This window comes from Chiloscyllium plagiosum, unplaced genomic scaffold, assembly GCF_037043375.1.
Source record: "Chiloscyllium plagiosum isolate Xiang-an unplaced genomic scaffold, Cpla_swu_hap1 HiC_scaffold_1, whole genome shotgun sequence".
NCBI lineage: Eukaryota > Metazoa > Chordata > Chondrichthyes > Orectolobiformes > Hemiscylliidae > Chiloscyllium > Chiloscyllium plagiosum.
The window spans coordinates 50,060,624-50,348,981 of record NW_028270139.1 but is presented as its reverse complement, the minus strand read 5'-3'; the positions used below and the strand labels follow the sequence as shown (position 1 = coordinate 50,348,981).

General features: G+C 41.7%; 1 long non-coding RNA gene across 3 annotated transcripts; it reads right to left on the bottom strand.

Annotated features, from left to right (window-relative positions):
• Positions 1 to 82,431: 82,431 nt before the first annotated feature.
• LOC148152115 (uncharacterized) lies at positions 82,432 to 227,526 on the bottom strand. Of its 3 annotated transcripts, none has more exons than XR_015757904.1 (4): positions 227,492 to 227,526; positions 121,493 to 121,547; positions 110,847 to 110,965; positions 82,432 to 82,625 (listed from the first exon to the last, which is right to left on the bottom strand). It is a non-coding gene; the product is annotated as an uncharacterized LOC148152115 (long non-coding RNA). The 3 variants fall into 3 exon arrangements; XR_015757912.1 differs by having other exon boundaries at positions 82,432 to 82,622; XR_015757925.1 differs by lacking the exons at positions 121,493 to 121,547; positions 227,492 to 227,526 and adding an exon at positions 208,477 to 208,653.
• Positions 227,527 to 288,358: the final 60,832 nt, after the last annotated feature.

Sequence of the window (288,358 nt, the reverse complement as noted above, 5' to 3'; positions counted from 1 at the left end):
TCAATGAACTCTGAACCTGCACCCCAAGGTCTCTGTTCAGCAACACTCCTCAGGACCTTACCACTAAGATGACTCAGAGATGGACAGGACTGGCAGCTTCATGTTCCAGAGTATAGATGCTACAGGAAGAATTGAAAGTGGGGCAAGAGAGGAGGAGGAGTGGTGTTTTTGATTAAGGATAACATTACGGTTGTACTTAGGGAGGATATACCTGGGAATATACCTGCAGCACCTCACGCTTATCCAAATTAATCTCCATCTGTCACTGGTCAGCCCATTGGCCCATCTGATCAAGATCCTGTTGTACTCTGAGGTAACCTCCTTCGTTATCCACTACACCTCCAATTTGGAAAATTACTAACCAGACCTCCTATGTTCACATCCAACTCATTTATGTAAATGACGAAAAGCAGTGGACACAGCACCGGACCTTGTGGCACTCCACTGGTCACAGGCCTCCTGTCTGAAAAGCAACCCATCACTACCACCCTCTGTCTTCTACCTTTAAGCCAGTTTTGTATCCAAATGGCTAGTTCTCCCTGTATTCTGTGTGATCTAACCTTGCGAACCAGTCTACCATGAGGAACCTTGTCAAACGCCTTACTGAAGTCCATATAGGTCATGTCCACGACACTGCCCTGATCAATCCTCTTTGTTACTTTTTCAAAAATCTCAATCAAGTTTGTGAGATGTGATCTCCCACGCACAAAGCCATGTTGACCATTCCTCATCAGTCTTTACCTTTCTAAATACATGTAAATCCTGTCCCTCAGGATTCCCTCTAACAACTTGTCCACCACTGCTGTCAGGCTCACCAGTCTATAGTTCCCCGGCTTTTCCTTACCACCTTTCTTAAATAGAAGCACCATGTTAACCAATCTCCAGTCTTCCAGCACCTCACCTGTGAATATTGCTGATACAAATATCTCAGCCAGGAGCCCAGCAATCTCTTTCCTAACTTCCCACAGAGTTCTAGGATACTGATCAGGTCCCAGAGATTTATCCATCTTTATGCGTTTTAAGACATTCAGTACCTCCTCCTCTGTAATATGGACATTGTTCAAGATGGCGCTATTTATTTCCCCACATTATCCACCTTCCCTATTCTTCTCCACAGTAAACACTGAATCAAAATACTCATTTAGTATCTCCTCATCACCGGTTCCACACATAGACAGCCTTGCTAATCTTTAAGAAGCTCTATTCTCTCCCTCCTTACCCTTTTGTCAATAATATCTTTGTAGAATCCCTTTGGATTCTCCTTAACCCTTTTTGTTAAAGTTATGTCATGTCCCCTTTTTGCTCTCCTGATTTCCCTAGTAAATATACTCCTACTGTCTTTATACTCGTCTAGGAAATCACTCAATTTCTGCTGTCTACACTCGACATATGCTTCTTTCTTATTCTTGACCAAAATCTCAATTTCTCTAGTCATTCAGTGTTCTCTATACCTACCAGCCTTTTCTTTCACCCTAACAGGAACATACTGTCTCTGGACTCTCATTACCTCATTTTTGAAGGCTTCCCATTTTCCAGCTGTACCTTTACCTACGAACATCCGCTTTCAATCAACTTTTGAAAGTTCTTTCCTAATATCGTCATAATTGGCCTTCCTCCAATGTAGAACTTTTACTTTTAGATCTGGTCTATCTTTTTCATCACTATTTTAAAACTAGTAGAATTATGGTCGCTGGCCCCAAAGTGCTTCCCCACTGACATCTCAGTCACCTGCCCTGCCTTATTTCCCAAGAGTAGGTCAAGTTTTGCACCTTCTCTAGTAGGTACATCCAGATGCTGAATCCTAAAATTTTCTTGCACATACTTAACAAATTCTTCTCCATCTAAACCCTTAACATTATGGCAGTCCCAGTCTATGTTTGGTAAGTTAAAATCCCCTACCATAGCCACCCTATTATTCTTACAGACTCCTGAGATCTCCTTAAAAATTGGTTTCTAAATTTCCCCATGACTATTGGGGATTCCACAGTGCAATCCCAATACGGTAATCATCCTGTTCTTATTTCCCTGTTTCACTCAAATAACTTCCTTGGATGTATTCCCAGGTATATCCTCCCTAAGTACAACCGTAATGTTATCCTTAATCAAAAACACCACTCCTCCTCCTCTCTTGCCCCACTTTCAATTCTTCCTGTAGCATCTATACCCTGGAACATGAAGCTGCCAGTCCTGTCCATCTCTGAGTCATCTTTCTGAAATTGCCATGATATTCCTAACCATGCCTTGAGTTCATCTGCCTTCCCTGGTAGGCCTCATGCATTGAAATAAATGCAGTTTAATTTATCAGTCCTACCTCATTCTCTAATTTGTTCCTGCCTGCCCTGTCTGTATGACTTATTCTTTTTCCCAACTGTACCAGAATCTGACTGATCTCTTTCCTCACCATCTCCCTGAGTCCCACCTGCTCCCCCTTCATTCCCCCCCCCCCCACCACCACAACCCCCAACTAGTTTAAATCTTCCTGAGCAGCTCTAGCAAATCTCCCCACCAGTGCATTAGTACCCTTCCAATTCAGGTGCAATCTGTCCTTCTCATACAAGACTCTTCTACCCCAGAAGATATTCCAATGATAGTGAAGGAGGCTGGGAGTTAATCTGTTTTGACAGGCTTGCAACCATTTAAGAAGGTTGCATTTTTGAAGTAATTTTTGAATGACCATTTATTTATCTTAACAAGTTTATGAGTTTCATTAATTCTCCTGATGTTATTATAAGAATTCAGTTTATGTAGAAGTGAAAACAAGGTAAGTGGACAGGTTGGTTGAGGGGTTTGATGAAGACACATGGGATAGGAAGTAAATGTGCAGGGTGATAGTTATGTGAATATAAAATAATATAGTGGGGATATGTGAGTTACAGACTATGGGAATGGACGTAAATAAAGATGAGGGTTAGGGTTTTTTTAGAAAGGGATAATTTGAAGAATGCTTCAAAATATGTCTTTTTGCTCTTCTGGCACAGTGGTCAGGTCACTGGCCATTTGTAGTTGTCTTCGCCTCTTGGCAAGTTCAGCTTGTTCAGGAAATACAAGCATTGAGATATTCCTTTAAGGGCTCTTCCAGATGAAAAGACATGATTCTCTTTGAACTCAATAGGAAGGTCCTTCTTCAGCCATAGGATAGATCATCTGGGCAACACTTATTCACAGGTTTCTTATTCCCCCAATTAATTCTATCTACCGAAGCACTCTTCAACCAGTCAATCCCAGTTCAAAACAGCCACAGCAGGATCTGTGCAGCGGTGCATGTTCTTGTGAAAAGAAAAAGTGACTCTCAAGGGTCCCGGCAAGGAGTTAATCCTCTGCAGCAGTTTACAGAGTCTGTCTCTGCTGACAAGGTCGAAGGCCTTGAAGATAATGATGACAATGAATTTCTTTACGGAGACAATGCAGAGCAGTCTGTACTGTTTGTGGCACTTCTCCTGAAACTGCCAAAGTGAGAAGATCATGTCAGCTGTCCATCTGTCAGCTCTGAAGCTGCAGTGAGACTGAGAGTAGATGTGGAATACCAGTGTGTGTAACCCACACTGCAGTATCTATCATTTACAAGGTACCCTGCAGCATTTTGCCAGATCCTAACTTTAAAAGCGCCTCTGAAGCCCATGACTTTTGCCACACAGGACCAACAAATTGGATGCAAAGTATGATTACCACTGCAACATCCTTTTCATGTCCTACACCATTCTGGCTCATGAAAATCCTCAAAAGCCCCAAAACACCTGCAGAGGTACATTCACTAGATGGATTGCCATAGTATAAGAAGTCAATGATAGTCTTGCCTGTAATGCATTCCATTAATGAAAGAAAAAATGAATCATCGAATCATACAGTATAGATGAGGCATTTTGCCAAACATACTGCTGTTGAGTTTTTCAAAGAGCTAGTCAGCTTGTTCCTATCCCTTTCTCTATAAATGTTCCTTTCTCAATATTCATCCAGTTTCCTTTTGAAACTTACTACTAAATCTGCTTTCACAAACCTTTCACAATATGCATTGTGGATCATACCAAGAGAATACATGCAGGTAGTTCTTCTCCAACGTGATGATTATGTTCTTGTACAATGCTACACTACGGAGGAATTGCTCTTTAGAAACAGTGCTTAAAGTGTTGGCGATGGAATCGCATTGTAGTCAACACAGTTTTAAATGTTCGCACTTTATAAACAGCATCCCCAATTCGCCAATTGCATTACAGCGAATTTGTGTTAATGAAACGTGAGTATGAGCAGAACAACTGCTTTTGCTTTGTATCTTTCTCGTTTTTTTTCCCCATTATCTGAATTCCGGTCAATGTCCTTCCTGACACCAAGCTTTTTCTACTTGCTGCACAAAACCACTCATTATTATGAAACATTCCACTGATTCTTCCCTTAATTTTCTCCACTGAAAGGGGAAGAATTTCATTGTCTATAATATATCCACAAAATTGAAGTCTCCTATCCAGCAAATCTCCCATTCATGCATCAGTTGAACTATCCTAATAATTTAAATGCCTCCCTCGCGTTGTTCGAAGGCCTTTTTTGGCTTAATGTCATAGCACGTGCCTTCAATAATCCTATCAATTGGTAAAAGATATCTCATACCATCAGAACATTAATTTTTCACAGGGCTCTTGTGGAACAATTATAGTACTCCATACTCCTAACCCAGAACATTATAGCCTGTCTTGGATTTGTGTCATAATATGTCTAAGCAAGTTGATTAAAAATAGTTATCAGTCCTGAACTGTAATTTACATCTTATATAATTTTTACCTTAAAACTTTCAATTTTCACTTGCCTATAATTTGATGTAGTGCTCATCTGGGGAATACAACCCACTTTATAAAATGAACATGCTCCGCTCCCATAGCTTCCAAACCTTGTTACCAAAGGAAGAATTGAAATTATTCGGACATATGGACTGACAGGATGAGTACTGAATGGTTCACTGTGCATATTTTCAGTGGAATAAATCTTACAGTGATTCTCGACTGACCACTGTGCCCTTCCAGTCCTTGTGAAACAAGTCATATTTCATTATTTTCACATTAATGTTAACTCTTACCCATTACCCAAATGGACCTCATTTCTCAAATACCTCACAGTTCACCTTCAGCTCAAAATCTGTTTGCCACAAGTGCAGCCTGCACGGTGAATTTATCACTTTACACAATCTTTAAAACTGTAGAATTGTCATGTGTGCAGCAAAATACAGAATTATTGAGCACAGAAGAATTGTAATAAACAATCATGAGAACAATGTGCTGGAGGGATTTAATACGTAATAGAGGTAAGAGATCTATACTTCTACACAAAAGTAGAATTTGTATGGATGTCATCTCTAAATTTGGTAGAAGAAAAAGTATTGTTAATTTGAGATAGTTTTATATAACTATGGTAGTTTACAGCATCTGATCGAGCTTGACTCTACCTGATAAATTGATTGGTTTCTTTTATTATTTTAGCCTCTTATGTGACCCAACTGGTATTTGAGATTAACAATTTTAAATCACTTGTGTAGTAAATTATCAACAAAGGTCAAGTTATCTTCTGATATCTCCCCTTGTTCTGTACATTTTAGTAACAGATTTATTCTTTACTTCACTTTCTGAATTTTTACCCTGTAAAAATTGATGATGTATTCAACAGTGCTCCCCTTTCTCACCCATTAATCACATGAAGAGAGATTTATTTTGTAACAAATAAATCTGTGCATTGCAGAACCCGTCTTGCCTAATGAAAAGTAATTGCTGTTTAGGAGTTATTGTGACATTTCTGCCCCCACTTTTCAACAGTAATTCAGGGAGGGTAAAAGCTGAATTCAATAGGAGTATGTTTTATGATTGAATGCTTCTGGTACGGTGTGTCATGGGAACACAAACAGGAATTCAGGTGCAGAAGCCTTTACAGCCAATCAAAGCCTTCATGATCCTAGCAATTAATTACAATTTTCTCTTAAGGCTTCCTTATGTTAGAGATAAAACAGAAAAAGAATGATTATATATCAGTTCACTTCATTCATCAACTTAATTAATTACAAAAGTTATATACTTAATTCAATCTTTCTCTCCTTATATAATATCCTCATTGTCAGAGATCTGTTAGTCATTAATATTACTATGGAGGAAAGTGACTTGTTATGATCATTGATCAATTTGTTTAAGTAAACTGAGGTGAAGTCGCTCACAAAATATCGTTCTGAAACATTCATGTGAGCCTTTCCAGTTTTGGCTAAATGTCAGTTTCGTAGAGTTTGATGAACAGTTTCTCTTCGTGAGCACTGGTGACTTTCCTCATGCAATGCTCCAATACATGACTTATTAATTTTGAAGCCAGCATCTACAGTGCTGGCCTTGTGCAATCTTGCTGTCAGTAGGAGACAAGGTGCTTGCCAATACTGGGTCCTTCCAGTGTTCACACTGTGTTGGCTATATTTAAGCCCTAGGGGTCCAGCATTTCAAACACTGCAAGCCCTCAGCATGTTGTTGTTCCATGCCAAATGACATGGCATCACACTTTGTGCAAAGGAGCCTGGAGATCCTGATGTACTCTTCTTTGCTCTTGACTGCCGGGAAAACCATAGCACCAGACACTATTCCCGTGGTCCAAGCCTCCTGGTTCAGAGGAACCTGCAACATTGCTGCAAGAAAGTTAATAACCTTTTATGGTCTGCAAGTGTGAATTACAATGTCTTCTCATTGCTACAACACACTCACACTTCGTACCCCCCAGGAGGAAAAAAAGCACAATTTTAAAAAGTAATACTTGGGAATGAACATGCTGTTCTTCTACTTTGAATTATACAAGGTGAGTCAGTTCAGTTGAGCTCATTCACCAGTTTATTGTCTTTCTTTCCTTCTTGGATGCCACTCCACACCAAGGGTCATGGAGTATACTCTTTCAATTGCTATCGTATCATCCCTCAATAGCTCTCACCTACTCCATCCTCCCAAAATAGTATACATTCTTATCCTCTCGCTATAGACTTACTTAGGACACCTCACCACCTTTCTGCACTTGTACCTGATAGATTTAAGACAGATGTCAGAGGCAGGTTCTTTACGCAGAGAGTGGTAAGGGTGTGGAATGCCCTACCTGCTAATGTAGTCAACTCAGCCACATTAGGGGACTTAAATAATCCTTAGATAAGCACATGGATGATTTTGAGATAGTGTAGGTGGACGAGCTGAGAATAGTTCACAGGTCGGCGCAACATCGAGGGCTGATGGGCCTGTTCTGTGCTGTATTGTTCTATGTTCTATGTACACTCACGAACAGATCTTACAGCTACTTTCATCTCCACAATTCCTCTCCTTGCAAAAAACAATAACCCATAATAGATCTAGAAGGGCTAAGGCCACAAAGGGTGACTAAGTGTATCTTTCGTCAAGTCTGTTTCCTGTATCATTGTCCTGTTGAGTGCAAGGTAAAGAAGTTTGTTTATTGTTGCCCTATGGTTACTCTTACCTCTCCTACTGTTATCACAGTTACATTATTACTTATCAGAACATAAGAATTCTGAGCAGGAGTAGTAGTATCCGAGAACTCTGTGGGAAGCTAGAGAAGTGATTGCTGGGCCTCTTGCTGAGATATTTATATCATCGATAGTCACAGGTGAGGTGCCGGAAGACTGGAGGTTGGCAAACGTGGTGCCACTGTTTAAGAAGCGTGGTAAGGACAAGCCAGGGAACTATAGACCAGTGAGCCTGACATCGGTGGTGGGCAAGTTATTGGAGGGAATCCTGAGGGACAGGATGTACATGTATTTTGAAAGGCAAGGACTGATTAGGGATAGTCAACATGGCTTTGTACATGGGAAATCATGTCTCACAGGCGTGACTGAGTTTTTTGAGGAAGTAACAAAGAGGATTGATGAGGGCAGAGCGGTAGATGTGATCTATATGGACTTCAGTAAGGTGTTCGACAACGTTCCCCATGGGAGACTGATTAACAAGGTTAGATCTCACGGAATACAGGGAGAACTAGCCATTTAGATACAGAACTGGCTCAAAGGTAGAAGACACAGGGTGGTGGTGGAGCGTTGTTTTTCAGACTGGAGGCCTGTGACCAGTGGAGTACCACAAGGATCGGTGCTGGGTCCTCTACTTTTTGTCATTTACATAAATGATTTGGATGCAAGCATAAGAGGTACAGTTAGTAAGTTTGTATATGACACCAAAATTGGAGGTGTAGTGGACAACGAAGAGGGTTACCTCAGATTACAACAGGATCTGGACCAGATGGGCCAAAGGGCTGAGAAGTGGCAGATAGAGTTTAATTCAGATAAATGCGAGGTGCTGCATTTTGGGAAAGCAAATCTTAGCAGGACTTATACACTTAATGGTAAGGTCCTAGGGATGTTGCTGAACAAAGAGATCTTGGAGTGCAGATTCATAGCTCCTTGAAAGTGGAGTCGCAGGTAGATAGGATAGTGAAGAAGGCGTTTGGTATGCTTTCCTTTATTGGTCAGAGTATTGAGTACAGGGGTTGGGAGGTCATGTTGTGGCAGTACAGGACATTGGTTAGGCCACTGTTGGAATATTGTGTGCAATTCTGGTCTCCTTCCTATCGGAAAGATGTTGTGAAACTTGAAAGGGTTCAGAAAAGATTTATAAGGATGTTGCCAGGGTTGGAGGATTTGTGCTATGGGAGAGGCTGAACAGGCTGGGGCTGTTTTCCCTGGAGCGTCGGAGGCTGATGGGTGACCTTATAGAGGTTTACAAAATTATGAGGGGCGTGTATAGGGTAAATAGACAAAGTTTTTTTCTGAGGTCGGGGAGTCCAGAACTAGAGGGCATAGGTTTAGGGTGAGAGGGGAATGATATAAAAGAGACCTACAGGGCAACTTTTTCACGCAGAGGGTGGTATGTGTGTGGAATGAGCTGCCAGAGGAAGTGGTGGAGGCTGGTACAGTTGCAACATTTAAGAGCCATTTGGATGGGTATATGAATAGGAAGGGTTTGGAGGGATATGTGCTAGGTGCAGGGAGGTGGGACTACATTAGGTTGGGATATCTGGTTGGCATGAATGGGTTGGATTGAAGGGTCTGTTTCCATGCTGTACATATCTATGACTCCAGGCAATTCAACCCCTCGAGCCAGTCATCTCATCTTAACATCAAACCCACTTTCTTACTTCCTCTCCATAACCCTTCAACCTATAACAAATGAAAAAGTTGACTATCGTCTCCTTAAATTGACTCAGTTTCCCCAAGCATGCGCCACACTCTGGGCAAGTGAATCCCACAGATTCACTTGAGAGAAGTAATTCCCCCTCATGTCTGTTTTAAATCTGCTACTCCTTATCCGAAAACAATGACCTCCTGTTGCAGATTGCCCTTGTGAGAAAACATCCTTGTTGTGCCTACTTTGTCAATTCTCTTTAGCAATTTATATAATTCAATTGGATCTTCTTTCATTCTTCCAAACACCAGAGGGTATTGGCCTAAACTGTTCCAACTGTTTTCATAATACAAGTCCCTCATTTCATCAATCTAGTGAACCTCTTCTGAACTGTCTAAAATGCAATCACATTCCTCCTCAGTAAAGGGGTACAAAATTGTGCACAATACTCCAGGTGGTCTCTCTCACTTATGCCTTGCTGCAACACTTCCTTACTTTTATACTTTATTCCTTTAACAATATATGCCAACATTTGCCTTCCTTATTACCTGCTGTACCTGCATACTAGTTTTCTGTGATTCATGCATGACAACACCTACATCCTTCTACACTGAAGGACACGGTACTTTCTCTCCACTTAGGTAATGAATTGCCTTTCTATTCCTCCAAGCAAAATGAACAACCTCCTACTTATCCACTTTAAATTCCGTTTGACAAATGTTGGCCCACTCCATTATTTATTTATCACCTTCCCCAGTCCTTACTCCTCAGGGAAAACGTCCCCCTGGTATTTATTCATCACCTCCACCCCCCCCCCACCCCCCCCCCCACCCCCACCCCCCGACCTCACTCCTCAGGGGGAATGTCCCCCTCTGGTATTTATTCATCACCTCTCCCCTCCCCTCGTCCTCACTCCTCTTGGGGAGTATCCCGCTGTCATTTATTTATCACTTCCCCCAGTCCTCACTCCTCGGGGGGAATGTCCCCTGTTATTTATTTATTACCTCCCCCAGTCCTCACTCCTCTGGAGAATGTCCCCTTGCTGTTTTCTTCCCAGCGTTAGTCATCCTGACAACATTTATGCTGAGGCAGTGGTGAATGATGAGAAGAAAGATTAACATGCCAAATTAAATGGAAGGGATGAGGGAAGCTCTTGGGAAAGTTTTTGGAAGTTCGTGGTAAGACTTGTTTATTGTGTGCTTTGTGAGTTAATGAACAGCTGTCGAAAACTATTCCCCTTGTGCTTTTCAATGCATTGAATCGCTGCATGCCTAAACAATACTTCCAGGGTAAACATAGAAGACCCCTAATCGACAACAGTGGTGCAAATTGGGACCCTGAATTATTTTGTTCGGATTAATTCCCATTTGATCAGTAGAATTGATTACACTTTTAATGTCTCCTTGTAGACTTGCACATATGTTTGAAGAATACAGATGTGCTTCATCAATGATGATGATATTGATGCCTACCTCACCCACCTGACAATGCTGCTTCTCAAGTGATCACTAGTGTTTGCCTCTGAATATTTCTCAGCGGCACTAAATGCTTCTGAAGATTTAACACAGCCCAAATGCCTTTTCATTATGACCATGCACCTCTAAACTCTCTTCAGCATACTGAATGTTTCAAAAAGTCATGCTGCTTTTGTAACACATGTAAACACTTGATTAGTGCTCGATGTGGATGCTAATTCCGTCCTATCCTCTATGATTAAAGACAAATTTACAATTACAACATTTGATGTCCATTGGTGCTTGTGGCATTTTTCAAGTATTTTAGAACATGATCCAACTCTCAACTTCTTCTGTTATGGATTTATTGAGTTAAAATTCCCTTGGAGTATGACATTTTCTCTGTTAAGATGCAAATATCAGACACAGCACTTTTCCTACTCTACTGGGGACTTTTATGAATCTTGCATTCCATACCATCCTGCATGGTTATTTATTTACAAAAATCTGCTCCTCTCAAGGGCAGTACAGCAGCTGTTTGTTATGCAATTGGATCCAAATGTCCCACTAAACTGAAGACTATTAGATTTTTGATAGAATTTATATTTGCAGGTGCAAAAATTGATGCTTCCCAGTTTGGATCACACTAGCTCAGAGGTACTTTAGTTACAGAGTCTGTACACAGGTTTGGGATTTACCTAACAGATGATCACTGAGCACAGTTTCCAAGCTTATAGATGATTCAGTTCTGAAAATGCCATGCTTTCAAATATATCTATCCAGGTAAAGATTTGCCAGTACATCCCAAAATTGAACCAAACATAATTTTAAACTGCATTTATTATTACATTGCAAGATGCAACTTATGATGGAATGTGAATAAAGCTGAGGTTATTTACAGCTAAATTTCTGCAGCATTCATTCATTCCAGCTCTTTCATCTTTACTATTGCAATTTGTAGATTAAAAAGCCTTCCTTATCTAAATTCTCCACGTATTCATTCATTCTTTGATGAAAATGTTTACATGGCTGTATGAGACATCGTACATGTCACACTGCAATCATCTATAATCACTTAAGTTCCAATTGCCCATATAGCTATATCTATACTAATGTATAGAGTCAAACTCCAAAGCCACTGACTCCCAAAGCTTTATTACAGCTCTTCCCACCCCACATCTTGCAAGGATTTCATCCCAGTTCCTTGCCTACAATGCCACCTTCTAAAACAGCGCTGCTGATGGCTTCCTTCTTCCATGACCATGTTTTTCCGCCCACTGTCGTTGACAGGTTTCTCAATCCCATCCAACCTATCACTCATGCTTTCACCCTTGCCCCTTCCCATCACTCACAATGGTGTGTTTGGGTTTTCCTTGAGTTTACTTTTCATGTCACCAGCCTCCGCATTCACCATTTTAGACAATTCTAGCAGAATGCTACCATCAAACACATCTTCCCATCACTCCCCCATGTGCATTTTGCAGGGACCTTTCCCGAAGGGGCACTCTAGCCCATTCCAGGATCACCAATACCATCCCACCCCCATCCACGGCACCTTCCCATGTAACCACCAAAGGTGCAACGCCTGCCCCTTTACTTCCTCCCTGCTTACTATCCACGGGCCTCAACACAGTTTTTCCAGATGAAACAGCATTTCACCCGTAATTCCTTCAATCTTCTGTATTGTATTCGCTGCACCTAGTATCTACATTGAAGAAACTAAACATAGACTGATGACAGCTTTGCAGAACACCTCTGATCCGTGCACAAGCATGATCCTAACCTTCCCAAAGCTGGGCATTTTAACACGTGTTCATTTGTCCAGTTGAGTCCAGCTCCATTAAGACATTAAAATCCTGCAAGCTCCAGTGAATCACAGCGCAAACTGAAGGAGCAACATCTGATCTTCAAACTAGGCAGTTTATAACCTTTTGGGTTCAATATTGAGTTCAATACCTTCAAATTGTGAACCCATTCCTTCTCTTGCTTTAAGCTTTGCTTGCTACATTCTCTGTCACCCTCTCTCCCCTTCCTCTACCCTAGTGGGGCTGTCTGTTCTTTCCTGTCTGATGGTTGGACACACCATTGTTCTGTCTTTATCATATTCCGATCATTTAATCTGAGCTATCAATATCCTCTCTCCCCTAGCACTCCAACCACCCCCAACATCCCTCCACATTTCACTTCAACTCTGATGAAGAGTCATCTAGACTCCGAACATTAGCTTGCTTTCTCTCTGCGGATGCTGCCTGACCTGCTGTGATCTCCAGTGTTCTTTGTTTTCAGTAGAGATTCAAGCATCTGCAGTAACTTGCTTCTATACTAATGTTTCCCTGCATAGATGAAGTGCACTTAATGCCAGCTTTTCCATTGAGGTCGATACACCCATAGTACTGTTCAGCAATAAGTTGCAGCACCTTGATCTTGTGACAAGGAAAGAATAACAATATTGTCCCAAGTCAGGATGATATGTGGCTTGAAGTGGAAGATAGGGGTGCTCTCATACAACTGCTGCTCATGTCCTTCTTGATGGTAAGGATCATGGGTTTAGAATATGCTGTCAAAGGAGCCTTGTTTGAGTTGCTGCAGAGCACCTGATCGACAATGCACATTGTTTCAACTGTGCATCCGTGGTGAAAGGATTTTAGTGTCTTGATGGAACTGGACTCAACTGGGCAAGTGAAGAGTATTCCAACACAGTCCTGTCATATGAAGATGTGTTGTCTTGAAATATTAATTTATCATATCAATCACTGAACCTGTATCTAGACCTTGGATATTATTGGAAAGAACACTTTGTAAACCAATGGAGATTAGCTGCAAAGGCGTATCCAAAATCTATCATCACATCTCCAGATAAAAGAATTAGATCAACTGCAGGGAAAAATCTCAATGTCAACATTTTGTATAGAATGTAACTGACTGTAAACTGATATTTAGACAATCCATGATTTTTAAAAATGTTTGTACTGAACCATTACTTGGGCAAGTACTTGTGAAATAATACTCCATAGAGTTTTTATTGTTTTTGTCGCCGGGTTTAGAGGTAGGTGGTATTTGTTTTTTTTTTCTGGAGAGATATTTGAATACATTTTGACAATACCTTTTAAGTCAACTGTTGATACAAAGTTTGGGTACTGCCAAACAAAAATACATATTTTCCCAAAGTTTTTCAGCTTACGCCCATCAATATGAAAGGAAACAAATTTAGGGGAAAAAACAACACTTGTTATTCACTCATGGGATGTGGGTGTTGCTGGCTTTATTTGACTAGCCTTGAATACCTAGAAGGCAGTAATAAGACAAACACATTGCTGTGGGTTTGGACTCACATGTGGATCAGACCGGATAAGGATAGTAAATTTCCTTCATTAAAGAATATTCCATGAAAAGAACAAAATGATCTTTTACAGTGGTTATGTGGGTAACATTAGGCTGACTTTTAATTTCACTTGTCATTGAATTCAAAATTCATCATCTGCCATGGTGGGATTGTAACACATGTTCGCAGACCATTAGCCTGGGGCACCGGATTAGTAGTCCTTTGACAATACCGGTATATACTGCCTCTCCCTCCAACTCCTTCCCCTCTCACCAACCCAATTATATACTGCATGAAAGAGAAGACTGAATGAAATGACAAGTGGACTCTGACAGGTGCTGTGGTAGAGAATGCACTAATTAATGATTACTGACAGTTAATTGCAAGACATTTTTAGATTTTAAACTGGACAGGTTAAACTGATGGTAAAGACAATAGTCCTGAGGACTTCACCTAAAAATTGCTGTCACCTATTTTGTTGAGTTGAAACATTCAGAGATATACAGTTAGATTAGATTCCCTACAGTGAGGAAACAGGCTCTTTGGCCCAACAAGTCCATGCTGACCTTCCGAAGCATAACCCACCCAGACCTATTTTCCTCTGAATGATGCCCGATCACTATCGGCAATTTAGCATGGCCAATTCACCTGGCCTGCACATCTTTGGATTGTGGGAGGAAACCGGAGCACCTGGAGGCAATCCACGCAGACACAGGAAGAATGTGCAAAAGCAACACAGACAGTTGCCCGAGGCTGGAATCGAACCTGGGTCCCTGGTGCTGTGAGGCAGCAGTGCTAACCACTGAGCCACCTGCCGCCCTTGTATACATGATCTTTTCTGTCTACAAAGAACAGTGTATTAATAAATGTTACTTCTAGTACATGCAAGTGCAATGTACTGCAGACCCAAATGACAATCCAAAATTGCTTCTCGGTGTAACTCTTCACACAGTCAAGTTTATTCAGTAAATGTTGTCCAATTTCAGATCTGTATCAAATATTGAAAATGATGTAATGAGTGTAGTATTGGAGCGATGCCAGCCAGGTAGATCTCATAGAATATGAGTTCCCTGAATGGGGCTGTTAACTTGGTTCAATCAGGAAGCCCTGGCTGACAGATGTAAACAGGAGTACCAGGGGTTCTGCTCACTCCAGGAGTCAGCTCCGAGCTAGCTGGGTCAGTATCATCTACTATGCACGTGTAAGTAAAGGGTGACTTGGTGACGGGAGTCATTTCAGTGAGTTTTGAATTTAACTGTCATGCTGATCACTGAAATTTGCAAAGGAAAAGGAAATGCCAAGAAATCATTGGTTTTGATTACTGAACTTAGGGAAAATTTTGAGAATGTGAAAGAAAATCATAATTATGGAAGAATTCCAAAATAGTATTCTGACAATCCTTAAACTTATTTAGATGGGAGTCAAACATCAGTTATCTGAGACACGATAGCTGCAATAGATACACATTATATCTCACCCAGACAGTCACATGTGCCAAGTAGTTATATGGGAATCAAAAACAAAATTGGAATAGGAAATCTAAAGATTGAAAAGGTATTAGTTTAGGAACAAAAGAAAGGAGGCCAAGATAATAAAGGATAATGACCAGAACCTAAAACATGATATTAAGGAGATAGCACACTTCCATTGTAACAAGATGAACATATTAAAGTTAATTTCTAAAAGTTAAATGGGAGACCTATTGTCATAATAGGAATGTATAAGAAATCCTCAGAAAAGGACCCATCGTGAATGGAAATGGGCAGAAAAACTGTAGATTATGGAGGTTACAAACCTATTGTATTTTCTAGACTAAAAAAGAGTAACTGAGAAAACAGAGACGTTGTAGCAGGCAGAGTGCAACACGTTCCAACAGAAGGAATTGATGTAATCTTTGAGAATGGCCTGGCTGGTTCAAAAGCCTCGCCAAAGGTGATGGAGAAACCAATAGAGGTAATGGAAACTGAGGTGGAAAAGGAAGGAATCCTTTCAGGTCGCATTCGGACTGTGTAGAGACTATATCTTACGATACAACATTAGAAAGGAAAAGGATAAGTCGATCAAAGAGAAAGAGATTAAAAATTCATTGGCATTATTATGAAATTTAAGTAAAAAGAGTGAAGATAAGGAGAATAAAATTGGCAATGTTAAGAACCATATGGATGCTCAGTGTGACAAACAAGATGGGGAAATGGAGAACTGTTTAAAGCTGAAGTAGAGGAAAGAAGTGCTTTACCTTACTTTTTGTTTGATATGCAGCAAGATGCTTTCAAGTTGCTGCTGCAGAAAACATGGGAATGTGTCCAAATTTCCAATCCTTCACGTTGTTTAGCATTAAATTCACAAATAAAACAGTTGTAATTTTGACAATGCCAATCACTACCAGCTTATGATTGGGACCATTTGTTGCCACCAGTGTGTCTTAACAAGGATTTGCTCTCGTCTTAAACAAGATGTACTTTACTACAGGATAGTGATTAGGTATAAGTTGTGTTTATAATTTAAACAATTTACAAGATTTAGGAGACCTAAGGGAGACGTCTTCCCTCTGCAAGGTTCTAAGCTGCCCTGTCTTCTCCTCACTCAAATCCATATAACATCTTCAGCTTGAGTACAGATTAAAGCCAATATTGGCCCTTTCAGAACCATTAGCATTTGCTTGATTTTGTTTTATGAAGTATCTTTTATCTTGGAAGATGCAAATGCCAATTGCCCTTCTTGTTCTGTAAACACTTGCCATGCAGAATTTAGCTGACCAGCATTCAGTCTGGCCAAATTATGTTTGTATATTAAGGTTATTTCTAGTCATTCAACCTACTCTAGGATAGACCCATCTCCTGAAAGACACTTGTGCCTGAAAATCAAGGCTGGGAAAAGCCTACATCTATTTTAAACCTAATAGACGTACAACAACAGTGATGGCCACCAATGGCAGTCTGAAAATAGAAGCAGAAGATCCCAGCTTCAAATGCAAATTTGTGAACTGAAAACATGGCCCTTAACTTTTCTCTGGCTTTGCTTTCTTCCCTCTAGATTCCATCAATGGGACTCAACAGATCGGTAGCATCTGATGAATGATCATTGACCGAACTGTTGTCTCTGTTCCTCTCTCTAATGTTACTGCCTGACCTCCAGTATTTTCTGTTTTTATTTCAGATTTGATACAATTACACTCATTTGCTTTTGAAAAAGCTTTCACTGTGCCGTTCTTTGTGAGTGAATCCAAGCTTTGGTGGATGACATTGAATTATGAGATTCTTGCTTTTGATACATAACATAAAGCAAACATATATAAAATTCAGAAGAGGGTTTTTTATTAAAAAAACAGAGAATTATACCCTGCTCTAATTATACCCTCCACCACCAAACCCAATAACCTGAGGAGAACACAAGGTGTAGCAACTGGAGATACATTAGTACGAGATCAAAAGTCTTGAGTATAGCATAAATTAATGAATGCTTCAAACTGATCCAAAGGGCATGAGAGTCATGGTCCAAGGTCACTGACCCTTTACTTTACAGCTAAAAACTTTATTTTACTGAGCACATAGCAGAAAGAGAGAAAGAAAATCATCCCATAACATTTCAAACCTCAGACTTTAAAATTTGTTCTATTTTTAGATTTTGTATTTTCCTCATTCCTCATTTTCACATGACTCCCATTTTTATCCGATACCCTAGCTGATAGCAAGAGGAGACAATCTGTCCTGAAATTTAATAAATGGTATTATTTAGTAAGGTTGTTTTATCCTTCTCTCTGGACTGTACATGACACCGTCTCAGCACAGAATGTCTGATCTTAGTGATTTATCAGATAATGATTCACAGACCAAAAGCCACATTCCACATACCATGATAAGGCATTGTCACACAGTACCATAAATATTTGGTGTTTTTGATAATTATTGGCTAGTTATTGTCTATTCTGTTATGCCCAGCACTAATAGCCCTTCATCTACAATAAATCATCGTTCGGGTCAGAGGTTTTGCATATTAAGCCCCCAGTTTGTCAAACATCAGCATGAGCTTGTATCTATTGGATATGAGTAGATTGAAAATGAATAATTTATGACTTCCCAGTTTGAGTGTAGTCTATGTATTCCGGACGTCTTGGTGTGAAAATTGGCTTGTGGTGGTTCTGTGCTTCACAGTTTACTACAGAGTAAAGAAATGCAAATTTAAATTTAATGAAGGCAAAGACAAATTTTGACTTTGAGTGAGGTTAGTAAGTAATGAATATCAGAAGAAATGACTGAATCAATACCATTTGCATTACAGTATATCCCAAGTAAAATTACCAATCTATTTTATTACAAAATGTGACCTAGCACATTTATGTGGATAAATATGAATCACCAATTTTGCCCTTTCCAATCTAACAAGAAATATAGTAAAGCTGAAAAAAGTTGGTTAGATATTTTAAAATACATTGACTGACTTGTTAGTAGTTTATCAACTAGAGTTCCTAGCACACAACTTAAGAGCAAATAAGTGATAATTGGCATTTTGAATGCAGACATTTTAATATTTCACATAATTTTCCATCTATTAAACAAAGAATTGTTTGGCCAATCATTAATTTATGCTAATTTCAAGACTTTTATCTCGTACTAACTTATCTCCAGCAGCTATACCTTACAAAAGCAAATGAGTGTAATTGTGTCAAATCTGAAATAAAACAGAAAATGCCAATTATCGCTTATTTGGAGGGTATAATTCTCTGCTTTTTTAAAAAACTTACTCATCTAAATTTTATATGTGGCTGTTTTATGTTATGTTATATATCAAAATGTAGCAATATGGAAAGCAGAAGGTTAGAGTTCTTTGTAATATAAAGGTTTCCCTATTGTTAAAAGATGAGAGATGGACAATATAGGCTCTGCAGTGCCACCATTGCTGTGAGTTAGTAATTACACCGTGACAAATGCACACAAGTAGTTTTGCAACATAAACATGGATATAGCAAATTATAGTAGGAAAAGTAGATCACAAAACAGAAGCTCTTGTAGACACTGCATGGCAATATAAGAATTTTAAAATAAGTCATTGCTCAACATATGCATCATTCATAAAATATTCTTTATCACTGTAGACATGTTGGTTTAAAGTTACACACTGACATTTATATCGGTAGTCATCTTCCTCCCCTCTTCTCCGAGAATTCATTTATCACAAGAATAGGCCTCTCCTCTGAATGGGAGTGATTTCATTCCCATCTGTTTTATCATGGGCAGGCAATTATTTGCAATTGCTTCTCTTACTGCTCCCAAATAATGATCACAGGCATCCACCAAAGGTCTGCCCTTGGCTCTTGTTTCATCCACATGCTGTCCTTTGATGACATGTCTGAAAGCACAATGCCCAGGGCTAATGACACCCAATCTGACCTCAGCATCACCCCTCAGTCTCTTAGCTCCTGTACTGGCGCTATCCTATCTGACATCTTTTGTGATTTTCCATTCTAGATAAGCAGAAATTTCCTTGAATTAAATATTGGAAGAAGGTTACCTCAGATTACAATGCGATCTTGATCAGATGGGCTAATGGGCTCAGGAGTGGCAGATGGAGTTTCAATTAGATAAATGCGAGGTCCTGCATTTTGGGAAAGCAAATCTTAGCAGGACTTATACACTTAATGGTAAGGTAAGGTCCTAGGGAGTGTTGCTGAACAAAGAGACTTTGGAGTGCAGGCTCATAGCTCCTTGAGTCGCAGGTAGATAGGATAGTGAAGAAGGCATTTGGTATGCTTTCTTTTACTGGACAGAGCATTGAGTACTGGAGTTGGAAGGTCATGTTGTGGCTGTACAGGACATTGGTTAGGCCGTTTTTGGAATATTGCGTGCAATTCTGGTCTCCTTCCTATTGGAAGGATGTTGTGAAACTTGAAAGGGTTCAGAAAAGATATACAAGGATGATGTCAGGGTTGGAGGATTTGAGCTATAAGGAGAGGTTGAATAGGCTTGGGCTCATGCAGAGGGTGGTACGTGTATGGAATCGGCTGCCAGAGGAAGTGGTGGAGGCTGGTACAATTGCAACATTTAAAAGGCATCTGGATAGGTATATGAATAGGAAGGGTTTGGAGGGATATGGGCTGGGCCCTGGCAGATGGGAACGAAGGGTCTGTTTCCATGTTGTACATCTCTATGACTCTATGACTCTATCTACTCTGCCCACTCCAAGTATGGTCACAATCATTTTCCATTTCCAGTGCACATTTACAAGTTGTGTGAAGATAGGAGGCAATAATCAAGCCTCGTTTGGCAAAGTAAGTCTCAGGTTCAGTCTGATAATCATGTGGCTCCCACTGAACTCCCATGTTCCTATCTTCTTTACACTTCCTGTTAATCCCCGTCAGGCTTGTGCTTCCACATGTTCCCACATGCCTCTTTGAATGACAACTCCATCTCTTTAATCGCCCCAAGCCTTGGCTCTACAGCATCGTCATATCAACCATCATGATGCAGTGTCCCTCTGTCACTCTAAGGATGGTTTTCAACAACAATTCCCCCAACTCCCCCATCACCGATACCACTCTCCCAATTCCTCCCACTATAACTCATGTCCTCCAACTCAGTATCATCTTCCTTCCTTATATGTTGCATTGCCACCTTCACAATTACTCCCCTCCCTACATCCAAGCATGCTGCCTCCAATCACTGGAATTGACTTCTCAGCTTCCCTGTGACAGAAGTGACTTCTGATATCCCCACTTGACTTCCATTGAGATGAACCCCAGGATTGACCATAGCCCATTCCCCAGATTGTAGTGATATGGATCTTCTGACCAAGTGTCCAACTGATCATTTCCAAGCTCCTGTACTGATACCAAACGATAGCTTTAACTTATTGTTCCAGGGCCCTGTGACTAAAAGCCATCTCCCTTGGACTGACTGATCTTTGTCTGCTCTCCTTAGACTTTGAAACATGACCATTTAGTTGAAGGCCATGCAGTATGTTTGCTGCCTTGCATCTGTCACATGGGGCTGATGTGAGATTGAAGCAGCATGGCACTGTACTGCAATATGTCCATTGCTCTGACTGATGACTGCTGACAAACATTTGTTCAAGCTATGGCACCAATGTATGACCCTAGGATCTTTTGCTATAAATTCTGTGTCCAATGATCCTACTCTACTAGATACCTGATGAAGGAGTAGCAATCTGAAAGCCTTTACTTCCAAATAGACCTTGGACTATAAGCTGAGGTTGTATAATTTTTAACTTTGTCCACCCCAGTCGAACACTGGCACCTCCACATCATGACAAAAATGACAAGTTACCTGACGCTGTGTCTAAAAGAGAATTATTGTGAGCTTTTAAGCTCAGGCTGATTTAACTAAGTGCAAAGAGGCTAGGCAACAGAAAACAGAGCACAATAAGGTAGAGATACTGAAAGTATTGAAGTAAGCACAAAATGAGCAAGTGAGGAGTGCTGAGATACATCCTGGTTGGATCCAGAGATGTGCCTGTCCCTGCATGCAAATGTGTCATCAAACAGCAAGACAATGATGGGTGACAGCATGCTCTAAAATACCATGTTGAAGTGCAGAACAATGTTCTCATTGAGTTGGAGATATTCCTTGAGGATCTGATGAGGGTAGTACATTTCCATGGTGGGTTTATTCAGTGGTCATTTCCCATGAGTATTCCCTGAGATATCGATGTCTGCTGTCTAAGATGGAAGTCACAAAATGGACGTGCCAGTGTTGGACTGGGGTGAACAAAGTCAGATGTCACACAACACCAGGCTATAGACCAACAGATTTACTTCACCTGACAAAGGAGCAGCGCTCCAAAAGCTTGTGTTTTCAAATAAGTCCGTTGGACTATAACCTGGTGTCATGTGACTTCTGACTTTGTCCACCCTAGGGCCTGGGCTAGAGTGTCCAGATTACTGCTCTGATTATCCCCAGCAATTATGGCCATATAGTCTCGATCTAGAGTGGGGTAGAATGGGAATCTGCACATCAATGAGGGTGATCACTAAAGGCAGGCAAATAAGATCCCACCTCTCACTAGTGTGATTCTCATCTCACCGAATAAACCTTAGAGATACGCACTTTATTTTCTTGATGTCACACTTTCCCAATCTCGTTATATTTTCCAAAGAAGCTCGCTATTGCTTACATCGTACAGGGGCTGGCGAATTCCACCTGAATTCTGTGAGATCTCTTATGTGGTACTATATCATTGTTTTGCTTTGTTGTGCTTTTTTTCCCTTCTAATCAACCTGTTCATCAATATTATTATGCTATATATATATATAAAAGCGGTAGAACTTGAGCCCAGGCTCCTGGTCCAGGGTTGGGGCACTACAATTACACTAAAATGTTGTGAAGAGTCTAAAGGCGTTTTATTATTTCAAAGCAACAAATAGGTTTTGTCATTTTTATGTAGTCCTTATTTTGTTTTAGTTGAGAAGTACTGCATTAATCCAAAGAGCAAGTATTAGAAATTAAGTTTTTAGATAAACCATCAACAGGATTCCTGATCCAAATATAACATTGCTTTGCGGACTGATGGTGTTTATCAGTATTTGGTCATCTACTAATCACTAAATTACACCATTTATCTTTCTTAGCACAGTATTTTTCAGCACATTTTAATCATTTTTTTCAAAATGGCCCACCACAAAATAACTTTTGAAGATTAGATCTCTTGATATTTTGACTGTCTACAGAGGATCCTAAAGAACTCCAGATTGCTAAAATAACAAAAAGAAAGGGCAGTGAGAGAGACACAAAACATGATTAGTGGGTGAATGAAGGGATCAAGATACAAGTGATAAGAGCCAAGGATACTGAAGTGGAGTTAAACTGGGGCTTAAAACTGAATGGGGAGCCAAGGAGAAATTTGCTCCTTATTTAAAAGTTCTAAACATACAAAAAAAAACTTGTTTTTCTGTTGCTCTGAAGAAATTTCCTGTCTGCTTTTTAATCCTCTCTTTCAGCCACATTTCCAACCAACATAATATACCGAGCCTTTTTAGCTTGAGATTTATTACTCAAAATGTAATAATTTACAGCTGGGAAATTAAGTGTATGCTTTTAGGTTTGCTCAGCTTTTAATGGACCTTCAACTGCTCTGTCGTGCATACTAGCATTAATCTCTGATGAACAACAATGATGCTAAGTTGGTTATAAATGAAACACTTTGTTATACATTGTATAACAGTTTAAATAAGAGATAGAGTACAGAAAAGCAGAATCACTTCATTGTTTGATTAAGTGAAATTGTGGAGTTATCAATTTTGAAAACAAGGTAAGCAGAGCTATTTAAATGGTGAGAGACTGAGAAATGTTTTCTTTCAAAGGACCTGAGTGACTTTGTACTTTTACATGAATCACAGAAAGTTAACTTGAGTGCAGCAATCAACTAAGGAAGTGAATGCTGTAAGAACCTTCATCACAAAGGGACTGGAGTATAAGAGTGCAATTATACAGGGTTCTGCTCAGACGAAAGCTGGAATATTGTGAAATATTTTGGGGCAGAAACTTAAAGGGGACTGAATGTTTTGTGGCCCTGGTGGGACCTATCTCAACATCAGAGTAATGCGCTGTATCTATTACATATCTGCTGAATAGCAAGGTGAGTTTCTCATGAGGCACCAGCAAGTTACCAATTAAGTGAGTTTGTTGCTCATCAAAATCCTTATTAACACCACCACTCACTTTATTAAAATGTATTTTACTATCTTAATAAGCATGATGAACAAGATAGGAATTGAAAATTCTTGATATATAAGCCAGAGTAGGTGTCTGGTGTATTCAGCTCACTCCTGGCTGTGAATAGTCCTTATGTCTGTCAGCACCAGACAGCATCTCAGGGTCCTGCTTGTCCATGGACACTGGCATCTGACATTGCAATCCCCTTATAGCATCACAGCACTTCACCTATCCTCTTGCAGGCCGCTCCAGAATCCCAGATTTGCAGAGCAAAACACACAGTGATTGGAATTGAAAGACTGCTGAAAAGACACTTTGCAGCATGTCAAGGACCCAGCTCATGGATTTGAGCAGACTCACTTATTTGCTTTCTTAGCACTTGCTCTCCCAGCGCATCCCTGGATGCTCACAGTATCTTGGCCTTACCTTGCCGTGCTAATTATTGCAGCTTCACACCCCACAGCCTTCATTGCTGGTGTGCAGCTTGCTATCAAGCGAAAGGACATTTTGCTATATTGCATCATGTTATGTTACAATATATGAGCAGCTTACCCAGCAAACATACTGCACATGCAAATAATCTCTCAGACACACCTGTCAATCAGGGAGTCCTAGCACAGTAAGTCAAGAGTAGCCTTCCATCTCATTCCAGGGACTGGCCACAGTCAGGCATCAGTCAGGGTGATCTCAGTGAGGGGGCCGTTATGACCAGTGGCTCGAAAGTGGCCAGGCCTGGGTAAAGCTAATGTGCTCATGAGATGTTCAGGGATGAGTCAGGGGTCTGGCAAGTTCGTGTTTCTGGTTCAATCACTCATGTTATTGGGCCATGGTCAGTCCGTCAGATCCTTTCAGCGAAACTAAGGTGATAGGGATGGGGGAAGGAGTGTCAAGGCGAGCACTGTCAGCAGCTGGATTTGGGAACCTATTCTTCGGAATTGCAGTGTTGTCACATTGGATGCTGGCACGTGTGAGATTGACATAGCTTGGTGTTGTCCAGCAAGATGTCTTCACTCTCTTCACTGAGTACCATATGTTTGGCAGTAAGGAGGGAAAGGCAATTGTGAAAAGGGGGCGACTGTATTTATGAGTGGAATACAGTATAGCATGGCTGAGACGGGGATCATGGCTGATATGGGCATTTATCTGTGATCAGGAGTGCCCTGGCTTCAAAGTAGGGGAGGCATTCTATGACTGCACCTGACATGGTCACCTCATATGCCGGGGCTAGACAGAAACTGTGGCTAGGTGCAGTCTCATGTGGATGGGCTGGGTGGAGACCTGGGGCAGTGTGACTCCTACAGTGTTCATGGGAAGGGCTATCAGGAATTTGATCTGAATGTTCTGGGCCTCAATGACAAGTAAAAAAGGAGCAAAATCTGGAAACCACTGCCTGAAGTCTGCTCGTTATCACCTTCACTGTGCATGAAACTGAAAACACACAATTGGAAGGAAAATGGCTGCAACGACACCTGAAGTGGGCAGGGAAAGTGTCGTGATCTGTGAGGCCCTTTAAGAGAAAGAACATGACACATACAGGACACAAAGCTGAACATTCACTAATTTCTGGCTATCTAAATGCCTTGGCTCTCTATGAACTATACACCTTCCTGCCCTAGGCATTTCTGATCTGCTAATTCACACCAATGCAGTTTCAACATATACGCCAGTGAAAGAATCGGAATAGTGTAGGACAAAGGAGAATGGTGGGACTACACAGAAAGAGTCAAACGAACAGTAGTGCCAAAACAGTCGAATTTATAGAAACATCATACTTCACAGACACTTCAAAGTCAACCACACCACCAAAGTGCTCCCAGTAGATTTTCTTCTTGCTTTCCCTCCCAAGACATCTCTCTGGTTCTTTAGCTGGGGCGAAGGGAGCCTGCTCAGCAGTGGAGCTCATTGGCTTTGAAATTTGGTTGTGAGATCCATGGATTCAGACTTGTCAAAGGCAAGTGTGCTGTCTTAATTTAAATTTCCCACGATGCGGTAGGGGAAGGTAGGTAGAGTTGGAGAGCTTAACCGCCTCTGGAGTGTCGTGAAAGCAGGGTTCTGAGGGGCCTGAATGTGGGTCCTCCTCTGGTTGGGTACCTGCTGGAACTACCCTGTGTCCTTGTGAAGACGAGGTACCTGGACTGTGTGCAGGGTTCTGTGTCTCCCTGTTGCTGTGTCTGTGGGCCTGAGGACCAGTGGCTGGGATGATGGTGAAGTGCAGGTGGGTAGGTGTGCCTCTCCAACAGACCCTGAGGAGGCTGGGCCTGGGTCTCAATGGCAGCTATCAACCTGTCCATGCAGACAGCTAGATGGTCACATAGATTAGAGTGGAGCTGGAAAAGCACAGCCGGTCAAGCAGCATCCGAGGAGTAGGAGAATCAACATTTTGGGCATAAGCCCTTCATCAGGAATGAGGCCCACCTCCGCCTAGATGGTCATTTAACTCACTGCACTGCTTCAGCTTCTGGACAAGGCGCTCCATTGTCTCCCACACCTGGGTCTGCTCGTATTTATCTCTGTGCATGTGAACAAAGTTCCTGATTACTGAAACCACAGAGTCCTCTCCTGCCTGGAGCTGAGCAGGTGACTGGTCTTTGGCAGTCTTTTGAGTACCGGCGGCCTGGGCTATTTCTCCCTTGTACCCTGTGGATGCAGTCACGTGACATACGTGCCATTTTCTAATACTAATTATTTCCCCACTTCTCACATTTTTTGAAAATCATTCATGGATGAGAGCATTGCAGGCTAGGCTAACTTATTTTGCCCATCCCTAATTACCCAGTGGGCATCAAGAATCCACGACGTTGCTGTGGTTTTGGAGTCGTACATAAGCCAAAACAAGTAAGGGCTGCAGTTTTATTCCCTACAGTACATTAGTGAACCAGATGGGTTTTTCTGACACTTGTCAATGGATTCAAGGTCATCATTAGACTCTTAGTTCCAGACTTTTATTGAAGTCAAATTCTACCATCTGTTGTGGTAGATTCAAACACAGGCCCCTAGAACATTACCTGAGTCTCTGGATTAACAATCCAACGATAATACCAATAGACTTTTGCCTCCTGCAGAATACGTTATTCCCTCGTTCTCTGATATAGATACTTCTCCCATAATGCCTTGGTTGTGTTCCCGTGCGATGCCATGTTATAGAAAATCGTGCAATAGAAGTAACAATGCCTATGTGAACAGGGTTGGGGCAAACCACCAAAAATACCAGTAAAGATCAAAACAAAAATAGGAATTTTGCCTAACATAAACGATAGCACAGTCTAAGTAAATTTTGACCAGTTTCATCTAACTTGTTGTATGGTACTGTATCGTGCAATTCAGCAGAAACTTCAATTGATTACTCACGATTGGCATCTAAACCTCACATACCTGATGAAGGGCTTTTGCCCAGCATCGACTCTCCTGCTCCTCACATGCTGCTTGACCTGCTGTGCTTTTCCAGTGCCACACTTTTCGACTCTGATCTCCAGCATCTGCATTCGATTATCCGGAATTCAATTAACCGAACGGAATACTGCCCACCCGTGTCCTTTGGATAATCGAGGTTCCTCTGTATACCTGCTGGCTGCACAGCATTCTAGACCATCCTCTGATCCCATCCAATGGTAGCACTGCACAAGTCAGATCCCAGAATGAAACCTGCCTTCATAGATCAAAGGCTGAATCTTAATTTCTTTTGCTTAGTGTCAGCTTTGTCAGGATTTGGAGATGCCGGTGTTGGACTGGGATGTACAAAGTTAAAAATCACACAACACCAAGTTATAGTCCAACAGGTTTAATTGGAAGCACACTAGCTGATGAAGGAGCGTCACTCCGAAAGCTAGTGTGCTTCCAATTAAACCTGTTGGACTATAACCTGGTATTGTGTGATTTTTAGCTTTGTCAGGTTTTTCAACGGGTTTCACATCGTCATGCTTGGGAATGTCAATCACCTTATTTTACAAAACCCCGCCTGATTTATTACCTACCCACACTTTGGTGCCCCTCCACACATTTGTGGGATCATGTTCAAATAACGACTGGAATCGTGAGTGGTGAAAATAGCCTCTTCCAGTCAGCAATCACAACACAAGTTCGAGGCGGCAATAAAATCCCGAAATACAGTTCTTACAAGAGCCCCTTCATACACAGTTAGACTAGATTCCCTACAGTATGGAAACAGGCTCTACTGCCCAACAAGTCCACACTGACCCTCCAAAGAGTAACCCACCCAGACTCATTCCCCTTGACTAATGTACCTAACACTATGGGCAATTTATCATGGCCAATTCACCTGACCTGCACATCTTTGGACTGTGGGAGGAAACCAGAGCACCCAGAGGAAACCCACGCAGACACAGGGAGAATGTGCAAACCCCACACATACAGTCACCCAAGGCCAGAATTGAACCTGGCTCTCTGACACTGTGAGGTAAGTGCTAACCACTGAGCCACCATGCCGCCCCGTTCTAACATTTTTTGGAATTCCATTACTATGGTGTTACATTTTTTATCTATAATACACAAGGTTTGAAAGGCTTCTGTCCTGGGAGACAGGAGATGGGTTAAAATGTGCTAAATGCTGACTGCTACTTCTGATGGGATTAAGAGTGTCTGTCCGGTCTGCTTGCATAACTAAGAGGAGTTAGTCCTTTTATCTTTTAAGTTAGTAAATGTTAGTAAAAATACTAGGCCGATATGCTCTAAGTAAGTTAGAAATTGTACCTATACTTAATAAAGAATAAAAAATATTAAATTGATTACAGCAGCTGGGTGGTGAGATTTATTTACTATTTGCCGGTATGAGTTTCATTCATTCATGCTATTTTGGAAGTTTTGTTTTGTCAGTTGGTTTCTTAAAGGGATAATGGCTCCGTTAAAAGATATTTAATAGGTGCTTACTAATTGGGAAATCTATTCAGGTCCAGGCGACGGTTTCATGGAGACGTGATGGGGACGGTACTGTGCTGTATGCTCCACTTGTTCAGAGACTGTAGCAAAGGCTGAAAAGATGTGAAAATGCAGTAATGGGTTTCAAAGAGTTGGTTTTAATAAAAAGGGTTGTTTTAAACTTGGTCTACCTTATGATAGTAAAATACAATGAATGAAACTGTGTTATAGTAAATAACAGGTTAGTAAAGGGTTATGAATGAATGAACAGGAATTTGGTACTAATGAATATAGTGAACTGGTGAGTGAGTTAATAATGATAACCTAAAACACAGTATCTCACACATTCTGGCACCATCATCCCATGTGCCATTTCCAAAACAACTCACAACTTCCTGGATATCCCAGAATTGACCAACATCCATGGTGTAGCATCATCTCTAAAAACATATTGTGCACCCAGCCAAGAGCTGTCAGTCTCAGAGCTGCCCTGCATGCTTCCTGACATTGGCCCTGGACATGGCAGACAATGGAAAATTGGTGCCTCCCTTTATTGGCAGGGATGTGGAGATGCTGATGATGGGGAAGGGTAATGCCGAGACAGGGCATCCTTTTCTCCCAGGCCAACAGAGAATGCCCTTCTGCTGGAACAATGCCAAACTGGACCAGGATTACCATACAGGAAAGTGCAGTCTCAACCATCTGAAAGAAAGCACAGAATGTAAGGAGAAGATCAACGACCTTATCCACCCTGCCAGTGAAAGTGCCACCATCTTCTCATTGATAGCCCATACTCATTCTATCACTGCTACTGGACCCACCATTTCCTGCAACATCTTCCCCACTCACTCTCATCCTCGCTAACATCTCACCCTGACTAACCCCAAATCTCTCCTGCACAGCCTACTCATCCCCTTGGGACATATCCACACATGTAGCAAAAGGCACAGTATGCTACCCATCTTTCTCTCCCTCACCCACTATGTGTAGTTTCCTGACTCTGACACCCTGAGCAGCTGACTCCCCATGTCCAAGCCCCTGCTTTAGATTTTTTTGCAATTGGTTACCAAAGTGATTAGTCACTGAACAGATTAATATAAGTCTGCAGATATTCTTTAACATCTAAACATTTTTTTTAAGCAAAAAGAGAGAGAAAAAGCACTTAATACAAACAACAACGCTAAGTTTCAAACTTGCTCCTAACAGTGACCTTTTACTCTTAGCCAATTCTGCTGAGATTTCTCTCTTATCTCCACTCTTTAAGTTTTTAAAGTTACGAATTGCTCCCAGCTTCTTGTCATCAGGATGTAGAGACATTTTCATGATGCCTTTCCAAGTCCACTAGCACAAACATTTCACAATACCTCTCATGAAGCTCTGCATGAGAAAGCGTACAAGCTGACTGATCATGCAGAGTCCAGTCCTCCACACACTGCAACATCTAATGCCAGGGATGAGAATCGTGTAACAGCAAACAGGAGTTCGCTTTATATAAAAAAGATCAGCCATTCACAAATCGGGTTACAGACAAAATGTGTTTCATAAAATGCAATAAAATAAAGTAGGAGAACTACCTGTATGTTGAAAACAATGGTAATCAAATTCAACAGAGATGCAAAAAACATTGCTGTCATTCATTTTACAAAAAGTGTATGAAGTCTAAACCTCCCTATCTTGTTTCACAGAAGTGAAAATGGATCCAGTTGGAGACAAAGGAGGTATTTGACAGACCCCTGATAGGTCTGTTTATGGGGCACATAAAATAGGAAAGATGGCAATGCCTACGAACTGTCTCCAGAAGATAGTGGGCAGGTAAGGCAACAACAAGCCTACTTAGGCACATTTACCCTCCTTAAATATTACTTGTAAGCTTTTTGTTGTATAATCAGATCTGCACTGATTGGGAAATTGAGCACAGGTGGTAAGAAAGATAATCTCTGTACATCATTCAGACCACACTTTTTGTTATCTGACCATCACTTTATATGGCTCAGTTTGCTTGTTGTTGGTTAACCACAAGATGAGTTATTTGAAAATTCTTATTTATTTCTTTTCCCTTTGCGTAAATATTCGCATATGCAGTTTTCATTCAACCAGACATCTTAATTAAAATCTATGACCTCAGAAACCAAGAAAATGGATGAAAGTGAAGGTGGAAGTAAAAGAGAAATATAAATTACATTTATATATTACCCTTCACAACCTTAGCATGTCTCAAGACTCTGTAGAATGAATTAAGTGCTTTTGAAATCTACTTGTTATTGTATTGTAAGAAGTCTGACAGCCAACCTTTGTACAGCAGGGTCTCATGAGCAGCATTAAGATAAATGACAGATTTTTTTTAAGTCACCACAAGATGAGCAAGAGAGATTGTGCAGACATGATCCCATGCCAGATAAATGCACAATCTATTAGAACAGAGGCTCCCACCAAGCTCGAGGTCATTTGCTCAGTATCAGGCATGAAGGTCATTTGGCAATCAGAAAAATTAGTTAACTCATTTCATCATAACCTATTTGGAGGATAGAAATCTGTCAAAAACAAAACCCATTAATTTCTGCGTTCAAAGTTAATTAATTGCAATTGGTCAATAAATTGAAAACCAATTAACTTAAAATTTATTGTTAATTGTGCTAAACTTAATTTATTCTTTCCCTTTGAATTTTGTTCCAATCAGTTAGAAAATTATTCATCTCCCTCATACTAATCTTATTATAAGTGCGAAATTTTGTAAAATGATTTTGTTTAGAGATTGTATTTATAATACAACAAAAGATGGACGAGGGAGTATAGACATGTGATTGGCTATGAATTCTACCCAGACATCAAGCCTGGGTGGTTTGGTTACCATGGAGACTGATGGATTGGACTTGGGGGAAAGGGTTAAATTATTAATGTTTATCATAAGCCTATTTTATTTTAAATCATTTTGAATTCTATTGACTAGAAGTTGGTCCTCATCAGTTTTTTTTTTAGCTGTGGGAGGTGTGATTTGTGATGTGTCCATGTCCATTGCCGAAGGCAGAGTGTAGCTGTTATGCTCCCACCACATTTAAATTATCAAATGTGGGCTGAAAAATGATCCACCCTGCTGACTCAATGCTCACTCAGCAGTTGCCTTACAATGTGTGAGGCCAGCATATGTTCCAATTAGCCTCCGGCTCTGAAAAGAATTCTGCCCCTCTTAAAGGCAAGCTCATTGATAGAGCATAAGGTTATTGCAGATTGATATTAGCATGAACCTGAATCAGGTCAGGGAGAGGGCTACTATGTTCATAGATACAGTGTGGAAGGTTTTAGTGATCAATTTGGACAGAAAAATGGAAGCTGTGTTTCCATGGGAACTAGGAAGCCCTCAAGATAGACCCTCTGAAAAAAAGGCCAGGGAATTCAATGTCCCAGTTCATGGTAGCAGTGCCTTAAGAAGGTTAATGACATCACATGGTAGTGATAAAAGTTTGTGAATGCATCTTCACAACACATGTCAAAACAGCACCTGAGACAAAAGAAAGCCTACACCAGTGCTGCTACTCGATCTAACACATGAACTCACAGCTCACATACTAGCACATTATTATAACTTAGTGTGGAGTCTGGATTAACATGTGGTGAGTCATGAGTGAGCTGCAGCCAATCTGGGGCTGGAAGCACGGATATCTTATGCACCAGCTCACCAGAAGCTATGTCTCAAAATGATTCTGCTCTACGGGACTCTAATGAGGACTGAATAGAACAGCATACAGGAAGGCACTGTAAATAATGAGCAAATTCTTCAGCATGAACAGGCCTGCCAGTGAGGCTCCTGTCACTGTCAAATATCAGGGATGAATCTGGGTCTAACATGGCAAAAGACATTGTGTGACCATTCTTTCTAGTGTAGAAATGGTGGTCAATTCCTTGACAGTACTGCAGACACACACAACATGGTGCGATTAGCTACTGCTGTTCTAGCATCCACTGCGGCATGGTGGCACAGTGGGTAGCACTGCTGCCTCACAGCACCAGAGACCCGGGTTCAGTTCCCGCCTCAGGCGACTGACTGTGTGGAGTTTGCACATTCTCCCCGTGTCTGCGTGGGTTTCCTCCGGGTGCTCCGGTTTTCTCCCACAATCCAAAGATGTGCAGGTCAGGTGAATTGGCCATGCTAAATTGCCCATAGTGTTAGGTAAGGGGTAAATGTATGGGTGGGTTGCGTTTCGGCGGGGTAGTGTGGACTTGTTGGGCCGAAGGGCCTGTTTCCACACTGTAAGTAATCTAATCTAATCTAATAGAAGCAACAACCTCTGGGTTGCATTGCAAGGTCAGATCAAGATCACAAGATCCACATTTGCTGCCGTGCATACTTGAACTATTACCTTCATTGCAGTGAGGCACAGAGCTCAAACAGGCATATAGATTCTCAAAGCATTCAGAACCTAGTCTACTGATACGTTCCAAACATTGTAGAGGCATTGATCTGGGGAGTGCTAATAACCCAGAGCTGGAACCTGGTCAGTCCATCTCTACTGCTGTCATAGTTCTGACATCAACCCCTTTGTCCTCCCCGACTTAAGCAGCAGTTCACAAAAACAACTCCCTTGATACAGCACAAAAATAGCACCAAATTCCCATAAACTCAGCCTGGGCAGAAGTAAGTCAAAGCATTGCACCTCCAAGTTGTTTTTTGACCTTTCAAATAAAATGGAAGAGCAATGTTGCTCTTGTAGCTGATCGCATGCTTTTTGGTGAGCAATTACAAGTTAAAGGGATTTGCATAAACAACTTTGGAGAAGAAATTCAAATCTGGAGGTAGGCTGAACTGCATGGTGACAGCACCAGTTCAGAGTCTTCCAGCTGAAAATGTCCTCTCATGTGGGAACTGAATGTAGCACTCCCTATTCCACTGGCCAGTATCAACCACAAAGCAATGTTGAATGACATTACAGATTTGAATGTCCCACCCTCTATTTTTAATCATCTGAGGAGCTGTAGCTTTGGATGGCCTTCCTTTCACCCTCATGAGAATGGAGCTCATCTGTAACTGAACTATCTCCTCTTTGAAGCTGCAATCGAGGACTAAAGCCACAGTAAAGAAAAAATGTTGCTCCAATTTTTAAATTTAATTAAACTTTTCGTTGCAATGCCTACATGGTGGTCCCTTTGGGTGTATCCAATTGCTAGTGGGAGTGATCTGATTCCTGTCGGCATTGGTAATAAATATATTTGATCTTTCTATGTTTTATTTCAAATGTTTGATCCTCGCTAATCTGGTTTGAGTGGGACATGTGCCTTGTGGTAGTGCTACCCCAACGTGACCTCTATAGTATTGTGGGAGCAAACTGGTGTGTACGCTTATGACGGTCAATTCACCAATTCAATTCTCCGTTGTTTAGTGTTGAACCGAAGCCGTTGTTAAAATGAAATAGAAAGGAAATTTAGACAGATCTGTTAAACTTTTGTGCTCTAATATTCCAGCATGTAAATTTATGGTTTATGTGAGAGCTAGCTTGTTACAGCGTGAATATCTTTTGTTGATTTAACAAAATTTTTAAAAATAGATTTTTAGAGACTTAGTTTGTTTATTTGGAATGTGTGATACATGATAAGGGATTTTTTTGTTTTGGTCATTTGGCCTTGCAAGGATTTTTTAGTATAAGTTACATTGCATTCCCGATATGAACTCAGGTAAGGATTTCCAAAATTTTATATCTGCAAGTTCCAGCATATTATCTGACATTGTATGTGCAGCAACAAAAAAGTACCATTGAAATAAAAGGTAGCTTAATATGTTAATGAGCTCACGAGGAGTTAATGAGCCAGCTATTGAAACTGCTACTCGCACAGTCTGATGCAAGAGGTCGTTCGTTTTTTGATTTTTAAGTGTCGAGTCCACATTAGTCATAATCGAATAGCAGAGCAGATATAATTGGCCAAATGACATAATTCTATTCCTATATTTTATGGTTTTATAGTTGACACTTAAGAGGATGAAAGAAAATATATTCTAGTGAACACATGTGATAGGGTTATCTGATAGAAGGCCACTATTTTGGGAGATGTGGGAAGCAGCTGGCTTAATAACCAAAAACTGGACAGGGAAGGAGTCAGTCATTCAGCTTATGATTATGATGCACTTGGAGTATTGCATGTTTTGGTCTCCCTATTTGAGATATACACACCATAGAGGGAGAGCCGTGAAGGTTCATTAGACGCATACCAGAGAAGTCAGGACTATCTAGTGAGGAAAGATAGATTTGAAGTAGTCTGTATTTACAAGAGTTTAGAAGGATGGGAGGGGATCTGATTGAAATATATAAAATTCTAGTAGGCCTAGACAGACTGGATGTGAAGGAGATGTGTTTCTTTGTTGGGGATTCCAGAACCAGGGGACAAGTCTCAGGATATTCGATAGATTATTTAGGACTGAGATGAGGAAAGGTTCTTCACTTAAAAAGTATGAACCTATGGAATTCTCTCCCATAGAAAGCTTTGGAGGCTACTCACTGAATATGTACAAGAAAGATTTTAAAGGCATCAAGTGTATGGGAAGAAAGTGGAAATATTTAAAATTAGAAATAGGTTTTATTGCCACACGTATGCAAGTACAGGAGTACAGAGAAAAATGTACAATGTCACCATCCTAGGTACAAAGTACCTAGTTACAAATCTTAGGTGCTAAAATAGCTTAAGTACAAAAATTAAAAAAGAAGAAAAAAGCTAAATTTCGAGAGGATTACAGAGGATAAGCCATGGTCATATGGAATGGTGAAGCAGGGTAGAAGGACTGAGTCCCCTACTCCTACTCCTGATTTTATATCAATGTCTCCTGAGTGGTCCGAAGAAAACAAAGGTCAACTTGGTCAAAGTTCTGAGAAAGGCAGGTTACATCAATTTAAGAGCTGAAAATGTCCAGAATAATTTTCAGTCTTATGCAGTGATGAAGCTGACAAAATGTAGATAAAATGTAGGTGACATATTTTATTGTTAACTGAAGTTCAATTGAAGTAAGCTGTGAATTGCTCTAACTGTAGTTTTGTCGATTAAGCAGTTTAATGATTCACATCTGATCTCATCTCACTAAAGTGCTCGGCAGGTCCACCCTTCAAAAAATTTAAGAAACCCAAATTAGAAACATGTTCAATGAGTACAACAGTTCATTTATATATAAGGAGCTCTTGTCAGTGGTAGTATCCTTTTCTCTGAGCCAGGAGGCCTGGGTTTAAGTCTCATCTATCTCAGATGTGTATCATAGCATATTAAAGCAGGTTGATTAAAAATAACTAGTCAATCTATATAACAGAGGGTTTTATTATCGTACTTCTTGCATTCCACTTTCATATTGCTGGAATTTGGGGAATAAGATACCCAGAGCATATAAGATGCAAGTAATGTTACTGAATCTTTAAAAATATTTATATGTCAAGATTTTTTGAAGATACTTTTCACAGATCACGTGTTCTCTCTCTAATCAGTGTAGAACTTTCCAAATTTGCTTGTCAGAATGGATTCTAGTACTTGCCCTTAGTTTTAGCCTTGCTTGGTGCACAGTTTATTGTGTGGATAATAATTAAATGAGTTGTATGTAAACATCAGCCATTTTCCAAGTGAAATAATTTGTCTTATCAGAAAGCTCATAAAAAGGGTTAAGCCATTCACTGACCGTGACATTCTGATGTTGAAACAGAGCTCATAAAAGCCAACCTACATTGTAATGGTTGTACTAGTCAGATTATTGCTTATTATATATCCTGTAAGTTCATGAATGAGCCTAAGGCCACTACTTGCTTTCCTAAATTATGTCCAGTCTATTTCCAGTTAAGATGGCACAAATAACCAGGCCACAGGTGAAGCTAGCTGTGCAGTAACAACACAAGTGGTATTCTCACCAAACAGAATACTGGCATCAAGCCAAAAAGGTGTCCTACTGATCATACAAAGGAGTCATGTGGTACATGAATTTATGCTGGTGTGATGTCAGATAGGTAGGTTGTAAGCCCCAAAGTCTGGTACATTCTCTCAAAAAACACATAGCTTTGACTGTTTAGAACAGAGGAAGTACTCAAACAGCTGGTGCTTCCAAAATTCAGAACATAATATCCAAAATTAGATGTAATTCCATGATTGGCAACACTTTGTCAAGCACCTTGTTTGTGCTAAAATATACTAAGAACAATTTAAGATTATTAATCAAAGTGTGGCTCATTAAGGAATGTTAGAAGCTACATATATTCACATATAGGTCCCTGTGCTTTGCAAATAAAAAAAAACCCTTGCTTTGCAGCCATTTCAATTCAACAAAAGCTTGAGGCATAGCCAAGCCTATGAAATGTCTTGACCAATTGGTTTTGACTTGCCTAGTTTGAATTTGACCAGTACAAAATAGGAACTAACAGTTCCCTGATATATTCATCGTGACAATACCTCAACAAATCAATCCCACTTTGGAACCAATCACATCCTCTTCTAATAATGTACCTTTGTGATTTTGGCATTCTTGTAATTCTGGCCTGATGAGTGCAACATGAAAAGCTTTGATATTACGTCTCTTTTAGAATACTTGAAATAATATTCACATTACTGCATACATTTTATATTATGAAGAAAACTGACTTTTGGAGAAACAACAATGCTCAATGGAAAATATTAATTGCTTAAAGACTTAGAAATCATTAAAGCTGACAGAATACTGTGTGTGAATGCCTCTGTCATGGAATGATACCTCTATTGATTCATTTTACTGTCATTTTACAACATGGAGCTCAGATGAAAGGCAGGTCCTCATAACTTTGAGTCAAATAATCAATAATCCTGGATATTAGCACAATGACATCAGAACAAATTTATTAGCAAGAATTCTTACTTATTCATTTTTCTGAGTTGTATTTTATCAGCAATTTTTATTTAATTCATTGTATTTTAGATATTCAATTTCTTTTTATAAGTATTAGTTTCTTAAATATCCAACAAATTTCAGAAAATTCAAAATAAAACCCACTAAACTTTGATCTGCAAAGCCATATGTCTAAATCATTTGTTCTCTGTCTAGAGAGGTAGATAGAGCTGGATATATCCATTTATAATCTAAGACATTGTGGCATTATTCTTTAGACTTCTAGAATTCCCTATTTAATACTCCTGAATGCTGATATCTCCAACCCAAACGCTTAGATGTATAACATATCTTGAACACAATTGGGCTGACACTCAGATCAGATTTGTTCAAACCTGTCAAGTCATGCCTGGTCTCTTGACAGCAGAGGCCCCAGCACTTTTTAAAAAATGTTGTTTGAGTTTCCAAAGTAATCCAATGCACTCCGTTGATAATTAAATGAGTGGATGTTTCACAATATCAACTAGCATTGATACTCTCAAACTTCACCTAATCTATTATTGTCTATTTAAGATTGTCCATTGATGGTTTTTGCTGAGCAGACTTTGATGATGCCTTATTGATGCTGTATTGTGTGAGGAATTCATTGTTCAAATAGAATGTGATTTTCAACTTTCGTCAGTTTTCACTCTATTATTATATAAAAGTTTTCCAAATCAAATGGATGCAGAAATCAAAACTAAGGCCATGGGACAAACATTGACTATTCCCCACAAACAAAGTCTCATGTAATCATTTGACTGATTTGGGTTTCAATGCAGCATGAAGGAACTGAGAAAGAGAGTGACAGTGATGGTGACAGAGACAGTGACAGTGTTAAGGTGAAGTGAATGAAAGTCTTCAGCTGTCCTGCGATGATATTGGTAACAAGGATGATGGTTAACATTTTACCACTTGTCCTCTGGCACTCTGCACTGTCCATTTGTTAAACTGATGTTTTAAATTGGCAAACCACTCAGAGGTCAGGCCTCCAAAGCAGTTGAATGCAGAGTCAGGAAATACAACCAACAACACATTCTTCCCAAGTCTGAACTGTCAGACGAGGGTCCCCTCAGTCACTTCTTGTGACAGAGGATCAGTTAATCAACTCTAACAATAAAGGGCAGTGGCAACCAGAAACCTTAGAAAAACATGAGTAGGGATTTAGAGAAAGCATAGGGATTAAATGTTCATTTGAGCATGTTTTATAAAGTAAGTATGATATTTCATTTTGAATTGGTTTTGTTGTTTGAAAAATTATGAAGTTGCACAAGGTCTGATAGAGGTGGCATGCAAGTTTGTTAATGGGAGCCAAAAAAAAACAGATATTGATGTGTTGAATGATTGAAGTTGACAGAGGTCTGGGGAGATGTTGTAATGGAATTTTGCTAAGGCTATTTTAGTCTGAAGAAAATGGTCTCTCTAGGAATGTTCCTAGCAGCTGACACACGGAATCCTTCAAGCATTGATCCTCTGGTTATCAGTTCCAGCTTCCTCAGCATCCACATTCAGCTATTTAATTCTTAGTTTTGTTTTCACAATAGCAAAGTTGTGAACGGCACAGCAAGCAGCCACAATATGAAAGACAGGGTTGGTCTATTAAGGAGTTGGATTAAAGAGTTGTAAAATCTTATCCTCACCGCCTAAAGCTGTGAAACCATCCCTGCACTCTTCTCAATGGCTCAGAAACACCATAGTTAATTATACATAAAATGCATTAGTTCCCACAATAATTCTGAAAAACCTATTCGCCCCTCAATGACTCAGAAATCCTACTGTCTTCCCAATGAAACATAAATCCTCCTGTCAATGATTCAGATCCTCTATTAGTCCTCTGAACGATACAGACATTGTATAGTTCTCTTAATAACTCAAACTCATTGCACTCCCCTCTACAACCCAAAGCTCTACTGTCCACTGAATGACAAAGACCTTGGTAGCTCCCTCAAGGACCCAGACCTCTAATGCTCTCTCAAGAATCTATGCCCCTATGGCTCTGTCATGGTCCCATACCCCTATAGCTCTCTTAAGAACACTCAAAGTGATATGGACGAACATTTGGGGGAAGTGATGTGAAAGTTTGCAATAACATGAAGCTTGGATAGGTGGTTGACAGTGAGGATGCAGGCCTTAGCTTACAGGAGAACATAGATAGATTAGTCAGATGGGCAGGTCAGTGGCAGATGGAATTTAACCATGATAAGTGTGAGGTGATACACTTTGAAAGAAGTAACAAAACAAGGTAGGAAATGGATAGCAGGAAACTAGCAAGCTCAGTGGAATAGAGAGATCGAGATGCTTGTTCACACACCCTTGAAGGCAGTTAGAAGGTTTAATAGGATAGTTAAGAAGACATGTCCCCTCTCAGCCTTCCCTGTTGCAAGAAAAGAAATTATCCAGCCTCTCTTCATAGCTGAAATGCTCCATTCCAGACAATTTCCTGATGAATCTCATTTGCTCTCCTACAATGCAATCACATCTTTCCTATCGTGTTGTGACCAGAACTGCATACAATATTTCAACTGTGATCTTACCAAAGTTTGGTACAGCTCCAACATGACATTCTACTTCTATAATCTCTCCACATATAATAAATGGAGATGTCAGTGTTGTACTGAGGTGTGCAAAGTTACAAATCACACAACACCAGGTTATAGTCTAACAGGTTTATTTGGAAAGACTAGCTTTTGGAGCGCTGCTCCTTTATCAAGTGGTTAGGAAATAGGATCATGAGACACAGACGTTATAGCAAAAGATTACAATGTCACTGACGCTGAGATGACACAAAGATGATATTTTTGCTATCAATTCTGTGTCTTATGCTCCCTGCTTCACAACCACCTGATGAAGAAGCAGCGCTTCGAAAGCTAATGCTTCCAAATAAACCTGTTGCACTATAATCTGGTATTGTGTGATGTTTAACTTCATTGGTTAAGGCAGTGAGTATAAAAGTTGGCGAGTCATGGTGCAACTGTATAAGACTTTGGTCAGGCCAGTTCTGGAATATTGTGTTCAGTCCTGTTCGCCACACTACAGGAAGAACATGAAGGCTTTGAGAGGGCGCAAAAGAAGTTTACCAGGATGTTACCTGGATTTGAGTATATGAGCTATAAGGAGAGGTTGGACAAACTTGGATTGTTTTCGCTAGAGTTTTAGAGGCTGAGTGGCATGCTGATAGATTTATGTAAAATTATTGGAGGCATGGATAGGGTGAATAGTCAGAGTCTTTTTCCCAGGGTGGAAATATCAAATACTAGGGAGTATAGGTTTAAGGTGAGAGGGGGTAAGTTTAAAGGAGATGTGCAAGGCAAGTTTTTTACATGTAGCCGGTTCCTTGAACATGCCGTCAGTGGAGGTGGCAAATATGATAGCAACATGTATGAGGCATTTAGTCAAACACTGAACAGGTAGGGAATAGAGGGATACAGTCCCTGAACAGGCAAATGGAAATGGTTTATAATAACATCATAATCGGTACAGCTATCATGGGCTGAAGGGCGTGTTCCTGTGCTGGGCTGTTCTAGGGTCTAGGTTCTAATGCCATGGATTTCAATCATAAATGTATACTTTTAAAATGTAGGTAGGGAAATAGACAATTTTTATGGGAACCAAGATCTTTGGCTGAACTAAGAACCTGACTCTTACAATTTTGGCTCAACAATATGTCCCTGCCTCATTAAAACGAGTGCAGATTTTCAGCCCCAGGAGTTTGCAAGTTTCCTACTTTCAACCCATCCTGTCTTCCAAACCACTTGACAAAAGGACCAGCTGCTGATCATTCATGCCAACCTTTTGCATTTTATTGTATCATATTATTAACTTCTCTGTATTTTGTTTTGGCATGAGATGGCAACATTGATTATTTTGAAAGCATATTTATTAAGAAGAGTAACAATATTTGCATTGTTGGTTAACTTAATATTTGTATAAGCTTGTTTAGTGTATAATTAAATGTATGGTCAGGGTTTTATAAACAGCATTCACAGAAAAGCATGTGATAGTTGGGTATGTTTTAGTAAATCTGAATAACAGGGCTTCACTCAGCTTTTATCTGTGACATGCACCTTGTCCGAAGAGAAAGCTAAATGCTTAGTTCAAAAGGGCTGTGACTTTATGAATATCTGTTCAAAGTACTGTCAATCATGAATACACGAGTTGCTATTGCAAGAATTGATTGATTCCCTGAAGGTTTATCTCTTACATCTCTAACCAACCCTTGATGACATTTAGTTTGAGGGCTCGTGTGGAGAATTTCCCAGTTCATGCTCCTGGAGATCAGTCGCCAAGACTAAAGATATTCCTCCAGTAACCAAGATGAATTGTGAAGGGGAGAGTACTAATTATTTTACCTGTTACTACCCTTCCCCTCTGGCCATATTCATTTTTTATTGAATACGTTTAAACTGACACATCAACAGAGACAAATTAAATGTATGGCAGTGAGCTCATCTGGGTAACCAGTCTCTACCCTGACTGTGTGACCCGGTGCAGTTAATTGTAACTTTCATTCCAGCTTTATTTTTACTTCATCTTCTTTTTGAAAATTGTGGGAGTATTAGGGCTTTTACACAGTCTTGTGTGTGCTTTCAGACATTTTGACCAGTTTATGTCTTAAAACACTTTAGCCAAGTGCTCTTATTGGTGAGGCAGATGAAGGGACACAGAATTTAGGTTGTGGTTCAACTCAATTTTAGTAATCAAATATTCTTTATTAAAAGTGCTATGACAGAATTTCCCATATTCCCACAATTCTTACTCTTTATCGAGCTCCATCCATCTGAGAAAGGATATTACCCACAATGATCCATGTGTCTGAGCTGGGCCATTGGAATCTCCTTCCTTCCTGATGTAAGGTTGTCTCTCTTCCAAGGAGGTGGACAGTCAGGGTGGATCTTCTCATCTGTCTTCTTGGATTGCCTTATGGTCTTCTGTCACGAGTCTTGCTATGAGTCTTCATTGAGAGGGTGACCTCCACGTGCTTATGCGCTTTATACCGCAACACCTCCTCCCCCCCACTCCCTGTAATGCGACCTTCCAGAATGTTCTGTGTCCTTTGGCCAATGAGGTTGTCAGCTGGTTCAAAACATCCAATGGGGTCGTGTCAACACCCCTCTTGCTATGCCAGAAAGGTGTAAAGTGCATATTTTCAGGCACTGGCTGGAAATCAAGTTCCAGAATATCTGATCTATACCTTTCTAACATACAACCCTCGGGTTGGTTATAGCTGGCTTCCTATTAAACTTTTTGACCTATTTGATGTTGATATCTACTGTTCTCTGTAGTTGATAGCTGCTGCCTGCTGTTCAATTTTGTTTGGCTAAAATTTTCTATCAGGTCCAACTCCTCTGGCTCTGTCTCAGTTTAGAATGTCCAGCTTTGGGCTTATGGTCACTTGACCACAGGAGGAAGATCTGTCTGTACTCCGCTGGAAGGATTGGCTTAAGTATTCCATCATGCCCATTTACTCTGAGCACCGGGATAGAAATATCCAATCTCTGTGGCAACTAGAGGATGAGGTTGGGCAGACCTATGTCTATATTAAAACTGATTCTCAAATTACAAGCGCTTTATTATTTCATCATGAGAAGATGTTGCAGAAAATCCATTCCATTCTAATCAAATTTGAAAATGTCATGATGTTTCAAGGCCTTAGACATGCAGTAAGCTTGTTGTCTTTTGGTGGGATGTAATTCTATTTCTTCAGTGATGATGACTTAATGATGTACAAGTGACAAGGCAACAAATAAATCAATGGGCCACTTCTTTCTTGAATCAAATAAAATCCACATTCTTGTTTAATATCTTTTTAACTGATTCATGTAACAGATTAAAATACATCCAGTGGTAAAGGCGTCGAGGCTGCAACGTTTGCCGTGTCCATCTCGGACTTCAAGATTTCATCAATGCTAATTGGAGGGGGAGAACCCATGGGTCTTGACAGACAAATGTCATAGTCTCAGCTGCCGCAATATAAAATAGTGAACATGTGTTTGTTTTAATTCTTTTTCATGCCACAACACATTGAAGGAAAATTATCTTTCATACGACCATTCAGCATTTACATCAAATTAATGTTTATGCACAAAGGGTTCAAAATGGGAAGAGAGAGAAATGTTACAAGGTTTCAACTTTCCCTTAGATTAGAATACGTGAAACAAACTGAGTAGAAACTTTACACATTTTTAAGTCATGTTCAGAGAATAGAGTGAAGTTGGTTTGTGCTGGAGTGTGCTATTTTAATTGTTATAGCTTCAATAAATTAAATACCAACACTTTTAATAATATTTCTGGATGGGAAAATGGTTTTGTTGCATTCGCACATGACTTCCTTCTGAAATTTGCTTCTGGACACAGGTTGCAACATTTGTGCAACACTATTAAAACATTTTCCATCCTATTTTAAAAACAACCATCAACCAAACAATACGAACAATCTACGTGATTCTTCACAATTAAAAATAACTTCTGTTGATTTAAAAGCTGCAATGCCACAATTGTTTTCATTAATCTGTTTTAAAGATTATCTTGTGGGTGGCTTAATTTAAGCCAGACGTTAGCTGAATCAGCTATTCATGTTTAAAAGCACAAACACCAAGCAGAGGGCATGGAAGTGGGAGAAGGTCATTAGAATAAGGCTGACCTCAAGAGATGATTAAAGACTCAAGAATGCAGTATAAAACCAGCAAAGAATAAATCAGCAAAGATATTTGCTTAAAACAGGTTTTAATCAAATCCATTTCTGCAGCTCTGTGCTTGGTGGTTGGTTGATGGGGGTGAGTTTGCCATTTAAGCATGCATCTCAAAATCTGCAAGCAAACTTGCCTCAGTGTGAACTTTTCAGTATATTTGAGGAAGATTGGCCCAAATGCTCAAGCTTATTGTTGCTGCAAGAAAAGCTAGCTAATCGGTCCATTTTCCAGCTAATTACTTAGTTTGAAGATCACTGATAAAGTAAGACAACATGCACAAGTGTTAAACACCTCATGTTCCAATACACTGCTCCATGTTTCACCCTGCTTTGCAGGCCATCGCTAAGTTGGAGCTTTAAAACTGTGATGTATTACATGAACTGCCAAAGCAATTATTCAGTATTCCACACGTAATTCTTCCACATTTTATGACATGCAGATTCATTCAATATTTTCAAAAGATGTAATTAAGTTGGTTAGATAAGATGTTCTTTGGCAACTTATAATATTGTTTTGGAACACTCACTGAGACTATATTGCCTCGTATAAATTTCGTCAGAAATGTAAATTTGCACAATTTGAACTTGCTAACTATTTTTTGCTGCAAATAATACTGCTTTGAGAAAGAAGTTAAACACCATTTGTTCAGCTTTCTCTTTCTACTATACATTCTATTCCTGTGTATCTAATGAGAAAACAATATATTTTCTGGAAGTTGTGTGTGATTTTGATCAGAGTACTTGACTTAGAATTTGTCTTGATCCATTACTTTAACTGTTACATCTGAATCTGGGATTTTACCAGTGTTTTGGTAAGTCAATTCTGGTGAAGGAGGTTACCTCAGAGTGCAATGAGATCTTGACCAGATGGGCCAATGGGTGGAGGAGTGGCAGATGCAGTTTAATTTAGTTAAATGTGAGGTGCTTTTTTTGGAAAAGCAAATCAGAGCAGGACTTATACACTTTACGGTAAGGGCCTGGGGAGTCTTGCTGAACAAAGAGTGCAGGTTCTCAGTTCCTTGAAAATAGAGTTGCAGGTAGCTAGGATAGTGAAGAAGGCATTTGGTATGCTTTCCTTTATTGGTCAGAGCATTGAGTATAAGAGTTGGGAGGTCATCTTGCAGTAGTAGAGGACATTGGATAGGCCACTCTTGGAATATTGCTTGCAATTCTGGTCTCCTTCGTAAGGATATTGTGAAACTTGAAAGGGTTCAGAAAAGATTTACAAGAATATTGTCAGGGTTGGAGCGTTTAAGCTATAGGGAGAGGCTGAATAGGTTGGTGCTGTTTTCCCTGGAGCGTCGGAGGCTAAGGGGTGACCTTATAGAGGTTTATAAAAGCATGAGGGTTATGGATAGGGTAAATAGACAATGTCTTTTCCCTGGGGTGGGGGAGTCCAGAACTAATGGTCATAGATTTAGGATGAGAGGAGAAAGCTATAAAAGGGACCTTGGGACAACGTTTTCACACAGAGGGTGGTGTATTTGTGGAATAAGCTGCCAGAGAAAGTGCTGGAGGCTAGTACAATTTCAACATTTAAAAGGCACCTGGGTGCGTATATGAATAGGGAGAGTTTAGAGGGATATGAACCAAGTGCTGGCAAATAGGATTAGATTACGTTGGGATATCTGTTCAGCATGGACAAGTTGGACCAAAGGTTCTGTTTCCATGCTGTACACCTCTAAGACTCCATGCAGTGTCTGTTTATAGCAACTAGATAATTGAAATTACCTTTTCACTTCATGGCTCTCCGGGTGGAACCTTATAGGGGTTGGAGCAATGTGAGTTACAGCAAGATTTGTGGCAGATTCAGTCAAGAAATAAGGCCTATCTCAACATCTGGAGCATTTCACTGCAACTTTATACTTTACAGAACAGTGTGGCAAATTTCTCACTTGGCAGTGGTGAGTTGCCAACTAAGACGGTAGGGGTAAGACTTTATTAAACACCTTATTAATGGCCCAACTTGCTGAACTAATATTCAACTTTCTATCTTACACAACCTGCTGACAAGCTAGACATCAAGAAACTTGACATGGTAACCAGGGCCTCTACCCTGTGTGTTCAGTTGACTACTGGCTGCAAAGACCGACCAGCACAGAGAGCAACCATGGGCATCATCCATTGGCATCTGGCATTTGCCAAAACCTCACAGTCCTGATGAAAGGTGCTGCCTGAAATGTTGACTCTCCTGCTCCTTGGATGCTGTCTGACCTGCTGTATTTTTTCCAGCTCCACACTTTATCAACTCAAAACCTCACAATCACAGCATACCTCTCTGATCCACTTGTAGATCACTGAGGAAGCACAGACCTGCAATGCAGAGTGCAATAACAACTAGCGTTGAAAGGCTGCAGCAGAGACAGGCACCTAGCTCAGAGACTGAAGCAGGCAGTATCTCAGGGCTGCTTGCTTCCCGTCTTAGCACTTTGTCACTTAGCACCATTCCATGGCTTTTAGTGCACTGTTCTTCAGCCGAAGCCAAAGGCTCTCAGTACTGCTGAATTGATGTGCTCTTTTGCATAGGCACACGGTCATGCTGTCTATCATGCTTGTCTGTAGCCATCTGAGGGGGATGTCTTGCTGTACAGCACACCAAGACATTAATCTAACACCAACGGTATGTCTGTGCAGCAAGCACACTGCAAATGTATTAAACTGAACAGTTATGTTGGAAAGTGTGTGGGGGCTCATCTTCAGTCCAGCCAAAGGGGAGGCACCATCAGTCTGGGGGTTCTAGTCTTGTTTGTTAGGGTCAGAGTCTATACACAGTCTAAGGGCTTGGCCACATTTAGTCATCAGTATCAAGAGATCTGTCTGGCTGCAGTCCAAGGAGCAGGTTATGTTCCATCACAGACAGCCATCACCAACAATCAAGAGAGTGGCACATTGACAGTGGGGGGAGCTACAAAGACAGCAGCCACAGCTCTGGTCAGTCATGGCAATCAAAATCAGTCAAAGATCTGGAGTGAATACAATCCTGGGTGTCCATTCACCAGTTGATAAGAGGGTGCAAAAAAAGGACATTGGGGCAGCATGAGGGACCCTATTGAAAGGAGTGTAGGAAGAAAGGTTTGAAGGCGGGGGGGCAATGCAGAGGCATTTCTGAGGTTGTGAAGATTAATGGTAACTCGGGCGATTCTCAAGGTGTGTGTGGGATATGAAGAACAACATCCGAGGGTATATGAGGCTATTCGAGGAGATGTTATGAGCAGTGACCATCACTATGGCTTCCACAGGGGGAACATAGAGGAGCATCATCAGTGAAAGAGATTTGTGGAACTGGGACGTCAGTGTAAATCAAGGGGGATGTGGGGGTGGTAGTGTTGGGGGTTGAGGGGGTTTGTTGCAGCTGACAGTGTCCACTGTGAGCTGCATTCCCTGCTTTTCCCTGCATGGGCAATGCAGGTGGAAAATGGCTGGGATGATAGCCTGGGTTGGGTGGACTCATGTCACTTTGATAGACAAAAACACATAGCTGCTAGACATTGGGACATTAAGTAGGCAAATACATGAAACATAGTTTGCAAACGCCATCTACATTTCATTTGCAAAAATTTTGTTTGCAAATATGCGATGCATGCAGAGTGAATATTCTTATCCATCAAATGTTGGTTAAAGGCGGAATGTACCATGCCATTATTGCTATCTAAACTAACCTTGTCACCTCGGAGATGCAGAAATTATCAGCAGTAACTTACAAGGAGGTGAATGCTGGTCTAAAGTGCCCCATCACTTGCGGAGCTTCCAAGGGTGCTGTGCCATGAGGGTTACATCACTGCATCGTGTGTCAGATCACGAATCAATGTAGCAGGAAGTGAAATGGTTGATGTGGTTCTGGGATGGGAAAAGGTTTGGAGCACTGTGGGCACTCCCTATTGGATTGTCACTCAGGTGGCATGGCATCTTCACCGGGTTGGTGCATGTGTTATGACCAGATGATAGGTATACTGAAGTTGTACTTTTGCCAATTGGAGCAGCCTGAGTAGGGCCTTCAATATAGCCTTGACTGAGGGAGCTGCACCATCCTGGTGGGCTGTGATCTGCACATTGGAGAAGATAATCAGGCAGTGTGATAAATGTTAAGGAACTGTAAGAATGGAAACAATTGTCTGAGGAGAAGGATGGGAACACTGAGCTGGAGGCAGCTTTCCTTGTAGATGACAGAGCTTAGCTACAAGGTAGTTGGATTCTGATTTGACAGGCGGTGCCAATCAATGCAGAAAAGTAACATGTACTATTAAAGTCAAGATTCCCGCATTTGATTCACTTTGTGGGAGTGAACTGCAGCTTGTATTCATTTCCTTTGTTTTACCTTTAGCTGGATGTCAATGAAAACTCCTGTTCAGAATTGTCCAAATGCGTGCTTTGCTCTAGTGTTTCCCTTCTGGGCTCTGTCAAGGTGTGGGTCTTACACTGGGGAAGAGGAGCAGGGTCACAGAGGATATTTGGATGGGATGTGTCTGAGGGCTGGGAAAGGATGTGGTGTGGTCTGGTGGCTAAATGACGACAAGTGTGAGAGAATGAGGTTGGAGGCGAATATCAAGTATGCCGGCTTTGTGCCATTGGCAGCGTGGCTTTGTTGCCATTATGTTGTGCCATTATGCTCCTGGGTGAGGAGCAATGTTGGATTGCCAGTGCATGTCCGGGTGCAAAAATAGCATTTTAAAGATGGCAAGGGTGGAAGGGATGATCGTCTTTTAGCAGATGTCCACTCAGTGGCAACTTGTATTGGGAATGGTTCATGATAAGATGGGGATAAAATCAGACATGAAGAACACCATATAGGGGGAGTAGAAAATTAATGAGGTGCGTTGGTAAAGTACGGCAAGAAATCTCCCTGGGCCTAGAGATGCAACTCCCTCCAAAGTACTCAGTCAAGAAAGAAGTAAGGTTCAGCTTTGACCAACGTTATAAAGACCGAGCTTGACGATTTTGCCCATTTCGTTATTAATAATAAATCAATAACCAACCAGCTTATTTGATACTGAAATTGAGTGAATTGTTGTTAGTTTTTTTTTACTGGGGTCTGTACACACAGTGAAATCAGCTAAGGTCTTAATTCTGCAGTCACTAAGGTAACAGCAATAAAAAAGAAGTTAATTTCCATGGAGGTTTTCTCTACCACCATAGACGCCGTAATTTCTAGAGGAACACGATATACATGGTTTGTATATAGTTTCCATAACTCTTTGCTGAGATTATGGTGGGCAAGCAGATGTATATTTCCTACTGTCACAGCCCATCAGCACAGTACATGGCTTTATGTGTATTACTTTTCTTGAGCTCTATTAACAATACAAATAATAGCATTATAATTGCTGTGCATCTTTGAAAAGTAAAGATATATCTCTTATATTGTCACATTATTTGTGAAGAGCTGGGTACTAATTGGTATGACAGTGGACATTTGGGGAGCCACAATTTATTGCTGCACTTGAATCCACCATCAGTATGTATCCACCATCAGTCCACCAGAAAATGGAATTATTTCTTGCTGCTCTGAGCAATGTCACAAAACTGGTTCCTTTTTTCTAAAAGCTGTTCCTTTTCTCAAAAACATAAATGGGCTGGGCTCCTATTAGACTAATTGGGTACAGAGATTAAAAGGTATTGAGAGGGCCTTTGTTTATAGGTAAACAGATGAGACTTCAGGCCAAAGTGGTCATGTTTTAGAAGTGGCCCATATAATGGAAGGGGAGTGGTCAGCTCTCCATCTGAGCAGTTCAGTCCAGAACTAGTTGGGAGTTCAGCAGTGGACTGTGTGAACAGGCTCTCTCTCTTTCGGCTTTTCTAACTTCAACCTGCAAGCGTCTGTTCCATTTTTCTTACTGTGTTTTAAGGGAGTTTGCTTATTGGGACTGTTGTGTATATATGGAAACACATAATTAAGTCTAGTTTGGAGAGACTGAGTTCTGTAGGGGTTCTTTATTCTCTTCTTTGTGTTTCATTGTGTAATTTTGTGAATAAATTTTTGTCTGTTTTAAAACCTGGTAGTCAACCTCATTAACTTACTCCGGTAATTTTCACTATACACTTAACGAAACATATTGCAAAGTTATGATCTGGGATGCCTGTTTTAGAATGTTTTGAGTGGTCTGGCCTGGTCCATAACAACAAAGCTCCAAGATTTCAACACTCTAAAGGATGATTATTTCGAACGTATGAAGCAGAAGTTATAACATTAGATGACACATTTCAATGAATTAATGACAGAAGGTATTTCTGAAACATGCTATTGGCCCAAGACGAAATGATTTATACAGGAAGCTTGCAGCTTTGTTTACTATGAAGGCAGATAATTGAAAGCTCCACCCTTCCCATTTTTGGTTGCTGGGGCAAGGAATCTGTGAAGGTATTTATATTGTTTTCTAATGATCTTCAGGCACCTGAATCCATGAAGAGTGGGGAAGTAGAGGCATCAAGCACAGTAGAAAGCATATGTCAGAAGAAATTAAAAGCATCAATAAAATTGTTCTCAGCATTGCATTCCTGCTCTCCAAATAGATCAACTCTGGCTGCATTTACAAAAATATACTTTGATTGGATAGAGAGATGTGTGTTGAATGTTTTTTTTTAATTCACTCATGGGATGTGGATGTGGCTGGCTGGGCCAGAAGAAGTTGCCTTCTTGAACTGCTGCAGTCCTTGAGATGTACATGCACCCACCGTGGTTTTAGCAAAGGACTTCCAGGATTTTAACATTGCAACAGTGAGGAAACAGCTTGGAGGCGCCCCGGTGGGTGGTGATCTTTCCAAACGTCTGCTGCCATTGTCCTTCTAAATAACTGAGGTCACAGTTTGAAATGTGCTGTTGAAGGAGTCTTGGTGAGTTACTGCATTATATCTTATAGATTGAACACTATGCTGCCATTGTTTATCAGTGATGAAGGGAGTGAATATGGAAGATAGTGAAGAAGGTGTCAATCAAATGGGTTGCTTTCTGTTAGATGGTGTAGAGCTCTTGAGTGTTGTCGCAGCTGCATTCAGCCAGGCAAGTGGAGTGTTATCATCACACCCCTGAGTTGTGCCTTGTAGATGGTAAACAAGCATTTGGGAGATAGGAGGTTGCAAAAATCTTGTTCTTGCAACAAGACTGTTTGTTGGCTCTGTCCAGTTCAATTTCTGGTCAATGGTGATAGTGGAATATTCACAGCACTAATGCCATTGACTGTCAATGAGTGATGCTTAGATTTGTTCTTCTTAGATATGGTTATTACCTGGCACTTGCAAGGTGCAAATGCTACTTGCCACTAATCAGTACGAGCCTTATTGTTTTATAGATCTTGCTGCATATGGACACAGATAGTCTCTGAAGTATTGAAAAGTATGCTGAACATTGTGCAACCATAAGTAAATGTCACCACTTCTGGTCTTCTGATGGAGAGAAGATCATCAATGAAGCAGGTGAAGATTCTAAGGCCTCAGGACTACCCTGAAGAATTCCTGCAATGATATCCTGGGACTGAGATCTCCAATAACCACAACAATCTCCCTTTGTGCTAGGTATGACTCTAACAATATGGGAATTCTCCCCGATCCCCATCGACTACAATTTGCAAAGGCTGCTTGATGCTAAACTTCACCAAATATAACCTGAATAACAATGGTAATCACCTTCACCGCACCTCTGGAGTTCAACTCTTTTGTCTGTATTTGGACCAAGGGTTTAATGGGATCAGGAGCTGAGAGGTCTTGATAGAACCTAAACTGAGCATCACTGAGCATGTCATTCAGAGTAATTGCCACTTGATATCACTGTCAATTGCACCTTCTAGTTTTGTTCTGCTTTTTGAATAGAGGACATACCTTAGGAATTAGCTAGATGCCATTGTTGGAGTTATGACCAGACCTTGGGTGAGGTTCCTCGATGTGTTATGATTTCAGATGTGATAACCCAAATCATTAAGCTTCTGCTTGAGGAGAAATGAACTAAATCCTCTTGATTATTTATCTGCATTCTTGGCTGCTTGCAAAACGCTTAACTTAAAAAGGATCCCTTCCCTTGCAGATACCTTGCCTCCAGATCCAAATGAACTCATGTCTTAAAAGGAGCCAATTTATCCAGGCTTTCTTGGATTCCAAGGAGAATAGAGAGTTTATTAATTACAAAACACAGGAAGTAATAGTAATACTACACACATGCACACAGAGAAGAAATAAGATGTGAATCCAAAATGATGAAAATATGAAGGAAGGGTCTTTCTCTGAACTGTTCAGATAGGAAGATAATATAGCTGAGATCAGATGGTCTTGATAGTGTTAACATTAACAGTTGAGCAGTTGATCTTGAGACTCTTGGTTTTGTAGTTAGATTGGAATTCATTTTTCCTACTTCATTTTGAACCATCTGGCAGCACTTAGAGTGAGATGCTTGCGTGGTTTACTTGCAGTGCAGGGGTGTTTGTAGGGGGTGTTTAATGATTGTTCTCACAGCTGTGGCTCTCACAGTATTCTAGTTTACACACTAGGGCATCCAGCGAATCATACACACAGGGTTACTATCAGTTTTTATGTCCATTCCTAGAAGGTAAAACAAGTGTATTGGTTAAAGGTGACCTTCCACTGAGAAGGGAATAGCCAGCCCCCTCATTATCTTTTCTTGTTAAGTTTATTTCCTATTTGAAGTTTTCCTGATGGATTACAGGTGTGGCATTCCATTGGCTTCACACAAGACTTTGCCAGACAGCCACTCAATTTACATCTGCAGTTTTTCTTTTTCTATTAGAGTTGGGATCTGATCAGTAGTTCTGCTTATGATGATTAGCTGTTGTCAGTAATAAATGAAGGTAATTAAAGTGAGTGCAAAGGGAAGTATAATGTTGAGTAGAACAGGCAACCACACTGTCAGTAAGCTTCCATCTCCTGTGGTCAGATTGAAGTGAAAAATTGGGCATTCTATGGCAGACCAGCAAGCCCACTGAAAAAGCAGTGAGGCGTGCACAGTTTCAAGGATGATTAAACCTCATCTTTAACAAACCAGTTTCCGCATGTTTGCAGATGCTCATTACGACGAAAAAGTGAGGGCTGCAGATGCTGGAGATCAGAGACGAGAGTGTGGTGTTGGAAAAGCACAGCAGGTCAGACAGTATCCGAGGAGCAGGAGAATAAATGTTTCGAGCATAAACCCTTCATCAGATGCTCATTATTATCCGAGGTGAAGTGTACAGTCCTAGTCAAGACAGTAAAAACATTCCTCTCTAATGCATCTGCCCCATGCTCTCCTTGCTTGCTTCCTAATCAATGGTAGTGTCAAGCATCACAAACAGCAGTTTTCCACACTGTCAGTTTTGTTATTTCTCAAGGATTCTTCCTGAGCCCCTTCTCATTCTCAACCGTATATTTTTGCTACTTGTCAACATCATTTATAGAATATATGGTCACATTTTTTTTTTACTTTTGTTAACCAGCTCTTACTTTTGTAAGAACATAAGAACTCAGAGCAGTACTAGATAATTCAGCCCCTTGAGCCTGCTTCATCATTCAATGTAATCATGGCTGATCTCATCTTGTCCATAACTCCACTTTCCTGTCCACTCTCCGTAACTCTTCAAACCATTACTAATTAAAAGTTTGTCTGTCTCCTCCTTAAATTTACTCAACATCCCAGAATCCACCACTATTCTGAGGTCATGAATTCCATAGATTCACAATCCTTTGGGAGAAGTAATTCCTCTTCATCTCTGTTTTAAATCTGCTACCCCTCATCCTAAAACTATGACCTCTCATTCTCGATTCTCCCCACCACATGAGAAACATACTTGCTATGGTGTCTTTGTCAATCGCCTTTAGGATCTTATGTACCTCAATTAGATCTCCTTTCATTCTTCTAAATGCTCGAGAGTCTAGGCAGAAACTGCTCAATCTTTCTTCCTAAGACAAACCCCTCCTCTTTGGAATCAATCTGGTGAGCCTCTTCTGAATGGTCTGAAACATAATCACATCCCTCCTCAAGTAAGGAGTTCAAAACAGTACACAGTACTCCAGGTGCTCTCTCACTAAGCCTTGTACAGTTATAGCAACACTTCTCTATTTTCATACTCTATGCCGTTAACAATAAATACCAAAATTCCTTTTTCCTTCCTTATTATCTGCGGTACCTGCAGATTTACGTATGGGGACACCCAAATCCCTTGCACTGGAGGACTTTGAAATTTCCGTCCATTATGATAATAAGTTGCCTTTCTAATCCTCTGACCAAAATGGATAACTTCACATTTATCCACATTAAACTTCATTTGCCAAGATTCGGCCTACTTACCTCAACTATCCACGTCCATATTAAATTTTTTATTTCTTCCTTGCAACATACTTTTCTACCCATTTTAGTGTCATCTGTAAACTTGGCTATAGTATATTTCTATCCTTGCATCGAAGTCATTAATATAGATATGAAATATTTGGGGACTGAATCCTATGGCGCATCACTTAGATGCAGCTTGAAACCAGAAAAAAATTATCCCAACTCCCTGCTTTCTGTTGGTGAGCCAATCCTCCAAGCTACTAAAGTACCTAACCTCATGTGATTTTACCTTGTGTAAAAAACCTTTTATTAAATGTCATCTAGAAATCCAGATATACTACATCTGCAGGATCCCCATTTTTCATATTACTTGCTACAGCATCAAACAGTTCTAGCAAATTAGTCAAAGATGACTCACCCTTCATAAAGCCATACTAATTCAGATAAATTATATTTTGACTTCCAAATGCCTGATATTATTACCTTAATAATGGATGCTAACAATTTTCCAGTGATACATATTAAACTAACTGGTCTGTATTTTCCTACTTTATGTCTCCCTCCCACTTTGAATAAAGGTGTCATATTGACATTTTGCAAAACCACTGGAACCTTGCCCATATAGACAGACTTTTGGAAGATGATAACAAATGCATCCATTATCTCTGCTGCCACTTCCTTTAAGAAATGTAGGGCATCAGGTCCCGAGGACCTGTCCACCTTCAATCTCAAAAGTTTGCTCAGTACTTTCTCCCCAGTGACGATAATGTTGATAGGTTCATGTTTTCCTATAACCTTTGCATTGCCTGATACTATCAGAATGTTTTCATTGTTCTCCACCATGAAAACAAAGTATTGATTTAGTGACACCACCATTTCTGTGCTCCCCACTATTAACTCCCTTAGTCTCATACTCCAATGACTTTAGCTATTCTCTTCCCTTTTATATACTTACAGAAGCTAATGCAATCTATTTTTAACTTTTGTGACAGCTTTCTTATATAACTTATCATTCCATTAAGGTCCTAACTTTCTGGTCAATCTCCTTTTTGGTAGAAATCTCAGTCATTCTTTTCTATTCACCCACTTCATCCTCTCAGCTCCCCCCTGAATTTTCTCCTTAGATTTTTGTTTTATTGTGTTGGGTCGGTTTTAAGAGACTCCTTTCGCAACACTTTAGAGATAACAGACACAAGCCATAGACTAGCCCCAAGATTCATCATTCCCCCTTTGCATTGAAATGGAGAATGACTCTCTTCCTGAGTGATGGCAGCAGGAGAAACTTCTGCCTGATTAATGCAGCTCAAACAGAGCTTGAAGAAGATGTTAATGATCATAGAGTCCATCGAAGATCCTTGTAGCCATCAATGAATGCCAAACATGAGAAATGACTGTATCGTTAGGTCTCTGATTAAGCAATTCCAGTGCCAGAAAAAGGTCAATGACCCCCTTCATTTTCAATGGGCAAATGGCTCCAATAGGCATCAGTCTATTTGTGCAACTGTGAAGTTAGGTTTGGTGGGTCAATGTGGGTCAGGGCCACATGCCACCCGAGGACACAATTTAGCTTGAATGAGTGATGGCCCAGTATGTGTGTTGGCAATAGGCATAGACAGGTTGTCATTTGCCAATTTGTACAACCTCCACTTGCTCCTGCAGGACAGGCAGATCCATAACCAGGAGGAAGGGCAAAGACAGACAGAAGGATACCCATTCTCCACATCCACAGCCCTGCTGAACAGGAAATCCTCCAGTTTACAGGAGAATGAGATGGACGATGTTGAGAGTGTGGTACTGGAAAAACACAGCAGGTCAGGCAGCATCCGAAGAGCCGGAGAATTGATGTTTCAGGCAAAAGCTCTTCATCAGGAATGTGGGAGGCCCTGATGAAGAGCTTTTGCCCGAAACGTCAATTCTCCGGCTCCTCGGATGCTGCCTGACCTGCTGTGTTTTTCCAGCACCACACTCTTGACTCTAATCTCCAGCATCTGCAGTCCTCACTTTCACCTAATTCCAAGATAATGGCTAGACTGGAGCGGCAAGGCATCAGAATGAAAATGGATCCAACCTGGTTTTCTGGACCATACAAGGAATTGTACTCCATAAATTCTGTGGAATTTAATGCATTTTTAAAAAACATTTCCTTCCCAGGCCCTCTCAACCCAAGGGTGAGTGGTCTCTCCTAATTTCTAACTGACATCTTGCCTCCAGTAGACATGGCCAGGGAGGTTACTGCTGCACCAGTGCAGGAAACATCCAGTAAGCTGGAGCCCTCAAATATCCAGCTGCCAAAGATATCATCGACATGTAGTGTTACACTGCCTCCACCTCAACCACTGATGTCAGGGTCACACCAAGATGCAGTACTAGGAAAAATAAAACTTGCGAATTTATCAGAGTACAAGCCAGCTACAAGTGTTTTCTTGGGGATTGCTTAATAAGACACCTAACTATGCAGTCATGTCTCTTGTTTGGTATTCATTGATGGCTGCAGGCAAATGCTGGTTATTTACTCAACAAAGGGGCTGTCTATGATGTTGCATGTTTGCAATTAGTCTTTATTTTGCATTTATGAATGTGCCCATTTTGTTGTTGGCCTGTCAGTGGGAATACATGTGCTGAGAATTCATTCCATTATATATCTTGTCAGGAGTATTGTCTGAGATTACCTTCCACAAAGGCAATGAAACTGCCCTGGGAATGATTGGCTCTGGTGGACATTTGCCTACTGGTGCATCTGTTCTGCTGGGCAGGAGTCTTCAGTATTGAGTGGATAACAAATGTCAACTTCCTTGCTATTCCAGCTGGTAGAGGATGCAAGCTCAGAGATGGTACCTGTTGGGAGACTGGAGAGCTTAGTAGATGCCTGGAGCAGGCAAACCTGTCCAGACCTTGAGAAAATGTGTCTGAGTTTGTCCCTGATATGCTGTGACCTGTCATACATTAGAGGGTCATGCACGTTCATTTGCTCATCATCCCATACATCTCACCACCTCCTTCCACTTTTGACTTGTCCTTGTTATCCTTGATGCTGCCTGTAACTCTTGAACTTCTCCTATCACCCTGGATGCTGTCAATTGTGGAAGTGAGCATTCCATCACTCCCCATTGAGTTTACCCTGTCACCACTGCGATTCCTCTTCTGATTCTTGACCTTCTCCACCTCATCGATTGAGTCTCTGTTAGATTATGTGACCAACCTGCTGACAGTATTGATTTGCCCAAGATGAGATTTACTCCCCTCTTAATGAATTGAAATCCCCACTCTGAATATGAACATTCTCTTTGACAGCTGACACCCAGGGTTTTAACATAGGACCAGCATGTGGACAGTGCTGATCCTGCCCCATCAAGTCTCCCATTTTATCTTCACTGACTGCCTTTAACCTTGCCCTGACCACACGCAAGGCACCAGGCCCTTCCCATTTGACACCTCCAAGCCCTGAACCCACATGCCATTCTTCATTTAAGCCCTGTCTCAGTCCTTCATGTCCTGAGCTAAGACCATCATCCCTATGACTTCCCTCCCTATCGGTTCCAATCTTACATGGAAGTTGCCATTTTCCTGCTCCCTCTCTGGAGGTGAGAGAGCCAACTAATACAACCACTGACCTCAAACACAACTATTCAAAGGCACCCAGTGCAGGTCAACTTCGAACAAATAAGAAGCAGCGCTGTGAGATTCCCCAATGTCCCTCTGACTTCACCGAGTATCAAGTTGGCAGGGGTAGTGCCTGGCAACTGGTGAGCCAGTCAGAGACCTAACCTCTTGTGACCATTGTTATGTTCAGCAGTAGCATGGCGGAGAATGTCATTCCTGGCAGTTCCAGGATCATGGAGGACCCAGGACACAGGTTACTAATGTTGGGCGGGAACTGATTTCTCAGGTTGGCGACATGATGGGCAGATTGGTGATTAGGATGTAAGATCTGTCTGGAAATAAACCCACCTGCATTTGAATCAGACACAGCCATGTCAAACTGTGGACCTTACAAGGTCATGAACTGACCACATAAGGAACTCAACTGGCAGCCAGGCAGGAAAGTTAACCCTGGCAGACCCACAGAACTTCATCCTTGTGGAGGTGGGACTAGGGACATTGCCATCCTGTATAATTAATTACCCTTTCAGCCCCCACCACTTCCAGCAGCAAAATATTCCATGAATCTTGAAGGTAGGAATTAATTTGACAAGGTTTTAATATCATGAGTGTTCAAGCATACAAACTTGTTCCAATTACAAACTGGTCAAGGAACAGTATAAGACTTGGCCGATCACTGTTATGCTGCTGACTTAGCTTTTTATTAGATTCTCTACAGTGTGGAAACAGGCCCTTCGGCCCAACCAGTCCACACCGACCCTCCAAAGAGTAACCCACACAGACCCATTTCCTTCTAACTAACGCACCTAACCCCATGGGCAATTTAACATGGCCAATTCACCTGACCTGCACATCTTTTCTTTCTGAATCCACTGTGGTCATTTCAAACTTTAGTCTCACTCACGCGCCACATTTCCTAGCTCATAAGTCTTTCTTAAATTCTGCCTGAAGATCTATTTTCTCTTTAGAAAAGGGAGGTAATTTAAAAGTACATGGTCAGAAATCAAAATTTGATTTGAACATTCCTTCAGTCACACCATCCCAAAGGGACTGAGGAAGAAAGGCATTCTTGGGGCTTAAATCCTTGAACATTAAGATCCTGCTTCCAAGACATTTTGGCCACGTTAGTTTTCCAAGTGCTGATTCAAGACTTGGGTTAAGTTTCCGTTAAGAACAGAGTGGGCTGACTGGAGATTCGAAAGTCATAGCTCAATGACATCATCAGCCTTGTAATCTAATGCTTTTATGAAAGCAGGGGAAGGCGCCAGGACAGACCTTTAGGTTGGAGTCAGTCAGAACGCCTGGATGTTTTACTTAAGTGTTAAGATTAACGGAGCCTCTTACATCCCCGACTTCTCTGTGTGCACTGATAAAGACCAGGCTGTGTGAACCATTCTCACCTCTTCATAAAAGTTGAAGCAAAAGAAATAGCAAAACTGAACCCTTGGAATCCCAATGGAAGAAAAATGGGAAAGACCTGATCGGCAAACTTGTGTTTGAGTGGTAACAATAATAATACAATGTCCAAGCATGAATGAAAATAAAAATCACATGTCTGTGTTCCTAATTTGCCAGGCAACCAGAACATTTGAAAAATGAAACATTCTGACTTCTCTTTGTTTTGATTGGAAAATGTTCAGGCACATCAAAAATAACTGAGCCAGTGTTGAGTTGCATGAGAAAAATACGTAGTTCCCAGAAATGGCAAAAACAGCTGCGTTTGGAACAGCCTGTTAAGGGAAATGTAAAATCACATTATACCTCACTGAATTACCATAATCATAGTAAGTAAACTCATGCTGAGGTTCTATGAGAAGGAAAGCATTTACTGAGAATACTGTTCATTATAATCAAACCAGGGCTATCTACAAAACTGAAACAAGAAACACTCTTCATAGACATGTCAATTTTGAATGGATAGACGCTTCAACAACACATAAATTCATAAAAATGTAGAATTTCAATACATCAAGTTGTTTTGTTTTTGGATGATTACATAGAATTATCGAGAGATTCTGGACTAAGTTGATCATTCCTATACCTTGGCAATGACCTCTTTCGAAACGCACATTACAATAGTAACAAAGAAGATAATGCCGATCTGAATACATGCATGACTGTCAAATAAAATGAAAATTTAACTTATGCTATTTTTTTCTTTAATAAAAGGAACAACCTGTTATGGAGGATGCCAAAGTTGATATTGAAATCACAAAACTTTTCAACAAACATTGCTTCTAAGTTTACAAAATGTTTTGGAAATGAAGTACATTTTGTAAATCAGTTCTGATAAATACATTTGTTAAATATTTTCTTCTTCAGCTACTTTTATGTTTGAAGCCCTGAGGCTGAGGGCTGACCTTATGGAGGTTTATAAAATCATGAGGGGTATGGATAGGTCTTTTCCATAGGGTGGGGGAGCCCAGAACTAAAGGGCATAGATTTAGCGTGAGAGCGGAAAGATATAAAAGGGACCTAAGGGCAACGTTTTTGCACAGAGGGTGGTGCATGTATGGAATAAACTGCCAGAGGAAGTGGTGGAGACTGTTACAATTACAATATTTAAAAGGCATCTGGATGGGTATATGAATAGGAAGGGTTTGGAGGGATTATGGCCAAGAGCTGGCAAATGGGAAGGGTGTGTTTCTGTGCTGTACATCGCTATGAGGAGAAAGTGAGGACTGCAGATGCTGGAGATCAGAGTCGAGAGCCCCAAGGGGGCTGATATATAAATGGGAGGGATGTGGAGCTGTGGGGAAGATGGCTGGGATTGTGATACGTAGATGGAGGTGGAGGTGAAAGTGATAGGTTGGTTGGAAAGGAAGATGGACTGAGAGGACCGTTGGAGAGGGTGGTGCCAAGTTGGAACTTTGGGACTGGGATAAGGTAGAGGGAGGGGAAATGGGGAAACTAGTGAAATTCACATTGATCTCATGTGGTTGGAAGGTCCCAAGGCAGAAGATGAGGCATTCTTCCTCCAGGAGTCGAGTGGTTAGGGTTAGACAATGGAAGAGGCTCAGGGCCTGCATGTCCTTGGCTGAGTGGGAGGGGGAGTTAAAATGTTCCACTACAGGGCAGTGGGATTGGTTAGTGCAGGTGTCCCAGAGATGTTCTCTGAAACGATCTACAAGTTGGCGTCCTGTGTCCTCGATGTAGAGGAGACCACATCGGGTGCAATAGATACAGTCGGTGATGTGTGTGGAAGTACAGGTAAATTTCTGTCAGATATGGAAAGATCCTTTGGAGCCTTGGATGGAGGTAAGGGGGGAGGTATAGGGGTAGTTTGTGCAATTCCTGTAGTGGCAGGGGAAGGTGCCGGGAGGGGAGGGTGAGTTAGTGGAGGGCATGGACTTGACAAGGGAGTTGCAGATGGAATGATCTCTCTGAAATGCAGATAGAGGTGGGGACAGAAATATATCTCTGGTGGTGGGGTGTGTTTGGTGGAAATGGTGGACGATGATGTGAAGTATCCTGAGGCTGGTGGGGGAGAAGGTGAGGATTGTGTGTTTCTGTCCTTGTTGTGATTGGAGATTGGGACTCGAGGGCAGAGATGGGGAAGGTGGCAGAGATGCTCTAGAGGTATCATCGACCATGTGGGAGAGGAAGTTGCGATCCTCGAAGTAGGAGGCTATCCGGTATGTTCTATAATTGAATTGGTCACCCTGAGAGCAGATGCGGCGGAGGCAAAGGAATTGGGAATAAGGGAGAGTGTTTTTATAGGAGGCAAGGTGGGAGGAGAGCGCTGTGGGAGTTGGTGGGTTGTGGAAGATGTCCGTGTTGAGTTGGTCACCAGAGCTGGAGATGGAGAGGTCCAGGATGGGGAGGGAGGTGTCTGAGATCATCCAGGTGATCTTGAGGTCAGGGTGAAGTTGAAGAACTGTTCAACCTCCTCATGGGAGTACATGGTGGCGCCATCACAGTGATCAATGTAGGGAAAGAAAAGGTAGGGAATGGTGCCAGTGTAGCTGCGGAAGATGGATTATTCCATGTACTTGATGAAGAGGCAAGCATAGCTGGGGCCTATGTGGGTGCCCATAGCTACTCTTTTGATTTGGAGGAAGGGGGAGTTTGGAAGGAGAAATTGTTGAGGGTGAGGACCAGTTCAGCCAGGCGGATGAGTGGAAGGGTACTCATGAAGGCAGTGTGAAATGAAGGAACGGAGGGATTGGAGGCCTTCTTCATGACGGATAGATGTGCACAGAAACTGGATGTCCATGGTGAAGATGAGGTGTTGGGGACAAGGGAACTGAAAGTCTTGGAGGAGGTGAAGGGCATGGGTGGTGTCAGGAATGTAGGTGGGGAGTTCCTGGACTAACGGGAACAGGACAGTGTCGAGGTATGCAGAGATGAGCTCAGTGGGGCAGGAGCAGGCTGAGACAATGGGTCGACCGGGGCCGTCATGTTTGTGAATCTTGGGTAAGAGGTAGAATCGGGCAATGCGGAGTTCCCAGACTATGAGATTGGAGGCTGTGGATGGGAGATCCCCAGACATGATGAGGTTGTGCTTGGCCTGGGAGATGATGGTTTGGTGATGAGAGATGAGGTCATTCTCAAGGGGGCAGTAGGAGGAGGTGTCCGCTAGACCCCACCGCAAGAGATATATTTCTGTCCTCCCGTTTTCTGTGTTTTGGAGAGACCAGTTCCTCTGCAACTCCCTTGTCATGTCCAACCCCCCAACCCCTCCACCAATTCATTTTCCTGTGCCCACACCTCCCCCATCACCTCCGTCCAAGGCCCCAAAAGGAGCCTTCCACATCCAAGAGAAATTTACCTGTACCTCCACACACGTTGTCTACTGTATCTGTTGCACCCGATATGGTCTCCTGTACATCGGGCGAACAGAACCACAACAACGAGCACCCGAGCTACAAATCTTCGCACAAACTTTGAACAGGACACCAACTTGTGGATCATTTCAGAGAACATCTCTGGAATACCCGCACCAATCAACCCCACACTTTAACTTCCCCTCCCACTCCGCCAAGGATATGCAGGTCCTGGGCCTCCTCCATCACCAAACCTTAAATTCCCAACGCCTGGAGGAAGAATGCCTCATCTTCCGCCTTGGGACCCTCTAACCACATTGGATTAATGTGGATTTTACCAGTTTACTCATTTCCTCTCCTCCCACCTTATCCCAGTTCCAATCTTCCAACTCGGCACTGCCCTCTTGACCTGTCCATTGTCTTTCCCATCTATCTGCTCCACCCTCCTCTATGACCTATCACCATTACCCCTACCTTCATCTACATATCATAATCTCAGCTACCTTCTCCCCAGCCCCACCCCCTTCCCATTTATCCCACAAATCTCATTCCTGATGAAGGGCTTATGCCAGAAACATTGATTAGATTATATTAGATTAGATTACATTACAGTGTGGAAACAGGCCCTTCGGCCCAACAAGTCCACACCGACCCGCCAAAGCGAAACCCACCCATACCCCTACATTTACCCCTTACCTAACACTACGGGCAATTTAGCATGGCCAATTCACCTGAGCCTGCACATCTTTTGGACTGTGGGAGGAAACCGGAGCACCCGGAGGAAACCCACGCAGACACGGGGAGAACGTGCAAACTCCACACAGTCAGTCGCCTGAGGCGGGAATTGAACCCGGGTCTCAGGCGCTGTGAGGCAGCAGTGCTAACCACTGTGCCACCGTGCCGCCCACAAGTCTTCTGCTACTCAGATGCTGCCTGACTGGCTGCGTTTTTCCAGTACCACACACTTCGACTCTGTACATTTCTATAACTTTATGTTATTCTGGTATAAAATGAATGTGGGTCAGGATTTGGGATTTTTTTTGTTCGACCCAGAGGCTGGTAGGCACCTGGCACTCACTGCCTGTGAGGATGGTAGAGGCAGAAAGCCTCATAACATTTAAAAAGTATTTAGTTGTAGAATTATGATGCCAAGACATACAAGTCTTTAGGCTAAGTACTATAAAATGTGATTAGAATAATTAGGTAGTTATTTTTGACCAGCACAGACATCTGGGCCTAATGACCTTTCTGTGCTGTAGACCTCTTTTGCTTTATGAAATTTTGCAGTGAAAAAATATGATAGGTAAAGGGAGGGGTTCTACACTAGTGCCTATTGTTATTTTGCTTAGACTATGCCAAGTAAAATGGTGACATCTTAAAAAATGTCCACATTATAGAGGAGTTGGTGCTGGATGTCTCAAAATGCATAAAAGTGGACAAATCCTCAGGACCTGATCAGGTGTACCCTAGAGCTCTGTGGGAAGCTAGGGAAGTGATTGTTGGGCCCCTTGCTGAGATATTTGCATCATCGATAGTCACAGGTGAGGTGCCAGAAGACTTAAGATTGGATAACGTGGTGCCACTGCTTAAGAAGGGTGGTAAAGACAAGCCAGGGAACTATAGACCAGTGAGCCTGACGTCGGTGGTGGGCAAGTTGTTGGAGGGAATCCGGAAGGACAGGATTTACATGTATTTGGAAAGGCAAGGACTAATTAGGGATAGTCAACATGGCTTTGTCATAAGAAATCATGTCTCACGAACTTTATTGCGTTTTTGAATAAGTAACAAAAAGGATTGATGAGGGCAGAGCAGGGGACATGACCTATATGGACTTCAGTAAGGCATTTGACAAGGTTCCTCATGGTAGACTGGTTCGCAAGGTTAACTCACATGGAATACAGGGAGAACTCAGCATTTGGATACAGCACTGGCACAAAGGTAGAAGACAGAGGGTGGTGGTAGAGGGTTGTTTTTCAGACTGGAGGCCTGTGACCAGTGGAGTGCCACAAGAATCGGTGCTGGGTCCACTGCTGAATGAAACTGACCTTTCAACAAGGAAATATTAATCAAGGTCGGGTAGGTTCCTGACCTCTAACTTTTACATGAAACACCCATTGGCTGCCTCGTATCTAATTTATCCAAAGATCCATTGGCTGCCTCGTATCTAACTTATCCAAAGATTCCTTTACTATCTCCAATTAACTTAAAGAACCCTTAATAACTTAAACCACATGCTTTGCCACTTCCTGCCTTCAGCATACCACCTTGCCTGACTCCTCAGCCCTCCTCTCCAGTGATTCTCCTGCTTGCCAGTTACCTCTGCTGCTGCCTTGCATCCACTGCTTTTTCCACCCAAAGACCTGGGAGAGAGCCAGTGAGTGATGTGGAGGTAGGGGGTAGTGAGAGGGTCAGTGGGAGGGAGAGGGAGCCAGAGAAAATGTGTATGAGAAGCAGGAAGCAGGAGGTACAGAAAGAGACAGCGAATTGGAAGGGTTGGCGAGCTGGGGTGGAAGAAGCAGGAGGATTGGGAGAGGTCATAAAGTGGAAGCTTGATTTTCAGAGATTGAATATGTTTAGTGGCCATGCTGAAATGAAATGATGACCAAATATGCTAATCTGAAAACGTCCTATTAGAATATGCCTTATTTGGGGAATATGTATACAGAACAACCTCAGTTATCCGAATGTCAATTATCTGAATTTCGGATTGTCCAAACAAGATCTCAAGGTCCCATAAAAATGTTATCTGTTATCCGCAAAATCAGTTACCGAACAAAATACTCCCCGCCCATCTCGTTTGGATAATTGAGGTTGTTCTGTATTGATAATCCTCTCCTGTTATTTTCATGTGCACTGCTGAAGTACACACGAGGTGCACATTTCAAACTTCAAAATGTCACTGTTGTATTGGCTGAGTTTATGAGAATGGCCAGGTTGATCACCCTTTTCTAAAGTGAGAGGTGTAAACCACTGGCCTGTGAGTCTGACCGTAGGTTTCCAGACTAATAATAAGGATTTTGGTTGGTCCAAGTGGAAAAGGAGGTGTGAGGGCCAGGAATGTCCCATCTCCAAGGCAGTCCTGGCAAAGGTGGCTCTAACTCTCTGGAGAGGCCTCAGCAATTCTGCGGCAAGGTAAGATCTTTCAGATGCTGCTAATAAGAGAAAACTTCGGGTGCAAGCTCCTTTCTGTCGCTTGAAGATGGTGGAGAAAAACAATGTCTATGGTTGCAATAACATACCAATCAAGTTTTGATAAAAGCAAAATAGTGTAAATACTGGAAATCTGAAACAAACATAGAGAGAGCTAAAAATGTGTTGCTGGAAAAGCACAGCAGGTCAGGCAACATCAAAGGAACAGGAGAATCGACGTTTCGGACATAAGCCCTTCTTCAGGAGAGAGCTAGAGCAACTCAGCAGGTCTGGCAGCATCTGCACAGAGAGAAATAAAGTTAATGTTTTGTCTTCAATATGACCGTTCTTTGAAACAGCTCTGAAGAAGACTCATATCAGAACTGAAACATGAACTGTGTTTTCTCTCAACAGATACTTTCAGACCTGTTGGGTTTTTCCAACACTTTCTGTTTTGATTCCAGTCGAGTTTTGGTTGATTTCAAAACTGTAGCACATTATTGTTAATTTAAAGTGACACTTTGGACTTATTAATAAATGCAACCATTAAATTCATAAATAAAATTCTTGACCAAATATTCAGAGTTTTCTGTTACACACTAGAGAAATAAACTTTGCTTTTGAGCATTGATGGGAGCTCTCACAGTTTCAAATGTGAGTCATATAACCTGGGAATTCTGACCTCATAACATCAGCTTGTAATTCTCAATTCACTGAAACAATTCTGAATTGTTTTCAACTTTACGTCAAACTTTGACAGAAACGTATACTGTTTATTTCGACTGATATTACAGTATAGTAACAGGGCACATGAGGAGTACAGGTGAGAAGGATGGTCAGAAGCAAGGTAAGGGAGAAACTCCATGATAATTATTTTTCTTGAATTCACTGCCCAACCAAAATACAAGTGGCTCCTTGTTCTGGGAACAACACCTCTGGTAATGGGGTGAAGCCTAACGACTGGATTATCACTATTGTAGTGGGTACTGAGTGGCACGCACAAGGCTTGTTGAGCAAAAAAAGTACTGTACACATTTGAGAGCTATTCTGTGACTTCATGAAATGCCTGAGAATACTCGAATTTCCCATTTGGTAGGGGAACTGTTCATGTATTTTGTGATGTTCTTGAGGATTTGTTTAATATTTATCAAAGACACTAATAAATTGTATATTTGGTTTTATGTACTGTACTGATTGGTCCATCCTCACAAATTTGTGAAGTCAGGTTTTCTGTGGTTTTCCTTGATAAAATAATTTGACTTTCACATGCATGTTATACCACAAGCTAATTCTGACCACACAGCCAGATGCAGCAGATTAACACTTTATGTATTAGCAGGTACAGACAACAAGGTTTCAGATGTGGCTCTGCTCAGCTAGCATTTCAGGTTTGGATACAGAATATAGGAGCATCGTACGCCATGATGGCTCAATGGTTAGCACTGCTGCCTCAAAGCACCAGGGCCCGGGTTCAATTACAGCCTCGGGTAACTGTCTGTGTAGAGTTTGCACGTTTTCCCCGTGTCTGCGCAGGTTTTCTCCCACAGTCCAAAGATGTGCAGGTCAGATGAGTTGGCTATTCTAAATTGCCCATAGAGTTTAGGGACCTATAGGTTAGGTGCGTTAGTCAGAAGGAAATGGGTCTGGGCAGGTTACTCTTCGGAGGGTCAGTGTGGACTTGTTGGGCCAAAGGGCCTGTTTCCACACTGTAAGAAATCTAATTTAACAGCAAAGAAAGCAAGTTTGGCTAAGCAGGTGCTACTCAAGGATGTGGAAGACCAAATTTGCACATTTATCAGATATAGCTCTTCAAAGTAGTAGCCATTTGACTGTATTCTTGCCAATCAAATGTGAAAAGTGTGTACTTGCTCCCCTGAGGGAAGAACAATTATTCCAGAATGGAATGGACCTTCACAAATGAGAGAATTGCTTTGCTTATGAAGCCCTATACTTCCAGTTTTGCTGCCTGGATTCAAATGTGGATAAGCACGTATTCAATGTAATGATAGGCACTTATTCACTGTTTGCCAGTCTTCCGACTGAAAGTGGTTTTGCACATGCCAACCAAATTCCCTATGCACAACCTCAATTATAAAACCGCAGTGATGGAGAAGACTGCTTCTCTGAATTTGAGCTTCAGACATCAGCTGGGAATTTTCTCAAAGCTGCCTCCACTCTGGTGTTGTCACTTTGTAGAAATACAATAGAAGTCTTGTTTACATCTGTAAATGACTTTACAGCCGTGAAATAGAATCAACTGCAAGGAAACCAACATCATCAGATTTTCAATTTGTTGCTTGGGCTGAAAAATGGGATTGTGAATTCAAATGCAGGTAAGGAATCAGAGTTCCTACAATGGGCACATCCACAATGGTTCAATACAGACAGTTGTTTTTTTAAATGGCATTTTACTCAGAGTGTGCCATATGCTGCAGTTATCCCAGAGCAGTGTTATCTGATAGAAGTTACTGAATAGCCACAAGTGAGGCTAGTGATAGTGTTTCAGCCACACACAGTCATGTAATACTGTATTAAATACCATTCAGTAGCCAAGGAAGTGAAGCAGGCAATATAATTGCTCAAATCTGATTTTCATCTTACCATTTCTCAGACCAGGAGGCCTGGGTTCAAGTCCCACCTGCTCTAGAGGTGTGTAATAACATCCCTGAATAGGTTGATTAGAAAATAGGTTAATTTTTAAAAAATGCTTACAGGCTGAAGAACACGTATCACTTGCAAATAAGAGTAATGAACTCACACATTCAATTATTGCACTCAGTATTCATTGTTTAACATTTAAAATGCAATTAACTACATTTGAATTTCAAATGGCTACTATATTGGACAGCAAAGATTTCCAGAACTGTTACCAGTATTTATATTCTTATTTCAAAAAATATGATGGACATCACCAAATTTAAGAGGCACAGTCTGTATTGAAACCAACAATGTCATGGTCCAGATTTTTTTTATTTCAAAATATACTTTATTCATAGAAATAAATCTTTGGTACTTGTACAATTTGTCATGTCGTTCATAGATATATACATTGCATGTCTTAACATTACAAAGAACAGATTGAATTAATCGAATTTACAGTTATCCTAATTACAGTTCCCTTTATTAACCATCCAGTCTCTTATTATTTAGCTGTGGCTTCAGCATAACCCACCTACTGAGTGGGTGCCCTGTTATACGATAGCAAATGAACCTTTTTTAATCCCAGTTTATGGGGTTACCGTTGTCCATTTGACTGTCCTGTCTCTGGGGTAGCTGTCTGCATCCCCATGGTGAGCACGAACTGCTGGACGCTCGCTGGGCTGAGGTAGCTATCCAGGCTCTCACTGGGGTCATTTACCTGCTCTGGAGTCATTGAGCCAAGGCAGGAGTCCGCACCGTCCAGTTCTGTGTCTGACAATGGGACTGTCAGAGGATCACAGCTCTCCGTTGTCTGTAGCTGTGGGGCAGTGGGTACCCCCTGGTTCTCACTGGGTGGAGGGTGGACTTCGGGGGGTCCGTTGTTTCCTGGTTGGGAGGAAATGCCCTCCTCGTTATCTATGGCGCTCTGTCTCTTCTTCTGGTGGTGATGACATTCTTTGCGCCCGTCTTCCCCATCCGAAGAGCTGGCCGTCCCTCCCTCGTGCAGCTGTCTTTTCCCCCTTTGCTGGGAGACTTTGGGGGCATGGCCGAATTTTCTCTTCCTGTTTTTAACAGGTACACACTCCTCTGCCTGCTCGATTACCTCCTCCTCCATTGCTTCCATCTGCCCAGCTAGAGCTAGGATCAGCTGCTGTGTCTCTCCGCTGGTTGCCACCTCCTCCACTCCAGCCTGTTCTTCTTTCTGGGTGCCACCAGACTCCGTTTCCCTGCTGTCTGGGTGGACCTTACTGGTCTTTGAGGGTCCACGGCTCACATTGCTACCTCCAGCCATCTGTGCGTAAGTGGGGACCCCCCGTCTTGGGCAGGTCTTGTACATGTGGCCCGCCTCTCCGCACAGGTTGCAGCTCTTTGCTTTCTGACAGTCCTTAGTCAGGTGACCCTCCTGTTTGCAGTTCCTGCAGATGGTCACCTTGCAGTCCGCTGCCTCGTGTCCCGACTTCCCGCAGGTTCGGCACACTTTCGGCTGCCCTGCATATGTCAGGTAGCCTCTGCTCCCTCCAATTGCAAAGCTCGAGGATGGGTGGAGAATGTTCCCATTGCCATCGACCCTCAGAGTCACCCTGACCTGCCGCTTACTGGTCCAGATCCCAAAGGGGTCGATCACATCGGTGGCTTCTCCCTCAACTTGGACGTAGCTTCCCAGGAAGGTCAGGACATCAGCCGCTGGAACATAGGGGTTGTACATATGGATTGTAACAACTCAATTCCTCTGTGCAGGAAGCACACACAATGGGGTTGTTGACAAGATGGAAAACAGCGGCTCCCCTTCCTTCTCCTTGAAGACCTTCAGGAGCTGTTCACACTGCTTCACACTTCTGAAGGTCACATCAAAGTAGCCTGCCCCAGGGAAATCCTGCAGGCAGTATACGTCCGCTGCAGCGAACCCACAGCATCCCAGCAGTACTTTCTTAATAAACAGGATGCGTTCGACCGGTGTACGATCCTCTACCTTCTTCACAGTCACCCGGACTGTGTTTCGAACCCCCTGCCAGGGCTGCGGGCAGCTGTTGAGGCCATAGCTCTGAGGTTGGCTGGTCCCTGAATTGGCGTTAGGCCGAAGCCAGCATGAAGATCCACCAATAGCAGGTCAGCACAACCAAACGATCCTCCAACGTCCAATCATGATCCAGCGATGATCTCCACTAGCTCTGATGACTCGCAACTCGACCACTGTCCTGATAAGAACAGACACTTGATCTTAGCCAAAAGGCCGAGAAGCGATCTCTTCGAACCCGCAGCACTCCAGCAAAATGTCCTGGTCCAGATATCAGCCTAAAGTCACAATGGGAAATGATGATCCTACGTAGTTGCAAGTTGTTATTCCGATTGTTCTTTGTGAAGTGCTTTTTATGTCAAAGTTACCATAGAAATGTAAATTGTGTTGTCTGGCTGTTTTTGGCAATCTGCCTGTGCATTTGTTTTTAAAAGAGTTACCCAAATTTATTAGACATAATGGATTACTTTGCTCTATTTTTTTAGAATTCACCTTCATCAATGTTTTGTAAAATGCAAAAATCCTGATTAGGCGATGAGGATAGCATCACAAATTTTTTTATCTTTGAATTAAAATAATGAACCCACACTGTTAATTCTGGTTGAGCAGATATTCTTAATCGCATATTCTCAATAGTGATTCACCAGTGAACCAAAGACATGGAAAGCTATGTGAAAATTAGCTGCTAAATTTCCCCTCAAAACAACAAAGGTAAAATATTTCAAGATCACAGATATCAGGCAGGATTTTACAGGGGTTCTCCCACCAATAAAGGCTCATGTGAACTGACAGACTTTAAAGCGAAGGCTGTCCCTCAGGATTAATGTCCGAGGCATGGTCTTTAAAGAGGGGGAATGGTTCCAGGGATGAGAAACTTCACATTTCAAGATATATTTGTCATGATGAGAACTGGTCTCCTCAGATAGAAGAAGACAAAGTGAAGCCTGACAGAAGTTATCAAATCATGCACGGGTTTGTTAGAGTAGGTCAGAAGAAACTGTTCATGTTCATAAAAAAGATCAAGAAAAAGGTGGTTCACATTTAAAGTTATTTACAATTAAGCAAATGCAATGTGAGGAAGAAAAAATATGTTCACACAGCAAGCGGTTTGTGTCTGGAATGCTCTGCCTGGAATTGTGTCGAACACAGGTTCAATTGAGGCATTCAAGAGACCATTACAGGGAACCTCGATTATCCGAACATGATGGGCGGACACTATTTCGTTCGGATAGTCGATTATTCGGTTTTTAGATTAGATTACATTACAGTGTGGAAACAGGCCCTTCGGCCCAACAAGTCCACACCGCCCCGCCGAAGCGCAACCCACCCATACCCCCTACATTTACCCCTTACCTAACATTACGGGCAATTTAGCATGGCCAATTCACCTAACCTGCACATCTTTGGACTGTGGGAGGAAACCGGAGCACCCGGAGGAAACCCACGCAGACACGGGGAGAACGTGCAAACTCCACACAGTCAGTCGCCTGAGGCGGGAAATGAACGCGGGTCCCTGGCGCTGTGAGGCAGCAGTGCTAACCACTGTGCCACCGTGCCGCCCACATCAATTTTCCCAGTGCTTTGTCTAAACATAGTACATTACAGTGCAGTCCAGGCCCTTCGGCCCACGATGTTGCACCAACCTTTGAAACCAATCTGAAGTCCATCTAACCTACTCTATTGCATTGTCATCCATATGTTTATTTAATGATCATTTAAATGCCCCTAACGTTGGCGGGTCTTCTACCGTTGCAGGCAGGGTGTTCCACGCCACTACTACTCTCCAAGTAAAGAAACGACCTTTGACATCTGTCCTATATCTATCATCCCTCAATTTAAAGCTATATCCCATCATGCGAGACATCACCATCTGAGGAAAAAGGCTCTCACTGTCCACCCTATCTAACCCTCTATCTTATATGTCTCAATTAAGTCACCTCACCACCTTCTTCTCCTGAACAAAAACAGCCTCAAGTCCCTCAGCCTTTCCTCATAAGACCTTCCCTCCATATCAAGCAACATCCTAGTAAATCTTCTCTGAACCTTTTCCAAAGCTTCCACATCCTTCCTATAATATGGTGACCAGAACTGTATGCAACGCTCCAAGTGCAGCCGTACCAGAGTTTTGTATAGCTGCAACATGACTCTTGGCTCAGAAACGTAATCCCTCTACCAATAAAAGTCAACACACCGTATACCTTCCTAATGACTCTATCAACCTGACAACTTTCAGAGATCTATGTACATGGACACAGAGATCTCTCTGCTCATCCACACTACCAAGAATCTCACCATTAGTATCCAGTACTCTTTATTCCTGTTGCTCCTTCCAAAGTGAATCGTCTCACACCTTTCCGCATTAAACTCCATTTGCCACCTCTCAGCCCAGCTCTGCAGCTTCTCTATGTCCCTCTGTAACCAGCAACATTCTTCGGCACTATCCACAACTCCACCAACCTTAGTGTCATCTGCAAATTTACTAACCCATCCTTCTACACCCTGATCCAGGTAATTTGTAAAACTGACAAATGATAGTGGCCCCAAAAAAATCTTTGCAGTTCACCACTAGTAACTGAACTCCAGGATGAACACTTGCCATCAACCACCACCCTCTGTCTTCTTTCAACTAGCCAATTTCTGATCCAAACCATTAAATCACCCTCTATCCCATGCCTCCACATTTTGTGCAATAGCCTACGATGGGGAAGCTTATCAAACACCTTACTGAAATCCATATACGCCACATCAACCATTTACTCTCATCCACCTTTTTGGTTCCCCTTCTCAAAAAACTCAATAAGGCTTGTGAGGCATGACCTACTCTTCACAAAACAGTGTTGATTAATCATCTTATTCCTTTCTAGATGATTATAGATCCTATCTCTTGTAACCTTTTCCAACACTTTATCCCAACCGAAGTAAGGCTCACTGGTCTATAATTACCAGAGTTTTCTCGACTCCCCTTCTTGAACAAAGGGACAAAATTTGCCATCCTCCAGTCTTCTGGCACTATCCCTGTAAAAAAGGACAACATGAAGATCAAATCCAAAAGCTCGGCAATCTCCTCCCTGGCTTCCCAGAGAATTTGAGGATAAATTCCATCTGGCTTAGGGGACTTATCTATTTTCACACTTTTCGGAATTGCTAACATCCCCTCCTTATGAACCTCAATCCCAACTAGTCATGTAGCTTCTATCGCGGTATTCTCCTCGACAACATTGTCTTTTTCCAGTGCAAATACAGAAGAAAAATATTCCTGTAGCTCTTCTCCTATCTCCTTGGATTGCACGTACAACTACCCACTACTGTCCTTGATTGGCCCAACTCTTAGTCTCGTCGTTCTTTTATTCCTGAAAGTTATAGAAAGCTTTAGGGATTTCCTTGATCCTGTCCTACAATGGCTTCTCATGTTCCTTCCTGGCTCTTCTTAGCTCTCTTTTTAGGTCTTTCTTGATTAACCTGTAATTCTCAAGCAACTAACTAAGCCTTCACATCGCATCCTAGCCTAAGCCACCTTCCTCCTCTTGACAAGAGATGCAACTTCTTGAGCAAACCACTGTTCCCTCACTCAACCACTTCTTCCCTGCTTGACAGGTACACACTTATCAAGGACATGCAGTAGCTTCCTTGAATAAGCTCCACATTTCAATTGTGCCTATCCCCTGCAGTTTCCACCCCCATCCTATGCATTCTAAATCTTGCCTAATTGCATCATAATTGCCTTTCCTATAACTCTTGCCCTTTGGTATTTACCTATCCCTTTCCATCGTTAAAGTAAATGAAACCAAATTGTGGTTAGCACTGCTGACTCACAGCGCCAGGGAACCAGGTTCAACTCCCATCTCAGACAACTGCCCGTGTGGAGTCCGCACACCATCCCAGTGTCCTCGTGGGCCACCCCCCACAGTCCAAAGACACACAGGCCAGGCGAATTGGCCATGCGAAACTGCCTGTAGTGTTAGGTGCATTAGTTAGGGGAATGGGTCTGGGTGGGTCGCTCCCCGGAGGGCCGGTGCGGAGTTGCTGGGCCGAAGGGCCCGCTTCCACACTGTAGGGAATCCAAACTAATCACCAAAGTGCTCACCTACCTCCAAATCTAACACCTGGCCAGGTTTATTACCCAGTACCAAATCCAACGTGGCCTCGTCTCTCGTTGGACTGTCTACATACTGTGTCAGGAAACCCTCCTGCACACATTGGACAAAAACCAACCCATCTAAAGTACTCAAATTATAGTACTTCTAGTCAATATTTGGAAAGTTAAAGCCCCAAACCAACTACCCTGCTACTCTCGCTCCTATCCAGAATCATCTTTGCTATCCTTTCCTCTACATCTCTAGAATTTTTCAGAGGCCTATAGAAAACTCCCAACAGGGTGACCTTTCCTTTCCTGTTTCTAACCTCAGCAGATGAGTCCTCAAATGTCCTTTCTGCCACCGTAATACTGTCCTTGGCCAACAATGCCACATCTCCCCTTCTTTTACCATTTTCTCTGTTCTTACTGAAACATCTAAGTGCCAGAACCTCCAACAACCATTCCAACAACCCACCCCTCAATCTCCTCATCCAAGTCATTGATTAAAACTACAAAGAGCAGAGGCCCAAGAACAGAGCCCTACGGGACCCCACTCAACACTGACCTCCAGGAAGAATACTTTCCATCTACAACCAAACTCTGCCTTCTGTCAGCCAGCCAATTCTGAATTCAGATAGCCAAATCTCCCTGTACCCCGTACTTCATGACTTTATGAATGAGCCTACCATGGGGAACCCTATCAAATGCCCTGCTGAAGTCCATATACACCACATTCACTGCTCGACCGTCGTCGACCTGTCTTGTCACCTCCTCAAAGAACTCAATAAGATTTGTGAGGCATGACCTGCCCCTCACAAAGCCATGCTGACTGCCTTTAATCACACTATGTTTTGCCAAATAGTCATAAATCCTATCCCTCAGAATTCATTCCAAAACCTTGCTGACCACAGACGTGAGACTGACTGGTCTGTAATTGCCAGGGATTTCCCTATTACCCTTCTTGAAAAGAGGAACAACATTCGCCTCCTTCCAATCCTGCGGTACGACTCCCGTGGAGAGTGAGGAAGCAAAGATCTTCGCCAGCGGCTTATCTACATCCTTTCTCCCTTCCCGGAGCAACCTAGGATAAACCTGGTCTGGCCCTGAGGACTTGTCAATCTTAATGTTTGTCAAAATTTCCTGCACATCAACTTCATCAATCTTGATCTGTTCAAGACTGTAAACCAGCTCCTCTAAGTTTTCATTTACAACGAGGTCCCTTTCCTTGGTGAAAACCGAAGCAAAAAAACTCATTAGGGCTTCTCCTATCTGCTCAGACTCCAAGCACAAATTCCCTAGCTATCGCTGATCAGCCCTACATTCTCCCTGATCATTCTCTTATTCCTCACGTATGAGTAAAATGCCTTTGGGTTTTCCCTAATCCTTCTTGCCAAGCCTTTTTCGTGCCCCCTCCTGGCTCTCCTCAATCCAATTCTGAGCTCCTTTCTAGCAAACCTGTAATCCTCTAAAGCTGTGCTAGACCGTTGCTTCCTCCACCTTATGTAAGCTGCCTTCTTCCTTTTGACGAGAAGTTCCTCTGTTCTCATCATCCAAGGCTCCTTAATCTTACCCCTTCTTACCTGTCTCAGAGGAACAAATTTGTGCATCACTCGCAACAACTGCTCCTTAAACAGTCTCCACATGTCTGCTGTGCCCTTTCTGTGGAACAATTGCTCCCAGTCTGTACTTCCCAACTCCTGTCTGATATCGGCATAATTTCCTTTTCCCCAATTAAATATCTTCCCTCGATAACTGCTCCTTTCACTCTCTAAGGCTATGCTAAATGTGAGGCAGTTGTGATCACTTTCACCAAAGTGCTCCCCCACCGTGAGATCTGACACCTGTCCTGGCTCACTGCAGAGCACCAAATCCAAAATGGCCTCTCCTTTCGTCGGTATGTCCACACACTGAGTAAGGAAACCTTCCTGAACACACCTGACAAAAACAGCTCCATCCAAACCATTTGCCCTTAGGAGGTTCCAGTCGATACAGGTGGTAGAATTAGTACCTTAACTGGGTCTTAATAGGCTTAAGGGCAGATGGATCTTTATTGCTGGAACAGCACAGCAGGTCAGGCAGCATCCAGGGAACAGGAGATTCGACGTTTCGGGCACAGGCCCTTCTTCAGGAATGAGCAGAGAGTGTTCAGCAGGAGAAGATAAAAGGTAGGGAGGAGGGACTTGGAGGAGGGGAGTTGGAAATGTGATAGGTGGAAAGAGGTCAAGGTGAGGGTGATAGGTCGGAGTAGGATGGAGGCGGAGAGGTCAAGAAGAAGACTGCAGGTCAGGAAGGCGGTGCCGGGCTGGAGGGATCCGGCTGAGACAAGGTGGGGAGAGGGGGGATGAAGAAACTGGTGAAGTCCAAGTTCATCCTCTGCGGTTGGAGGGTTCCCAGTCGGAAGATAAGACGCTCCTCCTCCGACCGTCGGGTTGTTGTGGTTTGGCGGTGGATGAGTCCAATGACCTGCATATCCTCGGTGGAGTGGGAGGGGGAGTTGAAATGCTGTGCCACAGGTTGGTTGGGTTGGTTAGTCCGGGTGGCCCAGAGGTGCTCTCTGAATCGCTCCGTAAGTAGGCGGCCTGTCTCCCCAATATAGAGGAGGCCACACCGGCTGCAGCGGATGCAGTAGATGATGTGGGTGGAGGTGCAGGTGAATCTGTGGCGGATATGGAAGTTTCCCTTGGGGCCTTGGAGAGAAGTGAGGGGGGAGGTGTGGGCGCAAGTGTTGCACCTCCTGCGGTTGCAAGGGAAGGTGCCGGGAGTGGAGGTTGGGTCGGTGGGGGGTGTGGATCTGACAAGGGAGTCGCGGAGGGAGTGGTCTCTACGGAAAGCTGATAGGGGAGGGGAGGGAAATATATCCTTGGTGCTGGGGTCTGTTTGGAGGTGGTGGAAGTGACGGCGGATGATGCGCTGTACATGGAGATTGGTGGGGTGGTAGGTGAGGACCAGTGGGGTTCTGTCCTGGGACAGCACAGCAGGTGCTGTCTCAGGCGACCGAATCAACACGGACATCTACTACAAACCAACCGACTCCCACAGCTACCTGGACTACACCTCCTCCCATCCTGCCCCCTGTAAAAACGCCATCCCATTCTCCCAATTCCTTCGTCTCCGCCGCATCTGCTCCCAGGAGGACCAGTTCAAAATACGTACAACACAGATGGCCTCCTTCTTCAAGGACCGCAATTTCCCCCCCGACGTGGTCGACGGTGCCCTCCACCGCATCTCCTCCACTTCCCGCTCCTCCGCCCTTGAGCCCCGCCCCTCCAACCGCCAAAAAAAAAAACCAGGACAGAACCCCACTGGTCCTCACCTACCACCCCACCAATCTCCATGTACAGTGCATCACCCGCCGTCACTTCCGCCACCTCCAAACAGACCCCAGCACCAAGGATATATTTCCCTCCCCTCCCCTATCAGCTTTCCGTAGAGACCACTCCCTCCGCGACTCCCTTGTCAGATCCACACCCCCCACCGACCCAACCTCCACTCCCGGCACCTTCCCTTGCAACCGCAGGAGGTGCAACACTTGCGCCCACACCTCCCCCCTCACTTCTCTCCAAGGCTCCAAGGGAAACTTCCATATCCGCCACAGATTCACCTGCACCTCCACCCACATCATCTACTGCATCCGCTGCAGCCGGTGTGGCCTCCTCTATATTGGGGAGACAGGCCGCCTACTTACGGAGCGATTCAGAGAGCACCTCTGGGCCACCCGGACTAACCAACCCAACCAACCTGTGGCACAGCATTTCAACTCCCCCTCCCACTCCACCGAGGATATGCAGGTCATTGGACTCATCCACCGCCAAACCACAACAACCCGACGGTCGGAGGAGGAGCGTCTTATCTTCCGACTGGGAACCCTCCAACCGCAGAGGATGAACTTGGACTTCACCAGTTTCTTCATCCCCCCTCCCCCCACCTTGTCTCAGCCGGATCCCTCCAGCCCGGCACCGCCTTCCTGACCTGCAGTCTTCTTCTTGACCTCTCCGCCTCCATCCTACTCCGACCTATCACCCTCACCTTGACCTCTTTCCACCTATCACATTTCCAACTCCCCTCCTCCAAGTCCCTCCTCCCTACCTTTTATCTTCTCCTGCTGAACACTCTCTGCTCATTCCTGAAGAAGGGCCTGTGCCCGAAACGTCGAATCTCCTGTTCCCTGGATGCTGCCTGACCTGCTGTGCTGTTCCAGCAATAAAGTTTCAACTTTGATCTCCAGCATCTGCAGACCTCACTTTCTCCTTAAGGGCAGATGGGCTGATAGAGTTTTACGTTCCCATGGAATTTGGGGACAACTCAGCGGTGGGCAAGAAGCTGGTAGCTCAACTATCCATGCTACTTCATGTTGCCTGCCAAGAACAAGCTAAGTGGATGAACGCTGTTGAATTCACTCCACTTCATTAAATACAAAGCATTTTGGGGAAAATATGAAGATGTTAAAAAGAAGTTCTCTCTCTAGTCCGAGGCACAGACAGACCTTTGTGTGGCCAAGAGTGAAAAATCAGAATGGTGTGCTGCTTCCTTGGTGCCAGGATAAAGGATCTCTCAGAAAGGGTACAAAATGTTCTCACGGGGGAGAGGGGCCAGCAGGAGGTCATTGTACACATTGGAACCAATGACATAGGAAGGGAAAAGGTTGAGATTCTGAAGGGAGAGTACAGAGAGTTAGGCAGGAATTTAAAAAGGAGGTCCCTGACAGTAATAATATCCAGATTACTCCCGGTGCAATGAGCTAGTGAGGGTAGGAATAGGAGGATACAGCAGATGAATGCACGGCTGAGGAGCTGGTATATGGGAGAACAATTCACATTTTTGGAACATTGGAATCTCTTCTGGGGTAGAAGTGACCTGTACAAGAAGGATGGATTGCACCTAAATTGGAAGGGGACTAATATACTGGCAGGGGGATTTGCTAGAGCAGCTCGGGAGGATTTAAACTAGTAAGGTTTGGGAGGGGGGACTCAGGGAGATAAGCCAAACAGTCAGGGCAGGCAGGGACAAAGCAAAGAACAAGGTAGAGCTGATAAATTCAACTCCATTTATTTCAATGCAAGGGGCCTAACAGGGACGGCAGATGAACTCAGGGCATGGTTAGGAACATGGGACTGGGATAGCATAGCAATTAGAGAAACATGAAAAAACATGGCTCAGGGATGGACAGGACTGACAGCTTAACGCTCCAGGATACAAACGCTACAGAAGGATAGAATGGGAGGCAAAAGAGGAGCAGGAATGTCGTTTTTGATAAGGGATAGCATTACAGCTGTACTTAGGAAGGATATTCCCAGAAATACATCCAAGGAAGTTATTGGATGGAACTGAGAAATAAGAAAGGGATGATCACCTTATTGAGATTATATTATAGACCACCCCCCTGCAGTTAGTGGGAAATTGAGAAACAAATTTGTAAGGAGATCTCAGTTATACGTAAGAATAATAGAGTGGTTTTGGTAGGGGATTTTAACTTTTCAAACCAGAGACTGCCATAATTTTAAGAGTTTACTTGAAGAGGAATTTGTTAAGTGTGTACAAGAAAATTTTCTGATTCAGTATGTGGATGTACCTGCTAGAGAAGGTGCAAAACTTGACCTACTCTTGGGAAATAAGGCAGGGCAGGTGACTGAGGCGTCAGTGGGGGAGCACTTTGGAGCCAGTGACCATAATTCTATTAGATTTAAAATAGTGATGGAAAAAGATGGACCAGATCTAAAAGTTGAAGTTCTAAATTGGAGAAAGGCCAATTTTGACAGTATTAAGCAAGAACTTTCAAAAGCTGATTGGGGGCAGTTGTTTGGAAGAAAAGGGACGGCTTGAAAATGAGAAGCCTTCAGAAATGAGATAACGAGAGTGCAGAGACAGTATATTCCTGTCAGGGTGAAAGGAGGTATCGGGAATACTGGATGACGAAAGAAATTGAGGATTTGGTTAAGAATAAGAAGGAAGCAAATGTCAGGCATAGACAGGTTAGAAAGAATGAATCCTTGGAAGAGTATAAAGGCAGTAAGAGTATACTTAAGAGGGAAATCAGGAGGGCAAAAAGGGGACATGAGGTAGCTTTGGCAAATAGAGTTAAGGAGAATCCAAAGGGTTTTTACAAATACATTAAGGACAAAGGGACAACTAGGGAGAGAATAGGGCCCCTCAAAGACCAGAAGGAGATGGGGGAGATACTAAATGGCATTTTGCATCAGTGTTTACTATGGAAAAGGACATGGAGGATATAGAATGTAGGGAAATAAATGGTGACATCTTGAAAAATGTCCATATTACAGAGGATGAAGTGCTGGATGTCTTGAAACGCATAAAGGTGGATAAATCCTCAGGACCTGATCAGGTGCACCCTAGAACTCTGTGGGAAGCTAGGGAAGTGATTGCTGGGCCTCTTGCTGAGATATTTGTATCATCGATAGTCACAGTTGAGGTGCTAGAAGACTGGAGGTTGGCTAACGTGGTGCCACTATTTCAGAAAGGTGATAAGGAAAAGCTAGGGAACTATAAACTGGTGAGCCTGACATCGGTGATTGGCAAATTGTTGGAGGGAATCTTGAAGGACAGAATGTAGATGTATTTGGAAAGGCAAGAACTGATTAGGGATTGTCAACATGGCTTTGTCCATGGGAAATCATGACTCACAAACTTATTGAGTTTTTTGAATAAGTAACAAAGAGAATTGATACCGTCAGAGCGGTAGACATGATCTATAAGGACTTCAGTAAGGCGTTCGGCAAGGTTCCCAATGGGAGATCTCATGGAATCAAGGGAGAACTAGCCATTTGAATACAGAACTGGCTCAAAGGTAGAAGACAGAGGGTGGTGGTGGAGGGTTGTTTTTCAGACTGGAGGCCTGTGACCAGTGGAGTGCCACAAGGATTGGTGCTGGGCCCTCTACTTATCATTATTTATACAAATTATTTGGATGTGAATTTAATAGTTAGTAAGTTTGCAGATTACACCATTATTGGAGGTGTAGTGGACAGTGAAGAAGGTTACCTCAGATTACAATGGGATCTTGATCAGATGGGCCAATGGGCTGAAGAGAGGCAGATGGAGTTTAATTCAGATAAATGCGAGGTGCTGCATTTTGGGAAAGCAAATCTTAGCAGGACTTATACGCTTAATGGTAAGGCCCTGGGGAGTGTTGCTGAACAAAGAGACCTTGGAGTGCAGGTTTATAGCTCCTTGAAAGTAGAGTCACAGGTAGATAGGTTAGTGAAGAAGGCATTTGGTATGCTTTCCTTTATTGGTCAGAGTATTTAGTACAGGAGTTGGGAGGTCATGTTGCAGCTGTACAGGATGTTGGTTCGGCCACTTTTGGAATATTGCGTGCAATTCTGGTCTCCTTCCTATCAGATGGATGTTGTGATACTTGAAAGAGTTCAGAAAAGATTTACAAAGATGTTGCCAGGGCTGGAGGATTTGAGGTAGAGGGAGAGGTTGAATGAGCTGGGGCTATTTTCCCTGGAGCGTTGGAGGCTGAGGGGTGACCTTATAGAGATTTATAAAATCATGAGGGGCATGGATAGAGTAAATAGATAAGGTCTTTTTCCTGAGATGGGGGAGACCAGAACTAGAGGGCATGGGTTTAGGGTGAGAGGGGAAAGATATAAAAGGGACCTAAGGGGCAATCTTTTCACACAGAGTGTGGTGCATGTTTGGAATGGGCTGCCAGAGAAAGTGGTGGAGGCTGGTACAACTGCAACATTTAAAAGGCTTCTGGATGGGTATATGAATAGGGAGGGTTTGGAGGGAAATGGGCTGGGTGCTGGCAGGTGGGACTAGATTGGGTTGGGATATCTGGTCGGTATGAACGGGTTGGACCGAAAGGTCTGTTTCCATGCTGTACATCTCCGTGACTCTGTGACTCTAAATGCAAGTTTGTTATTTTATACACCTTTGAAGTTTTATCTTTGTTCTTGCAAGCATATTTGGTTTTATGATCTGTACAATGTTCGCTGATTTTCAAATTCCATCATTAAACCAGGATTTCCATTGCATGAAAAAATATTTATTGTCACATGTACTTTTTACAAGAAAAGTCGTGAAAAATGTTTAAGTCACCATACCACGGTGCCTATATTCATACAAAAGGCATAGATAAGAAACATTTGTTTTGAATTAAGATAAAGTCTATCTCAGTTCAATTCATGGATCCTGGGTTCTGGAAAAGACTGCCACTCTGGACTGCTGGAAAAGAAAAGCACTGATTAAAAATGGGTACTGCAAACAGTTGATGGCACAGATTAGTCAAACTTTGTGAATTTGAAGTGCAATAAATGAAATTGTATGAACTGAACAATTCATCAAAATATATTGAAAGCATTAAATTGAGGCAGGCTTGAAATGGCCCTCATCTCTTATTTACATTTACATCTGTCTGACAAGTTTCACATATTAGAGATGTAAAACATTATCTGTAATTATCGAGCTTGGGAACAATGAACTCTGACATTGAAGTCAACCTTGCAGTAACTTGTAATTCAGAGTACTGCTTTCGGCAAAGCAAGAGTAATGAAGTTGCGACTGCAGAGCAAGAGAAAAGTCTCTCTCACATCCTCTGAGGAAGTGGGTACTATCTAAAAGGATGCATTGCAAAAATCCACCTGAGATCCTTAGACAACAGCTTCTAAACTCACAACTTCTACCATCTAGATGGTCAAGGGCAGGCAGATTCCATTCTAAGCCATTCACGATCTTGTCTTGGAAATATGTATGTGTTGTTGGGTTTGTGGGCTAACATGATGCCAAGAGGTCTGAGTGGTCTAGCAGTCATTTCCAAGCCACCACACACTGGAGCACAGAGGAACTATGAAGAGCAGAGGAAAATCACCTATACCGTGTATTCAAAAGAACCCAATGAACACCGTCTATGGATTTCTCAGCAACAAACCTAAACAATCAGACAAAATGCACCCAGAAACCCTACTCACTCCCCCTTACATCAAAGACATCTCAGAAATGACTGCCAGACTACTCAGATCTCTTGGCATCATGGTAGCCTACAAACCCACAAACACACAAAAACAGCAGCTAATGAACTTAAAAGATCCTATACAGACGACAAGCAAAACAAATGTCATTTACAGAATACCTTGCAAGAATTGTAAAAAAAACACTACGTTGGACAAACAGGCAGAAAACCAGGGTACATGAATATCAACTGGCCACAAAAAAACATGACCCACTATCACTAGTATCCTTACATACAGATGAGCAAGGACACCACTTTGACTGGGACAACACAACCATCCTGGGACAACACAACCATCCTAGGACAAGCCAACAGAGACATGCACGAGAATTCCTAGAAGCATGGCATTCCAATCAGAACTCTATCAACAAACACATCGACTTGAACCCCATCTATCACCCCCTGAGAAAAACAACAGGAAATGATATCACCAACACAGGAAATGACATCAACACAGGAAACCTAAGCACATCAATAGGAAGCAGGACATAACACCAGTGCTTCACTGGAGGCTCACTAATGATGTTACCTAGTATGGTGACAAAATGTCTGAAAATGAAGCTTCCACCTCAGCGAGCAAACTTACATCCAGAACCTCAACCTGAGCTTACAAATCTTCTCAAGACTGCTATCACATGGTCTACCAGTACCTGTCTGATATAAAGGCTCTCAATTTATATGAGGAAGAGAAACACTGCACCTCATCCATGGTAAGGGCTAGGACATCAGGGAACAGAGATTTACGATATGAACTGGAAATCAGTCATAGCCACCAATTGAAAGGTGTCTTTATCTCTTACTCTCTCCTAGTTGTTACAGCAGTCATTAAACAATGAATACGTTAAGTGTAATAATATCCAGATGTTGCCCTCTCCACCACCAGACTACCAGTAGTCATGGTCCTTGTGACAGGTTTTTCTATCTGTCTTTAGGCTACCTTCTCCTGGCTGATGTTGATTGCACAGGACCCACTTCCAAGTACAGAAAATGGATTGAGCTATGAAAATAGCAGTCAACTTAATTGTGTCTTAATTGTGCTCTTCAAAATGATGAGTAAGCTTCCAACATCAACACCCAATCACCTTCTGTAACATTAAAAACTGGTGAAAATTGATGACTCATGGTCATCCCACCATATTTTTATATAATAATAAAGATAATTCTAAAATAGTAGACCACCGTGATTATTTTCTCAGTTTCTTCATTAAACCTTATTAAAATATTTCTCCCTTTCTCCTCAATCCTCCCTTTCTATCTTGAAGATGGTGACTTATAGGAGCTTTGGAACATAGGAACAGGAGTAGATCATACATTCTCTTGTCCCCACTCCACCACTGAAGATCATGGCTAATTTTCTACCTTAAACACTATTTCCATGCTATCCCATACTCCTTGACACCATTGGAATCAAGAATTGCCTCTGTCTTGAACATACTGAATGACTGGGTCTTCCATTACTCCCTGGGGTAGAGAACTCCAACGTTTCACTACACCCTCTAAATGAAGAAAATCCTCCTCATCTCAGTCCTTATCCCGAGACTATAGCCCCGACTCTAGATCCCTCCCCACCATAAACCAGAGAAAATATCCTGTCTGTATTCCTACTGTATGTCTCTTGGAGAGCTTTGTATGTTTCAATGAGATCAACTCACATTCTTCCAAGCTCCAGAAAGTACATGCCCTTTATTATCAATCTTTTCCCAGAAGATAATGGCACAATACATGTAATTGGAATGGTAAACCTCTATTGCACACAGTCTTGATGGAAAGTATATGTTTCCTTAGGTAAAGTGTCCAAAACTGTACAGAATACCCCGGATGAGGTTCTATACATCTGAAGCAAACATTTTTGCTCCTGTACTGATCCGCTTTGACAACAGCTAACATATTAAATAAAAATAAAGCATGGTACATGCTGGAGATCTGAACCACAGAAATTTCTTGAGAAATGCAACAGGTCTGGAAGCAGAATTAACATTTTGAGTCCAATGACTCTTCTTCAAAGCAATTTGGGGCGGCACAGTGGCTCAGTGGTTAGCACTGCCACTTTACAGCACCAGGGTCCCAGGTTCGAATCCAGCCTCAGGCGACTGCTAGTGTGGAGTTTGTACATTCTCCCCATGTTTGTGTGGGTTTCCTCGGAGAGCTCAGGTTCCCTCCCACAGTCCAAAGATGTGCAGGCCAGGTGAATTGGCCATGCTAAATTGCCCATTGTATTAGGTGCATTAGTAAGAGGGAAATTAGATTAGATTAGATTATTTTGGGCAGCACGGTGGCACAGTGGTTAGCACTGCTGCCTCACAGCACTAGAGACCTGGGTTCAAATCCCGCCTCAGGCGACTGACTGTGTGGAGTTTGCACATTCTCCCCGTGTCTGTGTGGGTTTCCTCCGGGTGCTCCAATTTCCTCCCACAGTCCAAAGATGTGCAGGTCAGGTGAATTGGCCATGCTAAATTGCCGTAGTGGTAGGTGAAGGGCAAGTGTAGGGGTATGGGTGCGTGGTGGATCGGTGTGGACTTGTTGGGCCGAAGGGCCTGTTTCCACACTGTAGGTAATCTAATCTAATCTAAAAAAAGATGTTGCAAGCTGTTTGCTTTCCTAATTGGCTTACTGTACTTAAATGTTAACTTTCAGTGATTTAAGAACAAGATTACTTACAGTATGGAAACAGGCCCTTCAGTCCAACAAGTCCACACCGACCCTCTGAAGAGCAACCCACCCAGACCCATTCCCCTACACCTAACACAATGGGCAATTTAGCCTGGCCAATTCACCTAACCTGCACATTTTTGGACTGTGGGAAGAAACCAGAGCACCTAGAGGAAACCCACACAGACAATGAGCAAACTCCACACAGACAGTTGCCTGAGATGGGAATTGAACCTGGGTCTCTGGCGCTGTGAGGTAGCAGTGCTAACCATCGTGCTGCCCAAGGTGACACAGATCATTTTGAACATTAACACTTTACAATCGCTCAACATTTAAGAAACCCCTTTCATCTCTGTTCTTCCACTAAAGTGGATAATCTCATGCTCACCAACATTATATATCATTTGTCATGATTTTTGCCATTCATTCAGCCTATTCAAATTCCTGTGAAGCCTTTTTGCATCTTCCTCAAACTCACATTCTCACCTAGTTTTGTGACATTTGCAAACTTAGAAATGTTATATTTAATCTCCACATCCAAAGTATTGATCTAGATTGTGAATATCTGGTGACCAAGAATAATCCTCAAAACACTTCTGGTCAGAAACTGCCAACTTGAGAATGACCCATTTATTCCTCCTCTCCATATAACTTCTGTTAACCAAACCTCAATCTATGTCAATGTATTATCTCTTATCCCACCCACTCCAATTTTATTTATGAACTTTTGGGACCTTTTAAGATGGCTTTGAAGCTTCTTTGCAGACGACCTTAAGCTAGGTGGCAGTGTGTGCTGTGAGGAGGATGCTAAGAGGCTGCAGGTGACTTGGAGAGACTGGTTGAGTGGGCACATACTTGCAAATGCAACATAATGTGAATAAATGTGAGGTTATCCACCTTGTTCGCAAAACAGAAGGTATCTGAATTGTGGCAGTTTAGGAAAAGGTGAGGTGCAACGAGACCTGGGTATCATAGTAGAATAGTTGGCATCCAGGTGCAGCAGGTGGCGAGGAAAGCTAATGGCATGCAGGCCTTCATAGCGAGAGGATTTGAGTATCAGAGTAAGGATATCTTGCTGCAGATATACAGGGCCACACCTTGAGTACTGTGTACAGTTTTGGTCTCCTACACTGAGGACGGACATTCTTGCTATTGAGGGAGTCCAGCGAAGGTTCACCAGACTGATTCCCAGCATGGCAGGCCTGACATTTGAGGATAGACTGAATCGACTGGGCTTGTAATCACTGGAATTTAGAAGAATGCCGGGGGTTCCCATAGAAACGTATAAAATCCTGATGGGACTGTACAAAGTTAAAAATCACACAACACCAGGTTATAGTCCAACAGGTTTAATTGGAAGTACACTAGCTTTCGGAGCGTTGCTCCTTCATCAGGTGGTTGTGGAGGAAACAATTGTAAGGCACAGAATATGTAGCAAAAGTTTACAGTGTGATGTAACTGAAGTTATACATTGAAAAATACCTTGATTGTTTGTTGAGTCTTTCATCTGTTCGAATACCATGATAGTTTCACTTCTTTCATGTGTAAATCACAAAACCTTTTTTTAAAAAGTTGCATTCTCAGGTTAGCTGTAACAATTGGTGATAGCTAGACAATATGTTGAAGGTGTTAGCCCCCTGTGTTCTCTGTCTATGCCATGATGTTTAGATTGATTCTAATCTAAAAAGTGAGATAACAGAGTTTTATATGAATTCAGGTAAAAGGGATCAAAGGGTATGGGGAGAGGGCGGGAATGGGAAACTGGGATTGCATATTGGGATTTCATATTGAATGGTGGTGCAGATCAATGGGCTGAATGGCCTTCTCTTGCAACTCTTTTCTGTGTTGCTAGGTTTCTATGAAAATCCAAATCTTTCACTGGTCCCCCTTATTGATTCAAAATTTCTCAAAATATAATATTCTCAAAAATCTCCAACATGATTTCCCTCCCACTTTGGCTCTGCTTTGTCAAACCACCTCTTACTCCTTCTTTTCTGATATAATAGGATTACATTTGTAGCCTCTTTGGATGTGACATGTCCACCCTGTCCTTCAGTTTTAAGGCACGTTGGTGATGGATTAGGGCACAGCCTCTCCCCTGTCCTGAAGAGATCAGAAAGTCTAAGTGCCAAAGGCTGTGTGCAGACCTTGAGAAACCTGACCCCCAACCCTGCCACATCACTGAAAAAAAAATCACACAAGAGACAAGCTCATAACTTTTATTACAAATGACTGAAACTTAGGGCAAATGTGGTGAACCTAGATAAACTCAGAACATGTGATGGGTCACATTACATTTCAAGTGATTAAACCTAATACCCTTCCTCCAAATCCAAATTAAAAATGGAATGTAGTAGCTTAAATTCCTCCACGTCAAACCTCTCACTTACTCATTTCATGCATGTGTTAATAGAAGCAGATGAAATCTGTCATTTCCCAGTTCCTGTCTTGATGTTTCAGACCAAATGTTTACTTTGTGCTGAAGACTGACCTCGATATTAAAACTTCCCATTGACCTTATCAAAATATGTTTTTTAAAAAGTAAGTTGAGGAGAATGTGTTGGAAAAATAAGCTAAAAATTAATGATGAACCTTCAACAAACAAAAGGAATGGGCCATTTACTGCATAGGGAGACCTCAGGTAAATTATGGAGATGAGGTGCCAAGTACTCAGGTGAAACCTTGGCATTCACTTCCACTTTTAATTTCTCAAAGAACTTCTATCAGCATTGACAGCTCTTCCAATTCTTGTCTAAATCATGATTATCTGCGACTGGGCAGGAGACAATTAACTGTTCTCAGTCTAACATTTGTTATCACATACTTAGTATTTCAAGCTTTGTTGGCTAACAATAAGGTGCAATATTAGCTGACTGTATTCCTCCTGAGGCTGGGGACACTGAGACCAGCTAGGATAAGCTAACAAAGCATAAAGCAACAAGAATTAAATCAGGACTGTTCTAATTTATTTGACTAGTGGTGTCTCACAGAGAATTACATTGAAACCTCAACTATTCACAATATTTATTAATGACTGAGATGACTGAATAACAAACCATATATCTTCAAACTTGCTGTTGCAACAAAGACAGGTGACGTTTCAGACAGTGTAGAAGAATACACTAAACTTCAAAGAGATATTAAATGGTTCACAAGCAAGTGACTTTCAATGCATTCAAAATTGAGGCTAGTTATTTTGAACCTATAAAGCATAGGACAGGCTAGTTTCTAAATGGTGAAAAGCTGGAAACAGTGGAGTTTCAGACAGATTTGACAAAGCAAGTATAAAGATCGTTTAAATGATATGAAAAGGTACAGACAATCAAAAAAATGGTAACAAGATGCTGATTTTTGTAACTAAAAGACTGGAATACATGAGAGTCAATGCGATGTTCCAGCTCCACAAAACCCTGTTTACACCACAGTGGAAGAACTGGGTACAGTTCTGGACACACCAAAGGAAGGGTACATTGGCCATGGAGGAAGCACACTGTGTGGTTACCAGAATGATACCTGAAATCCAAGGGTTAAATTACAAGGAGATACAACACAAATTAGGTTCATATACCTTGGAATTTCAAAGGTCAAAGGACAATTTAATTGAAGTTTACAAGATATTAAGGGGAGCTGATAAAGCAGATTAGAAGTCACAATTTCCACTGGCTGGGAAATCGAAGATGAGGGGTCATTGACTAAAAACTAGAGCCAGACCTTTCAGGAGTGAAATTGGGAAATATTTTGACAGAGAAAGGGTGGTAGAAGTTTAGATTTTTTTCTTCCAGAAATCACAAGTGGTGCTAGATCTTAAGTTTTAAATTTGAGATTGATAGACCTTTGCTACCGAAACTATCTTAGCATACAGACCTAACAGGGAAGGCAGATGAACTCAGGGCATGGTTAGCAACATGAGGCTGGGATATCATAGCAATTACAGAGATGTGGCTCAGGAATAGACAGGACTGTCAGCTTAATGTTCCAGGATACAAATGCTATAGGAAGGGCAGAAAGTGGGGGGGGGGGCAAGAGAGGAGAGGGAATAACGTTTTTGATAAGTGATAGCATTACAGCTGTACTTAGGGAGGATATTCCTGGGATTACATCAAGGGAAGTTATTTGGGTGGAATTGAGAAATAGGAAAGAGATTATCACCTTATTGGGATTGTATTATAGACCCCTAACCCCCCCCTACCCCCACCACCCATAGTCAGTGGGAAATTGAGAAACAAACTTGTAAGGAGATCTCAGCTATCTGTAAGAATAATAGGGTGATTATGGTAAGGGGTTTCAATTTTCCAAACATAGGCTGGGACTGTCATATTGTTACGGATTTAGATGGAGAGGAATTTGTTAAGTGTGTACAAGACAATTTTCTGATTCAGGAGATGGATGTACCTACTAGAGAAGGTGCCAAACTTAACCTATTCTTGGGAAATAAGGCAGGGCAGGTGACTGCGGTGTCAGTGGGAGAGCACTTTGGGGCCAGCGACCAAAATTCTATTAGTTTTAAAATAGATATGGAAAAGGATAGACTAAATCTAAAAGTTGAAGTTCTAAATTATTGGAAAGCCAATTTTGACGATATTAGTGAAGAACTTTCAAAAGTTGATTGGAGGCAGATTTGCAGAGGTAAAGGGATGGCTTGAAAATGGGAAGCCTTCAAAAATGAGATAACAAGCGTCCAGAGACAGTATGTTCTGGTTAGGGTGAAAGGAAAGGCTGATATGTGTAGGGAATATTGGATGACTAGAGAAATTGAGGGTTTGGTTAAGAATAAGAAGGAAGCACATGTCAGATATAGACAGCAGAGATCGAGTGAATCCTTAGAAGAGTATAAAGGCAGTTGGAGTTTACTTAAGAGGGAAATCAGGAGGGCAAAAAGAGGACAAGCGATAGCTTTGGCAAACAAGGTTAAGGAGAATCCAAAGGGACTTTATAAATAAATTAAGGACAAAATGGTAAATAGGGAATGAATAGGGCCCCTTGAAGATCAGCAAGGCAGCCAATGGGTGGAACTGCAGAAAATGGGAGAGATACTAAATGAGTATTTTGCATCAGTATTTACTGTGGAAAAGGACATGGAAGATATAGAACGTAGGGAAATAGCTGGTGACATCTTCCAAAATGTTCATGATACAGAGGAGCAGGTGCTGGATGTCTTAAGACACATAAAAGTGGATAACTACCCAGGACCTGATTAGATGTACACGAGAACTCTGTGTGAAGCTAGATTTGCATCATCGATAGTCACAGGTGAGATGCCAGAAGACTGGAGGTTGGCTAACGCGGTGCTACTACTTAAGAAAGGTGGTAAGGAAAAGCCAGGGAACTATAGACCAGTGAACCTGACATCGGTGATGGGTATATTGATGGAGGGAATCCTGAGGAACAGGATTTATATGTGTTTGGAAAGGCAAGGACTGATAAGGGATAGTCAACATGGTTTTGTGCGTGAGAAATCATGTGTCAAAATCTTGATTGAGTTTCTGAAGAACAAACAAAGAGGATTGATGAGGGCAGAGCAGTGGACGTCATCTATATGGACTTCAGTAAGGTATTCAACAAAGTTCCTCATGGTAGACTGGTTAGCAAGGTTATATCTCATGGAACAGACTTGAAGATAGAAGACAGAGGGTGGTGGTGAAGGGTTGCTTTTCAGACTGGAGGCCTGTGACCAGTGGTATGCCATAAGGATAAGTGCTGGATACACTATACAAATGATTTGGATGTGAGCATAAGAGGTATAGTTAGTAAGTTTTCAGATGACACCAAATTGGAGGTGTAGTGGAGAGTAATGAAGGTTACCTCAGAATACAATGAGATCTTGATTAGATGGGCCACTGGGTTGAGGAGTGGCAGATGGAGTTTAATTTAGATAAATGTGAGATGTTGCATTTTGGAAAGGCAAATCAGAGAAGGACTTATCCACTTAATAGTGTTGCTGAACAAAGAGACTTGGAGTGCAGGTTCATAGTTCCTTGAAAGTGGAGTCGCAGTTAGATAGGATAGTAAAGAAGGCATTTGGTGTGGTTTCTTTTACTGGACAGAGCATTGAGTACAGGATTTAGGAGGTCAGTTTGCGGCTTTACAGTCCATTGGTTAGACAAGTTTTGGAATACTGTGTGCAAATCTGGTCTCCCGGCTATAGGAAGGATGTTGTGAAATTTGAAAGTGTTGAGAAAAGATTTACAAGAATATTGTCAGGATTGGAGCGTTTGAGCTATAGGGAGAGGTTGAATAGGCTGGGGCTCTTTTCCCTGGAGCGTTGAAGGCTGAGGGGTGACCTTATAGTGGTTCATAATATCATGAAGGGCATGGATAAGGTAAATAGACAAGGTCTTTTCCCCAGGATAGGGAGTCCAGAACTAGAGGGGATAGGTTTAGTGTGAGACGGAAAAGATTTAAAAGGGACCTAAGGGGCAATTTTTTCATGCAGAGGGTGGTGCACGTGTGAAATGAGCTGCCAGAAAAAATGGCTGAAGCTGGTACAATTACAACATTTAAAAGGCATCTGTATGGGTGTATGAATAGGAAGAGTTTCAAGGGATATTGGCCAAGTGCTGGCAAATGGGACTAGATTAGGATAGGATATCGACGAGTTGGACCAAAGGGTCTGTTTCCGTGCTGTACATCTCTATGACTCTATGACTCTTTTTGGGGCAGAAGTGAATGTACAGAATTGGTTCACAGATCAGCCATGATCTAATTGAGTGGTGAAAGTGGCTGGAGTGCCTAAGTAACCTTTTCATGTTCCTATGATTCCATGAGAGTTAGTAAATGTTCTGCGACTGAAATAGTTAACTGAAGGAAGTAATGGTGCATATGGATATATGCGAGATATTGTATTTTATTAAAATAAACAAAAGCAGGAATTATAAAAATAAAAGCAGGGCCTTGGATGGAAAGACCTGGGGTTCGGACACACAATTCTTTGAAATTTACATGACAGATAGACAGAGTGGTTAAGAAGGCATTTAGCATGCTTGCCTTCATTGCTCAGACCTTTGATTATAAGAATTGGGACATTATGTTGAGGTTGTGCAGGACGTTAATGGGGCCTCATGTGGAGTGCTGCATGCAGTTCTGGTCACTCTGTTATAAGATGGATATTATCACGTTAGAAATGGTTCAGAAAATATTTACCTGGATATTGGCGGGAATGGAAGATTTAAGTTACAGGGAGAGGCTGAATAGGCTGGGATGGTTTTTTCCACTGGAGCATTAGAGGTTGAGGGGAGACCTTATCAAGGTTTTTAAAATCATGAGAAGTATAGATAAGGTGAATGGCAGGTGTCATTTCCATAGGGTAGGGGATTTCAAGACGAGGGGACATTTTTTAAGGTGAGTGGAAAAAATTTAAAAATGACATGAGCGGCAACTTTTTTTTTACACAGAATGTGGTCTGTGCATCGAATGAACTGCCAAAGATAAGTACATGAATAAGAAAGGTTTGGAGGGATATGAGCCAAGCACAGGCAGGTGGGACTAGTTTAGTTTGGGATTATGGTCAACAAGGACTGGTTGAACAGATGGGTCTGTTTCTGTGTGGTAAGACTCTATGACTCTAACTGATCTCAATCTTCACAGGGAGCATGTGTTGGCAAGTCAGGTCCGCCATTAGGAAGAACAAACTACTTTGTTGTGGTTTGGCTTTATTGACATATTTGTGTCAGAGGTTAATATTAAATATGTAAATAAGACAGTAAGTACACATCATCAGCAATGTAAGGTCTGTATATAGAAATGGTTCTGTGTGAAACCTTACACTATGAGCTGTCTTGTATATAGTTAGAGGAAAATGTTCACTAAAAAGTAAAATTTACCATCAGCCTGGCCTTCCACAGTTGTTATCAATCCTAATCGAGGACCAGAATCCAAAGTAGGACCCACACTGATGACAAAAGATGGTGCAAACAGTCAAACCAGCAGTAAAACCATTGATACAGACAGCAGAAAGAACACTGAGTGAAAATCCCAGTAGAGTGAAGGCAGCACAAAATGTAAATGTAAAAGCAGCAAGCAAAACGAGCACAAGGAAAGTGAACTGCAATAAAACTTAAAGAATTGAACAGCAATTAGAAAGAAAAGCATGTGGGACATGGTAAAATGAAAAGATGCAAAAGAGAAAGAATTCCCCTTATTAGTGACTGCACACAGACAAGGCCTGAATCAAGCTCCAAAGTGGCTGAACTGGTATCACAGATTCCTGAGGATGGAACAGCAATAAAATGTCGCAAGGAACAGGTCAATACCCTTCTGTATGTCATGGCTGGTATGCAGTTGACATAATGGTCAGAAGATAGATTATTGAAGAAAGACTGACATATGAAGGAGCACTATTATACAAAGGGCAATGTTCAACAGACACACTCAACTATGGGAGGAGAGTGGTGACATTTTTATTAATAATTATATTGCCTGGCATGAGAGTTGCAAAAATGTGTGATGGAGTGTCAAATGGTCAGGGATGGTCAGAGAATCAGATTAGACTTTTGAAAATGGGAGGGTTCTGTGACTGGGAACTGAAGGCAGTCAGTGGACAGTTGTATCATTACTCAGCCATTAGACATGGTTTTAATCTATCTGACAATTGCTGGGCAACTATCCAGGTCAGTAAGTTGGATCTCCTCCAAGTCTTCAACTCTCACTCAGACTCAAAGATGTGCATGGAGGAGCCCCGGGAGCTGAAAGTTTCAACATCCCTGGCAACTGCTGCAGAGTTGGTCAGTTGCGACTCTGAGGAGCGCAGATGTGTGTTATTACGGGTACATCCAGTTTGCAGCTATGCATTAACCAGAATATTTGGGCCAATATTTGAAATGAAATACATATTTTAATATAACTTGCAATTGTAAAGGTAGTGTGTCCTTCAAAGTGCCACATACTATATTCAAAGAAATTGAATTGTGTTGTGATCTGTGTAATGTCAAATTTTAATTGCTGTGGAATTGTAGAATCGTAGGCCAGTTACAGTACAAAAGAAGACCATTTGATCTGCCATGTGTGCACTAGCTCTCAGTAAAAAACACACTGAGTCCCTCACCCCACCCTTTTTGTGGCCTAACAGCAATTTTCTCTTCAGAAAATCCTTAGAAGGCCATAATTGAAACTGCCTGTAGATTCTTAGGCAGATCAGTCCAGATCCTAAGCACACTGTGTAATCTTTTTCTCTTGGTCACCATTGCTTTGATTGAGATTTCAGAACAACAGAGCCAGCCAATAGAATATTCAAAAAGAATGAAAGAACTGCTGATGCTGGAAATCAGAAATGCAAACAGAAATTGCTGGAAAACTCAGCACATCTGGCAGCATCTGTGAGGAGAAATCATTGTTAACCTTTCAGATCCAGTGTCCCTTCTTCAGAACTGAAAGAACCTAGGTAAAGGTTAGTATTTATGCAGAAGATGGAGTGCCGGGGCGTTGTCGAAGAATAAACAATATGTGGAGATACAGCCCATACAAAGAGACAAACAGTTAGACAGAAAAACGATTGGATAAAGATCAGCCTAGGAATATGAATAGCTGCTAATAGAGACCATTAGTGACTGACAATGGATCTAAAACATCAACTCTGATTGCTCTCTTCAAATGCTGCCAAACCTGTTAAATAGAACAATCAGGTTTCTAATAATACCTACCTTAATGGAAGCTTTTAAAAAGACCTCTTAGACCAGATCAACTATTACAGCATGGAGGCACTACTGCAAAGCACTACTAGGTAGAGAGAGCCTACAAACTCTGGATTAGTGATGCTGGAAGAGCACAGCAGTTCAGGCAGCATCCAAGGAGCTTCGAAATCGACGTTTCAGGGAAAAGCCCTTCATCAGGAATAAAGGCAGTGAGCCTGAAGCGTGGAGAGATAAGCTAGAGGAGGGTGGGGGTGGGGAGAAAGTAGCATAGAGTACAATGGGTGAGTGGGGGAGGGGATGAAGGTGATAGAAGAAAGTGAGGTCTGCAGATGCTGGAGATCAAAGTTGAAACTTTATTGCTGGAACAGCACAGCAGGTCAGGCAGCATCCAGGGAACAGGAGATTCGACGTTTCGGGCACAGGCCCTTCTTCAGGAATGAGCAGAGAGTGTTCAGCAGGAGAAGATAAAAGGTAGGGAGGAGGGACTTGGAGGAGGGGCGTTGGAAATGTGATAGGTGGAAAGAGGTCAAGGTGAGGGTGATAGGTCGGAGTAGGATGGAGGCGGAGAGGTCAAGAAGGTCAGGCAGGCGGTGCCGGGCTGGAGGGATTCGGCTGAGACAAGGTGGGGGGAGGGGGGATGAAGAAACTGGTGAAGTCCAAGTTCATCCCCTGTGGTTGGAGGGTTCCCAGTCGGAAGATAAGACGCTCCTCCTCCGACCGTCGGGTTGTTGTGGTTTGGCGGTGGATGAGTCCAATGACCTGCATATCCTCGGTGGAGTGGGAGGGGGAGTTGAAATGCTGTGCTACAGGGTGGTTGGGTTGGTTCGTCCGGGTGGCCCAGAGGTGCTCTCTGAATCGCTCCGCAAGTAGGCGGCCTGTCTCCCCAATATAGAGGAGGCCACACCGGCTGCAGCGGATGCAGTAGATGATGTGGGTGGAGGTGCAGGTGAATCTGTGGCGGATATGGAAGTTTCCTTTGGGGCCTTGGAGAGAAGTGAGGGGGGAGGTGTGGGCGCAAGTGTTGCACCTCCTGCGGTTGCAAGGGAAGGTGCCGGGAGTGGAGGTTGGGTCGGTGGGGGGTGTGGATCTGACAAGGGAGTCGCAGAGGGAGTGGTCTCTACGGAAAGCTGATAGGGGAGGGGAGGGAAATATATCCTTGGTGCTGGGGTCTGTTTGGAGGTGGCGGACGTGAAGGTGAAGGTGAAGGTGATAGGTCAGCTGTGGTAGCGAGTTTGTTTCAGGACATGGTTGAAGAGCTTCAGGGCAGAGGAAATGACCTGGGAGTTCCTACAAACTGTGTCAATCATTCACCATGCAAACCTAGTAAACAATGAGAGCAGTGTGGCTTCAGATATGCATCAAGAAATTGCCCAGCTTTTAATCATGTTTGTGCCATGTGGCATCAGAAGACAACACCAATGTAGGAAGAAAATGCAGAACAAGTAGTTCTATATCATGAGAAGCTACATCTGTGTACAGACAGATGCATCATTTCAATCAACCAAGAACATGTGAGAGATATCGTCAAAATAAGATCCGTGAAATGTTTGGTTCAACTACATGGTCAGATTATGGATAATCAGATCATCAATATTCAAAGTGAGCAGGTTTTCAGCATGATGAACATCAAATATGCACATTGGTACCAATAGAAGCTTTTGCTACCATCGAGGTTATTTGCCCATGGTTGCAGTGACAGCATATATTGCATGTAAAACTGGACCATTGTACAGGTGCAAACGTCCTTCTATTTTAAGGCACCCACTCAAATGTACATGCCCATATCTATTGCAAGTGATTGGTTCAACCAATCGCTACCAAACTCACTGTGTACAATGACTCAGAGATTCCATGTCTGGGATCTATTACACTCAAGAGTTACGACAATAACTCACCATGCTCAATCCAGATATTGTGTTATGGACAATAGACAATAGGTGCAGGAGTAGGCCATTTGGCCCTTCGAGCCAGAACCATCATTCATTATGATCATGACTGATCATCCACAATTAGTGTCCTGTTCCTGCCTTATCCCCATGACTCTTGATTCCACACTCTCTAAGAGCTCCATCATCTCTTTCTTGAAAGTATCCAGAATCTGGCCTCCACTGCCTTCTGGGGCAGAGCATTCCATATATCCACCACTCTCTGCGTGAAAAAGTTTCTTCTCAGCTCAGTTCTAAATGGCCTACCTCTTACTTTTAAACTGTATCCTCTGGTTCTGGACTCACCCATCAGCAGAAACATGATTCCTGCCTCCCGAATGTCCAATCCATTAATAATTTTATACGACTCAATCAGACCCCCTCTCATCCTTCTAATCCAAGTCAGTACCTTGCCCCCAATACCATGTGCCTAATTTTTCTCACTAATCTCCTATGTGGGACCTTAGCAAAGGCTTTCTGAAAGTCCATGTTCATAGTTACATCCTCAAAAAATTCAAGAAGATTAGTCAAGCACGATTTCCCCTTCGTAAATCCATGCTGACTCTGACCTATCCTGTTACAGCTATCCAAATGAGTCGTAATTTCATCTTTTATAATTGACTCCAGCATCTTTCCTACCATTGGCATCAGGTTCATTGCAGGTCCGATGACCACAGGCACATTAGTGGACAGATGTCTGAACCAGGTCACTACTCATGATATCTTCAAGGTAAGGATAAGTATGACAGACCACAAAGTGTACTATACTGGAAGAAGACCAACTAACTCTTCAATACAGTTCATCAGCCAACAATACAAAATATTGTTTGAACTGAATATGTTTATCCAAGCTTCAAACTGCAGGACCAACATAGAGTTGCAGAAAACAGTGAACAACACTCCCCAGTCGCAGGAGGGTTGGGGAAATATTCAAGAATATCCTCAAACTTTCCCTGAAAAATATTACCATTGCCACCAACTCACGGAAAACTCTTATCCAAGACTGCACAAACTGGAGAAAGAGCATCCGTGAAGGTTCTGATAATTTCAAATGTTGCTGACACAGCCTGAGTGGAGGGAGAGTCCAAACAGTGGAAGGAGTGGGTGAATCCCCAAGCCCCCATGCCTTCCCCGGCTTCAGAAAACACTAGCACGCCCAACTGTGGCAGGGTGTGCAGATTCAGCTTTGGACTGTTCACTCACCTCGGGACCCAAAAACTCCAGATTGGAGGAAGGTCATGCTCAATCTGGAAGTCCTTTCTCCAGTCATCACTCTTTTTTAAATTCATCTGTGGGATGTGGGATGTCGAACGAGGGTGTGGCTGGCTGACCAGTATTGATTGCCCATCCCTAGTTGGCCTTGAGGAGGTGATAGTGAGCTGTCGTCTTGAACCGCTGCAGTCCATTTGTTGTAAGTTGACTCCCAATGCCCTTAGGGAGGGAATTCCACAACTTTGACCCAGTGACACTGAAGGAATTGTGATATATTTCCAAGTCAGGATGGTGCATGGTTTGGAAGTGAACTTGAAGGTGGTGGTGTTCCCATTTACTTGCTGACTTTTTCCTTGTAGATGAATGTGGTTGTGGGTTTGGTAGGTGATATTTTTGGTGAATTTCTGCAGTGCATAATTGTAGCTAGAACACACAATAATGTGCTTGAAGCACAAGAAGCATTGACCAAAAGCAGGAGAGGGTGAAATATATCCATGGTCAGCATGCAACCATAGGAATACAGCAATTAAAAAAAATTTATTAGAAATGAGCTTATTGTTACTGGACCACCATTTTGAAATAGACAAGATGAATCAAACCAACTTTACTCTTTTTTTCCATCTGTGCAGATAACAAACTACCCAATTTGACTGGTGGATATAAAGATTTAAGTGCAACATCCATCTGATGTCATGTGGAATCCAATAGAATTCATCATCATTTTCCTAGAACTAACATCAGGACATAAAATGGCCTGTAATAAAGACAAATTAGATGTCAAATCAGAACAATACTACAGAGACACTGACTAAATCCTGTTGTGAGCAGAACACAACCTAAGGTGCAAAACAAACAAAACATCCCTAACCAACATTCTGAAGTTAGAAATCACACAATATCAGGTTATAGTCCAACCAGATTATGTGAAAACACTAGCTTTTGGAGTGCTGCTCCTTCATCAGGTGGTTGTGGAGTGTAAGATCATAACTTAAAGCAAAAGATTAGCATCATACAGTGATATATTGAACGAACCTGGATTGTTAAGTCTTTCATCTTTTAGAATGCAGGTTTGGTTCATTAATATGTAAATCCCAGAACTTTTAAATCACCTTCTCAAAATAACTTAAGGCTTTATAACAAAAGGTTTCATTTCAGCTCAGACAATATAATAAAGGTGTGAGGTCAGAGTCTGTCAGAGGTCGAGATCCAGTCTGACTCAAGATTGGGATACAGACAGACTCTAGGAGAAAGTGAGGGCTGCAGATGCTGGAGATCAGAGCCAATAGCATGGTGCTGGAAAAGCGCAGCAGGCCAGGCAGCATTGGAGGAGCAGGAGAATTAACAGTTCAGGTATTATGCCCAAAAAGTCGATTCTCCTGCTCCTCGGATGCTGTCTGACATGCTGTGCTTTTCCAGCACCACACTCTCGACTGATCTCACTTTCTCCAAGAGTCTGTCTGTATCCAAATCTTGAGTCAGACTGATTCTATTTTCAAAGTGGAATTTACAAAATATTACATGTATTGACTGTCTACAGATTTCTTTAGCAAAATAGAATATATTTGCAAATATAATTCTGCAAATACAAATTCAGCTCATTGACGTGTATGTGTGTGAGTGCGTGCATGAGAGGGAGAGAGAGAGCGTGAGTGTGTGCATGTGAGTGTGTGCATGTGAGCGTGAGTGCACGTGAGCGAGTGTGTTCACTTGTATGAAAGCTTGGTAAAGTGTGTGTGTGGGTGTGATGGAGTATAAGCCTGTGAGAGGGTGTTGCATGGGTGTGTGTGGGGGGTGTATGTGTATGAGTGAGAGCATGTGTATGAGAGGGAGTCTGCGTGAGTGTGTGACTATGTAAGAGTGTGTAGGTGTGAGAGTGTGTAGTGTGGTGGGGATACCTGTAGTGTGACATGAATCCAAGATCCCATTTGAGGCCATCCCCATGGGTATCAAACTTGGCTATCAGCCTCTGCTTGGCCATTCTACATTGTTGCCTGTCCCGAAGTCTGTCTTGGAGGATGGTCACCCGAAGATCTGAAGCTGAATGTCCCTGACCGCTGAAGTGTTCCGTGACTGGGAGGGAACACCCTTGTCTGTTGATTGTTGTGTCCATTTATCGGTTGTTGTAGCGTCTGTTTGGTCTCACCAAGGTACCATGCCTCAGGGCATCCTTGCCTCCATCATATGAGATAGACAACTTTAGCCGAGTCACATGAGTACCTGCCGCATATATGGTGCGTGGTATCCCCATGTATAATGGTGGTATCCGTGTCAACACTGACACGTCTTGCAGTGGTTGATATGACAGGGTTGTACGGTGTTGTAGTCGATGTTGTCCAGAAGGCTGAGCATTTTGCTGTGATCAATGATCTGTTTAACGTTTGGTGGTTGTTTGAAAGCAAGAAATGGAGGCGTAGGGAAGGTCTTGGTGAGATGCTCATCCTCCTTGATAAGATGTTGCAGGTTGTGAAGAATATGGAGTAGTTTCTTGGCTCCTGGGAAGTACTGGACAATGAAGGGTACCCAATCGGCTGCAACCCGTGTCTGTCTCCTGAGGAGGTCATTATGGTTTCTCGCTGTGGCACATTGGAACTGACAATTGATGAGTTGAGTGTTCTAATGAGGGCATCCTTGAATACCTTCAAGTGTCTGTCACGTTCCTCCACATATGAACAGATCCTATGTATGATTAGGACTTGTCTGGATGGGATGGCTGTTTTAATATGTTTCAGGAGGAAGCTGGAGAATTGTAGCATTGTGAAGTTATCTGTATGTTTGCGTAGAGTAAGGCACTGAGGTGACCAGTCTTGTTGGATTTGCATGTCTCCAAGAATGAGATAGATATTAAAGATTAGTCCATGGTAAGTCTAATGGTGGGATGAAACTCATTGATATCACTGTATGGGTTTTTCAGTGACTCCTTGCCATGGGTCCAGAGGAAGAAAATGTCATCAATATATCTGGTGTTTTGTGTTGGTTGGAGGTTCTGTGCAACAAAGAAGTCTTGTTCAAACCTCTGCATGAAAACGTTGCATACTGGGTGCAAATTTGGTCCCCTTGACTGTTCCATGTGTCTGCATAAAGAACTGGCTGTCAAAGGTGAAAACGTTGTGGTTGAGGATGAAGTGGATGAGTTGTAGAGTGGTGTTTGGAGATTGGCAGCTGTTGGTGTTGAGTACTGAGGCTGTTGCCGCGATGCCATCATTGTGGGGGATGCTGGTGTAGAGTGCGGAAACGTCCATTGTGATGAGGAATGCTCCTGGTTCAACTGGTCTGTGGGTGCTGAGTTTCTGTAAGAAATCTGTAGCGTTGCGACAGAAGCAGGGGGTTCCTGGTACAATGGGTTTCAAGCTGCCTTTGACATAGCCAGAGAGATTCTTACACAGAGTCCAATTACCTGATCTGAAGGGATGTCCTGATCTGTTAGCTTTGTGTATCTTCAGAAGGCAGAAGAAGTCCCCCATACGAGATGTATGTAGGATGAGAGTACGTAGGGAACCCTGAGGGACTGGATCAAAACTCTTGATCAATGTATTTAGTTTATGGGTATGTTCTTTGGTTGTTCATTTGTCGGTACACGTCCTTGTAGTAGTCTGTTCTATTCTGAATGATGATGGCTCCTCCTTTATCTGCTGGTTTGATGACAATGTCGTGATTGGTTTTGAGAGCAGGGATGGCATCGCGCTGTGATTGGCCGATGTTTTGCTCTACCTTGTGGGTGCGGTTTGTGAATCTGGCATTTACACATTTCCTGATGGTTTGAGCATACATGTCCAGCCCAGGACAGAGGCCTCCGGAGGGGTTCCAATCAACTCCTCCTTTGGTCTCTCCTCTACAGATCTCTCTGATGACTGTTCCGGTTTGTCGGTTGGCTCATTGGGATCATTGCTGACATCTTGGAAGAATTCCCAGAGTCTCATTCATTTAATAAATTCCTCCGTGCCTGCAACAAGACAAATGGGGTCCTATTTGGTGGTGAGCCAGAAATTGAGCCCTCAGCTGAGAACTTCAATCTGTTCCAGTTGATAAGCTGATGATCAATTTCCCCATTGTGATGACGTTTTCAACTGTGGTGCAAGGGGAGGCTTGGTTACTGCTGGTGGTGATGCTAAATTTTTCCAGTTTCTTGTTCTTGGTGTGCATTTACGTGGTGTAGTTCTGTCACCTTGTCTGCTTGGCAGCATCTTGTAACTGTACTGATGTATCCTGAGAGCAAGCTGAGAGTGTGGACTCCATCTTGATTTCAAGGTTATGTCACCTGCTATATCGCCTGGTGCACGAGATGATTGAGGAGTTTGCAAGAGGTGCGGCGGCAAAATCTCTCAGCGTAATTTGTGTTGTAGGTCGACTTGAGTGGGTTCATGATCTGTAATCCTTTTGGGATCTTTCTTGCTTTCTTGCATTTCTGCAGAAAGTTGATGTCTATTTCAATATGCGTAATCTTCTTGGAGATCCTCTCCACTGTAAGCCGACAGTTAGTGGTGTCAATTTTAGTCATATTGTGGAGGAACTGGTGTTGGAATGGGCTGGACAAAGTTAGAAATCACACAACACCAGACTATAATCCAATATGTTTACTTGGAAGCACTAGCTTTTGGAACGCTGCTCCTTCATCAGGTGGTTATTGGAGTATAAAGTTCATATAGCAGTGACTGATCGCTAAGTTCAGTACCCATGAGGATGGCCTTAAACAGGATCTTGGGTTCATGTCACATTACAGGTGACCCCACGACACGATACACTTTCTCAACACACACACACACTCTTACATACTCAAATACTCCTACAGACCCTCTCTCATCTACATGCTTCTCTCTCATACATATACACACCCATACATCCCCCACACTCACACCCTGTCACAGGCTTATATTGCGTCACACCCATGCATACACTTTACTAAGCTTTCACATACGCAAACACACACTCTTTCATGTGCACTCACAGTCACACGCACACTCTCACATGCACACACTCACTTCCTCTCTCTCTCTCTCATGCATGCAAACATACCTACAAGTCTATGGGGTGAATTTGTATTTGCAGAATTATATTTGCAGATACATTCTATTTTGTTCAAAAAATGCATAATCTGTAGGCAGTCAATGCAGGCAGTCAATCCATGTAATATTTTTAAAATTCCACCTTGGAAATAGAACCAGTCTGACTCAAGACTGGGACACAGACAGACTCTAACCTCACACCTTTAATGCATTGTCTGAGCTGAGACGTCATCTTTTGTTATAAAACCTTAAGTTATCTCAAGAATGTGACTTAAAAGAAGTTCCGGGATTTACATATTAATGAACTGAAACATTCTAAAAAGATGAAAGACTTAACAATCCAGGTTTGTTCAACATATCACTGTGACACTGTAATCTTTTGCTATAAATTCTGTGTCTTATGATCTTATTCTCCAAAGCTAGTGCTTCCAAAAGCTGGTGTGATTTCTAACTTTGTCTGTCTTAGTCCAGCACCAGCATCCCCACATCATGGAAACATTCTGAAAACATATAGCAGCCTCCAGCAATGATCATCATAGATAAGCCTGGACAGATAAGCACACCACTGATATATTTTGGAAGACTTGCATTGTGTAATGGTTTCTTCAAAGGCAAAGTTATTTTCCTTGCTAATGAGAAAATGGTTTGATTTTCAAACTGTAAATCACTAATTTAAAAAGAAAGTATGTTGAAAAATAACGTTTTAAGATGTTGTCAATCATTTCCACTGCGGTAGTCAATGTCAGACAACGTGGCATTCATTGTCTGTAATTTAACTCTTCATGTATATACTCATATTTTCAAATTAGTTACATGGTTTATTGCTTTACAAATCCTTGCCATTCAATTAGTACACTTGCATCAAACAGAAGATCACTATAATATTCTTGGTCTTGTTGTACTGCTAAAGAACACTTAAAGGGTCTGCTGAGGTATGGGAAGCAGCATATTTATTTAAGAAACAACTTCCTGTAACTTCATCTTGTCATTGGGCTGCAAGAGAGAACAAGGTCATGTGATAATGCCTCACTCCTTGTCATGCCTTCTGTGTCTCATTAGCATATCTAATTGAACCTCTTATACTACATTTAACCCCAAGTCTCTGATTCCACTCATTAATATTTCAAATTACAAAGTCAATTTAAATGCAAGCTATTATTAATGTATAACAACATGGAAAAGAATGTGGGTGGTGCTGTGGCCTAGTCATTGGGTTCATGGCCCGCAACACAGAACTTAACAAGAAGGACTGTGAAGTTGAACAATTTTTCTTTATTTTGTCATTTTACTGCCCTTAGACTCTATGTTTTGGTTTATTTTTCTGTGTTTTAAGCTGGCGCCGGAGAGTGGCAACACCATGCAAAACTTTTCACTGTGTTTTGTAACAAATTACACGTGACAATAAATAAATCAAGTCAAATCAAAAACACTTTCATTCACAATAAAGAATAGGCCGCTGCAGTCACACTGAAGTAGAAATCTCTCAGTAGATTACCATACTGTATGATGAAACACAAACGAAGCGCTGCACTTATAGGTCAAATAACTTGTGTAAAGCTATTGGTTTATGCCACTTCAAAATAGGACTTGGAAATTTGTTGATGCTAGTTAATACCCGAGATGCAGCAGCATAGAGATGATGAGTGGAGGCTGTGAATAAAGCTGCTGAAACTGGAGGAAGCAAGGTAGAGGCGAGAAGTGGTTGGGGAATAAGCAGCTAGACTGGTGAGGCCTATGCTAGGGCCACTGGGGGGAAAGGCTGCTGGGCTGAGGAATTGTTGGGCAGTTGCATGCCGAGAATCAGGGGAGGCTGCAATGGGAAAGCGTGGCTGTAATGGAGATAAAAAGGCTGCAAATGGGGAGAAAGGGAATGCAAAGTGGAGTGAGGATTTATAAAGGGAGGAGAGCAGTCACAAATGGTAGGAAGGAGCTGAAAAGTTAAATAAAGGACTGTAAGGGGAGCAAATGGCTACAAATGGAGGGAAGGGACTGCAAAGGGAGATTGAGTGGATGTAAAGTGGAGGGAGGGACTGCAAAAGGCGAAAAGGGGCTAAAAGGCAGGAGAGGATTTACAAAGGCAAGAAAGATCTGCAAACAGGAGGACAGTTTTAAAATTCTAAGAATAGAATAGTCAGCTGACTGGCAAACATGTAAACTTGAAATCATTGAAGTAATTAATTAGAGTCATAGAGTTATAGAGATGTGCAGCATGGGAACAGACCCTTCAGTCCAATGTGTCCATGCCAACAAGATATCCTAAAATAATCTCATCCCATTTGCCAGCTTTTTGCCCACATCCCTCTAAACCCCTCCTATTCATATACCCATCCAGATGCCTTTCCAATGTTATAATTGTATCAGTCTCCACCACTTCCTCCAGCAGCTCGTTCCATCTGCACCACCCTCAGTGTAAATAAGTTGCCCCTTAGGTCCTTTTTAAATCTTTTCTCTCTCACCTTAAACCTATGCCCTCTAGTATTGGATTCCCTCACCTCAGGGAAAAGACCTTGTCTACTTACCTTATCCATGCCCTTCATGATTTTACAAACCTCCATAAGGTGACCCCTCAGCTTCTGATAGTCCAGCGAAAACAGCCCCAGCCTTTTCAGCCTCTCCCTCTATTTCAAACCCTCCGACCCTGGCAACATCTTTGTTAATCTTTTCTGAACCGTTGCAAATTGCACAACATCCTTCCTGTAGGAGGGAGACCAGAACTGCACATAATATTCCAAAAGTGGCCTAACCGATGTCCTGTACAGCCGCAACATGACATCCCAACTCCCGTACTCAAATTCAATGCAAAATAATGTGGAACCTCCATCTTAAAGCCACAAAGGTTCAGGAACCAAAATATGGGGAAAATGTTGCTTTACCATTTTTATAAATGCATGCTGTTGTTTTTGATCCCTCACTCCCAATCAGCTCCCTTCTCCCAGGAAGTATCCAGTAAACATCCACCTCTCCGGCAAGCTGCCTGGGAATATGCAGCAGCTGTCTCCAGCTCACCTGTTCTCATTGACTTGAAGTCTGAGATACGTTATTGGGTGGGTCTTGAGTCTATCCATCGGATCCTGGGACCATTCCTTTGGTCTGGTCCAGCTCTGTCGGTCAGTGCTGCCCAATTTCTGCCTGCTTACATTTATGTTGCAACTTTTAACATTCTTTCGAGTCCAAGTAAGAAAAATAAAGTGATCCAAAATTCCAACATAAGTCCATTTCACATGATTTGATCTATGAATGTTTGCCAACGGACTCAAGAAATTATGTAAATATTTAAAGTGTGGATTAGCATTGAATGGAAATCCATAAATCTGCTTTCTTCAAACTTGCTGAATTATTGTAATGTCATAACTACAGGAAATGACACAATAAGGCAGGGTTTTTTTTGGCTTATTTCAAAAATCATGAAAAGGAATCTACAAAATACCTCTATCAATAACATTTATCTTGAGAATATTCATATTGTTTAACAATTTGTCATAATAAACACAGATAACTGATAATTATTTCAACGTCGTTATTTCAGTTTGTGTTAACCGAATGCCAGAGTGTTTGTGAGGTGACAAAAACATGCTCGTGACAGTGCAACACTGAAGTTCAATCATGTGCTTAACTGATGCTTTGTTTGAAGGTCTTGAGGCACGATGCTAGGGTCCCTGCCTCTGAGACTAAAACTTCAGGTACAGCTCCCACTCCAGCATTTGATAGTGAAGGAAGACACATTCATAATGCAAATGCAAAGGCTGACCATCAACTTGTCCAGCATTTCAAAATATGAGAGTGGTAGGAGTGGGAGATATTCATGGTTTTCACTGTGGTGGAAAGAAACTGGAGCCTCCACCAACACCGGCTCTGGGCTACAATAAATGTACGGGATACACATTACCACAGCACCTCAGGCAGCTTTTTTTGGGAGATGCTACTTGGTTGGAGGGCTGGAGTAAATCAGACTCAGGTTCCAACAGCGCAGAGTTCAATCCCTGACACAAAAACAGGAGTTGCTGGAAAAATCCAACAGGTCTGACAGCAGCTGTGGAGAGAAAACAGACTTACATTTTCAAGTCCAGTGACTTCTTCAGAGATACTGAAGACCCTTCAGGATCACTAGACCCAAAACGTTAACTCTGCTTTCTTTCCACAGGTGCTGGCAAACCTGCTGAGTTTTTCCAGCAATTTCTGTTTTTATTTCAGATTTCCAGCGCCCTTAGTTCTTTAGTATTATTTAGTTTAATCTCTGTTCTGACTGGAGTGAGTTTGGGGCTTTATCCTAACCATGGTGGAGATTATGACACTGTGGGCCAGACCTGCCTTTGGACTGAGGACTCAAGAAAGAGAATGTGGAGAAAGTGAGAATTGCAGATGCTAGAGATCAGAGTCAAGACAGGGGTGCTGGAAAAGCCCAGCAGGTCAGGCAGCATCCGAGGAGCAGGAGAATCAACATTTCGGGCAAGATCCCTTAATCAGGAAGGAGGCTTGTGAGCCGAGGGGGTGAAGAGATAAATGGAAAGGGGGTGGGTCTGGGTTGAAGGCAGTTCAGAGTGTGATAGGTAGTTGGAGCTGGGGGTAAAGTTGATAGATCAAGAGGAGGGTGGAGCAGAAAGGTGGGAAGGAAGACGGGCAGGTGGGACAGGTCAAGAAGGCGGTGCCAATATGGAAGGTTGGGACTGGGATAAGGTGGGAAGGGGGGGAATGAGGAAACTGGTGAAGTCCACACTGATGCCATGTGGTTGGAGGGTCCCAAGGGGAAGATGAGGCGTTCTTTCTCCAGGCATCGGGTGGTTAGGATATAGCTATGGAAGAGGCCTAGTGCCTGAAGAAGGGGAGTGCCTAACATGGACAATTTAAGTTCTAAAGGGGCAGTCTGTCTCTAAAAAGATGCATGGATGATATCTTGCCTCCTTCTGAGAGTGCAATTAAAACTTATCTTGGTCTGGTTTGGTTTCTCAAAATAGTTATTGTTGCTGTGGCTGATCAGATAAGACTTTATCTTTGAGCGTGCCGAAAGCTGTAGTATACAAAATAAACCATTTCCAGTTACTCATGCTGTAAATATTTATAGCGAAATGTGATGCGACTTTCAAAACAGTTAAATCCATAGCAGATCCTGCTCACTGAAAGAAAACAGGCCTCTTTAAAAAAAAACTCAGAAACCTTCAAAGGTTTCAGATATCACATGGCTACAAATTACTTGTGCATATAGATTAATTTATCTGCACTATTTTACTTCAAACGCAGATATGTTTTCTGTACAAACAAATTTCTTCATCAGTTTTTGACCTTAATACCAATAAATTGAAGCATTGCCTGCTTCAGGGCATGGTAGTGTACTGACTTATGATAATGGACGAAAAGCCCAGAGGTAATAAGTTCAAATCCCACTCATGGAAAATTGTGATAACTGAATTTAATAAATTTGCTGAACTTTAGAATCAGCAAAACTGACTGAATACAATTTCTTGGGAGTTACTCCTGCTCCATTCCTGCAACTTTGTATGTATTGCCGTAGAGTCTGCAGTTATAAAATGGCAGAACTGGAACAACCTAAATATAGTTTCCAGTCTTTGTAACTTAACAACTCGTCACATAAGGCTAATCGATTCTCTCAGTTCAAGGGAATGAGATTGCCTTCGAGTCCATTCCATTGGTTCACATTGTCTTCACTTTCCACCCCAACAGTATTCAAAGGATCCTCCAAACACATCTTCCCCCACCTTCATTGCCAGCATTCCACAGTTCCCGCTGTGATATTCTGGTTCACTCCTCCACTACCTTTAACCTTTTCTCATTCCCCTTTTGCATCTTCCCATGTGATTTCCCAACATATAACACCTGCTCATTCGCCTCCTCACGCCTCACTGTTCTAGGCCTCAGACGCACCTTCCAAGTGAAGCAGCATTTCACTTTTACTTCTTTCAAACTAGCCTATTGTATTCACAGTTCACAATGCAGTCCCCTTTAGATTGGCAAGATCAAATGCAGACTGGTAACCACTTTATGGAATATCTCCACTTTGTCTGAAGAAATGACACCCATCTTCCAGTTGCCTGACACTTCAATGAAACACCCTACTCTAATGCTATCATTTCTGTCCTTGGCTTGTTACAGTGTTCTGGTGAAGCATAACACAAGCTGAAGGAACCACACTTCATATTTGCTCAAATGCCTTGAAGTGTCTAGGGATCAATATTGAATTCCATAAGTTTGGAGTATGATTTCTGTATCCTCCATTTTTTCTTACATCTTATAAACACACACACACACACGCTTGTTTATGTCTTGTTGTACAGCAGGCCCATTTTTTCCTTTTTTTACACCCTCATTTACACCTTTTTATGTCTCTCTGTTCCCTAACCACCTTCAGCAATCCATTTGGTTTTGGCTCGGAGTACCCTGTCAATCTGTTCCACTTGCTCCCCTTCCTCTTCTGTCTTCAGAAACAAAAACACAAATTTCAAACCCTTCTCAGTGCTGAAGAAAAGTCAAATTGGACATGAATTGTTAACTCTGATTCTCTCTTCACAGATACTGCCAAGCCTGCTGAACAGTACTTTCTGATTTTATGGCATCGAGCCTGGCTGATGAACATTTCAGTCACAATTAATGGCTGAATTTAATATCCCTGGCAGTTCCTCCAGTGATGTTACAGAAAATTATTTCCAACTGCTCTGATGCTACCCTACGTTTTTGTTCGAAAAATTAATTGCCTGGTGTTGGGGTTTCTGTCACCTTCGGTTGAAGGGTCGTTCAAACTTCATTCCTAACAGTGTCCCTCAGAATGGTGGCCACTGCTGGTACTGCAGGCAGTCAGCTACTTGCAGCCATGAAGGATTAATTGGCCAAATACGAGCCTTAACTGGCCTCTGAATGGGAAAGTGACTCTCAAAATCCCTGTATGTGAGTCTATTGCGAGGAGTTAGATTGGGGATGGAAACTTCACCTCCCCCCAACCCCCTGCTCACTCCCCAACCTTCACACATCCCAGCCCATCACCTTCCCCTCCTGAGTCCACACTTGCCCATTCTCACCTTCTCCAGCACGGTGCCAAGGGCAGAACTAAACTCGCCACTTTTTGATTGATTTCTAACCTCCTTGGAAGAACTGGAGACGGACAATAAATGTTGCTTTTCAGAATATTTTCCACATCCTAAGAATAAGGAAAAGAAGAATTAGCCTACAAATCATTTCACAGCATCTAACATCTTGTTAGCACAGTTCTTCAATCACTGATCAAGTAAGTAGAGCCATGGTGTTTAATTCCCCAGAATGATCCACAAAAATCATTATTGAAGCTGAACAATTAACTGTGGATAAGATTTAGTGATGTGTACCAAATTTTAAATAAGCATAGGTCAGACACCTCGTGACTGGTGCTGTGGTGATACTGAGTGTCTAACAAGCTGTGTATCTTGCAAAATGGTCTAGTGCTCATGTATATGACAGCAGTTCAAAAAGATAACGTGTAATGTTGTTGGAATGGAAGCCAGCTTCCCTGACTGGTGCTCTTAGGAATAAAAAGTTTAAGAGATTTTTTTTTAATCATCATAGCTGAGAGGCCACAACAATGTTGTCATATTTAGAAGTTTTTCAGTTCCTTCCTTGATCCAGTTGCATTGTCTACATGCAGATATTTGTGAGAATCGGTGTTAAAATGCATGGAAAGTGGGGTTATATGGAACTCAAGCAGTTAACTCATTTATGTACATTTCCTCTTTGGGACATAGTATTATCACAAGTAACAAAGAATCCCTTTCTTAAAAGGAATCAAACAATAAATATAAAATTAATTCACATTTAAACAAAGCTTAGCAAATTGAATTAAAGTTTTGTTTTAGATTTAATGACGCACTCCAGTCCTTCTGGCTCAAGCATCCTGGTGCTGCACATCCAGAGACACCTGAATATAAACATTACCATGGAGAAGAGGCAGGTCAGTAGGTGTCTGGAACTGTGGATAACTATATTACCCACACTGAGCAGCAGGCTCTGTGAGGAGATAAACACTTTTAAAGAATGGAAAAGGGAGGGGTGTTTGAAACCTCTCATAATCTAATTATTTATGAAACATAGACTTATTCAGGCCAGAGATGAGCTGTCGTAGCTTGGGCAGATAGAGGATGAAGAATCTTGGCAGTTGCTCGTTGGAAAATATGGTCACAGTGAAGTTAGATGTTGAGAGAGTGGGATTCCTTCCTGTTTATGAATCTCACTGTCTAGGCTTCTTTTATTATTCCTTGATGAGATACGGATATCAGTGGCAAGGTCAGAGTTTGTGGCCCATCCTTAGTTTACCATGAACTGAGTGGTATATAAGGTCATTACAAAGGACAGTTAAGAGTCAACCATATTGCTATGGATCTGGAAAGGATGGCAGATTTACTTCTCTAAAGGGCATTAATGAACCAGTTGGGTTTTTGGACAGATGGTGACAATTCCATGACACTACTACTGAGGCCTGTAGAGAGATTTGCCCATCATCACCACCTAAACACTGACATTGGGGTCCACACTGTCAGCTGGAACCTTCCTTTTGAAAAGGTGGCTACCATCTTTGACATCCTTATCTGGTGTCATTCTCTGACGCCCATGATGTTTTGAGTGTCATCCCTATTGAAAGTCCAGTACTGATTTTACATAGAACATAGAACATTACAGCACAGTACAGGCCTTTGGCCCTCGATGTTGCGCCGACCTGTCATACCAACCTGAAGCCCATCTAACCTACACTATTCCATGTACGTCCATATGCTTGACCAATGATGACTTAAATGTACCTAAAGTTGGCAAATCTACTACCGTGGCAGGCAAAGCATTCCACACCCTTACTACTCTCTGAGTAAAGAAACTACCTCTGACATCTGCCCTATATATATCACCCCTCACTTTAAAGCTATGACCCCTTGTGCTTGCTGTCACCATACTTGGAAAAAGGGTCTCCCTGTCCACCCTATCTAACCCTCTGATTATCTTATATGTCTCTATAAAGTCACCTCTCAACCTTCTTCTCTCTAACGAAAACAGCCTCAAGTCCCTCAGCCTTTCCTCATAAGAACTTCCCTCCATACCAGGCAACATCCTAGTAAATCTCCTCTGCACCCTTTCCAAAGCTTCCACATCCTTCTTATAATGCGGTGACCAGAACTGTACACAATACTCCAAGTGCGGCTGCACCAGAGTTTTGTACAGCTGCAGCATAACCTCATGGTTCCGGAACTTGATCCCTCTATTAATAAAAGCTAAAACACTGTATGCCTTCTTAACAACCCTGTCAACCTGGGTGGCAACTTTCAAGGATCTGTGCACCTGGACACCGAGATCTCTCTGCTCATCTACACTACCGAGAATCTTACCATTAGCCCAGTACTTTGCATTTAGGTTACTCCGTCCAAAGTGAATCACCTCACACTTGTCCGCATTAAACATGTTCCCTGTTTTCACATACTTGCAGAACCAAACAGTATCAGATAATAGTCAGAGTAGAGTGGTGCGACCAACCTTGCTTTCTACTCTTGTAAACTTTAAATGAACAAAACTGGCTAGGTACTTCCCACCGGAGCACGGTAACAAAAATACGATCTAACATCAGCGGAAACTTATTCAAGTGAACAGAAACATATTCAATCAAAATCTAAAATTGCCTGCGGTCATCTTTCCTTTCTAAACTGGGTTTCCTTGGTTATTAATGGAAGAGGATGAGCTATGAATGAGACTGAACAGGGAAAGGTTCTTTTTAGCAACAAGATGTAGTTTACTGCATGATAGCAACAGGTCCATGTTACATTGGCTAGTTATATTATAATTACTTGTACCACTACAGATGTCTTTCTCCAGCTTCTAGTTAGTTTACGAAGCTGCAAATAACCTGTCATATTTATAATCTAAATATTTAAAGTCCATCCCTTGGCATGCTTATAATTACCTCTTTAACTAATTTAATTCACCTCAGTTTGGAGGGGAGTGGAAGTCATGTCATGTCCTCCACTATGACTGGTTATTATGATTGGTGCCTGGTTTGTGTTTTGAAATTAGCATGCAGCCTGGTATCAGTACTTTCAGAGCCACAACCCCTCGCCCCACCCCACCCTCACCCCACCCAGCCTCACCTGGCTCTTACTGACTTTGGATTCACTGAAACTTCAGATGCTCGTGTTTGCAAATTGAAGATTTACAGACAGCTCGATGCATCTGCACACAAAGATAGCCATCAGGATAAGGGCAATGTTAATACCTTTCTGCCCACATTGCCTTGAGATTTAATACATCGTGTTCCTGCAGATATAGTCATTTTCTAACCTTCAGATAAAGAGGAAAATGGTTTTGGTAACCTTCATAACACAGGGCTGGTTCGAGGAACAGATGTATAATCTCACATAAAGGAGGAGCAAGGACATTCTATAATATTGAATCAATGGAAGTTGCATTCATTTAGCACACTGTGATGCATAAGAACAAAGAACAATGCCCTTGAAGCGGCTGCGAGGGAGACGAGACTGTCACACACCTCCTTCTGCAATGTGCCTATGCAGAAGAAGTCTGGAGAGGAATGCGGTGGTGTTTGTCGAGGTTCGTCCCAAGCAGCGCCGTGACGCGGGACTCCGTGCTCTATAGTCTGTTCCCCGGGACGCACACCGAGACGAACATCAACTGTGCCTGGAGGATCATCAACTCGGTGAAGGACGCTCTCTGGGCGGTCCAAAACCTGTTGATCTTCCAGCTGAGGAAGTTGACCCCGACTGAGTGTTGCAGACTGGCACATTCCAAGGTCCAGCACTACCTTGGGGCGCTGAAGCTTGGGGCAACTGCCCCAAAGGCGCGGTGGGGAAAGACCACCGTGTAACATCTGCCTGCCTAAGAAGAACAGGGGGCCCACGCAGTCATTTGGGCTCCGTTAATGCCTCAGCTAAATATATGGATATATGATTGATAAATGTACAGACCTGTATATACAAATGATAAATTCTGATCTCTGTATGCAAATGTTTACGTATATATGGCATGACCAACTGTACAGACCATCAAATTATTTTATGAATAAAGTATATTTTTGAAATAAAAAAAACCAAAGAACAATGTTGCATAAGAACAGGCCCTTTACCCCTCCAAGCCTGCACCGATACAATAGCCCTTCTGCATTAAAAGTTTCTACTGATAGGATCCTTATCCCTCTATTCCCTTCCTAATCATGTATTCGTCCAAGTGCTTCTTCAATGCTGTTACTGTCTCTGCTTCCACCACCTCCTCTGGTAGCACATTCCAGGCAGTCACCAATATCTCTTGTATATTGAACCTGTGTCCCCTAGTAACTGACCTCTCCACCCTGGGAAAAAGCCTCAAACTTTCCATTCTACCTATGCCATTCACAATTTTATAAACTTATATCAGGTCATCCCTCAACCTCCTGCGTTCCAGTGAAAACAAACCCAATGTATCCAAACTTTCTTCATAGCTAAAATTCCCCATGCCAGGCAACATTTTGGTAAACCTTTTCTGTACCCTCTCCAAAGCATCCACATCCATCTGGTAGTGTGGTGACCAGAACTGGACATAATATTCCAAGTGTGGCCTAACTAACATTCTATAAACTGCAGCATAACTTATCTGTCCTTATACTCAATACCCCTTCCAATGAAGGCAGGCATGCCATAGGCGTTTTTTATTGCTTTATCTACCAACGCTGCCACCTTCAGTGATCTACATTAAAGATGAAACAGTCCTCATTGATGGTGAAGGAGAATGACAGGGTACGCTCCGCATCCTTTTATTGAAAAGGCCTTACAGGTGATATGATTCAATTATGTACACTTGGACAATAAAGTTACTGAATTTGTTTTGATATTCTGTGGGAAGAATTTTCAGCCACAATTAGAACATAGAACGTTACAGCGCAGTACACGTCCTTCAGCCCTCGTGTTGTGCCGACCTGTGAAAATAATCTGATGCCCATCTAATCTACACTGTTCCATTATTATCCATATGTATGTCCAATGCCGATTTAAATGCCCTTAATGTCGGTGAGTCTACTACTGTTGCAGACAGGCTGTTCCATGCCCCTACTACTCTCTGAGTGAAGAAACTACTAATAATTGTCCTAAATCTATCACCCCTCAATTTAAAGCTATGTCCCCTAATGCTAGTCTTCACCATCCGAGGAAAAAGGCTCTTACTGTCCACCTTATCTAACCCTCTGATTATCATATATGTCTTAATTAAGTCATCTCTCAACCTTCTTCTCTCCAATGAAAGCAGCCTCAGTTCCCTCAGCTTTTCCTTGTAAGATCTTCCTTCCATACCAGTCAACATCCTAATAAATCTTCTTTGAACCCGTTCTAAAGCTTCCACATCCTTCCTATAATGCGGTGACCAGAACTGTAGGTAATACTCCACGTGTGGCCTGACCAGTGTCTTGTATAGCTGAAGCATGACCTCGAGGTTCAATTCACCTACAATAAATGCCAACATACTATATGCCTTCTTAACAATCCTATCAACCTGTGTAGGAACTTTCAGAGATTTATGCACCAGGACAATGAGATCTCTCTGTTCATCTACACTGCCAAGAATTTTATCATTAGCCCAGTACTCTGCTGTCCTGTTATTTCTTCCGAAGTGAAATATCTCTCACTTTTTCACATTAAACTCCATTTGCCACTTCTCAGCCCAGCTCTGCATCTTATCTATGTCCTTCTGTGACCCACAACATCCTTCAGCACTATCCACAACTCTACCTACCTTAGTGTCATCCGCAAATTTAATAACCCATCCTTCTACGCCCACATCCAGATCATTTCTAAAAATGACAAACAGCAATGGCCCCAAAACAGATCCTTGCGGCACACCACTGGTAACTGAGCTCCAGGATGAACATTTCCCATCAACCACCACCTTCTGTCTTCTTTCAGCTAGCCAATTTCTGATCCAAACCACTAAATCACCTTCAATCCTGAAACTCCATATTTTGTGAAATAGCCTATCGTGTGAAATCTTATCAAATGCCATGCTAAAGTCCATATACACCACACCAACCACTTTACCTTCATCCACCTGTTTTGTCACCTTCTCGAAGAACTCAGTAAGGTTAGTGAGGCACGCCCTACCCTTCACCAAACCGTGTTGACTATCCCTAATCAAATTATTCCTTTCCAGATTATTATAAATCCTATCTCTTATAACCTTTTCCAACACCATACCCTCAACCGAAGTAAGGCTCACTGGCCTATAATTACCAAGGTAGTCCCGACTCCCCTTCTTGAACATGGAAACAACATTTGCTATCCTCCAATCTTCTGGCACTACTCCTGTTGACAATGATGACATAAAGATTGAAGCCAAAGGCTCTGCAATCTCCTCCCTGGCTGCCCAGAGAATCTGAGGAGAAATCCCATCTGGCCCAGGGGTCTTATGTATTTTCAGATCTTCCAAAATTACTCCTCTTTGTCAACCTCAATCCCATCTAATCCGTATTCTTACTAACATTGCCTTTTTCCAATGTGAATACTGATGAAAAGTATTCATTAAGCTTTTCCCCTATGTCTTCAGATTCCACACACAACTTTTCACTACTATCTTTGATTGGCCCTAATCTTACTCTAGTCATTCTTTTATTCCTGATATACCTATAGAAGGTCTTAGGGTTTTCCTTGATCCTGTTCACCAACAACTCCTCATGTCCTCTTCTGGCTCTTCTTAGCCCTCTCCTTTAGATCTTTTCTTGCTAACTTATAACTTGCAAGGCCCCTAACTGAGCCCTCACGCCTCATCTTCACATAAGCCTTCCTCTTCCTGTTGACAAGAGCTTCCACATCCTTAGTAAACTATGGCTCCCTCTCTCAACAACCCCCTCCCTGCTTGATGGGTATATACTTACCAAGGACCCACAGTAGCTGTTCCTTGAATAAGCTCCACATTCCACAGTGGAATGTGGAAATCTCTTGCAGTTTTCTCCCCCATCCTATGCATCCTAAATCTTGTCTAATCACACCATAATTGCCTTTCCTCCAGTTATACCTCTTTCCCTGCGGTATATACCTATCCCTGTCCATTGCTATTGTGAACATAACTGAATTGTGGTCAACATCGCCAACGTACTCACCTACCTCCAAATCTAACACCTGGCTGGGTTCATTAACGAGTACCAAATCCAATATGGCATTGCCTCTTGATGGCCTGTCTTCACACTCTGTCAGAAAACCTTCCTGCATACATTGAACAAAAACGGACCCATCTAATCTACTTGAAATAAAGTATTCCCAGCCAATACTTGGGAAGTTGAAGTCCCCCATAACAACTACCCTGTTACTCTCGCTCCTATTGAGAACCATCTTTGCTATCCCTGCTATCCTCTACATCCCTGGAACAATTCGGAGGCCTATAGAAAACCCAACAAGGTGACCTCTCCCTTCCTGTTTCTAATCTCAGTCCAAACTACCTCAGTGGATAAGTCCTCACGTTATCTCAGCTGATGTAGTACTACCCTTGATTAACAATGCCACACCCCACCCTTTTATCATCATCTCTGTTCTTGCTGAAATATTGAAATCTTGGAATCTGCAACAACCATTCCTGTCCCTCCTCTAGCCATATCTCTGAAATGGTCACAACATCGAAATTGCAGGTACCAACCCATGTTGCAAGTTCACCCACATTATTCCGGATGCTACTGGTACTGAAGTACACACATTTCAAACCAACACCCTGATTGCTGGTGCCCTCTTGCGACCTTGTAAACCTCTCCCTGAACTCACTACCCTCAACCTCCTGTACACTGGAACTACAATTCAGGTTCTCATCCCCCTGCTGTATTAGCTTAACCTCCCCCCCGCTCCCCGAAAGCATTAGCAAATCTCCTCCCCAGGATATTGGTACCCCTTTGTTTCAGGTGAAAACCATCCTGTTTGTAGTGCTCCCACTTTCCCCAGAAAGAGCTCCAATTATCCAAGAATCCAAAGCCATCCCTCTTGCATCATCCCTGCAGCCACGTGTTCAGCTCCACACTCTCCCTGTTCCTCACTTCACTAGCACGTGGCACAGGCAACAAACCAGAGATAACAACTCTGTTTGTTCTAGCTCTAAGCTTCTACCCTAGCTCCCTGAATGTCTGCCTTAGATCCCCATCTTCCTTCCTGCCTATGTCATTGGTGCCTATGTGGACCACAACTTGGGGCTGCTCCCCCTCCCCCTCAAGGATCCCGAAAACACGATCAGAGACATAACCTCACAGCATAGGGAACCCAGATTCAATTCCAGCCTTGGGTGACTGTCTGTATGGAGTGTACATTCTCCCTGTATCTGCGTGGGTTTCCTCTGGGTGTTCTGGTTTCCTCCCACAGTTCAAAGATGTGTAGGTCAGGTGGATTAGCCATGGGGATAGGGTGGGAGTGTTTTTGGAGGGCCTGTATGGACTGAATGGCCTGCTTCCACACTGCAGGGATTCTATTGTACCTCCTGAATTCCTCCAGCAATGTCTATTTTTATTTCCTTTGAAGAGCAAGCTTTTTGTTACAACCATTCCTGCCCAAAGTTTGATTGAAAGATACTCCCAGCATTTACAGAACAAGAAATATAACTTTCACTTGAACAGAATGGGGATTCTAATGGCCAAAAAGTTGGATCTTGTCAAGATACTTCTGAAAGTAAGAACCTCAAAATGATAGTTCCTCAGCAAAAGGGTTAAAACTGTCATAAGTAACATCCCTTTGTTTTTTTTTTACATTACATTACAGTGTGGAAACAGGCCCTTCGGCCCAACAAGTCCACACCGACCCACCGAAGCGCAACCCACCCATACCCCTACATTTACCCCTTACCTAACACTATGGGCAATTTAGCATGGCCAATTCACCTGACCTGCACATCTTTGGACTGTGGGAGGAAACCGGAGCACCCGGAGGAAACCCACGCAGACATGGGGAGAACGTGCAAACTCCACACAGTCAGTCGCCTGAGGCGGGAATTGAACCCGGATCTCCGGCGCTGTGAGGCAGCAGTGCTAACTGCTGTGCCACCGTGCCGCCCACTACACTACAATGTTTTACACAAATCATTACCTCCTTTTCCTCTCAACCATTGCCCTCCATAGTTAACAGGCTTCTGACAGTCAGCCATGCAAGCTTGGTTTCCCCAAAGATGCTTTGTGAAGCTGAAAATCTAAAGGATATCAGCTTTGTATTAACAATAATAGAACAATACTTGACACAGAATTTTATTCACATGGGTGAGTGGGGACTAAGGTTGCTTCAGACCGACTTCGAAAGGATCAAGGACCAAAATACAGTCAAAAAAATTCTTTTGAGTCAACATACATTAACTAACATTAGAATCTATTGTATCAGATTTGTACGGTGGCTCAGCCAGCTTACACAGGAAATAGCTGGCTTGTATAAGTCAGGAAGGTTTCATGTTTGTGTTGAGTTGGTTGGTCAAGGTGACAGTTAGCTTGCGACAATTAGTCTCAGCTATCTAGGTTATTGAACAGAAAACTGGCAGTAAGCGTGAAAGGATGTCGGAGGGCAAGATTGAGCTCAGCTGCGATGCATCTCCAACAATCCTTGCCCTGGTCAAATGCCCCACCAATATTCATTACCAAGGAACAGACTGAGGAATGGTACGGTTCTGGAGAGCATCTGGTGCCCACAAAACCATGCCACATCAGACAATCAATACCGTGACTGCAGAGGGGAAGCAAAGTAAACCAATACAGAAAATGTGCTATTACAGTGGGGTGCCTATGGTCCCCATTGGACATATTACTTTGTTATAAACTGTTTGTATGAAAGTGTGAGATTGCAGAAACAAAAGACCTTTGAGCTTCTGCCTTGCATAGCTCAGGTATTGTTATTAAAGATTATAAATTGTCATAGTCCTGTTAACCAACTGTTCCAGACTTCAGTAGCCCTCTCAACCAGAAAGGCTATGGTTGGAATGTGTGCTTTCAACAAAAGAGCATTCCATTCCCATAGCACCTCTCCTTACATCCTGGGGTGATTTATTGAAACATTAAAATGGTGTTTGACAGCTGTTATTTCTGTATGGAGAATGTTCCTATATATCATAAATCTTTAGCAAACATGTCACAGTTCTAGAATACAGAATTACACCAGGGTCATTACCTGTTTTCTGTCTGATTTTAGTTCATATTCTGGTAACTTCATAGTATCACTGTCAGGTTTTAATGTTTACAACTATGTAGATTTTTATGATTATGATTAATTTATAATTAAACAGACATTTTCATGAGGTTCAAATGCTGACTCAAGTCTTCACTAATATCTGTCCCCAGATGAAAGTATTTCTGCCAGGAATGACTGCTAGCATTATTAATGAATGGAACTTTAATGCACTCCTGTGACGTTAAGCTGATCATTACTTTATACTTTTAAAATTTGTAATTTAATACTGTAATTTAATACAGCAAATAGGAATGATGCATGAATATACTTTATGTTCCTTTGTTAATATGATCAATGGCAATTTTTAATCCATAATATCATACGAGACAGTCTCCTTCTTGTCTCATGTCATAAGTTGATTTTTTTTCAAACTCAAGAGTTTTCAAGATTGGTCAAGATTTAGATATTCAGTATCGGATACTGTCAGACTATATGAATGCAGCTATCTATTCGACAGAATCCTACAGCAACTGTCCACGAGTGCATTTGCTAATTTGGCTATATTTTACCTCAGCATATTTTTGGTGGTTCGGTATTTCTTCTTCTGCATCTGGTATCTGTTTTCTTGGATAAGAGAAACAATTCATTTAACAATTGTTACATTTGAAAGAAAGAATCACATTATAAAGTCCATTTCATGTCTTTGGAAAATAAATTGTCTTCAAATTGTAGTTAATGTTTTTTCTGCTTTCGACAATTTACGTAAAACAATGTTCCATAAACAGTGAAATTGGTGCTGATAAACCTGGTTTGGCAGCATGAGCTAAAGTTTGTAAGTTCTCTTAAAAATGCCTGCCTTTCCTTTAAAAAATGCCATGGAAATTTTAAATCCACATGAGCAAGCAGATGGAGAGCCAGTTTAATGTTTTGTCTGAACATTAGTGAGTAATGCAGGACTCTCAGTAATACAATGAAAAGTCTGCTAAGTCTTCAAGTTAGGAATGAGATCTGAGTCTCCAGCTTCAGAATCAGACCCTGAATGAACGAACTACTGAATGAACTGCATACGGTGTTCAATTGTTCTGTGTTTGAATTCATGAGTCTATTTAATATTGATGTTCACTGTGCTTGATCAATCCTGGGTGTGAACTCATAGAAATGTAAACATTTTGTAGAAAGAGTTTGAAGCTAGAGCTGAAGGACACAGTAGACATCCCAAAACATTGTAAGCAAACACATATATGCTGGGTGTAATATTGGCATTGGCCTGAGATATAAAGTAGACAACAAATCCAGCTGACCCCCTGCTGGTAGAACATTTGTGGGAGTTCCTCAAACTATGGTCATAACTTTGCTGAACAGGTTCCAGTGTGAAGAAACTAATGGCTTCAGTGAGGCCTAATCTAAATCAGAAGTGGAGAAATTTGCATGAGTTGTTACTTGGCCTGTTCTCCAATTATTTACCATTTAGGAAACTTCTCAATTCTCCTTGGTACTTCTCCAGGTGGCCTTTCAAAACAGGACACCATCCATTATCCCTGACATCCATCTTTTGTGAAAATTGTCTAAAGGATATTCAATTCTCAGGAAAATGGTGATATTTGGTGCGAACAAGTATTTGTAGTAGTGGCTTTTTTCCAACCAGTTTCAATGTTACTGGAAAGTTCTGTAAAAATTAAGTTTTCTTCAGAGAAGCCAGAATTGAACTTGAGTATTCCATTGAATTCCACTGTGTTTTTTTTAAATTTCCCCAACACTTTTAAGTTTCTTCCATAATTCCCTCATCTTACACACACAGGCACACGCGCACGCACACACACACAAAGAAAAACATTCTGGCTGATTGCACAATCTTTTTTCTGAGCTTTTCCTTCATGCTTTTTGTTGAAGCCAGATTGATGTAGTGGATTGCTGTGGGTTGGCTCACTCAGTTTGCCTCCCATTCTCTTCTCATTGATTCCACAGATGGCCTGCCCAGCATCACGATGTCAATCTGAGATGAATTGCATTGAATAGTTCTGTTATATCCACTTTGACTGACATTAGCAGCTTTCGTACTTTTTTTACTTGATTCACTTAATATTAAAAGTCATATTTATTTTGTAACTTCCTTTGGGAAGTGGAAAAGCAGACCCTAGTTTGCAGCAGCAGTTTAGCACAATGACATGTTCTGACTAACTGATATCAACACATTATCTTATTGGTTAGAAGTGTGACAGAGATTAATGTGAAGAATGAAAAATAAAAGGCATGTGCTGATTTACAATGTGACATCAGTGAAAAGGAAGCATCAATCATTATTATCTATTCAGGAAGCTTAACTGGGAAGAATGAGAATTATGTTTTCTTATATTTTGACCAATAGATTGCAGTGAAGGATTGTTCAATGTAATTAAACTTTTGTTTTATTCTGCCATGTTGAATTCATTGAGTTGCACAATTTGCCTGAATATTAAGCCTGACATTTTGACAAATGAACAGTGCTTAGTTCAGCCAACAAATATACATTGACCTAATGTCTCTCTGTCTCTCATGCACAAACTTGCACGCACACCAGATTTTAAGTATAACTGTTAAAGGGGTAATGTTCTAAAAATGGGTATGCTTGACAAAATACAATTTCCAGTTTGGTTTATGATAAGAAAGCACTTCTTACTCTGTGTATGCTTTTTCATAAGCTGCTTATACATTTTAACCATGGAGAATGATGCACATAGATGTTGCTAAACATAACTGCAATAAAGACACTGCAAAGAATAGCTAGTGGCCTCATGTTTTATAAATATTACACTAAATGTCACATTTATTTTGTCTGAGATACTGTCTCTATATTTTCAAATTCTAAAGTGTTAACTCCTCTTAAACACCAACATTAAAAGTCTACATGGTGTTGGAATTGGAAGTAGGCATAGGCTGAGTCAAACAAAATGCTTTAGAAAGAGAAACAGAAATAAGAGGAGCAAATATCTACAGCCAGAAAAGTTAAAGAACAAAGCCTGTCCCATCCAGATTTGGTGTCATATATTTCTCACCATTCTCCCCGTCACAACTCCCTGGGAGGTAAAACAAAAGGAGAGCAAAAAAAAATTTCTGAAGAAGTTATGTCAAACTCAAAACATTGACCTTTTTTATGTCTCCATAGGCTCTGCCAGCCTTGCTGAGTTTCTTCAGCCCTTTCCAATTTTTCAGATCTCCAGAATCCACAGTAACTTGTTTTTATGAAACTTTTTGCATCCTGTTGTTCCAATCAGAGAATGGCTGTAACCAATACATTGATTCTTCCTTGATTATCAGCACTATGCCACCTGTTCGTTTTTATCTAATTCTCCAAAATGTCAATTTTTTAAAATATTTAATCGTCAATTCCCAGTTTTGATCATACTGTAGCTAGGTCACCATAACAGCAACTAAATCACAGCCTTTTCCCTCTACCAGAACCATCAATTTGTCAATTTTGTTGTGAATGCCTCGTGAATTGTGGTGTACTCACAATTCTGCCATATTAGACAATAGACAATAGGTGCAGGAGTAGGCCATTCAGCCCTTCGAGCCAGCACCACCATTCATTATGATCATGGCCGATCATCCTCAATCAGTATCATGTTCCTGCCTTATCCCCACAACCCTTGATTCCACTATCCTTAAGAGCTCTATTCAACTCTTTCTTGAAAATATCCAGAGACTTGGCCTCCACTGCCCTCTGGGGCAGAGCATTCCATACACCCACCACTCTCTGGGTGAAGAAGTTTCTCCTCAACTCTGTTCTAAGTGGTCTACCCATTATTTTTAAACTGTGTCCTCTGGTTCGGGACTCACCCATCAGTGGAAACATGCTTCCTGCCTCCAGAGTGTCCAATCCTTTAATAATCTTATAGTTCTCAATCAGATCCCCTCTCAGCCTTCTAAACTCACGTGCTCCAATCTTTCAGCATAAGATAGTCATGCCTTTCCGGGAATTGACCTTGTGAACCTACGCTGCACTCCCTCAATAGTCAGAATGTCTTTCCTCAAATTTTGAGACCAAAACTGTGCACAATATTCCAGGTGCGGTCTCACCAGGGCCCTATACAGCTGCAGAAGGACCTCTTTGCTTCTATACTCAATTCCTCTTGTTATGAAGGCCAGCATGCTATTAGCTTTCTTCACTGCCTGCTGTACCTGCATGCTTGCTTTCATTGACTGATGTACAAGAACACCTAGATCTCGTTGTACTGCCCCTTTACCTAACTTGACTCCATTTAGGTAGTAATCTGCCTTCCTGTTCTTGCCACCAAAGTGGACAACCACACATTTATCCACATTAACCTGCCATGCATCCGTCCACTCATCTAGCCTGTCCAGGTCACCCTGTATTCTCCTAACATCCTCCTCACATTTCACCCTGCCACCCAGCTTTGTGTCATCAGCAAATTTGCTAATATTACTTTTAATACCTTCATCTATATCATTAATGTACATTATAAAAAGCTGCGGTCCCAGCACTGATCCTTGCAGCACACTACTGGTCACCGCCTGCCATTCCAAAAGGGAGCCGTTTATCACTACTCTTTGTTTCCTGTTAGCCAACCAATTTTCAATCCATGTCAGTATTTTGCCCCTAATACCATGTGCCCTAATTTTGTGGGACTTTATCAAAGGCTTTCTGAAAGTCCAGGTATACGACATCCACTGGATCTCCCTTGTCCATCTTCAGAGTTACATCCTCGAAAAATTCCAGAAGATTAGTCAAGCATGATTTCCCCTTCATAAATCCATGCTGACTCTGATCTATCCTGTTATTGCTATCCAGATGTGTCGTAATTTCATCTTTTATTATTGACTCTGCCATTTTTCCCACCACTGAGGTCAGACTAACTGGTCTATAATTCTCTGTTTTCTCTCTTCCTCCTTTCTTAAAAAGTGGGACAACATTAGCCACCCTTCAATCCGCAGGAACTGATCCTGAATGCAGACCATCAGGCCCCAGGGACTTATCAGCCTTCAGCTCTCCAACACCATTTCCTGCCTAATATAAATTCCCTTCAGTTCAGCCACTATTACATCTGGGAGATTGCTCGTGTCTTCCCCAGTGAAGATAGATCTAAAGTACAATTCAATTCTTCTGCCATTTCTTTGTTCCCTGTAATAAATTCACCCGTTTCTGTCTTCAAGGGCTCAATTTTAGTCTTAACCATTTTTTTTCTTTTCACATACCTAAAAAAGCCTTTACTATCCTCCTTTATATTTTTGGCCAGTTTACCTTTGTACCTTATTTTTTCTCTGCGTATTACCTTTTTAGTTATTCTCTGTTGTTCTTTAAAAGCTTCCCAGTCCTCCGATTTCCCACTCATCTTTGCTATGCTATACCTTTTCCCTTTTGTCTTTATATGGTTCTTAATTCCCTCATCAGCCATGGCCACCCCGGCCTCCCCTTAGAATCTTTCTTCCTTTTTGGAATGAACTGATCCTGCATCTTCTGCATTATACCCGGAAATACATGCCATTGTTGTTCCACTGCCATCCCTGCTCGGGTATTGCACCATTGAACTTTGGCCATCTCCTCCCTCACAACTCCATAGTTCCCCTTATTCAACTGAAATATTGTCACTTCCGATTCTACCCTCTCCCTTTCAAACTGCAGATTAAAGATTATTATATTTTGGTCACTACTTCCTAATGGCTCCTTTACTTCGAGGTCCCTGATCAAATCCGGTTCATTGCACAACACCAGATCCAGAATTGCCTTCTCCATGGTAGGGTCCAGCACAAGCTGTTCTAAGAATCCATCTCAGAGGCACTCCACAAACTCTCTTTCTTGGGGTCCAGTACCAACCTGATTCTCCCAGTCTACCTGCATGTTGAAATCCCCCATAACAACTGTAGTAATATCTTTGCGACAGGCCTTATTCAGCTCCTTATTCAACTTACACATTACTTCCTGGCTTCCTGGCTACTGTTTGTGGGCCTGTAGATAACTCCCATTAGGTCTTCCTACCCTTAGAATTTCTCAGCTCTATCCATACTGACTCTACATTCCCTGATTCTAGGTCCTCCCACGCAAGAGACTGAATATCATTCCTTGCCACAGGGCCACCCCACCCCCTCTGCCAGTCAGTCTGTCCTTATGATAGCAGTATTACGATACAATATCAACATTGTTCTGTAATTTGATGCTGGTTTATTATAGGATATGTTTCTGCTGCTTTCAATTTTCACTTAGGTTTCTACACTCAGCTTTGATTTTATTCCCGTAATATTCCTCTTAGGTTGCCACCACTGTGACAAACTGGTTTATACTCTCTCCAACAGCACTAGGAAATCTTCCCATGAAGGTATTAGCCCCAAAGCTGCTAGGGTACAATCTGTCCTCCTTATTCAGGCCTTGGTTGCCCCAGAAACAGTCCCAGGCCCCAAATATCAAAAACCCTTCTCCTGTCATATTTCCCAGCCACAATCTCTCTACAAGTCTGTTCTGTGATAACGCGATAGTAGCATCCTCGTGTGAACTCTAGTGATAGAAAATTGTGCAATAGAAATAATGAGGCCTATGGGAAAAACAGGGTTAGGGCAAACCACCAAAAGTATCAGTAAAAATCAAAACAAAAATGGTAGTTAGCTTAACACAAGTGATAGCACAGTCTAAGTATATTTTCAAATCATATAGTTTAATGAAATAATGCAATAAGTTTAACACTTGAAGGGGTTTCTGAGTTTGCTTAGTTACAGTATTGTATTAAGGCAGGGGCTGAGGTTCATCGTCACATCATCATCACTTTCAGATGCAGTTCTGGGTGCAGATTTATGATGAAAGAAAATATTTAGTCCAGAAGTGGATAATCTTAGAACTGTAGGTTCTGAGTGGCATTCGCTTCCAGTATCAACCTGTCCCATCCAAACTGAAGGTTTGATCTAAGGTGTAGCCTGCTTCCTCAATCAATGTTTTCACTACAGGTGGAAATGACAGTGCATGTTCCGCGTCTACACTGGCAGCTTCACCACATAACTTCACATTATGAAGAGCGCAGCGGTTCTTAAATCCATCAAACCAGCCACTACTAACACTGGCAGGTGCTTCTGCAGGATTTTCAGCTTTTTTCCTTGGGCCCTCATAAATAGATAAAGCTATTTTATCTATAAAGCACAGTGGTTAGCACTGCTGCCTCACAGCGCCAGAGACCTGGGTTCAATTCCCGCCACAGGTGACTGTGTGGAGTTTGCACATTCTCCCCGTGTCTGCGTGGGTTTCCTCCGGGTGCTCCGGTTTCCTCCCACAGCCCAAAGATGTGCAGGTCAGGTGAATTGGCCATGCTAAATTGCCCGTAGTGTTAGGTATAGGGGTAAATGTAGGGGTATGGGTGGGTTGCGCTTCGGCGGGGCGGTGTGGACTTGTTGGGCCGAAGGGCCTGTTTCCACACTGTAAGTAATCTAATCTAATCTTTCTGTTTTATGGTGAGAAAAGGGGTCCCAGATCGCTTTTTCGATTGATCTTCTATCCACACACTTAGAAGCTGCTCCATCTCTTCAAGGTCCTTTCATCGTTCTCTCACAGAATTGCATAATAGCCAACAAGAGCTCATGTTTTCAAAAACCGTTCCCTAATTCAACAATCGCATTACAGCCAAATTGCATTGATGAAACATGTGCTGCAGGGAACTCACTGTGCAACATGTGGTGCTTGGTACAATCTGGAGATTACTACTTTAGAGGTCTGACTTTTCCAACTCCTAAATTCAACTTTCAGGCCTCATTCCTCTTTCTACTGAGGTCATTGCTTCCAATGTGAATCACCACCTCTATTTCATCATGTTCCCCAAAATAATGTTCTGCTGCTGCACTGTGGCAGCGTGGCCCTGGCACTAGGGAAGAAATATACCATCCTGAATTCTCATCTACATCCACAGAAATGCCTGTCTCCCTCCTTAACAATTGAATAACCCTTTTACTGTTGCCTTCCCCTCTTCTTATCCACTGCCCATACAGCGCAGCCATTTGTGATGCCCCAGGCTTGGCTCTCGCCACATTCCTCTGAAGAATCATTGACATCACCAGTACTAAAATTGGAAACCTGTTCATGAGTGACTCAGGGCATTATCCACATCCTCTCTGTTCCAGGTATATTTCCTTACAGATCCACAGTCTGCTCTGTCACCCAGGTAAGTCAATGTGCCAATGTTCACAAACATAGATGCTTTACACTTTCCAGTAAATTATTTGCATTTAGTTTCCAAAAAGGGGTGTGATTATAAGCAATTGATAGTTTGCAGTCACTAATGTACTGTGAGAGGACAGTTCTTTATGGAATTTCCTGCTGTACCTGTTGTGATGTGTGCTTCCATGTGTGAACTAAAATGTGCAAGAACTAGCAGGGACTGCATTTTGGCCTTTAACAGGTCAAATGCTGTTTGCTGTGTAATCGTCCTTTTACATTGTTTACCTCTGCACAGAAGCTTGAGGATGCTCCACCCTATCTGAGCACTGAGGAACGAATTTGTGATGTAAGTTGGTAGTACTGAGCAACGGTTCCACCCTTTTTATTTAAGATGATGTTGGAAGCACATGAATAGTTTTGACATTGTTGTGTGTAGAGGTTCCTTCAGCTGCTGTCACTCCATGCCCTGGAAATCAATCTCAGATCCCATGAATGTTCATTTGTTCTTGTTGAGTATCAAATTGTGTTGTGCAACTCAAGTGAGCTCAGCTGATTATTACTGAGCATGCTCTGCTTTATTCCTTTCATGAAAACAACATTGTCAAGTAGGTTGGGCATGCCTTTAGTTTCTGACAAGACTGACATAATGATTTTCTGGACTGCAGTAGGTACTGAACTTAGTCCATAGGGGATTCTGCTGAATGGAAACACACATTCATGAGTAATAAAAAGCTGTAAGTTATCGACTGTGCTCTGCAAGAGATATCTGAAAATAGCTCTATTACATATCGAGCATTGTGAGGATGGTGGAGTTATGACTTAAAGCAGACAGTCCTTGGATTGTAGGAAGTGGATACTGTTCTGGAATGATTATTTTGTTGACCGCCTTCAGGTCACATGTCAATTAGGCCACTACCTTTTGCATCATGAAATGACTGGGCTTTATTTCAATCATGATGAGTTTATTAATTTAATGATACTACCTTCTTCTAGTTGTTTCAGCTCCTCTGACACTTCAGCATGATTTGCAAATGGCAACTGTCTCAAATTTCATAAAATTGGTGAAAGTCATTTGTCAGCAAGAGTGGTACCCCTGATCTTGATGAATCCAGTAAATCAGTAAAGTGTTGTTGTCCATCATCAACCAAATTAATGTGTTTTCTTGTGGGACTTTCAAGTTTGAATCCAAGCCTTATGACAGGATTCGCTCTGATAACATTTCTGTTTTCGGTGCCATAAAACATGGACCTGACTAGAATGACATTTTGTTGCATACCACATCTGTAATAATAAAAACTTAAACAGATTACTTTTCTCTGAAACCACACCCAGGCTTAACTGAAAAGTCACATGGAGCATCAATAGTAAATAGACTTATGGATTCAAAGGCAGAAAACTGAACCTACACTAGGTAGTTGACTGGCAGAGCACACTTTCTTCCTGTATAGACCAGAAGGAAAAGGTCACATGATTTGTATTTTACAGGGAAGCTGCAAAGTATAAAATAGTCAAGTGTCCTGATATAGCTGACCAGATAAAACTATTCTGATTCGGTTAGAGTTGCTACCAGCAAGATTAATAGGAATAATAACAACATAGTAGCAAGGTAAGCAGTGAGGCTTAGCACATGTTTGAATTCCTGTACCACTTGGTTTTTCTTTGAAAAGTGGAATTCTGGTGGATTAGCAATAATATTGGGACTCTATCACCTCTGAGCTCATTTTGAGACAATACCAAGGCAGTGAAAACTGACCCAGAAATTTTCATAATCATCATTATGATCAGCAAACTCAGGAATGATACCTTAAATGCTTTCACCTGAGACATTGGGGAAAATGGTGAAGAGCAATTATTGCCATATGGATGCCCATTGGACTTCACCAATTATTTTACGCACATTGTTAACCCTTAGTCCAGGCAAATAGCTTTCAAATTTACTGAGATTTGGAAAAAAATGTATTTCTTTCACTTCATTCTGTTTTGTGTTATAGGTCGATTGAAAAATCAATAAAGTAAAAGATAGTAAAACACAATGCTATAACCATTTATTGTTCTAGCATTTCAAACGAAACATTTCTTTCAAAACTAGGGGAGTCATTTGTTCCAGTAAGCAATTGGGAAAGCTTTAAAGGAACTATGGATAACTACATGTTTTATGTCTTATTACATTGCCCAAAGATGACAGAGTTGCTATTGTCTTTACTAGAATCAGACCAAAGGTGCTGAAAATTCTGGAGCCAGAAAAGGAGCAGGTTGTATGAAGCTATTACTAGCAAGATGAAACAATTTCCATTATGACAATTACTCGAGCTTACAAATACCATGTTCATGAAATTCCTGGGGACAGAGAAGGCAAGTCACATATATCATTCATAGGATCCCGGAATACGATGGATCCAAGCTCCATCAAGATTCCATCCAAGTTGGTCAGCCAAATTCTGATTGAAGGGAGCAGTAGACGGGTCTTCCAGCTACATCTCTGTGCTGACCCCACCTGCAATTATTATTAGGATGGAACATTTGGCTTTGAGTAAAAGTGCATAGGTTTACACAATTGTACATATATGGACAGATTGGGTTCATGTGTATATATTAAGACCATAATTTTGATATATCACATTGCTGAACATTAGCTAAAGGAGATAGATATGGGATCCAAAGAAAGTCTATGCAGACAGATTTTTTTCTGTTAAAGCCTTTAGTGACATATTATATCAATTGATAGTGGTGCAGCTAAAAGAAATAAATACACAGGAATGGCAATCCCAAGAAATATTCAAATGCTCTTAAAATAGACTACATATTCTGTGAAGAATGTCAATGAATGACATTTGCTCAGAAGTGTGATGCATGTAACCATTTCTCAGCCCAGGAACCAGAGATCAGGAGTTGAAACATAAAAAAAAATCCAATGTTGGGAGTTGGCTTTGAATCAGAAGAAAATAATTTTCCCTTGCATGAAGTTGCTGGTTCTTTAGAAAACTAATATACTTGCTAATTTGCTAAATATTCATTAACAACAAACTGATCACTTCTCAGCTTGTCCTTGTCTTGTTATTGTTTTACTTGAAAATTAATATCGTGCAATGACATTGAGGCAGGACTAGTAATCCTGACACTCAGTTAATGTTCCAGGGACTCAGCTTTGATTTCCAGCATGGAATTTCAATTTTAAAAATCTGAAAAGTAGAAACCTAATGAGGACCATGAAACCATTGTTGTGAAAACCCATTTTATTCACTAATGCCCTTTATGTTAGGAAGTCTGCTCTCCCTACTTGATCTCGCCAACGTGTGACATCAGATCCACAGCATTGTGGTAGACTATTGTCATGAAGATATGGGCATACTTTAAGAGTGTTAAAATCAGCAGAACTAGCAGACACAGCACTAAGTGTACTCAAAAAGGTAACAATATAACACTGGGTTGAACAATTCAATTAGTTTATTGCTTGGAGAAAAAAAACAAATTTGAATTCGGCCAATCAGTTTAAATTATAACCGAAACATATCAAACTCCAATCACATTTGAATTGAGTATATTGACAATCTTGAGGGCCAATGACACAATCTGATGTTATGGAGTACAAGACTGGGGAAAATTGAACAGTTGAGAGGAGAACAGTCACAACCAAGCACATAAATGGACTGCCTGAAAACTAGCTTTCTTAAAAAGGCACTGTTTCAATCATTAAGCTGTGATGGAGAAATGCCTAACCAGAAGAAAAGAAGACACTGGAAGATCTGAAGGCAAGAACCGAAAGCTGTCTGGTTTTGAGATAAGAAGTGTTGTTTTGTAAATCTTAATTGGGAGTTTTATCAGACTAGTATTATAGAGAAAGGTAAAAGATAGGTTAGAGAAAGAAATTGTAAAGAATGGTTAGTTAATTATTCTCTGTTACACTTTAAGAAATAAAGTTGTTAATCTTTACTTTAAATAATTCTTGGCCACGCGATTTTTACAGATTACTGCACAGGATAAATCTTTTCTGTGTTAGTGGTTTTAAATTAAGCAGGAGAGTTTACCCCTGTGTTGTAACACTATTAATGTCCTCTGAAATAGCTGCCAATCCTTGCAACTGCATTTAGATGACTAAAAAAACTTCTCAAAAGTGAAATAAGACCATGTGGTCAACCTGGGCACCAGATACAACAACAGCAAACTCAGCCTTGCAGATCCTGCCAAGTCCTTCTTACTAAAATCTGGGAGTTAGTACTAATATTGGGAGAGCTGCTTCACAGACTAGTCAAGCAACAGCCTGACATAGCCATACTCATGGAATTTCAACTTGCAGTGTCCCAGACACTAGCATTACCATCCCTGGGATTGTCCTTTCCATCAGAAGAATGGCTTGGTAGCACCATTATTGATTGAGTTGGTCAAGTCCTAAAAACATGGCTTCTAGGTTGGTTCTGTTGCAAATGCTGTGGGAACCATCAAGAGGGAAATAACATATTTGACTTCATCCTCACCCATTGACTTGGTGCAGATAAATCTGTTCATGACAGTATTGGAAGGAGTGACAACTGCAAATTCCATTAGGAGGCAAAGTCCTGTCTTCACATTAAGAATACTCCCCACTCTGTGCGCATCACTAACACCATACTGTAAAGACCACATCGTTCATTACATTTTAATTTGGACTGTGGACTAAATAAAAGAAGGTACTGTTCTAAACCAAGAAGACTGCAAAGAGATGGCTGCAGTTTTAAAAATCATTGCTTGTTGGAGCACACCATGACCTGTATACAATGTTGCAATTTTGCTGGAACAGTGACAGCAAGAAGTAGACACCATGCCATCTACCCAAAGAGACCAAATAAAGGGATAAAGAGACCAAATTGCACACAGCACTCCAGGTATGGCTCCCCAATTTCCTGTATAATTGCAGCAAGACATCCCAGCTCCAGTGCTCAAATTCTCTCGCTATAAAAATCAACATACAAGTTACTTTTTTTACTGCCTAAAGCACCTACAACTTTCTTTCAGTGACTGGTTTGCAAGCTTACCTAGTCCTCAGTGCACCTCTGGGTTTCCAATCTATTTCTCTTCAGGTAATAATCTGTCTTTCTGTTTTTGCGACCAAAGTGAGTATCTCATATTCATCCACATTACATTTCATCTCCCAATGCCCTTATTCACTCATTCAACTTTTCCAAATCACACTGAAGCGTCTTTGCATCCTTCTCACAGCTCACCCTCCCATTCAGCTTGGAATTGTTTGCAAACTTAGAGACATTACATTTAGTTCCCTCATCTAAATTATTAATATACTGTGAATAGCTAGGTCCAAGCACTGATCCTTATGGTATTCCACTAGACATTTCCTCCCACTCTGAAAAACACCTGTTTATTCCTACTCTTCAGTTTTCTATCCATGTCAGTTCACTGTCCTCAATCCTCTGCACTTTAAGTTTACATGCTAATCTCTCATATGGGACCTCAGCAAAGCTTTCATAAAGTCCAAATAAACCATATATACTGGCTCTTCCTTATCCAGAGGAAGTGATGGTCAAGTGGCATTATCACTGGACTATTAATCGAGAGACTCGAGTAAAGCTCTGGAGACTTGGGCTCAAATCCTGCCAAGGCAGGCGGTAAAATTTCAATTCAAGAAAGATGTGAAATTAAGAATCTAATGAAAACCCATATAATTGTTGTAAAAACCCTTCTGATTCTCATCTATTCTATCTGCCATTCTGTCCTGGCCTACATGTGACTCCAGATCCTTAAGGATGGGCAATAAATGCTTGTCTATGAATGATGAGAGAAAAAAAAATCATGTCGTGAGTAATTCACTGCCTGTCTCCCAAAGCTTGCCCATCATATACAAGGCACAAGCCAGACAAGTGATAGGTTGCTCCTTACATGGATGGGTGTGACTCCAACATTTGGCAAGAAGCCACCTCTAGCCCACTTGACTGGCACTGGTCTACAAACATTCACTCCTATCACCACTGATGCAAAGAAATAGCAGAGAGTACCATCTACAAGATACACTGCAGAAATTCACCAGATTCAGGTCCTCAGACAGCACCTTCCAAAACCATGTCCAATATCATCAAGAAGAATGGTGGCAGAGAAATGGAAACACCACCACCTGCAAGTTCCTTTCCAAGTCACTCAGCATTCTGACTTGAAATATATCTATTCCTGGGTCAAAATCTTGGAACTCACTCCCTAATAGCATCATACATGTACTTACACCAAATGGTTCACAGTGGTTCAAGAAGGCAGCTTATCACCACCAAAGTGAATAGGGGTGGAGGCAGTAAACGCTGATCTAGCTAGAAAGCACATGAAACAATACATCCTTCAAAAGATTTTTTAAAAACTATTGATGATCCAAGTAGATCACAATTCCAAACATCTCTAGTCATTTTGAAAAACCAACAGAAATTTATTTTAATATATTCTGTGAATAACATACAGAATTTTTAAATTTAAAATTAAAACTGAAAACTCAATAGGTCAGATAGCATCTGAGGAGAGAGGAAGGTAAGATGTGCATTTAGGTTGATCAACCTTTGTCAGAAATACAGTGCAATGTTACAGATTGTGCCAAGTGGATTTAAAATACTCAGGATACTAGAATGATCCTTCATGTATACCTTGTAACAATGACTCACAATGAGGATGAATGATTCATCAAAACAAATAAAAATGAAGTAGTCAAGTACTTCAGGAAACAACCTGTCATCATAAAGGAACTTGTCAAGAAGTACATTAACAAGTTTGTTGCGAGAATGTTTTTGTACAAACCAGTATTCAAACTGACTAGGGTCATTACTGAAGATGGTAATGTGACAATACATTGAATAAAATCATTTATCCTTCAGATGGTGGAGAAATCAGTGATGATTTCAGTGAACATCAAATAAAGCCAATTAGGCTCCCTTGTATGGAGATAGACACAAATTGTCACATGTAATTTGAATGTCCTTGTTGGTTATGAACCCAAGCCCTGGATGCTGTCTAGTTCTTGTTGTAGTCATGAAATCCTTCATTAAATAAAATTAAAAATCAGACAACACCAGGTTATAGTCCAACAGGTTTACTTGGAAGCACACTAGTTTTCGGAGCGACGCTCCTTCATCAGGTGATTGTGATGAAGGAATGTCGCTCTGAAAGCTAGTGTGCTTCCAAGTAAACCTGTTGGACTATAACCTGGTGTTGTCTGATTTTTAACTTTGTACATCCCAGTCCAACACCGGCATCTCCAAATCATCATTAAATAAGACACACTAATGTAATAGTTTAGAACTATAGATAATATTCTCTATAAGCTAGCAAAAATGAATTGATTTACAATAATAGGTACAAAATATGGCTTTTAATACATTGCATTAAATAAAGAATTCACTCTGCTGAATAGTTTTTCACTTGTATTTGAAAGATTGTTGTGAACTTCTTTTGGCATCTTTCCAACTGCTGTGGAATTTCAGAGATGAACATTGAAAGACTTGAAACCTGTAAGGCATTACTGTTATAGCAGATGAGTTTCTAGGCTACGATAAAAATGAACAGATCAATAATGAAAAATTCTAAGTCACATACTGATAATAGATAAGATATGAAATTGAACAAATACACAATTCAATTTCAGTTTAAAAGAGGAGTAATGAAATATTTAAGCAGTAGACTTAATGAACATGCACTAAAAGCAGACCAATTCAATTCGAGGTCATTCTCAAGTTTGCTTCATAGGCTGACAATGAAGGCAATCAGTCGAGCTAGAAAATAGCTAAACCAGCAACACGTGAAAAACCATAAGCAACCACTCTGTGCAATTTCATTTGTATAAGGGGAGGTTGGAAAACCCATGATGAATTGAAGCTCAAAGATCTTTTCGAATTTGTTAACAGCTGATTTTAATGTTAAATGCTACACAACTAAGCAAGACTGTAGATCTTCTACCGCACAGAACAAAGTCAACGGCCTGGAAATGCACTGTCCCTTCCTGGTGGTTGGAGTATGACAGTGGTGTTTCACCAAATCAATAGTCCCATCCCAAACTCAAGGCATGTGATTATAAATATTAGATGAAAGAAATGATACTGTCAAAGCAGTTACATGGTGTTCTCTTAATGAGAGAAGCATATCACCCAGGAGAGGAACTCAAATGGTGGCATTAGAGCAATACAGTTCAGGGTTAAATTATTTTTCTAGGAAGATATAAGCCTTTACTAGAAGAATATATACTATAACCAGAAAAGCAAAAGTAATTGACTTTCTTCTTTTTAAACTCCTCTCAGTTGGTCGCCACAAATATGTTTAATTTCTCTTTAGTAGGTAGTTATCATACATCAATTAAAATATAGTTCACTATCAAATGAAGGAGTCAATTACCAATGTTTTCCTGAGTTAAAAAAGAAGAATTTTGTTATCTACACTAATTGAGAAAAAAACTAATAAAATTAATAAAAACAAATATCAAATACCCCGGTAAACATTTTTGAAAAGGAGGGAGCATTACAGATAGAAGTAAGGCATTGCAGTTTAACCATCCTTGTAGACTTTGAGTGTTATATCTTAAACCTGAGACCATAGTTGAATATTTGCTCATTCATATCTGCAGTAGACAAGCAGGAGGCTGGAAGAACACAGCAAGCCAGGCAGCATCGGGAGGTGGAGAAATCAATGTTTCAGATATAACCCTTCTTCAGCAGTACCGAAATCTGTACGGATCTTTGAACACTTGGTGAATGGTTGTTTTTCCATGTTGCCTTTTCATCAAATGTAACTTTTTGGAATTATCAGAGAAGCAGGCAGGGTGTGGAAGTTTCAGCTCTTGTTGTTTCAAATTCATTTTTCATAATCTCTCCTCTGCTGTTCAAAAGCAGCCTGTTGAAATATAGTTAAGCTGAGCTCCATTGTCTTTCCAAGCTGGCAAATTGGCAAGTTTGCCCATCGTTTCTCAGTACATGAAATTATCATAGAGTTGTGAATGAAACAGGAATACTGTGTGGTCAAGTGACCACAGGCACAAAATTGGACCTTCTAAATTGTATTAAAAATCACACAACACCAGGTCATAGTCCGACAGGTTTATTTGGCAGTGCTAATTTTTGGAGTGTTGCTCCTTCGTCAGGTAGATAGTGGGGCATGATCATAGAATGCATTTGCAAACAAAATTCTGCAAATTGCAAAATACAATACGTTCTATCTTGCTAAAAAAAATACACAAACTACAGGCATTCAATGCAGGCAATCAACCATGTGACATTTTATAAACTCCTACTTTGGAAGTAGAACCAGCATGACTCAAGATTGGAATACAGACAGACCTTACACCTTTAATGCATTGTCTAAGCTGAGATGTCACCTTTTCTCATAAAATCTTAAGTTATCTCAAGAAAGTGACTTAAAAGAAGCTCTGGAATTTACATATTAATGAATCAAAACCTGCAACCCATTCTAATAGATGAAAAACATAACACCAACCTAAGTTTGTTCAATATATTGTTTCAGTTGCATGATACTATAATCTTTTGCTATAAATTCTGTGTCTTATGACCTTGCCTCATGAGGGTCTGATGAAGGAGCAGTGCTCCGAAAGCTAGTGCTTCCAAATAAAACTGTCGGACTATAACCTGGTGTCGTGTGATTTTTAACTTTGTCCACCCCAGTCCAACACTGACATCTCCTCATCATTCTTAAATAGATGCACAGCTGAAGCAATCAGATCTGACAGAAAACTGGCCAAACTAAATGAAACAGCAGCCAGCAATTATTAGCTATGGAGAACAGTGGAAGCAAAGATCAAAGGTTCAACAGGAACCAGTTCCAACCAGCCAGAGGGTTGTGTATTGGAAAAGTGTCAATCAGACATTCTGACATATTGACTGCCTGAGTATGCGCACTTTATACCCCCTCTATGGCAACAATGTAGGGTGTTGGCACAACCCCATTGGATGATTTGAACCCAGTGCATGACCCCATTAGCCAAAAGCCACAGAACATTCTGGAAGATAAGGGAGGTGCATAATACACATACAAACACACCTGGAAGCCAGCCCCTTAATGAAGATGCAATGAAAGTGCAGTGGTGACTCAGTGAATATGCAGGGAAGACAAAACAAGACATACAGTGGAAGACCATGTGTCAACCCTAGAACACCCAGTAGAAGATCCAACCTGACCTGTGAGAGTCAACTTAACCCAAGTCAAAGAGGAAGGAGATTCCATCGGCCCAGCTCAAACATGTGGATAGTTGCAGGTAATGTCCTTTCTCAGATGAGTATAGCTGGATAGAAAGTAAATACTGTGGGAATTTTGAAAATGCTCATATGGTATTTTAAATAACAAATATCTCATTAATTGAGTTGAACCACAAATTGAATTCTCTGTCTTTTTGTCTCTCTCACTAACCAGAGCCCTTGGGGTAAAGTATTTTTAACAAATAAACTGGTGAGAGTGTCTGAAGTACAGACAACAACTGAATTTCTTGCTGCTAATTCACTTGCCTGGTCATAGAGTCACAGGATCATAGAGTCATACAGCATGGAAACAGGCGTTTTGGTCCAACCAGTCCATATTGAACATAATCCCAAACTAAACTAGTCCCACCTGCCTGCTCCTGGCACATATCCCTCCAAACCTTTCCTATTTTTGTATGTATCCAAATGTCTTTTAAACATTATAATTGTCGCGCATCCCTCAGGAAGTTTATTCCACACATGAATCATCTTCTGTGTAAAACATTTGCCTCTTATGTCTTTTTTAAATCTCTCTCCTTTCATATTAAAAATGTGCCCCCAGTCTTGAAATTCCCCATCCTAGGGAAAAGACAATGACCATTAACTCTATCTATACTGCTCATTATTCTATCAGGTCACCTCTCAACCTCCTACGCTCCAGTGAGAAAAGTCCCAGTCTATCCAGCCTCTCCCTATAACTCAAACCTTCCTTACCTGGCATTGCTCTGGTAAATCTATTCTGAACCCTCTCCACCTTGATAATATTCTCCCTATAACTGGATGGCCAGAACCAGACACAGTATTCCAGTAGAGGTCTCACCAATGTCCTGTACAACTTCAACATAATGTCCAAGCTCCTATACACGAAGGACTGAGCAATGAAGGCAAGAGTGTCAAACATTTTTTTAACCACTCTGTCTATATGTGACTATATGTGCAAATGTTAATGAATTATGTACCTACAAACCTCGGGCCCTCTGTTCTGCAACACTACCCAAGAACCTACCATTAATTGCATAAGCCCTACCCATGTTTGTTGTACCAAAATGCAATATCGCACATTTATCTGCCATTTTTCAGCCCATTGACCCATATCCCTTTGTAATCTTAGGTAACCTCCTTTACTGTCTACTATGACAGCAATTTTGGTTTCATCCGCAAACTTACTAACCCTGCCTTCTATATGCTCATCCAAATCATTTACGAAAATGACAAACAAAAGAGGACCCAAAATCTATCCCTGTGGATCATCGCTGGTCACAGCACTCCAGACTGAAGAGCAACCTTCCACCATTACGGTCTCCTGCCATTAAGCCAATTACATGTTCAATTGGCATGCTCACCCTGAATCCCATGTGACTTAACTTTACTAATTATTCTACAATGCGGAAACTTGTCAAAGGCTTTAATAAAATCCAAATAAACAACGCCTACTGCTCTGCCATCATCAGCCTTTTTGTTAACTTTCTCAAAAAACTCAATCAAGTTTGTGAGACATGATTTTCCTCTCACAAAGCCATGTTGACTATCCCTAGTCAATTTTTGCCTCTGTAAATATTCATAAATCCCATCTTTTATAATCACCTACAACAATTTGCTCACAACCCAAGTCAGACGCACAGGTCTATCGTTTCCTGGTTTCTCCTTACAACTTAAGGAAAAGTACAACATTAGTCACTCTCAGCCACCTCACCCGTTGTTATAGATTATGCAAATATTTCTGCAAGGAGTCTCATAATTTCCACCCTTACTTCCCACAGCTTTCTGGAATACATTAGATCAGGTCTGGGAGATTTATTCAACTTTATATTCTCTAAGATCTCCCGAACTTCCTCACCTGGAATGTGAACTGCTTTTAAAACATCAAAGTTTATTTCTAGGCATTCTTTAGACTCCATTTCTTTCTCTACAGTAAAAACTGATGCGGAATATTCATTTGGTATCTCTCCCATCTCCTGGGGTTCAGCACAAAGACGTCTTCCCTGATGTTTAAGAGGTCCTACCCTCTCTCTAGTTTGTTTTTAATGTATTTATAGAATCTCTTTGGATTATCCTTAAACTTATCTGCTAATGCTATCTCATATCCTCTCTTTGCCTTCCTGATTTCTCTCTTAAGAATGTCCCTACCTTCTCTTTATTGATTAAGAGATTCAATTGAATCAAGTTGTCTATGTCTAAAATTAGATTCGCTTTTATCCTTGACTAGAACCTCAATATCTTTACTCATCTATTGTTCCTTAATCTTACCAGCCTTGCCTTCTATCTAGCAGGAACACAATGCCTTTGAATTCTAGTCATAACACTCTTGAATGCCTCTGACTTCTCAGACATTCTATTACCTCAGAACAGTCTACTCCAATCTACCTTTGAAAGTTTTTGTCTCATACAATTAAAATTTGCCTTACTCCAATTAAAATTTTAACTTTCATGAAAGGCTTCTCCTTTTCCATAACCAGTTTGAAATTAATAAAATAATGATTGCTAGACCCAAAGTGTTCCCCGACTTTTACTTCAGTCACCTGCCCTGTCTTATTCCCAAAGTAAGGTCAAGTTTTGCCTCTTCCCTCATAGGGGCATCCACATATTGATAAAGAAAAATTTCTTGAACCCATTTGACAAATTCTTCACCATCCAAACCTTCAACACTATGGTAATGATAGTTTCAATGCAGATGGCTTGGTTTACTCCATGTAGCCTTGCTTGAACCTGTACTCACTACAACCATTTCGGATACATTTCCTCTTTTAAAAAGTACTTTACCCCAACGAAACATCTTAGGCGCAACAATCAGATGAAGAAAGTTAAAATTCCGTTCCAATAACATATGGATTTAAAAATACCAGGATACTTTGTGACACTCTTTTACTAAAGAAAATATATAATTATTTCAAAAATTACCCCATGTCTTGTAATATTCCCTTTGACAAGTTGAAACATGTAAAGGATTTTCGCAGAGGCCTTGAGGGAACAAAGGAGCCCATATTGGTTCCATTCCTACCCAACCAGAGTAACATTTCAACTCAATTGCAACTATAGAACCTGACTGTTTGAAATATCTGACAGGTTAATTTGTTAAGTACGAACAAAAATTGGACTTTGATTTGACAGACCTTTATGATGCTGACCCGGAATGTCAAAACATTTTCTGCCTAATTGTTGTATTAGAAAAATGTCACATTTAATGCACATAAATACAGTTTCCTTTTTGACTGTAAATGTTTATAATCCTCTGTGCTTGACTGTCAACAGGAAATCAATCCTTTAGTTACACTGGGCCCCATCTGCACTAGCCTCAACTCACTTTGGAATGCCTACATGTCCTGAGATTGTGTTATTGTGTCATCAACTAACACATATAACCTGCCCCGCTCATGACACGTACCTCCCCATTCTTACCCTGCTTCACAGCAGAATCCCTTTCCCCACCTTTCACCCCATCTGGACCTAACCCTCCCTCCTGCTGGACTGGATCTGATCCCTTCCTTACCCCGGTGTACCTGACCCAACCCAAGCAGCTTGCTGTTGGGCAGTACTGGATCCTTAACACAGCCTCACCACTAGACCTGACCCAGCCACCCCTGCAGAATGCAGCCCCTGATCCACTGCTGGATCATAACCCCCTGACCTGAAGCCGACCTGCCCTCGCCACCCCACAATGGACCTGATTTCTCCCACTCACCCCAATCTACCCTGAAAACTGCATCACTTACCGAGGCAGCTCACCACCTTGCACCCTGGACCCCTACCCAATTGGCACCCTATCCACTTCCCACTTGACATCCTACTTACCTGGCACATTACCCTGTACCCATCTGGCATCAAAATCTCTCAGCACCCTAACATTAATTTGCCCTATGTAGTTATAGTTCCACAGCAGCTGTCAAATTGGCTGTCAGGGTTTTTAAATGGCAGAGCACAGCAGTTGATGTCTGTGAAATGGGGAAATGGTTTACCTTCCACCATTGGTTCTGTGCAGTGAGAGAACTGTCAGGATGGAATGCAGTTCGACATTGCTGAGGGAGCTCTGATCAGAATCTCCTCTCAGAAATGTGGAGCTCCCTTTCTTTCATAAACAAGAAAGCCCAGCTTTCATGAAATTGCCACTCCTCAGAAAACTTGGCCCATGATCTTCCATTCGGAATAGCCCAGAGAGATACGCTTCCACTTTGTTTTTTTAAAATCATAAGACAATAATGCTTTTCATCCAGTTAAGTTTAAAGATTAACTGGAATATTTAATTGGTAAAAATATCTCTAATAACTTTACTATCATTGACAGGCAAAGACTAAATCCTTAAAAGTACTACAGTTTTTAATTGATTAAACAACAAGTACCCTTTATAGAACAGTGAACTTTTGTCTAACCCTGAGTTAACCTCTTTTTTTTTGCTGGGAATAACTGCTGGAGGCCAAAATGGAGCCAAGTTTGGAACCTGAAACTCAGTGCACCTGGAATCCAGGAGATCTCAATATTAACCTCACAGGTCTCAGCAAGTTCTTATGTATAGTAGCTTAATAATATATTACAGTCTCATTTCCTTACAGCCAACACAGACAGCGTAGTGTGTACACCCAAGACTTATCTGTCCAAGTATCATGTTCATAAGAATATTAAGAAATATCAACTTTCAGAAACAGAAGAAAAGCAAGGTATGTTTGAGTATGTATCTGTTGTTAGAGTTGGAGAAGTGGTGATTGTAAAGTAAAGGGTTAACCATAACTTTACTGCAATAAAGGTACTGATTGTATGTATATTGAGCGCTGCCATGATGATTTCAGAACAAGATGGAAGCAGGGCCTGGGTCTGTAGAGCTCTCAGACAGTCTATTCATCATCCTCCCTTGTGTACTGTATTATCACTTGAGTGCAGATCTGATCTTACCCCATGGCAACAATTGTTTGCAGATCCAGGACACTTAAATAGTAGTCAGTAATACAGCAAAGGGATTGAGTGGAATGAGTCCAACCTGGAAGACTGGCAATACTTCACAGTATCCCACTGAGAGTTAATCTAACAACTATAAGCAGCTGATGAAAAGCTATCCAGGGAAAAGAAAATGTTTAAGTCCAATTTATTCCAATCCATTACTGAATGTTCAGAGGTTACTAATGTGAAATGTCAGCTGAATTCTGCAATTAAGTCTCATCATTGCCCATAGAAGTACTCAGGTTTTCTTTTAATGCTGGAACACAAGACCGAACGACAAACTTCCATAGCTGTAGGATACCTTAGAAAAAAACTTAAAGCTGAGCATCATATTGAGTTTGAGCATATTAAACATGAGCATCTTGGAGAAGTCTAACTACCTGAAAGTGACTGTTAAACTACAAGCTCAGCTATTAGCACTATCAAGCCTGAAGACTGAAAAGGAACAGGTTTGAACTGAAATAAGATGTTCTCAGCAGCAACTTGACAAGGTAAAAAGGAAACATAGACCTCCAATTCTTGCATTCCAACATTAAATATGAGGTGTTGCATTTTTAGATTAGATTACATTACAGTGTGGAAACAGGCCCTTCGGCCCAACAAGTCCACACCGACCCACCGAAGCGAAACCCACCATACCCCTACATTTACCCATTACCTAACACTACGGGCAATTTAGCATGGCCAATTCACCTGACCCTGCACATCTTTTGGACTGTGTAGAGGAAACCGGAGCACCCGGAGGAAACCCACGCAGACACGGGGAGAACATGCAAACTCCACACAGTCAGTCGCCTGAGGCGGGAATTGAACCCGGGTCTCAGGCGCTGTGAGGCAGCAGTGCTAACCACTGTGCCACCGTGCCGCCCATTTTGGTAAGACAAACAACGGCAAGACTAAGACACTTAATGATAGTGCCCTGGCGAGTCTTGCCAAACAAAGTGACCAAGGGATGCAGGTGCATAGTTCCTTGAAAGTAGAGTTGCAGATAAACAGAGTGGTAATTAAGGTGTTTGGTACGCTTGTGTTTTTATTGGTTAGTGCATGTAGTATAGGGGTCAGGAGTTCATGTTGTGGCTGTACAGGACATTAGAGAGGTCACTTTTGGAATACTGCTTACAATTCTGCTTTCCCTGTTATAGGAAGGATGTTGTTAAATGTGAGAGGGTTCAGAAAAGATTTCCAAGAACCTTGCTGCAATTGAAGGGTTTGAGCTATAGGGAGAGGCTAGGGCTATTTTCCCTGGAGCATCAGAGACTGCAATGCGACCTTATAGAAGTTTATAAGATCATGATGGGCATGGAGAGAGTGAATAGCCAAGGTCTTTTCCCCAGGTTAGTGGAGGCCCAAACTAATGGACATGGATTGCAGGTGAAATGGGAAAGATTTGGAAAGGACCAGAGGGGTAACTTTTTCATGCAGAGAGTGATATGTGTATGGACTGAGCTGCCAGAGGAGGTGGCAGAGGCTGATACAATTACAACATTCAAAAGACATCTGGATGTGTAAGAATAGGAAGGGTTTGGAGGGATATGGTCAAATGCGTTGAACCGAAGAGTCTATTTCCATTTTGCATGACTCTATGACTCTATGTGGGACCAAACTGACAGAAGTTCAAATGACCATTAATGGAACAGAGTATGAATGAACTTGCTTCAAGAATGGGAAGGTTCTTATCATTCTACAGGAAAATGACTAAAAGAAAAACAGGAACTTGCAACTGAAAAAGAAAAGACTACAGGACATTTTCACAGCTTTTGTTCGGAGGCAATCATTGGTCTTAAGAAATTGCCTGAAGAAAGAGACGCTATAACAGTGGAAAATGGCAGTCTTTTACCATAATATTCAGAGCTTAAAGATCATTGTGAATTATGGTCAAAGAAAACATTTTGCTGCAATTACAAAGGATAATCTTAAATCTGAAAAAATTTCTTCAGAGAGAGAAGCGAGATCAAAGTTTGAGTTTTCAAAGGACTATCCTGGGAAGGAAGTCTTCTTTGATAAAAGAGATCAACTCGGATGATTATGTTCTTTTGAAGACTGAATTAGAAAGCAGAACAAAGGAAAATGCAGAGTGCGCCCTCAACATTGAACTAGTCCAAACTCTCAGACGTTCAAGGAAACGACAAAGTTTGAACATCCTGTTATTGTCCAATCTTTCTTAAGTCTGCAGATCAGTGTATTACTGAAGAGCTTCCAAGGGATCCTACACCTGATGTAGAAATCCTGGGAGGTCTACTTTTATCAGATCCTGATGAAGGATGTCCCATGGATCCAACTTCTTTGCATCTTCTACTGCCTTCTACTGATCATGGCGATGAGACTTCACGTTTCCCTCTCCTGGGAACTTTGACATTTAAAGCAGCAGCCTTCTGTTGAAGCACATGGCAGTCTACCTATCGCTAAGGTATGAGTAGGTCAAAACATAGAGAAAAAGATACTGTTGCTCACCACAGGCCAACCTCAAGCTGATCAAAGTGGAGAAGTTGAACCAATGCCTTAGCAGTAAGAATGTCACCAGCGGCTAGAACTCCAAACTATTGAAGCTTTTCCCTTGGAAGGAGATCGACATAGTGATATAGTTCAACTGAGGATGGGATCTGACTTGGAGGAAATATGCATATACAGATTTTCCAATGTATCTGTTGCCCTTCTACGCAGTAGAGGTCACAGACTTAAAAGTATGGTCAAAGGGACACTTCAGCTTGTAACACGCTGAGTTTCTATTGTGCATCTTGTAGATGGTAGATACTGTGGCTACTGAGGGTCAGTGGTAGAGAGAATGGATGTTTGTGAATGAGATGTCAATCAAATGGGCTACTTCATCCGGGGTAGTGCCAAGCTTCTTGCTGGAGCTGCACCCATCCAGGCAAGTAGGAAGTCTTCCATCACACTCCTTTGTAGATGGTGGACAGAATTTGGAGAATCCAGAGTTGCATTACTTACCACAGAACTCCCAGCTTCCGACCTGCTTTAGCTGTTGCATTTATGTGGCAGGTCCACTGCAGTTTCTGGCCAATGGTAACTCTGAGGATTCTTATGGGGAGGAATTCAGAAATGATAATTCCATTGAATAGTTTGGGAAAATGATTAGATTTTTTTCTCTCTTGTTCAAGATGGTCATTGTCTGGTACATGTATGGTGAAAATATTACTTGCCAGTTGTTAGCCAAGCCTGGATGCTGTTGAGGCCTTTCTGCAAATGGACAAAGGCTGCTTAAGTATCTGACGGGTCATGAATGGTGCTGAACATTGAATAATTATCTGCCAATATTCCCACTTCTAACCTTATGATGGCGGAAAGGTCATTGATGAAGAAACTGAGCATTCTTGAGCCTATGGCATTACCCTGACAAACTGAAGGAATGATCACCTTGACTGAAATAATTTACATCCTCCAACCACAACTGATTTTTCCATTGTTTTGTTCTCCACTGGGCAGAGCTTCATGCCCGGCGGTGGCTTCTGGAAGTAGAAGTCAGTGAGTGAGCACACGAATCAATGTTCAAGAAACTTGTGGTGACCTGGTGCAATGAGAACAACCTCTCTCTCAATTTCAATAAACTAAGAAGTGATCATTTACTTCAGAAAGAAAGGAGGAGAACACACCAACATCTACATCACGGAGCGGAGGTTGAGAGGGTGGAGAGCATCAAGTTCCTCAGAGTGATGATAACCGATAACCTGTTCTGGCCTTCCCACATAGATGCCATGGTCAAGAAGGCACAACAATGCCTCTTCTTCCTCAGGTAGCTCAAGAAAGTTGGCAAGTCCATAAGAACCCTCATCAACTTCTCTTGATGCACCATTGAGAGCAAACTGTCCAGGTGCGTAACAGCTTGGTATGGCAACTGCTCTGCTCAGGGTCATAAGAAATTATAGAGGGTGGTGTCTACAGTCCAGACTATCACAGAAGCCAATCTCCCATCCATGGACACCATTTACTTGGCGTGTTGCCGCAGAAAGGCTGCCAACATCATCAAAGTCCCTCCGCATCCCAGTAATGTTCTCCTACAATCTCTTCTGTTGGGCAGAAGATACAGAAGCCTGAACACGCACACCAGCAGGTTCAGGAACAGCTTCTTCCCAGCTGTTATCAGACTGATGAATGGACTTTCTAGCCTCAAATAATGCTGATCTAAATTAGCACTTGTTATTGTTATTTGAGTGGGTGTGTTCTAGACCCCAGGTCCTACAAAGTAGGGCCTCCCTCCCACCTTCCTCCTCAAACCTAAATTAAAAGTCCACAGACTTGCCCCAAAAAGAGGGTCCAAGGAAGTTCCTGTGGAGTGAAGAGTGAGGCTTTAGCTCAGGAGTCTTTGACAAGGAGGTTGAGTGAAGTGATTACACCACAGTTGAAGAGGGTGAAGACATGACTGCCAAGCTGGTTCAGTGTGCTACGTGCTTGATGTGGGAGGTCAACGACTCTGGTGTATCTGGCTCGTATAAGTGTGGAAAGTGTGTGCACGTTCAGCTACTGACAGAGTATATTGCAGCACTGATGAAAGAACTCGAGGACCTTAGGCTCATCCGAGAGAACGAGATCTTTCTGGACAAGACCTTCAGCGAGGTTATTACACCAATCGTGCCAGAAAAGATCAGAAGAGAGCAGACGATGAGGAAAGCAGAGAGGAGACAGGTGCAAGAGACCCCGGGGGAAGTACCTGTCAGGAACAAGTTGAATCTTTTGGAAACAGTAGAGACAGATGACACTGCCAGTCCACGAGGTGGCCAGGTCTGTCAATCAAAAGTTGGTGTGGAGACAGAGCGGAAGAGTCGGACATCGCACAGAGCCGTGGTAATAGGGGACTCCATAGTGAGAGGAACTGACCGGGGTTTTGTGGCAGCAGGCGGGACTTAAGGATGGTGTGTTGCCTTCCTGGTGCCAGGGTTAAAGACATCACAGACAGAGTGCAGGACATCCTCAAGGACGAAGGTGAAGAACCAGACGTGGTGGTACATGTCGGCACAAATGATGTCGGAAAGAAGAGGAGGAATATACTACAGCGGGACTTCGGAGAACTAGGAAGAAGGCTGAAAAGCAGGATGTCCAGGGTGGTTATCTCCAGTTTGCCTCCAGTTCCTCGGGCTGGTGAGGCCAGAAACAGGGAGATAATGGACTTGAATGTGTGGCTGGGGAACTGGTGCAGGAAGCAAGGATTTAAATTCTTAGATCACTGGGTTATGTTTTGTGGTAAGCATAAATTATACAAGAGAAACGGTTTGCACCTTAATAGGTTAGGGACCATTCTGGCAGGCAGGTTTGCTACTGCAACACAGCTACATTTAAACTAAGTAGCAGGGGAAGGGGATAAACTGGATGTTTAAGAAGGAAATTGAAGGGAAAGTTAGAACAAGGGAAGTCAAGAAAGACAAGTGTATCAATGAGGCAGAAAACTCAAAAAGGGATCATGCTGTAAGGTTGAGTGAAATAGGAGTTGATGGGAAGGGTGAGGGCAGTAACAAATTAAAAATACTATACATGAATGCACGAAGCATTAGAAATAAGATGGATGAGCTTGAGGCTCTTTTAGAAATTGGCAGATACGATATTGTGGGGATAACTGAGACGTGGCTTCAAGTGGACAGGGCCTGGGAAATGAATATTCAAGGCTACACGTGCTTTCGTAAGGACAGACTGACGGGCAGAGGGGGTGGGGTGGCCATGTTGGTAAGGGATGATATTCAGTCCCTTGCGCGGGGGGACCTAGAATCAGGGGATGTAGAGTCAGTGTGGCTAGAGCTGAGAAATTCTAAGGGTAAAAAGACCCTCTTGGGAGTTATCTACAGGCCCCCAAATAGTAGTCTGGATGTCGGATGTAAGTTGAATCAGGAGCTGAAATTGGCCTGTTGCAAAGATGTTACTTCAGTTGTTATGGGGGATTTTAACATGCAGGTAGACTGGGAGAATCAGGATGGTATTGGACCTCAAGAAAGGGAGTTTGCGGAGTGCCTCCGAGATAGATTCTTAGAGCAGCTGGTGCTGGAGCCGACCAGGGAGAAGGCAATTCTGGATCTGGTATTGTGCAATGAAGTGAAAGAGCCATTGGGACGTAGTGACCATAATACAATAAGCTTCAATCTGCAATTTGAGAGGGAGAGGGTACAATCAGAATATTGACAATATTTCTGTTGAATAAAGGGAACTATGGAGCTATGAGGGAGGAGCTGGCCAAAGTTCAATGGTGCAATACCTTAGCAGGGATGACAGTGGAGGAACAATGGCGGATATTTCTGTGTATAATGCAGAAGATGCAGGATCAGTTCATTCCAAAAAGGAAGAAAGATCCTAGGAGGAGGCATGGGTGGCCGTGGCTGACGAGAGAAGTTAAGGAACATATAAAGTTAAAAGAGAAAAAGTATAACCTAGCAAAGATAAGTGGGAAAATGGAGGATAGGGAAGCTTTTAAAGAACAACAGAGGATTACTAAGAAGGAAATACGCAGAGAAAAAAATGAGATACGAAGGTAAACTGGCCAAAAATATAAAGGAGGATAGTAAAAGCTTTTTTAGATATGTGAAAGGCAAAAAAATGGTTAAGACTAAAATTGGGCCCTTGAAGACAGAAACAGGGGAATATATTACAGGGACCAAAGAAATGGCAGAAGAATTGAATTGTTACTTCAGATCTGTGTTCACTGGGGAAGACACAAGCAATCTCCCTGAGGTAACAGTGACTGAAGGACCTGAACTTAAGGGAATTTATATTTGTCAGGAATTGTTGTTGGAGAGACTGTTAGGTCTGAAGGTTAGTAAGTCCCCGGGGTCTGATGGTCTACATCCCAGGGTACTGAAGGAGGTGGCTCGAGAAACCGTGGATGCGTTGGTGATTATTTTCCAGAGTTCGATAGATTCGGGATCAGTTCCTGCGGATTGGAGGGTGGCTAATGTTGTACCACTTTTTAAGAAAGGTGGGAGAGAGAAAGCAGGAAATTATAGACCAGTTAGTCTGACCTCAGTGGTGGGAAAGATGCTGGAGTCTATTATAAAGGATGAAATTACAACACATCTGGATAGTAGTAACAGGATAGGTCAGAGTAAGCGTGGATTTATGAAGGGGAAATCATGCTTGACTAATCTTCTGGAATTTTTTGAGGATGTAACTCTGAAGATGGACGAGGGAGATCCAGTAGATGTAGTGTACCTGGACTTTCAGAAAGCTCTTGATAATGTCCCACATAGGAGGTTAGTGAGCAAAATTAGGGCACATTGTATTGGGGGCAAGTTACTAACTTGGATTGAGTGTTGGTTGGCTGATAGGAAACAAAGAGTAGTGATAAACAGCTCCATTTCGGAATGGCAGGCGGTGGGGTACCGCAGGGATCAATGCTGGGACCGCAGCTTTTTACAATATATGTCAATGATATAGAAGATGGTATGAGTAATAACATTAGCAAATTTGCTGATGATACTAAGCTGGGTGGCAGGGTGAAATGTGAGGAGGATGTAAGGAGATTACAGGATGACCTGGAATCAATTTAGGTAAAGGGGCAGTACAAAGAGATCTGGGTGTTCTTGTACACCAGTCAATGAAGGTAAGCATGCAGGTACAGCAGGCAGTGAAGAAGGCTAATAGCATGCTGGCCTTCATAACAAGAGGGATTGAGTATAGAAGCAAAGAGATTCTTCTGCAGCTGTACAGGGCCCTGGTGAGACCACACCTGGAGTACTGTGTGCAGTTCTGGTCTCCAAATTTGAGGAACGACATTCTGGCTATTGAGGGAGTGCAGCGTAGGTTCACGAGGTCAATTCCTGGAATAGCGGGGCTACCTTATGCTGAAAGACTGGAGCGACTGGGCTTGTATACCCTTGAGTTTCGAAGACTAAGAGGGGATCGGATTGCGACATATAAGATTATTAAAGGATTGGACACTCTGGCAGCAGGAAACATGTTTCCGCTGATGGGTGAGTGCTGAACCAGAGGACACAGCTTAAAATATGGGGTAGACCATTTAGGACAATGATGAGGAGAAACTTCTTCACCCAGAGAGTGGTGGCTGTGTGGAATGCTCTGCCCCAGAGGGCAGTGGAGACCCAGACTCTGGATTCATTTCAGAAAGAGTTGGATAGAGCTCTCAAGGATAGTGGAATCAAGGGTTATGGAAATAAGGCAGGAACAGGATACTGATTAAAAATGATCAGCCATGGTCATATTGAATGGTGGTGCAGGCTCGAAGGGCAGAATGGCCTACTCCTGCATCTATTGTCTATTGTCACTCACCCTGCGCAATGTAACCTGTCTAAGTCTTTTTGATCTGTACATCCTTGCTTACTATGGTCTGCTTGTGCTGCTTGTGAACAAAGCTTTTCACTGTACCTCAGTACACATCACAATAAATCAATCAAGCAATACATCAATCAATCAATAAATCAATCAATCAAACTGTGTGAACCTCCAAGCAGCTGTGCAGGCACATAGCTTTGCAGCTTACAGGGAACATTGAGTGAAACCATCTTCCTTTGTGCTAGGTATGACTCAAGCTAACAGAGAGATTTCTCCCATATTCCAATTGACCCAGTTTTACTACATCTCCTTGCTGACATACTCTGTCAAATGCTGCCTTGATGTCACTTTTGGGATTCATTCACTTTTCCCATCAACTGAGCATGTACACACCAAGCTGTGCCATGAGGTGTCTAAACAAGATGGAACCTGTATTCAAGTGTGTGGGCATTCTCCTCCCCTCTGTATTGTACTCTGTCAGGTTTAGCAAAACCTATTCTTGTTCACTTACCTGAGTGCAGACTTGATCTTACTGCAGTGATAACACTCAACCTGGTGGATAAAAAGAGCAAAAGCAAGAAATTGTGTTTATATAATGTGTATTTTCTCAGAAAGTGAAATCAATCCATTTGGAGAGGGAATAGTTCCGAATCTCGATACGAATGTGAAAAAAGTAAACCAAAGCTTTGTCTTAAGAATACTTCAGCACTCCTACACAGACCTGGAAATCTTGTACTCACAGATCAGAAATTATTCACACCCAAACCAGAAATTTGCTCATAAATGAAGCTGCCTTCAACTTCTAGTAGAAACTGAGTATATTTTATGAATTTAAGGTGGTATTTCTCACTGGAAATGCATTTTAAAAGTAAAATCATTTCATGGGATATGGACATTGCTTTCATTTATTGCCCATCTAACCGGCCCTTAACATGTAGTGGCAAATCATCGTCTTCATCCATTGTATCCATGGCAGTAGAAGGTTAAAGCTCATTGGGGGACCAATTCAATAAACATAAGTGGCTTGTTAGGCTGTTTCTGAACAAATGAGAGTTAGTAACATTGCTGTGGACCCAGAGTCACATGAAGGCCAGAGCGAGTAACAGAAGGCAGATTAGTTACTGAGCCAAACAGGTTTTTAAAATGAAGTGGTAGTTACGTGGTCTCCAGTTGCTGGGTTTTGTCATTCTACTGTGGGGCAAAGTAATATTAAAGAGGAAAAAGACAGGTTGATCCCGATTCAAGGTAATTCCCATCACAATGATACTTCTAAGCACAGGACAAGGGTATATATTGCAAGCCTAGAGGTAGCAATTTGGACATTGATGGCTGGTGTGGGGATTTCAGGTTCCCTACAATTTTCATAGTGTCAAGCCAGCTTCTGAAAACATCTGAAGGAGATGCGATTCAACACTTTAGAGATTTTGTGAACCATGGGTAAGATGTTCCATCTTTGGGAATTTTTGATGGATAGCTTTAAATGTAGTGCAAAATTCATGTTGTTATCTCATGCAAAATTATAAGTTATTTTTATGCAATGATCGATGATAGGGTTTGTTTAGAAAAATAATTGACCAGAAAATTGGCTACCATTGTGAAAGTTGGAACATCTTCAAATACATTCACTTACCCAATGGATAAAGTGCTCTTGTTAATCTTATAGTATTGAGGTTAGGATTTTATTGTATCCGTTTTACCATGTGCTTTGATATTTGGATTCATTGACAGGTTAGGCATCTTTTCAGCCAAAGCAGTGGAACAGATGGCTGTATTCTTTGCTTTAGACATCAGTCATCTTTTTAGCCTTCAAAGCAGTGGAATAGGTGGTGAGCAGTTCAACGAGCTGTTCCTCGATGCATTTAATGCATTTAGCTCTGAAGGCTTTGTTGACATAATTGTGCTTTTACTTACAAATCATACTGTCGCAATAGTGTTCGTAGTTTCTATGAAGTGTAGAGAGGGCATCGACCATAGCTTGGCATGGGGACAAAAGGAGCCATAGTGGATAAGTAAGGATATATGCAAAGGCATGGACAGCATCAGGGTCATAGAGAATGGATGGAGAGCATAACCTGACATCAGGGATGTAAGGGTCCATGAGTGATGGGTAAGGCATACCCTGGCTAGATTGACATAAAGTGTCATAGGTGTCTGGGGCATGGCCTGGCATGTGGGGCCTCCTGAGTGGGAGAGGGGCATAGAGTGGCATAGTTGGGGCATAGGCCTTCCACGTTTTGTTGTAACTGCAGTCCCATCCCAGAGAGATGAGCCTTTAAACAGCCTTCCTCCACTTCAGACAGTTCCTATAGCTGCCTCTAAGCATCTTCCCTGTTTAGCCAATAGGATAGCAGACAGCATCCATTTGCTCAACCCCTTACAGAATGCCATCTTTGCAGGAGCTTTCTCCTGAGCAGGGCAGGCATAGACAAGAGTTTTCCCAGCACCTGCTACCCGCCTCAAGGATGAAATTTGATGCTTCATCATCAGTTTTAATGTTTTTTTTTCTTGTTGACTGCTCTTTTCATTCCACTTAGTGCTTAAACTGACATTAGATTCCCAAACAGCCTGCTGGGATTGAGATTTTAACTGAATCGAAGCGAACGACTTACACAGAGTTAACATTTGGCCCATTATCTCTGTATTATCGGTTTAGCTTGATGATCTTTGACCCTTCCCTCAGGTGCCCCTCCCCACCAAACCTTTTTTCTGGACTGGAAAATTCAGTTTATGTTTTTCTAATTTCTCATTTTTTATTTCTAATTCCTTCTCTGTTGCACGATGGTTTATTGGTACATTCTGCAAAGTTCTTCTCCTCTATGTAACAGCAAAGTCACTCTTTTGAGGTGAAAAAGCATTGGTGCACTGGTGTGTCTTCTGAGCAGCTCACTAGCTGAAACTGATCTTGTGGAGCTAAAGAAATGAGTGACATACCTCTGGCTGAAACTTCTTACACATAGAAAAGCAAACCTTGAAGACCATACAGAGATAGGATATACTTCAGAGCAGTTTGTCTTATCTATACATCCAGCAGCCAGTTAGTGAGAGAAAATTGCCATGCTTGAAATTCAGTACACATCCATGTTTCTGACCTCCTTCCCCCCATAGACCTCGCTACCTAACATTTATCTCATGGGGGAGGAAAGATCTTCGAGCAAAGTTTGTTTTGAACTTGCAATAGTTGCTGGGGCCCACATTTCTCAGCTATTAAGGAAAATTGCTGAAGAAATTAATGAAAACAGAAAGAAATTAGAATGTCTTTAAACAAGAAAACAGGTTATCAAGCTTTTCTATTTCCAGACTCAGATAAATGGTCCACCACCTGTTTTTATTTAAATAGATATTAATGCATTTAATCAAATCACTATGCTTTATGAGAATTCTGCTGAATTTGTGTCAACCTCTGCTTCTGGACATCATTCCACAGCACTGGACAGCTTGCACTTATTAACACTACATTTGAAGTGGAATATCAACTGGCAGATTTAGCATGGAAATGTTTACACAAGTTGGTACCTCTATGGCTCAGAAAATATGCAGTACTGTACTATCTGTGTCAAATTATAGAACAAAGAACATTTCTTCATGAAACCTTTCACTTCTCAGGAGATTTTACTACAGGCTAGATTTCTCATTTTCTAGGGCATTATTATGGAATAACCTTTCATCAGCTATTAAACAATCTGTTTTCAATGTGTTCAAAGGAGTTCAGCTTCATGGAACAGTCAGGCTGCCTGCTTTTTAATTATACTGCAAATTCCAATTTATTGATGCATTCTGCTTGCTGACTTACAGCAAGGGTTTTGTTTTTCACCTGGTGTTGTTCCATTGAATTGGATTTTAATTTTTGTTAATTCTATGCTTATTATGACTAACAGGGTTAAAAAAAAAGACAAGTCTAGAGGTTTTGGGTCTTAATGTGTGGAGCTTTTGCAATAAGGTAGATAAATTAGCAGCACAAATAGATCTAAACTGCTATCATATAGTTACAATTCCAGAGACATAGCTGCAGGGTGATCAAGGATGGGAACCAAAATCCAGCATCATTATTATTGTTAACATCATCATTTAGGAAGGGCAGACAAAATTGAAAGGAGATGGGTAAGGTCATTTGTAAAGGAATACAGGTTGATTTAGACAAGTTGAGCAAGTGGGCAAGTGCACGGCAGATGCAATATAATGTGGATAAATGAGACATTATTTACTATAGTACTAAAAAAAGGAAGCCAGATTATGACCTGAACAGCAATAAGTTCAGACAGGGAGATGTGCAATGAGACCTGGGTGTCTTTGCACACCTATTGCTGAAGGTAAGCATACAGGTGCAGAAAATGGTGAAGAAGACAAATCATTTGTTGGCCTTAATAGTGAGAGCAGGGATGTCTCATTGCAGTTATACAGGGTCTTGGAGAGAGCACTCCTTGAATACTGTGTTCAGTTTTTATACAAAGAAGGATGTTCTTGCTATAGTGGGAGTGCAGTAATGGTTTACCGAATTGATTCCTGGGATGGCAGGACTGACGTTTGAGAAGAGGTTGAATCAGTTAGCATAACGTTTGCTGGAGTTCAGAAGAATTAAGGGGGACTTCATAGAAACCTACAAAATTCTAACAGAACTAGACATGGTGGATACAGGAAGGATGTTCAGATGAGGAGGAGTCCAGACCAGGGGTCACAGTCTAAGGATACAGGGGAAACCAAGTACTGAGATGAGGTAAGTACTGAGATGAGGTAAGTAAACTAAGTACTGAAATTTCTTCATCAGACAGTGGTGAGCCAATGGAATTCTCAACCACCGAAAGCAGTTAAGTTCAAAACATTGTATGATTTCAAGAAGGAATTGGATGTGGCTCCTGAGTCTAAAGGGATAAAAAGGAGGAAAAGCAGGACCAGGTTATTGAGTTGGATGATCACCCAAGATCACAATGAATGGCGGAGCAGACTTGAAGGGCAAAATGCCTACTCTTGCTCCTGTTTTCGATATTTGTATGTTTGTATGTTTTGGTCTCCTTATCTAAGAATGAATAGGCTTGCACTGGAGTGAGTGCAGTGAAGGTTCACTCAGTTGATGTCGGGATGGTAGGATTGTCCCATGGGAGGTTTGATTTGACTGAGCCTGCATTCGCCAGAATTTAGATAAAGGATAGAGGTTCTAATTGAAATATGTAAAATTCTAACAGTGATGGGCAGTAAGATTCAGGGAGGATGTTTTCCCTGGTTGAGAATTTACATCCAGGGCGTGCAGGAGTTTAAGGTGAGAAGAGGACCTGAGGAGCAACTTCAACCTATGCCCTCTAGTTTTCAACTATGTCTTTCCTATAATAGGATGACCAAAACTGTACACAATGCATCCGACACCCTGAAGTCACACATCATATGCTTTAACACACTGAACCAATGTCAGTAAGTGACCAGCAATGAGACATTGGTTTTGCCTTTGATCTATAGTAGGTGAGGCTAAGGCAAGGAATTGAGAACTGCCCAGATATAGTCACTTCTTGGAATGATCAAATAGCAGCCCTGTGGTGCTGAGTAAAGCATCTCAGAACATTCCCACTATTGTACATGAAGTTTAACAATTCATTAAAATACCAGCCCCCAAACTGATGTCCTCTCTATTAAATGCTAAATATGCAACTAAAAGGCAATGGGATGGGTATACAAATAGGAAGGGTTTAGAGGGATATTCTGGCAAATGGGAACAGATGAGGTTTGGACATGTGGTCAGCATGGACAGGTTGGACAGAAGGGTCAGTTTTTGTGCTGCACATCGTTCTGGTGCTATGACTATTCAGAGGAAGGCAAACAACACTCCTTTTCTCACTGCAGCTATTTGCCGTATTCTTTGATATACTTGTCCAATGTTGCAGACATCGATTTTAACAGCATCTGTGAAAGGTTAAGTACATAAGATAACTGCATGGTTAGGGTGCTGGAAGGGTAGAGCATCAGAAGGCAAAGTGCCATGCAGTTAGGGTAACATGCAGGTGGCAAGGGTGTGGCAGATAAGTAGGGTGTTTGGGCACAAGGTGATAAGATGGCCAGGTAATTAATGGAGTGTTTGGTCTAGATTGGGATGGGTGGCAGAGATTGGGATGGCCAGGGATGGGAATGTCAGCTCAGGTGACAATCTAAAAGGGTCAGCTCCACTGGGCTGGCTGGGGAGGCAGGCAAGCACAGGGTCAGCTCTGGAGACAGGGGAAGGGAATTTGGGAACAAGGGAAGGCGTTCTGGAGGAAAGGGCTTGTGGGGGTTAAGGGTGTTAGGGCTTGAGGGTGCTGTGTGTGTATTGGGCCCTGGCATTAAAGGGAGTGTGTCAAGTGGCTGCATCGGTCCTGGTGCAAGAAAGGGATTGTCATGTCTGCTATCAAGTGCAAAGGTTTGTTGGGTCCTGAGGACAGAGAGGCTTGCCAGTCCAGGGGGATGGAGTGGAATGTCAGGTCCTGGGGGTGGAGTAGACTGTCCGGTCCTGGGGGGTGGAGTGCAGTGTCAGGTCCTGGAGGGAGGGGTGTGTGTAAGGTCTGGGGGTGGGGGCAGTGTCAGGTCCTGGGTGATTGGGGGAAGTGTCAGGTCCTGGGGGATGGGGGGGAAGTGTCAGGTCCTGGGGGATGGCGGGAAGTGTCAGGTCCTGGGGGATGGCGGGAAGTGTCAGGTCCTCGGAGGTGAGGGGTGAGTGACAGGTCCTTGGGGGTGAGGGGGAGTGACAGGTTGTGGGGGTGGAGTGCAGTGTCAGGTCCTGGAGGGTGGGGGGGTGTGTCAAGTCCTGGAGGGTGGGGGGGAGTGTCTGGTCCTGGGGGTGGAGTGCAGTGTCAGGTCCTGGGGGATTGGGGGGGAGTGTCAGGTCCTGGGGTGGGGGGGGAGTGTCAGGTCCTGGGAGGTGGGGGGAGTGTCAGGTCCTGGACTCTTGGGGAGAGAGTCAGGTTCATGGGGTGGAGTGCAGTGTCAGGTCCTGGGGGGGGGGGGAGTGTCAGGTCCTGTGGGTGGAGTGCAGTGTCAGGTCCTGGGGGGGGGGGGAGTGTCAGGTCCTGTGGGGGGAGTGCAGTGTCAGGTCCTGTGGGTGGGGGGGGGGAGTGTCAGGTCCTGTGGGGGGAGTGCAGTGTCAGGTCCTGTGGGTGGAGTGCAGTGTCAGGTCCTGTGGGTGAAGTGCAGTGTCAGGTCCTGGGGGGGGGGGGGGGGGGGGGAGTGTCAGGTCCTGTGGGGGGAGTGCAGTGTCAGGTCCTGTGGGTGGAGTGGAGTGTCAGGTCCTGGGGGTGGGGGGGGGGGGGGGGGGAGTGTCAGGTCCTGTGGGGGGAGTGCAGTGTCAGGTCCTGTGGGTGGAGTGCAGTGTCAGGTCCTGGGGGGGGAATGTCAGGTCCTGTGGGGGGAGTGCAGTGTCAGGTCCTGTGGGTGGAGTGCAGTGTCAGGTCCTGGGGGTGGGGGGGGGAGTGTCAGGTCCTGTGGGTGGAGTGCAGTGTCAGGTCCTGGGGTGGGGAGGGGGTGGAGGGGAGTGTCAGGTCCTGTGGGGGGGGAGTGCAGTGTCAGGTCCTGTGGGTGGAGTGCAGTGTCAGGTCCTGGGGTGGGGAGGGGGTGGAGGGGAGTGTCAGGTCCTGTGGGGGGGGAGTGCAGTGTCAGGTCCTGTGGGTGGAGTGCAGTGTCAGGTCCTGTGGGGGGGGAGTGCAGTGTCAGGTCCTGTGGGTGGAGTGCAGTGTCAGGTCCTGCGGGGTGGACTGGGCTGTTCGATCCTGGGGAAAGGGTTTAGTCCTATTTCAGTGATGGGCAATTTGTCAGAGTCAATCCTGAGAGATCGAATAAACTGTTATTTAGGAAGTTAAAAATCACACAACACCTGATTGTCACCTGATGAAGGAGCATCGCTCCGAAAGCTAGTGTGCTTCCAATTAAACCTGTTGGACTATAACCTGGTGTTGTGTGATTTTTAACTTTGTACACCCCAGTCCAACACCGGCATCTCCGAGTCATTTAGGAAGGCATGGAGTAGTCAGGGATAGTCAGTATGGTTTTGTTAAAGGAAGGTCATGCCTAATAAATACGAATGAATTCTTTCAGGAAGTGACAAGGAGGATTGATGTGGGTAGTGCAGTGTCATCTGAATAGATTTTAGTAAAGTATTTACAAGGTCCCATATGGAAAACTGATGAAGAAGGTAAAAGCCTCTGGGATACAGGGTAATGTGTCAAATTGGATCCAAAGTTGGCTTAATAACAGGAAATCAAGGTCAGGTGGTTGGGTGCCCTTGTGAATGGAATGCTGTGTTAAGTGGTGATCCTCAGGGCTCGATGTTAAAATCCCTGCTGCTTGTTTTATACATTTACGACTTGGACCTGAAATGGTGTTGGGGAGGGGGCACAATTGGGAAGTTTAGAGATGTCACAAAAATTGGCTGTGTAGTTGATAGCTTTAAGCTCCAAAATGATGTGGATGAGTTGGTGGAGTGGGCAGGAAATTAGCACACTTTCTTAAGTGTGAGGCAATCAGTAAAACAGAATTCACAATAAGTGGGAATATTTTGAGAGGGATAGATAAAGTGAGAGACCTTGGTGTGCAAGTGCACAGGTCTCTAAAGGTACAGGTCGAGAACATAGAACATATGTAATCATTAAAAACACGGAAATAGAGAAAACACACCGGATCATCAACTCCACACTCACAGGAATCCGATTCACGAGAGAGGAAGAAAAGGACAACCATCTCCCATTCCTAGACATGATGGTACAGAGAACACCGAACGGAGAATTCACCACAAAGGTATACAGGAAAGCCACACACACAGACCAAGTCCTGAACTACGAAAGCAACCACCCCAATACACACAAACGAAGTTGCATCAAGACACTATTCAAAAGGGCCACAACACACTGCAGCACACCAGAACTGCAAAAAGAGGAAGAGGAGCACCTATACAATGTATTCGCCAAAAACGGATATCCTCGCAATTTCATCAACAGATGCCTAAGGGAAAGACAATGGAACGAGGACATGCCGCAACCCAAAGGACTAGCCACACTACCATACATCAAGAACATCTCTGAACTGACAGCCAGACTACTGCGACCACTAGGACTTATAACAGCACAGAAACCAACAGCCACACTCAGACAACAACTCACCAGAACGAAGGACCCGATACCCAGCATGAGCAAAACTAATGTAGTGTACAAAATCCCATGCAAGGACTGCACAAAACACTACATAGGACAAACAGGAAGACAGCTAACGATCCGCATCCATGAACACCAACTAGCCACGAAACGACATGACCAGCTATCCTAGTAGCCACACACGCAGACAACAATCAACATGAATTCGACTGGGACAACACTACCATTATAGGGCAAGCCAAACAAAGAACAGCCAGGGAATTCCTAGAAGCATGGCACTCATCCACAAACTCCATCAACAAACACATAGATCTGGACCCAATATACCGGCCACTACAGTGGACAGCTGAAACTGACAACCGGAAGCGGCAGGGACAGGCCACTATAAATGCCGGAGGAAACACCACAGAAGCGCTTCACAGGAGGCTCCCAAGCACTGAGGATGTCACCTAGACAGGGGACAAAACGTTTGCAACAAAAACTTCCAGCTCGGTGAACAGAACCACAGTGACATAGAACATAGATCATGGAAATGTATAGCACAGAACAGGCCCTTTGGCCCACAATGTTGTGCCGAGGATTAATCCTAATGTAAAATGAAACAACCTAACCTACGCACCCTTCAATTCACTGCTGTCCACGTGTATGCCCAGCAGTAGCTTAAATGTCCTTAATGACTCTGTTTCCACCAACACCACTGGCAATGCATTCCATGCATTCACAACTCTCTGCATAAAGAACCTACCTCTGACATCCCCTCTATACCTTTCTCCTAATATCTTAAAGTTATGACCCCTCATGCCAGTCAATCCTGCCCTGGGGAAAAGTCTCTGGCTATCGACTCTATCTATGCCTCTCATTATCTTGTATACCTCGATCAGGTCACCTCTCTTCCTCCTTCTCTCCAGAGAGAAAAGTCTGAGCTTAGTCAACCTCTCTTCATAAGACAAGCCCTCCAGTCCAGGCAGCATCCTGGTAAACCTTCTTTGCACCCTCTCCAAAGTCTCTGTATCTTTCCTATAGTAGGGCGACCAGAACTGGACACAATATTCCAAGTGTGGTCTCACCAGGAACTTGTAGAGCTGCAGCAAAACCTTGCAACTCTTAAACTCAATCCCCCTGTTAATGAAAGCCAAAACACCATATGCTTTCTTAACAACCCTATCCACTTGGGTGGCAACTTTGAGGGATCTATATACTTGAATGCCAAGATCCCTCTGTTCCTCCACGCTGCTGAGAATCCTGTCTTTTTTCCTATGTTCAGTATTTGAGTTCGACCTTCCAAAATGCATCACTTCACATTTATCCAGGTTGAACTCCATCTGCCATTTCTCAGCCCAGCTCTGCATCCTGTCTATGTCGTGCTGCACCCTGCAATAGACTTTGATACTTTCAACAGCACCTCCAACCTTTGTGTCATCTGCAAATGTACTAACCCACCCTCAACCTCCTTATCCAAGTCATTTATAAAAACTACAAAGAGCAGAGGCTCATGAACGGAGCCCTACGGGACCCCACTCAACACTGACCTCCAGGAAGAATACTTTCCAACTAGAACCACTCTCTGCCTTCTGTCAGCCAACCACTTCTGAATCCAGATAGCCAAATCTCCCTGTATCCCATACCTCCTGACTTTATGAATGAGCCGACCATGGGGAAATTTATCAAATGCCTTGCTGAAGTCCATATGCACCACATCCACTGCTTGGCTTTTGTTGACCTGTCTTGTCACCTTCTCAAAGAACTCAATAAGATTTGTGAGGCATGACCTGCCCCTCACAAAGCCATGCTGACTGCCTTTAATCACACTATGCTTTTCCAAATAGTCATAAATCCTATCCGTCAGAATTCATTCCAAAACCTTGCTGACCACAGACGTGAGACTGACTGGTCTGTAATTGCCAGGGATTTTCCTATTACCGTTCTTGAAAAGAGGAACAACATTCACCTCCCTCCAATCCTGCGGTACGACTCCCGTGGAGAGTGAGGAAGCAAAGATCTTTGCTAGCGGCTTATCTACATCCTTTCTCCCTTCCCGGAGCAGCCTAGGATAAACCTGGTCTGGCCCTGGGGACTTATCAATCTTAATGTTTGTCAAAATTTCCTGCACATCAACTTAATCAATTTTGATCTGGTCAAACCTGTTTCCCAGCTCCTCAAAGTTCGCATTCACAACAAGGTCCCTTTCCTTGGTGAAAACCGAAGCAAACAACTCATTTAGGGATACCCCTATCTGCTCAGACTCTACACACAAGTTCCCTACACTGTCTCTGATCATTCTCTTATTCCTCACGTATGAGTAAAATGCCTTTGGGTTCTCCCTAATCCGTCCTGCCAAGCCTTTTTTGTATCCCCTCCAGGCCCTCCTCAGTCCATTTCTGATCTCCTTTCTAGCAAACCTGTAATCCTCTAAAGCTGTGCTAGACCGTTGCTTCCTCCACCTTATGTAAGCTGCCTTCTTCCTTTTGACGAGAAGTTCCTCTGTTCTCATCATCCAAGGCTCCTTAATCTTACCCCTTCTTATCTGTCTCAGAGGAACAAATTTGTGCATCATTCGCAACAAGTGCTCCTTAAATAGTCTCCACATGTCTGCTGTGCCCTTTCTGTGGAAGAATTGCTCCCAGTCTGTACTTCCCAACTCCTGTCTGATAGCGTCATAATTTCCATTTCCCCAATTAAATATCTTCTCTTGGTAACTGCTCCTTTCCCTCTCCAAGGCTATGGTAAATGTGAGGCAGTTGTGGTCACTGTCACCAAAGTGTTCTCCCACCGTGAGATCTGACACCTGTCCTGGCTCATTGCAGAGCACCAAATCCAAACTATCCTCTCCCCTTATCAGTCTGTCTACACACTGAGTAAGGAAATTCTCCTGAACACACCTGACAAAAACAGCTCCATCCAAACCATCTGCACTAAGGAGGTTCCAGTGGATATTGGGAAAGTTGAAATCACTCATAACAACAACCCTGCTACATTGTTGCTCCTAACTTCCACCCATACTGACTCAGTAAACAAAACTTCCTCAACAACGTTTCATTTCTGTAGCTGTGATGCCCTCTCTGATTAGCAATGCTACACCCCCTCTCTTTTTCCACCCTCTTTTTAAATATTCTAAACCCTGGAACATCTCGCAACCATTTCTGCCCGTGTGAAACCCATGTCTCCGTTATGGCCACAACATCATATCCCCAAGCACTGGTCCATGCTCTAAGTTCATCACTCTTATTTCTGACACTCCTTGCGTTAAAGCAGACACACTTTAACTGATCCCTTTGTTTCAACATGTGAGAAACCGTCCCGATAGATTCACTACATCCTGTCACTGCCCCATCTGCAACTATCCCCCTCTCAGATACGTAGCTCTGGTTCCCACCCCCTTGTCAAACTAGTTTAAACCCATCCCGAACCACGCAAGCAAATCTCCCACCCAGGATATTTGTGCCCTTCCAGTTCAGGTGCAACCCATCCTTCAAGTACAGGTCCCATCTTCCCCTGAAGGTATCCCAATGGTTTAGGTATCTGAAGCCGTCCCTCCTGCACCAGCCTCGCAGCCATGTGTTAAGCTGCATTCACTCACTGTTCCTCATCTCACTATCTTGTGGCACCGGTAGCAAACCAGAGATCACTACTCTACTCGTCCTGCTCTTCAGTTTCAAACCTAACTCTCTATAGTCACTTTTCAGATCCTCAATCCCTTTCCTGGCTATATCATTCGTGCCAATATGTACCACAAATTCTGCCTGCTCACCCTCCCCTTCAGAATCCTATAAACCCGATCAGCGACATCCCAAACCCTGGCACCGGGGAGGCAACATACCATCCGGGAGTCTCCTTCCTGACCACAAAATCTCCTGTCAATCCGTCTAACTACTGAGTCCCCTACCACTAGCACTTTTCTATTCTCCCCCTTCCCTTCTTAGCCACAGTGCCAGTCTCAGTGCTAGAGAGCTGACAAGCATGGCATCCCCCTGGTAGGCCGTCCCCACTAGTGGTATCCAAAATGGTATACTTATTGCTGAGGGGAATGGCCACAGGGGGTCCCTGCCCTATCTGTTGGTTCCCTTTCCTCCCCCTGACAGTAACCCAGCTGTATTATTTTGTGTCTGAGGAGTGACCAGCTCCCTGTACAGCCTCTCAATTTCTCCCTCAGCCTCCGGATGGTCCGTAGTTCATCCAGCTCCAGCTCCAGTTCCCAGCTCGTTTTCCGAGAAGCTGGAGATGGGTGCATTTCCCGCAGATGTGGTCGGCAGAGACATATATAGTGTCTCTCACCTGCCACATTCTGCAGGAGGAACATACAACTGTCCTATCAGCCATACCCTGCTAGACTGAAAGGTAGATAAGGTTGTATAGAAGGCATATGGAATGCTTTTCTTCATTGGCAGATATATAGAATACAAAAGTAGGGACATAATGATGAAACAGTAAAAGACACTGGTGAGGCCACGACTACAGTATTGTGTGCAGTTCTGGTCTCCACACTACAGGAAGGATACAGCTGCTCTGGAGAGAGTGCAGAGAAGATTTACTAGAAGGTTGTCAGGGCTGGAGAGTTGTTTTTGTAGGAACAGAGAAAGCTGAGGGATGACATGATTGAGGTATACAAAATTATGAGGGGTAGAGAGGGAGTAGACAGAAATAACCTGTTTCCCTAGGCAGAGACTTCAAAAGCCAAGGATCAGAGATTCAAGATAAGTGGCAGAAGGATTGTAGAGGTTGGGGCAAGTGGAGGTTGGTGAGGAAAAACCTTTTTTACACAGAGGATGGTGGATGTCTGGAGCTTGCTGCTCAAATTGGTGGTGAAAGCAGGGACCCTAAATTCTTTTTAAAAGTACCTGGCCTCTGCACCCCACATGCTGAGAGTTGCAAGGCTATGGGCTGTGTGCAGGAAGATGGGATGGACATGGTGGACTGAATGGTCCCCTTCTGTGCAGGATCATTTCTTTGATTCTGTGGGGTTGTTGGGCTCCTTGTCATGGGGCAGCGGATGTTGGGCCTAGGAAGTAGAGGGTGTTTTCAGATCAGGGTCTGAAGGGTATATTGAGTCTGGAGTGATGTTATTGCTTTGATGTGTGGTAAGTTGAGAGTTCCGTTTAATATCTACTAAGCAGTTGAATTAGGTTTTTAGTAGTGTAACTTTTCCTCAGTAACTAGTTACTTAACTGCAGTGGAACCTTCTGAATTCTCCAATTTAAATGGATATATTTAGAGCGATCCGGGTGCAGGGGAATTGGCCAGTAGAATCTTCAATTGCCCAGCCACTTTCCTTGGAGTCTGCTACAATGGGGATTCCACAGGGTTCCCATGTGCAACTCCCATCTGTGCTTCAGAAAACATTATCTGGCCATCAGAAAACCCAGATCCCAACTATAGTCCTCGGTTTCAGTAGGAACACAGCTCCTAATGTGGGTGATTCGGTAATCTGAGTTATTCCGAGGAGGGGCAATGCAGGAGATTACATCCACCAATCAAAACTAATATTATCAGCTTCAACTGGGAATTTGCTGTCTCCATTTGTACTTTAATTGACGTGTGAGACAGCCAACCTCTGATTCAATTAAGTGATTGCCTTTGTGCAAGGAATATCTGTGCAGATTGACTGCAGGGTTTCAGTTACCATTCTGCTGAGCGATGGGGTATACACTCCAAGGGTCTAGGTCCTGAATTAGCAATATATTCCTGACTGACATTGACTGCTTTTTACTACGTCTTGCATTTTTCCCACATGAGGAATTTCAGATCTACGTAGTGTGTATTGCTTCTCCCTAGTTACTCTATGAATTCCATGACTGGGTAATTGTATTTTCCTCACTCTCAGGATTTTTTTAGCTATTTTGTTAGCATTTGCTGGCTGTCCTGTGCTATTTTAAACATTGCCCAATTGCTGATTAAGTGGATTACAGTTGCTTCTTTTGCATTATCAGATGTGTCGACATTAAAACTGACATTCTTAGTATTGTCAATGTAAACAATAACATGTTATGTTAAATAGCTTATTTTGCAATCCTCAAAATCCAAAGCAACCCTTAGGATTATTTTTAAGCAGCTTAACACTAACATTAAATTTTAGGGTAGTGGATGATGCTAGTTCCTTAAGAAGTCCTTTATAAATCCAAAGTTCATTATATATCTATCTTTCATTAAACTGCACAGAGTTCCTCACAATAGATTTCTCAATAATGGGAGAAATGAAGGGTAAACATATCTTTGGCCCAACTCTCAACTGGAGCAACAAAGGACTGCAGTTCCTTCACAACTGTGAGAATGAATTCTATTGAATTCTAAACAAATAAACAGTTTCAGTGGAAATTGCAAATGAATTTGGTCAATTGAGCAAAATCTAAAGACTTGGCAATGCACTCGAATCCTTTGCATGCTTTACATTTTCACTGAATTAACAGCATCTTTTCTGGCAAATCATGTAAGATTCTCAGGATCACAGAAATGAGCAGTTGTTGAATCTGAACAAACATTACTGCAGTGGAATAAGTAGGAGGTTGTATCTAATTAATGCAATTTTTAATAATCCTTTACTTTGTAACAAGTGGATTAGGAAGCCAGTACAAATATTTTGCCAAATGTAACATGCACGAACTGCACCAGAATCACCACATTACAGTGCAAATTATGGTCACATCCAACAGGAGAGCCATATTTAAATTTAATTGCATGAAATCATCTAAAATTGTATGGAATATTTTCAAGAATTTATTTTCTTTAAACTCTTGTCGATGACTGACTCACATAGAACGTACCGAATAATCATACAGACTCAAGTCTAGAAGTATTAACCTGTTTGATGTGATGGATAATACATTTTTCAAGCATTTGCCTGCATTTATTTACTTTTCTTTTTATCACTATTACTTGTTGATTCATGCATTATTTTTGTGCTGACAAAACTATTATTTGAAGCTTCTTCAATGAATGATTATGTTTAGTTTTTTTAATCACTCAAACATGGGCGGTGTGGCAGGACCAACATTTATTGGCTATCCTTATTTGTCTTTGCGAAGGTAGTGGTGAACTGCTTTCTTGAATTGCTGCAGTCCATGCTGTAGATAGATCCTCCAATGCTTTTGTGAACGTTTTGATCCAATGACAGTGAAGAAATGGTGAAATATTTCCAAATCAGGATGGTGAGTGGCTTAGAAGTGAACTTGTGGTCATGTGGTCATGTCCTTGTCCTTCTAGATACAAGTGTGTTTGGAGGGTCCTGTCTAAGGATCTTTGGTGAATTCCTGCCATGCATCTTTTCAGATGGCACACATTTCTACTGCTGAATGTTGATGGAAAAGGGAGTGTATGTTTATGGATGTGGTGCCAATCAAGTAGGCTGCTTTCTCCTTCATGGTGCCACGTTTCTTAAGTGTTTTTGGAGCTCCACTCATCCAGGAAAGGGGATGGTATCCATCACACTCCTGATTTGTGCCTTGTTGATGGTGGACAGACTCTGGGGAGTCAGGAGGTGAAATAGTCACTGCAATATTACTAACCTCTGATGGGTTCTTGTAGCCGCCGTGTTTATATGGATAGTCCAGTTCAGTCTCTGATTAGTGGTAACCCCCAGGATGTTGATGGTAATGCCATTGAATGTTAAGGGTAGTAGTTAAATTGTCTCTTATTGAAGATAGACATTGCCTATCATTTGTGTGGTGCAAATATTAAGAATTGTTATGATTAATTAAAAAATACTTATAATCTAGGGGCAGCACGGTGGCTCAGTGGTTAGCACTGCTGCCTCACAGAATCAGGGTCGCAGGTTCAATTCTAGCCTCGGGTAACTGTCTGTGTGGAGATTGCACATTCTCCCTGTGTCTGCGTGGGTTTCCTCCGAGTACTCCAGTTTCCTCCCACAGTCCAACGATGTGCAGGTCAGGTGAATTGGCCATGCTAACTTGCCCTAGTGTTAGGTGCATTAGTCAGAGGGAACTGAGTCTTGGCGGGTTACTCTTCGGAGGGTCGGTGTGGACTGGTTGGGCCGAAGGGCCTGTTTCCACACTGTAGAGAATCTAATCTACAGCACATCAGGTACTGCTTGCTTGTCACTTATTAATTTATATTGCCTTCTACAATTCCATAATACCTCAAATTTAACATTCTCATCATTGTGTTTAAATCTATTCAAGACCTTTCCTCCCATTAGCACTTATGACAGCCTTATAAATCACACCCACTAACTCCTAACCCTGTCCCAGTAGCTCCAATTCTTCTGAGCCTACGTTGTTGTGTACTTTCATCACCCCGTTACAAAGTTTGGATGTCCATATTGTATCCCTCCAGATTTTCTGTTCCTTCCCTTTCTTGCAGATGCTGATTAAAACCCACATTCTTAACAAAACTTTATATTATTCCCCAGAATGCCTCCTTCTTTGACATGGTGTCTAACCTTCCCAGAATGTATTTTGATGATATGAAAAGCAGTGCAGTGTATATGCAAGTTGCTGTTGTTGGTGCTGGTAGCTCAATTAATAGTTTTGCATTTTATCACAACTCAATGTTTTTATTCCGAGGCAGGATTCAAAAGTGGGTGAAATTCTGTATGAACTTTACTGTCGAGGATCACTTTTCTGTTCCTTTTGTGCCTCTTCTGAGAATTCCCTGGCAGTTAACTGCTAATCATCATTAATTGTTGCATTCTCCACAGCAACTCCTCCAATAGAGTTTACTTCCTAATTAATCAATGCTGTTGGTCACTTCATGAAGATAAGTCTGCTCCTTACTTTGGAACTTAGTAGCCAAGTTAGAAGGAACAGAAATCCAGAAGAGATGGGTTCCTAAACCTTACCATAACCACATTCATCAAAAATTGTTAGTTCGGCATGCAACATTTTTGGATTTATTTTTGTGTTTTTGCCTAATAAAGAATTACTGATAGTGTTAAGAACTCGCCCTTTTGTTGTTCAGAGATCTTTTGTGTGTTTTAGTGAGCTAGCAAATGCAAGACAACCAAAGTACATAAACAACAAATACTATAAACACTGGATGAAGAGCCACATTGGACTCAAAAAGTTGATTCTGTTTCCCTCTCTAGATACACCCAGACCTGGTGAGTTGCTTTTGTACTTGCCCTTTCTTGACTAAGGTTGAGTTATTGTAGACAGATTGCTCAGTACTTACAAAGAAGAAACACGATTTGTAAATGTTATGAGTCACAAATCGTTAAATCTATATGGCAACTGGAAATAGTGGAGAAATATTATGTTGGTTGCTATGCACTGTTTCTGGGGATGTACTCAAAAGGAAGTGCCCATGAGCCTGCAGTTCTTCATCTAGTTAGAACTTAATGCTTACTTTTAAAAATTAAATGTAAAACCATGAAGATGCAGTGGTTTCAGCATACTTTGTTTTTATTTTTATATGTTCATTTGCTTACGCAAAATGGAATTTCTTCTTTAATTTCAAACTAATGAGCCCTACAGAACATCTGACGAATGAGGGAATATTTATATTAAGGTTTCTTGTTTACTTTCAGCAACAATATGAATGAATAAAATAATCTTAATTCATCACTGATCCATACTCAGGTGACATGTGCTGAATTTCTTCTTATTACAAACATAGAACATTTGCTCAGAACACCAGACAAAACTGATGAAAAACAGGAAAGATTGGTAGAGCAATGTTGCTCATGCTTTGTCAATATCATCTATTTTCCTGAATAACACCGTGTAAATGGAGAACAGCAGTACACAAAATAGGTCATTTGACATTAACAACTTAGATCAATAGCAATTATTGTTACTGTCTACTGTTCACATTACTGACTGACCTATTTTATACAGCCTGGTTCTTTGCATGAATCGTTTTAACTTGTCAACACATTGCTTCTATACAAAGTCATCCTCTCGTCAGTTTTTAGCATGACCTTTCTATCAATGTTTTGTTGTGGACATTTACAATGGTCATTGCCAAAGGTAAGCTTTTCACAAATAAATATGAGCCACCATCTCTAAAAGGGTTATATGGTGAAAGGGAACAGAATGGAAAAATGTTGCTCTGATTGTTGTGTGTAGTGACATTGTGAATTAATTCAAATACAAGTATTTACTCCGTTGCTAAGAAGGGAAACCAGAGCAATCTTTCAGCCAATACATGTAGCAAGTTCAATTCTTCAATGCTACATGTCAAATAAATGTTTGCTTGGGGTGTGAATTCAGTCTGAAACTCCATTTCACCACAATATTGTCCCACCAGTGGGAAAAGCAATTTTTGCCTCCCATCCAATCTAATTTCCCTGCTCCATTCCCTCTCATATAAAACAAAGAACTGTGGAAAGAAAAATTAGAAAGTGCTAGAGAAACTCAGCAAGTCTGGCAGCACCTGTGCAGAATAATAAAATTACCATCTTGCATCTAGTGACACCTTGTCAGAACTGTTCTTAATCTTGTTTTTGTTTTTATACATTTTATGTAACACTGTTTCCTACCACACAGATCTCCAAGTGCATGGCATCAACTTCCAATACCGTATCCGCCCAGATCCTCAAAGCAACTACACTAGTGATCACATTAAAGAGAAGTAATAATGCCTCCAGTTTAAAAATTCTGGGCAGGCCCAGAAGATTCTGCCTCCTATTTCCAAGGCTGATCCGACAAAACAAAAAACATATACTTACCTTCAGAGAGATTCTTCATGTTTATATTCAGGCCAAGGGTTTTATGAGCTGGAGCAGACGAGTCTAGACCAGGTAACCAGTGACTGGCAGCAGAGTGGTCCAGTGTCTAAACCAAACTCCTTCTAACTAAACTGAAATTCCTGATATCTGTCTGGATTTAAATGCCCTGAATCCACTCTTACAGCTACTGAGAGAAGGTGTATGAATGGGTACAGTACCAGATAAGTAAGAGATAGGATGGAATGGTGGCAAGTGAGTATGGAGTAAGATGGCAGGTGGGTGAAAGGGCAGGGTGGCAGCTAAGTGGGTGAGTGCTTAATGGGAGTGGGGAGTTCGAGGCTGTTGATGCAAGTCCAGTGATTAGTGGGTTTGTTGTGGTCTTGGTAATCAGTGTGAGCTCATGTCAAGTCAGATCATGCCAAGGATGGTAGCCTTCATGGTGAGATGGAGGCGGTTGGGCCAAAAGGGATGTGTGACCCTGGGAGATACATGACTGGCTGGGGAGTGTGGTGATGATGGAGGGAGGCTGTGGAGGGGTTGGTGGGTTAATAAGTCCAGAGCTGGGGTTTGGCTGTTGATAGGGATTAAAAGAGGGATCAGTGATGAGTTGAGAGATCAGTTTAATAGTCCGAGCAGATTTGAAGTTCTATAACTTTTGCTGGGTAACTAAGCCAGTCAAAACCCTCCAAAGTATCCAACTCTAACTCAGAATTAGGGACAGTTTTTTTGGCTTCGAGATGCTAGTAAATGCCCATTGATAGTTTCAACTTGCAGGACATTTCCAAGGAGTCGAGTCCTGACACACGACTCCAGCCTACACTGCTGCAACGACTATTTTTCCTCCAGAAGACCAGGTCCTGATATGGATGACCATTGCACAATCTGCTGTCCAAGGAAGTTCAAACAAGAATGATCCACATCAAGAAGATAGCTTACCCCTTTCTCAAACTCGAATAAATTTCATCATAACAATATACAAGTGAACAGCCAACAGAAGAATCGAGATGAATTCAACACACAGAAGGAAGAAAGGAAATAATATATAGACAGACTCTAAATAGGAATATTTCCACATTATTATAATACTAATTATCAGTTGTTATTGACACAGACAATATATTGATCAAATAAAAACAGAACATGTTGGAAGTCAGGTCTACCTGTGTCTACAGATAGGGAGAAATGTTTCAAGTCAATGGTCACAGTGCTAATCATTCATTACATGGATTGTGAATATAATCATACAATATCTATTTGATCAGGTTAACTGAAACAATTATTAAGTTTCTTTTAATTATTTAAAGCAAAAGTTAGATCTTTATGTCAAAATATAGTAAAAATTACAATTTAATGTTGTTACAGAAGAAAGTTGTACCTCTATCAGTTCTATCAGAGATACCTGCTCCAATCCCATTTCTATACTCTCATTCAATGCTTTTTGGCAATGACAAAGAACATAGAAACATGACTGCAGACACAAGGATGGTAATGTTTCTGTGTCCAATGTGAATACTTCCCAATAATTCTGCTAAGCTTACATTTTACCAAGTTAGTTATACGAACAAACCTAATCCAACTATGACACAGCTAATCAGTGTATATTGCTGAATATATGCAGTGACATTACTTGGCATGATAATGTCAGCTATTCATCCAAATTCAATCGCCGTTCAGTGACCTGAAGAAATCCAGAGAAATTAAATAGAAAATATTCGTTAGATATTTTGTAGATCTTCTGACAACATAATGGAGATGATTGGGAGAATTGCCACAAAAGTTGAAACTTTTGATTGATAACCGTACTGTTAACAACATTGGCTTATTCAACGCTGAGCTGCCAAATGAGAAACTTCTTTCCTGATAATCCCTGAAAATGTGAGCCCAAGTGTAGTCAGTCTGGACCTCTGCAACTGCTGCTACTAAAGTTCATGGAATTAGAAAGAGAGCCCATGATACCCAGATCTTTGTTGAGTAAGAGGTTTATCTCCTGCAGCTATACCTCTGTCAGAAAATACTCCATGGAACAGGATGGGGTAGAATAATTCTCAAACTGTCTATTGCATTTTCATCAAAAGCGTCACAGAAATCTTAGGGTTAGCCCTGTCTTCATCTGAACAATGAACAATAAGTTAACCAGTAGAAAATAATGGCTGCTTCTAAATCCTAAGATAGTTTGAACAAATCCAGAAGAGATGAAACAACATTGATCAGAAGACACAGGGATATCTGTTTCAACTGTTAACTCATATTGAATCCAGCTCATTTCCAAATCAAGCTTGTACATGTTCTTCTGGTTTAATTCTGAGAAGGAATAAAAGACATTTTGGTTAGGCTGTCTTTATTAATTACAGCACCGTAGGTTAGGTTTGTGGTGAACATAAGACATGTCAAAATAGGTCTTCTGCATGTGTCTCAGTTCCTAAGCATACAGTAGAGGGATTTAATTCAATGCAAAACCAAGCAATAAGGTACAGTCTTTATTAAAAACAGAAAACAACTTCAGTGAGATAGGGCTACAACCAATATCCACTATCACTGACTATTAAAGAAGCTATTAGGATGAGTGTACTACTTTACCAAAGCATTTCATTAAGAAATTTACCTAAGATTAGTACTTTGGATTAACAGTTTCCAATATTTTCCACCACTTTGTAGAAGTGTGCCTGTGGGATGGAGGGGCATGGGTGTTTTATGTTTCATGTCTGGGTCTGTTGTAGATGATTGATTGCTACATTGGTCAACAACTCTATTATTGCATATCATGTAAAAACAGAGTAGTAGAAGGTAGCTTGGATGTCTTTTTGCTTTCCAACAATGTTTCTTCTCCTATACAGAGCACTGAATTCAGTCATCAAGGTGACTGGCAGAGTGCCAACTCTCTAGAGTCTTCAGCACTGAATACAAATTTCCAGCACAAGACCAATGAGGAAGCTTTCAGGTGCTACCTGAGGTCAGGTATGATATCATCCACAGCTTTCTTCAAGGCTCAGGAGTTACCAGATTTGGGTTGCAGCATGGCAGATAACAACTGCGGATGCTTCATACATTCAGCAGATGCATTTACCATCTAGTGGGGTATAGTGTATGTTCAATGTCTGATTAAGAGCATGGTAATGATGTAGATGGCTAATCACAACTTTTTATTAAGGATACTCACTCTTATGATTAGATTAGATTAGATTCCATACAGTATGGAAACAGGCCCTTCAGCCCAACAAGTCCACACCGACCCTCTGAAGAGTAACCCACCCAGACCCATTTCCCTCTGTCTAATGCACCTAATACAATGGGCAATTTAGAATGGCCAATCCACCTAAACTACACATCTTTGGACTGTGGGAGGAAACCGGAGCTCGCGGAAGAAACCCACGCAGACACAAGGAGAATGTGTAAACTCCACACAGACAGTCACCTGAGGCTAGAATCGAACCTGGGTACCTGGTGCTGTGAGGCTGTAGTGCTAACCACTGAGCCATATTAAGGATATTTTCATACTGTTATCTATCTGCCAAGAGTTCAAACTCATGTTTGTCATTTATCTAACAGCCAGCTAGCAACCATCCAGTTTGTCTGGCAGCAAGTGTATATAGAGAGAAAAACAGTTAACATTTCAGTTCTGTGACCTTGACAAAGGCCTCAGCTTCTTCTCCTTTTGTCTGTATCTCAATGGATTTCAAACTCAGGATGATGCTGAACTATTTCGTTATTCATGCCTCTTTGTTTATTTCTTTTGCCAGGAAACCCTTGCCTGGACAGCAAACCTTTGAACCAACACAAGTACTCTCCCTGCACATAAATCTTTCCATCAAGCTTCTTAACCTTGCTAGAATTTTTCATTTTCAGTTCTCAGCAGCTATTTTAAACTCTCTGCTGCCCTATCATTCACTCTCTCCTTTTCCCTCTAAACCAATTCTGACCCCAATATTCCTTGTGCATATATACCTGACATTTGTCAGCTCTATTCATCAATCCACAGATATTCCCAGACTTATTGAGTATTTACGGTATCTTCTGCTTTTTTTTTCAGATTTGTGACATCAGCGGTATTTTGCTCATGCAATGATTGAGATGTAAGTAGAGTTTCTTTGGGTCAAGGTAGCTCCAGATGACAGATTTAGAAGTTATGGTCAGAGCAAAAAACCTTTCCACAACAAACTCAATAATCCATTACCAGAACCAAATGGACCCACAGTAGTTTAAAGCCAATATTAATGAGTGAATAGCCATCCTGATTCACTATTGAAAACTGTAGGGGTAAAATTAACAAGGAACCTAAGAATTTTCCCAATCTTTCAGACCAGTGAGCTGCAGAAGGCTGGTTTTAACTTGTTAGGAAACAGGAATCTCACCAATACTTCCAATGTCACTTGATTTTAGGTGGGGGGGGGGGGGGGGTAAACACCCAGAATATAATTGAATCCAAGCCTTGGCTCTGCGTACTGTCTGTTCCTACAATTTCCAGATTTAAGTAAATGGCATATAACCTTACAGGAAAGTACATGCACCCCATATTGGACAAATCTAACTTCACTCAGTGTAGATTCCTCAGTGCTTTAGTTAGGAAACTGGAACAGATAAAGTTAGGTTTCCCCATGTGCCAAACACTGAACCACAGAAATTACTCTCATTCTCATTCTATACTTTGAAAGGGTCAATTTTTGGACGACAACTTGGTTTAGCTATGTTTTCATGGTTTCCTGTTTTAAAAAAAACTTTCATCATGGAACCAAATCAACTGGCAACTCTTGGCTTATCTGGATCAGATCAGTCAAATCTTGGCTCAGTGTGGAGCCTGATGTTGAAGATGCTGAAACTTGGATCTCAGATTGGACCTGCCACAGTAATGCAAATGGAATGGCAAAGTAATGCTTTGTTAAAATCATGTTTTCAAAGTAACTTGTGGGGTAATCATATTTATTATCTAAATGGACAACAGATTTGAGGATGCCTGAATTTTTTGAGCATTTCTTTTTTGTAAGCCAGATACTGAGCTTCATGAGAGAATGAATATTGCTTCTGAAAATAATACTTCATTGATCTTATCTTTGTATAACTCTTTTATTGTAACCAACAATTCTAAAATGAAGGATAACAGCTGGAAGAAGTTTTGTTCTGACTCTGTTAAGCAAGATTTTGCATGGGACCAAATTATGCCTGAGAGAGATTAGCCAATCCTTGTGTGAAGAGAAAATTGAAATCCAGTAAAATATTTATCAAAAAGGTGCTTTGAGAATAAAATCCTCAGGCAGAAAGAGCAGAAAGGTTTTCTATAATATTTTGGCAATTAGATTAGATTAGATTAGATTACAGTGTGGAAACAGGCCCTTCGGCCCAACAAGTCCACACCGACCCGCCGAAGCGAAACCCACCCATACCCCTACATCTACCCCCTACCTAACACTACGGACAATTTAGTATGGCCAATTCACCTAACCTGCACATCTTTGGACTGTGGGAGGAAACCGGAGCACCCGGAGAAAACCCACGCAGACACGGGGAGAACGTGCAAACTCCACACAGTCAGTCGCCTGAGTCGGGAATTGAACCCGGGTCTCTGGCGCTGCGAGGCAGCAGTGCTAACCACTGCGCCACCGTGCCGCCCACCAATTAATACAGTATATGCAATTATATGGTAGCCATTTTAGAAATTCTTTATATGAATCAGCTTCCTGGGATCTCTAAAAACAGAGCAGGAAGAAATATTTGATTTGATGCTACCAAAACAAATATAAAAGGGATGGTACCACTGTGACAATTCATTTACTAGGTGACCCAGCAACAATTTCTCCAGTAGACCAAATGAAAAATTGATTTTCCCATTTTATTGCACTAATTTACCAGGGTTTGAAATCCACTAATGACTCATTTGAAATAGTCAATCATTTATTCTGATGTCTAGCCTACAGAAAGAGTTCAAAGGTCAAGACATAAATCTATGCAACTTGTTAGATATGCCATTCATTATAATTGCACTGATTTGTTAGATGCAGTTTAATTAAACATAGATTTCAGATTAATATAATGTCACTAACTTCTCAGAATGATTAGTCTGGTTTAATATCAAACATAAAATACAGGAAGAAGATGCTTGCATTCTTTCCAATATCAGATGTAGCTTATAAATATTAATTGTGTTGATAATTAACACTACAAACCATAAAATTTCATTTTAATATGGTAAAGTTGTGTTGTGTGATAGTGGCGTTAACCTATTTAAATGAGATTCCTTTTCTGGTAATTGAACAGAGACTTGCTGCTACGTTACAATTACACGATATAAATCTGAATGTATTACATCCTTTCAAGATGTGGGTTTTCTTTAATATAAATACATATGCTACTGCAAGCTAAGTAGAATAAATTATTTTAAAAACCTTTAATGCATTAAAAGTTAATTAATCTTTAATTTTTTTTAATTTTAATTCATGGAACATGTTCAACATTTATTGTTAATCGCTAAATAACCTGGAAATGGAGATGGTGAGCTGTCTTCTTGAACCAATGCAGCTTTGGGGTGTAGGGGCACTCATAGTGATGTTGGGAAGAGAGTTTCAGGATTTTAACCACATGATCCTATGTACTCTGCTTTAATTTAGTTTAGATGCATTCCAATTACTCAAAGCTCAATATATAAATTCAGCTGTAAGTGAAAGTATAGTTAAAGGTTGGCTGACATTTAGGTATTTTATGAGTGAGTTTAAATGAGGTAAGCATATTTCCTCATGAAGTGTAATCTTTCTCTCAGTAAACACATATCTGTGGGAATAGATTCTATCAACAAATGAAAATGTTTAAATGAAGAGTCAATGATGTCAAAAATGCATCAATAAAGAAATGACAGCAAACCTCACGGCAAGCTCTGACAATAATGAAGAATGACAACTGAAGACATGAAAATAGGAACTGGGATGATCAAATTTCCACAACAGTTTTATACATATGAATTCAGCTTGTCAAAATAATTTATACTTTTGTGATGCTTTTCAGTAAAGGATAATGTAGTATATTAGATGGAATTCTAACTCCTCCTGTGATAATTCTTCCTAAGGTTTATAAATAATTGTTAGAAAAATGTTTGGTTTTGCTAAAATAGAATAAATATCAACTATTTTTCAGTTACATGACTGGTATAATTTCACATTTAAGGGCTTGATTTTCTTTTTACCTTTTAGTGCACTGGTTAATTTGCTCCTAAAAATGTAAGTTTGAATTACTTAATGTAATATTTAACTTAATTGAAATAAATTGGCTAATGACAATGGGCTAATCAACAATAACAACACTTTGTATTTACATAATTCTTTTAACATAATAAAATATCCCTATCTGCTGCACAGGAACATTATAAAGCAATCTTTGAGTCACATAATGTAATATGCAGACAGACAGACAAAAGCTTGGTCAAAAACAAGTTTAAAGAGCATCTTCATGCAGCAAAGAGAGGTATAGAGACAGGGGCCAAAGGAAGGGAATTCCAGGACCTTAAAGCATAGGTACTGTTCAGTGGAATATTTTTCTATCTATTCTTAGGTAGAAAGCCCTCCTAAAATTTTTTAAACATCTTTCAACATCCTTTGACATCATTCACTTTCAACAGCTTTCATTTGCTGATGGGACATGATGGCATGGTGCTAATGTCACTGGCCTTATTAATATAGACAGCCCATACCAATGCTCTGGGGCCGTCAGATCAATCCCACTATGACAGCTGGTGGGATTCAAATTCAGCTAATAAATCTGAAATTGAAAACTAGTGACTATAAAACTAACATTGATTATTATAAAAAACTATTTGTGGCATGTATGTCCTGCGACCAGTATGACTCCAGATCCACAGGAGTGTGGTTGATTTTGAAGTGCCCTCTGAAAAGGTTGAGCAAGCCAAACAGTTTGAGAGCAATTAGGGATGGTCGACAAATGCTGGCCTTTCCACTGATGTCCAAATTCCCTAGAAATGTTATTTTTCTTTCAATCAACCTATTCAGATATATTATGGGACAGATGAGACTTGAACTCAGGTCTTCTGGTCCAGAAATATGGACAATACATGCCATAAAGGCCCTCAGAACATTTTTGATTAAAAAAAAGTTCTCAAGAGCAAACTTTCAGACATCATTTGAACCCATTAGTATTGAAATGCAATATTTCAGTTGTCAGTTAGTATCAGTTACATTGCTATAAATTGACAACACAAGTGATTATGAATTTGCATCATTGTTATGAATTGGCATTGAATGTAATATCAAACATTTTCAGGCTCACATTGTTTAATTTTCTCCATTACTGAAGAACAATCAGTTTGACATCAGCTTTTTGCACCATTTTCTTAGTCCCAACTAAGTATATCTGTCTTAAAAATTAAGATGCTTAATGATGTTTTGTTATAAGAATTAGTTCTGAATTATATCATAGTAATGTTTACACTCAGCAGAATCTTCCCAACCTCTGAACAACATGAGCAAACGCGAGCCACTTGGGAAAAATATGGCGAGATTAAAAAAATGAGATTCTCAACGTTGAGAAACAATATTTGATTTTCTCGCCAAGGTTTTAATGGTGAGACAACGATCTTGTTAGCTGTGAGAGGCATATTTGCACACAGTAAAATCTCATTATTATCACTTCATTTAAATGCAACTTACTATTTTACCAGGCAGTGAAAGAAACCGGCTGGTGACAATTCCCACCGTGAAAATCTAGCAGGTATCTGATGACTCTAGCTCAGGGCATTCTTCTTTGGATCTCTATCTTGGCCAGAAGTCCCCAGTGTTTCAGAATACACTCAATGGACAGTAGCCGCCTGAATCGTTCATCCATGGAGGTTAGCATCGGACATGGTTAAACCTCACCACATCCCTAACACACATCTTTGACTCACTTAGAATACAGTTCTCCCACTTCAGTGCTGCAATTTAGAGTACACTTTCATTGCAATGTGAATACATTTTGCACATGGAAAGGCACTATCTCATATCAGAGCAGAGCACACCTCAGGGATTTTGGTTTGCTCTCTTAGTACTCACCCATTCTATACTTATTTGGATGAACCTTGTACCTCTGCCTTTGACCATAAGACTGTCAGAAATAGGAACAGGGATTTGCCTCCTGGAGCTGCTCCTCTATTCAAGGGGATCATGGCTGATTCAACATTCCTCATGTCCATTTCCTGTTCTGTTCCCTTGATTCCCTTACTGATCAAGAATCTATCCATCATAGCCTTAAATGGATACCAGGGCCCCGCCTCCATGTGACAAAGAGTTACAAAGACCCACAACCAGCTGAGAGAAAGATTTTCTCCTCACCCCAGTCTTAAATTGGTGCTCCTTTATTCTGAGACTATGCCCTTTGGCTCTAGACTCTCCCATGAGGGGAAGCATCATCCCAGCACTTATCCTGTCAAACCCCTTAATGTTCCTCTATGTTTCAATGATATCACCTCTTATTCTTCTAAACTCCAGTGACTACGGCCACAACCTGTTTAACCTTAGCTCATAAGACAATCCCTCCATAGCAAGGATCATCCTAGTGAACCTCCTCTAAACTGCCTCCAATGAAATGACATCCTTCTTTAAGCAAGGGGACCAAAACTGTACTCCAGATGTGACCTCCCCAGCAACTTATACAGTTACAATACGACTACTCTTATACTCCAATCCCCTTGAAACGAAGGCCAACAATCCATTAGCCTTCCTGATTATCTGCTGGACCTGTGTTCAAGCTTTCTGTGCTTTCTGCACAAGTACTCCCAAGTCCCCTTAAGTTTCAACTTTCTGCAGTTTTTCTCTGTTTAAATAATATTCTGTTCCTTTGTTCTTCCTTCAAAAATGAACAACTTCAAATTTTCCCACATTATCCTCCATTTACAAACCTTCTGCCCAATTACTCAATCGATCAAGATCTCGCTGTAGACTGTTAGCATCTCTCTCGCAACTTGTCTTTCCACCAATTTTTGTGTCATCTGCAAATCTGGCTACAGTACACCTGCTTCCTTCCTCCAAATCACTAATATATGTCAACAATTGTGGTCAAAGCACTGATCCGTGTGGAACCACACTGGCTACATGTCACCAACCTGAAAAAGAATAATTTATTCCCATTGTCCATTAGCCTTGACTTCCCTTTTTCCACATTGCTACCACATTCAGAACTTATATCCTCACACTATGTCTATCTTTCCTTTTAGTGCAGGCACAAATTCAGGCAGCTTGTCATGATCGCAAGCGATGAACATTCAAGGACTTGGACATGTTGCTGAATGGCACTGTGCTGTGCCAGTGCCACACCTATGGCATGTGCCAGCAGTTTACATTGCAAACACACTGAATGTGCTTCAACCATATGGCCATTCTGAAAGTCTATGTATACCAGTTCTCATTCAAGACAAGGGGGATGTCCACAGTTCTCAGGTCCCACTGCAGTCAGCCAAGGATCGATATAACAAATGATGTGCCATGTAGATCGATGCTAGGAGCTCAATCGTTTACAATTTAAATAAGATGACTTTGATGAACAAACAGAAGATATGGTTGCTAATTTTGCTAACACAAAGATGGGTCACCAAATAAATTGTGAAGAGGACACAAAATAATAACAAGATCCAATAGGTTAACTGAGAGAGCATTAATGTAGCAAATGGTGTATTAGGTGGGAAAATGTCAAATGTTCCATTTCGGCAGGGAGAATGAAAACAAAAGCAGATTAACTAAATGGTGAGAGACCAGAGTGCTCTGAGATGTGGAGATCAAGTTGTCCTCTGTGAATCACAAAATGTTCTCACGCAGGTACAGCAAGTAATTAGGAAAGCTAATCAAATGTCATCGCTGATCATAAGGAGAATTGAATACAAAAGTAAACAGTTAAAAATCACACAACACCAGGTTATAGTCCAACAGGTTTAATTGGAAGCACACTAGCTTTCGGAGCGACGCTCCTTCATCAGGTGATTGTGGAGGGCTCGATCGTAACAGAATTTATAGCAAAAATTTGCAGTGTGATGTAACTGAAATTATACATTGAAGAATTGATTGTCTGTTAAGCCTTTCATCTGTTAGAATACAGTGATAGTTTCACTTCTTTCATGTGTAAATCACAAAACCCTTTTTTTTAAAAGTTGCATTCTCGGGTTAGCTGTTAACAATGGTGATAGCTAGACAATGTGTTGAAGGTGTTAGCCCCCTGTGTTCGCTTTCTATGTCCTGATGTTTAGATTGATTCCAATCTAAAAAGTGAAATAACAGAGTTTTACATAAATTCATGCAGTTTTTGAGCTCAGAGTTCGACATGTGGTTTTTGAGCAAAGTGCAATGTAACTTTGTACCAAAAAAATTCAGCACACACAATATATATGTGTGCATGTGGGTCTTTGTCTGTCTGTGTGTGTGTCTGTCTGGGGTGGGGGTTGTGAGTGTGAGAAAGTGTATGTTTTAAAAAAAGGGTTTTGTGATTTACACATGAAAGAAGTGAAACTATCACTGTATTCTAACAGATTAAAGGCTTAACAGACAATCAATTCTTCAATGTATAATTTCAGTTACATCACACTGCAAATTTTTGCTATAAATTCTGTGTTACGATCGAGCCCTCCACAATCACCTGATGAAGGAGTGTCGCTCCGAAAGCTAGTGTGCTTCCAATTAAACCTGTTGGACTATAACCTGGTGTTGTGTGATTTTTAATTTTGTACACCCCAGTCCAACACCGGCATCTCCGAATCAAAAGTAAAAAGGTTGTCTTAGGAGGAAATGTTGGAAAAACTAGGCTTGTATTCACTGGAGTTTAAAAGAGTAAGAGATGACTTAATTAAACCGGAGAAAATCCTGATGGGTCTTGACGAGGTGGATGTGAAGAAACGTTTTCTTCTTGTGGAAGAACTTAGAACAAGGGGTCAGTGCATAGAAATCAGGCATCACTCATTTAAAACAGAGATGAAGAGAATCCTTTTTTCTCTCAGAAGGTAATGAGTTTTAGAATTCTCTTCCTGAATGTTAGGTGGAAGCAATGCCTTTGAATGTTCTGAGTTAGAGGTGAAGCAAGGAGTTGAAAGGTAAAGAGCAGTAGGCAAGAATGTGAGTTTGATGTTTCAGTCCAATCAGGCATGATCTTATTGAATGGTGGAGCAGGCCCGAGGGCTGAATGGCCTATTTTATATTTTATTTTACATGTTGTGCAGGATGTGAAACACTAACTGCTAATATTGTTAAGAATCAGCTCTGTTTCTAATATTCCTTAGATAGATTAATTGGAATCTTGAACAATGCATCCAGCCACAACAAGAATTACCATTGTTCTGGTCATGGTGTTAAGAAAGCACCGAGATATTGGAGAGGAACAAATTTGAAAGGACCACCGGCAACCTCCAGTTGTTGCCAAACTGCCTCCACATGAAGAAGTCATAACTGAAGATCTCATCATGATACAAATGGGATACAGAGGACCCAGAGTCGCTTGTCCGTAATCCCATGTCCTGCAGAAGAGCGAGGCGCTGTGTCATCTCAAACTGTGGATGTTCTGGGATACTCTCATAGAACTGTACCATCTGCAGCAGGAGGACATGGGACCTGAAGAAGTAGGTTGCCATCACCTCCCAGTGGCCATCAAGGTGACAGCTGCACTAACTGTTGATGCAATTATTTCCAAGAACTCCCTGTGAACTTATGTGGAATCTCACCGTTCTCGACTCACAAAGAAACCCAGGCTTTATTGATGTAATTTGTGCCAGATTACAATGTTCCATCTCATTTTCCTGTGATGAGGTCAATGCTGCAGCCAAGGCAGTAGGTGTGCCAATATAGCTGATATCCCCAGGTGCAAGAAGCAATAGACAATACGACATTGTGTTGAGAATGCCATATCAGAACAGTTAACACCATCTCAATCAAACCTACAATAAGTGTACAAGTCATTTGTGATCATTGGTACCACATCTTAAATCACTATGCCAAGGACAGTGTTATAGTTTCTATATCCTTAAAAACTTTCATGTTCCTGCTTTATTTCAAGGGCTGGCTGCTTTACAAGGATGGCTGCAGGGAGATGAGGTCTACCTTCAGCAATCATGGCTGACAACTCAATTACATAGGATCATGTGTAAGCAATGCAGAGCATTGATTCAATGCAGCCTATTCTGTCACCCAAGCCCTACTGTGGAGCAGTTGACAGACTTCTTGAAAATGAGATTGTGATGGTTTGATCAGAGTGGGTTTGGTGGAGGGTTGGATTCTTGCACTACAGAGTGTGTCACATAATTAAAAACTGAAAGAACTGCTGTCAATCAGAAACAGGAACAGAAATTGCTGGAAAAGCTCAGCAGGTCTGGCGGCATCTGTGAAGAGAAATCGAAGTTAACGTTTTGGATCCAGTGACTCTTTCTCAGAAGATGCTGCCAGACCTGCTGAGGCTTTTCCAGCAATTTCTGTCCATGTGTCACATAATTCTTGCATGCTGTGTCCTGGATTGTTGGAGCAGCCATAAAGAGGATGTGATGGACATTAAAATGATGTGATGGATATTGAAGAGCTGGAAGACCGGGTGCAGTCTTCTGAGGAAGACCATGAGAACACTGATCAGGAGGAACATCACATTCATCATGATGAAGAATAATGAGCTCATCAGGATTTCATGGACACCCACTTTCCGTAGCTGTGAGCTGGCCGAGATCATCATTCATTGAGTGTAAATCTGTTATTGTTTGGAAGACAAACAGCTCTGTTTATTCCCAGATGCAAAAGCAGCACTTCTGTTTGTTTTCTTTCCTTTTTCATAGAATCATAAAATCCCTACAGTGTGGGAAACAGGCCATTTGGCCCAACAAGTCCACACTGACACTCCGAAGAGTATCCCACCAGACCCATCACTCTATGTTTACCCCTGACTAATGCACCTAACCTACACATCCCTGAACACTACAGGACAATTTAGCATGGCCAGCAATTTAACCTGCATATGATTGGATCGTGCGAGGAAACCCACAATCCTCGCACAGGGAGAATACACAAGCTCCACACAGACAGTCGCCCTAGGCTGGGATCAAACCCAGATCCCTGGAGCTGTGAAGCAGCAGTGCTAACCACTGAGCCACCATGTTCAATAAAAGTTAACATTGTCAACTGTTAGAGGGTTTTCAAAATAGATGCTTCCACATTGAATAATGACAGGATGTTATGCTGCACTCGGCATTAGGGATAGAGTTCTGACATGGCAAAGTGTCAGATGAGTAATTGTCTTTAGCTTCATTCTTGTAACTGCAGTCACTATGACAGTCAGTTAGACAGGTGAAGATGTACAGCGGCAATACATTTCTGAATATGTGAGGGCATTTCCAACAAAGTGTCAGCCATGCCCTCACAAGCTTTTCTTTTTCATTTGCCTCCCACTATGTGTATTGTGAAGGTGCATCCATGGCCAGCAGATTTTGAGTTAGTGCACAACTGGGCATTCAGCTTGGCACTGCTGGTGTGAATCATTGAAGGTCCCAGTAACAATGAGTATTTCCATTTCTGGTGAGTACAGTAGTGACACAATAGTACGGCACCGTGGAGGTGTGGTGCAGATATAATGAGGCAAGCCGCAGAGTCATTGCACAAAATGACTCACCAGAGCTGATGGAAAGAAATCCTCCAGTAATCTTAGCCATTTTATTTTGTAAATTTCAGCCCAATTTTATAATATTATCAAGTATAAGAAAATTAAAATGGTCAAATTATCTATATAGAAGTAAATGTTCAGTTTATTATTCACTTAAAAGTACTGTTGGTTATATGCAGTAACACGGTTTTCAAACCCATAGAGATATGTTATCCAACCAAATATGAGAACATCTGCTGATACCCCCAAAACCCCCTCAGAACACATGTGCATGTGCAGTATTCCTGCCAGTCCTGCAGTGACACTATCCCATCCCACTCCTTTTTGTGTTTATTTGGGTGCCACCATATTCTTCATTAAGTGAGCACACACTACACTTTCCACATGATTAAGTGAACATTTTGGGAATGCCAGACACAGCCAACAAATATCAGACAAACATAGGACAAATGAGATCAGTATTGTGACATGACATGACATGTCTGAAAAGGCAAACCTGATTTTGAAACTTCGTGGATATTACATACATCTCCATCTGCAAAATAACACCTCCTCAAGGTGGATGTTTGAGAGCTGGACAGAATTTGTGAACCCAGTACCATCTTGACACATTTTTAATTAACCTTAATGTAGTTATATGAAAAAAATATAAATTCAAGACCTGTCAAATTGTCCCTGGCCATAACAACACTGACATGCACACAAGTACCTCTGATCACACTCATGGAAGCTCAGGTTGGAATGACAGGGGATCTACTGCAATGACCGTACTAATCTTATTCTCTTGACTCAGCAGGTTGTGAGTAGGCTCTCCAATCTCCTGGATGCTAATGATGTTGTGTTCTCTGGCACACATACAACCCTATCAGTCTGTCAAGAGGAGCCCGGAATTCTACTTGGTGTTCTGGCTGGGTGAAATCCCCATCAGCATTGAGCCATTGACTGCCATCTCCCACAGAGATGACTACAGGGAAGATGTAACCTGCCAGATGATGTGGAAAGGTTGAGTGAAGTTCATGTCAAAGGTTTTGAAGATGAGCAATAGCCTTTTTTTCAGAATATTCTTCCCCAAATGTAGGGCACAAAACTGAATTCAACCACATGCTATAGCTGTGAAGCATTGCTACCAAGCAGACTTATGAAAAGAAATACAGGCCACCTTGACTAGCTATGCATCTTGTAGGTGACAAGTAATAAGGTCAACTTATTCAACATTGTTAATTGCCTGACTTATAGCCTCAGCTTCATAAGCTATAGCACTGCCAATTATTATTCCAATACTAGTCCATAGTAAAACCCTTGCCCACTCCATGTATGCTGATTTATTATTATACATTTTCCAGAGTAAAGGAAGGAACTCTTTGGCCTGGATTTTATGATGTTGTTTCTGAAGTATGTTTAAGAATTGTACATGAGGACCCTGTAGAACCCCCATTAGAGTAGATTCCAGAGGAATTGTCTGGGAAATTGAAGATTTTGTTAGGCAACTATCCTTCACTGGGAACTCTCTGAAAGTATCCATTTAAATTGGAGATTTCAGAGGGTTCTGACCAAGTCAAATAAATAGTTAAATGTTACATTATTAAAAGTATAGTCTAACTCCAGAGTAAATATTAATCTGGTCCCCGAGCTTATCTGACAGACCCCAAAAATCAACTCCCCAGACCTTTAACCCAGATCCTGACCCAACACCCCCCCACCCACCCTGGCACCCTGATGACTCACTGCTGGACCCTCAGACCATCCTCTAGCAATGCCTGGGAACACAGGGCCCGGACTCCCTTCGTCTCTCCTTTCCAATGGCCCTTGTCCCACTGTCAGACCCTGACATGATGTCCCACCCTTTCTCCTACTCTAGACCCACCACTCCACATCCCCCATCGATCCTGCCCCCAAACCCTGCCAGACCTGCTATGTCCCATCCACCTTGACTTTCTCTAAACACTCGTCGAACTGACCAACTTGTACTTTCACATTCTACTTAACTGACACCCTCAAACATCCTGGCACTCTATCCCTAAACTCTCAGTCCTCTCTGTACTTGGTATCCCACCCTCCCTTCCCACCTCCCCAATCCACTTGGTACTTTCTACTCTCAGCACCCTAACTTCACTTCTTACTGTATCTATTTACCTTTTGACAGCAAATATCAAAGGGGCCAGCTGTGATTCTGAATCTTTAAAGTTCAGAATATGGCAGCTGGCTGCTGTGAAAAGGACTATGTCTGTCTTCACCCGACAGTCCTGCACTATGGAGAAACTGTCAGAATGACATTTCCAAAGGAGTCCTGATCAAAATCACTTGTTAGAAATGCAGAGTTCTTTTACGGCAGAGAAAACCTCATGCAGTTGCAATTTGTGAGTGGTTACAATTCCTTGGGCAAACCAGGCCATTGCTACACAGTCATGGGTGATGCCTCAGCTGAAGTCTTTTTTTTTAGATTAGATTAGATTAGATTACTTTACAGTGTAGAAACAGGCCCTTCGGCCCAACAAGTCCACACCGACCCGCCGAAGCGTAACCCACCCATACCCCTACATTTACCCCTTACCTAACACTACAGGCAATTTAGCATGGCCAATTCACCTGACCTGCACATCTTTGGACTGTGGGAGGAAACCGGAGCACCCGGAGGAAACCCACGCAGACACGGGGAGAACGTGCAAACTCCACACAGTCAGTCGCCTGAGGCGGGAATTGAACCCGGGTCTCTGGCGCTGCGAGGCAGCAGTGCTAACCACTGTGCCACCGTGCCGCCATAGCCACCGTGCCGCCCAGTACTGAACCGCCCACCGTGCTGAACAGTATTACAATAGTATAGGCTCACCTCTAGCCAAGACAACAAGAAATTCATAAGTAAATTCAAGATTTTCTTAACTATAACATGTAGGTACAATTGGCAGTTAGGAAGGAAAGTGCAATATTAGCATTCATTTCAAGAAGGCCAGAATACAAGAGCACAGATATACTGCAGAGGCTCTTGTCAGACCACATTTGGAATGTTATGAAAAGGTTTGATTTGCTTCCTGTATCTAAGGAAACAGGTGGATCCAGAGGAGGTTTAAAAGAATGACCCCAGGGATGAAGAGCTTGTCATATGAGGAACATTCGCAGACTCTGGGCCTGTTCTCAATGGAGTTTAGAAGGATGAGGGGGTTCTGACTGCAACTTGGAGAATACTGGGAGGCCTGGATAGAGTGGGCATGGAGAAGATGTTTCCATGAGTAGAAGAGGTTTGAACCTGAGGGCACAGCCTCTTACTGAAGGGCAAACCCTTTAGAATGGAGATAAGGAGGAATTTCTTCAGCCAAAGGGTGGTGACTTTGTGGAACTCATTGCCGCAGAAGGCTGTGGAGGCCAAGTCACTTCAGATAGAGATAGCCAGGTTCTTGACTGATAAGGGGATTAGGATTATGGGGAAAAGTCAGGAGAATGGGGTTGAGAAACATAAGAGCCATGATTGAATAGTGGAACAGGTGCTGAATGGCCTTATCATGAATAATGACCAGAGCAATGGCTGAGAACAGGTCACCACCAAAGTAATATGACAAGCAGAAAATACAATATTTGAAACTTTATCCAAAGAAAAGAATAATTCAAAGAGAGTATTCAGCATGTCTTCATTAATTTGAGGCTCAGAAGGCAGATCCTGAGTTAAACAGTTAGGATAGTCAGTTCACACTGTAGCTGAGGCTGAAGGCGTTTTGGTTATATTGAAAGTGAATTTCTGTTGACACACCCTCACAGACCAGCAGATGAGGAATGAACACTTGTTCATTAAATATTGCCGAGATATCATGAGGACATTTAGCAAATATTATGAGAAGATTCTATCACAGACATATAGGAACATGGGAAATTCAAGCATCAATAAGCAACTATTTTATCTGGCCAAGATTTTGTCACCGTACTGTAATTCTGTAAAACATGTCAAACAGCAGGGAAATCTCAACATGTAGTCTTTAATATCTGTACCAGTTTTTGAAAAACCATACAGTCACTTGTATCTATCCAAACAGTAATGGATCTGACAACTTGATTGCCAGAAATCATTCCTCCAAGGACACTTATAGCTATTAGCAGTGGCAAATGTAACATTTTCTTTTTTACTTATTATGGACTGCCATTTGAAATACAATTTGACCAAAGTTCTAAATGTATGTCTAAAGTTATCCAGAACATGATCAGCAGTTTGTGGATAAAACAACTGAAAACAAATACAGAGAGTTTAGAGAGATACCATCAGATTTTCAAAATAATGGTGAAGCCTATGATTATAAACACCCTCAGGATTATATTTCTTACTATTCATAAACAGATATTCCTTAAATTAATGTACTAGATTTAGTTCCTTTGAATTGATTTATGGCCATAGGATATGAGGTCAATTAAAATTGATTTAAAAGGTTGTTAAAGCAGAAAGATGAATCCTCATTGTTGGATTATTTATCCATATTTCAGGATAGAACTTGTACAATAGCACAAGGGCATTTAGAAATTTTACACTGTGAAAATTGAAAAAGGTATCTTTAAAAACTGTCTCTAAATAGCCTTAAATTAGAAGAGTGTATTATTCAGGGGTTAACTGAAAATAGCAGGGATAAGTGAAAGTCAGAGATATAATACAACAGGGTAAGTCATAATAATTAATAATAATAATAAGTAGGCCAAAATAGGATAAATGAAGAGAAAAGTTAATGTAAGGGGAATAACTTTAAGACCAAGTAATTAAGAAACTTAGTTAATTAAGCAAGTAAGTAAAACGTGCAAGATATGGCAGCTCAGGTCAGCTGACTGAATGTGGTACCTGTCATATATGGGAAGTTTTGGACACTACCTGGAGCATCATAAATGGCCTCATGTGTGGAAAGTGCACCCAGCTGCAAAACCATGGCCTGGGTTTCATAGTTTGAGCAGCAGCTGAGGACACTGTGGCATAGCCATCAGACTGAACGTTACATGGGCAGTACTTTTAGAGAGGTGGTCACACTACAGACTGGACGTTACATGGGTAGTACTTTTAGAGAGGTGGTCACACTACAGACTGGATGTTACATGGGCAGTACTTTTAGAGAGGTGATCAGACTACAGACTGGACGTTACATGGGCAGTACTTTTAGAGAGGTGGTCACACTACTGACTGGACGTTACATGGGCAGTACTTTTAGAGAGGTGGTCAGACTACAGACTGGACGTTACATGGGCAGTACTTTTAGAGAGGTGGTCACACTACAGACTGGACGTTACATGGGTAGTACTTTTAGAGAGGTGGTCACACTACTGACTGGACGTTACATGGGCAGTACTTTTAGAGAGGTGGTCAGACTACAGACTGGACGTTACATGGGCAGTACTTTTAGAGAGGTGGTCACACTACAGACTGGACATCACATGGGTAGTACTTTTAGAGAGGTGGTCACACTACAGACTGGACGTTACATGGGCAGTACTTTTAGAGAAGTGGTCAGACTACAGCTCAAGGAGCTGGACAAAGGAAGGGAATAGTGACTACCAGGCAATCAAAGAGAAACAGGCAGCCAGTTTAGGAGTTCCCTGGGGTCCCGCTCACAAATCAATTTTCCATTTTAGAATTCCATAGAATCCCTACAGTATGGAAACAGGCCTTTTGGCCCAATACGTCCACACCGACCCACTGAAGAGAAACCCACCCAGACCCATTCCCCTAACCTATTATCCTATATTTACCCCTGCATCTAACCTACACATCCCTGAACACTATGGGCAATTTAGCATGGCCAATTCACCTAACCTACAGATCTTTGGATTGTGGGAGGAAACCGAAGCACCCAAAGGAAACTCACACAGTCATGAGGAGAATGTGCAAACTCCACACAGTTACCGTAGGTGGGATCGAACCTGGGTCCCTGGCACTGTGAGGCAGCAGTGCCAACCACTGAGCCATCCTGCTGCTTTGCAAGTTGATGAGCGTGTTGCTTTCACATAGGAGTGCTGACAGAGCAAAACCTCTGGCACCACAAGCAGCCCAACTGTACAGGAGGGAGGAAGGAATAAAACAGCAACAATAGTGTTTGGGGATGCATTCGGTAGTGGAACAGACCAACATTTCTCCCGTCAACTTGAGTCCAGGATGATGATTTGTCTTCCTGGTGCCAAGGTCAAGGAAGTCACAGAACAGCTATAGGATATTCTTGGAGAGGAGGGTGGTAGACAGTCAGATGTTGTGGTCCACATCAACGCCACTGACTTAGATAAGGAGGGGGATGCAGTTGTGAAAACATAATTTAGGGAACCAGGAAGAAATCTAACAAGCTGGACCTCAAATGTAGTAGGGTTCAGATTATTGCCGGTGGTATATATAAGCGAGTACAGAAATGGAGGATGAGACAAATGAATGTGGGGCTTAAAATATGGTGCAGGAGGGAAAGCTTTAAATTCCAGGACACTGGGGCTGGCTCTCGGAAGACAGCACCTGTATAAGCTGGACAGGTTGCAGCTGAATAGAGCTCAGCCTGAGTTCCTTGCAGGATATTTTGCATGTTCTATTGGGAGGGCTTGAAGCTAACTTAGCAGGGGTGTAATGAAATTGTTGATGCTTTGTGACAATACTTGTAGTGAGCAATGATCTCCAGATTTTTTGTCTGGAGAAAAAATATTGTACTGAGGATCCTTAGCAAACTTTCCTTGCGTTGAAGTCTCCTTCATTGCTTTATGTTTATGCGCCATTTATTCCAGTACCATAATAGATTCAGACACAGGAATGACATTAGGAGGAAGGTCAATGTGCTCAGAAGGTTTCTGAGATGTAAACTTTCACTGAACACCTATCACATGCACTCCTATATATTCATTACCTGACATGACACTCATTTAAATTTTGTATGTGATGCTGCTGCAGCTAGCAGCTAATTCTGTGCAGAAACAAGTGGGCCCTCATTACCAAAACCAAGAATAGAATAATGATTCAGATAAGGAATATTATTAACCCCTAAAGGTCAAGCTTAATCAGTTAATTAAGTATCCATATTATTAGGATAACTATTCTCCGGTGCCAATATCATCTCATTGCAACTTAGCTCGTCAAACCTGAATCACTTCTTAGATCAGAATACTTTGTTCATAAAAAGTGGCTGAGTATTTTATGGAAACATAATATTTTAAACACTAACATAATCAGCATAAGTGAAGCAGTAGTGAGGATGATAAAAAGGAGTTGCCATATTCTGTGAGTGTTTCTCCTGACATGCCATTGTCTCATAGTTATTTGTCTTTTAAATCAAAACCACCTGCAGATAAGGAAGATCAGAGAATCAGAAATTCTTGTCAGAGAAGGCTGAACAAAAAAAAGGGAGGCTCAAATTACCTACAAACAAAATGTAACAGCACTGTAGCCTGTGCTAAATTAATCTGACAAGCAAGAAATGTCAGACTTGAAGGTTAAACCAGATAAGGCGCATTAGAAATGTACTAAACAATTCCTTACTCGGCAGAACTTGTGTCTGTGATCATGATTCCATCAGGTTAATATTAGTAATGTCAAGAAGTGCAGCATTTGCAAATTTAATAACATATTACTCACTGCATTAAAAATGAATGTCATTGAGAACAGTTTTGTTTCATACATTTGGTAACATCTGGAAATAGGAAGGTGAATCAGAACATTGCATCGAAAGGCTACCCTTAAAGATCTGCGATCAATCAAGCATCAACGTGCCACACATTTGACACACTCCTTTACACAAGGTTCTTTATTCCTGCAGATATATTTTTACAGTTCTAACAGAATAAAACTAACTAATATGCATAAATACATGATGCTCATTAAACAATCTCAGCTGACAGATACTACTGAAAGACAGTTTACTAGAAAAAAGACATCTTTATTTATTATCTGTACAATCTGCTGCTATTAAATCTACCTCAAAACAAGCATTCTCGGCAACCAGCTTGGAAGGAGAAACAAGGTGAGGGAGTATTTAATGAATGGCAGGACACTAGGTAGCTTCGAGGAACAGAGAGAACTTGATGTAATTACTGACAGATACCTGAAGTTGGCATCAGCATGTGAATAGGATGGTTAAGAAGTCATATGGGACACTTGCTTTCATCAATCATGGCATAGAGTGTAAGAGCAAGAAGGTAATGTTGGAGCTATAAAGAATGTTGGTCAGGCCACAACTGGAGTACTGTGTGCAGTTCTGGTCACCTCACTACAGGAAGGATGTGATAACCCTGGGGGGAGTACAGGGAATGTTCACCAGGATGTTGCCTGGGATGGAGAAATTGGAATAAAGAGAGACTAGTTAGGCTTGGATTGTTTTCTTTAAAGCAGAGAAGACTGAGGGGGACATGATTGAGGTGTATAGGATTGTGATGGGTATGGACAGGGTGACTAGAGAGCAGCTGTTCCCTTTGGTGGGAATCTGGAATGCGCTGGGAAAGTAGTGGAGGCTGGAAACCTTACAATCTTTAAAAATATTTCGATTAGTACTTCAAATATTATAACATTCAAGGATGTGGGATGAGTGCAGGAAATTGGGATTAGTGCACTTTTAATAGTAGCTATATCAGTGCAGGTTTGATGGGCTGACTTTTCTGCTCTATATGAATCTATGAACTTGTCTTTTCCAAAGATGATCTGGGAGGATGTATTTGTTCTTGGAATTGTAGCCTGCTCAAACCGTACCCTAATTCAGATGATAAAGCTGAGATACATAATCAATTGACAATAGCTCAAGATAAAAATGTCATCTATGATTACTGAGAGATAAGGATGAAAATAACAGAAGCTTTGACCATAATCTTTTAGTCCTCCTTGGATATGGGAATGGTGCCAGAAAACTGGAGGTTTGCAATTGTTACATCCTGGTACAATAAAGGTAAAATGAATTATTCCAGTAGCCTCTCTGATGTTGATGATGATGAAAGAGCTAGAAACCCTATAATTCATGACAGAATTTATTATCACTTTGAAGCACATCTGTTAAGGATACAAAAGCAAACATAGATTTGATAAATACCAAGAATGTGTGAAAATAAAACCTGAGTGGGTTATAGAGTCATTGAGTCATACAGCACAGAAACAGGCCCTTCAGCCCAACTTGTCCATGCTGGCCAGATTTCCAAAACTGTCCCTTATTCTTTCTTTGATTGAACAATGAAGAAGGTTGATGAGGATTTTGTAAGAACTTTCAAAAAGCACTTATTAAAATGCTACATAGTAGACTCTTAAACAAAAATAAACCCATGTGATTAAAATGGGATAGCGCTAAACAAATACAAAATTGGAAGCAAGGTAAACATGATGCACACTAAAAGATCCAGAATTAACATAAGGTCATTATGGGCAACACACAAACTGGTCAAATATCCCACAGAACACATCTGATAGACAATTACCCACTGAAAATGTCCCCAACACTTAGTCAGTGTTAGAAACATTGAATAGTCCAGAGGTTCTCAATGAAAAAATACTCGAAAGGTAAATGCTTATATTGTTTTGTTGAATAGGACTGGAGATAGGATTTTCAATCTTGATTATAGAATCTGGGCCTCAATCATGCATGTAACTGCGATACACAGACCAGTAACAAGTTTCAAATATTTACTGGACAGAGCCAACAGTGCAGCTATTTCAAATCAACCCAGTTATTGCTAATTTTTTTCCATGAATGCAGTCTGACATCTAATAAATACAAGTCCAATAGAGTTTCAGTCCTATTTGATTCAGAATTGGCTGTCAACCAAAGTTCCTCAGTTTCATCACCCATTCCATGACAACATATACTATACTGTGCAGTTTCACTGCACCATCTCCAACAGTTTTAGGAACAGGAATTAAATGAATCAGGGTTGTTTACTGGTTTCCACTTTAGTATCATCTCCTCCTCTTGATTTATTGAGGGAGGATTATGGCGGGTTTAGACACAAAAAATGTACTGATGCTTAGTCAAAACCTTAAGGGACAGAGTTTTTATTTGCTTTTAAGCAACAGACGCTAGAGAATAGGAGGAAGAAATTATTAAAGTGACCTAGGATTTGGCAAAGGAGGATGGTGGAAGTGGTGACAATTAATGATTTTAAAAAGAAATTGCATGAACACTTGAGGAAAGAAAACTTGCAAGACAACAATGATAAAGTCGGAGTATTAGAATTATTGAAATGTTCTACAGAAAACTAGCATAAATAAGCTGAAAGGTCTCTAGCTGTGGTATGACTTTATGGCTCAATTTTAAGATTGCCAACCTAGACGATGTGTACAGGTTTCTGCCCTCAGTGTCAGATGTGAGAATACTACTATGATGCTAAGTCTGATTCTTTCATTAATGCATTTCATCATTTTGTGTTTGTTAGCATGCATGTGTAATATATACCAATAAAACCAGGTTCTTGTTGAGTTAGATTTCTTGAACATTATTAACAACACTAATTGTTTATAAGGCTACACAAATGAATTACACAAATGTTCTGGTTTCTGTGCCAACTTATGTTATTGTAGTTTATATAAACATTGTTGACAGACTGAACAAACTGTAACTCAATGATGCACAAGGAGTGATTAAAGGTGAAACGTGCATTTATACCAGTGTCACATGTCATGTGTTATATAGCTGTCTTAAAGTTGCAGGCTGTGGAAATTTTTAATTAACCATTTTGACATGTTACATCACACCTCGAGAGGAAGGGGGCATTTGAATCCAGGCCTTCCAGTTCAGAGTAAGGGACACTACCATTGTCCCACAAAAAGCCCATTTTCCTAATCTCAAGGCTTTGAAACACCATTGTAGGTATTATCAACCTGTTCAGAGATATTAAATATAACTCTGCAGCAGGTAGATCATGGTCCTGGGCCTCCTGGCTCAGAGATAGCCACTGACTCTTTCCTGTAGCACACCACTGACAACAAAAGCCCTTTGTTCTCTTTCTTCTATTGTTTAGCCATCCTCTATTCAATATTAATATGCTATCTCCTACACTATGGCATAAGAACCCTCAAACTATTTAGAGATGTTATGACACTCCTATAGAGCAGGTGAAACTAGAATGCAGGTCTTCTTGCACAAAGGCAGAGATACTACCACTGTACCATAAGACCCATAATATGGTCCAGGCCTAAGGCATAAAACAGCACTAATGAACCAATTCACTGATATAGGTGATGAACCATGGTTTCAAAACTGCTAGTTGTGCTGATTAGTTCCCCAGAAAGGAACAAGAAGATAATTGAACACAGTCTGTGGATTGGATTGAGCAGCTAAGTTACATGGGACCAATAGTGTGGTGCTCTAGGACAAATGTAAGTTTTTTTTAGAGGAATAAATTTATTGGATGTTTAGTTGATTAGAAAACAATCATTCCATACGACTAAGGATCAGAAGTACACTATTCAGCCCAGAAAGTCTGCTTCATCATTCAACGAGATCATGCCTGATCTATAACCCTCAATTCAACTTTCTTGCCTACCCTCTCTAACCTTTGAATCCCTTACTAGTTAAAAAAAATCTATCTCGGCCTTGAGCATATTTAATGACCCATCCTTGACAGCTGTCTGCAGTAAAGAATTCAACAAATTTGCTATCCTCGGAGAGAAGAATCATAGAATCCCTACAGTGTGGAAACAGGTCCTTCAGCCCAGCAAGTCCATTCCAACCCTCTGAAGAGTAATCCCACCCAGATCCTACCTTATTAATCTGCATTTACCCCTGACTAATGCACCTATCCTACAATTCCCTGAACATCATGGGCAATTTAGCATGACCAATTCACCTAAGCTGCACAACTTTGCATTGTGGGAGGAAACACATGCAGACAAAGGGAGAATATGCAAACTCCACACAGACTGTCGCCTTAGGTTAGAATTGAACCGAGGTCCCTGGCGCTGTGAGGCAACAATGCTAACCACTGAGCCACCTCCAACATGAATTTGGATGCTAACATTTTGTGATTCATGGATGAGAATCCCTGATCCCTCTTTTCCATTGCTTTCTTCAGTTTTTCTCTGTTCAAATAATATTCAGCTCTTCTATTCTTTCTGCCAAGATGCATAGCCTCATAGTTCCCCACTTTTTATTCCATCTGCCAAGGTTTTGCCCATCCACTTGTCTCTGCAGAGTCTTTGTGTCATCCTCACTGTTTGCCTTTCACCTATTTTTGGGTCATCCACAAACTTAGCTATACTATATTCACTTTCCTCATCTAAATCATTAATATATGTTACAAACAGTACGGCCCAGCACTGACTCCTTCCTATAGCACACCGCTGATAACAAAGGCCACTTTGTTCTCTTTCTTCTATTATTTAGCCATCCTCTATTCTATGCTAATATACTGGAGGAGAAAGTGAGGTCTGCAGATGCTGGAGATTAGAGCTGGAAATGTGTTGCTGGAAAAGCGCAGCAGGTCAGGCAGCATCTAGGGAACAGGAGAATCGATGTTTCGGGCATAAGCCCTTCTTCAGGAATGAGGAAAGTTTGTCCAGCAGGCTAAGATAAAAGGTAGGGAGGAGGGACTTGGGGGAGGGGCGTCGGAAATGTGATAGGTGGAAAGAGGTCAAGGTGAGGGTGATAGGTCAGACTGGGGTGGGGGCGGAGAGGTCGGGAAGAAGATCTCAAGTTAGGAAGGCGGTGCTGAATTTGATGGATTTGACTGAGACAGGGTGGGGGGAGGGGAAATGAGGAAACTGGTGAAATCCGAGTTCATCCCTTGTGGTTGGAGGGTTCCTAGCCGGAAGATGAGGCGTTCTTCCTCCAACCGTCGTTTTGTTGTGGTCTGACGATGGAGGAGTCCAAAGACCTGCATATCCTTGGTGGAGTGGGAGGGGGAATTGAAATGGTGAGCTACAGGGTGGTTGGGTTGGTTGGTCCGGGTGTCCCAGAGGTGTTCTCTGAAACGCTCCGCAAGTAGCCGGCCTGTCTCCCCAATATAGAGGAGGCCACATCGGGTGCAGAGGATGCAATAGATGATATGTGTGGAGGTGCAGGTGAATCTGTGGCGGATATGGAAGTTTCCTTTGGGGCCTTGGAGGGAGGTGAGGGGGGAGGTGTGGGCGTAAGTCTTGCACCTCCTGCGGTTGCAGGGGAAGGTGCCGGGAGTGGAGGTTGGGTTGGATCTGACGAGGGAGTCACGGAGGGAGTGGTCTTTACGGAATGCTGATAGGGGAGGGGAGGGAAATATATCCTTGGTGGTGGGGTCGGGAGGAAATTGCGGTCCTTGAAGAAGGAGGCCATCTGGTCGACGATGCCCTCCACCGTATCTCTTCCACTTCCCGCTCCACCGCCATTGAACCCCGCCCCTCCAACCGCCACCAGGACAGAACCCCACTGGTCCTCACCTACCACCCCACCAATCTCCATGTACAGCGCATCATCCGCCGTCATTTCCGCTACCTCCAAACGGACCCCACCACCAAGGATATATTTCCCTCCCCTCCCCTATCAGCATTCCATAAAGACCACTCCCTCCGTGACTCCCTCGTCAGATCCGCACCCCCCACCAACCCAACCTCCACTCCCGGCACCTTCCCCTGCAACCGCAGGAGGTGCAAGACTTGCGCCCACACCTCCCCCCTCACCTCCCTCCAAGGCCCCAAAGGAAACTTCCATATCCGCCACAGATTCACCTGCACCTCCACACATATCATCTATTGCATCCTCTGCACCCGATGTGGCCTCCTCTATATTGGGGAGACAGGCCGGCTACTTGCGGAGCGTTTCAGAGAACACCTCTGGGACACCCGGACCAACCAACCCAACCACCCTGTAGCTCACCATTTCAATTCCCCCTCCCACTCCACCAAGGATATGCAGGTCTTTGGACTCCTCCATCGTCAGACCACAACAAAACGACGGTTGGAGGAAGAACGCCTCATCTTCCGGCTAGGAACCCTCCAACCACAAGGGATGAACTCGGATTTCACCAGTTTCCTCATTTCCCCTCCCCCCACCCTGTCTCAGTCAAATCCATCAAATTCAGCACCGCCTTCCTAACCTGAGATCTTCTTCCCGACCTCTCCGCCCCCACCCCAGTCTGACCTATCACCCTCACCTTGACCTCTTTCCACCTATCACATTTCCGACGCCCCTCCCCCAAGTCCCTCCTCCCTACCTTTTATCTTAGCCTGCTGGACAAACTTTCCTCATTCCTGAAGAAGGGCTTATGCCCGAAACGTCGATTCTCCTGTTCCCTGGATGCTGCCTGACCTGCTGCGCTTTTCCAGCAACACATTTCCAGCTCTATGCTAATATACTACCTATTATACCATGGGATATCATCTTATTCTGTAGCTTAATATATGGCCCCTTATCAAACGCCTACCGAAAATCCATATATATGACATAAGACCATAAGGCTATAACACATAGGAGCAGAAATTGGGCCATTCAGCCACGGAGTCTGCTCCGCCATTCAATCACGTGTGATAAGTTTTTCAAACTCATTCTCCAGTCTTCTCTGCATAACTCTTGCACGTCTCGATATTCAAGAACCTATCTATCTCAGTCTTAAGTATACTCAATGACCTGGTCTCCACAACCTTCTGTGGCAATGAATTCCATAGATTCACCATTCTCTGGCTGAAGTCAATTCTCCTTATCTCTTTTCTAAAAGGTCTTCTCTTTACTCTAAGGCTGTGCTCAAGCATTCCAAGCTCTCCTACCAATGGAAACATCTTCCCAACATCTACTCTTTCCAGGCCATTCAGTATTCTGTAAGTTTCAATTAGATCCCCCCTCATCCTTCTAAATTCCATCAAGTATAGACCCGTAGTGCTCAAACGTTCTTTATATGTTAAGCTTTTCTTCCTCGGATGTGAAATAATTACTCAGTGCTTCAGTCATTTCATTATTCTCCACTACTATCGCTCCAGTGACGTTTTCCAGTGGCCCTATATCCACTTTTGCGTCTCTTTAGCCCTTTATATATCTGAAGAAACTCTGACAGTCTTCCTTTATGTTACTGGTTAGCTTACACTCATAATTAATCTTCTCCTTCCTCATTTCTTTTTTGTTGCCCTCTGTTGGTCTTTGTAAGCTTCCCAATCCATTTGCCACATTATATGCTTTCTCTTTTGCCTTTATGTTGTCCCTGACTTCCCGAGTCAGCCAGGGTTGCCTCATCCTCCCTGTACCATGCTTCTTTTTCTTCAGAATAAATCTCTGCTGCCCACCGCTTCTTTTTTTTATCCTACTTGTTCTATCTCAAAGAAACTAGGCATAATTTGCCCTTTATGATGCTGTGCTGGTTCTGCTTGATCATAAATATTGAGCTTTATATTTAAAGGAATTTAAGTTAGTGAAGACTAAGATGACTTAAGACTTAAGATGCTCTATAATTATTAATTATAAATGTCACAAACTTACACAAGAAACTGGTTTGCTGCTTTCATTAATATTATTTTGACTTAGAATTGCGATAAAGGATAAGGTGCAATTAATTGAGCCTTTTAGGTGCCATTTCGTAGGCCATGTTTGAAACGAGCATTAAAGTCTGCCCCTAGGTTTTCCTTAAACACATTGTGAACCCAAGTTTAACTCATTCTAAACTGTTCCTTCTGCACTGTCTTAAAAATGAACCCTGGATGTAAGTTTGCTCACTGAGCCAGACAGTTCATTTTCAGACATTTCATCACCATACTAGGTAACATCATAAGTGAGCCTCCGGTGAAGCACTATTGTTAGTGACCTGCTTTCAATTTATGTGTTTAAGTTTCCTTGGGTTGGTGATGCCATTTCCTGTGATGAGATTCCCTGTTCTTTTTCTCAGAGGAAATGTCATGACCACAGCAAATGACATCTCCACAGCAAATTATCTTCACCAACCCAAGGAAACCTAAACACATAAATAGAAAGTGGGTCGCTAACACCAGTGCTTCACCGGAGGCTCACTGATGATGTTACTTAGTATGATGATGAAATGTCTGAAAACAAATCTCAGCGAGCAAACTTACATCCAGAACCTCAACCTGAGCTACAAATCTTCTCGAAACTCGCTAAAAACAAACCCTGCTACAGTTAGAGGAAAACAGAAAACTAAAATTCCTAACAAAAGGTTTCAAATAGATCTATGAGATTACCTTACTTATTATAAAAATATTATTTTGACCTGTTCAATGAAAGATAATTTTGTTTCACAAAATATAAATAAAGGTTTTTAAATTCAATAGATCAATCAATTGGCCCATGGTTAATCCTTGACTCCTAATAAAAGATGCCAGGACAAAAATCCTGTAAAGATGAGGCCCTCCAAGTCCATTATGTAGCAAACTGAATTAGTCAGTGAGTGTATATATGCAATTTAATTTTTCAGACCTCCAGTGATCCAACATTGGGCAATAAATTTCTGGATTTCAAATTCTGTGGTTATTGTCTTTGATGTCACTGAGAATGATCCAGTTGTGGGGAGGAAGGTTTGTTTGCTGAGTTGGAAGAAAGCAATGCTGTTCTTTTTGGACAACAAGAAGTGCAAGAAAAGAAATTGCATTGTCCTTGGAACAATTTTGCCTCTTTTTTGTTGAAACTGCCTTGGGTAAGTTGGAGAGTGGTTTAGTTTGATAGTAAGATTGTTATGTCTCACCTGACATAAACTTACCATTTTTGGGGTTAAGATTACCCCCATGTGATCTGATGACATGCCATTTATCAGATGAGGATCTATCTCAATACTTTGCTGAGATAGTACTTTCTTCAATGTGATCTGCCTCTTTAAGACCACAAAGTTGAATAACTGTAAACAGTTCCATCTTAACAGCAAATGAAAATCAACAATTGCCATTTCTTACATATTTTCAATTAAAAAGCATTCTATAGTATTTTGGGGTTTTTAAAAAATTGTTGATGTCTGAAGTTTTATGTGTTGATGTGAGTTCTGAAGTGTAACAACTGAAAACTTAATATTTAAATGAAGGGGCATGGGAACGAAACTAAGTGGCTCGCTCCCTCAGAGAGTTGTCATGGCCTGTGATATCATTATTCCATATAAAAACATAAAGAGAGATTGCAATCAATATAAACTTGAGTCATGATAAAATATTGTAACCTTAACAGGTAAAATTGACCAGTTAAAATACAGACATTAACTAGACATTTCATAAAACAAAGACATAGGGGACACATGAGACAATATAGAGTATTGAAAGCTCTTACAGTAAAGGCAAAATCTTATAGATGCAAGATGAAAAAGTAGCCAGAAAATGCTGAAGGAATGCAGCAGGTCTGGAAGCATGTGTGGTGAAAGGGGAGATCTAATTGAAACTTACGGAATGCTGAATGGCCTGGACAGAGTAGATGTTGGGAAGATGTTTCCATTGGTAGGAGAGTCTGGAACGCTTGGGCACAGCCTTAGAGTTTCAAGTTCAACATGATTATTTTTCGAAACGGAAACAGGCTGGAAAAGTGAATGGGGGAAGACTAGTAAGTGAATCAGATGGAAAAGATTGCTCAGAGCAAAAGGCAAAGGGAGTGCCATTATAATAGAAAAGTGATATTGTGAAGCCTAGGTGTTAATGGCGGAAATTAATAGCAGAAAATAGATAATGAGAGCAAACACAGGCAAGGAAGACACAGATTAAGGATGGGGGTCTGCTGGGGGAGGGGTGTAATCAAAATGGACAACAAATTTGATGGTGTTGAATTCTTCAGCTTCAGTTAGGTTTCACTGGAACACTGCTGCAGATCTGGGGCAGAAATATCAGTGTGAAAGCCAGATGCTATATTGAAATAGCAAGCAACTAGAAAGTCAGTGTCATCCATGTGGTCAGAGTGGAGGTGCTCCCCAAATTGTCCCATTCCAGCCCTGCTCAGTTCCAAAGGAAAGTCATATTCGACTCAAAATATTATCTCTGTTTCTCTCTCCCGGCAGATTCTGCCAGATTGGTCTTTGTTGTTTTGATAATAAAATTCTGATAGTATGTTGTCTTTTTCTTTGATTTCTACTGCTGTTTTCTATTACCAAAGGAAGGAAAAAATATTGTTAATTGCAAGGGAATATTGTGGCCTGCCAAATGTCAAAGACAATGGAGAGATAATTAACCTGCAGGTTAAATCATATTGATGCACTCACGAAGTGTTTAAGTAATTTAATGAAGCTTGAACCAAAGTCCTTTCCACTTATTATTACCTTGGCAGTATTGTCACTGCAGAACTGTGCAAAGTGTCAAATGTATTTGTCAACTCTGTTACAAACATGCTTTATATTAGATAACCAAAATTTATGGATTTTGGGAAAACAAATGCTCATTTGTGTAGAAAGAATTTTTTTTATTGAAAGAGGTTTTTGCAAGGAAATTCATATGATTAATATGGTACATAGCCAAAACTGAATACTTATTCTGATGATCCCAGTTAATGTTAATATTACCCAGATCAAATCCCAGAGTGAAACTTGATTTGATAGACCATAAGAGTTTTATTTCCAATTTGATTACCATCATGATCAGTCACTAAACATGCTTACATGAGGCTGTCTCTGTACTTTTAACAAAAGAATATAAGATGGTTTACACAAAAGAAAAAATATACAACTAAATATAAAAAGAGTTTTGGAAGATCTTTTAATAAACGGCAAAACAAAAACTCAGCCATTGTTTCCCAGCAGTATCCTTTACAAGGCACTCCACTCCAGTGAAGTACCACTTTTATCTTCACTCTTTAATTTTTCACTTAACTGACAAGGTCAAAAACATTTTTTTTGCTAATTTCTGCACATTCGCTAGATGTGATTCTCTCCATTACTATTTCTCCTTGACATCCACAGAAACAAGCTAACTCAATGAATTCTGAGAAAAAAAATCAAGGCTCTTCCCAGCCCTGTTTATTTGAACTACTCCAACAGCTTAAGACTTCTATCAAGTTTCAGTGGCTTAGAAGCATCCAAAATTAGACTGCTTGTGGTATTCTTTCTCTCTGAAGTGGACTTGTTTGTTGGGCCCTCTCCAACTGTTGCTTTCTGGATTGTAAAACAACTTAATAATTATTTCAGCAATGATTTCATCAGGGGGCTTGTTTGGTAATTTATTTAAATCATTGATTTCTTGGAAAGGCTGTTTAGACTCAATGCCAAAAAAAGTTTCTGAACTTTTAAAATAAAGTCACCTTCACAGAAGTGAAAATCAAAAACCTCTACTTCAGAACCCAAGTTTTCAAATAATAATGCATTATGAAACGTCATCACATTTTCAGGAATGAACAAATATAAATCTTTCCTCCTTTTCTTTAGCAGATTTTTGGCATATTGTGATTTTGTGCCCTCTATAATATTTAATTTCTACATGTATTACAATTGAAGAGTTCATAGAGATAAGAATTTAATTGGTTACTACCTTGATTGACACAATGGGAAGGAAAAATAAAATAATATAATTGAAGTGTGTGCAAGTTTTCTTTCAGAAATTGCTGAAGGCCTTTTGTCTGTCTATAAAAGTGTGCTTGTAATTTGGTTGAAAAGTGATAGACATTTCAAATTGATTGACCTCCTGTTGTCCTCTCATTGCTTTTAAACTGCTGTATCTTGAACAAATAAGAACATCACTAAATGCATGTCTCAAGTACAGTTCTTTCACTGAGGCATGTCTGGCTCCTTTTCATATTAAGATGAATTTAAAGGCATTCCATTCTTGTCAAAGTCACTGTTATCTCAACTGAGCATTGCTGCATCATCTATCTTGTTTCGATCAGCTGCCTTCTTTACAAATCTTAAAACCTGATACTGATGTCATATTTTTGCTAGCCTGCTTTGTCTGATTGTATTAAATCTAATAACTTAATGTGCACTGTTGCCCAAAAAGTTCCCAGAAGGACTATTGTCTTATAATGATATTAGAAAGGTAGCTACTAATAGGATCATTACTTTGTGTTGATTATAACAATAACATTTGCAAACAAATAATCATTGTCAATATCTGTAAGTATTTTAAGAGACCGTTCTTGGAGACAATATATTGTGGAATTTTCAACCAGAGCAGCACTGCACATAGCTTCACAGTGACATCAATACTTTTAATCAGCAAAATGATAGAAGGTGTCATGACCTTCTATGATAACAAGTGACAATTATGCAGTTAAACCGATGTTCAGTTTCGGGACCACAGAGCTTTAGACCCTATTATAGCGTTGGTTGAAATTGGAGGAAAAGAACTCAATACTAAAGATGAGTCATTATTTCCCTTGACATTAACAAAGCATTTGAGAATAGCATCAAGGAGCTGAAGTAAAACTGAATTCGGGGCAATTTCTCCACTGGTACAAGCTATACTTTATGCAAAGGAAGATGGCTGTGGTTGTTGGAGGTCAATCATCTCAGTCTAGTGTAACACTGTACAAATTCCAAATGGTTGGGTCCTAGGGCCATTAGTAGTTGCTCCATCAAATTTCATCATTCTGTCACAATATCAATAATGATAATATTTGCAAATGATTGCATCATTTTCAGTTTCACTCACAACTCCTCAATTACTGAAGCATTCAGTGTGCACTTGCAAAAAGACCCAAACAAGTTAAGTGGCAAGTAATACGATCACCACACAAGCTAGGCAATGATCACCTCCAACAATGTTTTATGTTTGAAGAGAGAATCTAACCACCTCCATTAGCATTCAATGGCACTGACACTGCTGAATCCCACACTATCAATGTTGATTAGAAATTTAACAGGGCAAGCCACATAAATACTATGGCTGTGAAAGCAAATCAGTGACTTAGAATTCTACAGTGACTAAGATACTTCCTGACTTACCAAAGCTTGTCCACCAATGACAAGGCACAATTCAGAGTATAATGAAAGATTCTGCACTTACCTGGAAGAAACTGAATGTAATCTCGAACAAAGTAGCCTTTTTCATTGGCATCCATTAAGAATCTTGAACATGTATTCCTTCCATTTACAGGGCACAAACATTATTTTTTGTATTGGCTGAAAGATGCATTGTCAGGATTTCTTCGAGAGTACTTTGCAAATCCACAACCCCCACCGCCTAGAAGACCAAGGGGTAGCATGGCAGCATCATCACCTGAAGGTTCCCTCTAAGCCACACATTACACTGACTTGCAACTACATCACTGTCTCTTCACTGTCACTGGATCAAATTCCTGGAGCTCCCTTCCTAACAGCCTTTACCTACACCACATGGAATGCAGTAATTCAAGAAAATGGCATAGCACCACAACCTTCTTCAAGTACAGTTTTAAGTGCTGACCTTGCCAATTATAGCATATAACCAGAATGAATAATAAGTCAAATATGAATCAGTGATCCTGTAGATCTTTTGCAAGTTGGTAAGCTTACCTGCAGACGAAAGAAGAATGCAGCCCCTTTAACATTGGATCCAAAGTTCACTTATTGATTACTAATATCTCAAAATGCTTTCTTATTCTTTCTGTTTACTTTACTCATACAGAGACCTGCCTACATTTTGACTTAGTGTCATTGCTACATCCAAGCTGAAATGTTTATTTCTATGACTGCCTTCTCACCTCCCACACTCAGATATACTCAGGGAAAGGCTTGTCTTCCTCCAGATGCAAATCTCTCTCTCTCTTTCTCTCTCTCTGCTGTTATTATGGAATATAAACAATATTAACCTTAGGATTGAAGGAGAATAATGCAACATGGCAGCCTAGACTGTATTACCACAGTCTGAACCATTCCAACATAACTACAGGCACCACAGGTCCTGTCGGGATATTTCAAAGGAGCTGGCTCTGAGAATGATTTATTTCTCCAAAGTTACCATGGCATGTGATCCTCTGAACAAAGGTTTGAAACAATATTCATCCATTAGTACTGATCTGCTTGTGGCTATGAAGATCCTTACCTGCTGTCGTTGTAGCTGCTTCCTTGCTGCTAAAACACAGTTAGATTGCTAACTTAGCCAAATAACAAGAGATGCTAGCAACCAGGTGCTAATGACATTAGCATAATGTCGAAGGTAACATTTATCCTTGTCAGACATACCCCAACTACTTATCCACCAAACAAAGGACGGCCCATATAGAAAGGCACAGGGTCTTGCTAAGCAAAGAACAAACAGTTAGGATCCCATTCAAATGATTGGCACTGTTTCAAACTCTTAAGTGAGTCTCCCTGACTGGCTAGAACTATAGAAAATTTCAGAAAGCCATCCAGAAAAAGTATAAAAATAAGGTTCACGTGCAGCCCGAAGTCTTGGTCCATTTTGAGACATTATGAGGAGACTAGCATGGCAAAAGGCTGACCATTCAGAGAGAGAGGAAGAGAGAGAGAGAGAGAGAGAGAGAGAGGGACAGAGAGACAGAGAGAGACAAAGACAGAGAGAGAGAGAGAGAGAAAAACAGCTTTGCAGACCCAAAGACAGAGCCAAAGAGAATGCAGCTGTGTAAATCTACAAGAGACTCGGAAAGTATTCTAAGCTTAAGCGGCCAAATAGGACTCGAGGTAGTATTGTTTAGTATTAAAGGTTATTGTAACTTGCTTCCTAATGAACTTGAAATGTTTATATTGGTATCTGCTTGTATTCATAGTGATTCGACTGCTTCAGTACTGTGGGACATGTAGACAAATCCATTCATAACATTCTGGGTGGAATTGTCCAACTTGTTTTAAAGAAGGACTGGATAACACCATTTATACAGTCACAGCAATGTATTACAACATAAACCATAGAAAGTGAAGATGATATGCACAGCAACGCACTGATATCCACCGTCACAAACAACTACTCTATTTGCTTTGGCATGACAACCAGATGATGCAGAGAAACTGAATTGCTGGTTTCCCAATTTGTAATGATGCCACCCATGTTGCATTGAAGCACAGAACACTCCACAGCCATATGCTCATAATTCTTCACATCACTCAGTTTCCTTCATGCCAATATTCAGCAAGCTGCCACAGTATCATTCTCCTTTGACCTGCGACACTTCCTCATCACTTAAGAAAACATGCAACTAGGTAGCTACTGAAGCTAATGACCTGATGTTTCCCACCCTGAGCACAAGCAGAAGGTAGTCCAACGAGAGCCAAGCAGGTACCAGGCCAGTGATTGAGAGGACAGTTGGGTGCTGAAGACCTTCTTTCCTTACACAAAAGGTTGGGTGGGGTTTTGCCATATGGGTTATCATCACCACCTGCAATTTTAACAACTTTTCAGTTGAAGATTTTAAGATGGTTTATGAAGCAACATTGGCACCAAATGATTCTGAACTACAGGAACCAGAACATCTACACAGTGGAGTCTTTTATGAGAGCTTCAATGAGCACCGGAGACTAGATACTGTTTTAAGTCTTGAACAAGAGTTTTAGTCTACCTGGATACCACAGTCTGATATCCCTCACTGCTGTTAGCAAATAAATATTCTTTTGAACCACTGCCCACCATGTCACATAATAGCCTTCTTTGTCCCAGCATGACTCTGCCATTAAGATCATAAGATATAGTAATAGGATTAGACCATTTAGCCAATCAATTCTGCTCTGCCAATCGACAATGACTGACATGTTTCTCAACCCCATTCTCCTGACTACTGCCCGTAACCCTTGATTCCTCTGACTAATTGAGAGCATATCCTTCTCTGTCTCAAATACACTCAGTGATGTGGCCTCCACAGTTTTCTGCGGCAATGAGTTCCACCGCGTCACTACCCTCTGGCTTAAGTAATTCTTCCTCATCTCTGTTATAAAGGGTTGTCCCTTCACTCTGAGGCTGTGTCCATATCTTTCCTAATAGTGGAAATATTTCCTCACATCCACTCTATCCAGCCTTTCACTATCTCGTAAGTTTCACTCAGATTCCTCCCTCATCATTCTAAACTCCATTGAGGACTCTAGAGTCCTCAATAATCTATGACTGGAAATAAGCAGTCGCCCAATCCTTTCCATTGTTCATGTGTGATGATCTATTCTCTGTACCAGTGTTCCTTCTACTTGCCATTGGAGGGCCAGTGCTACTGGACACTGGTAGTGCTGTGCTCAGTCCACACAACATGTACCACAGAGAATCACATTTGTTTTGAGACAGATACCTTAAATTTTATTAATAACTGACTGTGTGTGCTGATATGATATCGCTGACTTGCATTTATAGCTTGGGTTAGATGCTTGTTTAGATTACCACTGCATTATATCCAGAGTTGACTTGCCGACAAACAGACAACTGGTAGCAGACTGCCTTACCACTTGCTAACCGATTGACTGAATGAACAGAGTAAAATAAGATCTCATGTAACACATGCTGTGATGTCGAATGGCAGACTTAAAGGTATAGTGCCTTTCTGGGATCTGTGCAATAATACAACAGCAGTTTCCCATGCTCTAATGTAGATTCACTCTTCAGCGTGAGCTCCTGTGCAATCTGGTCTGTGAAACCATCTTCTACTGTCATGAGAGAAACTGAGGAGACCAACATTACTTCAGCCATTGCCATTCCAATAGGGCCTGAAGCTGCAGATCACTGGGAGGAGTCAAAAAAAAACTGCAGATGTTGGAATCCAAGGTAGACCATCAGGAGGCTAGAAAAGCACAGCAAGCCAGGCAGCATCAGGAGGTGGAGGAGTCCATGTTTCAGGTGTAACCCTACTTCAGGACCAGGGCAGTCTAACAGCAGCTTCAAGTATGTAGCATATTTTACATCCTGCTCCATTTTCTGGTCTGTTGAAGTCAAACCCACCAGAATCAGGCCTTATTTTATATTGGATCGAGCAATGATTAACAGCATCTGTTGTGATGGCCACAGATTGGACAGCTTTGCTTTCATGGACTGAAGAGGAGAGGGTGAATGTGGGCTGGGAGAAATGAGACAGGCAACTCGAGAGGTAATGATAAAGGGAGATTATGGACGTAAATTAAACAAGAAATGTGTCAAAGAATATGAACTAGTCCAGTTACAGCTAATGAACTGTGGAAACTTAGATAATAAATGGCAAAGTCTGGAGCAGGCTAAATGAACTCATGCCCATTATGGTCTGCTGCATTTCCTTTGAGGTAAATCTATGGACCAGCGCTCACAATAAAATGATATAGGAACATAGATCAGAAACAGCAAAAATATAAACTGAAAGGAAAGTAAGAGCCGACATAAAGTATTTTTTTTAACACAGCTATTCTGGAGGAATGAAATTTGGGAGGAGAGATAAAAATCATGAAGTGGAAAATAAGAAAACACAGGTCTAACCTTAGGCTAAAAAGATATGATGTTCAGCATGAAAATTATAAAGATACATTCTAAATGGCATTTGCTCCAAATAGTGAACTCTGTAAACCTTCCTCCAGAAGACTCAAATTTAATGGGATTTGCATCAATATTCCCTTTAAAATTTCATTGCTGTACAAGGTCAGACATTTCCATGCTGAATGCCTTGAAATATTTTTGTACCACAGAGCACGTGCAGCTTTTTCCATGTAATAAGGCTTGTGCGGTACATTCCAGGTTGCTGGATGGTCACACAATCATGCAAGCAAGCTGCAGCCTTCCATTTTTAATGCTTCACCGTCAAAATATTCAGAGAAAACAAAGGAAATTAGAATTATTTACAAAATGGAAAAACAGAAATAATTTTCACAATGGGCATGTGATTAGAGCATGTAGATGGTTAGGAAATTTATAAACAGAAATAAAAGACTCATATTTCTGTAGCACCTGTCAAGACCTCAGGACTCCCAAAGCCCTTCATAACCAATTATATAATTGTTTTCGAAGTGTAGTCATTGTTATAATGTAGATTTTATATTGCTAGTAAGGACTGGTAGGGCTGATAGCTTTAGAACTCATGAGTGTTAAAGTGATAACCATTGAGAACAGATGCAGGGATTAAACCATGCTTATTCATGAAATGCATGCAAGATGCCAATTGCACCTAGTCTACTTATTTCATACTCTTTCCTTGTGGTGAATGTGATCCATGCTGTTGATTTAGGTGTACACATCAGCACAGCACCTAATATTACTTCCTTAAGCAAATTTATATTGTGGCCGCAGACAGTACTGAGATCATTCTGAATATTGTGCTGTACGATAACTAACAGGGTTGGGCCATAGGAGAATGCATGCACTAAAGATTATAGTTCTGTGGGCCAGTGGACAAAGGGACACTAACAATCTCTCTTCCAACAGCTCTGCCCTTTAAATATATTCTGCTGATGTGAAAGCCCAATTCCAACTCCTCCTCCCTCTTCTTGCAGTTGTCCTGATCTGTGTTGCTTCTTTTCATTTTCTTCGAACAGGGATTCCATCCAAGTCTAGAAGAAGTTGATTTGTTTACAAAACTCTAAGGTCCCAAAAAGATAATTCAACATGAGTCAAACCATTTCCTATAAACTGTAAGCTTCTTATAAACAATTTTCTGATGTTGGTGGTCAAACCAAGTGCGGTAAAATCAGAGTCGTGCAACTCCCTCTTGAGGATTTAATGCAGCATTGTCTTAGGCCGCAGGCAAACAAAGTTGAATAGCTTTCAGTTCTCACGTTATGGAATGTTTCAAAGGGTATGGCCCAAGCACGGGCAGGTGGAACTAGTTTAGTTTGGGATTATGGTCTTCATGGACTGGTTGGACCAAAGAGTTTCCTTGCTGTATGACTCTATGGCTCTACGTGTAAGCAAGCATGTTCTGCTAAGGACATGATAGCACAGGACAGAAACAAAGAGAAAAATATCCCAAAGCATGTTGGTGCCAGCAACCCCACTGTAGATCTAAAATATTTCAGTGCTTCTCCTTCAGAGCTGCCTTTACCCATTATGTTGTCAGGAAAGAGCAGGTTAGAGCATTGATCAGATCTGGCAGGCAGTCAATTTCCTCAGCAGCTTAAGGAGACCAACTTTGCTCACATGGTTGAATGCCTTGGTGTGATCGATGAATACAATATGTGGTGATCTATTTGTTCAGTTCATTTATCTTGCAGCTGATTTGAGAAGAACACACCAATTGCAGTTTTGCAGGACAAAACAACCAAAATGAGTAAAATTACAACAACCAGCAGAAATAACATAGCAAGTAGTTTTTAAGGGGTAGATGATTCCTTTTAAATAGCACTGCCGGTGTTCCTTCATTAATGAACATGTGTTTGGCTGTGGGAGGTTAAGTCGGTCATAAGCTGGAGTATGAAGTTCTGAAAGAGCAGCTCTGGTGTCAAATCAGAATTTGACATTAACTGACATCACAATGTGTCGGCTTTGCATGTTGCTAGTGGTTATTAGGAATGTATGTACTGACCCTGTTACTGATCCTGGGTGTTATGGTGGCTCAGTGGTTAATACTGCTGCCTCAGAGTGCCAGGGACCTAGGTTCGGTGACTGGCTGTGTGGAGTTTGCACATTCTCCCTGTGTCTGCGTGAGTTTCCTCCCACAATCCAAAGATGTGGAGGTCAGGTGATTTGGCCAGGTTAAGTTGTCCATAGTGTTAGGTGCATTAGTCAGGGGTGTGTTACTCTTCAGAAGGTCGGTGTGGACTTGTTGGACCAAATGACCTGATTCCATACTGTAGGGAATCTAATTGTCAGGAAAAAAAACAGGCATTGCACATTTCATGGGAAAGTATGTAACTACATTTTGGTAGTTAAGGGACTCTGCGGCATCCAGAAGTCACGCACTATCGAGCTATCCAGTGTTCCCATCTCTTTGAGCAGAGCCTAGTGTCTCTAGAAGTAGTATTGCAGCCTTATTGATTTTACAGTTAAGAAAAGGTAACAAAGGATATTCGGCAAATTTCTCCATGAGAACAACAATTGGTGTTATATAGCTTGAGTGCTACCACTGAGCAACATTGCTGTAAATTTGCCATGCATGGATAGGGAGAATCAAAGAAAGGTATGTTACTTATCCCCTTGAAGTTGGTTGAAAAAGAGACTCTAATATCTCTGTAAGTACAAGGGGAGAATTTAGGAAATTATATTTCTAATACAGGATTCCATAACACTAGAAGTGCAAAATCATAAAATCCATCTTGCATGTTTTATGTGAATGAAATTCCACATTTTATTAGCTGTTCTTCTTTATTGTGATTATATGCAGAACAGGCATCTGCACTAAGCCATTCAGGTTTTGTTTTCATCCAGCTACACTCACCAAAGATGTTGCAGTATTTAATACAAGATGGTATCAATAAGCTTCACCAAAGGTGGTTAGGTTCATTGCTGAATCCACTTGTACAAATGCTATAGAATTGGCCAAATACTGCAGGCTTTTACTGGATGATCAGGGAGCTGAGAGCAACCCACTCCAGATTAGAATTTATTACACCTTACTGTCTCCACAAGTGAAAAATGGCTGCAGCTAGAGAGGCTGCCATCCCCTACTGACAGTCAATATATTAACATGATCAACCACACATTTATCACATCCTTATTTTATCAGATCAAAGTTACTGGGATTGCAATTAATTTTATCAGTTTAAAAATAAAAAATAAATAAACATTGATTTTGCAGTAAAGAAAAATGGATTTACTTTTTGTTTACAGCATCAGTTGCTGACTTTGATCACGACCTCAATATTGGAGGGGGCGATGTAATTTCAATTCCAAGGTGTAACTCACCGCATTTTTGCAAAGTCGTAAAAACTATCAGCTGACAAATTTATTGTGCCTTCCATCATATACCTTTCAGGTCAGCAGAGAGTTGAAAATGGAGCGCGAGACAATGCCAGTCGCCATCTATGTTTATAATGTTACTTCCTTGTGGTTTCAAAGGACAGTATTTCCTCCAGAATTACCTCTTGATCTATTCAATACAGAAATATGAAACATCAAAATGCCAAATGACTTCCTCATAATTTTCACATTACTCATTTAGAGCTAGGCCATAATGCAGATATAGTTCACCATTTAAACAGCTCTGCCAACTGAGATCAAGCTGAGTTTAAAATGCTTCTATCCAGTCAAGTGTCCAGACTGTCAACAGAGGCATATGCAAGGGTACCGCCCTGCACACAAGTTTTCAGTTTTATGATTTCATTCTCAATGTCAGATTAAAGAAAACATATAAGGGAAAAAATAAAGAAAATCCTATTGTAAATGATCAAGTAAAAATAGTTCTTGGAGTGAGATCACCTCCACAATCTCACCAGTAATTAGGTGGGATCACAGTGGAAAGTGAATGCAATTTCTACGAGTGATGCTCACTAATTGAGATGTTACTCCTCTTGTCACCGCTAAGACCTTTCCTCATCACTCCTTCCCCCACCAAATGCAGATGTTAATGTGTAAGTGAGGCCCAGGCCCTGATAGATTTCCCCTTCATCCAATCTACTGATCACTGATTGTCAGGGCTGCCATGTGGCAACAAGCTTTAGGAAAAACAGGAAAATTCCATATGCCTTGGGTCAAGGGAAAGGATCTTGAGTGGATTGATTGCACTTACCTGTTGAACCCTCCGTCTTGAACAAAGCATTCAGAAGGAGGTTTAATTGTGACTATTGAAGCTTTGGATTTCCTGATATTCCTATTGCAGCACCAATAAGAATTCCCAGCATTGCCTTAACAGGCTCCCTCTTAGTAGCTGCTAAGATAGCCCTCCAACACTGACTTGGAATGAATTGCAACTGGAGAAAATGTGTCAGAGATAAAGCACAATGTGCGGTGCTGAGAGAATTTGTGTCCATAACAGAGTTTTGCAGCATAGAGAAAAATCACTGCACCTTCATTTCCCAAATTCATAGAATTGTGACAGTGCTGAAGGAGGCCATTCAGCCCCTCATGTTTGCACCAACTCTCGAACCAAACCTCGAACCTCGGATGCTGCCTGAGTGGCTGTGCTTTTCAAGCACAACACGTTTTGAAGCTATTTATCTCAGCTTTAAATATACACAAGGAGTCTGTCCCCACAGTTGTCTGTGGCAATGAGTTCCAAAAACTCACAAACCTCTGAAAAAAGAAATTCCTCTTCATCTCAGTTTTAAATAAGCACCAAACGAACACAAACTTAGAAATAGTTGAACAAGGCCACTTGGCTCTGTGAGCATTGTCCATCATTCAATAAGATTGCAACTGATCTGATTGTAGTCTCAACTCTACATTGCTGCACATCCCCAATAATCTTTCATCCCTTGGTAATCATGAAATTATCAATCTCTACCCTGAATCTATTTAAACATTCTGCATCAGTGCATTTTGAGGAAGGGAATCCCAAATACTTACAGACCTCAGAGGAGAAAAGGTTCTCTCATTTGTTTTAAATGGACACCCCTACGACTCCTAATTTTAGATTTTTCCACAAAAGGAAAGGTTCTTTCAACATCCACCCAGTCAAATCCCTCTGTATATAATATGCTTGAACGAAGTTACCTCTGACTCCTCTAAACTCCTGAGAATACAGGCCAATCTAACCTTTCTGCAAAGGAATCTGTCACTCCAAGTAATAATCTTGCAAATATCTTGTCTCAACTGCTTCCAATGTATTGATATCCTTCAGCAAGTATGATGGCCATTACTGTACACAGTACTCCAGATGTAGTCTCACTAATGCTCTGCATAACTGAAGTATCGCCTTTGTTGTCTTGCATTGAATTCCCCTCACAATAAACATAACATTAAAACCAAAAAAATGTAAGAAATAGCAACAGGAGTAGGCCATTCAGTCCCTCAATCCTACTTGGCCATTCAATAGAATCATGGCTGATTCAACATCCTTCAAGTCCACCTCTTTCCCTGTAACCATTGATTCCTTTATTTATCAAGAATCTATTTACCTCAAGAGAAAGTGAGGACTGCAGATGCTGGAGATCAGAGACAAAAAGTCTGGTGCTGGGAAAGCACAATCAGTCAGGCAGCATCCGAAGAGCAGGAGAGTCGAGGTTTCAAGCATAAGCTTACCATCAATGTTCCAGATGAAGAGCTTATGCTCAAAACATCAACTCTCCTGCTCCTCGGATGCTGCCTGAGTGGCTGTGCTTTTCAAGCACAACATGTTTTGAAGCTATTTATCTCAGCTTTAAATATACACAAGGAGTCTGTCCCCACAGTTGTCTGTGGCAATGAGTTCCAAAAACTCACAAACCTCTGAAAAAAGAAATTCCTCTTCATCTCAGTTTTAAATAAGCATCCTTTTATTCTGAGACTATGCCTCTGGTCTTAGACTCTCCCATGAGGGGAAATGTCCTCTCAGCATTTACCCTGTAAAGCTCTGGAAGAATCCTGTATGCTTCAATGAGATCACCTCATTATTATAGTGCAAAGGTTATTTAATTCTTATCAGCTCAATCCTGACTGTTCTCCAGGTCTTCCTACATATGGACACAAAAAGTTACCTGCATATTAGTTTTTTTTTGTGATTCCTGCAACACGACACCCAGGTCTCTCTGCATTCTCTCACCATTTAGCTAATATGCTTTTTAAAATTCTTTCTGCCAAAATGGACAGGTTCACACTTTCCCACATTTGCCACTTTCCTATTTGTCAGACCACTCACGTAATTAATCTATATCTTCTTGCAAACTCCTTATGTTTTCTTCACAACTCACTTTCCTATCTGTCTTTGTGTCATCAGCAAATTTAGTTACCATACCTTTCATGCCTTCTTCCAAATCACTTTTCTAAGCTGAGGCCCAGCATCGATCCTGAGACAAAACATTCATGCCATTTGCCAATCTGAAAAATACCTATTTACTCCTATTCTTTGCTTCCTGTTAGCCAGCCAATCGTATATCCTTGATACCTTGTTACTCCCTGCACCATAGGCTTTGATTTTCTGCAATAACCTTTGATGTAGCTCCTTATCAAATGGTTTCTGGAAATCCAATTATAATACATCGACTGGTTCTCCTTTATCAACAGCACAAGTTACTGCTTCAAAGAACTCTAATAAGTTAGTTAAACATAATTTCCCTTTGACAAAATCATATTGACTGTGTTTGATTAGCTTGAACTTATCCAAGTGCCCTGTTACAATGTTTTTAATAATAGCCTCTAACATTTCCCCTATGACAGATGTTAAGCTAACTGGCCTATAGTTTCTTGCTTTCCTCTAATTTAAAAGAACCTTCACTGAATCTAATGAGTTTTAGAAATTAAAACCAACACATCAACTATTTCATTGGTTACTTCTTTTAAGACTCTAGGATAAAATCCACCAAGATCTTGGGCCTTGTCAACTTATAATTCCAGCAATTTACTCAGCATTTCTTCCCTGACAATTGTAATTTGCTTGAGTTCCTCCCTCCCTTCCAATTTTTGATTTACATCTATTTCTGGAATGCTACTTGTACCCTCTCTTGTGAAAACCAACACAAAATATCTGTTCAGTTCAGCCACCATCCCTTTACCCTGCATTACTAATCTCCAGCATTCCCTATTGTTATGAAGATATGGGTGTACTGTACCTTTAAGAGAGTAAACGCTAGCAGTAACAGCACCAAGTGTTCTCAATAAGACACAATGTAGCATGTGGTCCAGCTACTGGGGTAGCTGGTTGCCTGGAAATGACAAAACAGATTTGAATTAGGCCAATCAGTTTAAATTATACCCTGAGAAATACCAAATTCTAATCAAATTTGAATTGACTATATTGACAATCTTAAAAGTCAATGACACAATCCGATGTTTTGGGGTAGAAGACAGGGGAAAATTCAACAGTTGGCAGGAGAAACCTGCGCACTGCCCAGAAAATAGCTCTCTTAAAGGTATCTTTATTGATCAGTAAACTGTGAAGCAGAATCCGCAAAAAGAAGAAAATGAGACCGAAAGACACAGAAAACCAAAAGCTGCCTGGTTTTGAGATAAGAAGTTTTGTTTTGTAAATTGTAATTGGAAGTTTTATCAGATTAGTATTATGGAAGGAAAGGTAAAGACAGGTTAGAGAAAGGAGTTGTACATAGTTGTTAGTTAATTATTCTCTGTTATACTTTAAGAAACAAAGTTGGTAATAACTTTAAATAATCCTTGGCCACTCAAAGTTTTACAGATTACTGCAAGGGATAAATCTTTTCAGTGTTGCTGGTTTTAAATTAAGCAGGAGGGTTTATCCTATGTCGTAAAACTATCAATTTATGAGCATCATGATTTAATATCATCTTCTACACATACCCCATAGTTGTTAGTTAATTATTCTCTGTTATACTTTAAGAAACAAAGTTGTTAATAACTTTAAATAGTCCTTGGCCACTCAAAGTTTTACAGATTACTGCAAGGGATAAATCTTTTCAGTGTTGCTGGTTTTAAATTAAGCAGGAGGGTTTATCCCATGTCGTAAAACTATCAATTTATGAGCATCATGATTTACTATCATCTTCCACACATGCCCCATGGCTGTGTACATTATCTCTATTTAAATAACTACCTAAAGTCCTCTTGAATGCCTCAATCATAACCACAATCTGCCTCCACCACATTTCCAGATAGTGCATTCTGGACTCTGACTACACACAATATGAGAATGTTTTATCTCACCGTATATTTGCATCTTTTGCAGAACAATTTAAAACTCTGGTTCTCAATTCTTTTGCAAGTGAGAACAGTTTCTCACTAATTTACGTAGACCAGACTTGTCATGACTTCTAAAAATTCTTTCAAATCTCCATTCAGCTTTATCTCTGCAAGGAAACAATCCCAAATTTTCCAATATATCTTCAAAACTGAAGTTTCTCATCCCTGGAATATTGGTCACAAACCTCTTCTGCACTCTCATAAATGCATTCAAATCCTTCCTAAAGTGTAAGCCCAGAACTATATACAATAAACCAGTTGAGGGCTAACTAGTGTCTCATGTAAGTTCTGCATAATTTCCTGTTCTTGTACTCCACGTACCTATTATTAAAGCCTGAGGGTACTGTACACTCTCTACCACCTATCCACCAACTCTACAATTGTATTAATACTCTTTTGAAGAGTTCACTCTGATCTCCTCACATTTACAATGCTTCTGAGTTTTGTATAATTTGCAAACTTGGAAATTGTCCCCTGCACACCAAGATCCAGATCATTAATATATATCAGGAAAAGCAAGGAACCCAGCACTGACCGCAGCAGATCAAACTTTCCTCTAGACTTTAAATTATCCGTTAACCACTACTCTCTGTGGGTGGCACGGTGGCACAGTGGTTAGCACTGCTGCTTCACAGCGCCTGACACCTGGGTTCAATTCCCGCCTCAGGCGACTCTCTGTGTCGAGTTTGCACATTCTCCCCGTGTCTGCGTGGGTTTCCCCCGGGTGCTCTGGTTTCCTCCCACAATCCAAAAATGTGCAGGTTAGGTGAATTAGCCATGCTAAATTGCCTGTAGTGTTAGGTGCAGGGGTAAATGTAGGCGAATGGGTCTGGGTGGGTTACGCTTCGGCGGGTCGGTGTGGACTTGTTGGGCCGAAGGGCCTGTTTCCACACTGTAATTAATCTAAATCTCTGTTTCCTATCACTCAATAATTTTGGATCCATGTTGTTACTGTTCATTTTATTCCATAAACTAAAACTGTGATGCGGCATTTTTGAAAGTTGATGAACCCCACCTTAACAACATTATTCTCATCAACCCTCCCTGTTACCACTTCAGAAAACTCCAGTAAGGTAGTTAACCATCATACCTCTGCAGCCCTATGAAATGTCCATTGATTTTCCATATGCCATAGATGGGCACTCCAATTGGATGAGCTGCTCTGCCATAACTTAAACTTATTTTTATATTATATACTATAAAGTGAACATTAGCAATGAATGAATTTACAATTTTTCTGAAACGTCCTTCTTCCTTTGTTTTTAAAATCAGGCTTCTCATGTAGCTATTCACCTCCAAGTCTCTTGAAGACAGACTCACAGTTATCCAATCTGTCCCACTGCACTCGTATCTTTGGTAATGGGCCAGGACTGGTAGCTTAAAGACCATGGTTTCAAATCCCACCACAATGAGTGGTGAAATTTAATTTGCAGAAATTCTGATAAGATGTAGCTTGGCACGATTGTTACGAAACCCAACAGGTTTGTTAATGGAAAGAGAACCAGTCACCCTTATAAATGCGATCTCCATCTTTATCCAGTTCCATTGCATGTGTGGTTTCTAATGCCCCCAGGGCAGTTGTTGAAAATGCAATTAAAAGAGATTTTGCCCAGTCACCAGTATGAGGAAGAATATATCCAATTGCTTAGTGCAGGCATATTGTAACTGCAACATTTCTAGTGAGACAGCAAATGGGCCCTGAGAGAACATGATTTGAGAAAACATATTTCCTCATTCACCAGAGATGTTGTAGAGAGGAAATCTTCACAAATATTATCTTTCACGCCATTGGCAGCGAGGAAGATTCATATTCAGTGGTGCAATTGGTATTACATAAAGTTGGTTCATCCAGTGTTAAGTCTGTCAGGTTAAAGTGATCTATTTAAAATGCCAATGCATAACTGATAGACTCTGAAGCAGAATAACAAGTTACATTAATATACAAAGATTGAAGTATATGCATATTAATGGGAATGTTAATACAGGCTTGAAAGTTATCTTTGAGCCTTTATAATGTGCACTTTCTTCAAAGACAAGTCCCCCAGCTGCTGACTTGTCTGTACATTTCTATGGTCCCTGAGGCTGGACTCTTCTTCTAAAACAGCACTTCACAGTCAGTCCCTCAGAACACACAGCAAGATCAGACTGAAAGGCTGGAGCAACTGCCTTCCCAGGTCTCCTGACAATTCCTATGGTTGCTGCTGCCTCCGAAATCCTTGTTTCTGACTCGAGCTGGGGTACTGTTAAATCCTTCCTTTGACAGAATCTGTACATCATCAATGCAAGGCCAGGTGGTTCATTGGTCTTGGTTCAGGAAGCTGCAGGTATGAGCAGTAACCTGGGATGAAAGCCTGAGTCGCCAGAGGCATTAATGCTCAAAAGCGCTGATCCTCTGCCTGTTCATCTTGATGAAGGTTTCACCTAATTAGCGCAGGACCTCTGCACTCTCAGGTCATGTGTACTTGAGCAGAAAGAGGTTTGTGCTGCCTTTGCTCCTGTTCCTCATTAAAGGTGTAAGGTTGAGCTGCTGAAATTGCTTTCATGCTGTGGTGAAGAATGACAGCAGGGAACTGGAGTTGAAGGTCAGTGAAGTGCAAGACAGTTAAGAATCAACTGTCAGGTACTGAAAGCAATCTCGAAAGAAGCACTGTTTATACCAGCCCCTTACCTGGCCATGACAAAATCTTTTCACTTGCATTGATCAATGCCTTTGCAACCTTTCAGTTTCACTGAAGAAAGATTCCCCATGCTGCCCTCAGATAATTGACTCAGATGAGCTGCTGACATCTCAGACGATCAACTTATTGGCAGTTAAAGCCAAAATAGTTGGTTAAAGCTGCAGCTTATGACCTATTTGGATTCGAAAACTGCAAGAGAATTCCCCACTTATCTGTAAACATGCCGTTAGTGAAACCTGGAATTTTGGAGAAAGATATCAGGATCCCAATCCAATGACACCCTTTAAAAGACCGAATTCCCCATATCCACCAAAAGCCCACCTCTCCCATGCTTGATAAAACTTCTAACAACTTGCCTGTCACTGTCCAAAGAGAAGAGATGCTCAGTGTTCCAAACTCTGGCATGACTTCAGTGCAGGAGATAATGTAAAACATCAACTGTCTTATTTTTTGTTTCTGATTTCCTGTGTGCCTTCAACATTTTTTTAAAGATTTTTGACAATTGTACATATTTTTTCTCCCTTCTTATCATTGCTTTCCTGCCACAGACTGTAATCAGTGACATCAGATGAAAGGAAGTGCAAAATCCATTGCAATTATTCTGGGGAAAGCAAATGCATCAATTGTAAAACATTTATATGTGAGAAAAAGTGAAAATAAAATTAAAATGATCTTAACTTCATTTTAAATTAATTTCAGGAATATATGAATATTCATTTTGATCATGTATTTGCAACATTTTAATCAAATAAACTCCCTTCCCAGCCCCTCCCCCTCCTTTCCTTTCCTCCCTGCCACCTACCAGATTCATTCCTCCTATTGACCAACCAGGTCGTACTGTTTATCTGTCTTCACCTATCCCCACTTCACCACCCTGCCCCCGCCTCCCCCTTTATCTAGAGCTCCCCCTATACCCATCCCCACTCCTGAAGAAGGGTTACACCCAAAATGTTCACTTCTCCACCTCCTGATGCTGCCTGGCTTGTTACATTCTTCCAGCCTCCTACTTGTTTACCCAGAACTTATAAGCCTCAGCAGTACATCTGTGCTTCTGTATTCTACCTTCTTAAAATTAATGTTAACATTGTATTTGCCTTCCTAACCGCCAACTGAGCATGCATGTTAACTTTAGTGGAATCCTGAACTAGTACTCCCAAGTCCCTTTGTGCTTCAGACATCAGAAGCCTTTCCCCAGTCAGAAAATGGTCTATGCCTCTACTTCTTGTATCACTTTCTCACATTGTATTCCATCTGCCACTTCTTTATCCACTCTCCTAGCCTGCCAAAGTCCTTCTGCAGCCTACCCGCTTCCTCAACACTACCTGTCCTCCACCTCTCTTTAATGTCATCTACAAATTTAGCAACAATGCCCTCAGTTTCTTCATCAATATTGTTAATGTACAATGTGAATAATTGTGGGCCTAGCATTTAATCTTGCAGAACTCCACTAGTCACCAGCTGCCATCCTAAAAAAGACACCTTGCCCGCACTCTCTGCCTTCTGCCAGTCAGTCAATTTATGCCAATACCTTGCCCCTCACACCATGGAGTCCTAGCTTGTCTAGCAGCCTCCTTTGCAGCACCTTGTCAAAAACCTTCTAGAAATCCAGATAGATCATATCCACTGACTCTCCTCTGTCTACCTTGCTCATTAACTCCTCAAAGAATTCTAACATATCTGTCAGGCAAGGCCACCCCTTGGTGAAGTCATGCAGACTCAGCCCCATTTTACCAAGCACTTACAAGTGCTGCTCCATCTCATCCTTAAAAATGTACTCTAAAACCTTACCAACAAACCAGGTCAACCTAACCCAGCTATAGGCTCCTGTCTTCTGCTTCTCTCCCTCCTTAAACAAAGGTGTTACAGCAGCCATTTCTCTGGGACACATCCTGACTCCAGTGATGCCTGAAAGATCACAACCAATGTCTCCAAATTCCCCTCAACAATTTCCATCAGAATCCTGGGGTGTAATCCATCTGGTCCAGATGATGTATCTGCCTTCAGCCCTTTCAGCTTCCCCAGCATCTTCTTCTTCGGGATGGTCACTGCACTAACCTGGGCTCCCTGACTCTCCTGAAGTTCCAGTAAGCTGCTGGTGTCTTCCATTGTGAAGACTGATGCAAAGCACCTACTCAGTTCCTCTGCCATTTCTTTATTCCCCATTAGCATTTCTAGAGCCTTATTCTTCAGCAGTTCAATGTCTAGTCTTGTCTCTCTCTTATCCTTTATATATCTAGAAAAGCTTTTGTAATCTTCTTTAATATTGTTATCTAGCATACTCTCATATTTCATCTTCCCTGCCCTTGCTGCTTGTTTACTTGCCCTCTGCTGGCTTCTAAAGGCTTCCCCAATCTTTTGGCCTCCCATTAAACTTCAACACATTGGATGCACTTATTTTGCTTTTCTGCTAACCCTGACTTCCCTTGCCATCCATGATTTCCTTGGTTTCCATAGTATGTTCCTTCTTCCTTGGGATGAACTTCCACTATGCTTCCGGAATTACCCCCAGAAACTCCTGCCATTGCTGCTCCACCATCTTCCTTGTTAGGCCTATGTTCCAAACAACTCCCTCATGTCTTTGTAGTTACCTCTACTCAATTGCAACAACGTTACATCTGATTCTGGCTTCTCCCTCTCAAACTGCAGGGTTAATTCTGTCATATTAAGGTCACTGTCCTTTAAGGCTTCCTTCACCTTAATCTCCCTGACCAAGTTTGCCTCATTACACATCACCAAATCCAACTTTGCCTGTTTGTTCATAGGCTCTATCACAAGCCATTCCCAAAAACAAACTTGTAAACATTATACAAATCCCTACTGTTGGAATCTGTTACCAACCTGCTTTTCTGAATCCATCTGCATATTAAAGTCTCTGATGATGATTGTAATAGTGCCTTTTTTACATGTCTTTTCTATCTCCTGATTTACTTTCTGCCCCACAGCCTGTCTACTGCTTGGGGTGGTGGGGGGGGGGGGGGGGGGGGGGGGGGGTGGGGCGGGGGGTTTATATAACTCTTTCTGGTCTTTCTGCAAACAAAATACTGACATAATGAACTTGATAGACAATGAAGGCCATCTACTGGAATTGAATGTCCCTAAGGTCTCATCTGCCTTCTTGGAATTAATGCAACTGAGCTCTTTCATGCACAAGGAGAATCTTTTCAGTTTAACGTCATCATCCCTCTCTTTGTGCTCCCTTATGATAGATTCCTCAGCATCTATCACATTGTCTTGTTGCCTGCTCCATTTGTGCACAGTGCAGCACAGCACACCAGGATGATACAGCACTGATTAGTCTGAATCATACTGCAGGAAACACCCTCATCACCACCAACGCCAACACCAACACCAATCTCCCCACCGTCCCCCCACCCCCTGCATTCCCCACCCCACCATACCAGCCAAAACTGCAGAAACAAATTTCCAGCTGTTGTATCATCTGTACCCCCATAGCCCTGGGTGTAGTATGTGCACCAGTTTGGTGAAGGAGACACAGCATGACAAGGCAAACCAAGGCATATGTGCTGCCTAGCATGCAGCTAGGCACTAAAATACTATACAAGTGAGCAGCCCTGAGATGCAGGTTGGTAAAATCTGGGAGCTGGGTGCTGGTGCTTGTTCTCGCCTTTCACTGCTCTCCCCTTGTAGCCTGCAAGACTATTGGGGAGATGCCAAGAAGGTGGTGAAGGATTGTCAAATGTCAGATACCAGTACACTTGAACCAGGGTTGCATGTAGCTGATGCTTGTTGTTCGTGCCCTGAGATGCCATTTGGGGCTGAGTAACATAGAGGATGGTCAGTAACAAGCTGAAGTCACTGGTTTCACATGGAGATTTTTTGATATCTAGTTTGTTAGATATATTTAGTAAGATAAGAAGCTGAACATTAATGAGACAGTTGCAGCATTAATAAGCAAACTATAATCGTCTTTATTTGTCAATTCATCACTGCCTAGTAAAATTCATGTTATACCTCTCAACAAAAGCATAAAAGATGGAACTAGGCCCTCCCAATGTTGAGATAGACCTCATTGGAGCCCACTTTTGCTACAAATCTTGTCAATGTCCACACTGCTCATGTCCCTATAAGATTTTGTCTATTGTCATTGGTTGGCATTTTATTGAAACTTTCTGTGTTTTTGATCATTTTATTACCACTGAGGCCTTCCTTACTTTCAATTTCTTTGAGCGCACTGTAATCATTTTGCTCTCACAAATGTATGTTCTTAAACCTGATAAATAAAAGTTCTGAGGAGGGGTCACTGGACCCAAAATGTTAACATTAATTTCTCTTCACAGATGCTGCCAGACCTGCTGAATTTTTCCAGCAACTTCTGGTTTTATTTCTGATTTACAGCATCCACAGTTCTTTCCGTTTTTAAATAAAACTTTCAGTTTACTTTCCACTAAAACATCAAGGAATCTAAAGTGCAAGTTTTGATTTTCTCTGATTTTTAAAGCTGATTTAAAAGTGTCACCTTGAAAGTAACTCTGCTGACAAATCTGGCTCTGTCCCCAATCACAACAATGAAAATGGTGAGTTGTAATCATCTAAAAAGTGTATTTAAACCAAGCTTCTTTGTTTTATGTGCAAAGACAATAATAAAAACAATTTTAAAAGTTCATAAATATCAAAATAACAGATTCACTAAAAAAAATTGATTTGTGTACGCCAATTGACCTAGTAAATGCGCATTCTTTCATTAACTAATTAATCTCTACTGCTATGTTCTGAGCCCTTGATACTTTCTGTAAGAATGTTTTACTTACAGCTTATTAGACACACGCATTCTTTCAATGCTTTGTTAGAGCTTCTCCTCCTTTCAGTTTAATCTGTAAAATCATAAGAAATCATCATTGATATTCCATCCTTAAACACAATTATCATTACACATTCTGCTGAAGTCTCATTACTCTGCACATCCCCACAAATTTTAATTCACCTCATGTAGATAATCCCCCAAAACATCAGACTTTACAGCATCAGTCTTCATAGTGCTTTGACTGATCTCTTTGATTGCTGTGGTCTCATTTCTAATCTCAAATGCTCTCCACTCTTCCTTTACCCTGCCAGACTCTAATCCCTTAGTCTGCTTCAAAACTGTATGACTTTGATTGTTACACTTTTTCTGTGATTCCTTCTATCTGTTGATCTTTTCCATACTGGGTTGCAGCTCTGGCAAGTCTTCATTTTTGTATGACTTGCATTAATATTTTTAACCTGGTTGTCTCATTGTTTTATCCTTGTCGGTTCACTTTGTTATGGTCATTCTTAACGATGTTTGGCTGTAACTTTTGAAATAGGGTTGGAAGTTGCACTCTTTATCTCCTCCCCAATAGTATCCCTGATACGGTAATCCATTATGTAGCAGTAAGAATATGTAGCTTAAAAGTGGACGATTTATGTCCTTGTCATTTTTCAATGCCGCCTTGATTGTACAAACTCCTTGCTCTGTTTCTTGACTTATTTGAAGACAGTGGGCTGAACCAACTGCAGTGTGAATATTACATCAGTTTGAAAATCTCTTGGAATACAATTTGTAACTATGGTCCATTGTCTAAGACCACAAATTCTTGAATGTCAAATAATGAGAAGATTTTCTAGACTGGTTCTATAACCATATCTAATATAACTTTGTGTGGTTAGTTTACCTCAATCCATCTGAAGTAGTAGTCTATGCATATAATGAGATCTTGTCTTTGAGTCACAGAGTCATAGAGTTATACAGACAGAAACAGACTCTTCAATCCAACTTGTCCATGCTGACCAGATATCCTAAATTCAAATTCTTCTAAACCCTTCCTATTCATGTACCGATCCAGATGCCTTTTAATTGTTGTAATTGTACAAGTCTCCACTAATTCCTCTGGCAGCTTATTCCATACACATCTCTGTATGAAACAGTTGCTCCTCAGATCCCTTTTATATTTTTCCCCTCTCACTTTAAACCTAGTTTTGGACTCTCCTACCCTGGCCAAAAAACTTTGGTATTTACCCTGTTCATGCCCCTCATGATTTTATAAACCTCTACACAGTCACCCCTCAACCTCCAATGCTCTAGGGAAAAGCTCCCCAGCTTACTTAGCCTCTCCCTAAATTCAAAACCTCCAACCCTGGCAACATCCTTACAAATTTTTTCTGAATCCTTTCAACTTTCTCAACATCTTTCCTATCGCAGCAAGACCAACACCAGTATCTAAAAGTGGCCTAAGTATTATTTTGTACAACCGCAACACAACCTCCCAACTCCTATACTTAATGTGCTGACCAGTGAAGGTAAGGGAACCAAAAACCTTATTCTCCACCCTGTCTACCTGCAGCTCCAGTTTCAAGGAACTATACAGCTTCACCATTTTGTTTAGCAAGACTCCCCAAAGCCCTATCATTAACTGTATAATTCCTGCCCTGATTTGTCTTTCCAAAATGCAATACCTCATATTTATCTAAATCAAATTCCATCTGAAAAGTAGTGGACCCAGCACTGATCCTTGTGGCACACCACTGGTCACAGGATTCCAGTCCAAAAATAATTCTCCATCACCGAACTCTGTCTTCTACCTTCAAGTAAATTTTCTATCCAGTTAGCTAGCCCCCCTTGATTCCATGTGATCTAATTTTGCTAACCAGTCTACCACAAGAAACCTTGTCAAAGCCTCATCAATGTCTACGTCTCTGCCCTTATCAATCTTCTTGATCACTCCTTCAAAAAACTCAAGCAAGTTAGTGAGACATGATTTCCCAAAGACATGTTGATTCCCTCTAATCAGTCCTTGCCTTTCCAAATGCATGTAAATCCTATCCCTCAGAATTCTCTCCAACAACTTACCCACCACTGATGTAAGGCTTACCAGTCTATAGTTTCCTTGGCTTTTCCTTACAATCTTTCTTAAACAATGGCACCGCATTAACCAGCCCCCAGTCTTCTGGCAGCTCACTTGTGATTATTGATGGTACAAATATCTCAGCAAGGGGGCCAGCAATCTTTTCCCTACCTTCCCACAAAGTTCTGTGATACACCTGATCATGTCCTGGGGACTTATCCACCATTATGCCTTTTAAGATGACCAGCACCTCCTATTTTGTAATATGGAAACTTTTCAAGATATCACTACTTATTGCCCAAGCTCACTCTCTTCCATATTCTTCTCCACAGGGCTTGAATAAAGTGATCATGCAGTGTTGGTGAAAATGACAATGGTGACAGTGGACCTTCCTTCTATTGACTTGTAAAAAAAGCTTCAGAAATGCTGACCACAGTCAGGTTGTGATTTAACTGCCTCTAACCACTCCTTATGTAATTTTCTGCCAGTTAGTTTATTGTATATGAAAAGACCCAGACTGTCCCCGAGCTTCGGCCGACCTTATTAACTTCTGCCTACTTTATTATTACATTTCTCCTGTGCTTAAGTGTGCATTGAACACCCCTAGTGTTTGATATGATACCCTAATTCATCAATGTCCCGTCTTGTAATTGTATCATTTGTAATTGCAGTAATGCATTGACCTGGCAATTTTGCTTATTTTTGTCCAAGCCTGAAATTGTTCTGTATCTGTTAATCTTTTCTTCCAAACCTCCCATTCCTGAGTTTGGTGTGATCTGTTAATCTCCTGGATTAACTCTGGGAATTATAGGTTAGTCCTTATGGCCTTCCCAAGCTCTAGAGCTGTTCACTTGACTGTGGTTGTGTTTGAATCCATTGTTGTTCTTGGTTGGTGTTCACTGTTGTCTGGTCTTCAGACCTGGTTTCTCAGCCTTCTGCCATACCCACAATGTCCTCCAAAGTCCTATTGAAGCTTGAACAATATTATTTTCTCTTCCTTAATCATGCGGTTCATTTTAATAGTTGTGTTTAACACCTGCTTTAGTGTCTGTTTTTTTCCACTGCTGCCAAGTTTTCTCTCAGGGTCTGACTCTCAAGTCACAGGCAGTTTCTACTGAGCTCCAACAGATTTTAAGATACAGAATTTTTGCTATAAATTCTGTGTCTTACATTTGTGTCCTCCACAACCACCTGATGAAGGAGCGGTACTCTGAAAGCTAGTGCTTCCAATTAAACCTGTTGGACTATAACCTGGTGTTGTGTGATTTCTAATTTAATCACTACATCCTTATCCATCATTATCACTACTGCTGATGTTACATCACCGTACTGTAAATGGTTCAGTGCAGCATTCTAAGTTATTTTCAATGATTTAAAATCAGGTTACTCGGAGTGGCAGACCGTACTAGACACTTGGCAATGACACTTTTTTTTTAGATCTGCATATTTTCTTTGGTGTGAAACAGACGAACCCAATTGCTGTTCTCAGGTTCATCAATGAGTACTTCATCAAATAATTTCAAAAAACAGTTGCTATCCACAGCACGACTTGGTAAGACTGCTTCAGGAAAGCATTCATATGTATGATTATGTAAATACATTTGAGTGGAAACTTGAACTTCAATTTCACTCCAGCAAACTAACAAATGCCAGTTACACTCAGTTTGCTGTCTGCACTCAAAGTAAGAATTTTAACCCAGTGTACATGAAGAAGGTTTAGACGGTTTGAAACTTGATTACCCTCTTTCAGTGTGAAAATGTGAACTTTCCACTTTACAGTAGGTTTGATTTGTTACATTAGATTGCACTTGTGCTAACAAAGTTGAGAGAAATTTAGAAATAAATTGATATTGACTAACATGGCTAAAGAAACCAGTGTAATTTCAGCATAAAAGTAGGGACGAAGTATGCACCAATGGGAATTTAGAGTATTATATTCCTCACTAAAGAAACTTGAAAGCATCAAAACCCTCAACAAAATGATGTGCATTCTAGTCACAGAAATCAGTTGGAGAAAATATAATCCAAAGACTGCAAGGAAGAAACGTGTTTGAGTCGAGGCAGCATGATGCACATGAACACAATTCAAAAGGATTAGGATCCATTCAGTATTATAGATTTGCACCTATTGATTCAATCTATGCCTTCCACGTCCCAATCTTTTGGATCTTTATCTCCTGAAAATTTGCCTAATTCCATTCATTTTCCCTGTCTTACCATATCTTCATACCTTTAAATCCAATGGATGCCGACTTTAGATTAATCCTGCACGTAGCTGGTTTAATTATCCATTGCCCAATCTGAATGGACAAGTTCTATTCTTGAGCCTTGATGTCCTGTAACAAAATGGCTGACAAATCTAATCATTTATAAATAGTAAAAGTACTCAACCCCATCTTAATTCCTCTGATTTCTTTCCTTATGGTAATGTCCTAGGACTGTCTCCAACTGCTTCATCAATGTCCTAACATAAGCTCAGAAAATAGGGATATTCACTGAGGTTTTTATAGCATTTAATAACATATAAAACTCTGCAGATGTTGAAGTAATCCATGTCTGTGTGTAGCAAGACCTTGGCAGAATTCAGGTTTCCATTGATAAGTGGGGAGAATTATTCCCAGCATGCAAGTGCCTGACACTGATCATCTCCAGCACAGCAGAATAGAAACCTTACCATCTGACATTCAACTGTACTACCATCATGAGTTCCCCACTATCAACATCTTGTGGGTCACCTTTTAGCAGAGACTCTCAACTAGAACAGATTATAACTACTGCAGCTACAAATAGAAAAAGCTACAGTTTGCTATTTCTGCAGCTAATAACTCATCTCATATCTTCACAGGTCTTGCCCACAATCTACAAAGCTCAAATCAGGATTGTGATGAAAAACTCTCCACTTGTCTGATTGAGTGCAGCTCCAACAACACTTAAGAATTTCAATGCAGCCAGGGCAAAATAATTCATTTGATCAACACTGCATCCACCACATCAGCCAAAGGTGCACAGTATCAACATATGTGTCACCTACAAGATATATTGCCCTTGAATAGCACCTTCCAAATCCTTGACCTTTATCACTCAGAAGGACAAAGGCAGCAGATAGATCTGCAAATCCCCCACCAGGTCATAACCATTCTGATTTAGAAATATATTACTGTTCCTTCACTTCCTTAGGTCCACATTCCTGATGAAGGACATATGCCCGAAGCGTCAATTCTCCTGCTCCTCAGATGCCGCCTGACCTGCTGTGCTTTTCCAGCACCACACTCTGATCTCCAGCATCTGCAGCCCTCACTTTCTCCTTAGGTGAAGCCAAACAGCATGGACTGATCAAGAATGCAGCTCAGTATCACTTTCACAAGGAAAGTTAGGGATGGACAGTAAATGATAGCCTCACCAGAGATGCTCTCATCTCATGAAATGATAAAATAATTTCCTTAACCTCTTCATCTATCTTTCTACTCTCTCCTCTGAAACCATCTGTGAGGAACTCAGAGCGTTGTTGGTCACTGGCATGATCATACAGCATAGTCCTTAAGTACTCACTAATATATTGAACTTTTAGCCCGTGGTTGTCAAAAGAGCACTTCTGTCATCAAAAGATGACAGTGTAAATGTAAATTCAGTGACTGATTCGCAAAGTCTCGTGTGGACCCATGGAATGTCATATTTGCATCATCAAGGATGCAGTCTGCAAACAGAGAGCCTATAAAAGATGGGATAATGTGAGGCTGATAACCCATCTCCCTCCCAGTAGGAAGCCATTTCCTACAGACATATTTTTGTTTTACCCCTCTATAGATATATAAGTAAACTGTATTAAAAACTGACAGCAAATCCTGGTCTGTATGTGTTAGTGGTCCAATCTGTGTGGACTAGAGCGCCCTAAAGGTCACAGTTTGAGCAAAGTCATTAAACAGTCATTGTAGGTAAAACAAGGGAAATCCACTCCATTGCTGAGTACAGCCATCCAGCCACCACCAAAACAAACCAAAACAAATACATTTCAATCATGCCTCTCCCCATCACCAGTACTACATGTCCCTCCTTCATTTTCATGTCACTACTTTTGAAACATCTTCGCTTCCAATCTTTCTCAAGTGCCATTTTGAACAAACTTTTGATCAACCCTTTTAATATATCATTTCATCATGGGGTAATCTTGCATATTAAAGTTCTTACCAAGAATTCTCTTATGGACATTCTTGTCAATATTTCTGTCTTCTCTCCGCTTTATGTGCTTAAATAGGATTTCCACTGAAGTTAGGGGTTGCAGAGCCCCAAGGGAAATTTGACTTTTAAATGAATGCAAATTGTTGCTGTTAATGATAATTGACAGTTGCACATAGCGAATTTTGAAAAGATTTGTAGCTCAGGTTGAGGTTCTGGATGTAGGTTTGCTCGCTGAGCTGGAAGGTTCGTTTTCAGACGTGAAACTAGTCTCACTAGTATCCTTACATGCATTTGAGGAAGGACGCCACTCCGACTGGGACAACACATCAATCCTAGGGCAAGCCAAACAGAGACACACACGAGAGTTCTTGAAGCATGTCATTCCAACCAGAACTCTATCAACAAACACATTGACTTGGATCCCATTTACCATCCCCTGAGAAAAAGAACAAGAAATGACATCATCATAGGAAATAACATCACCACAGGAAATGACATCACCAACCCTAGGAAACTCAAACATATAAATAGAAAGTGGGCTACACCACCAGGGCTTCATTCAGAGGCTCACTAAAGATGTTACCTAGAATGGTGATGTCTGAAAACGAACCTTCCAGCTCAGCGAGCAAACCTACATCCAGAACAGTTGTACATGAAAGAAACAAAAATCTTATGCTTCCTGGTCACATAAACCAATCAGTAAAAGTTATAATGCAAAAGCTAAAATCAGCACTCAATCCAACTCGATGACTGAGATTTCCTCAACTGACATTGGACTTCATTAAAGAATCATTTTGCAAACATTAAATGTAATAGTCGAGTTTGGACCTCATCTTTTGACCGTAGAAAGACATGGATTTGATGAAAGTTGTACTCAACCTAGTAGGAATTATGTCCGATCCACTGAAATGCTCCCACTACCAATCTCACCAACACTGGATGTAGCCAAGGCCTCAGGGCAGGGAACAAAAATCTCGATTGGCTTTTATTTGTCACTTGCCTAGCTATAAAGGCAAATGTATTGAAGGCTATTAGTAATAAATCCACATTCTGAAATTTCTGGGCCCTTTTTTAAAAAAAGCTCATTTTGTGAACAAATTGTCAGAAAGTTAGGCTGAGTTAGCTTAAATATGGCAGCAGCAGAATTGTTACAGCTGTCCAAAGTTCCAGAACAGGGAAATGAGCCCAGGTCCTTACTTTTGATTGCTATCCAACAACTCCTCTTTATCAGTTTAAACTCACATTTCTCCAAGTCTAATATATCCTGTCATAAATGGAAAATCATGGTTAGCACAGCCACAATTTCCCAACAGGCATTCCTGGCAAGTAACGCTCTGTAATGAGAACATGCATTAAGAAATATAGGCCTCATTTTTCAAATGAGTTCTGACCAACACTCTGAATAATTGCCATTGCACTTTCTTGCCTTAGTGTACTATATACCTCTTGTGACACAAATCCTCTTTGGTCATAACTTGCATCTGCAAAGCTGCTTTTCATGACAATCCCTTTGAACATTTAACAATTGTACTTCCCCATCCAGTCTGCACAATTTTTTTGTCTTTCTGAAGTCTAAAGTGCACTACCCTACATTTTTTTGTTATAAATTATATCTGCTATTGTTCCACCCACTCAGTTTAGCTAGCTATACATTTTGTAATGTTCTGCTCTCTTCTCCACATATCTTCAAGTTTTGTATCATCTATAAACTTGGACATACAGTAATCTATTAACAAATTCAGGTCAATTAGACTGATGGTGTTATTTTCCAAATAAATGCTAGTACTGGGAAAACTTGCTGATCATCAAAAGAGGATAAAGAATCATAGGTAGCATGAGCAGGTTTCCCCATTTGCAGCACTCATTCAGAAAGCTAGAGTGAAGTAACGATCCGCAAAAGCACCGCTAATCATTACCTAACAATCTTAAACTGTCCCTTTTTATTTCAACTCTTTGCTTCCTGCCATCCAAAGGTTGCCTTTAAATCCTGTACAATCCATCTTTAGCTGATAATTTCTTGGGTGGAAGCTAGTGGAGTGGAGAGTGGGATAAGGAGCATTATCTTGGATTGATCTTATAAATCTCAGCTGCAGATAGGTTGAATTGTATAATCTCCTTCTGTGCTGTAAACTTTAATGTTTCTATTACAGGAGGCATTAACTCAAACTGATAGAGCCTTGTGCTGAGAGATTATTTTTGGATGTCGAGACAATTTCTGGATCCTTGCACTACATGCGAGTCTGCAGCATACTCCCCTGACTTTGGCAGCCAGTCTTCAATTTGATGACCTCCACAACCCAAACAGAGGGCCCATAATTTTCGAAGGATGTATATTGCAATACAGGAGGTTGATATTGTTAGAGCAGAAAAGGTACTATAATCAGAAGGCATGCAGCAATTATTAAAATGCAGAGGCCCAAAGCTGGTAGAGTCAAGGAGTGGAATCGAACCCTCCCCCTTGGGATTTGTTTTAGTTGTAGGCATGGCTTTTCGTTCTATAGCCCCATCATTGAGGCATGAGACTTTCAGCTGGCATAGTCATCTGGCCTTCCACCAGAAACCCTCCTTCATAGAGGTATCAGGCTCTGCGCTCAATGAAGCAAATATTAGGAAACTCTAAAGGGAATCCTCATCCTCTTCCCATTATGCACTTTATTGACCTTAGTGATTAAACGGCACACGTGGTTATGAGTGCTCCCGCTGTTCACCTACATCTGGCACAGTCATCCAGATTCAGGAACAAATCATGGTGTCAACCCAACGGTTTCAATCTCTGTCCCAGTCCTGTCTTCAAAACAGCCTTCATGGGATTGGGAAGATTGATGCATTGTGTTAGAGTATTTCTTACCCAAAATCCCGATCTTAACACTTTAAAAGGTCACAAAATCTGTGGTGGCCTGTCGTGATGCTTTATGTGTATTTGTAAATCAGCAGTACAGGGATGGTTGTGTCGTGATTATGCTACTGGATCAGGAATCAATGGACCTACATGCATAGCTCAGAGCATGTAAATTCAGATACCACCAAATTATCTTGAGAATTTGAGTTCAATTTTTAATAATCCAGAAATAAAAAGCAGATATCATAAAAAGTGACTATGTAGCTGTTGGTTTATCGTGAAATCCCAGATGGTTAACTAATATCCTTTAGGGAAGGAAAGCTTTCAGATCTAACCAATCTGTCCCATAGCTGACCATATAGCTGACAAGTGATTAATACTTGCCTGCCTTCTGAAGTGGTCTGGCAACAACTAGTCAGCTACCTATGCACTGTAAATGTTGACTTTGCTTTGGACACCCACGAATAGTCTTGCTGAGCAAGGGGCATGGGAAAAAAGATCTGCGGTCAATAAATGTTTCAGAATCTAATCATAACATTGCACTCAATAAATTGCAAAACACTCAATGAAATTGATAAATTCACTATTAAACTTGAATCTGTGCTGTCACCATTGTTATAGTTTCACACACTCAGTTTATGTGGCTGGTGTTCCAGTGGGAGCCTGCAATGTGAGTATGTGTGGTTAATGATGCTGCAGGATCAGGGTTGGAAATGTTTATATCCATTTATATAAAACAGACTAACGAATCACACACCTTTTCAGTCGACAGAGACTGCCGGGCCAGGGTAGGTTCCTGAAATGCACCAGCAGTGTTTAACAGAGAAACTGAACAACGTGGCACAAACCATCATCTTATACATGATTGGAAGTTAGTTGTGCATTAAGGCATTCACTTGGATGTGTATGCAACATGCTAGCGCTTTGATATCTGTAATTGAGAAATAATATATGACAGATTAAAAACGTTCAATATTAAAACTGTTGCGTTTTTAGAGTTAACTGCATAAGTAGACAGCACATGGTTTGGCCATTTTGGAAAGGCCAGCCAAACAACTTCAAAAGCAATGCGGCTGGGTTTGGTTATAATTTATTCATTACTGTTTTGAATTTGGAGAACTCTCACCATGCCAAGTGCTTCTCAGGTGGTCCCTGAAAGACTATATAACTAAAAGGAACATTGTGTAATCTGGCACAATTACAATTCATGTCACTGTCAGGAAGGATGGACTTCTTTGAATCATACGGACAATGATATTTAACAAAACTGTTAACTATGGCTCTACACTATTTATTATACAAAGTATTAGAAAGTATTTATAGCACAAAAACCAGCTATTTAGCTCAACAGATCCAAAGCACTGCTCATGCTGTGCACTAATTTCCTTTAACCCTCCTGTTCTTGTCCCAACAACATGCCCCATATTTCCTTCTCTCTCTTGTGATTATTTATCATCACCTTGAATGCATTTAGGTTTCAGTAAGGTTGAAATGTTCATATTATTAATTTAGAAAAATAAAGTACAACACCCAGAACTCAATAATTGGTTAATTAGCCCACTATAATCACGCAGAAAGAGACATTTCAGTTAAAAAAAAACCTTGTTAGCTAACAATCCATATCAAATTTTCACAGCAAGACAGAGAGTTGTAGAAGGATGTAGGAAGGTGCTACTGAAGCAAAGAATATGTATTATTAACACAATTTTTCTTATTCACTCACAGACTTCTTGTAACTCAGAAGTTACCCCTTGCTCACTATATGGTGCCTCCTATCAGGGAGACCAAATGTAGATTAAGTGACACCTTTGTGGAAAAACTGTGTTCCTTTGCAAGTGTGGTTCCAAATCCCTTTGGCTTCTCATTCCTATCTACATTCTAATTCCATACTGATCTGTCTGTATTTGACTTCTGTATTGTTCTGATGAAGCTCAAATGAAATCTGAAAGATGAGAGTTGTCCTTGGAATTTGTAAGGTGGTATGTATCCACAGTGTCCTTCTTTAGTGTGTCAGATAGCCATCTGACTACTAGATATTGCATCACTTTACCAGATTTTCTTCACTACATTTTTCATAAACTATTGACTAATCCATCAGCCATTCACATAAGCTCTCAATGTTTCATGCAAACATTTTGTTTCTTTTCTCACTTCCTATACATCTTTTTTGTCCCATATTAATCTCATTTCTGCCTCTTGGCCAACTCTTGTTCACTCAAGAGCTTTGGGTGCTTTTGAATCTTTAACGTAGGTGGCTCAGTAGTTAGCATGGCTGCCTCACTGCGCCAGGGACCTGTGTTCGGTTCCAGCCTCGGGTGACTGTCTGTGACGAGTTTGCACATTCTCCCTGTGTCTGCGTGGGTTTCCTCCGGGTGCTCCGGTTTCCTCCAACAATCCAAAGATATGCAGGTCAGGTAATGGCCATGCTCAATTGCCATTTGAGAGATGTATAGGTTAGGTGCATTAGTCAGGGGCAAATGTAGGGTAATGGGTCTGGGTGGGATACTCTTTGGAGGGATAGTGTGGACTTGTTGGGCTGAAGGCCTGTTTCCACTCTCTGGGGATCCTAATTCTGTGTGTGATCTTAGTTTATCTTACCATCCACTTTCCCTAATTCTTCTCATGTAATAATCACCTGCAATACTTACCAAAGATATTACCTGTAATAACAACTTGTCTGCTTTCTCCACAAGATGATTTCCAGCTATTAATGCATTTGTTTCAAGGTTTCAGTATCTACAGCATTTTGCAATAATGCGGAATTTCCCCTGAAGGTTTGGATCTGAAGAACTGACTATACAAACACTTTAAACAAAATCACAAGGGAAGAAATGTATATACAGAATGGAAATGATGTTCCATCCTTTTAAAGGAAGGGTCAGTAACTCAGGTTAGAGCAATGCAATTCCTCCATGTAATGCAATCTGTTGATTTTATATGTCAGAGAATTAAGAGAAAGTGTTGTTCTGTGTAGTCTTGAGGAAATGGTAGGCAGCCAACACCCAACTATCTGCAGATTTTTGGCAGCTACTAGAAGGAACACAATATCAATTTTCAATAAATAACATAAATCATTCAAGAGAACCAAAATATCATTTCAAGTACTAACCCAGACATGTCAATGCAATGTGTTGCACATCAGACTCATTTAATTTATTTTGATTAACATTGAGATATATTTATATGCATACACAAAAATTGTTCTGAATAATAAATTGTACAACTGTGACTTATTTAAATAATATTATTCAAAAATGTTCCATCATAAAATTAATTTTATCTTTGCATGTTTACATTACATTTTAATTCACAGTTCAGTTGTTTGTCTGTTTAAATGTTAAGCAGTAAGTACAACTTAATGTGACATTCAAAGCATTTTAAACAAAACCAGGAAGGGTAGGTAATGAAAAACAGAGCTAAAAGGGCAAAGTAAAAATGATAAATGATGCTTTAACAACGAGGATAAAAAATAAAATGTGGCTCAGTTATGTTTTCCAAACAATAACCATCATGTCAATATAAATGAAGATTATGATTTCTGTTAATTCATCGCTTGAAATCAACATTAATATAAACAGGAGCATAATACACAAGATCTTAGCAAGATTTAGAGATTTGACAAATTTAATAATTGCTGTGCACTTACATTTTATCATGCTTTAAGCTAGTTGTCATGTTTGTTTTTATGTTTTATTTAACTAGGATTCATAAGAGCGCATCTTAAATTGTTTAAAAGATAATCCCCGTAATTCCAAAACTTTGTCTGATGAAAGTAATGTTATTAAACAGCCCAGGATTTACTCTGGGACGTGGTAACGTATTGTTCTACAAATGTGATCACACAACAAATAATTCTTCAGGCACTAATTGAGGAGCTAGCAAGAGAGGACCCCGAGACAGTCGGTCAGTCATACGTAGAGGAACAGGTGAGAGTAGGACTCAGAGAAAGACAGTCAGCAGCACCAAGAAGAACAAACAAGAGGCAAACAAAGACATGTTGCTCCCCCCACCCAGATGAGTATCTGAGAAGAGAAGCCCAAGTAAGGCAGCTGACAGAACATGTACAAGAGGCAAGAGGAGTTAGGCAATCAATCCATTCCAGGCTGTTGCAGATGATAGCAATCACTGATGTCATGCAAAGTTGGGTAGTGATCAGTTATTGAATGTTTTTCTCATTTATCTTCCAAAATTCAGGTAACTACAAAAACTTAAAAGGTCTTAATTCTGGAAAGTTTACTAGTAGTAGTAAAACCTATTAGATTGTCTGGCAAATATTTCTTATATAGAGCCATAGAGTCATAGAGATGTACAGCACAGAAACAGACCCTTCGGTCCAACCTGTCCATGCTGACCAGATTTCCTAATCCAATCTAGTCCCATTTGCCACCGTTAGGCCCATATCCCTCCAAACTCTTCCTATTCATTTAAACATCCAGATGCCTTTTAAATGTTGCAATTGTACCAGCCACCACCACTTCCTCTGGCAGCCCATTCCATAACCGCACCACTCTCTGTGTGAAAAAGTTGCCACTTAGGTCCCTTTTATATCTTTCCCCTCTCACCCTAAGCCTATAACCTCTAGTACTGGACTGCCCCATCCCAGGGAAAAGACCTTGTCTATTTAACCTATCCATGCCCCTCATGATTTTATAAACCTCTATAAAGTCACCCCGCAGCCTCCAGGGAAAACAGCCCCAGCCTATTCAACCTCTCCTTATCAAATCCTCCAACCCTGGCAACATCCTTGTAAATCTTTTCTGAACCCTTTCAAGTTTCACAACACTCTTCTGATTGGAGGGAGACCAGAATTGCACACAATATTCTAAAAGTGATCAAACCAATGTCCTGTACAGCCGCAACATGACTTCCCAACTTCTATGACCTCCCAACATGACCTCCCAACATGACCTCCTAACTCCTGAAGAAGGGCTTATGCCCGAAACGTCGATTCTCCTGTTCCCTGGATGCTGTCTGACCTGCTGCACTGTTCCAGCAACACATTTTCAGCTCTGATCTCCAGCATCTGCAGACCTCACTTTCTCCTCCCAACTTCTATACTCAATGCTATGCTTAATAAAGGAAAGCATACCAAACACATTCTTCACTCCCCTATCTGCCTGTGACTCCACTTTCAAGTAACTATGAACCTAGACTCCAAGGTCTATATTGAGCAGGTCAGGCAGCATCCAAGGAACAGGGCAATAAACATTTCGGGCATAAGCCCTTCATCAGGAATGCCTGATGAAGAGCTTATGACCGAAACATTGATTCCCCTGCTCCTCAGATGCTGACTGACCTGCTGTGCTTTTCCAGCAGCACACTCTTGACTCTAATCTCCGGCATCTGCAGTCCTCACTTTCTCCAAGGTCTATATGTCTTACCTTGGGAATTTCAATTGAGTAAGTAGAGCATGTATTGAAATAATAAAATTATAAACATAGGTGAGACCAAATGGAAAAATAATTAATTAGCTTTGAACTAATAAGTATAAAGATGGCTGGATAAGTGACGTGTTGAACCTCCAGTATGCGGGGTCTCTGGTGTGTGGTTTTATCCAGCATAAACATATCTACAGTAAGCTTCTACATGTGAAAGAAAGGGGGAAGTTACCCAGATATTTTGTTCCAGGAGACCATTACACCTATTAGGATAGGATCTTTTACTTTAGCCTGTAGTCATGTACAGGAGTGTGTGACTATGAGTGAAGCATCACCAATGGGGATAGAAAATGGAGAAGCAGAGGCAGCTTAGCTTTTGCACTTGACCAACATGTTTAAGGTTCTGAAACAAACAGATAAATTGCTGGAGAAAATCAGCAGGTCTGGCAGTATCTGTGGAGAGAGGGACAGAGTTAATGTTATGAACCCAGTGACCCTTATTTTATGTTTGAGGTTCTTTCAGGCTTTACAGGTGAACGTCAGAGCTGTAAGATAGACAAACAAACTGACTATGTATAGGAAGCCATTCAAGTAGGGGTGGTTAATAGTAACATGGTTGTAATAGAGGCTAGTGTAGGCAAGGGCAAAGACATAGTTCTTTGCAGCTGGAGAGTGAGTCCAGACAGTTATGTTGTAGTCCTGGTGCTAGGGTTCAGGTTAACCAGTAAGGACTGAATAGAATCTTTCTGTGGGAGTGTGAGGATCAAATTGTTATGGTCCATGTGGACATAGTAACAGATAGAACTAAGAGAGAGGTTTTTGACATTTATGAGCAGCTATGAAATAAATTAACAAGCATAACCTCAAAGGTAAGAATATTACTTGAGACAAGAGCAAATTTCCATACAGTAAATAAGTTTAGAAAAATGAATGCATGACCATCAAAGACTTGTGTGGAAGAGATGATTTTTGATTCAGGACTGGTGAGATTTGCAGCTATATCACTGAGCTTCATCTGAACTGTGCTGGGGCAAGTGATCTTAATATTCATATAACTTGGCTGGTAGAGAGTGCTTTAAATTAAACGATGGGAGGAAAGAGGTCAAATGAGAAGAAGTGGTAAACTAAAGAGACAATGTTGTAATAGACAAGGCAATGATTTCAGTAATAACCACTAGAATGTGACAATAAAGGACAGGGCAGACAAACTGAAGAGTGCATTACCAGACAGGATTGAAGATTGTAAATGGTAAAATCTTAAAGTTAGAGGTTCTATATCTGAATGCATGTGGCATTTGTAACAAAACAGAAGAATTGTTGGTACAGATAGAAATAATATGAAACAAAATCAGAAATTGATGAAGAATCTCAGCAGGTCTGATAGTATCTGTGGAGAGAAAATAGAGTTAATGTTTTGAGATCTGTGATTCTTCTTCAGAAATAGGCTTGTACGACCTGATAGCCATTAGGGAGGCATGGCTGCAAGATTACTATAGCTAGGATTGAAATATTGAGAGATACTTGACATTTGACATTTCAAAAAGTCAAGAAAGTCAGAAAAGACTTAACTGTGTGAAAGTAAAATATCATTGGTACGATTGTGAGAGATTATCTTAGTTCAAAAAAGCAAGATATAGAGTAAGTTTGGGTGAAAATGAGAAATAGGAAAGGTAAGAGGTTACTTGTGGGGTAGTTTTCAGACTCACAAACAATGGTTACAACATCGGGCGGAGAGTTCACAGTAATAAAGCTGGGGCACGTCTGAAAGGTATCACATGGATGGCTTTAATCTACATGTGGATTAAATGAACCAGATTGGCAAATATAGCCTGAAGAATGAGTACATAGATTATATCTGAAGTAATTCCTTTGAGGAGTACATTCTAGAGCTGACAAAAAAGCAAGCTACTCTATCTCTGGTAATGTCAAGTGACGCAATGAATCAATAACGTCACAGCAAAGGAACCTCTCAACACAGCAATCACAACCTGACAGAATTCGACATTCAGTTTGAAAATGAGGAGTTTCTTTACAATGTGGTGTTTAAAATTGAAACGAAGGTAGCTACATAAAGGCAGAATTGACTAAAGTGTACTGGGAAACTAAGTTAAATGGTGGGACAATAGAGATGCAGTAGCAGACTTTTAAGGAGACATTTAAAAACTCACAGCAAGGGTTTATCACCATGAGGATGAAAGACTGTTTAAGAAGATTGCATATACATTTCACTGAAGGTGTCCTGAAGAAGGGTTACACCTGAAACGTCGACTTCTCCACCTCCTGTTACAGCCTGGCTTGCTGTGTTCTTCCAGCCTCCTGCTTGTCTACCTATACATTTCACTGAGGCAGTTAGCCAATTAAAAGATCACTGTCACCTCTCAAATCAGGTTTGGGGTTTCCTGGTGTCTAGAACCTAAAGTGTGGAGATTAGACTCGGTAAGAATAGGTCATTTGGTTTGGATATTCAGGATATCCCTTTAGAAAGCTGATATACTCCTGTGTATATGATTCCAGAATTCCTTGAGGGTCACATGAATCACAAAAAGTTACTTTGTAGGTAGATAAGTCCCCTAGCCCTGATGGCTTACATGCTAGAATCCTAAAAGATGGAGCAACAGAGATAGTGGAAGCATTGGTTGTATTTTTTCAAAGATCTAGAGAAGCATTAGAGGATTGGAAAAGTGTTAATGTGACACCACTGTTCAGAAATGGAGGGAGACAAAAAGCAGGTGAGTTTAAGTCAATTAGCCTGACTTCAATTCTTAGGAAAGTATTGGAATCAATCATTACGGAAGTAATAGCTGAACATTTGGAAAGTTATAATCTAATCAAGCAGACTCAACATGGCTTCATGAAAGGGAGATCACGTCTGACTAATTTATTAGAGTTTTTGAGAAAGTTTCAACCAAGATAGAGGGGAACCAGTAGATGTGTTGTATTTGGACTTTCAAAAGGCATTGGCAAGGTAGCACACAAAAGATTTTGCCTGTCCTCGGATGCTGCCTGAATTGCTGTGCTCTTCCAGCACCACTGATCCAGAATCTGGTTTCCAGCATCTGCAGTCATTGTTTTTACCACAAAAGATTAAGTCATAAAATAGGAGCTCATGAGCAGCCAAGAGGACTAATCCAGATGGAACACCTACAGATTATCAGATACCCAACAAGCATCAGGTCATAGTGGTGATAGAATAGTCTTTCAATAACTTAACAGTAAGATTAGGAAAAAAAATTGCTAATAAATATATTTACAAAAAGAAACAGTAAGATTAGAACCCTGTTTAGACTTTAGATGCAGTCTCTGAATACCATGTAGTATCAGTATGTGATAGTGTTAGAAAGAAACTCAAACGTGAAGACTCTTTTCCACTTTCTGTGCACTAAACACATGTGTGCACTAAACAATACAACAAAACACCTAGGCAGTCATTCATCCATTCCTCGTTTATCTGCACATTAGTAGTGGCACAATCTTCAATTGCGATTTGCAAGCCAGTTGTCTTGTGGTACCTAGCTGGCACCTTCACAACTTTCCTTCTCTGATCGCACCATGTGTTGCTGGGTAATACATCAAGACATGTATTGTAGTGCTGTAATGAGTGATGTGGCTCTCCAGATAATTAAATACATTAACTTGACTCCAAGGAGGCAGTGTTGCCATTGCCAGTCATTGATCCAGTGTAGATGAGAGTGCACATGAACACTTGGCCACATCCCCATTGTGGCGTACTTTGAAGGAATTACCTGGGAAACTGAACAACTGAGACCCTCCAACAGCTGCCATTTAAATCGAAGACCCTGCCCCCAACTCCAGCTGACATTCCATTCTGACAGCATTCTAACATTGCACTTATCTTATGTACCTAAGCAGCAGCTGTCAAAGTGCCAGTCAGGGCCTTTAAATACAATTGCTGACTGCTGCAAACAGTAGCTATGCTTCACTTCTTCTGACAGTTCAATGTTATAAAAGAACATGAAGAATGGAAGTACTACTCCTCATTCCCGAGGGAGCCCTGACCATAATCTCCTCTCAGAAATGCGGAGCTCCCTTCATTCATTAAATAGAAAGGCTGACCTAGAAAATCTGGCCCATAGTTTCTCACTCATATTGGAACAACATAACACTTTTTCTTCCAAACAAATATCATGCCTCTAGATTTTAATTTAATGGTGGCATTCATTACCTTTTTAAAAAATATACATTTGTCAAAACTAAAAATGAGTAATGATTGACTCATTATTATGTTAAGCACCTCAATGGCCTTTGATAGCATGTTTTCCTACCTCAGGAATGTGACAGTATTACTTTGAAGGTAGTGTTATGACTCTTTTTCAGAGCTAAAGCAGCACTCTGCAGTAGGTCTTTGGCCTGGCACTACTTCTCATTAAACTTCATATTACAATTCTGCAGCATACATTTCTCATCAAAACAGTCTCTGCACCTGTTTTCCACTAATTTTGCAGCTTCCTGCTGTGCCCACTCTGCTTGTTTTCTTGCATTTCATAATTCATCTTTTAAATGTTTCAGCAGTTTGCTATTGGTCCCCAGTAAATAATTCTCTGATCATGGTATAATATTAAACCGCTTCTGCTGTTCAATCATTTGTTGTCTGAACTCAACATTGTCATTTTCTTTTCAAGATTCTTCTATTTGAAGCATGTTCTGTTGAAGTTTAGTTATGAGGTAGGAGATCTCCCCCGGAATGCCTCCTCTGCTAACTGTGCAGCTTACATTGTCTTCCGTATGCTCTTTTTCATTTCATGTTATAATGTGTTCAGCCTTCAGTCTTTCCAGTTCGGCGGTTTTCCAGGTCAGCAATGGTCTCAGTTTTACCTGTCTGCATCCCTGTTTTAATGAATTTCAGGCATGACATCATGTTGAACTCGTCTTTCAATGTCTTCGCCTCCGTACCCATTTCATTGGACAAGAGTCATCTCACTACCCCACGGTCCCATTCCCCACCTCCAACACTCTTCTTCCACCTGCCCTCAGGCTGCCCATTGAGAACTGTCAACGTGACATTGGTTACCTCAATTTCTCTGACCCTCTCATCTATCCCAACCTATCTACCCCTGAACTGACATCACCCCATGCTCTCAGATCTAACTCTGGCTTTGTAATTATGTCTGCTGACAAGGGTGGTGCTGCTGTTGTCTGGTGGACTGAACTCTCCATTGCGGAGGCTGCGCGACAGCTCTCAGATGCCTCCTCCTAGCTCCCCCAGAGTATAACCCCACCATGGAACACCAAGACATTGTGTCAACTATGGTCACCAACCTCATTTCATCTGGGGACCACCCCCCCAACCCCCACTGCCTCCAAGCTGATAGCCCCCAGTTGATTAGGGACTGTCAGTATGGTTTTGTGCAAGGAAAATTGTGCCTCACAAAGTTGAGTTTTTTGAGGAAGTTGCCAAAAATATTGATGATGGCAGAGCTGCAGGCATTGTTTATTTGGATTTTAGGAAAGCCTTTGACATAGTTCTGCCTGGTAGACTAATTAGTAAAGTTAGGTCACATGGGATGCAGGGGGAGCTTGCCAATTGGACACATAATTGGCATAAGCCCTTCTTCCTGAAGAAGGGCTTATGCCCGAAACGTCGATTCTCCTGTTCCTTGGATGCTGCCTGACCTGCTGCACTTTTCCAGCAACACATTTTCAGCTCTGATCTCCAGCATCTACAGTTCTCACTTTCTCCTTAGAGGGATATAAGCCAGGTTGAAACTTTATTGCTGGAACAGCACAGCAGGTCAGGCAGCATCCAGGGAACAGGAGATTCGACGTTTCGGGCACAGGCCCTTCTTCGGGCCTGTGCCCGAAACGTCGAATCTCCTGTTCCCTGGATGCTGCCTGACCTGCTGTGCTGTTCCAGCAATAAAGTTTCAACTTTGATCTCCAGCATCTGCAGACCTCACTTTCTCCTCGAGGATATAAGCCAGGAGCAGGCAGGTGAGACTAGTTTAGTTTGGGATTATGTTCTGACATGGACTAGTTGGACTGAAGGGTCTGCATCCATGCTGTATGACTCTATAACCCCACACAGCTCGCTTCTACCTTGTTCCCAAATCCACAACAAGGATTGCCTGGGCAGCCCCATTGTTTCTGCCTGCTCCTGCCTTTGGAACTCATTTCTTCATATCCCAACTTGTTTTTTTTCTCCCCTTGACTATTCCCTTTTCCATTGACATCCACATTTCTCTGACACTTTATATCAGTTTCAGAATTTCCAGTGTGCGGGCTCCAGCTGCCTCCTCTTTACCATGGACTTGTGATCCCTTTACGTGACAATCCACCACTAGGATGGTCTCAGGGCTCTCTGCTTCATCCTGGACAAAGACCTGAACCGTCTCCATCAACACCATCCTCCTCTGTCTGGCCAAGCTCGTCTTCACCCCGAATAGCTTTTCTTTTAACTTCTCTCACTTTCTTCCGGCCAAAGGGGTGGCCATGAGTACTCTCATGGGCTCCAGTTATGCCTGTCTCTTTGTGGGTTACATGGAACATTCCTTGTTCCAGTCCTATTCTGGCTCCCACCTACAACTATTTCTCCAATATGTTGATAATGTCATTGGTGCTGCTTAGCTCAGTTGGCTGGATTGTTGGTTGAAGAAGGGCTTATGCCCGAAACATCGATTCTCCTGTTCCCTGGATGCTGCCTGACCTGCTGCGCTTTTCCAGCAACACATTTTCAGCTCTGATCTCCAGCATCTGCAGACCTCACTTTCTCCTCCTGGATTGTTGGTTTGTAGAGCAGTGTGATGTCAGCAGCATGGGTTCAATTCCCATCACCGGTTTGAGGTTACCATGAAGGACTCTCCTTCTCAACCTCTTCCCTTGCCTGAGGTTTGGTGGCCCTCAGGTTAAATCACCACTAGTCGCTTCTCTCTAATGAGACAGCAGCCCCTATGGTCTGGTAAGGCTGTGGCAACACAATACAATACATTGGTGCTGCTTCACACTCTTGTCTGGAATTGGAAACATTTATCGATTTCGCTTTCAACTTCCACCCCGCTTTCACCTTCACCTGGTCCATCTCTGACTCCTCCCTTCCCTGCTTCAACATCTGTTTCCATTTCTGGGAATAGTCTGGCTAACAATATCACTATAAACCTATCAGCTCCCACAGTTACCTTGAAAATGCATCCTCACACCCAAACTGTAATCCATCCTTCCAGTGCCTCTGTTCTGATGAGGCCAACATAGACAAAGGAGCCTGTGAAATGCCCACCTTCTTCTGCAACTGAGGATTCGCCAGCACTGTTGTTGACTGGGTCCTCGGCCGGGTCCAACCCATCAGTCCTCACCCTCTCTCTTCCCTCCCACAACAGCAGTAAGGTCCCCCTTTTCCTCACAAACCAACCCACCAGCATCCACATCCAGAGCATCATTAGCCACCATCTCCATCACCTCCAGTGGGATGTCACCACCAAATACATATTCCTCTCCCCTTCCTTATCAACCTGCTGCAAGAACTGTTCCCTTCAGGATACCCTGGTCCACTCGTCCTTCATTCCCAACACTCCCCCATAGCCCCACAGTACCTTCTCCAGCAGAAGATGTAACCCTGCCCATTCACTTCCTCCCTCCTCAGTATCCAAGGGCCCAAACACACCTTCCAGGTGAAGCAGCACTTTACCGGCACTTGTCACAATCGAGTCTACTGCATCCGCTGCTTACAATGTGGTCTCCTCTGCACTGGGGAAACAAAGAATAGGCTGGGTGACAGCTTCACAGAATATCTACATTCTGCCTGCAAAAAAGACCCTGAATTTCCAGTTACCTGCCATTTTAACACACCATCCTGTTCCCTGGCCAACATCTCTGTCTCAGCCTTGCTACAGTGCTCCAGCCAAGCTCAGTGCAAGCTGGAAGAACAGCACCTCATTTTCCACATGGGGACCCTATATCTTTCTGGACTCAATATCGAATTCAACAGTTTGAAGGCTTGAGCATGCTTCCCCAGTCCCATGGTCTGCTATTGCACACAACCCATTGTTAGCCATTAATAGTCTCCATTAACAGCTATTCATCCTCCCAGGATGACCATTATTCACTCCTTTGTCTGTCCAATTGCTCTTCTCTCTCTGGGCACTATTTCTATCTATCATTTACTCCTTACACACCACCACCAACGCTCCACCCCTCCCCCCCCCCCCATCCTTTTCTCACTTCCATCAGTTCTATGGAAGAATCACTAGAACCGAAACATTAACTCTGATTTCTCTCCACAGATGCTGCAGACTTGCTGAGTATTTCCAACTACTTCTATTTTTGTTTCAGTGATTTTATTCTCTGGTTCTGACTTTTCATTTTCACATTCTGTAATATTTTGGAAATCTTCTTCAGCTCTCTGAACATTCTGAATTCATTCTTTTTTCTTTTCTATCCAGAGCTTTGTGCATTGTGAACCAGGTCAAGAGCTGACATTCCAGAATAGTGCAGCATGGTTTGGGTTATTTTCCAGGTAAGGTGTCTTGTCTGTTGCTGTGCTACTCTCCCACTCCCCCCACTGGGGTGAATGTATTGTTAGCATGACACAACCTCAACACTTAGGTCGCAACACATTCTCTCCTTCATCTCCTTCAGGTACAAGTGGTATCTACAAGGTCCCAATGTCCAAGACCATGAGCCCACAAGCTATCTCCTCCTCCAGCTCTGAGGAAAAAGGCCACAAGTCGCTAAGTGGTTGAACTGACAAGGCTTTCTCTTGCACCTTCCGGCGTCTCAGATTCTGACACGTCAGTGGGGTTTTTATCAAAATCAGAATGGGGAACACCAGCTGGTGATCACATCACTGCCACATCTCTGCAGCTGCCCAAGGAAGAAATGTCCTCGGACATTGGCACTCAGAGGGTTGCTGGAGAACGGGCACCTGCTCAGCCTCAGGTAGGAAAGACCATCCTGTGGTGTTGGCAGTTGTGAACTTTATGGAAATGCACAGGAGCAACAGGTAGGTTTGCCATGGGCACTGGACAAACAGACACAAAGGTTGCATGACTGCACCAGTGCATTTGTACCTTGCTGCTTCTGACTGGCTGTATCCATGGACAGGAGAGCCAGGTCCAACCCCCTCAGTGCCTGCTAGATCAAGGCACAAGCCTGCACTCCATCACTCCAGCCATTGGTGCTCAGCCAAGATGACACAGGATGTGGCACCTTGACATCACTCCAAGAGCACCTTCCTCAGCAGGAGACAAGGCGGTAACTTGAATAGAGACGGAACCACACAGAAACTGCTCAGAAATATCCTCTCGGGACACTCAAAAATTGGCAGGACCTCCACCTTCTCCCTGCCTGCAATCGTCAGCTATGTGGAAGGTCAAGCCAAGGTGGGTGCATCTGTCTCTGGGCAAGACATATACACATCATGCTTCAGTTCTTCAGCTACTAATACCCCTGAAGTCAGAAAACTCTAAGACGGAGAGGCCTACTTCTGTGTTGTACATCTCTATGACTCTATGACTGTAAGCCAACATTTTGGGTTGAGACCCTTCACTTGCTGTAGGGCAGGCTTTGCACCTCAGCTGTGGACCCTGGGACTGTACTAAGACGTTGTGGAAGACAAAGGAAGAAGAGGACCTTCTAAGGACCTACAGAAATGACACAAGTGACACTTCATTAACAGAGGAACATAGAAGATAAGAGCAGGAGTAAGCCTTTCAACCCCTCCAGCTTACTCTGTCATTCAATATGATCGTAGCTGATCATTGAGCTCTATATTCTAATCCCATCTCCCCCATATCCCTTGATCCCATTAACCACAAGAGCCATATCTTCCTCCTTCTTGAAAAAACTTTATGTTTTGGCTTCAACCACATTCTGTGGTGGTAAATTCCAAAGGCTCACCACTCTCTGGGTGAAGAAATTTCTCCTCACCTTAGTCCTCAGTGCCCTGATTCTTCAATTATGACGCCTGGCTCTGGACTCCCCCACTGTCCAGGAAAATCTTTCCCTCATCTAACCTGTCTAGTCCTGTTAGAAATGTATAGATTTCTGTGACATCCCCCTTCATTCTTCTAAACTCCAGTGAATACAACCCAAACTGACTTAATCTCTCCTCATACATCAATCCTGCCATCCCAGTTATCAATCTGGTATACTTTTGCTGCACTCCCTCTATAGCCAGAATATCCTTCCACAGATAAAGGGATCAACACGGCACACAATATTACAGGCGTGGAATCACCAATACCTTGCAGAACTGCTGCAAAATGTCCTTGTTCCTGGATGTGAATCCTCTCGATATGAAGGCCAACATATGGCTTGCCTTCTTTATGCCTGCTGTACCTGTACACTTAAATACATTCTCACATTGGTAAAATTATATTCACTTTTCATTGTCAACTGTGTGAGCAATTGTTATTTTCACTGCAACTGCAACATTGAAGGTGCAAACCCCAGCTATTCTTAGCACTTCATGATACTTTATTGTCCAAGGTGTGGAGTGGACAGGATTTGGACTGCACACGGAAGGTCAATGTTGAAGGTTCACATAGTACATAGTGCTCAATGGTGGGATGTTCATCTCTACTCTGTGGCTGTTTGTATCAACTAGGCAGAAGTAGGTACTGCAGATGCTAGAGATTAGAGTCAAGATTAGAGTGGTGGTGGAAAAGCACAGCAGGTCAGGCAGCATCCGAGGAGCAGGAAAATTGGTGTTTTGGGCAAAAGCCCTTCATCAGATGGGACTAGATTGGGTTGGGATAACTGGTCGGCATGGACAACAGCTAAACAATTGGACTTGGGTCTTTTCATTCTCCATTCAGTGACTGCATTTGCTTTTACCTTTCAATCTGTACTGAGAACAAAGATTAATTCAGGTCTGATAGCTATGTGCTAAAGAAGAAAAGTTAAAGTAATTTGTTGTAACTAACCAAGAGGTGGTTAATAAGAAGAAGAAAGTAGTGGCCCCTCCTGGTCTGGTCATAACAGAATAGCCAAAGGGAAATTGAGACAGAGTGAGAAACTGTAGAAATTCAGCCATGATCTTACTAAATGGCAAGTAGGCTTGAGGGACCAACTCCTGCTTCTAAGTCTGATGTAAAAGTTACAGATCATGTGTCAAACTTTCAGGAGAAGGAAAATTAGTGAGTTGCACTGCTCATTATCTTGTAATTTTGAAGCTAATTGCACCATCTCTCCGGGCAAATCAACTTGGATCAGCCACAAAATCTGTGATGTGGGGCTAACACCGCACGGTTTGTATATTAATCAAATAAGTCGTCAGGAGAGTCACAGTGTAACACTAAGCTTTACAAACAGCATCTGCAGCATGGAATGTGTTAGAGGATGTCTCTGTTAATGACTTAACCACAAAGTGTATTGCATTAGACGTCACTGAATACCAAAATGTTTAAACAGGGGACTGACATGATATATTACGGGAAATGTATTTATCAGAAAATAATGATTTAAATATGTGATCTCAAAGGACTTCCTCAGGTTTCTGTATAAGAGTGTAAAAGTCATTGCTTCCTGTTACTAAGTGTTAACAGCAAAGAGTTTTCTCTGTATCAACAACTTGGGTGCAAATTACGCTCAAAATTACATCCATTTCCAGAAGTGTTTTTGCTCAGTTTTCTGTTCAAACTCATTTCCATATTGTTGAATATAAAGTTTGCCTTCGACCAAAACAACCATGTAGTCTGAGAAGTGTGATTGATTTTTTTAAAAAGCATTTATTAATGTAATTTAAACATTTATTAATGTAATTAAGATAAATTACAAAATCCTTTTGCTCAGTAAGGGAACTGGGAGGTGAAGTTACAACTGATCAGCCAAGGTTTTATCTATTGGCAGTGGTTCAGGCTTGAGTGGTCAAAAAGCCTGTGCCTGTCCCTAATTCCCACATTCACAAAAAAAAACTCAGTATAGGAAAAGGTCACTCGGCCCATCAAATCTGTACCAGCTTTTTTTAAAAAAAATAATCGTACTTATCTGCTTTTTCTTCATATCACTGCATTTTTTTCTATTTATGAAACCACTTTTTGAAAGCTACAATTTAATCTGTTTCCAAAATCCTGTAAAGGAAAGTGGAGTTGATGTTTATTTGGCTCAGTCCAAGTTGTGTGGGTTTTTTAAAAAGATTTTGCACCACCAGGTCTAGTGAGTTCTCTTGACGCATCTTACCAAAACCTCTCATTAAGTAACCACCACATCCGCATGGCACCTCTCACACGCAGTTTAGTCCCCACCTTAAAACATACCATTCCCAGAACAACATGCCACTCAGTGGATGTCCATCAAAATTCCAGCATCCATTGTGTTCGCGCTATCTTTAAAATGCCTCTGCCTCTGGCATTCCGAATCTTCCTTAATCTGTAACAGACAGAGCTGCAACATGTTGAAGAAATGGAAGATGGCAAGGTACTGTGAAAGGGGCCTGGAGGAACTGGTGATCGGAGCGATGCAGAGGAGAGCAGTCCTGTTCTCACTACCAGCCCCTGGCAGCTTGGTCTGAGTTCATCGCTGGGGTCAATGCCATCTCCAGGGGGCAGGGAAATGGACAGCAGGGCTGCAGGAGGATCAATGACTTTCTCTGCTTTTCCAGGGTAAGTGTCACACTCTGTTCTCCTCCACCTCACACTCACTCCATCTCTGTCACTGCACACACCTCTCACCAAGACTCGTGCCCCACCACCCTCACTGTTGCCTGCAACATCCTCTCTCTCAGCCTCCAACACCTCTGACGCTCCTCGCTCCTCAGTCTATCACAGCATCTTTTTCTCTATCTGCACCAACACTGACAGATATGCCGCCTACATTCAATTCACTTATTACCCTCCTCTCACCTTTCCTCATTAGTGGAGACGACAGCTCATAACAGGGCAGAACCCAAAAGGTTTGACAGAGGACCAATCTCCCGTAAGAACGAAACCCTGATCATCACAGGAACAGACCATGGCCACCCCTGTGGGAGATGCAGAGACATCCATATCTGCAAAATGAATATCACTCTTCATTCCACTGCACCTCTCACCTTAACCTCATTGGCACTCTCATTCATTGCAGGCCACTTCTGACAAATGGCCGTGACCACTGTCTCCTCTCTCCCTTGACTTGCTGTTTCTGCAACAATGTCTGTGCAGAAATGGCAGGTTGCTGAAGACCAGCCCTCCTGGACCTCTGAGGGTGAAAGTGCCAAGACCTCAGAGGAAACATCAGCAAGGCTGCCTCCCCACTTCAGTGGGAGTTGTCACCATAGACAGAGTGAGTACAAAATCTGGGGAGGCCCCCCCCCGCCTCCCCCCCACTGAGGCAGTATTGCATTTGGCTGAGGAAGAAACAGCCCACACCACTGGCACGCGGCGTATAGCCAGAGACTAGGTAACTGTTCAGCCCCAGGTAGGAGATCGCCCTGTGGTGAAAGTGAGGACTACAGATGCTGGAGATCAGAGTCAAGATTAGAGTGGTGCTGGAAAAGCACAGCAGGTCAGGCAGCTTCCGAGGAGCAAGAAAATTGATGTTTCGGGCAAAAGGCCTTCATCAGGAATGGGACTCATTCCTGTTGAAGGGCTTTTGCCCGAAACGTCAATTTTCCTCGATAACCTGTGATGTCAGCAATCAGGGACTTAATCAAAATGTACAGGGAGGAGCTGCAGAGTCAGACAGGGATGTGGGAGGTAATGACCTTCCTTGACTAGAGGCAGCTGAAGTGCAGTGTATCAAGCACTTTCTGTCAGTCTGCATTGACAAGTTGGCAGCTGCCAAGGAGAGCCATTCCCGGATGCTGAGAGGCTGCTGGACGGGCACACACATCAGCCCTACATCAACCCCCATTTTGGTTTCCAAGGAGACTACCCTTGACTTACTGTGCCAGGCCACCCTGACTAACAGGTGTCCCTATGGACTACATTGAGGACTACTTCCCTCAGACATCTGTAAAAGCTGAATTCACACAAACTTGGCTTGACACCATGCTAACCAAAGATAATTCTGCAGCATGAAATGACAGGCAAGCCAAGTCTGACATCAAGATATTTCTGTGTGAAACCCTGCAAGTATGGTTAAATCTGTGAGAAAGTTAAACGTGCTATCGATTGGAGACAGAATGAAATGGACACAGCAAGTGGAAAATCGTGGTGAAAGAGAAAGCAGACATCAAGAAGTTGTGGGAGATACCTCCATTGCGTTTGTTAACTATTTTGAAGAACAAGGCAGATATCTTGGAACAGTTCAAATTCCTTGAAGCAGGAATCCTCTCCAGCAAAGAGATGAGAGCAACTGCCCATCCCGACATCACAGAAACCCTGCTCATGTAGTCGAGGCAACTTGGGTAGAGAACATTCCCACCTCCAGCACAATTAGCAGGAGAGAGAATCACTCTGGGAAAGAAACTGGGCCACAAGGAATGCGCCTGCAGTGATGGATGGCTGGACTGATTCTAATAAGACACAACATTGTCTTATGTGTAGTAAATGGTCAGGATGTGGCAGTTATAACAGCAACAACAACAGATTATTGGCTGCAAAATGGTCTCACCATTGAGGGATATTTTTAACAATGATCTTTAGAGAGCGATGAATGCCTGCCTGGTCATCTGCCTGTTTCATCTGTCTGGAAAAACGTTCCTAGACTTCACATTGCAGCACAGAAACCACCCCGAAATCTATTTGACTGCATTGACAACATGGTGAACTGTATCGCACACACCCAAAGACAGTATGCTAAGCAGAAAAGATTACTTCACAATGTGAACTCACAATTTTTTTCTATGCCTTTTATGGTCCAAGGTCAGGCTATTGTAAAGTGTGAACAACTTGGAAAATAAAGACATTTTTCACATATTTACTGCATTGCTATGTTTTCATTTGGGATTTTCTTAACACTGAACATATTTATGGCTAAAACCAGTTTGCATAGGGACCTCCAGACCTATCACTAATCTCCATTTTGCACAAATTTGTGGGTGGGCCTCCCTATGATTTGACCTTTCGCAATTTTACTGTAATCGCTGAATTTAAATTATCAGAGCTTCGACGTTGACTTTTGTTTTTGCTCAGCAAAATGTTCACGTTTTCCTTCGTATCTTTTTAAATTCATGCATCGCGTTATGCCAAACCAGATCTTCAGCAGCTGCTGGTTGAGTTATTTTTTGCTGAAGGGGAATGGAAGGTGCTGGAAAAAAGGAGTCATTTTGCTCCAATATGATCAGGATACCATGGAAATGCTCAGCATGTCTGGCAGAATCAGAATTCAGTGTCTTTTCAACAGGACCGGTGCAGATCATTGTTCTGAAGCATTAATTCTGTTTATCCCTCCACTGACAGTGTGTGCAGCCTGCTGAATACTTCTAGCAGTTTCTATTGTACTTTATTGTGCATTCTTGTTGGTCAGAGCATTGAGTACAGGAGTTGTGGCTGTACAGGACATTGGTTCAGCCACTTTTGGACTATTGTGTGCAATTCTAGTCTCCCTCCTGTCGGAAGGATGTTGTGAAACTTGAAAAGGTTCAGGAAAGATTTACAAGGATGTTGCTGGGGTTGGAGGATTTGAGCTATATGGAGAGGCTGAATAGGTTGGGGCTGTTTTACCTGGAGCGTCGGAGGCTGAGGAGTGACCTTATCAAGATTTATAAAATAATGAGGGGCATGGGTAGGGTGAATAGGCAAGTGCTTTCCCTGGGGTGGGGGAGTCCAGGATCAGAGAGCATAGTTTTAGGGTGAAAGGGGAAAATTTAGAAGGGACCTAAGGGACAACTTTTTCACATAATGAGAAAGGGTGATGGATGTATGGAATGATTTGCCTAAGGAAGTGATAGAGGTTGGTACAATTACAACATTTAAAAGGCATCTGGATGGGTATATGAATAGGAAGTGTTCAGAGGGATACGGGCCAAATAGAACTAGATTATGTTCGGGTATCTAGGGTATGTGAATGAGTTGGACTGAGGTGTCTGCTTCCATGCTGAACACCTCTAAAACTATGACTCTATTTAGCTTTCCAGCATCTGTGGTGCTTTGATCTCTTGTTCGTCGCTGTACACTAGGCACTTGTAAATGTGATTAGTTTCAGTTTAAAGTTACAAAATAGTTATCACCCATTTTCCTATCAACAAAGCTTATTTCTCTTGTATGTAGCTGTCCACTTATTGCATAGGGCCAGCATCAGAGAAGTGGAGAATGTTGTATAATATGAATGACCAAGTTGTGTGTCATCACCTGAGAAAGCAATGGTTGTAAACTGTATCATCCTGAAACCTGAGCTTTTGATGGGCTTTATATAGAGAAGAATAGAGTACAAAAGCCAAGTTTTATTGAACCTCTATGAAACAGTTCAACTGCGAGGAAAATGGTTCTCAATTCTGGGTAATTGAAGAAATGAGGGGATGGGTTAAAGCTGGAATTGGTGATGATAAGAGTTCTGGAAATGGGAGAGCACCCTGGTCCTGGATCAGCCACGTTTTTACTAAATTACATCGCAGCTCGAGGAGCTGCGCTTTCTACCTGTATTTCTTATGTTTATCAAAACTCTTTTGAAAACCTACACACACATCAACGGCAGCCTCTCTACAACAATATCAACCGCTCAATCAAGGGTGTGAAGAATGGTTTGCCCTTAAAATAACGCTCCAAGTTTGCTCTCCTATATCAATCACACTCGTATGAGCAGTTGCTTATTTTCTCCCAGATTATTGTTTCGAAACTCTTCCCCACTAGTGCTTAATCTGACTGCTGTACAATTTCCAACTGTATTCCTTTGCCCCTTTTTGAATCTCTACTAATTTAATTACTACGGCTGAAGATAGGCTTATCATGACAAATAATCTGTTTTAATTGATCTAGTTCACCATCAGTCACGAGCAACCTAATTTTAAATAGCTGAAAATGACTTTTAAAAATCTGTTTATAAGTAAATTCAGAAAGAAATTGAAAGCTTCTTTAGACACATCTGTTCATAGAATCATAGAATCATACAATACGGAAGAGGCACTTGAGTTTATACTTCCAAAAATATATTAAATCTACACCAACCCTACTCTCCAGCACTAGGCTCATAGATTTGAATGTTATGATACTTCAAGTGCTCATCCAAGTACTTTTTAAAAGTTGTGAGATTACCCAACTCAACTACCCTCCCAGGCAGACCCCCTACACCTTCTGGGTAAAAAAAAACCCTCAAGTCTCTTGAAGGCCTGTTAGTGTCATTTGGCCTAGAGAAATAGCAGCTTGGTTTTAAATATTTCGGAGAGGCTACAGCTGGGTGTAATAGTGATTAATTCAGCCCAAAGTCATGGTGGGTTCTATTGGCATGACGAGAATACAAGAAGTAGGAGGAAGAGTCAGCCATTTGGCCCTTTGAGCCTTCTCCATCATTCAATAAACTGTGTCTGACCTGTCTCTGGCCTGAACTCCACATTGCTATTTGCCCCCTTGACTCCCTTGCTGAGCAATTCTGTCTTATGTTCATTAACACAGCCTCTAGTGCTCTTTGGGGAAGAGAATTTCACAAGCTAATGACCTCAAAGAGAAAAAGAACTCTTGTTGCAATCTGAAATGAGTGATTCCTATTTTTTCAGCTATGTTCTATGTTCCTCCTCAGTACACATTGTATCCAATATCCTCATGACCTTTTAGATCATTTCCCATGCTTCTAATCACCGATGAGTACCTGGTTAACCTTTCTTCATAGCACCATTATCCCAGAGGTGAAATGAGTGAACCTTGTCTGAACTTTTAAAAATGCAATTATGTCATTTCGTATATAAAGAACCTGAAGTGCACTCTAGAAATGCAGATGTAGTTTTACTATGGTTCTAAAGCAGTAGAAATATTGTTCTACTTTTGTATTCCAATCCTTTTGTAATGTACACCAATATCCCGTTTGCCTTCCTAATCACTTGATTGTGATAATTTTTTGTGATTCATGCTCCAGGAGTCCAGATCTTTCTATCACAAAGAGTTTCCCGCATTCCAATATTATACTGCTTTTTCTTCTACTGTGATTTTTTTTAACTTACACAAAGGATTGTGGAAACTTGAGTTGTTCTAAATGTAATTTGATTGTGAAATTCATGGGGCAAATTGCATTAAAAATCCAAGTCCACGGCAGCAGACGCTTTGAGCAATAGGCGTAAAGGTGCACTATAATATTTTTAAAATGTTTCAAAAACAAATGGAAGATAATTAATGGATAGTCCTGTTGCATTTTTTGTGTTAGTACCAAATTGTTTAAGGATGCTGATGACTGGGTATTAAGATTTCTACAATACGTGTACATTAGACATTAATGTAACAAGAGACACTATGGAGAGAGTCAACAAAGTTGCAAATATCCATAAAACATTCAAAAAAGGTGTTGCAAACCATTCCTTGGAAATGTACAAATTTACGATAATTAATAAAAATTGTCAGGAGCAAATTGCCATATGTTTTTTATAGCAAGTATTGTTGTGTTTTAGAGTGTGCTGCCTGAAAAGGTGTTGGAAATCAATGTAATGATAACTTGACCAGGGAGATATATTTGGCAGAATATTTTACAATAAAGGCAATGGGAAAAGAGCAGTGAGTAGGATCAATTTCAGCTTTTTCAAACAACCAGCCTGATGGGCCCAATGGTCTCCTTTTACCTTCTCTGATTCTAAACTGACCAGGAAGGAATAGTATAATTTTGATAGTGGATGAGTAGAAAATTAAGACAGTCAATTAGAACCCAATTATAGTAAGACACTTACTTTTCTTACAGTAACTCATGTGATCAGTTGGTAGCACCATGATTTCCAGTTTTATGGGTTCAAGACTCACATTAGAAACATGAGCACAGAATCTAGGTTCTCATTCCAATACAGGTCTCCTTGATTGCTGCCTGACCGGCTGTGCTTTTCCAGCACTACAGTTTTCAACTCTCATTCCAAGACAGTGCAGAGATATATCCTATGTTGTGGTTCTGTTAGGCCCTATGTTTCCTCTCAGGTGGGTATAAAAGTCTTATGGAGTTCTGGAAGATGTTTCACTCTCATCCAACATGAATAAAAAAGAACTATTGCATTACTATTCTTTAGGACCTTCCTGTGCTAATGGATGGTTCTGTGGCTAATATAGGACAATACAACTGCCGCTATAAAAAGCCGTGAAGTGTTTTGAAAGGTTGTGAATGTTACCTCAAAAATGCACATCTTGTTTTAAATTTTTTTCCTTTTGCTCTAAATGGAACAGAATCAAAGAAGCATTGATTACAACTACTTATGTTGATGACTAGGATTCAGTTGTATGATTGAAAATGCTTTAAGATTCTTCAATTTAAAATCCCAACTATTACATCAAATTGTAAACTATTGATGGAAACGATGGAGTGATTTTAATATCATTCATGTGAGTCCGGAAGGTTAATTAAAGCATTGGAGTTTCCGATGGACAGACAGCCCTTATTCCTGTGCAGAGTCAAAAAGTGTGGTGCTATAAAAACACAGCTGGTCCGGCAGCATCCAAGGAGCAGGCGAGTCGACATTTTGAGCATCAGGAACATGGGGGAGTGCCCAAGGGGGCTGAGAGGTAAATAGGAGCGAGGGGTGGGAGACTGGGGGAAGGTAGCCAGGAATGTAATAGGTGGATGAAGATGGGGGGTGATGGTGATAGGTCAGAGTGGAGGGTGGAGCGGATAAATGGGAAAGAGGATGGACAGGTTGGACAGTTCAAAAGGGTTGGATCTGGGATAAGGTGGGGCCAGGGGAGATGAGGAAACTGGCACAGGAATAAGGGCTGTCTGTTGGAGGGTCCCAAAGCAGAAGATGTGTCAGAAGGGGAGTTGGAGCGTTCGGCCACAGGGCGGTGGGGTCGTTTAGTGTGTATGTCCCATAGATCTTCTCTGAAACATTCTGCAAGTTGGCGTCCTGTCTCCCCAGTGTAGAGGAGACCACATCGAGAGCAATGGACACAGGATGATGTATGTGGAGGTGCTGGAAACTCTCTGTCGGATGTAGAAGGATCCTTTGTGGCCTTGGATGGAGGTGAGGGGGGAGGTGTAGGCACAGGTTTTGCGCCTCTTGCAATGGCATGGGAAGGTGCCTGGAGTGGAGGGTGGGCTGGTAGGAGGTGTGAACCTAACAAGGGAGTCCTCCTCAGCCATATTCTAGTTACCAGACACCTCGAGGATGAATGCCTCATCTTCCGCCTTGGGACCCTTCCACCACAGGGGATCAATGGGGATTCCACCAGGTTCCTGATCTCCCCTCCCCCCACCTTATCCCAGATCCAACACTCAAACTCAGCACCAGCCACTTGAACTGTCCTACCTGTCCATCTTCCTTCTCCACCTATCCGCTCCACTTTCCACTCTGGTCTATCACCATCACCCCTCACCTTCATCTACCTATTGCACTCCCAGCTTCCTTCCCCCCAGCCCTATCCGCTCCCATTTATCTCTCAGCCCCCATGGGCCTCCCCCACATTCCTGATGAAGAGCTTATGCTTGAACATTGCTTTTCCTGCTCCTCAGACACTGCCTGACTGGCTGTATTTTTCCAGCGCCACACCTTTTGATTCTGATCTCCAGCATCTGCAGTCCTCACTCTCTCCTTTCCCCTGTGCAGGTGGGATTGAACATGGGGACCATGTAGAATCTACATCCAAGCAGACTCTGAAGCAATTGCCAGAAAAGTGAAGATCCTGCTGGGCAATCCTCTACATCTGGAACTTCCAGAAAGTATCACAGAGTTTGAGGGCTTCTAATGAAATTAATAGTTTCTCAAGAAAAGACCAGCGTGCTGCCTGGACTGGAGGGCATATCTTATGAAAAAAAGGTTGAGGGTGCTAGGGCTTTTCTCGTTGGACCGACAAAGGATGAGAGGGGGCTTAATAGAGATGTGCAAGATTTTGCAAGACAGAGGTAGAGTGGATAGCCAAAGACTCTTTCCCATGGTGGAAATGTTTATCACGAGGGGGCATAATTTTAAGGTGATTGGAGGAAGATTTAGAGGAGATGTCAGAGGTAGGTTCTTTACACAGAGAGCGGTGGGTGCATGGAATGCACTGGCAGTGGTGGTTGTAGAGTCAGATACATTAGGGACATTTAAGTGATTCTTGAATAGGCATGTAGAAGACAGTACAATGAAGAGTATGTAGATTAGTCTGATCTCAGAGTAGGATAAAGGCTGGCACACCATCGAAGGCCGTACTGTGCCGTACTGTTCTATGTTCTATTAAATATGGTTTAACTGCTGAGTAACCTTTCAACTGGTCTCCACAAACCCTAACCTGGTATACCCATCTCTGCCCCAGGAACCAACAACCACCACAGATGCTGGCCTCCGAGCCCTACCAGCACTGCATAAACCACATTGCGCATTGTGATCTGCTTACAGGATGCGCCTACACTTTGAAGTTGCATTTTGAGACACATCAGCAACAAAAGCTGCTGCAAGGACTGCTTGCACCCAGGGCCAGGCACCCAGGCCGCAGATTGGACCAGGGTGCACCTCAGGCCTGTTTGTTTGCTCTCTGAGCACTGACTCATCTTGAACCTATCTGGATGCTCAAAGCATCCTTTGCCTTGCCTTGTCTTTTTGCTCCTTGTCCCCTTGGCCCTGGCACATTTGACTGCTCTCTTGCCTTACCATTTAGCACAGACAGAAAGCTGAGATGCTTGTTATTGTTGTCCGCAGTCTTCAGTCCAATCCAGGTTGACATCCTTCACTCAGGGGCTCCTTGCACTCTGGCTGATCAGGGTCAGGATCTGATCCTTAGCTTTGGCCCTTCTGCCACATTGTACTATTTACTTCTGGAATGAGAGAAAGGGAGGTATCGAATGAAATTAAAATGGGTTGCACAGCCATTAGTGATAGTAATGGATAGAGGGAGAAGGTGCCCCAAGCAAAGAGGCCATGCAGGATTGGGGTGATGTTTTGGTGGGTGAAAGATGAATTTCTATTTAATAGTGAGAGTAGAGCAGGAGCTTTGGTGGGATACGGGTGCAGAAGCAAAGATGGAGTTACTGTGATATGGCAGAGTGGCAATGATGACACTGACCCTGAGTTGAGCAGAGAAGGTTATTGATCTTAATCCTTCAATGTTTGGCCTTGCTCCGATGCCTCTGATCCAGGTGGCAACCTCAGAGAAGGCTAGCAGGGTCTGATGGTGTAGAACCCTTTCCAGTCAGGAGGAAAAGGACATCACTTCTCTGTACTACCCAGTCCGTTAATTTCACCTTATTTGTAATGTCCAGTGCAAATGTCACAAAGTGCAGAGCAGCTCCAAACTGACAGTGTTTGTCCTGGTGCACAATAAGGTGCCACAGATTCATGGTGTCCATTGTGAGAATTCCTGAAATTGGAAAGCTCTTCTGAGAATGGCAAGATGTGAGAATCCATCTAGCAACAGGGAGGATTACCACAGGGCATGGTAAGTCATTAATGAGGCATGTTGGAGATGACATAGCAAGATGTCTCACTGGGCCTCAAGGAAAGAAACATCTGTGAAACTTGATGAAATTGACACATCCACATTTTCTTCAAACTTAACCCTTACTATCTAAGTCAGGGCTTCTCAATATTTTCGCACTGTGATCCCATTTCAAAGCATGAGAATTGTCATGACCCATCAGGGTAAACTGAGAGGTACAGTAATTGGGGCTTTGGGGAACCTATGAGAGGAAGGGTCATGGAGAGAAGAACATGAGTGTGAGCTAATGGGTGGAGCTCTGAATGACTATTGCTGCCTCAGAGCATACAACACCAAACCTTCGATTTACAACCACATCTGAAGTTACATCACCCTCTTTGGGAATCCTTAGACTTAGACCTCTTACTTCCCATGTCTATTTTCAATTTGTGGTTTCACTCTGACTAATATCAGAATCACATGATTAACTACATCATTATGAATTACATGAATCACATTAGACCACACCTCCCCTCAAGTTTCTGATTTTTTGCTCTGCACAATTTAATTCATTTAGTTCTGTTTACTTGCATTGTCTTTATAATGACTCATGTCATTATTAATATCATTATCATCATAATCTTATCACCATCTCTCCAATCTCTTCCAGCCTCCAATTTTCACAAATCAAGATGATCTGTAACTCTGACTGGACATCCCAATTTAGTTCAATTGAGTTTAATATTTGGATAATGTATTGTCCTATGTCTGGAAAGGTTATATAACTGTGCACTGTCTGATGTAGTATAGGTACAGCTGAACCACATTCTGTGATAATCATATTCTGTTTCACTTTATGATTTGAGTAAGATTGATGCCTTCCTATTCTTTGGATGTCCCCTTAGATGTCCTGTCACTGTAAGGATTGTTTATTGGTCCGTTTTCTTTTCTGTAAGCATAGTTTCTGACTTCCTGTCCTAGCACCATACTTTCTGTCTTGACTTTAAAATTGGCAGAGTTTCCACCCAGTCTCCAAGGAAGTACCACTTCTGTTGTTTATTGCTGTGGCTTCTGTCTAGTTGTTTTATTTTCTAATGGTCTTGAGAGGTTATGTTTGACTTGAGGTTGTTTTCTAAAACCACATCCATTTTTAGCCCAAAACAACTAAAAAAACGAAAAAATTGTGGATGCTGGAATTCAAAAACAAAAACAGAAATTGCTGGAAAAACTCTGTGGAGAATAAACAAAGTTAATGTTTTGGGCCCAGAAAGGGCTCTAAGGAAGGATCACTGCACCAGAAATGTTAACTTTACTTTATCTTCTCATGTGCTGCCAGACGTGCTGAGTTTTTCCAGCAATATCTGTATATATCCCTTCTTAATCTCTTTCCCATTAAGAATTTCACTGGTGAGTACCCATTATTCAGTGGTGCTGCTTTGTATTTGAGTCGTGCTAATTCCCTGTATGGATTTATCTGCATCAGTGACTTCACTGTCTGGACTGCACTTTCCAGCCCTCTGTTTTACTGAGTGTGGGTCAGAGAACTTCCCATCTGGTTCCAAAATGTACTTCCTGAAATCTCCATTCACAAGTTGGAGTCCATTGACTGGTACTGATTTTTCCAGGAATCTTTCAATTGCAAAGATAATTTCTAATACTCTGGTCACTGAGTCTGCTGCAGCTGAATGAAGTCATTGCCACTTTAACTCACCCACCCTGAATAAAGCTCGACTAGGAATAAATACATCTTGACGCTAAAATTGATGCATCCATTACTATCCATCCCCATGCCCTTTCTGAAAATCTTGATAAAATCATCAGCTCTGCAGGCACTTGGCTGTACAGCATACATTTGAAATGAAATGTAATCCTATATCTCTTTTGAAATGCTTGGCAACCACACTGATACCTAGTTGTCCCCTGCGGAGTTTCTGTAGGATTTCTCTTCACATCAACTTTAGTTTAATCATTTTGTGGTCATGCAACAATAAATCTCCCACTATTGTCAAGTGTTGCTTGTGTTTGTGATACCTTTTCAGCACTTGGTCTGACGGGTTATATTTCAACCAGTCTACAGACAGAGTTGTCCAACCTTTGTGCTCTTGTGCCAGATTTTTCAGCTGCATGAACTTGTCTGAGTTTGCTCTCAGTCACCAGTTGGTCATAGCCGTAGAATAAACTTTTATATTTTCTACAAGAATAAGATCATCCTTTTCACCTAATTCACTACTGCCCTTAAGAACGTATCTGCCATTACTTGCACCTTGTTTGGAACATAAATTATTCCATATTTGTATCTGATCAGCCAAAAGCTGAATTTTTGTAGGCATTCGAAGCTTTTTTGATATGCTTTTCAATCTCAGTAATATTACCAAAAACGTATGGTCCAATCTTCTCCTTGAAGTTCAGTCCCATGAGGTACTCTGTGCATATTTAACATTCCTGTGTACCTGCTAACTCTTCCTTCTCTATGACTGTTCAGATCTAATTTTTGTCAAAGGTCTCAACATGAAATAGATCAAGTCTTGTGTTTAGGCAGTTTACATTTGAACAAAGAGTATGCCTATTCCTGTGTACAGTGCATCTGTGGCTATTGTGAAGAAGAAGCTTGGTTTGTTACATGAGACTCTTTACTCTTTTCAAAAGCTTCAGTCTGTCCTGACTCCAATACCACTGCAGGCCATTTTGAAAATATTTAAAAAGGATTGATCAAGACTTGCTAAGTTGGGAAAAAACCTTTGTACTTTATCCACCGTGTCATGAAAGTGCTGCACATCATCCAGGCACTTTGGTGGTAGAAATAATTCACTAATGGCTTGTGCCTTCCTTGTGCTTGAAGAATAATCTGAGAAATGAGACCATCATTTTGCAGTCAGTATAAGACCTGCATTCTGGAACCATTCACATGTCCCTGACTTAACATTCCTTAGTATGTCCCTGACTCTCTGGTGTGTTTTTTCTTTATTTTACCTGCACTGGAATATCATCCTACTGGTAAATGGTTCCCTATTTCCTTTCCAGGATTAGAAACTCTCTGGTTCAATGGCTGTTCCAAATGTTCGATGTTTACTTCCAAACCATATTGAATGGTGTAATAAATTTAGTCAGCAATCCAGAGTCTTGATCTAAGGGCATCAAATTACTATGGGCACCGAGTTTAGTGTTAAACTTGTTTCTCTTTGCCTAATTTTCCTAAGCCACAATTGACCAATGAAATAGAAGGAATTTTCCTTCTAACTCCTAAGCAGGCATACCAGGCTACCCTGCAGAAGGATGCTAAATAAAATTGTTTGTTAACTCTTAGGAAAATTCCTCATCCTTTGATGGGAAATATAAGATCTCAGTTGAAAATTGTCATATCAGCAGTGACAAACTCTATGCAGCGATGCTGAAGGCAGTAAGTGTTCCCAAAACAAATGGAGAACTAAGCTTATGTATTGATCTCACTCAGTTAGATAATGTAGTTAGGAGGGAAATCCACCCTATTTAACTAAACTAGGTGCCCATAGCAGGTTCTTAGAAAAGATCTTCTATCTTCATTGAAATGTTTAATTCAGTGTGGAATGGCTCAGCAGTTAGCACTGCTCGTCACATTGCCAGGGACCTGGGTTTGATTCCATCCTGAGGCAACTGTTTGTGTGGAATCTGCACATATTCCTAGTGTCTGTTGGGTTTCCTTTGGGTGCTCTGGTTTCCTCCCACAGATGTGCAAGTTAGGTGCTAAATTGTCCGTAGTGCCCAGTGATGTGCTGACTAGATGGACTAGCCATGGGAAACAAGAGGTAAGAAGATAGAGGGGTAGATCTGGGTGGTATGCCCTTTGGATGTTCAGTATGGCCTTGATGGACTGAACGGCTTACTTCCACACTGTAGGGATTCTACGGTTACTTCTAAGAGATCTAGACAAATACATATATTTCTGCTCAAAAATGAGATGTTCTGATTTCTCTATGTTTATAATATTTTACTGACATTTTATCCTCTGATTAAACTTCTTGGGGATTTGCCCACACAGCGAAAGATGCATGTCTCTCACACCTTGAAGTTTTACATTTTGCTGGCCTCAGCATGCACAGAGTTTAACCATGAGAATCTGTCTGTCAGTATTGAAACAGCCACTCCTAGACTGAGTTCAAATTCTGTTTCAAACCCCTGTGCTTGATGGCAATGAAGGTCCTGACTCCCTTCATCCCCCAATAAGAATATTGTCTTCATCTTTTGTATTATATTTTTAACACCTTGAACCTTTTCCTTGTTGCATGATTTCCATTTCTCTGGAAATTTTCCTTTTACAGGATACCTTCATGGTGTTTGAGGTGATCAAGTTGTTGTTTATTTGGAATGTTTGATGAAGTGTCCTACCTGACCACACTTAAAGTAGTTAGCTGCTTATGCTGGACATTCATTGCTCTTGTGATTCTGTTTGGTATTTCATCTTGTACAACCTAGTATAATTGATGAGATTGATTCCCAGTCTTCCAGCATGTTGGTGAACTTTCAGGAGGATGATCAACAACCAACCAATGTCAGAAGATTCCCCAGTGTTTCCTTGCAGTATTGAACATAGTTTCTTTGGGACTAAAGTAATCATCAAATGTTTTAATCAAATCATCACACTTGATAGAGCTTTCCTTCACATTTTTTCTTGCAAAAATATTGCTGGCTTGGGTTTACAGCGTACAAAAATATTCCTTTCGGTATGGAAGCCCATGTCACTGAAATTGTCACTTCCAGAACCATCACTTTTGACTTCATTGTAGGCTTTCTACATTAATAAATGATTGAGGTTACATTAAAGTCTCCAATAGAGCTGCCATTTCTATGGACTATTACATTAGACAGTTCTTACTGTGCACTTGGGTATTTCCTTTGCACCGTCAAAATGTTCTGATCCAGCATTTTCCTCACTATAGTGTTGCTCATCTGTCACTAGTCTTTAAAGTCTTTCAGAGTTATATTTCACAACTTTCAGAGTCGTCCTGCTTTACAGTTCTATAATTGAAGTCTTTCCAAGTCTTTCCTTGCCTTTCGAGTCTTCTCCTTTCTCTCTAGCAGCAACTTCAAAGTCAATCAAGGTCTTCTCCTATCTTAGACATCTTGCATTATCAGCTGTATCACTTGGTCTCTGTACTTCTTTTAGATCCTGGCTCTGAAGTTTTATTCCTTGACTGCAAATGTACTTTATCTTGTATAATAAATAAAACAAAGAACTGCAGATGCTGGAGATCTGAAAGAATTTGCCGGAGAAACTCAGAAGTCTGGCAGCACCTGTGAGAAAAAAAAGTTAAGGTTTTGAGTTCAATAACTCTTTATCCGAACTGATGAAGAGTCTTGTGCTTGTGTTTCTGCACATATGCTGCCCCTGAGGCTGATTGTTCCTTATCATTAAATCTTAACTCCTTATAGATTTCCTTATTCACGAGTGGACAAAGGTACTTGTAAAACACAGTTCTCTAGTGTAATGTCTAAGACCCTTCTAAGCTGTTGTCTTCCTCCTTATTGCCATCAGAACGATATGAGCAGTTGCATCATCATAATCTACATGAATCGCATTGTACCACAAATAGCCATAACAAACATATGCTCTCCATTGAAAAGCATCAACTCGATACAACAGTGGAGATTCTCTCATAGCTTTTTATTATTCATTCATGGGAAGTGAGCATCACAGTCTGTATCAGCATTTATTGCCCATCCCTAGTTGCCCTTGAGAGGGTGGTGGTGTCTTCTTGAACCACTGCAGTCCATTTGTTGTAGGTTGACCCACAATGCCATTACTGAGAAAGTTCCAAGATTTTGACCTTACAATATGGTGATATATTTCCAGGTTAAGATAGTGAGTATCTTCTAGGAGAATTTACAGGTGGTAATGCTCCTATGTACCTGTTGCTCTTACCCTAATGATACTAGTCGAGTTGACTGATCTGTTCTTAATGATGCCAACCTTCTTGAAAACTGTTGGAACTACACTCATCCAGGCAAGTGGGAAGTATTCCACCACACTGTTGACTTGTGTTTTGTAGACAGTAGACAGGCTTTGGGCAGTCAGGAGGCAAGTAACTAGCTGCAGGATTCCTAGCCTCTGATCAACTCTTGTCACCACAGTATTTATATGGCTAGTCCAGTTCAGTTTCTTGTTAATGCTAACCCTCAGGATGTTGATAACAGGAGATTCAGTAATGGTAATGCTATTGAATGTCAAGGGTGATGGTTAAATTCTCTTGGAGATGATTATTGCCTGGCACTCCTATAGCACCAATAGATGGAAACTGTTAAGTTTCATGATTGGTCCCTGTGCATTTCAGAAACGCAGCTGACCAAAGTGAACTGTTCAATAATTTGTGGGGGGGGGGGGGGGGGAAGGTTGCATTCTGCAACCAATCTTCAAGCAAAACAACCGAAGACAGTATAAACACATTATAAATATGTTAAAAATATTTTACAATTTTGCAAAATTTGCATATTGTATTTGAAGAATAATTCTAGTAATGTTAAATGCACACTACTGACATTCTAGAAATTCTCCTCTGTATGTATTGAAGTGCTAACAGATCAGCTTCCAGGGGTTATTGCCAGAAAAATAGCTTTGTATTCTGGAAGAAATGATTAATACAAATTTCTGTTCAACATCTCAATCAAGCGAAAATTATTCTCATGTTCACCAAACAAAAATGTTAATGGGAGTTAAGGCACCAAGCAATGAAACTGGGCAGGTGTCAGTAACAAACCATTAAGGCTGATTCATGAAATAATTTTATTGGGAATTAATCATTGTATAGACAGAAGGAATGTGACAGTAAATGAAAGTGAGTTAACGTTGTGAATATTTGAAGTTATATTCTTATAAATGATTTTAAATAGCATTTCAAATGACAAGGAATAATAATGATAGTTCAAATCTAAATTGTCACTTTTATTTTAAATTAAATATCAACAGAGATTGCTGTTCACTACTTTTATTGATGCTGATAAGGGATGAACCATTAAATCAAATACATGTGATCAGCATTTTAAAAAAAAACCCAAAATATACAACTTCAGTCATATCCTTGGATAGATATTGCTTCCCTCAGCCTCAAATTCAATCATATTCTTCAACCTTTGAATCATTCAATGGAACTGTTATGAAAAAGGAAACAGTAACATAGTATTGCCACTGGCATTTTAATAGCCAGTCAGGATATTGAATTTTGAGTACTATCTTAAAAGAAATTACAAAGTTCTCAACACGGCAAAATTACATTGTTAAGTCTGAGTTGTGGCTTGCACAGTGTGGCTGAGTTGCAAGTGCTGTCACTGCTAACCAAGAAACCTTTAGCTTCAAGCCTTACTCCTGGATCTGAACTCAAGAATCAAGCCGGGCACTCCAATGTAACAATGAAGTTGTGTTGCATACCTGAAGGTGTTGTTCCTTGAATGCAGTGCTTTACTGAGTGCCTGCCTTGGGCAATGTTGAAGATCCTGTCATATTATTTGAAAGAATAGAAGTGGAGTTACTTTTATCTCTCATTCAACATCATGCAAATAAATTATTTGGTCATTATCACATTACTGTTTATAGGGATTTGCAATGTGTAAGTTGGGTGTTCCATTTAGTGCATTGCAGGCAGTAAGTCCACTTCAGAAAGGGCGGCAAAGTGCATGGAAACATCCAGTGAAAATCACCGTGTAAATAAAAGACATTTTTCATAGTCAAACTTGATTTTATTTCAAACCAAAACAGAAATTGACGGAGAAACTCAGCACTTCTGGCAGCTTCTATAGAGACAAGAACTGGGTTTCAATTTTATTTCATTAGTTTATAATGCCAGCTGTTGCAATTGAAGTGAAGTGCAGTAAAGTGTAGTTTACGATTGATCTCCCTCTTTTGCTTTAAAATAATGTAATCTCAAATTTGCCAGGGAAAGAGTTGGAATTGAGGATTTCAGGTGGGGGGCGGTAGGTGGATAAAAAGAAGGAATAATTGAATCCCTACAGTGTGGTGGCAAACTATTAGGCCCATCAAGTCCACACAAATCCCCTGAAGAGCATCTCACCCAGACTGACTCTCTTAACTTATCCTTGTGACCCTGCATTCCCCATGGCTAACTCACCTAACCTGCACATCTTTGGACTGTGGGAGGAAAATGAAGCATCAAGAGGAAACCCACGCAAAAACAGGGAGAAAGTGCAAACTCCAAACAGACAGTCAGAGAGTCATAGAGTTGGGATACAACATGGAAACAGACATTTCAGTTCAACTCATCCTTGCCAAACAGATACCCTAAATTAATCTAGTCCCATTTGCCAGCACTTGGCCGATATCCCTCTAAACCCTTTCTATTCATATACCCATCCGGATGCCTTTTAAATATCATAATTGTACCAGCACCACCACTGCCTCTGGTAGCTCATTCCATACATGCACCATCCTCTGCATGAAAAGGTTGCCCCTCAGGTCCCTTTAAAATCTTTCCCCACTCACCTGAAACCAATGCCCTTGAGTCTTGGACTCCCCTACTCTGGGAAAACAAACTTTGGCTATTCACCCTATCTATGTCCCTCCTGAGTTTGGCATCCTCCCTTCTTTCCTTCTCTATCTTTTCTAAACACCTTGTATCCAGGGATATTTAAAGCCCATTCTTGTTCTTCGATGGGTCAGATGTCTGTTATTGCCACAACATAATATTTTCACATGACAATCTGTACCTGTAACTCCCAAACATATTTACTGTACACCGCACAAACACATACACATCCAATAACCCTGATTTAGACTTCATTTCTTTCCTTTTTACTCCAACTTCACCTCTTGCCTTGCTATTCTGTTTTCTAGTGCCAACTGTATGCCCAAATAATCTATGAAGCCTGATATTCTCCTCCATTATTCTCTCTTGGCTCTCATACCAGCACTAAGTCAGTTTAAAGCTTTCCCCAAAACACTTGCAAAATATCCTGCTAGGAACTCATAGCTCTGCTCAAATGCAACTCATTCAGGTTACCAAGCAACAGAATCATTTGTATTTTCTATAAATCTTATTGATCCATTAAATTGTTACCTTTTAAAAACATTTTTAAAAATCCTTCCCAACATCAAAGCACTGTTCATTGAACAGATCCACTGAATACAGGATGAAGTGTCAGCAAAGAAGATGAATCTATTGTATTATTTTCTTTTATTGTATCTTTTTATAACTTCACACCCCATACATCTGGGCTTTTTTCTCGATTTGCTAGTATGTTTAAATTTTCAGCTGCCAATGTGAAATATGAGATCTCTCTTTACATCTTCCAAAAACTTCCCATGAAAAGAACAGGAAAAGAATTTCTAATATGAATCAGCAGTGTGAGTATGTATCTGTATTCAATAGTGAAACAAGCATTTCCTGTAAACTAACTAGTAGCAAATGTCAAAACAGCACGGGTTATTTTTCACTACCATTGGCCTTTTCCTTTATTTAATCAACAAAACTATGTGACATTTTATAAGGAAAGAGCAAAGTGCAAGTTTAAAGCCCTTTTTCCCAGGCTTTTAATATTTAAAAAATTATAGCAAAATATGTCACAAACGAATAGCAATTCCATCAGAATCTGAAAAAGAACAAAAGGCTGAAGGGTTTGACATTTTTCAATTATTTCCCAACGTTCAACCTTTTAATCACATTGAATTTCCTCCTATTCTTCCCTTTGATTTCTGTCTGAAAAGCTAAGAGCCAAAATTTTGATCACCCTGGTCTTTGGGCTCTTTTGTCACCAATTCACTTGCTGTCACAGTCAGTGCCATCAAAGTGGGCAAATTTGGTGCATGCAGCTCATCTTCAGGATTACAAATAGTGGTAGAACACAACTTCCATCTTCCTCGCTTTCAGCTGAGGGTCAGATGAACTTTATATGGATACCACAATATGCTGCCAGTTGCCTCTTCTTAAACAGAGGCCATCTTTATTAAAGGGAAGGTCTTTAGAGTAATATTAGTTGAACTTAAATGATGAAGCATGTAGAAAATGGTATTTGCAGGAGGCATTAGTGATAGAACTGGGCATGAGGAGAGATCCATTGGTTCTTCAGTGAGGTGTTCAAGAGCCATTCTGAGAAAAGAGGGGTAGTAGGTAGTCAAGGAACTCAATTCATCATATTTAAAATTGATGACCTGGCAGCAAGCTGCAACAACTTCACTTGAGGCATCAAACTAATGATATAAAATCTCCTGCCGATAACCCAACCAACCTCTCCAGTTGCTCATGCATCACACGCTAGTCACTCTCTCGGCAGACTCTCTGGGCTTTAACATTCTCATCATTTACCTCACCCTCAGCCATCAATCAACCATACCTACCCCTGCTATCTCAATCTATCTCCAACTCTTCCACATCACCACCCAGATGCAGTGAAACACAATCACTGGCATTCTTCCCTTTCTCTGTTGCAGAACAAGGGAGCAGAGCAGAACTGGGAGCACGTACACCTGAGCTCCATGGAGGAGGCTCTAATCATCATGTTGTCAGCAAAAACAGAGCCCATGTCATCTAGCATCACTCAGTAGATTACAGATGATGATATATTCCTGGTGTATCTCCCTTCTCAATTCTCAGGTCACACTCATCCTACTATCTGCGATCGTGAGGACATTTCCACCCTATATCCTTCACTCTGTTGACTTTGAAGGCCTTCGAGATGGCAGTTAGAGTGGTGCTGGAAAAGCACAGCAGGTCAGGCAGCATCTCAGGAGCAGGAAAATCAATGTTTTGGGCAAAATCCCTTCATCAGGAAAGCCGTTCATTTCCTGCTGAAGGGCTTTTGCCCAAAACGTCAATTTTCCTGCTCCTCGGATGCTCCCTGAACTGCTGTGCTTTTCCAGCATCTGCAGTACCCACTTCCACCTTCATGATCACAGTCACCTACTGTATATAGTTAATGATTGACTGCAACTTTATCATCGTTTATTGAGTTTGAAAAGAAACAATATGACCATGACAATTGTTCAACGACATCAGAGTCCAAACAGGCTATCGATGCAGAATGTATCAGTCTTGTTAAAATGGTGAAGACAGTATCCTGCTCTCCAGCCAAGGTGTTAGGGCACTCTTCCCTGGATTTTCTTTCTGTTCTTCTACTCTGTCTTCCATCTGCCTGATGAAGATTGCTGGATGAAGACTGCTCTCTGGGGGCACGGCAATGAGAACTGCTCTCTGAGAACCCACCTCTGTCCCAGCTCCTACTGTTGAATCAAGTTTCTGGCGACAGGTAACCTACACTGTGTCAAACAATTGCCTGAATCCTTTTGGCCAAAGGCCACTCATGACATCAAATGACCATTTAGGAGAAAGTGAGGACTGCAGATGCTGGAGACCAGAGGTGAAAAGTGTGGTGCTGGAAAAGCGCAGTAGGTCAGGCAGCATCCGAGGAGCAGGAGAATCGACGTTTCGGGCATAAGCCCTTCTTCAGGCTTATGATTCTTCTGCTCCTCGGATATTGCCTGGCCTGCTGCGCTTTTCCAGCACCACACTTTTCAAATCAAATCACCATTGTCCCCTTGCCCACCCTCATCTGAGAGGTCGTTTACATTCTTCCTAAGAATAAACACTTTATTTTCGAAAACAACACACTAAAAGAAAAGGTGTAATTGGCGCCACATAAATTGTTGACATTAGTTTAATGGACATCACGTCTGTAGTTCTTCCTTTTGCTTTTCTGCACTAATGTTTCGGAAAGTTAATTATTGCTGTAACAGTTGTAAAATGAAATCTCATGCTACACAGTAAGTGCTAGGAAGAATGAGTTTTTGAGGGATCCTAATATCCAATAACAGGCTTTCCTTTATAATAAACACATGAAGAATTGTTATTTGCTCAGCCACAACAGCCTCACAAGGAAAAAAGGGCAAAATGGCATCGCCCCTGATGCAGAGGCCCAAACATTTGATCTGATATTCAGTCACAGCCCAGATATTGGGTTTGCATGGACTTTAAGGGGGGTAACTGTAGAACAGGGACAAGCACGTGGTGAATCATCAGGCACAAGTGGATTGCAGTCTGGGCCAAGGACAAGGATGGGTTTCATTCACCAGCCCACAGTAGGATGGGATAATAGATATATTTATTTTCTACAGAGGACTTAGATGAAAGACTGGACGGGGTGATATATGGTGCATTGATGGGGATGCACACTGAAATACTGAATGCATTAGCAGGCCTGCTGGACCACCTCCTGTTACTGTTAGGGATGGCTCTGGTTCCAGGTTGGCAGTGGGGAGGGCACACAGCTTGTCCTCTCAGCAGCATCTGCTCCATCTCTGTGTCATGCTGTAGACTCAGAAGCACTGCCATTGATTCCCCAACTTGAACCCTACCCATCCCCACCCTGAATCCATTCCTGCTGAAGCTTTTGTGTGGACAGATCAGTTACCCCTCTGCCTTCCTTGTGAGGATCCAGCAACACTTTGTAGCATACCCAGAAACTTACCAGGACACCTCCAGGAGCCATCCTGACAGGTTGAACTGACAGAACTTCCTTTAAATGACCCAACGTGCAAGGAATGCCAGAACAGGCTCAACTTGCACTTTAGTGCTTAATACTTGCAGAGATAGCGATAAATTCATTGCCCGAGCCATGAGATTCAAATTATTTGTGTTGCATGACCCTATTGGACTGAGATGTCAAGACAGCTGTCCTTCACTGCAGACACCACTGCATGTATCCTTCCCAACAGAATGCTGCACAGACCATACAGGAAGTGGTTGATGGCAGATTGTGGCTCAGCAAAGTAGCATATTGGACCTTTGTAGCACACTGGACCTTTGTAGCACTTTCAGTTATGACAATGAATTAGACACCACCTTATTCCTCATTCGTGGCCGTTGAGTGCCTTTGAGAGTTTCACCTTAGTGAGCATTGACCACATATGGACCGTGACAACAAATGCTGGATTTCACTTTTCCAGTCTCCTGTCACAGATGAACAGAATTATTCTTGAATAAATTCTGCTACCTGGCCACTAACCCTATCCATCTCCATGGCAACTGAGGGAAATTCAGATCATTCACGACCTTGATGCGTGTTTGACCCCATGTTGAACGTTGAGCTTAGATCAGTAATGTCCACCTGATAGTATTACCCGACTCTTCCCCTAACAACCACTAATATAACCCTCATCCATTCCTTTGGTATGTCTGGATTTGACTCTTTTCATTCTTCTCTGAGTGGCTTCATATCTTGTACCCAACTTGAACTCATCAAAAATACTGCTGTCTGTGTACCAATTCACGAATCCCATTCACTCATAATCAAAGTGCTACCTCTGGGCTGAAAATGGTTTCTGCTATCCGAATGGGCTGACAGACCACTTGTTGCAGTTGTGTCCAGCCTCTTTGCTTGTGTGTGTTAGGGTAAAGTGTAATGGCATCTTGCCCCTGTACCGCATGATCCATTCTTTGTGAAAACTTCATTCAATGCTGAAACTTCCCATTCTACTATTAATGTTAAAATTAATGAGCGAAGTCGGTGAAGAGCTGTAACTATGAAAAATTAATAGGTTTTGTGCAGAGTTTACATAGTTTTGCACATTTGCTTTCAGCCCTATTTTGCTTGCTCACACAAGAGTAGGTATAACAAAAGGCACAGACGAGTACATATGTTCATTTTCAGAATGAACAGAGCCAAAACAAATACACATCTATTATCAATACTCAGTGCTGCCTGCCATTGATAAACTGAGCAAGGTAGTCCATTTGAACACAAAGCTGAGCAGACAACTGGTTTGTAAAAATCTTTATACCCACTTAAATAAGTGAGACAATGTGGACACAGCTTCTTTAAGTTGGTATCTGGGAAATAGCATATAGGCTGTGTAAAATCGTAATCCTGTTTCTCATTCTGTTCATTCACATGAAAAAGCAGGGTTAGACCCGAAAGACAAATACAGAAGCTTGCAGACAAGTATCAAACCTTTGACATTACAAAATGTGAATGTTGTCAGAATGAGCAAAATCAAAGAGTTGTCAGCATATATGATGCATGATATATCTGTTTGACAATGAGTTATGGTCCCTTGGAAAGAACTGTGGTAATGGAATAAATGACCTTGAACACTAGAAATGACTGGGCTTCTGTGAAAGAGACCAGTCAATTCTTCCAGTAATACTAGCTGCACTGTAACTTTATCATTTTATAGTTGAAGCAATTCTTTGGCTACCATTTGCACTCATTTATAAGCAGGTAAAAAAATGAAATGTAATTCCCTGGAAGGTTAAAGCGCAGCTGTAAATACAGATTTCTATCTGACTGAAATGACATTGAGATTTCTGATCACCTTGCAAATCAGAGGTATCAGTATTTTGCAAGCTATTCATGATAGCTAGGATTTCATGTGTACCAAATCCAACACAACATGGATATTTTAGAAACCACCTTCATTAATCAGCAAAATCTTTTGAAATGCATAAACTTCTGGAGCTTTGCCCTTTCACCCCCAAAATCAAACTTGTTGCAAAATAGAGACATCAGGTTATGGACGGCCTCACAATAAACTATACCCTTATTGGGCCTACAGTGACCTGCAGTGTACTATGAAAATGAGTCCAACACTAGGCTACATGTATCCTCTTCTGTCAGAATTCCATTCTAACAAATAACATGAAATCGAGCCAAAGTTATCAGACCTCAGGTTATGAGAGTGAAAGAATTTCCATGGAGAAAATATTTCCATTGCAGTACAAAATAGGGATGCATTTGGTTTTAATACATGCCTCTTTCCAAACACTTACTGTACAAACAATACATATTGTTCAACCAAAACAACCAGAAATTGTTGAAAATCCTTATCAGCTTGGCAGTGTCACAGATATATCAGTGCGTTATCTACGCTTGGAGCCTGTTTTCTTACTGCGAGAATAATGGTCTAAAATTAAATAAACACAGCAACAAGATTTCTTAAAAGTTTTCAAACAAAGAATATTTCTTATCATACATCTGTCTGAGTTGTTTTAAAAAAAAACTTATATCTCATTCATTCAACACACAATATTACTCGCACAAAGTAGCGATACGATTTGGAAAAAAAATGGAATCTTAATATATACTTGCATCAGCTCCTTTCATGACAAACGTGTGGCTTCTTAAACAAATCAATGTTTTTAGTTAATGTGAAGGTCTTGTAAAGCAGAGGATCCTTCTGAATCCGGAAGGAGGCCATTTAGCTCCTCAAGCCTGCTCAGCCATTTAATAAAATCATGACTGGTCTGTGACCTAAATCTATAGGAGAAAGTGAGGACTGCAGATGCTGGAGATCAGAGCTTAAAAATGTGTTGCTGGAAAAGCGCAGCAGGTCAGGCAGCATCAAAGGAACAGGTGAATCGATGTTTCGGGCATAAGCCCTTCTTCAGGAATGAGGAGGGTGTGCCAAGCAGCTAAGATAAAAGGTAGGGAGGAGGGACTTGGGGGAGGGGCGTTGGGTATGCGATAGGTGGAAGGAGGTTAAGGTGAGGGTGATAGGCCGGAGAGGGGGTGGGGGCGGAGAGGTCGGGAAGAAGATTGCAGGTCAAGAAGGCGGTGCTGAGTCTGAGGGTTGGGACTGAGAAAAGGTGGGGGGAGGGGAAATGAGGAAGCTGGCGAAATCTGCATTCATCCCTTGTGGTTGGAGGGTTCCTAGGCGGAAGATGAGGCGCTCTTCCTCCAGGCGTCGTGTTGCCATGGTCTGGCGATGGAGGAGGCCAAAGACCTGCGTGTCCTTGGCAGAGTGGGAGGGGGAGTTAAAGTGTTCAGCCACGGGGCGGTTGGGTTGGTTGGTGCGGGTGTCCCAGAGGTGTTCTCTGATACGTTCCGCAAGTAGGTGGCCTGTCTCCCCAATGTATAGGAGGCCACATCGGGTGCAGCGGATGCAGTAAATGATGTGAGTGGAGGTGCAGGTGAATTTCTGACGGATATGAAAGGATCCCTTGGGGCCTTGGAGGGAAACTGAGAAAAGGTGGGGTGAGGGGAAATGAGAAAGCTGGAGAAATCTGCATTCATCCCTTGTGGTTGGAGGGTTCCTAGGTGGAATATCAGGTGCTCTTCCTCCAGGCGTCGTGTTGCCATGGTGTGGCAACAAAAGATCTCAGGTGATCCTTGTATATCTATCCTTTTATATTTAACGGTGCTCAGTTGTTAGATTATAAAAATTAGTTTTCAGTTGAGAGCATGGTTGTATTCCCAACATCCCTCCCCCAAGTCCCTCGTCCCTACCTTTTATCTTAGCCTGCTTGGCACACCCTCCTCATTCCTGAATAAGGGCTTATACCCAAAACGTCGATTCTCCTGTTCCTTTGATTCTGTCTGACCTGCTGCTGCGCTTTTCCAGCAACACATTTTTAAGACCTAAATCTATATGCTTGGTTTGGCCCCATATCCTTTGATACCCTTGCTTACTAACTTAATTGTAAGTCTTCTTGGTGAATTTCCAAGAGGTTAATTATGAGTTGAACTTGAAGTTAGAACACGTTGGGGAGAATCCTTCTCCCACTTTGAAGCTATTGCCATTTATCGGCTGCTCAGTTGACCCTCAGGTTTTGTGATGGAAATTGTCTGCCAGCAGCTTCTTGTTACATGTTAGAAGCAAACAAAATCTATGGCCAAATTTTCATGTGATCTCTTCAAAATCCTTTTCCAAGGCAGGTGGTTAGGTCAATAAAAATTCCAGTGTTGAAACATTAATATCTTGAGACTTTTGAGTCAACTATCTGACTGATCCATTCGATATGAAATTATTCTTTGAATGTATTTCTGGAAAGAAATTGAGTGAACTTTAGTCTGGATGGGGACTGGGGAATGTTTCAATTCACAAAAGATCTCAGGTGATCCTTGTATATCTGTCCTTTTATATTTAACGGTGCTCAGTTGTTAGATTATAAAAATTAGTTTTCAGTTGAGAGCATGACAGCAGTGTCAGATGCAGGGTTACTGATCTGAAAAGTTAATGTGATTTCTCCCTTCACAGATACTGCCTGGTTTGCTGAATATTTCCATATTTTCTGTTTTGGTTTCAGATTTCTTGCCTCCACAGCATTTTGATTTTACATTGTTCAACCAAATGATAACTGTGCAGTAGCCTTCAAATTCCAGTAAGCATATAGTGCCAATCGTACTGGGTTTTGTTTTGGAAGAAGACCATGTTAAAATCACTTGACAAAGGATATGTATTATACTGTCTGCACTGATCCATCGAAGAGCAACCTAATGATTTAGATTAGAGAAAGGAGTGCGGGATTAATGTTTGTAAATTTATTCATGAGTGCCTGCTGATTTAACTTAGAAGGGAGCAGGTTATGGGTATTTGCAAATTTATCTATGTTACAAAAAAGTATTAAAGGAAGCATTATGCATTTTAACCATTTTCTTCACTTGGCTGGGTTTAGGTCGGATCCATGGAGATAGGAATATTGGCCGGTGGGGGATGGTGTTGATTTCCTCTACCAATGAGGGTTGATCCTGCCACCCCACGCTGATTGATGATGTCACTTCCGCCCCCATCATGGCCACTCCCACAACCACTTCCGCCCCTCACAATTCCTCATACATCACACATGACATCACTTCTGCCCCTCACATCATCGCTGATGTCACACGCTCAGTGACTTCCGCCACCCCTACTGCCGTGTCTGCCACCACTTCCGCCCCCACCAACGTCACTCACCTGCATTCTGCTGACACGCCCCCCCACATATCCCACTGTCACCATTCCCGGCCCCCAGAACCCTGAGGGGAGCACCACCCCTGCTCATGACTCTACCCCCATTCCCCCCACCATCACGCCCACTCCAGTTACCGGCTCTGCCCCCATTCCCAGCTCCACACCCACACCAGATCCCAGCTCCCAGCCCTGCCGAGTTTTCACCATCCCTCCAGACCTCCCCCTCACTGAGGACGAACGATCAGTCCTCAGCAAAGGACTCACCTTCATCCCCCTCCGCCCACACATCAATGAATTTAATACACGCCATGACGTCGAACACATCTTCCGCCGCCTCCGCCTCCGAGCTTACTTTCACAATCAGGACTCCCGCCCACCTTCCGAGGACCCCTTCGCCCACCTCCAACACACTGCATCCACCTGGACACCCCGCGCTGGCCTATTACCCGCCCTCTACCTCCTCATTTCCAACTGCCGCCGGGACATTAGCGGCATCAACCTGTCTACCCCCCTCCCCCACTCCAACCTCTCACCCTCACAACGCGCAGCCCTCCAATCCCTCTGCTCCAATCCCAACCCCACCATCAAGCCAGCAGATAAAGGGGGCGCAGTGGTAGTCAGGCGCACTGACCTCTACACCGCTGAAGCCAAACGCCAACTCGAGGACACCTCTTCCTACTGCCCCCTCGACCATGACCCCACCCCCCATCACCAAACCATCATCTCCCAGACCATACAGAACCTCATCACCTCAGAAGATCTCCCACCCACAGCTTCCAACCTCATAGTCCGGGAACCCCACACTGCCCGGTTCTACCTCCTTCCCAAGATCCACAAGCTTGACTACCCTGGCCGACCCATTGTCTCAGCGTGCTCCTGCTCCACTGAACTCATCTCTACCTACCTCGACACTGTCCTACCCCTCCCTAGTCCAGGAACTCCCCACATACATTCGAGACACCACCCATGCCCTCCACCTCCTCCAAGACTTCCGTTTCCCCGGCTCCCAACGCCTCATCTTCACCATGGATATCCAATCCCTCTACACCTCCATCCGCCATGACCAGGGCCTCCAAGCCCTCCGTTTTTTCCTCTCCAGACAACCCAAACAGTACCCTTCCACGAACACTCTCATTCGTTTGGCCGAATTGGTCCTCACCCTTAACAATTTCTCCTTTGAATCCTCCCACTTCCTCCAGACCAAAGGGGTAGCCATGGGCACATGTATGGGCCCCAGCTATGCCTGTCTCTTTGTTGGCTACATAGAACAGTTGATCTTCCATAATTACACCGGCACCACTCCCCACCTCTTCCTCCGCTACATTGATGACTGCATTGGCGCCACCTCATGCTCCCGCGAGGAGGTTGAGCAATTCATCAACTTCACCAACACATTCCACCCTGACCTTAAATTTACCTGGACCATCTCTGACACCTCCCTCCCCTTCCTGGACCTCTCCATCTCCATTAATGACGACCGACTTGACACTGACATTTTTTACAAACCCACCGACTCCCACAGCTACCTGGATTACACCTCTTCCCACCCTACCCCTTGCAAAAATGCCATCCTGTATTCCCAATTCCTCCGCCTCCGCCATATCTGCTACCAGGAGGACCAGTTCCACCACAGAACACACCAGATGGCCTCCTTCTTTAGAGACTGCAATTTCACTTCCCACGTGGTTAAATATGCATCTCGTCCAAATCCTGCACCTCCGCCCCTCAGATCCCACCCCTCCAACCGTAACAAGGACAGAACGCCCCTGGTGCTCACCTTCCACCCTACCAACCTTCGCATAAACCAAATCATCCGCCGACATTTCCGCCACCTCCAAAAAGACCCCATCACCAGGGATATATTTCCCTCCCCACCCCTTTCCGCCTTCCGCAAAGACCATTCCCTCCGTGACTACCTGGTCAGGTCTACGCGCCCCCTACAACCCACCGTCCCATCCTGGCACCTTCTCCTGCCACCGCAGGAATTGCAAAACCTACACCCACACCTCCTCCCTCACCTCCATCCAAGACCCTAAAGGAGTCTTCCATATCCATCAAAGTTTTACCTGCACATCCACTAATATCATTTATTGCATCCGTTGCTCCTGATGCGGTCTCCTCAACATTGGGGAGACTGGACACCTCCTAGCAAAGCGCTTTAGGGAACATCTCCAGGACACCCGCATCAATCAACCACACCCCCCGTGGCCCAACATTTCAACTCCCCCTCCCACTCTGCCGAGGACATGGAAGTCCTGGGCCTCCTTCACCGCCGCTCCCTCACTACCAGACGCCTGGAGGAAGAATGCCTCATCTTCCGCCTCGGAACACTTCAACCCCAGGCATCAATGTTGACTTCAACAGTTTCCTCATTTCCCCTTCCCCCACCTCACCCTAGTTCCAAACTTCCAGCTCAGCACTGTCCCCATGACTTGTCCTACCTGCCTATCTCCTTTTCCACCTATCCACTCCACCCTCTCCTCCCTGACCTATCACCTTCATCCCCTCCCCCACTCACCTATTGTACTCTATGCTACTTTCTCCCCACCCCCACCCTCCTCTAGCTTATCTCTCCATGCCTCAGTCTCCCTGCCTTTATTCCTGATGAAGGGCTTTTGCCCGAAACGTCGATTTCGCTGCTCCTCGGATGCTGCCTGAACTGCTGTGCTCTTCCAGCACCACTGATCCAAAACCCAGAAAGTACCTGACAGGTCAGAACCTTGTCTGAAGATCCCACAGGACCTAACTTGTGTTGTTAGTTCCATCTGTACACAGATTCATTCTAACGATCAGATTGATTCCCTTGTTCCTCACTCCCACCACTTCAGAAGCCATGTTTCAGCAATGAGATTTAACATGGCAGCGAGGTAAATCTATGAAATATTGTATTTCCATTTCCAGAAAATGTAGGCATTTATTCAATTCTTCATAAGATTTTAGTAGCATTATATTAGCATGTGAATACTTTTGTTGCAAATCCTTGACATTTTTCAGAGGTCAATAATGCTTTTGGCTTGCTTATGAGATAAGATTAAGTAGCCCATAAACAGCACAAATCTGCATACTGTCAAATACTTTTACTCAAAGATAATCACACATAATTAGAAGCATTCCAGACTTCAGGTTGTGTCTAAGAATACTGATGAACAATTAAAGGAATTAATTCTACAATGTAATGTCTTTCCTTAATTGACAGTCTGACATTTGGCAACACAAATATTATGGAATAAACATTTTGTGAGTGCTGTTTAACCTTCCATGCCACGGCATTCTAGTCACTGACAATCTGTTGCACAGTCAAGAAAAACAAAATTGTGCATTCTTCCTTAGCAGTCGTTTAAATTTTCATACTGGAAGACTTTCAGAGGTTTTGACCATTCAGGATTGCTAGAAGTTCATGCATACTCTGTTGCAGGTTATCCTGAGAATGTGGGAAGCAAGCTCCAGTGATCTGCATCCAATCAGATAAAACAGTTGCACTAAGCCAAAACCAGGTTAATCTGATTGGATACCTTTGCGTTTTAATTCTCTCCAGACGCTGCACCTACTCTGTCAGATTAAACTATAACTGTGTCAGTTTAGGCTGCTCTGTTCGTGAGAATCCCTTGTACAAGCTAGATTCTGGCATTGTTTAATTTCCTCAGTCATGCTGTACTGATTGAGCATCACTCACATAATCTTTCCCTCAGATTATTGAGCTTAATGGAAAAGAGAGGGTTTTAGCATCCAATGAGCAGATACATTAAAATAAGTAATAACATACACATTTTAGGTGATATTGTATTTCAGAATCACAGAATGGTTACAGGCCATTTGGTCCACCTTCTGTACTGAATCCCTGAAGGTGCAATTAGGAAGTGAGATTTGTATTGTTGAGACACTGTATACCTAAAACCTGCTGGAACTTGTGCTCTAGCAAGCTATATAATGAGGAATGCTGGAAGCATTTTAAGCCAAATAGTAGGGGCAAGAGATCAAATTTGGGAAGAGCTGGTAAATCAAAGAGTAGTAACAAGGGATGGAGAGTGCCAAACAAAACTGATGAACTGATACTGCAAATAGAATTAAGTATGTATGATTTTATTGCCATGACAGAGACATAACTGCAGCTTCAGACCTGAATATCAAAGGATATATGACATTTAGAAAGTATAACAAATTTGGAAAAAGGTGAAGGTGCTTAGATATTTCAGTCAGACCAGGGAAGGTGGTAAAAGAGGAGAAGGTGTGATATTGTTAGTCAAGGACAGTATTATGGTGGAAAAAAGGACATTTGATGAGGATTCATCTCCTCAGGTAGTATAGGCTGAGGTTAGAAACAGGAAAGGAGAGGTCACCCTGTTGAGAGTTTTCTATTGGCCTCTGAAAAGTTCCAGACATATAGAGGAGAGGATTGTGAGTATGATTCTGGATAAGGAGAGAAAGTAACAAGGTAATTGTTGTGAAAGACTTCAACTTCCCATATATTGACTGGAAATGCTACAGTTCGATACTTTAGACGGGTCAGTTTTTGTCCAGTGTGTGTGGGAGGGTTTCCTGATACAGGCCAACAAGAGTTGAAGCCACATTGGATTTGGTACTGGGTAGTGAACCAAGCCAGGTGTTAGATTTGGAGGGAGGTGAGCACTTTGGTGATAGTGATCACAGTTCGGTTACATTTACTTTGACGATGGAAAGGGATATGTATATACCATACGGCAAGAGTTAGAGCTGGGGGAAAGACAATTATGAGGCAATTAGGCAAGATTTAGGATGCATAGGATGGGGAAGGAAACTGCAGGAGATGGGCATAACTGAAATGTGAAGCTTGTTCAAGGAACAGCTACTGCGTGTCCTTGATAAGTATGTACCTGTCAGGCAGAGACGGAGTGGTCGAGCAAGGGAGCTGTGGTTTACTAAAGAAGTTGAAGCTCTTGTCAAGAGGAAGAAGGAGGCTTATGTTAGGATGAGACGTAAAGGCACTTGAGAGTTACCGGTTAGCTAGGAAAGACCTAAAGAGGGAGGTAAGAAGAGCCAGGTGGGGGACATGAGAAGTCTTGGAAGGTAGGATCAAGAAAACCCTAAAGCTTTCTATAGACATGTCAGGACCAGTCAAGGACAGTAGTGGGAAGTTGTGCGTGGAATTCGAAGAGATAGGAGAGATACTAAATGAATATATTTCATCAGTATATTTGGGGCCACTGCTGTTTGTCATTTTTAGAAATGACCTGAATGAGGGTATAGAAGGATGGTAAGGTCCTCGAGAGTGTTGCTGAACAAAGACTGCAGGTTCTTGAAAGTGGAGTCGGAGGTAGATAGGATAGTGAAGAAGGCGTTTGGTATGCTTTCCTTTATCAGAGTAGTGAGTACAGGAGTTGGGAGGTCATGTTGCACCTGTACAGGACATTGGTTAGACCACTGTTGGAATATTGTGTGCAATTCTGGTCTCCTTCCTATCAAAAAGATGTTGTGAAACTTGAAAGGGTTCAGAAAAGATTTGCAAGAATATTGCCAAGGTTAGAGGATTTGAATTATAGGGAGAGGCTGAACAGGCTGGGGCTGTTTTCCCTGGAGCGTCGGAGGCTGAGGGGTGACCTTTTAGAGGTTTACAAAGTTATGGGGGCATGGATAGGATAAATAGACAAAGTCTTTTTGCTGGTGTGGGGGAGTCCAGAACTAGAGGGCATAGGCTTAGGGTGAGAGGGGAAAGAGATAAAAGAGACCAAAGGGGCAACTTTTTCACGCAGAGGGTGGTACGTGTATGGAATGAGCTGCCAGAGGAAGTGGTGGTGGCTGGTACAATTGCAACATTTAAAAGGCATTTGGATAGGTATATGAATAGGAAGGGTTTGAAGGGATATGGGCCGGGTGCTGGAAGGTGGGACTAGATTGGGTTGGGATATCTGGTCGGCATGGACGAGTTGGACCGAAGGGTCTGTTTCCGTGCTGTACATCTCTACGACTCTATGACTCTGTGACAGTTGAGTTTAACACTTAATTTGAAAGACTGCTTTTGAAATTGCAGCATTCCCTCAGCCACCAATATGTAACATATTCCTGGACTGGAGTTGAACCAACCCCCTCTAATTTAAAGGAAAGAAGGCATCCTGGTACACTGATGCCAGCTGACAGTAGCATTTCATGACTGGCCCAGAAAAAGCATAAATGGTTTATATACAACTTTTAAAAAATTCTTTCATGGGATGTTGGTGTCTAGGCAAGCATTTTTATTACCCACCCCCTAATTGCCCAGAGCAACTAAGCATCAGCCACATTGCTGTGGGTCTGGAGTCACATATAGGCCAGACCTGATAAGAATGACAGTTTCCGTGCTAAAAGACTTTAATGAACCAGATGGGTGTTTTCCTGACAATCGACAATGGATTCATGCTCATCATTAGACTCCTAACACCAAATATTTATTGAATTCAAACTCCACCATCCACTATAGCAGGGTTCAAACCCAGGTTCCTGATTTAATTTACTTTA